Raw genomic sequence first — 282532 nt, 5'->3', positions numbered from 1 at the left:
GCCCCTGGACGCGTCTCCCCACTTCCAATAAGTTCCTCTCCCTCTTGATCTCCGTCCAGAAAAAGCTCTTCCGGGCGCGGAGGGAAAAAAAGCGGCGAACGCCGGCTGCTTGACTCCCTCACGGCCCGGGCGGAGAGCGCCGGCAGCTAATTATGGCGCCGGGGGGCCGCGGCGATAGCGCAGCGGATCCACCTTGTGATCAATTTCTGCTTTTTTTTTTTTTCTCCCCCCCCCCCACCGGTGTCAGCATTTAGACCCGAGATGTATATTTATATTCTTTCTTCCATCTCGTCCCCCTCCTCCTCCTCCTCCTCCCCTTCTCCTCGCCGCCGCCGCCACCGCCGCTCACTGCCCCTGTACACTATAATGAGAGGAAGGTCTTGTCAGAAACGCCGGCTCTATCCTTTATAAATTACGCGGGAGCTTCGCGGGCCTTTTAGTGTTAATTGCTTTATCAATATATCTAATTTTGGAGAGGAGCCAGCGGGGTTAAAGGCCTCTTGTTCCGGCACTTGGATCGCAGCGAGTCGTCTCTCTTATCATTCCTCCTCTGCTCTGTTCATCGCTTTCTCGCGGCGCCATATGCCGGCCGGGATTTTTCGAGCATCTCTCTTGGCTCGCGTCGCCGCATCCATTACCCGCGTTCAGGAAAAAGAGTACTTGGCAGCAGCGGTGCATGTGAGCTTTCTTGTTTTGTTTTTGTCTGCCATCTGCTATACCCTTAACACTTATTCTCTCCCCTACACTCTGTCTCTCCCCCTTTACCCCGTCCATAGGTTTCAGTAGGAGTACGAGCAGTGTGTCCCCTCACGGTTATGTCCCCAGCTCCACCCCCCAGCAGAGTAGCTACAGCTCTGTCTCCACTAGCATGAATGGCTACGCTAACTCTGGCATGGCAACCCTGGGCACCTCGCCCAACTTCCTCAATGGATCTGCAGGCAACTCACCTTATGCTAGTGAGTAAATACAACACATGCAAGGTCTTGTGGGGGAGGGAGGGGAAAAAACGCCGGAGGTGAACCCCCCCCCCGCCCCCCCCTCCGAAAATAATACCGAGTTGGATCTTTTTCGGGTGTGCGAGGAGGAAAGGCCGCATCAAAATGGGACAAACAACGAGGAACTTGCAGTTCAGCTGGCTCATCTGTTTCTTTAAGAACAGTCTCAAACGCAAATCCCTACTTTATTGGTCGAGGGAGCAGATCACCTCAGCGCGCACACACACACACACACACCTCTGCTCACACACACACACCCTCTACATTAAAGACCCTTGATTAAATCAATAAACTAATTGCTAGAGAAGCAATTCCATTTCGGCTCTTTGATTCCCGGGTGTTAACAAGTATTTTAACAGGCTCATCGGCCCCACGCAGACACCCTCAATCAATGGCCCCTCGGCCCGCCTTTGTAGGTCCAATTTTCATTAATTGATTAGTCAGGCCCCCTTCATAAATGGATTATGACTTTATTGCGAGGATTTGTCAGGAAGAGCCATAAAAGCTAAGTGTTGGATAATAACAACAATAAAGGGCGGCGGCAGATATCAGAGGGACGGTGAAATACGGCGAGGATGATTGTAAAGTCGCCGCGGGTGGGGGGGGGGGGGGTCGGGGGGGTCTCAGCGTATTTGCCGGGAAAAGGCGAGGATTGGATGGACGGGGCCGCGTCAAAGGGAGATTTAGTAGAAAGATTGAGCTTTTCAGTTGCAGGAGCCGAAATAGTCGATATTGGCGTTTCGCGCCTCGCCGGGCTGAAATGGCACGAGTTCGCCGGGGATACTATCACAAACGACGGCGATTCTGCACGTGCTCGGGTTCAGAGCGGCGCCGTCGAGAGGGTTTTTACCCCCGCGGCTCAGAGGCGCCGCGAGAGAAACATTTTTTTGCAACAGCGTCGGCCGCTAATGCTACGTAACGGTCCTGCTAACATGAACCAAATAGAATAGACGGAAATAAAAACAGAAAGGGGGAGGAAAATAAATCAGCCCGTCCTCCACGCGCAAGCTCGCCGCCTGGTTCCAGCCTCCGCAGGCACCGCGGCGCCCCCTTAGGCCGTCCAAGGCGGGGAAACGCTTGTCGATGCCTATAGAATCAAAGAAAAAGCCACATATTAAGACTATGAGGGAAGGCTAGCTGGTCCACGCTAGGCCTTAGCACGTTTGTGCGGCCTGGTTGTGCATTTTTTGTTATTGTCACATCGGGGACGGGTGCAGACGCGGATCCAGAGCGTGGCTTCGGGTGACACCCGAGGTAAAGTCGGCCATCGAAGCCCGTCCGCCGTTCTCCGAATTGCGCCAGCGGTTTGTTTATTGAATGTCGGGATGTTGTGATTATATTCTGGCCGGCGCTGAAACTTCCTGTGCGCTTAATGGAGATATAAACACACGACGAGACAAGCGGATCTCATTGTAACAAATACGGACAGTTCAGTTTGGTATATTGTATTTTTTTGTTTGTTGTCCCTCATCAAATTCATTGGGCCTAACCTTTATTTCCAGGAGAAAATGTTTGGCCAGAAAGAGAACATTTCCGGAAGTGATAATCACAAGTCTAGGTCAGACCTGAGCATTTCCTCGCCCACATCCGGCCCGCCAAGCTATTATTTTAATAAGTATTTTCAATCAATACTGAATTTAGAACCTCCTTTTGTTTAATTTTGTATAGATGACCGCGTACAAAATAATATCAGGACATTTATATGATCATCGACGATTTAAAAGTTGAAATAAAATGCCAAAAAATGTAAATATTTGAATTGCAATTTTCAGTTTGTTGAATTTATAACAATTAAATAAGAAATGTGGCCCGCCAGACAAAATAATTCCCCACCCCTGATCTGAGTGTTCTGTCTTCATGTAAAATCTACTGGCCACTTCAAATGCACTCATCCTTGCAACTGCACTTTTTGAGTCAAATGTCTTATTTCACTGTTCATATTCACATCTATAATCATATTTACAATAATTTTTACACTCTTCCTATCAGCACATATCCAAATGCACTTCGGACAGCAAAGTAGGAATTTCACTATACAGAGAAACATGTTTCTACACTGTACATGTGACAAGAAACACTTTGAATCTTGAATCTGTGCACAAATATAAGCCCAGTATGGCGATCGATTGTCAAATATTCACCCACGGGCACTTTTGCTTTCTGCATAAGTTTATTCTAATAGTGAATAACCATTAAGGGAATGATTGTTTCAGTCTCGGCTGCGGGTTTTAAGCCTTCGAACGTGCAGGGTTGTTTTGCACGGTCCGAAAAGGGCCGTCTGTGTGTGTGATCGAGTGTGAGAAGGTTGCATTGGAACATCAAGAGTAGTTTATCTGAGTTGAAAATATTATCCCTCCTGCCATCACCCGTTGACCAGTCCCTTTCTGCTCATCCCGTCTACCCGTCTTCTGCCCTCGGCCCTCTCTCTAACCCCCGCCTTTCTCCTCTCCCTCTTCATCCCGTCCTCCATCCGCCCCCCCCAAAACCTCCCACCCAGTCGTCCCTTCCAGCCCCACCATGGCCTCGTCCACCAGCCTGCCGTCCAACTGCAGCAGCTCCTCCGGCATCTTCTCCTTCTCCCCCGCGAACATGGTGTCGGCCGCCGTCAAGCAGAAGAGCGCCTTCGCCCCCGTCGTGCGGCCCCAGAATTCCCCGCCTCCCACCTGCACCAGCGCCAACGCCAACAGCCTCCAAGGTAGGCGCTCGCATCCCGGAAGTATCCGTTTCCGCGCGGCGGCACGAAGCTTCTACGCAGCTCTTCTCCACTTCCTGATGACCAATTCTTCCCTTTCCTTCCTCCCCTGCGTCCGACTCTCCTTTATTTTCCCCTCTGCTTCACCCCCTCTGTTTTTCCTCCCTCCACTCTCCTCCCTCGCTCCAGATCAGTCTTTTGTGGACTCGAGCAAGTACTCCTCAGCCAGTTCTCTTCAGGGACTGGCCTTCTCCTGAAGTACGTTACCCCTCTCTTGGCTTTTCGTCCCACGCCGTCCCACGCCGTCCCACGCCGTCCCGCTCGCCCCGCCCCGCCCTTCCTCCCCGTCTCTTGTTTTTATTTGTCGCCCCCGACTCTTTGGATTGACCGCATATGTGCCCCATTTCCTGTTTTCACTTCCTGCTTCCTGCAGAGTTGCACGCACGCCTGTGTGTGTGTGTGTGTGTGTGTGTGTCGGAGTCGTTACGCCACCACGGGTCATTCTGTTCTCCCATTACCGCCGAACGCAGCACGGGATCTGCGCGTCTGGGCAGGATGTTGTATGGTGTTGAGGTCCTGAGAGGCAGAAATGATGGATGGGAATCTTTATCAGAGCCCCGAGCTAAGCACTTCCTCACTTCCTCTGTCGGCGTTGATGAGCACTGACCACTGTGACCCGAGGGCCATCGGCCGCCGCTCGCACACACACACACACACACAAACACACACACTCACACACGCTCCTCTGTTAATCCCAACAAACCAGAGACGTTTAGGAAATAACCAGGGCTGCAGTGGACGGGGGACCGTTAGGGGGGGGGGATCAATAAGCAGCCAATATGTTATATGAAGAATTCCCGCCCGTGATGGCTTCTTTTTGAAAAGTGGGGTGTGGATGGAGGGATGAGGCGAAGGTGCAGAAGCGAGCGAGAGAGGTGAAAATATCAAACTCCACCGTTTGTCCCGCGTCGACACGTCTGTTAGCGCCGTAGCCGGCGGCGGCTGGAGGTGGCTAGCTTCGGCTAGCTTCGGCTAGCGGCGGCTCGCAGCCGGGCGAAGGCCTCGCGGGCTGCCAGGGAACTGTTTGGATTTCGGGGGGCCTCGGAATGAAGAGATAATGAGGGAGAGTCGTCTTTGTTCGCCAGATGCCCGACTGCACGTCTGTTATGGGGCTTTTGTGATGACAGATGAAAACCAGCAATCACATGACTGACCTCTCTCTCTTTCCTTCTCCGCCCCCCCCCTTCCCTCTATCGTCTCCCCTTTCTTTCCTTTCCTCCCCCTCTTTTCCCACAAGCAGCGATTCCGGGGATGATCGTTCCTCCCATGTAGAGGACCTGGAATAGCCGGCGATTGGGGCAGAATGTTGAGAGGAGAAGTCGCGGCGGCGGAGCCTGGCGAGACTCCGCCGCGCTCCGGAGCCGGACTGGAGGAAGTGGAGATAAGATGTAGGACTCTGTTAAACTCAGGCCTTTCCACTGGGATTTCATCTGAAGGCACAGGGGAGGAGAAGAAGGGACAATACAAACCTTTGTGATGTTGTTTCCCCCGCGATTGAATTAGCGTAGCTTCTCTGACACGCCGTTGGATGGAGTGTGTAGAGACCGGTAGTTTTGCCCACCGTATGACACTGACCTCATGAGAAGAGCAGATATTTATCTTTACCTTCATGCCAGCGAGGTTCGGGTTCGACCGCCGGCGGGGTCGCCGGTGGGGCCGCGGCTCGGGCGAACGAGTCCCCCCGGCGCGGCCGTAACCTCTCGTCACCGCGGGCGCCGCTCTCCTCAGCTTTGCCTGCTCACCGACAACAACACAAATAGAACAGCAGAAAAAAAAAAGGAACAAAATAAAGAACAAAAAAAAAAAAAATACCCAGCCGGAGTTTTGCTGCTAACCCCCCACCCCCCCCACCCTGCACTTCTAAAAAAAAAAAAAAAAAAAAAAAAAAAATTCCTCCGTCCCCACGGCAGAAACCGCGTCTCTCTTTTCCCTCCCTTTTTTTTTTTTTTGTTTGTTTGTTTGTTTCGGTGTGTTTGTTTTTTTGTTTTGTTTTGTTTTTTTTTGAACTTCAATAAAAACTGTGAGGATCGAGCTGAGTTGGCAATATGCTTCTTCCGCCCGGCGTGTGAGTGAGCAGCGGCTAAAGCGGACTTGGGCGAATACGGAACTAGAATAAATGAGTGATATATGTGATATATTTTTGTACATAAAACGAAAAAAAAAAATCTTTTTTTTTTTTTTTTTTTTTTTTTGCAATGGCTATAGTTTAAGATGTAAACGTTAACCGTCTTAAGGCAGCTTCTCAGCGCAGAGGGTGGATTTTACTGTGTGTCGTCGAGCATCTCGCGTGACCTCGCCTGAGCGACGCGGGTTCGGATTTAAAAAAAAAAAAAAAAAAAAAAAAGTAGGGTTCGGGGGTGGGGGGGGGATTCCTGTAAGATATCCTATAAATAATGTATTTATCCCTTGTTATTTGTACATCTCACCCTGATTTCCTCGTGGGGCGTGCGGCGGACGTAGCGAGCCCACGCGCCGTCCCACACTATTTAAATGTGACCTCCTTTTTTTTTGCTTTTTTTTTTTTTTTTTTTATATGTTGTATTGTACGTTACCATTCAAAAAAAAAAAAAAGACAAACACACGCCATCGTCTATTTTTGTATTATTTGTAAGTTAATAATAATGATAATAATGATAATAATAAAAAAAAAAAAAAAAAATGTTTTTTTTTTCCCCCTTACGAAAGTTGTTTATTGTACGGCGAAAAGTAGCATCTTATTCAGAGTATTTGGTTGAGGTAGCTTTTCTAAGATTATATATATATATATACATATATATATATATATATATATACATACATTAATATATACTGTAAATCTATATCTTTCCGTTTGGAGCTTTCAGAATGAGCTGATAATATGCATGGGGGCTTCTCTTGACTTTATCCTCCACGAGTGGAAATCAAGGGATCTGAGAAACTGAGCTTTTTCGTCCTTTTTTTTTTGCGTCCCTCTTATTTCCCCCTCTGTTCCTGCGTGCCCCCCCCCCCCACGTGTTATTTATGCCTGCTTACACACTGTATCTATATACTTCTTTCTTTTATATGTTTTTTCTTTCTTTCTCTCTGTCACTGTAATCTTTACCAGCAGTCTAGATGCCTTAACAATGCAAACCCATTCTTCATTCAAATCGTGTGTACAGTTTTCTACCCTCACCGCAATTGTCTCTCGCCACAGAGGAATTCATGGGAACTTGGGGACAAAGCACAAACCCGCTCTGTTTGGCGGCGAAAGCCAGACTAGAATACAAAGAGCCATAATTCAACAATCACACACGCCCCGATGTATAATAACACAGCAACGGCACGCTTTGAAGGACGGTCGCCGAGAGGCCCGTCTCGGCCGCGCTCCTCGCACTTCACAAGCGTTTTCTCTCCTTTCTTTCTTTTTTTCTCTGGTAGCAGTTACGTAGCTTTTTATTCGACGAAAAAAATTCTCATTAAGCGGGAGCCAACGTCGCCGCACGACGTCATCCCGCGCACGGGGCTGCGATTCGGGCGTCCGACGCGGGGACGACCCCGACGTCAGCCGGTGGCCGACGCGGCTTCTTTACAAGCTAAACACAACAAGAGGCATGAAAGGGAGCTCCACGAGCCGCGGGCCGTCTCTTTGTGTCCGCCGTGTGTCCCGACAGAGAATAGGGCTTTTCTCCCCCTCCCCCCCCCCCCCAGCCCCTCAAACCCCCTGCTTTTTTTTTTTTTTTTTTTTTTTTTTTTTTCTCGAGAGCCTGGTTTTGTTAAGTGGGGAGAAAAAGGAGCGTTTTAACGGAGGCGCCTGCTGACAGACGAGCATTTCTCAGGCACTTGTGTGCCTGCGCCGGTCCGAGCCGGGCCGGGCCACGCCGGGAAGGGAAGGGAAGGGAAGGGAAGGGAAGGGAGGGGAAAGAGGGGAGGGGCGGCCCTGTATCTGTTTCAAATGAACTGCAGAGGTCTGTTGTCATACAATGGCTTCTTTGTAAGCAAAGTTCTACCCCGATTATAATATTGGTAATGGGTGACAAAGTTTTGTATTTAGGTAACAAACAAACAAAAAAGGAAAAAAACAATGCAAACCAAATAGCTGGTGTCTATTTTTTTTCCCTCTGTTTTTTTTTTTTTTTGTCTTTGATTGCAAATACACTAAGCAGCTCTACGGTATAAAAGAAGAAGAAGATGAAGAAGAAAAAAAAAAAATCTACTGTATAGATTGTTATTGTTTTTGATGAAAACTGAGCTGTAAGATAATTTTTGGACTCTCACAACGTTGAATTAAAGTTACCTCTTGTCTGTGACGTTGCCGGTTTCCATTTGGTTTCTTTGATCCCGGCGTGTCCGACGCTCCGCGTATCCCGCCGTTTTACTCGCCGGCTCCTCGCCTTCATTTGAGCGGGCGCCGGGCGGCGGCGCCTCCTGCCGTCCGCCGCCCGGCGGGTCACGCAGGGGCCTGCGTCCCTTCCCCGCTCGGCCCCGCTCTCTAACCAGTCTAATTCATTCATGCATTACTGATGGCGCGGTGAACATGGTTAGCCTGACAGGTTTCCTCCTAAACGTATTAGTTAATGATGATCCCGAGGTTATTAATCGCCGACGCACCGGCCCGACGTAATGGAGTCATCATTTGCATACCCGGTCATCAGCAGAAAATGCTTTTCTCTTTTTTATTTTATTTTTGAGCTTATTTAGGGGCAACGATTGGATTAGCTTTTCCCGGAGAATGCGCTGACCTGGAAGCGTCGCGGGGTTTTCTCCGCAGGCTTCCGCCGCGCCGGCGGGGCGGGGGAGGCTGCCCGAGTAGCACGCCTCTTTAACAGCCCGTAGGTTCCGCCGTTTCCGGCACATCTGAGAGGTTAGTCGAGTCTGCTGACAAACAGCGAAGCGGTTCGTAGTGTGCGCAATTTAGCAATAAGACATGGGCTATTGGATTATGGAGGTTATGCTCTCAGTACCGGGGAAAATGAGTCCTGGAGCCTAATGTTTTTGATTAGCGAGCCAAGCGCCGCTGCTGTGTTGCACCATGCGGCTCCAGGGATTTGGCTTCCCCAAATACAGCTTGCACTGCAACACACACACGCATTCAAACACGCACGCTCATAAATCATAAATACACGTAGACAAAAGGTGAAGCCATTTTGCTCTTTATTTCCAGCAGCTTCGCAGGCCCAGAAAGACCGGTCAGTGTGGGAGGAGGACAATAGGAGTGGGAGGCCCTGGGCGGCGAGGAGCCCGCAGACCTCAGGCCTCTGGAGACGCTGCCTTAAAGACACTATTCTTGGAGAACGGCTCCTCGGGATACAGATGGCAGAGCCTTCGCACATCAAGAGAGGCACCGTTCCGGAGCTTCTGCGCTACCGGTAGCCTAATGAAATATATTAATGCACATATTCCTCGCCGTCCCGTGCTCCTCCTCCTCCTCTCGCTGCTCGTTCCCCTCCCTGTATGGACACATGAAGGGAAGACGAGCGGAGAGGCGTATTTGAAAGAGAAACAGGGAGTCCCCGTGGGGATCCCGGAGAGAATAAGGAGGAGTGAGGATATTCAGACCGAGACGCCGAGCGAAAGACAAGGAGCAGAGGAGTGAATATTAATAGACGCGCGGGCCGCGTCGGAAAAACAGTCGCGTCGGGCCGGCGACTTCATCGGTCTGCGTCGTTCGCAGGTGCATCCCTCCGCGCGAACGTGAGCTCCACGTGCGGCCGGGATGAGTGTGCAGTCGCGCTCGGGGTCGGCGCTCTCACTAACCGGGGTGTGTGGTCGTTTCCCACAGTAATTATCTCGGTGTGTCTCCCTATGATCTGTGTGGTACCTGTCAGACGCAGCGCTGCAGAGACCCTGCTTTATACTCCCTGTAATTGCCGTTGCTAATTTACAGTGCGTCGGCCTAATGAGGAGGGAGGTGAGAGGCTGGGGTTTGTAATGGATGTGGGAGAGATAGAGATAGTAAGATGGATTTCACTGCCGCCGCCGCCGCCGCCGCTGGAGAGAGGGGTAGAAGGGAATGAGGCCAGTATGGTGTGTGTGTGTATGCGTGCGTGTGTGTGTGTGTGTGTTTAGTAAGCATGCAGAACACTTATCTTTATTGTTCTGGTAGCATCCCAACCACACGCAACAAAAAAAGTCCAGTCGCTGCGACAAGGTTTTGACAGCATGCACGTGAACATGGGTGCACACACACACACAAACACACACATATAAATACATACACTTCCTGTTTCACCCCCCCCCCCCCCTCCCTCACCTCCAACGTCCGGTGAGCTAGCAGCGCAGCGGCGCGGGCAGTAAGCGCATTAGCGGCCAGCTTTTTGTTTTGCTGATTAATGATAGCGGCAAAACCATAAATTATTCTGATTATTTATTACATTTGTACGGATGCTAATTATCGCTCCGAGCAGATACCTCCGAGAGATGTCCCTCTTTATTTTTTAACACAACCGGTCGGACCCGCAAAAGCAGACAGAAGCGGGAGACGTCGGATGTTAATGTCATTCACACTGTAGAGCACCGCTGGTATCTTGTGATGGGACACGTCCACCCTTCATTTCTTCCTAATGAGGTCACGATAGAGGCCAGCGGTTGTGGCGCGCGCGCACACACTCACACACACACCCACACACGCATGTGCGCGCTCGCGATGAGCCCCGGATTGACAGCGTTGTGTTTGATTGATGCACCGCGGTCCGTCCACATGTTCTACAGCTCAGTCATTTAATTATGTTTCCTAAGCATCATTAAGTACCATTACGTCGTATCATATTCTAATGAGAGAGGTTGCCGGTTGCGGGACAAGCTAATCGGTGATTAATGTTGTGTAGCGCGGAGAGACGACGCAAGATTGGCCGTTTAATGACACAATACTGTATTTAAGTGCTGAATGGGTAAAAAAACACAAACAAAAGAGGTGAAATTAGAAAGGCTGCGATTTCCTCTTAAAGGTCTAATCTCTCTTTTCACACTCCGCCTCCCGCCCCCAACGCCCCACGCAGGCGTTATTCTGAATTGTTGACCCCGTAGCTCCGTGATACACCCTCGCCCCGGTAATGCTGGAAATCGCCGCCGCGGACATAACTCACCTGCTCCCCGAGATTAAGCACTAACTCAGTATTGATGCACCGCTTCACAGGTACGTGCAGACATGAGAGCGTCCGCACGCGCGCAACACACAAACATCCTCATCTGGTATTGACACGCCGCGCAGCTGTAGGTGTTTCCATTTAAGGTCAGTCGATCGCCTTAAGTATGTAATGTTAGGAGGGGGTCCGTAAACATGTCAAATTAGCAGTAATGAATGACCGGGCGCCGGCGGGGGGGAACTGTCAGGGTGCACGCCCAGGACAATACATTACCCTGAGTTATCCAAGTCTGCCCTCCGCTAACACACACGCCACACACACCACTCACACACTTGACCGTGCAGACGCCGGGGTGTAAACCAGTGGGACCCATTGAGCGGTCACACACTCTGCTTTAATGGGCTGCGCGGCTGATTGGTGTCCAACGAATAAAAAAAGAAAAGAAAAAAAGAAACTTGAAACAAGTAGCGGTGAACGCGGTGCTGGGAAGTTCACGGGAGGAGGGGGGTCTGAAAACAAAGTGGAAAGACGGACCGACGGGCCGGGAGAAAGAGGAGGAATCGAAAAGGGAAAAGATAGAGGGCCGAGATAGAGGGAGAGAAAGCAAACTGTGGTATTTATTTTTTCTGCTCGGTGTTGAAACAGGAAAAGGACCTCTGGTTTAATAAACCATGAATCCTTTCACAGAGGGTTTGTATGTTATTCTTCGGGGAAACAGATATGTGGGGAGGGAACAGGAGACAGAGAGGGAGGGAGGCCGGGAGCAGCGGGGGGAGGAGGAAAAAAAAAAAAAAAAAGATGCGCTGCTGCAACCATCTGAATTTTGTTCTCCCTCTCTGGACACACACACACACACACACACACACACACACACCAATCCATTTCCAGGCTCTGTGTTAGTTTTGGGTTAGAAGTGTGTGTGGGGTGGGATGGAAGGGAGGAGGGGTTCCACATCCTCCTCCATCCAGCCTGAGAGAGAAACATCTCAAATGAGAAGTAAAAGATATCTAACTTCCCATCTGCCAGTGATTAAATCTTTCTCCTCTTCCTTGAGTTTTTGACAGTTTTGCACAAAAAAAAAAAAAAAAAATCTAATATCTAAAAATGATATGTGGCGAACACACACACACGGGGCGTCTGCAAGCATGGTCACGGTAAATGATAAACATGTACACAAACATGAACGGAGCGTCTCCTCCTGGACGCCCCTCCTCCTCCTCTTCCTCCTCACCTTCGCCCCCTCCTCGCTCTCCCTCTCCTTCCTGTAACAAAGGTTACATTGATCATGTTTCTAAAAGAGACCCTGTATTTCCACACGGCCTCTGCCTCCGAAATGTTTTTCTTGGCAGGTCAGGCTCCCACTTTTGTCATTCACTCAGCATATTTTAACAAATTAGAAACATTAGAAACGAGGATCGCGGTAATGTTTTGGTTTGGTTTTCGAAACTCTTACGGGCCCACAATTATATTTCAAAACACGGGGCGAGTTGTTTGACAGCCGAGCGGAATAAAACCCTAAAACAACTTTCTCATTAGAAACACATGCTCTCGCAATTACACCCCGACGTTACCATAATGTGTGTTTGCACCGCTTCATTTGTTGTCGTGTGAACAGTGACACCGTGCGAGGCTGCACACGAACGGGATCCTCTATATTTGTGTGTGTGTGTGTGTGTGTGTGTGTGTGTGAGAGGGACAAAGGGACACAGTGCTCCACATAACAGCATTACAGATGGCTGTTGTGAGTGGTTGTGACAGTGAAAGCGAGTGAGTTCCCACTCCATACAGATGTACTCTGAGTGACCTTACAAACACAGTGGAACTAAAACAGGCCCCCCTGCCTCTCACTCTCACTCTGGCACACACTGTCAATTCTCACTCGGCCCTTGCGGGGCACTAAAAGTTGTTTCCTGCGCCAGGAATACATCAAGGGCCAAGAATATATAAGCAGGGAGCAGGCGGCATGCATAGCCGGGGTCCAGGAAAGCATAACTCGGACTGAGTAAATACCGGAGCGAAGGATTAGTAGCTTTTGCCACCTATAAAAGCAAGGCTGGTATGCCAGGCCGCGCTAACAACCGCACACTCTGGATTTCACTCTGGATTGTTTCAGAGAGGAGCTGATGTGCGCAAAAAAAAAAAAAAAAATTCAACGGGTTCACTTTGCGGAGAAAGGAGAGCGACTTCACTGAACGATCGCCTCCTGCATCTCATTGATGAGGAGTGTGTGTGTGTGCGGGGTTATCGTGAGCGAAATCCGAGCGGCGGTGATTTTGCTGTCGGAAAACCTCCAACAGATAAGAAGGAATTGTGACGGCGTCCGTTTTCACGGGCGCTGATTCGCTGTCTCGCCCGTCCTGAGCGACGTTCAACCTCCGGCGAAGTTACGCAGCTGGCCTTTTTTTGTCTGCGAAATGTGCCTCCTGTTTTTTTTTTTTTTTTTTTGGGATACCGTTTGTCTCAAATTACTCTTGGCGGTCCGTAAAAGGAAGGGGTCGGGAAATATGCAAATCCCACCCCGGGCGATGGGCCGTCGCTTCGCCGATACGCGTCCGGATTTGTTTTCCGCAACAACAAAACCCCGCTCGACGTTCTTTTGTTTCTTGCGATGAAGAAATCAGGATTTCTGCAAAGCAGCTTTGTTTTATTTGTCATTGTAATCTCCGTGTCAGCGATACGCAGCTGAGTCAGAGCTCTCGCTGAAAAATGATGCCGGGCGTTAAAACCTGTCATTCGTTCATCCGATATCAATTCCGCGTTTCCTGCGGTCAGGGTCGCGAGGCGACGGAGGCCGTCCGAGCCGTCGCCCCGGTACCGCTCCGTCTCGGGGCCGCACATAGAGACGCGCAACCATTCGCTCCCAATTTTATACATCTGGATAATTCGGGGTGTCGGGTGAACCTCCTGCACGTTTTTTGGACGGCGGGAGGAAGCCAACCAGGGACCCGCAGGCGTGCGTTACCTCAGAGCTGCGGTGTGTTTGGGGAGTGTGTGTGACAACTTTCCAAGGTTTCGGAGGGTGACTCCGAAACGACTCGCCAGTTTGACTCGAACCTCAATGGGAAACACGTGCACGCTGACCCTCGTCTCAGCCGGCGCGCGAAAACCCCACGGCGGCGTGAGCCGGATAAACAAGGGAAGCGTGAGAGACTCGGAAAGTCGAGACGTTCGACGCCTTATTTTCGGGATTTAATTTTTTTCAATGAAGCGGCCGGCGGGCGCTCTCCGCGAACCCGCTTCGATGATCGCCGGATTATATAAAAGCCTTTCTTTAAAATGTTATTTTCAATGTAATCTGGTGACATACAACCCTCATCTGGGAGGATAAAAAGTGAATTGACCCACGATGATTACCTGCCTCAGTCATCATCCTGTGCAGGCTGAAATTGCACCCGGTCCTTTATTATTACTGTCTCCTATTGGAAAAATACAAATATATTTCTAAGGGTTGGCAGCATTCCTCGGGCCCTCTGTGATGCAGGGGCTGATTTTGATTTCTGTACTTTGCTTGCTCATTCTTTCGGTCCTCCTCTGAGCCAGCTCTTTTCTGGTGGTAGATTGTGAAACAACAAGAATGTTTTTTATCCTCGTGTGGTCTGACCCGCAACATTTGTTTCCAATCCGGCAGAATTTGGAACAGATATTCATGGGAGAGAAAGATGACGGTTGCATGACGGCTCAAAAATGAGCCCTTTTGCAAAAAAAAAAAAAAAAAAAAAAGGAAAAATCTTTTTTTCTTTTTTTTTCTCTCAAATCTTCGTATTCCCCCGCCGCTCGGAGGCTCTCTCCTTTTCTCTCCGCTCACCTCCGGCGGTTCGAATCCAAACAAAGTCACCTCATCGAATGTTGCCGGGGATTGTAAAGTTTTCATTGAGCCCATGTGGAAATGATTTGGCCGTAATCTCCAGTAATTGTGACTGTAACACAGAAACAGCCTGGAACAGATTGGCCTCCTATTTTTTCTTCAGGGTCACTGTGGGCTTATCTCAATATTTAGCGTCTTGCCTGATTGAGTTATCATATCACATTTGCCGTTAAGAGCTGAGCGATGTCAACAAATGTAACCAAAGAGCATGAAATGTTGCTTTAAATCACACAGAGGAAGGTTCCTGTTTGAAGAAAGCGCACACGTCAATGTCAGCGTGACCCTCCGAGACCTGACTTTTCTTTTTTTTTTTTTTTTTTTTTTAAATGCATGACATTTAACACCGCTGTAGAGATGTAAGGCTAAAATGCTGTTAAAAAAAAAAAAAAAAAAAGAAAGAAAAAAAAAAAATCCACCATTACATGGTGACCTATCCTAGAGCTGAACCCAGTTTCCCCCTGACGGGTGTCACACACACACACACACACACACACTCACGTACATCCGCCTGGGAACACACACAGAAGTGGAGAGCACTCTGCTCAGTTGCCGCTGAGGTGCAAATGGTTTGTCTCTACGCATCACTGACCCGACGCTGCACTTTCACCCCATCTCTCCTCCGTCTGCTCCTCCTTGACTCCGTCCGTCAAACCGTCTCCTCGTCCGCCCGGCTCTCCTTCGCGCTTTCGTCTCCGCGCCCTCTCCCTAATTCGCGTCTTTGTCCTCCGCTCACCGTACCATCCATTTTGTCGTCTCCCGGGTCCTGATGAATGAGTATTCTCGTTGCGTCGCACTCGCTCATCCTTATCCGTGTTTGCTAATGGCTCGTTTGATTCCTCCCGCCGGTGTGGAGCGGACGGCGGGGGCCGCGGGCCGAGAGCCGCGCCGCGGTTATCATAAAGAGCGTGTCAACCGCGAAGCCACAAAGCCTACAAGTGATTAAAACCCTTCAACTCGGGGTTACTTCATCGCAATCATTAGTCTTTTTCTTGTCCTACCTTCTGGCTGTAAAACCCACAGAGCCGTAGCCTCCCTGTCCGTTAATAATATTCACTCTGCCTCTGATACATTAGCCGGTGAATGATAGGGCAAAGCCCCGGCCTAATTGCTTTCTTCTTGTAAAGTCTCAATTCATTTTTGCTGAGGAGACACAGAGTTGTGTGCCTTGTGGCAGGCACATACATGAACATACAGTCACACACACACACATATAGAAGCGTGCACGTACACTTCCATACTTACATTCACACACAACCCCACCTTCCCTCTGCTGTTTTATGATGGATGGGGCCGAGGAAGCATGGGGGAGGAGAGAGGAGTGACTATAAGACTGCATGCATGCGCGTGCGTGTGAGTGTGTGTGTGTGTGTGTGTGTGTTGGTTGCAAAGAAAGAAAAAGGGAGAGAGAAAGAGAAAGAGAGAGAGAGAGAGTGAGAGAGAGAGGAGCTGTGCTGAGGAGCTCTGATTAACGACACAGAGAAGAGGTCCCAGAGGAGCTGGGGGAAGAGCAAAAGTATCTAGGGCCAGCTGAGAGAAGGGGGGGTGGGAAGGGTGGTGGGGGTAGATTGGTGGGGCGGCGGCGGCGGCGGCGGCGGCGGGGAGGTGAAAAAACAGAAGCAGAAAGTGGGGGGCGGCTGGTTCTTTTCATATGTTATTAAAGGAATTTCACACAACTCCGCATATGCATCATTATAGCGCGCGTACAAGTTAGCGTTAGCAGCCTTCATCCCCGCCTGCTGCACCGCGCGCGCTCTGGATGACGTGCAGCGCGCACGCCGGCGCCCGGTTCGAGCCCGCGCGTCGGCGACGTGTCCTCAAGGCCCGTCAGGAGGGGACGCGGGGCGTGTTTCCGAGGAGCAGGCCATCACCTCTCCCTGATTGCACATGAGAGCGAAGGTAATGGGAGTGTAATAGCGCCTTAAGCACCCTTGTCTCGGTGACACCCCTGCACGGCGCCGGCCCTCGGCTTGACCGGGTGGCAAAGTGTGGGTGTGCAGACGAATGCGTCCTCGTGTGTGTGTGTGTGCGTGTTTTCCATCGCCAGATTCGTGTGTTTCTGCCGCTTTGAGTGTGTTGTGTTTTCCCGCAGGGCGAACCGCGCCGCGGCGATCAAAGAAAGAGATGGAGGTTAACTGACCAGACCCGAGAACCTCCACAGAAGGACCTGAGGGACCGGTCCCTGTTAGCCCAGGTACCAATCATCTGACACGCACACAAACACACGCTCGGTGGAGCAGCGGGTCTGGAAGGGGGCAGTCGGGGGTGATCCGGTGGGATCTAAAGATTTGTAAGGCCCAAACTAACTTTGTCACTTCGCTCATGAAGCCGTAGCCTTTTGCACAGTATCCATTACCTCAAACGCATCTTCTCCGAAACATCAAATAGCTTTATCCTGACTCCTACTTCGGTTCTGTCACAGCGAGATGCCTTCCGCAGATATAGAAGTCCTGTAAAGTGAGTATAAGTTATATAGCGGGGGGGGAAGAAGGGGTCCCTGGAGAGGCACTCAGTGACTCAGTCGTGTAGTAGAAAGTTAGACTCTATTCCCGAGTAGCTCAAAGTACAAACTCCCGCTGAAGGACTGAGAGTGGCGCACTTCTGCTGCGAGTTATGCCGAAAGTTGTGTTGTCACAAAAAGAAAGAGCGAGGAAAAGAAGAACGAGCCCGCGCAGCCGTGTGAACGTGCGCACGTGCGCCGACGTGGAAGTGCGCTTAGCTGCGGGAGTGGGTGTGTGAATGCGCGTGGGTCTGAGCATGTGTGTGTGTTTGAAAATGAATGAGAGATAACCGTCGCAGGCAGCTGCCGCGGTGTGGAGAGACGACTAGCGCCAGCTAGGTGCCGCGAGACTCCTCGAAAACATCACGGCCTTATTGTCGATGCGACGGGAGCACCGGGTAACGTTCAAAACACTCGCAAAACACTCCTTTTTCAACGAATTAAATCAACACAAAGGGACAACGTGATTATTTTCTGTCAGCGTGTTCCGCCAATTCCGCAGGCGCTACTCATGAGTGCAGGAAATGTGAATTTTGTGAAAATAATTCTTGTATTTTTCAAGAAAGTAGGGGGAAAAGAAATGCAATAAATAGAAACAAATTGAATTTGCAGGGCAGCACGGTTGGGATAATCACAGCTATAAAATAGTTGCCTAGTTACCGAGACAAGAGTGATAGACCGTCTCCATGTCACGAGTGGCGATCGCTCCACGATTCAACATTAAACTTAAAACGACGTCTATTTCAATATATCTTGTATATTTGCCTGGTTTCCATTGTCTGGAAAGTACTTGCTAAAGTCCAAAATGATAAACAAGATGCTCTCCTGCTATCTGCCGCGCTGTCCTCCGTGCGTGTCGGTCGTCAGAAAATAGAAACCTCACTCCTCGAGGTCTGGATTGGGTTTCTGTGACAAAAATAATGTTGAGAAGCACAAAACAGCAGAGTTTTGCGGGCAACGGTCACAAGAGCTTAACTCAAGTCATAACTTACAGGACCTGCCAAGATCATAACCAGTGTGTTGGAACTTATAATCAAGTCGTGTACGACTGCAATAACATTACAACCGTCTGCGATGAAACAAGGTCAAATATTGTTGTTTTTTTTTTACATTTATAATAGGAGATTATCGAAAAAAATGGAAGTTCCATTTATATGTACTGTTTTTTTGTACCTCACATATGTTTCATAGTAGTCCAATTGCGGCGGGGGGGCCTCCGTATGCAGAGTCTCCACGTTCCCCCCGTGTCTGCATGCCGGGTTCTTCGCACCGTCCAAAACAGCTCACTGGAGACCCCGAATTATCCAGATGTTCGGATGAGAGTTCGAACGGTCGTATGTATCTTTATGGTGTGCGAACGAGCGGGTGAAAGGTCGTGTATCTCGATGTGTGGCCTCGCCATCCGCGGCGGCCGGGGTTTGCGCCGTCGCCCCCGATTGGTGGTACGGAGAATGAATACATTGTGCTGAACTGCTAAGCAAATATATTTCCACGAACGTTTATCGCCGGCCGTCCCAGGTACTGGTAACCTATCTGCAACAGAGCGGAACAGAACCCACCGCACAATCAGACATGGTTAGCCATGCCAACGCGGCGGAGCCTTCAATCACTGAGGACAAGCAGACGGAGGTGCAGAGCCTGCGGTTGGTTAATTCCAGCCTGGTTTGCTCCCCGTCTGGGCTGACAGCCCATAGCAGCCATTGGTTAGAGGGCTGCTCTGGGTGTTTTGGGGGGGCTGTTATTCATGAAGGCAGTCTGGATACCATGAAAGCCCTAACATCCAGTCACTCGGTAGCCAGTTCCTGCCAAACAGTGAGCATTGCTGGTGGAACCCCTGCGGCGGAGGTCTTGGATGCCTCTACAGTAACGCAGGTATTGGCTCAGTGCAGCAGCGATCGTCTCCAGAAAAGCCGCGTTGATTCTATGAATCCCGTGTCTCTCGCTGGGTGATAGTTTGAGAGCTGCGCCGATCAAAAACGGGACCCGGTGTTCCAGTGCGACGGCACTGATCCTACGCAGCGCTCGGTGACGCCAGTTGTGATGATGGAGAACAGCTCGAAGGCCATAACCGCTCCAGACGAAGGTCAAGCGCAGCGACCAGGTAGCGAAGCACAGCTGTTCTACATCAGCGTGCGCGTCAGGCCAACAGAGTTTGTTTTGTCAGCATTCCTTCACCTAGTTCACCCCCACGGGACGCCGAGTCCCACGCAGCACTTTGGTCTTCGGGATCTGGGGTTGGGTAGCGCAGAAGCTCGGGTGAAATATCGGAGGCAGATGCTGACAAAACAGAAGGTTGGATTCGTCCGCTCTTCCACCGGCAAAATCCTGGTGATCACGGGTATCACACAAACGTGTTCACCCTCAAACATCTCGGCAAACAACGGTGGCCTTTGACCCTTTGGGGAAAGGGAGGACGACAACGACGTCCTCCACCAGCCAAACATTATCGCATCAACAACTCACCGCCCGCACTGGAAACTTGTCTCTGAAGACCTTCTCAGGTGATTCTCAGAGGCTAAAGCGCGCTTTTACTGCTCGGCGATGGACTTCCTGCGTTGGGTAACGGCCTCTGAACACATGGCGCCGATTTTATTTTCCGCGATCTGTGAGTGCAGCCTTTGTGTGTGTCCTGAAGAGGAAAGGCAACGCAATTGTTGGTGAATCTTGCTTTAAACTAAGAGTGTGTGCCAATGTGTGTGTGTGTGTGTGTGATCGTGAAGGAGGTACCCGAATTAAACCTCACTCCGCAACCAATTAATAATAACTAAGAAAACAGAACGAGACGGGACCCAGACGGAACAGGTGGCGTTGGCTCTGACTCATTAGCTGCCAGGGAAAAACACCTGTGGGAGATTTTTGTCCGTGATTTGCTTTTCACACGCCTCCGTGGAGACGCGTAGGGCGTGGCTTCTCAGACAGAACGCAAAAGGAAAACCTCGTCTCGTCGGGACAGCTAATGAAGACGCCTCTGAGCGAACCTTTGCATCGAACTTTTGCCACAGATTGACAGAATCACCGCCGAAATACAACATATGCTTAGGTTTGGAGTGAAGAAAATCTCTCAGAGATTGCAAACTCCACTTTAAAATAAATGTACATAAAAAAGGCATTGGATGTCACATACTTGCCAGTGAATTTAGTTCTTTCAAACTGTGATTAAATTAAGCCAGCCCCCCCATCATCTATTGTAAATCGATCAAATGGTCTATTTATTTATCATATTGAATAGGTTATTTTATGGTATCATTTGAAGGAGAATTATAGAAAAAAAGAGAAGTCAGGCGGCGGTCATTATCCACTTCACTTGACATAACATTTATTTTGTGAATTTTGAAAAACATTTGTAATAATAATAGTGAATATATTGGTCAACGGATGCTGGAATTGCAGCTGCAAGGCAGAGGAAGACCAAAGAGAAGATTGATGGACGCAGTGAGAGAGGATATGAAGGTAGTTGGTATGAGAGAGGAAGATACAGAGAATAGGCTTAGATGGAGAAGGTTGATTCGCTGTGGAGACCCCTGAAGGGAAAAACCCAAAGAAAAGAAGAATAAAAAGAAAAATATCCAGAAAATAATGTAATATGATTATATATATCGAATTATATATTAACTATTGAAATTGACTACTGTTTTCCACATAGTTCTAACATTGAAATTGTGACTTGTTAACAACAGTAACATTTACATCAGTTACTGAGTACTTGTGGTAATCTGTAAGTGTTCACCTATAGAAAACTGTCAAGTACTTTTACCAGTATTTTTTTTATCTAAACTCAGACTCTTGTGAACAGGAATCCGCTCGTACTCTTAACAATACTTGTTTAACCGTATTAGCTTTGTGCACCTTTAAACCGAGGTTAACTTGTTTGATTTAACGCTGTTGGTCTCAGTATCTGCAGCCTGGAGACTTTTAATCAGTTGTAGCTGCTCAAGTTTCACGTGCACATTGTAGTGAAGTTCGATCGGTAGTAAAGGAAAGCCGATCGGCTGTTACGCGCAGATATTAAACGCCGTTGTTTTAACTAAGCGGAGTGGTTTGCATAAACTGAAGCTCCTGTATTTCCTGCAGGAGAGAAATGGTCATCTGCCCTTTGCTGGGAATAAACAAAGTATAGTCTCTTCTCTCAAGTTAAACATGACCCTACCGATGACATTGAGAGCCTGGCTGTTTGATTTTGGTGTATAGTTATGTGTGTGTGTGTGTGTGTGTGTGTGTGTGTGTGTGTGTGTGTGTAGGGGTGTTGGGGCAAAGGATCCTGCTGCTGGGTAACATCTCTGTCAGGATGGCTTTGCTCCATCACCACCCGGCTTCCACATGCACCCAAACTCACACGCACACACACACACGCGCGCTCACACACTCACACTCACACACTCCATCAGCACCCGCTCAGGGCTCATCAGTCGCAACGGAGCACATGTGGCCGGAGTATTCTAAACAAATCTTTATAAAGAGCTCAACTAAGACGGGCCGGTGTGACAGTCAGGCTACTAATGACGCCTGGAGAGCGCTAAATACGCCGGTGACAGACCAACGGACTGCATGCCATACACAAACACATCACACACAAGTTTTGATTTTGGTATGCATGGACAAACTGTCACAATCACTATGAAAGGGTGGAACACTTGCTGACACATACACACACACACACACACACACACATGCACACCTTGTGCCCAAGGGCATCTGTCCGCAGCCTAAAAGCTCCCAACTGTTGAGGAAAAACATCTCAATTAGCTCCATGGAGGAACTAACGAAATACATCTATACATACACACACACCACCCACCCACACACACACACACACACACACACACTCCACTCTGAACCGCATTGATCCTCTCCCCGTCTGTGGCTCTAATTGGTGTGTTGATGATACTGTGAGAGTGCAGGATCCTTCAGGCAAACACAGAATGACTTCCAGGTCTTTATTTCTCATTTAAAGTTGAAATACACCCACAAATCCTCCTCGGTCGCCGGCTGCAGACCGGATTCCGCCTGACGCGACTTTCGCGACTTTTGTCTCATCTTCCGTTTTAATCATTCTTGTGCGGTAATGAAATACCTGGGATCATTGCGAGATCACAGGGCACGGGGAGCAGCCTTAAAATCAGAGCGTTACGGTTCCATAAATATCCGCCGGCTTGATGACTTTGTCGCTCGCGAAAGATTAAACAGTTTGCGGAAAAAAAAAAAAAAAACCCGGTCTACCCATTATGAACATGTCCATTAAACCTATCCTTACGAATGTTCAATGAGTGCCCCCGATTCCGATACACTCAGCGCCTCCCACGCACGCATACACGCGCGTTGTTACTGCAAATTATTGAGAGCAAATGGGGTAGAGTTATTTCCATAAAGGGTCTCAGTGGGTCTCAAGGATCTTTACTCGAGCCGACTGGGAGCGATTTAGTAAAGCACACGCTGGTATATTAGTAACTGAAGACGTCTGGGGACGGAGCTGCTCTCTCTAAAATCCCAGCCCTCCGCCGTGACCTCCACAACTTTCACAGCTCGGCATCATCTCGCACCTGCATCCTTCTTTAGCGCTCGGATATATCGGATATTTTAATTCCTCCCTTTTTATTTCAGGCTTTAACAGCAGATGGTTTTCTCATTCATCTCCACACGCGACGTCTCCCGTTTCCCTTCATCATTGTCTATCTCTTTTCAACACATATTCCACCCTATTTTTCCACATTTCTCTTGCATCCATCCCCTCTCTCTCTCTCTCTCTCTCTCTTTTTTCCTCTCTCTCTCTCTCTCTCTCTCTCTCTCTCTCTTTTCCCCCCCATTCGCTCTCCCTCCCTCCCTCCTTGGCCCCAGGGACGAACTGCTGATAGACTGTGTACACCAGCTGCCCAGGGGCTATTTTTAAGGAGCATTTGTCCTTCTCCTTTCCTCTGGAGACTGACTCAACCCAACAACATCTCACTCGTGCACACTTGCATGTGCACACAAACACACACAGGCATTAACACATACACTCATTAGCCCATGAGCATGCATGCCCTACACTTTCTGTCACACACACACACACACACACACACACACATCTCCCGGTCCAAGGGCATTTTGTAAATGCGGGGGCCAGCTTGTAGCCCACGAGTGAGTCGCGGCGTAGGCCGGACGCGGTCCGGCCGGCCTCGGAGGATCTCTCACGGGCCCGTTCTCCGGTTCTACCCCTTCCTCACAATAGTTTTGTAAAACAATACTGTAAAACACTGTTGCCGAGCGTTGCGTCAGGCCGCTTTCATCACTAAACCCACAGCAGCCAATAGGGTCCCTTGAATAATGCATACAGGAAGTAGGGAGACCGAAGTTGCACGGCGCCCCGCAAACTGCGGCTGTGAGCCGTCGTCTCTTCCGAATCTGCCGCGCGCTTGGAAACACGTGTAGGAACTAACATACGTGTGAAGATACGGTGGGGAGATATGAAGCCGGGAAGCTCGTCCGCGATCCCGGGATGATGAATAATGCAATTTGTCGGCTCACCGCAAATACACTACGGCGGGAGAACAATCGCAAATCTGACATTATCTCACGAGTAACCTTGGTCGTAATTGTACGGGAAATTGCTAACAAGCTATTAAATTATGTTCAAAGCGCAAATTCGCAGGCTGCGAACTTTGCTTTGTGTCGCGTTCAACCGCCGCCGCTCAAAGCAAATGTAAAATACAAAATGAATCCTCAAACAACTGCTCCGGCAACCTCGTTAAGACATTATTTACTTTCATCGTTAGCCAAGGGAGAGGACACTAAAAATCTGTCAGCAGCCTGAGATGCATGCCGGAGTGTCTGAGCACTGTTTAATTGTGCCATTTATCAGCAAAAAAAGGGGCCTTCGCGTTCATAAATAAACACAATGCCTCCGCTAAAGAATGATAAAAACGTCACGGCCGATCCACAAGTGAGGCCGGTGTTGATGCATATTAAGCGATTTAGTGGGTGAAGGAGCCGAGCGAAAAAAGTACGATGGTTAATTTAAAGAGTCATTAAAATTGTATGAATGTGCATCGCGCCGGCTCCGAGCGGGATTTTCTCTGATCAGGAAAGAAGAGAGAGAAAGAGCAGTGCAAGCTGCCACACACTGTGGTCTATAAACTCAATGATTGATCATGTAGCGCCGAGCAAACCTGAGAGGGAGGCCCAATCAATGTTTTTGAGACTGTGGAGATAATGTGTGTGTAATATTTTGTTACATGCTCGTGTGTGTGTGTTTCTTGCATATTGAAGTGCGATGTGTGTGTGTGTGTGTGTGTGTGTGTGTGTGCTTCCCTCATTTGAGGAAAGACAATGTTCTACATTCCACAAGGGAACAGAGTCATTACCGAAGCAGGAACTCGAGCCTGGAGGCCACGGCTCTGCATGGAGCGCCGGCGCGACCGGCTACTTTCTGGCTGAAACGTGCCGCCGAACGCACCGGCTGCCATTACCGGTGCCCCCGCGGTTCAAACCTCACTCCCACCTTATTTCAACGGGGGAAAAATGAGTCAAGACGACAAAAACAAACACGTCGTCTCGCCGGGGCGGCCTTGAGACGGAGCGGTCGGTCGTCGCGTAAATGCAAACACTTCGTCTCCGCGAATATTTCCGATGTTAAGAACATGTCAGGGTCGAGTGGATGTGTGAGGACATGACAGAATGAATTCTCTGGAAATCCAAGCGTGAGCGTTTTTTTATCCGGCGACCGGCGGCGCCGAAGCCCTCTGCTGCCCTCTTATGGCGATGGGGAACCAGCCGGCGTTCCCACGCCGTGCAGGTACAGACATATGGCAGCTGTCTATCAATAAATAACAGGTGCGTGAGTGATTCTTCCCGCTCATTGGCTGCCCCTCTCTCTTGTCACTTTCCCTCCTGGCACAGAACAGACAGAGTATGGCTGGGTTAATTTCCCCTGCTGCCGACACACACACACACACACACACACATCGTTAGCGTGGCCCACAGGAAACTATTGTTCCAGCATAATAGATGGCAGTCAGAGGTGAGGCCTGCTGTCACCTGATGCTCCGTCTGTTTGCCTGCTCATCAAGTCTGTCGCTACGCTCTGCCTCCCTTAAGTGCGGCCGCGACGCCCTTGCAAATTTTATTATTCATCTCGCAGTCATTTGTAGGTTTTTACTCTTGTACTCGTAGCCGCTAAATTAAATATGACATATTTGGGTTGCGATAGTCCTGCGACACAATAGTCGGTGCTTTCAAACGGCGGTTGAGTTGCTTTTGATAACATAATGTGCACAAGCTTTACACACACACACACAGACACACACACACACACATACACATGCACACTTCTATATAACCTCCATATGTCAGTGTGTTTTTTCTTTCTTTCTTTCTTTCATGCTGCACACACCCTTAAAGTTACTCAGTTTCGTGCAGCCGTCCCGCGGACCTTTTACGCGGTTCGGGTTTTGCGTCTGCAGGTTCCGACACCCTTCCTGCACCGGCGTCGGGGTTTCCAGGGCCCGTAGCCACAACAAATGCGGCAGACTCCCGGCGTGCTGGCGGCGTGGCACAGTAGTGTCAATTTTGATTGACAACACCGGTGATGTGTGAGAAAATATGAATATTTACAGTATTAGTATTAGTCATGGTGAAAATTCCAGTCACATCACATACATACGCTTAAACCACCCTTGATCTATAAACAGACTGAGAACGAAGGGCCTTGATTGGCTGAGGGGATGATTGACAGCTGAACGAGTGGAACCTTTGAATGTGAAACTCAAAGGGAAAGATGGGAAGCGTGTTTGTGCAGGTCCCAAGGGGGGAAAAGCCTGGGTTTCACACACACACACACACACACACACACACACACACAGTGGCTCTCGCTCTACTTTGGGCTGTGCTCCACATGAAAGAGTCAATGCTTCCTGCTGTTTGAGGGGAGCTGTGTGCCGCGCTGGAAAAGAACACATAGGTTTGTATATACATGCATGGACAGGTGCGCGAGGAGACCAGAGCTCAGATGATATGCATCCTCGGCCTGAGTGGAATATATCTCACCTTCTCCACCGGTCCTTCCTCTGTCTTTTCCCTCTTTCTGCATTTGTTAGCTTCCCCTCCTCTATCCTTTTGTCTCCCGCTTAATCCTCTTGTATTCCTCCGCTCGTCTCCGGAGAGTTAAATGAATGAATTTCATTCACATCCTCAGCTCTACTCAGGTAAAATGCAGACGAGCGATATGTTTGGGTTTTTTTTTCAATCGGTTTTCATTGAGCCTTTTTTTTAAACGACATCTCTGTTATTATGGACTCTGACCATTAACATACCGACCAGAGTGTTGAATTGTGGATGAAAGGGACCGTTTTGCATGACTGTATGCCGTTATTAGATTGAAATAAGATTTAATGCCGGCTGCACGGTGGCGCAGCGGTTAGCGCTTCTGCCTCAAAGCAAGAAGGTCCCTGGTTGGATTCCGACAGCGGGCCTTTCAGCGTGGAGTCTCCATATTCTCCCGATGTTCCTCCCACAGACTGAACGCAGGAGGTTCACTCAAGACGGTTGCGTGTCTCTATACGTGATTGACCGGCCCGGCGACGCCTGGGATCGTCTCCAGCGCCCACATTACCCCGACTGCAGGGTAAGTGGTACAGATAACGAACAAATGTAGATTTAACGTCATACAAACACACTCCTGTTTCAGCTCTGCATTGCACTTGCACCTTTTCTGCAGGCCCGGCATCGGGGGCGCCTTCGGATCCGCTCCCGACCGCTTCAAACCCAAAATGGTCCAGAGAGGAACGCGGTCATGTTACCAACTCAGCGGCAGCAACATACCATTTTTAAACGGTTTAGCTGGCAAACTAGCACCTCACTGTACGGGTAGTTTTTAAAAAAAATTCCGATTTAATCCGAGTTCCGCCCGCTCGTGACTCATCACTTCCTCCTAAAGATATTACTTATAGAAACTCAACATACAACATGTTCTACAAACGGCGCTCCACAATTGCGGAGGCGCCGTGCCCTTGACTATCCCTCGGCTGAAAGTAAGTCTTAGCCAATTAACAGCGTCTTCCACTAGGTCTACACGCACACACGCAAACACACATCGGCGTGCACGTACACACACCCAAACCTCGCAGCTCATGGGACTAAACCTCATTAACTGCTCTGAGACAGACACTCTCTCTTTAATCAATCCTTTTCTAAGACTCCGCACATGGAGGAACGGTGACAATACAATACAAGCACACACACTCACACACACACACACACACACACACACACACACACACACACACACACACACACACGACCATGCAGGGAGAGCGGTGTAGATACATCCACACGCTGGTCTCCTAGAGAGAAAAACATGGTCATTTGCCAGGGTGATTCAACTCTAAAACACCCTAATTACATCGACAAAGCCACTTTGTTTTGGTGCTGGATAAAATGTGAATGATTTAGCATATTATTATTATGCCTCTGAAATATTAACCAACCCCAAGGGATTTTATCTGCTCTTTTAAATATATGCAAATTATTTTATTTTGGTTTGGTTTGTTTTCAGTGACTTTTGTGAATTGTGTTGGGATAATTAAATGAGTGCGTGCAGATGTAGAATCCCGGGCAGTGCCTATACGATGATGATCTACCGTATTAGCATACAAATTAGGAACGTTGCACCTCGACTGCTAATCGACTAACTTTTGTTTTCGCTTCAACCTTGACCTATTTGAAACATCCGCCCGGCGTCTGGCCTTGGAGAGGAAATGTAAACAATTCCCCGGCTTTTAATTGATAAGGCTCATTTGATATTGTCCTTCATTCAGAATATTCCTCGCCGCTCGTCGTGTCAGGCTCTTTCAATTATGATCGTCCTCCGGGTGCGAACGGCGCGCTTTCTCCTAAAACGCCGCCGGACCGATCGAGCGGAGATCCGGCTCCGCGTTGACTCGGCACTTTTAACTTTTATCCTCCACTCTTTGACGTCGCCGGTTTACTTTGGTTTAACGGGCTGGATTTCCTGCCGTCCGAGGGTGATGGGTTCTTTCAGATGATCCGGCGGGCCCGGACAGCCGATCTGCAGGATGCCAATATCTGAGCTCTGTCTTATTTCACTGATTGTCATGCGAATCCCTGATGGGTTCTCATTCCGTAGTCATTTCCCTAACATGGGATAATTTGATTCTATTACTCTAACAACAACACAAACAAATTGCCTATGTAATTTATCGTGCCAATAATAGCTAAAACAGATGTAGTCATGGAAGCGCTGCTTTCCAAGTTCACATTTATATGGACTCGCTATTCACGCTGAATATAATCATTAAATCCATTATGAACACCGAGCTCGCATTCAGTCGGAGCGTTTCTTGTGTCCAAACATGCATAATTATGGCTTGGCAAGGAGGATCGTCAGGATCTGTCAGCGAGCTTGAATTCTTGCACCCACACTGCTCCAAATCTTTTTCTTTTTTTTTTCTTTTTTTTTTCCAAAACCCCCACAAGTCTTTGTTCACAGCATCCCCTCAGTTTTTCCACCGTTTTTTTTTTTTTTTCCCTTTTTTTTTTTTCTTCCGCGCTATCACAAGAGTTTCCTGTGAGGTTGAAGACGGGAGCGGCGTCGGGGTGCCTCTTTAGCCCTGGTGTTCTTACTTTATTGCGTTCGCCTACAAAATCTTTTCTTCTTTCCTGTGCCGTTCTTTTCCTCTTTGCTCCAGCGTTTGCTAGTTTTGCTTTGTCCTCTAAAGCCCTCTGCTCTGTCCCATTTCTCCCATTGCCTGCGGTCCTTTTTGACACCTCTGGCATGTTAATGGGCCAATCAGAGACACTGTCCTTGAGAATCTCTCTTTGGCTCATTTTCATACCTCCCCTCTCTCTCCCTCTCAGATTTATAACCTCTGCTGCTTACAGCTCCAGATGTTTTGTTCTGGTTTTTACTCTCTGTAATTGCTAATTCAATTTGGTAGTAAAGGAGCAGATGCTCTCAGGACTTGAGAATACCTGTGTGGCTTTCTGCATGTGAACGCTTTCTCACACATGTACAAAGCAACAGGATTTACTGTAACTGCCCCGACTCGTAAATAAGAGCCTTCACCATTACGCCCCGCGCGGGGAAGCTTAAGCTCGCGAGGAATCGCGCGCGCGGGCATCAACTTCCATTATACACTGAATCACTGTCAACCTTAAATCAACGCCGCCGAGATTTGCTTGTTTAATCGTACCGACAGTTGACTTTGGAGGGCTGAGCTGCGGCGGGGGCCTCTCCCGTCGGCCTCCTCGCACTTTTCTTTATCATCCTCTATCCCTTTTCTCACCGGGGAAAGTGGCAGTCTTGTCCAGTTTAGAGAGAAAAACAAACAGACTGGTTATCCGCAGGAATGCCAATGCTACTTTAGTCCCATTAGGAACATCTGTGTGTGTGGTTTGGGATCACAGCGGGCTGTATGTGCAACTTTGAACGTGTGACAAGTGGACTCATTGTTTAGCATATTCAATACCTACGTGCTGTGCCAGATATGCTCCGCGCAATTGTTCACATATCTGTGCGGCGCACTCGTAATTACTTGCGCGAAAGCTCACGCACAAAGAAATACGCACATTGTCGGCGCTCGCACACACGCACCGCAGCGGACCTGTCATGTGTCATGGAGACAGGGGTCAGATACTGTGTGATGTGTGCGGGGGTTATATCGCTTGGGAAAAGGACTGAAGATCTTACCAGGGCTGCGAGAGGGCCAACAATAACAGCCTGAAATACAACAGCAGTGAAACAACAGTCACATTGACAGCAGGAAAGCCGAGCCTCGCCGAGTGACTCCACAAATCAGAACCTCCTCCGCGGCTGCAGAGATGAGTAGGATTGTTAATTCATATCTAATGTGAAAAACAAAGGACATTGTTTCCTAATGATAATGTATGCCTCTGAAAAAAAAAAGCATTTCTTTTTCAAAAGATTGAAAGCACATGTTTGGAGAGAAAGAATAATAGTAGTCCCGGAAACGGTGTCTTTTTTCTCTGTTTTTTTTTTTTTTTACATTCCCCAGTTGAGATGATGTTCAGACCACATTTGTCATGGGAACTTCGGCCGGGTAAACACACAGCCTCCACCTCACACACACTCGTGTGTACATAAACTAAGGGACGCTCCCCGCTGTGCAAGCCCTCCACCCAGAGAGAAGTCAGAGTGCCCCCTAGTGTTGCTGACACAAGATTCATTCTGTTTGCTCGTGTTCTCAAACCCTCGACTTTCCCCTCGGTCAACTTCTCAACTGGGCCCGCAGATCGGGAGAAGAGCGATATCGAAACAAAGACAACACGCGTGTGCGTTCAATGCCGCCTTTTACCCGAAACCAAACTTTTCTCGCACACCGAAACTTCACTCTATATCACAGCGATAGCTCTTATTCATTCACTGAGCCCACAATGTCACTGTAATGCACCCAGCAGCACACACACACACACACACACACACACACACACACACACACACACACACACACACAACACACACATACTCTCTGCATCCTGCACATCAGTGTACGGAATTCTCATCTTTAGGGGCACAGGGGCCTTTCAATCAAATCTTTGATTGAATACTTTGCTACCCTCAGCATTCACACACTCGGAAATACACACACATTGTTGACAGAGAGTGTCTCGAGCAACATCATTTACCACTTAGGCCCCTCCCCGAGGACCATGCCATTCTTAATGCGTGGCAGATAGGTTGATAGCTCTGGCTTCTGTCGAGAAGTGCATGTCAATCAACAGCTCGCGTCAGCATCACCCGGGCAAAGTGTTTCTGAAAGATCTTTTTACTGAGTGCCTTTCTATCCGTCCTCCTCGAACACACACACACACGCATGCACAAAAACACATTCGCACATGCACGTACACACACACGCGGCCATTTCCATCTCAGCAATCACTTCTCCTAGAGTTCTCCTCTTCGGACGTGTAACAGTAATTGAGGTTGCTCCCTTGGGTGCAGTGCATTCTGGGCTGTTAAGTGCTGTTTCTTGTTGTTTTTTTTCTCAAATAGGTTGTATTTTAGCTATTGTGTTGTTTCTTCCCGCTCTCCTAAGCCACGGGCTGTATCATTAGAGAATAGAGACCCTGTCGGATGCAGGGCATGTGAGGGCTTATCTTGCCCATCGCAATATCAATCAATACGACAAAGAGTCTTAATATGTTTCTGTACTCTCCTGGTCACATGAGAATTGGAAAGATCTTTAAAAACAGACCAGCCGGTCCATTCTTCATTAACAAATCATAAAATCACTGTGTCTATATCGGAGATGACACCCGAGGCAGGTCGCTCGCTTTCCGTGCCGACCTCCCTCGGCTCACCGCGGCAGGCCCCGGCTCCAGCGGCCCCCCGTGACCTCTTTGTGCGTTGTTGACGTTGTCCGTCCAGAAGAGGGAGTGATTGATCTGGATTGACACAAACAGCCAGTGCCCTCCCTGGCCTGTCACACAGCATCACTGGGTCATCGTAGCATGCCTGAATGCCAGATGAGGAGGGATACAAAGCGTACAGCGTGATGACCTGCCCCGCCATGATGTTTGCTACCTTTTGGAAGATGTTTGGACAGAAGCGGAAGGTTTTTCCGTGACTGTTCGACCGAGTCACGGACAGCTTGTGCAACTCAGGGTATATTAAATGATCAAATGTCGAAATACGGTAGCAAAGACTCACTGGTAAACCGTTCGCGGCTGTTCTGTCACCATACATGAATACGACTATTTCATGTCTCTCGTCCTGCAATCTCACGCCCCTTGAATTTCTTTATATTTGTACAAATGCCTTTTGAACTTCTGTTTACTCCAAAGGTCACTTTGCAATACCTTGCTACTACAAATTCTTGATATTTTTGATATACCCTGTGGTTAATTCTGTGCTGAGGATCTTGCGTTACATATTGTATTCTGTATACACTTGTTGTGCTGAATAGCAGTAAAGTCAGAAATGATGCTAAATTATAAATATTTATAATCCTTATGATAAGCCTTTAAAATCATGCTTTTTTGATTGTCGCAGCCTATGCAATTTATTTCATTTTCCAAGAAAGAACTTGTCTCCGGATCATAATCCATACGACTGGCCTTCAGTTGCTATCATCAACTTAATGCGATCAATTAATCAGTCGGTCAATTTAAACTATTGAATTACACCGGCCATCAGTTAAATCTCTTCTCAATGACTGTGTGGTGAAATCTCATGACGCGCACATTACCCGACGGCCACCGTGGGATTCGCACAATTTCGATAAACATCCACAGGCCGCACCGAGGAAAAAGGACTTTGTTTCTGTTGTACAACTTGTTTTGCTTTTAGCTTCCCTGTCACTTGTTTTTGCTTTTGGAAAAATTTCACATTCATAAAAAGAAACGAACGAACAGCAAACCAAACTTCACAGTCTTTCTAAAGGAAATGGATCACTTCACCAACCGCTATAAATGGACTTCAGAACCCAAAGGCTGTAAGAATGAACCTTATTTAGGAAAAAAAAAATTGTTTAATATTTGTGTGTATGTGTATCCGTGCACAGAAAGTGAGTATTTTAGTTATACTCTTTTTATGGCTTTTTGATTGTTGTATGTATATTAATAACAAAAACTTTACATTTAAACATATTTTAGAATATATAGAATATATATAGAATATATATCTTTGTATGTATGTATATATATATGTATATACACACAAATAAGTTGTAAAATGTAAAAATCTACAACTGCAATGGTGCTTCGCAACAACTTCGATGACTTTATTTAATATTTGCGTGTATGTGTATTCGTGCATAGAAAAAAAGAAAAACCAGAATCAATGGGTGCATAGAAACCAAGTATTTTAGAAACTGAGTATACTCTTTGTATATATGTTTATATGTATGTGTATATATATATATATCTTTATATATATATATATACATATATATATATATACACATACATATATATATATATACAAATACTATTAACAATATACACAAATATAATAAACAAATATATATATATATTTATATATATATATATATATATATATATATATATATATATATATATATATATTTATTTTTATTTTTTTTTAGATAATAATAATAATTAAATAAAACGTCCACGGGAGTTTTCGTAGTTCAACAAGTTGTAGGAGGAAAAAAAAAACTACAACTCCAATTATGCTTCGCGAACACTTTGATGACGTCACAGGGAAACTTCCCGTGCGCTTCCCCCCCGTGCGCCCAGTGGTGCGTTTGCGCCTCCTGTCTTGAGAGAGGTGAAGAAGAGTTTACTTTTTATAGTACAGGGTTTGCCGTGGGTGTTCGTCTCGCGTAAATCGTTTACCGAGGCAAAAGGAAAAAAACAACAAAAAAGAGGTTATCCCCCCCCCCCAGAGCCAAGATGCTTAATATGTGGAAGGTTAGGGAGTTGGTTGACAAAGCGTGAGTATTATCCAACTTCGTTCCGCTTATTCCGTGTTCTGTTTGTGGAGTTTACCTGTTTCAAAGAGACACGTATCAGAAACTTTGACGTCACGTCACTCAAACAAGTTAGCTAGCTTGGGTGCTACTGTCGATTCACATGTCTCTCGTCTGTAAATACTACTTCATTATGTTATATTTTTGATGTGGGATAGCGGCCATCGCTTTATAACGTAATTAATCGTTTTGGTCGTTTGTTCGTCTTCTCCAACAGGTCACGCTAACTCTTAGCAACAAGCTAATTGCCTAGCCTGTCGGGCTAGGTAGCTGCTAGCCGACATGGCTCGCCAGTTAAGCTAGTTTGACAGCTTCGCGGTCGAATATTTAGCGTGGAATGTTGTTTTCGTTAATCGCTTTCGTCTATGACACACGTTGAATTGCGTTTATGCTTCATTTTTTCGTGAAAAATAGCATTTTCTTAACGATAGTTGCTGTCTCTGTAGCTTTTAGTAAAGCGTTAACGGACAACGAGTGAAACTTGACTAACTTTACGCGAGATGGATTAGACTGGAAATTGTGCGGTGTAAAGTTTTTTGTTCAGGTTGAAAAAAAAAGCCAAGATAAATAACTGCAAATGTTTACTTTTACATTGTTCAACTTGTTTGTCGATATCCCAGCGCTGAATATATTGAATTTATAAACAGAAAGTTGTATTTAACCAAAGAAAGGCGTTATTTAATATAGCCAGCAGTAATTGTTTAACCAAACACCAAAATAACAGGCAAGTGTTACTGTAGGCATTAAAATGGTTAGTAATTTCTTCCGTGTTCGATACAAAATGCAGTCCTGCAGAGTTTTTTTTTCTGCCTGTGTGACAATCAATTCTAGATTACTTTGACCAAAGAGGAGAAACAAACAGGAGGGAAGAAATGTTTTAAAAATATCAAATAGTAAATATTAAATATAACCTGTCACCCTGATTTTGGATCACCTTTGATCAACCTTTACATACTTAATCATTCACACTGATCTTGTGTAAAGAAATACTATAATTAATGGCTACGCCGAAAAGGGACGGTCCAATGTTTACTTTTGCTATGAATGGAAAGGGCTTGGTTTGCATCCACTATATATAAGTGCATTTCTTCTGAACATTTCGCGTCTCAGTATGATATTAGATGTGTGTACAGTAAATCTGTTTCAGTACTCACATATAAATTAGTACAAAGGTAATAAAGCAAACAAGAAAAGAATATAGATTCACATTTGAATCCTAATCAGTGAATGGAAATATTGTGAGCATTGGGATGGCAGTTGAAGTAAATCATGGTTGAAATAGTTCATTGATAGGCACAAGTTCAATCCCTAGATATTTGGGATATATATTTTATTACCCCTTATCAAGCTGATTAGTCACGAGATGTATTGGACAGAAATGACAAGGCAGTTGTTTGGAGGACAAATATTTTCCAAAAGATTCTCCTAAGTTCCCCTTCATTTTTTTTTTTTTTTTAAGGAAGAGGAGCAACTGCATTTTCAGGCCGTAATAGTAAACCGCCCTATACGGTATTGTAATCACCAGGTTGTACGATAAACTGATTTTATTACCGTAGCCTAATATTAAAATGGCACATGTCAAGAATAAGAGTAATAGGGTTGAGGTGCAAATTGGTGCACTGCAGTAATCAAGCAACAAAGTGTAGTTGTCTTCTGAGAAAGAAGTATCGCAACTTCCTTTTTATCTCTGTAATATCATAAACAGCAGCTAGCACTGTGCATAGATAAGGTGTTGCACCACCACACCGTTTCCTCTTATGTTCTATCAGTCGTGCGAACAAGAATCGTCGTCCTGTATGTCTAAATGAAGTATGGACAGAAAAGTTGAAAATTTTAACATCCTCTCTTAATAAAGTCTGATCCAAAACTTTGCAACAAGCTCCACAAATATTTTAGATTGTTTTCAGCCAGACAAGAATGCCCCATGGTAATGTTAAAATAATTTAGTTTGACAAAGAACACCATGTTTTCAGAGTGGAAACCATATCCTGCAGCTTAAAGTGGTAACACAATCTTTCCTCAGTGCCACAGAAGGGGTGTTCCTCTTCAGCCTACCATCAAATCAATGCTGCTCTTTCAGGCCCTGTGCATTTTGTTGCTGATGTGGCAATGGTGAGTGAGGATTGGAAGATGTGAGGATTTTGATGTTTACCTCACTTTGCTCCGCGACATGATTTGAGCCTCAGCGCACCCTGGCATAGATTCTTCAAGTGACTCGAGCTGTATTGGAGGGATGAATCCTTCTTGTTGAGAATATGATAAACAATTACTTATCTGGAGGAAAAATAACCCCCCTCCCCATAGTCTGGTAAACCCATTTGTATGTATAGTAACTCAAGGAGACTGCCAATATTTGGGGTGGAAATTCATGGCATGTTTGTGTTCTAAATTTTCAGCACGTCCAGGCTGTCATCATAATGAAAATGTTTAATACGATTAAATATAAAACCAAAACTTGGAAATAAGTGTGTTATTGAAGGCAAGACTGAAAACACTGAATATGTTTAAATGAGTACAGCAATGGCTTGCCAGTAGAAAATTAGCACAGCAGTTATTTCAGGTACAGAAAACAACTTTAAAGCATATTCTTCCCTTTTCAAACTGTTTCTCATGCTCACTGCAGGTAAAGTAATGGCTACGTCATATAAGACATTGTATCACACAGATGATTTAAAAAGGAGAAAATAATTGATACATGCACCAACAGTTTTTAAAACAATATCTTGTAATTCATCATACTCACATCTGCCTAAACGATTGGGTGTTAAATTTGTTTTCTCTCCTAAGATGATTGTCTGCATGAAGACATTTAAAAAAAAATACTGAACCAGTGGTAGCATGTTTTTGTCAAACTGAATAGATAGCTAAAACACTTGACATGGTTCTGTCTGTTCCCCTAAAACATTAAGCTTTTGTCATATACATTAAAGTAAGCATAGTGGTTTTCTTTGCTATAACGCCATATCACACAGAAAGGAATAGTTCTTTGAAAGCCGATTCGATCAGCAAATTATTTTTCCGAGGTTTCCTCAATAATATTGAGCTGCCAGCAGTGGGGGGGGGGCAACCAGCTAATCCCCCTGAGAAAAATGTTGGCACTATTCAAATATTGCTATTCAATTATATACACTGAATTTAATTAATTATGATTTTAATGAGTTTCTTTTCCTGATTGTAAACCTGTAGGGAAGTTTTGCCGTGGAGAGATAGGCCTCTTGATGTGTTGCACCCATACAATCTGTAAATATTTGAACTGTGCCCAGACCTGACGGATCAAAATGTATCCTGAGAAGAACTTGTGGTCCTTTATTTATTTCTGTCACTTACATGGTAGACGGGAATGACTGACAAAATGAAGTGAACTTTGCACAAGCAAAGGATATTGTAAGGTTGTGTGTTGAATCAGAATTTTCCCTTTCCAAGTGGTTCCTAATGTGTTTTGAGCTATTGTGCTTACATATCAAACACCAACGGTGAGCTGGGGCTCGCTACTTGACCGAATTCGACCTTTCAGCTACGTGTAAACACACTCGCAATGAGCATGTGTGGCTGGTACTTAATATAAATCATCCAGGCCACATTGATTTTAAGCATAGGCAAGTGGTCATAAATTGTACACAGAGAACAGTTTTACTCGTCTCAAATACCTTATATAACAGAGTACGTGGCTGGATGAATTTAGCAAGTTTGTAGTTTTTCCCGGCAACCCTTTATTTTATTTTTTTATGAATGTCTGCATTCTAAATCATTTTAAATTGCCTCATCCTGTGAAAATTTTCCATAGAAGTGTAAACCAGTTAATCGCTTTGAATATCACCGGGCAGGTGCTTACACAAACCACGCTGGCATTGGTTCCTGTTAGGGCCTTTTCTGCCATCAGGTATTATGTGTTTATTTTGAACAGACATTTGCATTCCCGTGTGAAGATCCTTGTTTTTGGTTTTGACTATGAGCTGGATCCAAACCCCTCATACAAGTTTAGCCTATTGTTCCATCATTCCCACTGAAGGGTGAAAGAGCAAATGTATGGGTGTGGCTGTAACAAGTATACATATCATGTATGACAGTTTAAGGGTCTTCATATTTTGAATAATGATGCTTTAAAGTAATTCTTTACTTTGCAATTATTTCATGAGGACAGGTTTTAAGAAGTACAGTCTCACATATAGAGTGTATTTTTGTATTTTTGTCACTGTAGAACCAACGTTGTGATGAACTACTCAGAGGTGGAGTCAAAAGTCAGAGAGGCCACGAATGATGACCCCTGGGGACCATCTGGACAGATAATGAGTGAAATTTCAAGGTAAAAAAAACACATCTCCTGTAATTCAAACAAAATATCAGAAATATGCTACCTTAAAGCTCGGTAACTTTGCCTTAAGAACTGTTTGCAGTATGAGAACAGATAGGGACCTGTCTGGTTTAGTCATAATTCATTTTTGGACTAATCCATATTTGACAGCTTGTTTCTGGTCACCAGAAAGTGAATAGTTTAGATGGTAATAACTGAGCATTTCTTCCTTTTTCTTCTAAAGGGAAACTAATAAATATTATTTGAAATCTCAAAATAGAAATTCTTAAGTTATTAATCAGTGAAACTGTTTCTTCATTAGTGTTTTAGCATAACACATCCGTTCAGTCATACGCTGCATGGGTCTATGAGCTGCATGTAAAACTTTGAGGCAACAGGCCTCAGGCAAAATTTGTGCTCAAATTTTTAGCAGTTCTCAAGATAGAACTGCAAGTTAAGAGTGATAGTAGCCTAATTATGCCAAGGTTACCCAACACTGGATTTTAGTTATAACCTGTAGATTATTTGGTGCAATGTCACTTGTAAATGTAACAAGTTCATTCTATTTATAATTATTGTCCTTTATGATTTTGTCTGTTTAGAGCAACCTTTATGTATGAGCAGTTCCCAGAGGTGATGAACATGCTGTGGGCTCGCATGCTGAGGGACAAGAAGAACTGGAGGAGGGTCTACAAGGTCTGTCCACATCCCATAACTATGAGCAGTAATTTCTGAGTATCAAGCAGGATGTTAAGCCTGTCTGTCACTTTTAGAACGAATACTAACAAATAAAGTCCTCGCATATTCAGCATGCAGTGTGGGAACAAAGTCTTGTACTAATAGAATCCCTGAAACCTACTGGTATTTAGATGAAGCACACTTGAAGACGTCACGATGAGTCAAATAGGATTACCAGGGACAAATCGAAATGTAATCGCCCCTTTTTAACTATCGTGTGTTGCCAATTCTTGCAGTCCCTGCTCCTGCTAGCCCATTTAATCAGGAATGGATCAGAGAGGGTTGTCACCAGTGCCAGAGAACATCTCTATGACCTGCGATCATTAGAAAGCTACCACTTTGTAGGTAAGGTCTCGCTCTGATGTTTTGGTTATGCAATCTTTTTTTCTGCACTAGGTCCATTATCACTTTGATTTTCAAGTTCTGCTTTGATTAGATGAGGTGCTCTCTAGGCAGAATGTTAATTAACAAAAGCTTCAGTGTGAGCCATAATTAAGGCCATAAGCACTGCTTATGCCACAAATCCTTAAACCACACACACACACACACACACAAACACACGCCACATACAGAAAGAATGAGAGTCCTTAACCTTTCATTAATCTTAACCATGTGTGCTGTTTATGAGCAGGAACATTTAGCATTTCCCGCATAGATTTTTCTATTTATTGTGTTTAGTCTGTGAGTGTTTGTCAAGATAATTAGACAAGGAATACCCAGAGATCATCTTTAATATTTCTATTTCACCGTATAATAGAATTTATTTCTGCATCTTTGTTCGTAGATGAGAATGGAAAAGACCAAGGGATGAATGTGCGTCAGAAGGTGAAAGAGATGGTGGAATTCATCCAGGATGATGACAGACTGAGAGAAGAAAGGAAAAAGGCAAAGAAAAACAAAGATAAATACATCGGCGTGTCATCTGATAGTATGGGATACAGAAGTTACTGTAAGTCCACACACAAGCAAGTAATCCAAAATACCTGCAACCCCTTCAAGGCAGGGAAACACATTTCAACACTGTGCATGCTACAATAAACACTTTGAATCTTGAATCTTACACTCTGTTCCCGACCTGATTCTTGCCTAATCCTTCTGCTTTCATTTCCGACCCTCCAGCTGGGGACAGGTATGACTCCAGCGAAGGCCGTGGAAGGTGGGATGATGACTGGGAGAGGAATAAAGGCCAATTCCCCTTCAGTGAGAAGCTGGGAGAAATCAGCGACAAAATCGGCAGCACCATTGACGATACCATCAGCCGGTTCAGAAAGAAGGAAAGGGATGACTCACCAGACCGGTTTAGGTAGGTGTCAATACCAACACATCCAAATTCACATCTTTGAATTAGTTTACCTCTTTGTAAAGGGAGATTCAATTGAATAATCATGTGTACTCTGTAATTATGGACGCTGTTGTTTGTTTTTCTCCATTTGCTGTTTTGTTTTTGTTGCCGTTAGTATTGTTCTATATCCGGTAGAAGTTCTGACTCAGTGGGCAATCACCAATTCACTTTCAACAGAGTGATTAATTGTAAGCGGCTTTCTTCAAGCCACTTAATCTCCAAATTACAACTTGCTTAAATGAATTAATAAACAAACATTCAACTGCACATGACACAGCAACGTCACTCGTATTTTAATAATGTTACTATCGTTGCTCACCGTGTTATCTTAAGTACAATAAGACAGTTATTTTGCTTTGTGCAGATTTTCAATTTCAGAAGTGATGGGTTTAATGAGTTCCTTGTTGATGTAAAGTACCAGAAAACAGTGTTGACACAGAAGCGGGATGGTAGACTAAAGCTGAATCTTAAAACCCTCTCCTGCAGCTGCTTTGTTGCTTTATCCTTTTGAACAGCGGAGGGCAGATGAAAAATGGGTAATATCTTATTTCAAGCAGTTAAACTCTGTGATCAAACAGCGTGAAGGGTGATCACTCACAAGTAAGATGTTGAGTATTGTTTTATGACCCTTTCAACACAATTTCCCACTTTTTTGTTTAATACAGATGTAAAAGTCTACGGCTTCCAAATAGTGTTGAGATTGAAAATTATTCTGATGTTGTTTTCAGTCACTCATGTGAATTCCGAATTGATCTACATAACATTTTCAGAAAGACACACCACATAATATTCCCTGAAAAAGAAGCTCGGAAGCTTGAAACCATCATCAACACAATAATGAGTCTCATTTGTCATACAGGACTAACGTCAGAACATTGCAGATAGTATTTACATTATAAATGCAAACAGACACAATTAGTTTGACCTTAATTAATGACAAAATCTACAGGTGTTCTCAAACAGAATTCAATTTTTTGATTGGGAATTGTCGTGTATTTACATCTAAATATCCTATCATTAAAACAATATTTAGTGATTCCTATCCCACAAGACTGGAGAAAGAATCCAGGTTTTGTCTCGCTCCCAGATAATGATATTTCCATGGAAATGTTTACTGGATTCTCAGAAAATTGTTTTCTTCCTTTTTCCCCCCAGCGACAATGATGAGGATAGAGGGCACCCATCTCACAATGGCAAATCTGGTAAAGACTTCAAAGATGATGAAGAGACTGTTACCACTAAAAGCGTCCACATAGTCCAAGCAACAGAAACCACGGCCACACGCAAAAGAGGAGGGGTCCCATCCAGGAAAGTGGACTTGGGTGCAGCAGCACAGTACACAGGAGACAGCAGCCCAGTCGCCACTACCAAACAGGTAAATATTCACAAGTACCTGATATGGGTGGAGGTCCAGTTTATGATTTGTCCTAATTTTCTCTGTGTTTTCTCTGAACTAGCCTGAGTCAGCAGCCCCTCAGCCCTCGAGTTCCGGCTTAGTTGATCTACTAATGGTGGATTCAGCACCAAGTCAGCAACCTGCCTCAGGTATGTTAGGGAGGAGAAAGCAAGATACTTCGTCAACATGTGTTTTCCAGCTTTCCTAGCTTTTAACTGACAACCATAATCAACTGTTGTGTTCATTACATTTTCCTGGTTTCAGTAGAAAGTAGAGAGTCACTTCAACTGTATCTGAGCACAAAGACAGGATGTTGATTAAAATGTCTACTTGTGCATTCTTTTTTTCTTGAGTTGTGCATGGTGTTGCAAACAAGGGCGGTGATGAGGAGATTTGACTTTGTATGCCATTCCAGTGCAAAGCTGCCTGTCCACCCTTTGCATTTTGGGTACAGCCGGGGAAGGGAATTGATGTATAGGAACTAAGTGCACCAGATGTCTTTGGAGTAGTCCCTGGTGAATGGAGAGGGTGGGAGAATTGAACATATGTTTGGTCTTCCCCTCCTCTGCCCCTTCCCCTGCTCACACTGCTACTCTTCTACCAATGAAGGAATGCTAACTATGGTAGTATAACATCTGGAACACTTGTCTGAAGTTGACATGTTTAAATCCATTTTTCATGGCAGACTTGATCGCAGGATTTGCTGACTTCTCCTCGCCCGCTGCTTCTGTCGGCCTTTCTTCAGGATCTGGTAGGTTTCACGACTCTTTTTTTTTTTTTTTTTTTTAAGTGTGTGCATGTGTGTGCTGGCTGTTGCAGCCATACTGCTAGAATATTCAAAGGGATGCTGGGAGGGAGCTCTGGCCATATGGAGCCTGCTACCTGCTCTGCATAACAAGAACAGACACACATCAACTCCTGTTATGGATGACAAGGAGACAGGGACAGAGGAAGAAGTTGGAGGGGGTAGAAGAAGTTGAGGATTCTGAAAGAGACAACGAGACAGACAGACGGACAGATAGACAGACGGAGAGAACGAAACAGGAACCAGTTCAATGAAATTTTAAAATGTGGCACTAGTGGTCAGTGAGAATATCCTCATTCAGCTGTTTCAGTCTTTGAAGGGTTCAGATTTTTAAGTGAAAGTCTCATTTTGGCAATTTTGATTTTGCACTATAACACTTCAGATGACACATAATGTCCGTCTATAACGTTGCAGCGGCTATAGGGTCCAGCAGCAACGGAGACTTTGGTGAGTGGAACGCCTTCCCTGGAGGTCAAATGCCGGCATCGGCTCAGGCTGTCGATACCAGTGGAAATGACCTTTTTGGACCCATGGCGGCAGGTCACGCCGCTGCCCCCGCCCCAGTCCCGGTGTCATCTCCAGGCTCCAGTTCTGCTTCGGCAGACCTGTTTGACTTAATGGGGCCAACTCAGTCTCTCACATCTTCCCAGAGCCTTAACATTAGCATGAGCAGCACACAGAGCATGAGCACCACAGTCCTGCCCCAGTCTATGTCACAGGTATGCGTGATCGCTCTCATGAACAAACACACACTTTTCAATAATTTAGTTATCGATATCATTTCATGACATTACATTTTCATGCAGACAATCTGTTGGGGAAAAGCTTGCTGTATAAATTGGAGCACTGATATTTGAAGTTGATACTACCTTTTTCAAATGGGTGTTGAATAGGCAGTATTGAAAGAAAAATGTTTTAAAAAGAGATGTCTTGTCATTTTTAGTGCAGAGTGGGTGAGTGAGCCGTACTTGTTCAATGTGATTGTGGCAGGTTTCAAGCTTAGATCCCTTATGTAGTGGGGTACTATTAATTCGAATCTTTTTTAACTGTACAAGCTCAAACTTTTGCATTAATAACGGGACGATGGATGTTTTTCCATCAGGCCTTATTCGGTACAATTTAATCAAACATGCGTAGATTGGAACAGATATGAGCACGGCAATTTTACTCAGGTTACACCTAAAACAGCCAGACAATGAGAGCCGGTCCCATTCTTGTTACAATACAGGTATGGTCTGTATGAAATTGATCCCAGCTGCGTTCCAACTGAACGGTATGAAGCTGCTTGGACAAAACCAGCTCCTGTAGTCAGCTGTATCGAGCATTGTCGCCTGGGGGGATGTTGTGTGCCTAGAAAATGCATGAGAAACATATCAAGAAGGTGAACATGTAGCTACTTAAAGCTCTTTTGCCTCCACCAGTCATTAATTATTTCCATAACAAATAAAAAAAAAAAAGCCAGTGTCAGTATTAATAATGATGTGGCAGCAAGTTGCCCGGGGCAACTGGCAGATTTTGGCATTCTCACTTGCTTTCATCAAATTATAGTAAGCACATTTTAATGTGCTGAAAATAAACAGTACTAGATATAATGAATTTGGTGTGTGTGTGTGTGCAGTTGTATATTTACATATATTCATTAGACTCACGATTAAATATCTACTGCTTTGCTCATGCATTTTTTTAGAGGCATGCAAATGTTTTTTTTTTTACTCTGGTAAAGTATGGATTTTTGTCACATTCAGTTTGTCTGTGCAGTCAAGACAGTCCTTATATGACTGAATACAGATGAAAAGCATGATGGTAGAGGGTTAACATGCCGCCTTGCCAGATGCTCATCTCCCCCAGAGACTGCCATCTCCTCCTGTTCCTGACACACACAATGAAAGGAATTGGGTTTGAGATCGAAATGCGCTAAAAACCCAAACAAAACCTTGTGGATGTTTACTGTGTTTCCACGTTAAAAGGTTGGTGACCTATCTAAACAAAGTGAGATACCCACCACTCCCTTTTAGTCATTCTGTTCCAAAAGAAATGTTTCCACGAGTTCAGAGCGATACGCTGGCGGTTTCAGGGTTAAGTGGGTCAGGTAAACATAGCAGCTGATATTATATCTCTTCATTGTGTGGTTTAATGAGAAGGTTTGTATGTTGTTACCTTATTACTGTGATGTCCTCACACATTGGTTTCCACTGGCTCCCTGTTTTTGTCCTCGTCAGCCCCTGCAGAACATGGCAAATCCTCTACACCCACAGCCTTCGCAGCCCCTCCAGCCTGTTCAGCAGGTCGGGGCTTCTCAGGGTGCTGCAGCCAAAGCATCCCTCCCGTCCACCTGGTCAGATCACTCTGTTAACATCAGCCTTGACTTCCTGGGCCCGGGCATGCAGGCCCCCAAGACGAGCCAGCCCAGCCTCAACACCCTCCAGCAAGGTGAGGGTTACGAGCAGGTCCCTCCTTCCACACCCAGTTTTCATTATTTGAACCCCCGTGCGGAAACCTTTTCATGCATAAAACTGGTTCCCGGTACAAAAAAAGGTTGGGGACTGCTGCTCTAAAGCTTCATGCCATTCAAATATGATATAAAGCAATCAAATATTCAAGGAAATGCCACATAAAATAGAATAGAATTGAGCCAGTTGCATATATTGGAGTTGTGTAATTACACTATCCAAACATTTTGTAATTGTGACACCCTGAGGAATTTGAAGATGTCTATTAACATTTGGTTACTCGATGACGCCACGAAGACCGAAGCAAAGAAACGCGAAAACATTACAAACTAGTTCAATTCGGTGCAAAATTTTAGCAAGGATATTTTGTTTTACTTACCTGCACTCAAAACACATTTCAACACCTTTTTCTCTTTTTTTTGCAACTGGCCTTTTTCTAATGCAGTGGAATGTACAGGAACACAAATTGAAATTCAATCAGTCTTCTTATCCACACCAGCCAAAGGTTGTAGATGATTGAAATCTGCGGATTAGCTAGGTTAGTTGTGTTGGAGGAAGCTGCATATTAAGTGAGATCTCTGGGGGGGGTGATTAGAGGGACTGAACTGTTGTTTGAATTCATGCCGTTTTAAAAACCTTTAAAACAAGTGCAGAAACACTAGTAGAAATCTTTGGCAACTGAAACAGGCTGTCACACCTGCAACAATATCCATTCCTAAACCAGATTGATTATCAATTACTTTCTTATGTTCTCGAACGGTTTCTGCAAGTAATTACAAAGGTGCAGGACAGATAGTCTGCTGGTAAATGTAGACTTTGTTCCCAATTTTCTCTTACAAAATGATGGTATAAAATGATAAACGCATTACCTTTGATTAAGCCCGTGGTGATGGAGAATTCAGGGCCTTTACTCACCACACGGCCCGGTGAGCAGCTGCTGTAGCATCAGAAATACAATAAAAGAAACACAATATCCATGAGAGCCAAACTAATATGTGATGGTACTGATTTGTCCTGGACGAGTGTAGATCATCGGGGCCATTTAAAGACACACAGGGGTCATTTAAATCAATGCAAATGTGTAGATGTTCCATTTCTGTATTAGGGTGCATTTTAAATCCAAAGCAGTCCTACTGTGATTGCTTAACTTTGTCCTTTTTCTTTCTAGGCAACCAGCCGAATCCCAGCATGCTTTCCCAAGGATTTTCCACCATGAGCCTGGGAACCACTGCTGTCAGACCACCTGTAAATCTAATGATGCACCCCGGTGCCGGGATGGGGATGGGGATGGCCCCCAACCAGGGCATGATGGGAATGGGCATGAACATGGGGATGTCACAGGGAGGTATCGCCATGGGTATGCCTGGAGGAATGGGAATGGGAATGGGAATGGGAATGAACCCTGGAATGGTCCAACAGCCCAAACACGATGCCTTTGCTGACTTTGGGAACTTTGGGAAGTGAAGGTGCTGGACAGCAAATGTTATTCGGAGGAGAGGTTCCGTATCTCTCTACATCCTTTGGTGAAGGATTGTTATGAGCTGCAAACAAAGAGTACTTGAATAATGTCGATTACCGTAATGTCAACACTCTGCAATCTCCTTATTTTTAAAATTAATTCTGTGTCGTGCAACGGATCTAAATGACTGCGTGTGTGTGTGTGTGTATGTGTGTGTGTGTGCAAGTGTGCGTGTGTGTGTTTGAACCAATGATCAGTCTGGTCTCAGGTGTTGGTCAGACAGAGACACAGTTAATTGTGTGCCTTGTTTAATTAACAGTCTATGGAGAAAGAAGTGTACTCTACCGAGAATGTCAGGGGATTCGCTTTTATAACTCCAATCAAATAAAGTCACCAGAATAGCAAAATATATATACATTATATATCAGTAGCTGCATCATTTTTTGAGATGCCTTCTCTAACTTCACTGAATGACTTTGAATAACATGATCAGCCATTTTAACTTCCTAATGTATATTTAAGAATGTCAGGTTACTTCTTATGTGTCCGCACGCTCCCTTAGGCCTGTAGATAGAAATCTACTCCTCTCAGACCATTTATGAAGAACCTACATGAAAGGCAGTGCAAATGTGAAGCGCTATCACACAGACCAAATCTGATGCGCTTTGAGACTCTTATTGAAGCACAGTGACGCCTTCCAGCGGGCCCACACACTCCGGCCCGGGCCTGTCTGTGCTCCAGTAGTCAATTGAGTGTTTAAAGTTCAATCTGTTGATTAAAATGTGGAGGTTTTCCCGTAAAAGACCATCATTTATTGTTTTTTTGTCAGTATACATTATATATAAATATATATATATCAAGAAAAGCTATAATCTATTTGCATCAAGATGAGATAATCATTAGTTAGAAAAAGCCTCGTCAAGGATTGTGGGGTTTTTAATCACAACAGAGTGCCTGAAAGCCCTTTGCCTTTCTCCCCAGTTCCCTTCGGTGAAGCAGACAGTGTGACTGAGCAGTGTTGAGGAGTGCTTCCGGCACAGAGCTTCCACCTCGTACAAATACAGTTGTACTTATGCCTCGAGCCAAGTGAACCGTCTTTGATATCAGATGCTAGTGTGTAATTATCTCACATTATCTGTTGTATGACTTCCACTCATATTGAGCTCAACATCTTTCAGCACCTCAAGCGTGGGTGCCGTCTGCGGAGATAGCATCACGCGTTTATCTGTCGTGCTTTCGCCCCTGTGACCAGTTCCTCCTCGCTCTCCATCTTGACTGCGTGTTCTGCATAATCAGGTACAGAATCTTGCGTGAATGGAAGCACTTTGACCTGTCGGGAGTGCGGTTTGCAGTCCACGCTGAACAATCCCCTCCAGTGGTGCCTATCTGATCTGTTAGATGTGCAATGGTCTGCTCTTCCAGTGTTCAAGTGCCTGGTGACGGTCTCCCCCCTGACCGTTATCATGTTGGTTGCAATGTTTATCTGGTTGACTGACTTTTTTTCCTTTCTTTTTGTGATCGCATAATTCACTGACCAGAGATGGCACTGGATTTTTTTGCCACCCCGAGAGAATTCCACCTGTGCTTTTCCCTCTTCCCAAACTGACAAGAGTAGCCTTGCATTGGAGTCTCAAACATCAAAATGACCAAAACCAGTTGCTGTTTTTCTATAATATCAGTAGATTGTTTGATGCATTTTGTTTTCTACTTCTATTTTGAGCTTCTGTATGGTGGGATTGTTACTGTTAACACTAGGATATGCAAATGCCAGAATAATCATTTTGCATTATTTCCATTTTGATTTAATTTACACATCAAGATTCTTTATCTACAACATTAAACAGTTGATTGAAATTTCTTAATGGTGTGTGTTATTTGGTGTGTTGTGTCATTAGCCCCGTTCAAAATCGCTTTGAGCAGCAAAAGCGCTGCCATTTGACTCGGCTTTGAAATTACTTTAAGTTTCTTGACTTGGATTTATTAAACAAAGGCCTTTTATAACAACATTGAAATCAAACTAATAAGGCTGCACCTTGTATTAGCTGCTGTGCTTAATATTCTTAAATGTGCATCGCTGTTGACTTGTTTCATACAGCTGCAAGTGCTCTGTTTAATCTAAATGTGACTTTGCCACCGTTCTTCTGTCATCTAAGTTAACTGGAACAAACCACTTCTCACACACACCTTACATTAAACAATTGACCCCATTTTCGCTCTCTGGAGAGGAACAGTGGAGTGTGCTCACTAATATTCTGATGCATTAATGTAATAGTATGGTTTGAACACAGCTCTGCTATTGACCAGAGGCTTTCTTATTTAGGACACGCACGCAAACACACATTCATATATAAAACAAAAAGCAGGTCAGTTAAACCGTCTGCCGTCGACGGGTAAAATTGAAACCAAGATGCCGCAACTTTAACTCGAGTCCGGTGAAGAATGCAGAAATTAAACAATCAGTCTGTGACACTCATCATCCAAAAGTAATCTGCCATTTAAAAAGAAGAAAAGCATCTTTACAACTTCCATGAGATGCAGTAAATTGTGCTTTTATGGGTAATGTGCCCATTAAAGAGTAAAAGCAATCTGAAACGTCAAGACAAATGACAGCTTTTGAGTGCCATCTGCAATCTCTAGCTTCACAAACTCAATAATTCATAATGCATTTATGAAGTCCGCTGAGACTGCGCTGTCATTCCTGTTCAAACTAACCAGAAAAGCAACATAAAGGGACAAGCTCTGGGGACGACAGCCGCCGCCGCCTCGCAGCAGGCACTTGGGCTGTGCTGCCACCTTCTGGGAGAGAACCAAAACATTGGCGGTTCCTGAGAAAAATCTGATTGTCTGGGCTGCAAGGAAATCAACACAATAACATTTACGGAAAGATTTTATTCCTCAATAGAGGATGAGCAGAATTAAAACGTTCATATCAATGTGATACAACAATCCTGTCTTTCCCTCACTAACACTGGTGTCCGGCAGTTCTTTTACAGATTTCACATGGAGAACTCTGGTGGCCGTCCAGAACCGTCAGAGTGGCTGTGGGTTGACCAGGATAATATTCTCACCGCGGATGAAGAGTTGGCGGATATGGCGAGTGCGGACCTTGCTGTACGCCCTGCTGTCTTTTTGCTGACATTCCTCTTTTTCCCGCTGCTTCCCCGCTACTTCGTGCTTGCCCTGTTTTGCTGCCACGTTGTCGGACCGCTCAGACTCGGGTTTCCTGTCCCCGGTTTTCCCCGTAGGCCGAGCGCATTGGCTTTGTGTGGAGACTTTTTGGTCTCCGTGCAGCTGCTTGGTTGCTTCTCCCTGGTTGGTGTCCGATACGCCCGAGCTCTCCTGCAGCTTCAGCTTCTCGAACAGCTGCGCAAAGATTCCAGCCGCATTAGTGAAAACGCAACAAGGACCCAAACAAATAACTCCCTCATAAACTGGAAAACTTGAAATCATTGCAATATCAACATGGAATTATTTGTATTTTGCAGTCACTTTTAGGGTTTGCCATTCCAGTCCTTTCAAAGCAGCTATGCGACATTACACGTGTACTCTTAACATTAGCAACTGTCATTTTAAAAGTATTAAATGTCAGTAAATTAATATTCTTCTTTTCATCTGCTTCCAGTTAACGTGAGACTTATTAAAAAGACAACACGCGGACTGCTCCTCTGGCTGCGGAGAAAAGGGAAGAGCATCTCGACAAAACTGGGTGACAGTCATTATCAATATTTCTGACACCGGATTAGTTTGTTTTTAATAATGCGGGGAGCGGTGGAACCGGGCAGACGGCGGCGGTGACTTATTACATGGGGAGCTGCGTGCAACACGCAGAGCAACTCCTCCGCAAGGGGACCGACACGGGCAGCATGAAATCAAATCACGGCATATGAAAGGCGGGTTTGTGACGGACCAACAGTAATAATCCCATTGACAATGTATCAAGACACAGTTTAATCAAACGTTGCCCGTACCCGGGATATGGTGAGAGGCTTCTCGTGGTAGAACGCCTCGCCGAGAAGGGGCTGTCTGTACGTCTCGTCCACATCCACCATTGCCTGATGGGAGAGCGGAGAGGGGATTAGGAGATGTTTTGTTGCTCCCTTACGTTTTTACTCTTGATATAAAGAGGACAGGCGCTGCATAGGCCTTTCACTCGTAGATCTGCAACGCTGCTGTACTGATAAGGTCACGCAGGCCTGGAAAGACAGTTATGGCCCGTCAGCAAACCGGCTGTGTTCACATTTCCCTGACAGGTTTCGTGAGTCCGTTTTATGTGGATGTTGATTTAAAACTCATGATAGCACTCAACTAAACGATCTCAAAAGATACATTTCTCAATCATTCATTGTCACAGTCCTTTTTGGAGATCAGGAGCTCACCATGTTCCAGAACTTGTCGAAAGCCACGACGAAGCCCGTACACACACCCCTCAGTCCCTTAAAGGTTCTGATGTGAACTTTGACCCTTATCCTCTCCTCCACACAGCGGTAGAGCTCTCCCAAAGGACTGCCTTTGCTCACTGCAGACAGAAAAAAAAAGTCAGGCATCAGCTCAGCACAGCCTTTCAATGATTTAAAGGAACGATAGCTGGTTTGAACTTGAAACATATGTGAGCCCTGTTGCAATCTACGTAAACCCTACCAACTGGAAGTTAGAAATCTCAAGCACTCTTCCTGGGTGATCAGACATGCCGAATCCATACAATTTAAAACATTTTGTAATTGCTCTTCTGACCAGCAGCTGCAAGAAGATTAAAACCACAGCTTGTCGATGCTCCTACTAATTAAAACTAGTCGATTATCCTCTCTGTGTGCCGACACTGTGACAGAGGATAATCCTGAAACGTGGTTGTGCTTTTGTGGAAGAGGAGAAACAAGTTTTTTCAGAGTGAATATGGACTGGAGGGAGAGCAGGGGCTGCAGGGTCTGAACCTACGGGCCATCCTGGTCAGGACATTTTTGTGCGTCCTTTCCCTCCTCGGCCGCGGGGTGGCGCTGTTTCCCTCCTCCTCCTCTGACTCCGGCTTCTTCACCACGAGTCTCTTGAGCCTCTCTATCCGCTCCGGGTCCGCCGCTCCCTTCATCGCCTTCTGTCGCCGCCTCTCCACGTTCTCGGGCTTCGCCCGGCCGCGGCCGCCCTTCAGGAAGCCCTCGTACTCCGCGACGTTGTTGAAGCACTTGATATTGGGGAAGGGGATGGACACTGTGGGGGAGTAAAGGGCCAGTAGCGGGTCGAACCTCTCGGAGCAGACGTCGGTTCTGGCGGCGGCGTCGTCGTCAGTGTCTGCGTCCGCCCCGGGCGGCGGAGGCGATGGCGGTGGACGACAAGTCGCGTCTTTACCGTCCTTTCGCTCCCTCTCCTTCTCCTCCATTGTTTCGACCAACCCGGTGAAACTTTTGTTTCGGTCTCGAAGAACCCGTACGGAAGTTACTTGTATGAGTGTATCAGCCGAACATGGACAACAGCTAACCACCCGTTCATAGCATGCTAGCAATGAGATGGATGTACTGTTTAACCAATCAGCACTCGACTCACTGAAAGGCGAGCTTGCCTTTTCCTATTAAATAACCAATCACAGGCGTCGGGATAGCCTTCGGGTCGGGTCTACTGTTCACCAATCAACCAATCAGCTTCTTCGAAAGGGGTTACTTTCACTTGTATTTTATTTCTTCTTATCACGGTCTGCTCAGCGTGAAAGTAAACAAATGTGACCTCTGACCTCTGAAAGACCCAAATATGAGTGAGCAGCAGAGAAGTGAACCGCACCACTCAGTGGAACAAATGATTCTGGAATAGTTGCTGCGGTAATGGAGCTCTCTGTTTGAGCAATTCCAACGTAATGGTTTTTAGCATTCAATTTGAAAGTGAATGAATGAACCACTTTATTAATGTATGTATAATGTAATAACGGGTCAGACATCATGTAATTTTCATAAACCTCCACACGATGTCGCTGTGGTACAAATAACACAAAGGCCTTGAACGTTACTGTGAAATTATCATTCCTGTAGGAGGGAAAAGACGAAAAAAACATATCGATAGTATCATTACGTTACACATTAAAATGTAAAAAAAAAAATTACAAGTTTTTTAATCTAACAATTCTGACCACAATAAGGTTGCTATTGATGTGAGAAGAAAAGTTAAGTATACCTTGGCTTTTGTAAATGTCTTTCTTGTCAAAATCTTCTTTCTCGTAGCAACTGGACTTGATTTTCTTCCCTTTTAGACGTTTCAAGGGAAGAAAATCAATAATCAACCATCACCTGGATAAATGGCAACCTCCACAGATGTCTTGAATTGCATTCATGATTTATTCATTCATCATCTATATTGCTTATCCTGCAGTCAGGGTTACAGGGAGGTTGGAGCCTATCCCAGCTGTTCTTCAGCGATAGCTGGAGTTCGCCAGTCACCAGTTCATCGCAGGGCCCCACATACGGTGGGGAAAAAGTATTTAGTCAGCCTCAAAACATCACTGCTCTAGAGGAGATCTGCATGGAGGAATGAGTCAAAATACCAGCAACAGTGTGGGAAAACCTCGTGAAGACTTACAGAAACATTTGATCTCTGTTATTGCCAACAAAGCGTATATAAGAAAATATTGAGATTAACCTTTGTTCTTGACAAAATACTTATTTTCCACCATAATTTGCTAATAAGATCTTTAAAAATCAGACTATGTCATTTTCTGGATTTTTTTTCACATTCTGTGTCTCATAGTTGAAGTGTACCTATGGTGAAAATGACAGGCCTCTATCACCTTTTTAAGTGGGAGAACTTGCACATTGGTGGCTGACTAAATACTTTTTTGCCCCACTGTATAGATACACACCCATTTACCCTGTCATTCACAGGTTGGACAATTTAGGGCCTCCAATGAACCTCCTGCATCTGGAGGAAAACCCATGCAGATACTGGAGGAACATAAAGACACAGAAATCCAACCAGGAACCTTCTTGCTGTGAGACAGAAGTGCTGACCCCAGTGCCACACAGTTTTTAGGTTTGATTTGTCATTTATTTATTTATTCAATCCCATGCAGATGTGTAGCATTTTAGCACAATTTTTTGTCATTAATTGCAAAGATTTAAATGGTTTTATGTCCCATTACAGGTACTTTCATTTCTTTATTTTCAACACATTACCTATAATAGTTGTAAAAAAAACTGTATGTAATTTTGACATACACTGACAAAACGTAGTTTACTACAAGTAACACAATGTTTCACTGCCAAATGTGTTTACACAGCTATTTTCAGGGAAGGGGCAGTGGAGAGTGGGACCCTCACTCACCGTGATGTATCCATCCACTCACCGTGATGTATGTAACATTTACTTTATTATTTATTTTGTTATTTATTCACTTGATGCTTTTTTTAGAATAAATTAAAAAAAATCTCTGTTAAGTCGAATGTAGTGTAACGTGTAGCCCGGAACCTTTGACATTGACGGTTGTTTGTATCAGTACGAGTTTAGTGACGGAACAGCCACGCCGGAACACACACACGGCGACCACCGGCTGAATGAATGGGACAATCAAGCGTAAACTTTAAATTCTATTCTAATTATATTTTATACACCCTTTGCAACGAGTTTGCTAGTTAACAAAAACTGTTTTTGCGTCTTTTTTATAAAGTATCCATTTGGACAGATCCGCTACACGCAACTAGCGCTACAAATAGCTGGAATTCACATGTAACGTTGCTTTTTCGCTCTGTTGATTTGACAGATTCAGAAAAAGAAAAGTCATTTTGCGACGTTTTTCGAAAAAACACGCTGTGACTAAAACATGAGCGAGCATCAGTCGTCGTTGTTGTTGTTGTTGTTGTTATTGTGATCCTGGTGGAGCCTCATGCTGATCCGAGAGCCGAGCAGGTTCCGAGGAGTTTGCCGCTCCTGTGTTTTCAAGCCGCTGCTCCGTTTGTTTTCCTGCTCTGTAAACATGGCAAAAAGCAAGTTCGAGTACGTCCGCAATTTTGAAACCGACGACACCTGTCTCAGAAACTGCTACATCGTGGTGAGGCTGGATGGACGCAACTTTCACAGGTAAGTTCACCGTTTTGGCTGGACAGGTCGGCGAGTAGATGTTCCGAGCGCAGAGGAGAGATGTCATTTCAGATAAGATAAGATAATACTTTTTTGATCCCCATCGGGGAAAGTCGTTTGTCACAGCAGGGCAGCAATAATAATATCAATAAATATGAAAATAAATATCAATGGAAGAGACAAGTGACAACAACAGGAAGGATAAAAATAGATAACTGTTATTTTTTATCCTAGTTATGTTTTTGTACTTAAGACCTTAAAACACTTTATAGCCTTGACTTTGACACTTTATAGTTTTATTTGTATTTGTATGCAATTTCCGACATTATTTATTATTTTTATGTTTAGTTGAAACTCTGGCCCAACAATTTCCTTTGGAATAAATAAAGTTGTTCTTGTTCTTATTCTCCTGTCTATTTTTATCCTTGTTGTTGTTGTCGTCACATGTTTCTTCTATTTATATGTCTCTTCTGTAAATATTTATATGTATTGATATTGTTATTGCTGCGCTGCTGTGACAATTGAATCTTGTCTTAGAATGACAACAACAACAAGGATAAAATTGGGGTAGCCAAAATGACAACTAGGATACAAATATATAACAGAATAAAAACAACAGCAAGGGTAAAAATAGAAAACCAAATGAGGACAACAATGACACCAATTTTCTGCATCAGGTTTGCAGAGCAGCACAAGTTCACAAAGCCCAATGACGACAGAGCCCTCGGACTGATGACCCGGAGTGCCAGATCCGTCATGGAAGAGCTGGAGGACATTATTGTTGCATACGGTCAAAGTGATGAGTTCAGTTTTGTTTTCAAAAGGACCTCCACCTGGTTCAAAAGGAGAGCGAGGTACTGACGCTTTGAAATCTTCTATTTTGTTCTTGGCGTCTTTTTACGTGTCTCACCTTCTTCCCTCGTTCTGCTCCCTTGGACAGTAAGCTGATGACCCACGTGGCCTCGCAGTTCTCGTCGTCATATGTGTTTTTCTGGAAGGAATTCTTCGGCGAGCAGCCGCTCCTTTACCCCCCAGGCTTCGATGGACGCGTGGTCCTCTATCCCAGCAACCGCAACCTCAGGGACTATCTCAGCTGGCGGCAGACAGATTGTAAGTAGAACTAGGTCAGGGGTCGGCAACGCGTGGCTTTCTGATCCCTCTCATACGGCTCCCTGTGGCTTTTGAAAATAAGAAATTAGTATTTAATTAAAATGTATTTTATTGCAGTTTGTTCATTTTTAAAATGTAATTTTAAATTTAAAGATTATGGCGAACGTGTCACATCGGAATAAAAGTTGTTAAGATATTTTTGTCGCTCTTAATATCGCGTCTGTTATGACAGCACGCAGCGAGAGGACGGCATTTTTGTTTGCTGCCGATGGATCATTTAAGTTCAGCTTTTTTTTTTTTTTATTTCATAAATACAAGAAGGACTCAAATAGACATTGAGTATTTTTCTTCGAAGTAACCTTCAACACAACGTGTTCTTTTCAGAGTTTAAAATGTTTTTTTGCAAGTAGAAATGTCATTTCGTTTTCTCCGCAGTTGTTCATTGATTTAAAAAAAAAAGCAAGACATATGTTGTTTATTCATAGCATAAAAGTAAAAAAAATAGCATTATACACTGTTGATTTATTTAAAATTTCAAAAGAGTTGTGTGGCTCTTGGAGGAGAAACAGGTCCAAATGGCTCTTTGAGTGGTAAAGATTGTCGACCCCTGAACTAGAACATCTCGATAAAGTTTTCGGACTCGACTGATGCTGCTGCCCGTTTCAGGTCACATCAATAACTTGTACAACACGGTGTTTTGGACGCTGGTACAGAGAGGAGGACTCACCACTAAGCAGGCGGAGGACCGTTTGAAGGTAAACAACCAGCTCATTGCACAGCGAGGAAAATGTTTAAACCGATAAATCCGCCGATTTCTAGAATCAGCAATTTTGAGGTCCTGGCTGCTTTTATTATCCCACAATGTGGAAACTTCAAAATGAGATTGTTCGCCCCTGTGAAGCAAGGTTGGATCAGTCAGCCCATTATTTGTGTGTGGTGACCAGGGGACTTTCTCACATTTGCTTGCAGAGTGTGTATTCCATGCAGTGACGTGCAGTCAGGGGAGGCAGGAGAGGCCGTGCCTCACGTGCCAATCTTGGATAGGAAAAAAAAGTTTAAAAAAAATATTCAAATGGTTATATTTCTCAGTGATTTGCACTATATAGTTATTTTTCATTGAACTGTTTTATTCAAAATTGCTGGATTTTCACATTTACTGACATGCTCTGCACTAAGACCGTATTGCTGTCTCTGTATGTCGCTATTGAAATGTTGAAACACTTTTGCTATATTAACTACATTTCCAATGTAGTGTTTTTTTTGTCAACAACTGTATGTGTGTTACTAGTTTCTTGTGCTGAGCGATCATAAAACGGCCACGAAGAGCCACTTTTTGTGAGGCGCGCAGTTCTCCTGCCTCATGGTAGGGGGCGCTCGTGATTCCAGGGATTCTTCTTGCGACTCCTCGGCTGCTGAGTACAGCGACAGCAAGCGAGAGTTAGCAAGTCAAGACCAGCCATCCATTTATTTTTTCCTCTCCTCACTTTCAAAATGGAGGATGACATATCCAAACTTGGACAATTTTCTAAATTGGACTTTCAGGGACGACCAATTGCCAGAGCTAAAGGGTTTGCTGCAGACTACGGGACAGAAGACTCGCTCTTTTCGTGGTGTACACGAAAAAAACAATTTTCTGCTTTTCCTGCCTTCTTTCAACAGCGCTGGTGACTTACCAGCGCTGAACCTCAGCGGACGTCACTGATTCTATGTGTACTGTCACCGGAGAGAATCCAAATTGGGCTGCAGTACCTCCAAGTGAGCAGCAGGGGTGACGTCTACCTCATAAAACATCGCCATTTATGGGAGCAGCCTCAGACCGTCACAGCTGCTTCATTCTTCAGCGGGATATTCGGGGAAACCTAGATGGAGTGATGACAACTGATGAGTTGTGCGGATGATAATAAAAATAATAATGAATTTATTTATAGAGCTCCTTCCATCTAAGAGCTGTACAAGTGATAGGAATAGGATGCAGACCTACTGTCACTTTAGTTACTCCTGAAGTAAGGGACTCAAAGGGGTTGGAGGCTTTCAATGTACCCCCTGCATGATTTTGGCCCCTGGGAGGAAACCGGAGAACCTGCAGGAACCCCACGCAGACGCGGGGAGAATGTGGAGACTCCACACAGAAAGGCCTCTCTGACCAGAAACCTCTTGCTGTAAGGCAGAAGTGGTCCACGCCGCTCTTCGCTCAACACTAATTGTAAAAACAAACCATCCTCAAAGCAGATTTCCCATTTAAAAATAATCATAGATTTATTTACAATTCAAGCTTTGAGTTAGATGCATCACAGAAGACGGTGGTTTGGTGCTTAACAGCAACACTTGTGTTCCTTCTCAGGGAACGCTGGCCTCCGACAAAAACGAGATCCTTTTCTCCGAGTTCGACATCAACTACAACAACGAATCCGCCGTCCACAGGAAAGGCACCACACTCATCTGGGAGAAGGTCAGCTGTTCGAAGGGTTTGAGAAGCACCACAATAACCGAGTTACTTTTATATCCTTCCGCTACATTCATGTCCAGTCCGTAAACATGTAATAATTTGCGCGTTCGGGTGGAGAAAGATGTTTATTTCCTCAACTTCAACCTCAGTATCTCGATCTCCCGTCCCGACATGGTCAACGTGGATCTTTCGCTTTTAATCAAGCTAGTTTTTGGTTCTGTTTTTTTTTTTTTTTTTTTTTTTTTTCAGCAAGAAGAAACTGTTACCAAACAGCTAAAGTTGCCAAATGAAGAGGAGAAGACGGCGGCTGTGACCCGCAGCAGGAGGGCGGTGACGCCCCACCACTGCGACATCATCGGAGAACGCTTCTGGGAGGAACACCGGGACGTCCTGGAAGACGACGACTGCTAGCCGTTAGCGGCGACTCCTCGGAGAGATGCTCTTTGATTGAAACATTTTTTCCCACGGAGACTTGTCCCCTTCAGTCGCCCGAGCTGTCACGTCCGGCGGAACTTCCTCGACGCATCGGACGTTTGTCATCATGTTCTCTCTTGAAGATATATATCACACTGAGGTGGACATCTGCTCTCTAACCGACGGCTCCCATCAAGGTTCACGCTGACACCATACACGCAACAAGCAATCTGGGCATTTTCAAATCTTAACTTTGCAGAGCAACTCTGACCAAATGTCATCTAACAAGAGCGCAACCAGGCAGTGATTGTAAAAACATTCTTTTAAAAGATTAAAAGTATCAGAGTAGAACTGCTCTCTCCACGGGCAGCTGCTGTAAGAATCAAACAGAATACGGGACGTTCATGTAAAATGCGGAGATACGTTTTCCTCCCCGTCCAGGTCAGGACCCTGCGGCCGGGAAGATTTGTTACAGCTCCATCATTTGCATTTGTGTGAAATCCCCTAAAAAGTAATGAACATTCAAGCCCCGCAGTGATCCTTTGGACATGCAGGATCATATTTCGAGTCATGCTGATGGAAAAATCGAGTGTGCCGCATTGATTACATTTGAGTATTGATCATAAATATGGATTTATTTATCCGTTCAGACTGATTTATGTGTTCCTCCTCCAGTCAACCTTTCCTCTGGCTCCTCCTCAGCAGTACCGGCTTTATCATTCGACGGCTGACATTTAGAAAACCTCGTCAGTCCTGCGGGGGAAACCTCTCCGTCTTCTCCCGCAGGTTTTTCTTTCTTTATTTTATTTTTTTTTATTTTAAACTCATTTATTTAAAATCCGCCGACGTCTGCTGACTTTCTGGAAAGAAAGGCAGAAACCGAAGCCTTCTGGCAGCGACGCGCAGGCCCTGTCGCGAAGCCAGGGCACCATTTAGAGACGTGAATGGACTCTCGGTCCCGCTCCGTCATCAGAGCTAAGAATACCTCGCGCACTCGCCGCGCTCTCTATCCCTCCGACATGTGCTCTGCGGCATATTTATCCAAACGACCGGCTCAGTATGAATGGCTGGGGGAGCCTGCAGAGGCAGAAGGAGAAGCGTACTGTATTTTGTTACTGTAGTACTGTAGGCCGGGTTACCGCTGCGTATTAGGGCTGTATTTTTAGTGTGGTGACCTTGTGAAAGCACGCCGCTACTCTTGACCTGTATCTAATTACAGGTATTACACATTTCTCCCCAGGTTCATTCAGAGGTATCCCAACCCACCACCAGATTACTTTACATGCTGCTGGAATGCAGTGTTACATGTATGAATATATGAACTTGTGATTGTTTTTTGTTTTTTTTTTCCAAAGGATAGAAAACAGCTGTGGGCTCAACGCCAAAGTCAGCGGCACTTGTGACCCGCCGCTTTCGAGACAGCGGGCGTTTACGTGAACGGCGACGGGTCGGGACACGTCAGGAATTTGCAGCCCACCCCTTGAAGTGGTAGTTTACTCGCGGATCCAAATTCGGATGTTGTTGCCGGGTTCTTCGGCCGTGTTTCACGGCGGAGTCAAACCCAACGCGCTGCCTCCAGAAGGAACGGAAGCAAGCGTAATGCGCTCTGCGTAAGTTCCTGGAGGAAATGTCTCAAGCCTGCGCAAAGTCTGGTGAAATATCCCAAGAGTTGCACTTGCAGAGTGTGGTGCAGAAAACTATACATTGAATTCTTCTTCATTTAAGGTGCAAAGTGGACAGCGGTTAGAGAAGAGCCGGGCGTTTTTTCAACCCAGGTCAATCGGAACATGAATGGCAAAACACTTTAGTTGCGGCAGCTGAACTCGAACTTCTTCAGCCCCCTTCGGTTTTAGTGACCTGTTGAGAGTTCCCAGGGTTCTTGGTGGGTCTAGGTTATGGTGGCTCGTGGTGGAAATGGAGGAGTTCAGGCAGAAAGCAGGTCGAAGGGGGCCGCCATGCTAACGGGGGGGGTGTCGCGACTTTTACAATAAGATTTACGACACGGGTTCATCGTGACCTGGACGACTGAGAAGCTCCACAGACGACGTCAAAACACGTATTCCGTTCATCTCACGTGAGTGTGTTGCTTTTCTGTTATTGTCGGTTTCTCGCCTTGCCCCTTGTGATAATTAATTGCCCACTTCTGGGTTAGAGCTTCAGCCTCACAGCCAGAAGGTCCCAGGATTCCCAGCGGAAGGGGGGGGGGGCCTTCTCTGCTCCCGGTTCCTCCCACAGTCCAAACCGTTTGATTGGAGGCCCCGAATGGAGCAGACGTATTCAAGATTCAAAGTGTTTCTTATCACATGTACAGTGTACAAACGTGTTTACCTGTACAGTGAAATTCCTACTTTGCTGTCCGCAGTGCGTTTGGATATGTAATGACAGGAAGAGTGTAAACATTATTATAAATATGATTATAGATATGAATACAGACAGTGCAATTTGAGAGCAGCTCGGTGTGCAGGTGCAGGTGCAAAGATGAGCGCAGTTTATGTGGCCAGTAGACTTTACAGGTGCAAGAAGAATGAGTGACTCCATGTTTATTGATGCGTTCATGTACATGTTGAACGTGAATGTTTGAATACATGTCAGTGTGATTGACGGGTCCAGGGTTAAACCCTCCTCTCTGAAAATCGTTCAATGTCACAGGACAATGCATGCATGCATGAATGAATGAATGGATGGATGGATGAATGAATGGATGCATGCATGAATGACTGAACGGATGGATGGATGAATACATGGATGAATGGATGGATGGATGCGTGCATGAATGACTGAATGATTGGATGAATGCATGAATGAATGGATGAATAAATGGATGGATTGATGAATGCACGAATGAATGGATTAATGAATGAATGCATGCATTCTAATGCGCGCGCACCCGTCTGCGCAGGCCCGGTCGTGCACGTTTACGCGCACGCGCAGTGAGGGGAGGAGGGGTAGATAACGGGAGGGACGCGCGCTTCGGCCGCGAGCATCTCGTCCCGAGCGGCGGCTGCGGCGGCGGCGGCGGCGGCGCGTCCTCCTTCGCCTTCCCTCCTCTTCCTCCTCCTCTTCCTCCTCTTCTTCCTCCTCCTCTTCTTCCTCTTCTTCCTCCTCCCGTCCCGCTGTAACGGATCCAGCCGGAGAGCCGCGGCGTCAGGATGCGTCCCGGAGCGCGTCTCCACCTCCTCCTCCTCTTCATCCTCCTCATCGCGGGATGTGACGGCGACGTTTCCGCCGGTGAGTCCGCTTTGCGCCGCGGATTTGTTGCGTTACAACGTGAATCAATGCACGTTTTCAGATTAAGACGTTGAGATTACCCGGATAATCTGCCGCCAGGGGAGGGGAGCATCCTGCAGCGCGTCCGCCGCTACGAGATCACCAACCCCGGTGGGCTGCGACCCCACGGAGCCGGCGGGGAGGTGAGCCACGACCGTGTGCGTGTGTGTGTGTGTGTGTGTGTGATCGAAAGGATCATTCACACGTTAAACTTCTCAACTGGAGGTGCACAGGATCATCTGAGGATATCAGAGGATTTGGTTGGTTTCCATTAGTGGAAAGTTCTTGTATTCCCCACTAAAGTGAAGTCCAGCCAGATGCTCTCTGCGCAGAGAAACATTAGGTCAAATAATGTTTCTCATTATTTGACCTTTCTGGCGATGAAGGCCATGGAGAGAAACTCTCATCACCAGAGTCGCTGCGAAACCCCAGTCGATCCTCTCCGATCATCTCAGAATCAGGCGCCGTCTTCTTAAGGTTCTTCTCAATCACAGAGGAGATCCTCGGTAAATGCCGTCAGGAAGCTGAGGTGGTCGGTGAGCAGAACCCGACCATGTTCTCTTCACGGAGCGGATAATGACCTTCTTCTTCACCTGCTGGCTCCACTCCATCGGGAAGGTCTTCTCAAAACGTCTGGTCCGCGACCAGCAAACCGTAAGGACGGCCAGCAGGATCCCTCAGGCTCCATCCTGAGTCCTGGCCGCGACCCTTCAGGACGCACAGTCTGCTGCAAAACTCAAAACTGCAAAAGCAGTCCGACTCTTCGACCTCCAGCACCTCCAGGAACCCCCTCTGCACCCCACAACCTCAGAGCATCACTGTCCTCGCTAATTATTGATTGCAAAAACATACAGTTTCTGAATCTGCCCGCCTGTACGCACGCACAAATGTAAACTAACAGTTATTTTAAATGTTGAATAATCTGACGTTGATGATTCTGATATTTTTTGGTGCCCCCCCCCCCCCCCCCCCCCCCCCGCAGTTTCCTGCGACGTCAGAAGTCCTCGTCTCCGCCGAGGGCCAGGAGCTCCGACTGCGCCTGGAGAGAAACGAGTGAGTGCTCTTGAACGCCGAGATGTTCCCGTGTCGGATGAGAAAGGGGCGTTTCCGTGACGCTCGGCGCAAAGACCTGAGCTGGAATCCCTCCGCTAGCTCATTTAGCGCAGCAGATGTTTGTTATCACATGGACACATGGATAAGGTCAGCGCCCCGGTGGGTGGTGGGTGACACCCGATCTGTGTGCCTTCGGCCAGCAGGAAGTGAGATTGCGCCTTTGCACTTAGCATCCTGCAATCTGATGGAGCGGTTCCTGTCTGCTAACAATGGGATGATGATACCCGGGCAGCAGAGTGTCTCCTCTGAATAACGGTGTGTGTGTGTGTGTGTGTGTGTGATAGCGAGGCGGCGGACGCAGCCGCAGCTTTCCAGGCGGTCGTCCCGGACGACGGGGACGAGATTCACCTCGGTTGGATTTGAGCAAACAAGGGTTTCATGAAGAATCTTCCTCCGGGTGTGTGTTTCCCCTGTCAGTCACTCATTCACACACATCTTCTCGTTAGCAGCCGCGACTCCGCTCCGTCTGGGCCCCCGGGCCCCTGAGGGATTTGCCCCCCCCTGTTTTTCTGCCCCAGCAGGTGGTCGCGCTCTTAAATGCCCCCTCGGGCAAAGATTCTGCATCCATCACACAGTCCACCTTTCTGTGCGACCGTAAGGACGGATGTGTTTTAAAACATCCTTAAAAACGCGTCTCATCCGTCTTTGTTGAACACAGAGCCGGAGGAAGCTGGAGGTATTTTCATTTGTCTCCAGATTCTCTGCTGCCGCCCCGTTTCATGCCATTTTCAAACATTAATTACCGTTCAATACGTGGATTTTAAGGCCCGTAACTTCATTGTGTGTTATCCGTGTTGTTACTGCAAGTCGCAGCTGTTTACTAAACTCCCCCCTCCCCCCCGATAAACCCATTATAGGCTACGTGCCCGACACCGATCTGCAGGTCAGCAAGTGACAGTAAGAGAGGATTTACCGGCCGATGAGTGTGTGTGAGAGTGTGTGATGTGTCGCTCAGCTGGTCAGCAGAGTGGACGCGGGGCTTAGCTGTTTCCAAATGCTAAAAACCGAAAATGTATCGACGCGGGAGAGGATCAGATATTTCCCGTCTCATGGAATAGACGTAGAAATGAAGAAAAAAGGTTTATACGTTCATTGGGCGAAAGGTTGGTGACCTTGGTGAGGGTCTCCAGCGAACATCCTGTGTGTTTTTGGACAGAATAACGTAAAGCAGGGGTGTCAAACTCGATTCCACAGAGGGCCACATCAGCATTATGGTTGCCCTCAAAGGGCCACGTGGAACAGTAACAGTATAAATGTAACTAAATGTAATGTAAAATTAATGTAAGTACTCCTTCATGTTAAATAACTCTGAATTTATCACTCATTCAAATCTAAAATGTTACATAAGCATTTGCACAGATGTAAAAAAAAAAAAAAAAATGATGTTTACTAGTGCTAATGCTACACAGCTAGCTTTGACTGCTGCAGTGTTTTTGGATGCGGCTTTCGTGAACACATTCTGCTGCCGTCGTAGTTTGGCTTTTCTTTCTTGGACAATTTGTTGTTTTTCTGGAAGGCTAACTTTAGCATACTTAGCTCCGCGTTTGGTGTCAAAATGCCGACGTAGATTTTACTCTTTGACAACTGACAAGACCACACCGGTTCATCTCCTTGAAGTACAAACATCTTTTCCCATCTTTCTTGAAACAGCCTTCCATCTGCATCAACTTTTCTCTTCCTGGACATTTAGGGATCATTTGGATTTCTCAATTCTACTTGTTGACAACGGCACTGATGTGGATTTTACTAGATCTAATGGCAGGATGCTGTTACATGATCGGCATGAATGGTGGGAAATGTAGTTTATAGTCAAAGCACGCGTTTGACTTATTGATTTTTAGTCAATCAGACCTTTTAAGATGTTCTTGCAGGCCACATAAAATGACGTGGCGGCCACATTTGGCCCGCAGGCCTTGAGTTTGACACATATGACATTAGGAAACAGTACAATATTCTCCTCCAGCTACATTGTGTTTATTGAACGCGCCTCCGTTCGGTTCCTCCTGTCAGAACGTTGGCGGTTCAACCCCGGGTTCCTCCTGGTCGCGGGTCCGTAAGCGCAAACAATTCAATGCGCAAAAGTGCGTGGCGGCCGTGAAAGTCTCACCTTGACGGCATGCATGTGTTTGTGGGAGTGAGAAGTTGCGTCGGGTTGATTCCGGGATGGAGGGAGCGGACGTTTAAGAGAAAATGACTCATCCGGAGCGTATTGTTCCCAGTTAGAAATAGTGCATCTATTGAATTATATATGCACATGACATTGTAACAGGAGGGTTTCTGTGGTAGCTGCAGCAGAGGCTCTCCCGGAGGCGTGTTCATCTCCAAACACCTTTTTATAGATGCCGTAAATGGCGAGTTCACACTTTCGGGCTCGCTCCCGTTTTCACACACACTTGTGACAGCGTTCCCGCTCTCCTGTTCCACCGAGAACCGTCCCTGAATCAGGATTCAATGAGAAGTGTCACGTATAAACTTTATCAGTTGTGTGCGGTCAGGAAAGACGGAAAGTGTGTGTTACGGTGTCCATACATCAGAAGACTTGTGGAAAGCTTCCATCTCATCTGCTCACAAATAAGACAACTTTTTAGAGTTTTAAGTTTCAGCCTACTGAGATTTTACAAGGATTGAATCCTACAGGGTCACTATTTACAAGAGTACAATCAGATTCTTTCAGCACTTTTTTTCCTGCCATGAGATGTTTCCACCGGGAATCTGCGGAGCCTCTGCCATTTCCCTCCATCGCGTTTCCTTCTCCGCTCGCCGGTGACACGCCGGAGAATCGACGCGGTCCAAGCCGGGCCGTTCTGCCCACAGCGCCACCATCCGCTTCCCTCTCTGGACGCTCCACGCTGACCTAGTTTAATATCAAACGAGGAAACGGCTCAGATTAGCAGCACATACTTAGCAATGGAGATGACGGGAGTGCGCCGCGTGTCCGCTAAAACAAAACAAAAATTTCTTTCTGACTTTATGGTTTTTAGTCTGCAACCGTGAAAATGTTTTGGTGGAAGCAGTGAAACGGCTGAAAGGTCAAGCGCCCCTCTTCATGAAGACGTTCCTCGTGTATCTTCTGAAGCCCTCCATCCCAAACCTGAACAGTGTGGTCATGTGTGTGTGTGTGTGTGTCTCCAGCAGGGTGTGTGAGATAGCAAGATCAACGTGAGTCTTTCCCTGATAAAATGTCGCCCACATCCTGGAAACGCCTGGGCGTTCCCGTTGCCCGCTTTTTACCCTCCGTGCTTTTTCGGTCTCGGTGCATCTCCTCCCGTCCTGCTCCGTCTAAAGCACCAAGCGACTCTGCCGCCGCTGGCTGGAGTCCAGACTCCATCCGTCCACGTCCTCCCGGGTTACGCCGGTCGGTGTTTGTTTGGATCCTTTCGGAGTCGGCCTGAGCTTTTATCTTAATGACAGGCTGCGGCGCCTCCCTCCCCAGAGAGAGGACCTGGTTCTCGGCCAGGCGGGGCCGGTCTGCTGACTCAGAGAGCAGGAAGAGGGATGTAAAAACAGAGCGATGGGGGAGGAAATATGGAAGAAAGTGAATGATGGACCGGAGGAGGAGGAAGAAGAGGCTCGGGGTCGGGAGTTCCAGGCATCTCCTGCAGATATGAATCCTCCGTCCTCCTCCCCTAAATCATCTCTTCCACTCGCCTCTCCTCTCACCTCGTCTGTAGAGCAAATATACATCTCCCGCTCCTCCTCTGCAGTCAGGACATGTGGACACACACACACACACACACACACACGCACGAGCAGAAACGAGCACAGATCGGAGGAGCAGGGGATGCCTCGGCTCGTCGGCTAGCCTTTCGGCTCACGGCGGTGTGTGTGTGCTAGGAAATGTAGATTTACGCCGCTGTGTGTGAGGGGAAACAAACACACACACACACACACACACACACACACACACACACACACGCGCACGAGCAGAAAAGAGCACAGGTCGGAGGAGCAGGGGATGCCTCGGCTCGTCGGCTAGCCTTTCGTCTCACGACGATGTGTGTTAGGAGATGTAAATTTACACCACTGTGTGCGAGGGGAAACAAACACACACACACATGCACGAGCAGAAACGAGCACAGGTCGGAGGAGCAGGGGATGCCTCGGCTCCTCGTCTCACGGCGGTGTGTGTGTGCTAGGAAATGTAAATTTACGCCACTGTGTGCGAGGGGAAACAAACACATACACACACACACACACACACGCAATGTCTGCGGTTGAAGCGTCTTCATCAGCGCTGCTTTGACTTTGCATGAGCCGTTCTCCTCCCCGAATGTGCGATGATGTCATCTGATACAATGAGAGAATGCAACCCACTGACCCCGATGCATTACCCCCCCCCCCCGCCCCCCCGCCCCCTCCTCGCTATGTCACAAGTACATTAGCATTGCTCCCCCTCCTCCGTCTTCACCTCCCGAGGCTGAACCGAGCCTTTGTCTCGTCCTCCCATCCAGACAGGGATGATTCAGCCGACATCGGGCTCCTCAATCACAGCATCTGTCCCGGGCCCTGGAGCCGGTCCAAAGCCGACACGGCCCTCCGGCGACGTCGCACGCGCTTTCCTGAGACCCGTCGGCCGAATTGAAAGAAACTGAAGTGGACTCGTTTCCACGATCTGATTGGAACCGTGCGGCTCGAGTCCGAAGCTGCCGCCGCCGTCGACGGGCCCGTTTTGTAACATCCCATGTCCCAAACCCGCGCTTCCCCTCTCGCTGGGCCCGACTCAAAAAGACTCTTGTAAAACTATCATCTCGCACCAGTTTGAAGCGTCGTCTCACAACGCAGGACGGAAAATTCCGACTAGATTCCTAACAGCTTTTTTGTTTGCCGCCATGCGATGTTTTCATCTGGCATCCCGGCGGGGCAACTGAAGGGCTCAAGGGGTTGCATCGCAATAATACATAGAATAAATATAGATGTAGTAAGTAAAAATTAGATACAAATAAAGGGAAGTCATTCCAACATTTAGGGCGCCTTAAATCAAATTTATTATTATCATTATTATGATTATCGTCGCTGTTCCTTCTTCGCTCGGTGTCCGTCCGAGACTCCCGTGACACGACCTCAGAAACAACCCGGCCGCCCGCACAGCCTTCCGTTCACCGTCCTTGTAAAATAAAACCCTTGAAGACGCCTTACCTCCTGATACGTTGGAGCGTTGACGTGTCCGCTCCTCCTTCTGGACGCTTCACACCGATCGGGACCTCCTCTGCCGATCACGTTCATCCAAACGTCCAACAAATACCGTTTCCACCGCCGATACCGCTCTGCTGGTTTGTCCACCAGGTTTCCTGTTTCCAAGTTGCATTGGAGCTCGTCTATCGGGTGATTCTTCTACATCATTGTAAAGAATGAATCGGCGACACTTTGTCCCCGAAGGGCGATCGGGTGCACGTGGGGTAGCGGCGTTAAAATTGTGAACATCAAGAATAGAATTAAAAAAATATATGTATACCGTGCAAATTGTAGGTCTGCTTGCTCTGCATTTATATAATCATGAGTGGCAGTGGGGGGGCTGGTGTGGCGATTAGGGGTTTGCAGGGTTGCGGGGAATTGACTTGGACGGCTCTGTGGATGAAGGTTGCGTTCATATCAAACTAGGAAACCGCTCAGATTACCACCTCATATGCGACTCCAGTGAAATGAAATTAAATATTGTCCGACTGCGGGTTCATCTACTGGCTGCTGATCGGTCCTTACGGTCACGTATCGCTAAGACTTGCAATGATATCGAACATGTTTAAAGACTGAGCTCCAACTGCGCTTAGACTGCAAGACTCCCGGCAACAACGAGATGACGGGAGCGGCCGTGACTCCGATAAAACTCCCATACAACTTGAGATTTCCTTACGATGGGTTAAGCTCATCACTCTCTGCAGGATCTCTCGTCCACCTGTCTGATACGGAAGTGGATTTTGAGTGAAGAGGAAGAAAGAGCCATTGTTTCCCTGCAGAGGAAATGATTTCCTAACCGGGCTCGCTCACTCTGTAATCTGCCCTTTTGTCATCATCGCATCTGCCCCCTCTTGAGCGACGGGGAAAGTTAGAACGCTCAAGGCGGGGATCTTTTTGGGGGGGGAGGACGGCGACAGGAAGGCAGATATCAATGAGGTCGGGAGGTCGGGTTACAACACAGTGAGGAAGAGGCTTCGTAACGTGATGTCAGCCAGATGCGTTATTGCTGAGCCTTTGGCTTTATGTCCTCCCGTAGCCTGAGTGTGTGTGTGTGTGTGTGTGTGTGTGAGACGAAGCAGGCGTTTTTGTACTTTCTATGCTGATTGGATAGACAGGCAGCCATTGTGTCTACCAGTTGGGCTTTTTAGCGAGAGGAAAAGGACAAATCCATATTATCCCCCGATTTATTAAATCAATATTTAGTATATAATTCTATTAAGATAATCCGATTGCCTCTGCATCTTCTAAAATCATCCGTCTATAACGTGACGTAGTTCATCTTCCTCAGCTGATACTAACCTCGTTTACTTCCACCCGTTCTACCCGGCGATGCAGAAAAAGGGATAAAGTCTAAGATTTATTTTTCTGGTCTGAAACCGCGAGCTTTTTCCTGCCAAACGGAAGAGGAGATGTGATGAAGAATTCAGGAGCGCGGGGGGGTCCGGACCCAGAATTCTGTCGCTTCCAGCCTTTTTTTTAACCAGCGTCAGGAGGTCTCTTTGGGCTTCTGTGCCGTTTATTTTCACAGCGTCAGAGCAACAGCCTGAATGATCGATGTGGGGAAGAAAAGGACGCTGAAGGAGGAGGGGTTTAGAAAAAAAAAATGAAAAAGAACCAGCTGTGCAGCGAGAAGGGGTTTATGAATGAAAACAGGAAGATTGGAATGAGACAGTTGGAAAAGGCATCTGCAAAAATGTAAATATTGGGCCAGAAGGTTGACACACACACACGCAGATGGAGGCGACATGGGAGTGGGTTTCCGATTTTAATGTTCTCTCCATATGTGCAGGATTTATCTGCCTCTTCAGTAAAGGCAGACAAAGGTCCAGATGTCTGAAGATGGCATGAGAGGATGAAGCTGCACGCTTCTAAATGCTGTCAATGATTGGGTGAATAAGTGTGTCTCCATATGACATTACATTACATAACATTTGGCAGACGCTTTTATCCAAAGCGACTTACAATAGAGGACATAAGCACTGCAAATAACACTTGCAAATACACGATGCACAGGAAATATACAGAACAGTAAGCTGGGGTTAGTTTTGTTTTTTTTTTTTAAGACAAAAACGTACACATACGTATAAACACACACATATGACGTGTGAGGGAGTGGGTAAACGGAATAATGTCGACATGAGGTGTGAGCGAAAGGTTGTGTGTCTGTATTTTCGGTCGAGCGGTCAAGGGTGAACCCCTTCTGCCCGCCGAAAACATAAATCGTTACGACTTGCATCAGTTTTTCCCTGAGTTCTCTGAACGCCGGAGGTCTGTTTTGTCCTGATCTGCATTTTACGAAGTGCTGCGGTGTAAACATCACGTCTCCTGCTTCATCACTGCCCCGCTGCTCGGCAGACGCAGCCCAGCGACACCTCATATCTCCTCTCTTCTCCAGCCAGCTCTTGGCCCCCGGTTACCAGGACATATGGTACACGCCGAATGGAACTCGCCAAGCTTCCTTTCCTGTCACCACGGTAAGCCTGGAAGCCGACCCGGGAGCTGATGATGAAAGAGACGGAACGCAGATTCATATTTATGTTATACAAGTCATAAGAGTGGCTGAAAGTGCGGAAAATGATGCCCACGTTGCTTTCCTCTTCCAGGGACATTGCTTCTACCACGGGGAGGTCCTGGGCTGGGAGGGCTCCAGCGTCGCTGTCAGCACCTGCTCAGGACTCAGGTAAATACAAAAACCCCTACCTACGTGGTCTTTCTTTATAAAGAAGTTTTATGGAGACATGGGAAAGTCATTCGTCTGGGGAGGAGGACAGAGGATCCCTGTTCTCTCCAAAAGGCCGCTTGATTTGTGGAATGGACACAGCAGACAGTCAATTCAACTCTGATTTTATTTCTCTGGCGCCGAATCGCAACCCTGGTCGTTTGAAGACGCTTTTCATGCAGAGCAGGTCTGGACCGCGCTCTTTAAAATGATCTACAGAAACAACAACTTTCTGCCAGAAAAGGGGAAACGACCGCTTTTCGACCGGCGAGGAGAACCTCGGACGGGTCTGGGAGCAACGCGGGCGGCCTTCTGCCTCGACTGGGAGGGAAAGAAAGAAAACAAGAGTGTGATAGAAACAGAGGAGTGTGAGCAGGCACAAACGCTCCTATACTGCTAATAATAATAGCGCTAACAGCTACATGATAATAGCAGACACGATCGAATAATAGCTTTCATATTCATGAAATAAATTCCAACGGTGGACGGCGCTTTAGCTCAAGGCACTCCAGTAAATATTCCTGATTAGCGTGTCGAGATTATTGCATTATTTGTGCTAAAGGAATAATAATATTTTCCTATTAAATGTTGATTTCCTGCTTTTTGTGCCATTCTGTCATTAAAGCATCAAGAACAGGAAGTCAGGAATATGATTTCAAAACATTTCCAAGCGGTCAGTCCTTTATATCTTGCAGTAAAGCACTTACTAGCCATACAAGGATTAGTTGTAACCGCAGCCTCCGCAGCTGTCAGACCTGCGATCGAACCATCGCCGCTCAGATGAAGCGTCAACAGTTGTGTGACGAATGCCGGCTGCGGAGCGTCGGTCCGTCCGTGGCTCCGGTTGCCTGCGGATCAGCCAGGCGCTCCTGGTGCGGATCCAGACCTGCGAGAGAGTATACAAACACGACACCATTTGACCCGAAAAGCTAGCTCCGCGTGTTTATAGACAAATACAAATGTAAATTCTTGTGGATATCTTCTTGTCTTGTTAACCGGAGTTGAATTTCTTCACTCGAAGTTCCGAACGAGGGGTGAAATGTCTTCAAGTGAAGAAATTTCGGGTGCAGTTGCCGAGACAAGAAGATTTCAACAAGAATTCACCGGGACCTTGGATGTCTGAGAAACTCCACAGACAAATGTAAATTCTCCATCCTAATGTGGAGGAAAAAGAAAAAAAAAAGAGAGATAAAGGCGGAGATGCTGACATGTGGGCGTGTGACCTCTGCAGATGTTGTCTGCAGCTGTCTGACCCAGAAAACGTGCACGCTGGCGTATTTGGGTTTGGACTGTTTGGACCCTGCAGGGATTTTGAGCCGCTTCCAGATGATGATGTTTCGCCGACCTGATATTGGTTCTGAGCTCCAGATGTGCCACCCATCTGGAAACCAACGCGAGCGGGTTATAATGGGATGTAATGGAACCCGTATGGTTGAAATGATATTTTGTGCATTTGAATTCCGAGCAGCGGGCTGACGGAGACGCGCGTCGATAAAGATGTCAAATTATTGATCCGCGTTGATTTACCGGCGCCGGGATGGGACGGGGCCGTGTGTTTTGCTCCTCAGGGGACTCATATCTCTGAACGCCAGCGTCAGCTACCTCATCGAGCCGGTTCCTGTCCCGGCGGACGCGCGGCGGCACGCTGTTTTCAGAGCCGAGAGCCTCCGTCTCCCGCCGGGTCGCTGCCCGCATCACCGTAGCAACCGAGAGCAGGAAACGCTCGATGACTTCATCCACGGGATGGCGAAACCACCGAGGGTACGGCGGGGACTGCAAACCCCACATGAATGTTGCACCGGCTCATTTTTCACTGATTTTTTTTTGTTTTCCCGTCTTTACAACAAAGAGACGAAGGGACCTGAGCCAGAATATGAAGTACGTGGAGCTGCTGCTGGTGGCCGACAAGGCCGAGGTGAGGACTCGCTTCCACGAGACACGTTCTCTAAGTCCTCATTTTATAAGCATAACATCACCCAGATGTGTGATTACTCAAGTATTTTAAGGAGTGGCAGTAGAAAACTGCATGTAACAAGGAACATTAAGTAACGTTTTGTTGTGTTGTGAAAGCGACGCGCGATAAGAAGATTTCAACTGAGATAAGGCCTTGATTTACATGTTGTGTCATTACATTACATTACATTGCATTTGGCAGACGCTTTTATCCAAAGCGACTTACAATAGAGGACATAGGGACTGCAAATACACTTGCAAATACACGATGCACAGGAAAGAGACGGGCCGGAAGTAGCGAGAGGGTGTGTCATGTCTGTTTTGATCGTGGTGGTTTCAGTTAGAGAAGCACGGCAGCGACCTGGAGAAGACCAAACTCAAGCTGCAGGAAGCCGCCAACCTCGTCGACAAGGTAGGTTTCGATGGCGAGTGCATAAAAATAAAAAAAAGAACCCACGCCCATATCGGTTAAACTGACGGGAAGCGTGTTTCTGTTCACCATCTCAGTACTACAAGGCCTTGAGCATCCGCGTGGCCCTGATCGGTCTGGAGGTGTGGACCGACCAGGACATGATCAGTGTGTCGGACAACCCTCACAGCACCCTGGCGGCGTTCCTATCCTGGAGACGCAAACAGCTCGCCACGCTGCCCAACGACAACGCGCAGCTCATCACGTGGGTGGCGTCGGTACATGGGAGTTGATTTCGCCGCTGTTTTCTCATTTAGATCGACGACGCCGTGTGTGTCTCCAGGGGGAAGTCCTTCCAGGGAACCACCATCGGCCTGGCGCCTCTCAAAGCCATGTGCTCCGACTACCAGTCGGGCGGCGTGAACACGGTACGTGACGCCTCCCGCGCGAAGGCCGGGTCGTCCTCCGGGGTTAAATCTCGCTCCTGGTTTCGTGTCTCGGAACAGGACCACTCCGAGTCGGCGGTGGGCGTGGCGGCGACCATGGCGCACGAGATGGGACACAATTTTGGGATGAGTCACGACAGCTCGGGCTGCTGCCAGGCCCCGGCGGAGGAGGGCGGCTGCATCATGGCTGCCGCCACCGGGTAGCGCGATCCTTCTTTTTCTTGTCACACTCTTCTTCCCTCATCACGGAGGCTTCTTCACTTCAGTGTCTTCCAGTGAAGAACTTCAGGTCCAGTTGCCATGAGTTTGAGAAGAATTCACCATGACCTGGACGACTGAGAACCTCCACAGACGTGTTGTTTTGTTCTTTAAATACCGTATTTTCCGCACTATAAGGCGCATCAGATTATAAGGCGCACCTGCTATGAATGGTCTACTTTAAAACCGTGTAGCCATAGTTAACCAATATTGATCCATATATAAGGCCCATCAGATTATGAGGCGCACTGTTGGTTTTTGAGGAAATTCAAGGCTTTTAGGTGCGCCTTATAGTGCGGAAAATACGGTACAAACAAATTGATAAATTCATAGCTAATAGATAGCTAACACCCAGCATTCCCCCCGGAGCGGCGGGGAAATGAGGCCCGAAACTTCGGGCACATGATTCGATGTGGTGCGGCCTTCTGCCTCGACCGGTTAGGGTAGAATCAGAGAGATGGAAAGCGAGAGTGTGATAGAAACAGAGGAGGTGGAAGAGTTGGGAAGGACAGGCACGAAGAATCTATTCCTGCTAATACCAGGAGTGCTAACAGTTCCATGCTAGTAGCTGAAATGATGCGATAATAGCTTTATTATTCATACGAGGCTCCTATCGTGCACAGATGGAGGACTGAAAGAGGTGCATCATGGGACATCCCCCCGCAGAGTCAGTCCATGGCAGCAAAACGAACCGCTAGGCTAACGCTAACTAAAGCCTTTCTCAAAAAGAAAGGTTGAAACATGCATTTTCAATAACGCTTCACCGCCGTCACTTTCCTTTTACTCTGCACTTTATAACAATTTGCTGGAGCCCATTTTCAATGCTTTGTATATCTAAGAGGTGACATCTGGTTCCCCGTAGTCGCCGTTACACCGAATGACAGTGAATGGTCACCGTTTATCTCCCGCTCTTCAACTGTATCTCATGATTTTTCTCGAGCGTGACGCAGCAGATGTCACGTCGCCGGTTTTGTAGACCTCTGCTCTCACAGATTGACGTCCACCTGACTCCTCCCAGGCACCCGTTTCCACGCGTCTTCAACGGCTGCAACATGAGGGAGCTGAGGAGCTACCTGAGCTCCGGAGGGGGGAAGTGTCTCTTCAACATGCCCAACACCCGAGCCATGTACGGGGGCCAGCGCTGCGGCAACGGCTACCTGGAGGACGGGGAGGAATGCGACTGTGGCGAGGAGGAGGTCGGCGTCTTTGCATCCCGTCTTTGTGCGCGCCGCTTCTGGCTTCTTGCGAGGACTCACATCTCCTCCCGGTTCTTCCAGGAGTGCACGAGTCCCTGCTGCAACGCCAACAACTGCACGTTGAAGGCGGGAGCGGAGTGCGCCCACGGCGTCTGCTGTCAGAACTGCAAGGTGCGTGGACGCGACCCGGCCGACTCCTCCTCGCGCCGATCCGTTGGTTAAAGTTTTTTTCTTCTTCTGCTTCGCGCCGTGAAGCTGAAGAGCCCGGGGACGCTGTGTCGCGCCTCCTCCGGGCCGTGTGACCTCCCGGAATACTGCGACGGGAAGGAGGAGTCTTGCCCGGCTAACTTCTACCTGGTGGACGGGACCTTGTGTGAAGCAGGGAGGGCCTACTGCTACACCGGCATGTGTCTCACCCTGGAGCAGCAGTGCCGCTCCCTCTGGGGAAAAGGTGGGTGAAATGGGAACAGCAGCAGACGTGGAGATGTTCGAGCAGGAAGAGATGGAAGCAGCCCAACGGAGGGAGAAGATGATCAGGATATTTAGCGAAAAAAGTGAAGAAATGACATGAAAATTGAAAAAAAACAAAAAAAAAAACAGTTCTTTTTTTAAATTTAGGGAAAAAAGGAAAAAACAAGGGGGGAAAAAAGGCGAATTCCCCTCTGTTTTTAATTATTTGGGTTTACAGAATAGAGAAGGACGTTTGCTGTTATTTATTCCCTATCTAATGTATTAGGATTGATCATATCTTGGATTATCCTGCAACACAAAAAAAAAAAACATTGAGTTACGTTTTATCAATATTACCTTTTTATCGATATTATTATCTGTAATACAGCATTTCTATCCTGCGATCGTTGTCTGAGGCGTTACATGACTCCCCTCTTGTGGCTAAAAGAAGTGACGCTCATTGTTGACAACACGAAACGACCAAAGCGTCAGTCATATTTATTATTTTAGGACATATTTAGGACGTCATATTTAAAATATGTGAATATCAATATCAGAAAAAGTCATTTTCTCATTCTGTTATTTAAGTCGCACCTTTTTAGAACAATGCATTTATTAATTCTTCACAGCTTCGGAAAACAGAAAGAAACAAAGAAACAAACTTGTATGCTTGTATATATATTTCGCATTTGTGACGTTAACTACCAGCCTCAAATAGCTGTTAAATATAAAGAAACTGCCTGATAATCTGAGCAAAGAATATATAAAAAAATTTAAATTTCAAAGGAAAAACAGAAAAAATTTCCTGAAATTTCCTGTCTGCTTAAAGCCCACAAAGAAATCCAAACATTTTGATAATTATGAACGCTGAGCGGCATTATACGCTGCTCAATAAAATAAGGGGAACATTAAAATAACACAATCCTAGATCTGAATGAATTAAATATTCTTGTCAAATACTTTGTTCTTTACATAGTTAAATGTGCTGATCACAAAATCACAGAAAAATGATCAATGGAAATGAACCCATGGAGCTCAAACTCAAAATGAAAGTGGAAAAACACACGACAGGCTGATATAATGTCCTTAAAACAAGTCCAAATGAATCCGTGTTGCTTCCTAAGTGTGCAGTTTGATTGAGTTCGAGTTACATTGTGTTGTTTAAGTGTTGCCTTTATTTTTCGAGCAGCATCTTTATGCGCATGTATCCGTTGGCAGACGGGCGTCCCGCGCCCGAGGTGTGTTTCAAGGAGGTCAACGAGGCCGGTGACATGTACGGCAACTGCGGTAAAGATCAACTGGGGAAATACAGGAGCTGCAAGAAAAAGTGAGCCGTCGTAGCATCACGAACTCAAACGGTCCGGCGAGCGGTTCGTAAAATGATCCTCGTTCACCGCAGGGATGCTAAATGCGGGAAGATCCAGTGTCTAACGGCCGCCTCCAAGCCCGTCGAGAGCAACGCCGTTCGCATCGAGACCACGGTGAGCGTGGGCGGCAGGAGGATCCAGTGCATGGGGACCCACGTTTACAAACCCGGCCAGGAGAACGAGGAGACGCAGGGGGACACCCTGGACCCCGGCCTGGTCATGACGGGCACCAAGTGCGGCGACGACTCGGTGAGACCCCGTGACCTCGACGCTCGCGAAGGTCCTCGGTGCAAATACGGCCCTCATTCGTCGCCATTTGTCCACAGATGTGCTTCAACGGAGAATGCCGCAATGCATCTTTTCTCCGAGCGGACGACTGCCACGCCAAGTGTAACGGACGCGGGGTGAGTTCCCGGGAAGACGGATTTATCGGGGCGCTCGGCTCGCCGTCGTGGAAAGTGTCCGGCCCTGGCGATGGCTCAAGACCATTTGCTTAAGTGAAATCAGCAATAAAATTGCTTTGTAAAAATTCTCCGGCGCTCAGGAGCCTTGATTAATTCACAAGTGTAGAATTTATGAGGGACAAGGAGCGAATCATTATTGTGCAGCAGAGTGGAAAGTCTCTATTAGCTGAGTAGCTGAAGAAGTCAGATCAATGCAAAAAAAGTATAGATTAGGGGTAGTCAAACAATTTAATCAGATAAATCACGTGACCTCATTTGGATAAAGACTCATCTATTATGAACAGTGCTGCCGTTTGTGGGTGCAAAAAGCCCCATGACACAAGAGCATTTATTTATATGTGTGTGTGTGTATATATATATATGTATATGTATATTTATATGTATGTATGTATATATATACATGAATATATATTTTTTTAAATGTATATGTGTGTATATATATAATATATATATATATACACACACATATATATGTATATATGTGTATGTGTATATATATGTATTTATGTATGTATATATGTATTTATATGAATATTTATATGTATGTATATGTGTGTGTATATATATGTATTTATGTATGTATATATATGTATTTATGTATATATGTGTATACATATATATATATGTATATCAGCCAAAATCAAACATACCCCCGGCAAAATTTGACTGAAAGTTATTGTTATTCAATCAAAAACTTTTTGTTTTGTTTTTTTCCTTGGAAATGACACTGGCAGAAAAAAGAATTTGTCAATTTAAAAAAACTTGGCATACCTAAAACCATTCCTTTCCTTCTCAGTGATCAATAATAAAAACTTTACTGGTTATTGCAGCGATCAAACACTTCCTATTATTGATTAAAACCTATTGGTTCAATAAAAGTAACTTTAAGTCAAAATGTGCCAGGGGGCATGAATAATTTGGGGCTTGACTCTGTGTGTGTGTGTGTGTGTGTGTGTGTGTGTGTGTGTGTGTGTGTGTGTGTGTGTGTGTGTGTGTGTGTGTGTGTGTGTGTGCGTGTGCGTGTGTGTGTGTGTGTGTCTCTGTTTATATATACATATATATATGTATGTCTGTATGTGTTTGTGTGTACATATATATATATATATATGTGTGTGTGTACACTTAACATGTTTTATTTAAACTTTAGAATAGATTTTGGGTCTAAATTGATAAGATAATACAATAAAATACTTTATTACTCCCAATCGGGAAAAAGTGTTTGCAGCACAGGACAAGACATTAAACAATAACAACAAATAGAAAAGCTCCAAATGAATCTGCTACAAATGAAGAACACCGATTTCATAAAGGCATACGATAAAAGAAAGTTTTTTTTTTTTTTTTTTTTTTTGAACATTTATTAGAACAAGTTCCTTAACAGAGTTTTACACATTCTTACAAAACCTCATAACAAGATATACATTATACAATAATCTTTATAGGTCACTTATTTCCTCAATAGCATGTGAAAAATAAAATAAAACACAGAGGAAAAAAAACACAAAAAAAAAAAAAAACACAAAGAAAAGCATTTAACTCATTCAAATAGTGATAATATCTTCAACTCTCCAAATATTTTTTAATGGGTGCCCACTTGTCAAGATATAGGTCTGTCTGAAGTCGTAAGTTTGCTGTTATGCGTTCCATGCAGTTTACATCCTTAAGCCTCTGACGCCACTGGTCCAGGGTAGGTGGGTGGGGTTTGAGCCAGTTTACTGTGATCATTTTATGTGCAATTAATAGAAGAACTCTAAGCATAAACACCTGGTTTTTCCTTAGGCCGCTTGTTGATGCTGTACCCATAATAAATTGCTGTGGATCAAGCCATTTTTTTTAATTTTACTGAACCATGTCTTGATTTTCCCCAAAGTTGTGTAACAACCACCACAACTGCCACTGCGACGCCGGCTGGGCGCCTCCTGGCTGCGACCAGAGGGGGTCAGGAGGGAGCGTCGACAGCGGCCCCGTCAGCAGCCGCGGTCAGAACCTTCCCCTTTTTTCCCTTCCGTTCATTTCTGAAACGCGTCTCCTTCCGGTCTGACGGCGCTCGCTCCCGCAGGCGGCCTCCTGCCGGCGCTGCTGGTCCTCCCTCTGCTGGTCTTCCTGGGTTTGGCCGCCGTGGCTCTGTGGTGCTGCTACAAGCATAAACGTCACCCGCTCAAAGCCTCCGCTCCGGCCGCGGCGCCGAGGTAGCCGCTCCTCCTGGTCCAGATCCGCGAGCATCTTCTCCCGCCTGCATTCAGAGCTGCTCTTGTATTTTTGCCTCCCAGTTGCCGGGTGACGGTTGAAGCCAAGCCTGGGCACGACAGCGGTCCGTTGAGCGGTCACGCCAACCCGACTTTCTTGCTGAAGAAGCAGGAATCGGACCATCAGGTAAAGGTAGAGGCTCCTGCCGCCATCGTTTTAGCAGGTCTGGATTTCTTGTTGACACAGACGTCCTGGATCCTCCGCAGGGGAAGCCTTGCCCGACTCGGGCCAGACACGCCATCGTACGCCCCGCGGTGAAGCCGCCCCCCGTGCCGGCCTACACCGCGGAGCGCGGGGAGGCTCCGCCGCTCATCCGGCCCCAGGCGACGACCCACGGCAAACCCCTGCTTCAAACCAGCGCGCCTTCCAGACCCACGCAGAGTCAGGCTCCGCCCCCGCCGCCGCCGGGAGCGAAACCTTTGACCTCTCTCGACCCCAAAACCAATTCATCGCCCTCGCCGGCGGCGAAGTCCCGACCGGATCCTCCCAGTCGACCCCCGCCGCCATGTCCCGTCACTCGACCATCAGTGGTGAGTGTTGCGTCTGTTCAAATGTATCCGATTACCTCGGTGGAGTGACAGTTTCTGTGACTTTTCTGCAGGAACAGCAGTCGGTGACCGGCCCGTTGGTGACCCAGAGCGCCCTGCTGAGGGGGAAGGCTGCCTTGGCGACACCTGCTGGACAGAAGAAGCCAAACAGGTAACTATTCTTGGCACATCTTTTTTATTATTATTATTATTATCATTATTTTTCTTCTTCTTATTATTATTATTAGTATTATTATTATGTTGTTGTTGTTGTTGTTATTATTGTTATCATTTTCTTAATAGTTTTGTTATCATTATTATTATTATTATCATTATTATTATTATCATGGTTCTATTATTGACAATTATCATCATAGATGATATTATGATAATAACAATACGAATAGTAATAATAATAGTAATAATATATTACTATTACTAATATATTACTACTATTTGTCGTCGTAGTAGTAGTAGTGTTGTTGTTGTTGTCAATAATAGAACAATAATAATGATGATAATCATGAGAACAAAACTAATAATAAGAAAACAGTCACGATGGTGATGATGATGATAAGTAGTGATAATAGTAATGTAATAATAGTATTATAATATTATCATTATTATTAGTATGAGTAGTAGGAGTAGTAGTAGTATCAATTATTGCTATTATTTACATTATCATTATCATTATTGTTCTCCTTTTATTTTGGTTTTTGTTCTTATGATTATCATTATTATTGTAATTGTTCTATTATTGACAACAATAACAACAACACTATTACTACTAATAATAATAATCATCATCATCATAATCATAAAATCACTGTCATAATAATGATGACGATGATAATGATAATAATGATAAAATCAGTATAATAATAATGGTGATGATGATGATTATAATTGTAGTTGTATCATCATTATTGCTTTTATTATCTCATTTTTGTTCATGCTTACTGTTATGGATGAAATGGTCAGCACTTCCACCTTCACAGCCAGAAGGTCCCTGGTTGGATAGACCTCCATGTTCAGGTTCCCTCTGGTCCTCCGAGTTCCTCCCACAGACCAAAAACATGCAGGAGGTTCACCGGAGACCCTAAATTGTCCGGATGTCTACATGGTGCCGTATGATTGACAGCAACCGGTCCGTGGCGAACCCCGTCTCTGGCCCAATGACGGCAGGGATGGGCTGCAGCCCCCAGAAACCCCTCTGCAGGACAAGCAGCAGCAAACTTCAAGGGTGAACGATACTGACCTTCTGATTCTGTTTCTCGTAGATCCTGAACCGAGATCTCAGGGAGATGTCGGGCACCGCGAGCACCACCTCTTCACGAATGTCGCAGCTCACCAAGCACCGGCGCGTCGGGTATCAAATGCACTTGCCCCCCCCGGGTCCGGGGGGTTCACTTTAATACAACAATGTTCACTGGTGAACGGGTGAATTAGCTCCGCGCGTCTGCTTTATCCACGTGAATTTAAAAAAAAAGCAATTTGTGCGCAAACTGGTGGCAGATGGGTAAAGACATCCGGAGGGTTCAGACGCACCCGCAGGATCATTTATTAATGAGGCAGAACTGAATGTTTACATTTTAGTTGATTTACTAAACACGGTGCCTCTTGGAAGAGGCTCTGCAGCGAAGGGATATCTTATATTAAGAGCATTCTGAGGTGAGACGCGAACTGGACACCAACGGGACCAGGGAACTCTTACATGCATCCTGTATTTACTAGCATCTGTTGAAAGGAATCTGTCTTATGTGTAGGGATTTTTTTAATTATTTCTATTTTTTTTAAATTGTGTGCATTTTTTATTTGATTTTTTTTTTGCACCTTGCTGAAATCTGATACAGATTACCTTTAGACTGTTTTTTTTTTTTTTTTGTTAGTTTTGCACCAGCTTTTTATTGTCACCAATGTGTCTGCAGGAAATGGGCATTTTAAACCCTCCACGAAATTCACTCCAATGTGACCAACTAAGCCATTCCTTGAACGTTGACTGATTACCGGTGAGCAGAAACCTATCCGTCTCTACTCGGCACTCAAATATGTATCGGACAAATGTGAGTGACTAGTTTCCGGGCAAAGGTTGACGCTGGACTTTAGGTCTGACGGGGTCGTCTGCAGGCAACGAGACCGTGAAAAGGGATAATGGCGTTATTTCAAGGTTACTCTGTGACCCGGAACTTCAGCTGCCATGTTTTATCTTCTTGTGAGACCTATGCAAACTCAGGCGCTGTGCAAGACTGAGTCCTCAACTGGAATTCAAATAAAGATACACCGTTATACGCTTTGTGTTTGATTAATTCCAGACCGGGGAGCTTCACGACGAGAAGGTCTCCAGTTGGATTCCCATGAGAGCCTTTCCATGCAGTGTCTCCATGTTCTCCCTCGCGTCTGCGTGAGGTTCCTCCGGGTTCCTCCCACAGGCCAAACACATGCAAGAGCTTCATTAGAAGCTTCTAACCCCATCGCGTCCATCAATATGGGCCAGGTAGAATAAAAAAACTGAATGTGTTAGTCTTTTGCAGCCCACTCTCATCCCTTCTTCTTGGAAAGTGTAAATATATTCATGTTATGAGAAGTATGTCGGTGGAAGGATGTGGTTGCAACCACCAGGCAGGAGGTCTACAGGAAGTCCTGAAGTTTATGGATGCATAGAATTGGATCAGATGGAGGAAATGATTGGCTGAAGGGCGAAATGATTCGTAAATGATCCTGAGTTTGTTTCAAACATTCATTTCTGACGTCGAATGCAGGGATGAAAACCTTTGCACTCCCGCAAATGCATTTTCTCTAATAAGCAATTAATTCACGTGCGTGTGAAATCCGAGCCCTCGGCCGATTTTGGAGTGAAAACACTCAAATCAGGCGCGGTTACTTTGAAACCAGCCTTCAATCATCTATCAGAGCGTGTGTGTGGGGGGGAGAAAAAAACAGCAGAACAAATAAAATGACATTCCTCATCGTCTAATTGATGTTTCATGGGTTGATGGCAGCGTCCTCCTGGATGCTCGGGGGAAGAAACTTCTCCAGCGTGTCCTTTTTGAACAATCGACGCCTATAGATTGAAAGGGCATCCGTCCCGGCGCTGCCAAAGAGCCCGGAGGTGCCTGCCCTTCAGGTCTCCACATCCTCTCCACGGATGAAAGCTCTCTAATTTATTCTAATCAAAAGACAGCTAAATACCAAGGCCAGACCCCCTGAACTAACCCACCTCGGCACACAAAAACACACACACACACACACACACATTCTCCCCGTGGTCTAGCTCTCCGCGGACAGAGGAGCCGGGCTCTCCTCCCGGGTCTGGAGGAGGCCGAGGCTCCGAGGGAGAGGTGGCGCCGGCAGCCAAAGGTTTTGGCGTGAGGTTTAATTGCGGCGCCTCCTGCTGCGCACAATTAGCTTTAACTAGCACGTCGTCTCCCGCCGACTTTCATTTATTAGAGATGATCATTGGCTGGGGGATGAAACGCGGGGGTGACACCCCTGACTCGCAGCGCAGTGGGAGGGGAGCAAAGAGAGGATCTCACCTGCTGAACGCCTCCCCCCGCCTTCAAGAATGGCCTCATTAAGTCTGTTTTTTTTTTTTTTTCTTTTTGCGATGCAAAAAGCCAAACCCCAAAGCCAGGCTCCGGCTGAACGTTTCTGCCCGGCTCTTCTTCTTCAGCCGTCCCTCTCGTCGTCACGCGGAGGGACGTTCATGCTTTGAAAAGCTTCTTCAATCTGCGGTGAAATATTTTGATTTGATATCCTTATAATTGCAGACAAATATTCAGCCTCACAGCAAGAAGGTTCCTCCGACAGCACAAAAACGTACAGGGGGTTCACTGGAGACCTAGAATTTTGGGTGAATGGGTGTAAGTCTTTGTATCCCGGCCTGTGATTGGCAGTCCAATCGCAGTACGCCATGTAGTGCCTACTTTTGTGGGCTTCACACACGCTTCACACACGCTTCCCAACATGGGAAGTGACAGTGTCAGGAGAGGCAGGTGAAGATCTGCTTCACCTGTAATAATGAAAGATAAATATTAACCTGTTTCCATTGATTCCTTATTGTATTTTCCGTATGATTCCAATCTTTTTTAAGAATAAGAATAAGAAGAAGAACATCTTTATTAATCCCGAAGGAAATTGCAGTGCCAGAGTTACAGAAAATATAACAGTAATAAATAATAAAAGAAAGGCATTTTTTAAATGTTCTTAAGTACAAATCGATCAAATGTGAGCCAAGATGTGGCACTTTAGGTCACCTCTGGACACCCAGTCCCTCACAAACTGAGCCGCGTGGCAGCTTCTCTTTCGCCAATAGAGTTTGTGGAAATATTTATTGTATTATTATATACACCACAACCTTCGACAAGCTGTGTCATGTTGTGATACAATTATTATCGGAAAATAAAACGTAGAGAAAATCTGTGAGGTGAGGCAGACCATTCTGTGCCTCACCTGAAGACGGCATAAGTGAGTTGGCAGGAGCTGTATCCTGCTGTCCTCCTTCTATAAGCAATGGGGCATAATATATATAAAATACATTAAAGAAAACAAGGAGGATTTTTATGACAAAGTAGCTTTTCGTGGAGAAGTCTATGTGTGTGAACTGCATACAGAAATGAAGAAGAAAAGACCACAAATTGTTTGCGATTTTAAAAAAACAAATAGATGATATATAGGGAATATGAAACTTTTTTGAGTTCTTATAATTGTAAATATCATTCCGGCCGGGTAGCTCACCGCACGCCACTGCCTCACGGAATACTGGGCCACCCCGCAAACAAAGATTGATGCATTCACTGCGGAATAATCACCAAAAAATACAAATACATCCCTCTTGTTTGTCACGACAGGTGCATAATTTGTAATTGACAGCGCGTGCGTTTGAAATGGTTGAAGGCACAGACTGATGGTAGACGGGGATTTAAACTGATTCCAGATTCCACTGCAGGTTCTCCATCAGAAAACACTGTCCGGAGTCCAGAAATCCAGAAGCGAGAGGAGAACTCAGCTTCAGGTGAGGAGTGAGAGCATCTACAACCGTCCATCATCGGGTGAAAGGTCACCGTCTGCTCCCGTGAAGGTAAAACACCTTTCGTCCTCATTTCATGGTCACGTTGCCGTGGCGATAGAGCTTCTCAGCCCCTTCCTGTGCCTGTTGTGTTTACACCAGATGTTGCCACGAGGTCCTCGCTGTCCATCCGACCCCCTCGATCAGCGCTAAAACACCGATGACACGGGATGGTCTTCATGAGGTCACCGGTAACCTTGTCTCTCTCGCTTAATCCCGACATTGTTGATATTCCACTTAGCTGAGTCTCCCACGCCGGCTTCTACCTACGTGTTGCTGTGACTGAGGTGCGGCAGAAGGTCGACGTAAATAATTAATAATCATAAAATGTCAGGAGGAAAAGCGGGAGAAAAAGGAGGCGTTCGGTGAAGGCGGGCTCCAACCGCTTACTGAATGCCGTTTGCGGTAAATTCACGTGATTCCAGGGCGTTTCGCCCGAGAAGGTGCCGGCGCCCGTCGGGTTTCCTCCCCCGGCGCCTTTTCTCCTTTCAGCCTGGAGGTTCTGACCTATCAGGTGTGATCGGGTCGATACGGTTCACTTCATTGAAATGGCACCATCGGAGTTCAGAGGGAGGCCCTTTGCTCTAATTAGAGACCTCAGCGGCATTAATGAATGCCCTTATGGAAATATATTTAATGACCCCGGGGTCGGCGGGGGGCCACCCGCTGCCGCCTGATCTAAGGAGTGTGTGTGTGTGTGTGTGTGTGTGTGTCACACTGACTGACAGGACGGTTGAATGACAACGAAGAGAGGATTTTTTTTTAAATCAGCCTTTATTCGGGGAAGAGAGTGTGTTTGTGTGTGTGTGTGTGTGTGTGTGTGTGTGTGTGTGTGTGTGTGTGTGTGTGTGTGTCTAAATACAAAACACCTTCACAAGTTTAGTGTTCGGGTTTTAAGTTAAGACTTTTTCTTGCACAGATTCATCTCTAAATATCAAGAAATCCGCTACGTTCATGCACCACAGCGTGATAAATTCTATCCGGTCACAAAGATTCACCGACACCAGATATATAATGCGATCGTACACGCGCACACACACACACACACACCGACGTACTGCTGATCCACGCCACCTCTATCACAGATGCACAGAATAACCACGCGGAGTCGGACGGCCTGCGGAGCGAAGGTCAGGAGAAGGTCACTTCTGGTCGTTTCCCTGGCGCTCCCACGGCACGGGGTCGTCTTCCTCCGCCTGCGAGCCCGTCTCCCTCTCCTGCCAGAACTGCTCCACGTCCGGCAGCACCGTCCCGTCCTTGAGGCTCGTCGAGTCCGTGTCTTTTCCCCTCCCTTTTCCCGGCTCCTGCTGCGGCTGGGAGCGCGCCACCTTCTCCCACCTCGGCATGCCCGAGGTCTCGGGTCGCGGGCGCGGCGACTGCAGGCTGGTGGGGTTGTGAGGTCTGGGCTTGGGTTTGGGCGGCGGCTGCTTGCGCAGGGTGAGCCGCCTCCACAGCCCGCGGTAGCCCTCCCTGAACTCCTCGGAGAGGGAGAGCACGATGAGAGGGTTGACGAGCGACAGCGAGAAGGTGAGCAGCCGGGCGGAGAGCGTGAGAAGAAGAGGCGGGGACGTCAGAGCTTCGGTTTCTCTCTCCGCTAAATGTCGCTCCCAAACCCAGACGACCCACTGGGGCAGCCAGAGGGTGGCCATGGCTACGGTCAAGCCGAAGAGCATCAGCGTGAGCTTCCTGGATCGGATCTGGGTGCGAAGATTCTGGGTTTTGCTGGAGCGGCGCTGGCACCGGCCGTACGCCTTCCAGAAGTAGATGAGGGCGAAGCTGAGGGGAGCGCAGTAGACCCCCAGGGGGTACGCTTTGACGTACACCGTCATGAAGTCCCGCGCCTCCGGGGGAGCCGCCAGCAAGCACTGCAGCCCGTGGATCCCCCGCTGCAGGGTCGCGAAGAGCCAGTGCGGGACGGCGACCACGCAGGCCGCCAGCCAGATGAAGAGCAGCACCACCAGGATGGAGCCCACGTGGATGCTCACCTGCTTGGTGGGGTTGGACACGTAGCGGTAGCAGGTTTTGGCCATCACCGCCACCGTGAAGCTCTTCGCCGCCATGCAGGACTGGAGGAACCAGTCGGCCGATTTGCACACGGCCGAGCCCAGCGTCCAGCCGGCCTTGGAGTAGGAGGCGGCTCGGAAAGGCACGGAGAAGGCCAGCACCAGCCCGTCGGCAAACATCAGGTTGAAGATGAGGGAGTTGATCAGAGAAAGCTTGCCCTTGTGGGCGCCGGAAATCAAGATGAACATGGCGGTGAGGTTGCAAGCGACGCCCAGGACGCAGATGACGCCCAGGAACGCCGGCACCAGGACCCTCAGCTCCCCGGGGCTCAGGTGATGGAAGGCGCCGTCTCTGAACGTCCACAGCAAGGAGCTGTTCACCACCGTGGCGTTGTTCCCGCTCGCTCTGTCCATCTCTTCCGGGGGGGGACGGCGACAACAGATGTGAGTAGATTTCCGAAAAAAAAAAAAATTCAAGTTCTGTTGAGGCTAGAAATACTTTCTGGATCTAGACGCCGTCTAGAGGTGGCGGACCACAGAGGAGCTCCTGTCTGTCTCTGGATTCACGCCCGAGAAGCGGCGATGCGGCTTCTATGCCGGGTTATAAAGATGTGCTTTGATTGACAGCTGGTGTCCCCAGTTGACAAAATGTGCGAGGAATGGAGCCCCGCGGAGCCAATTAGAGCAGAGCGCCACGCAGCAAAGACCGGGGGTTCTAATCACGACCGAATTGGGTTTTAAATTACCATTTTCTTCGGTATTAACGTCCCCGCAGTTAAAAGAGTCCTAATCATAAAACACAGAATGGGTTTTTGGAGCGAGAGGCAAACTTGAACCATCCATTTTTGCACTTAAATTGAAATGTTAAGATAAGTATAAGCCGTCAGAGTTGAAAAATCACCTATTATTTGAATTAAACATCAACTACTGGCAAAAGTAACGAGGCCGCTTTCCCCCTTTTTTTTTCGCTGCAATTCGGGTTTCGGCCGCTAGAGGGCGCTCTTCCGCCGGTGAGGAACCGCTGAACGAAGAAGGACGAGATGATCGAGTCACAACACAAATCACGGGGTTTGAACTTGCACATCTTTATTGTTTTTATTCAAAGAAAGTCCAGTAAGCATAAAGACTGCATGGTAATTCATTGCATTTCAATACATTCTGAACTATAAAAGTTTGTGTGTGTGTGTCTGTGTGTGTGTGTTTCAATTAGAAGTGTCACAAAGGAAGTTGTTTAGAAGACATTACTTTTTAAAGGAATCACACTTATTAATTCCCTGATTTCACATTTAGACCTTTCAATGCTGACCTCGGGGTGGGGTTGAAGGGGGCGGGTGACCGAACACAAACAAGGAGAACTCCCCGGAGCTTGTCGTTCTTTATTTAGTGTTGTCCTGCGAGATGTAGATTTTAAACTCCAAACGCGTCCGAACCGAACCGTCCCAACGCCGCGCCCGGGAGAAACTACGTGCGGGCTTTCGTCTGCTTGAGTTTAACACCCATCTCGCTCGGATGCAAAGCTCCTCGGAGCCCGGGACGAGGGATGGAAGAGGGTTATCACAATTTCTTGTGCCTTTAAAAAGGAAAAGGAAAGTCACAAATCGGTATTTTATATGCAGCGTTATTTGGGTAACTCCTGTGTGGAGTTTGCACGTTCTCCGCCGTGTCTGCGTGGGTTCCCCGGGTTCCTCCTACAGTCCAAAAGCCTGCAGGAGGTCCAGTGGAGACCCTACATTGCCCAGATGGGTGAATGGTTGTAGGTCTGCAATGAATGAATGCGTATTCAAATAAATACATATGTATGAAATCCGTGTCAGGACGTCCTTTTCGGATTACCGACTTTTTACTATTTTCGGCATCGATTCTGAAAAAGAGAATTCCACCTTGAATTTGTTTCTAAGAAAAGTTGCAGGGCGGCCGAGCGTGAAAGCAGACGGGCCTTCTTCTTCTTCTTTCTTTCTTTCTTTCTTTCTTCCGGACACACGGCATTTTGATTGAACTGTGACTTTTTTTCTTTTTTTTTTTAAACGGGTTGTTTATAGAAAGGAAAAGACAAGGAAAAGAAATTCCTAAGTTATCACATGGTTTTGAAACATTCACACCCCTGCCTTGTATTCAGTCCTTACGTCAGACCCCGGCATACCAAAAGAAGGCACCACAGCTTCTAAACAGATTCAGTGACGGAGGGGGAGGGGGGCGATTAAACAACGGCGGTAAATAAAACCACCGGCACGGCCCCGCGGGGTCGGAGGGGAGGGGGCTTCCTTCACCTTACACACTACGGCGGTCTCGGCAGCGAGACGAAAAAACAAAAAAAAAAACGAAATAAAAACCGGAGAGAGTCTGCCGCAGGCGGAGGCAACGCTCAGTCTCTGGGGTCAGAGTGTAACAGTCCTTCACTTCTGCAGAGACCCTGCAGCGGCCGAGGCGATTAGCCGAAAGGGGTGGGACGCTGTTGCTACGCGGCGATGCGCTACCATCATGTAAGCTAGATTTGTCCGTGTGCTCTACTTTTTGTCCAGTGTGTTGGGCGGCTACATCTTGCTTCTGGAGTAGCGGCCCTCTTGTTGCATGAATGCACCGGATTCCCTCCAGGCGGACGCCGGCCTCGAGACAAATAAGACAAACGATCGAAGAGCGGAGTTCCTTCCAGACCTCCGAGGACCCGTCCCCAACCCCGAACCCCGTCGCCCCAAAAATCCAGTTTTCGTGGTGTTCCTCTGTAGAGCAGTGCAATTCAAGATCACAAGGAGAGGAGGAGGAGGAGGAGTTCTTCTGACTGTCCGCCGGCCTTCCTCTCCCTGCAGCCGCGCCCGTGTTGGGTCGAGGGTCGGCCCGCCCTTTAGTTGACCTTGTCTTGGAAGATGTAGAGGTTGTTGGTGGCCGCCACGGCGATGATGTTCTCGTGCGGGTGCCACGTGGTGTGGAGGATCTTTTTGCTAAAGTCCAAGCTGTCCACGCTGATCTCGTCCTTTCTGCGTTTCCCGCCCACGCACACCTGGGAGACAGCGGGGAGGGCGGAAGATCAGGGAAATCAGGGATTATCGTTTTTTTTTTAATCACATCAGGTCGACATTTGCACCCCTTATACGTCCCCACGGTCTCCTAAGGAGGATTAGAACCAGAAAAACCTTATTTGTCCCCAAGGGGCAATTGGGGGCACATGGGGTAGCAGCATCAATATTGTCGACACTAAGAATAAAAAAAAATATATATATATATTTATTTAAATATTTAAATATTTAAATATATATATAAATATATATATTTTTAATATATATTTATATATAAAAAATTATATATAGAGATATATATGTATGTATATATCTATATATATGAATAAATAAATAAAATTAAAAAAAGGAAAAATAATAAAAAACAAAAAAATTAAAAAGCAGAAAAACAAAATTTATATATGTATATATATATATATATATATATATATATAAATTTTGTATGTATATTTGTATGTATGTATATATATATATATATACACATACACATATAATTCTCTTATATATATGAATAAACTACTGTACAAAATTGTGCAAATTATAAGTATGATTGCTCTGCATTTATATGATATATCATATTTATAGAACATATATTCTCCTATATGTTCAGGTTCATGGACTGAACACTGCAGTCCTCATCACCATGGTGATCTTAGAGCTCTCTGGAATATAAGGCTCATCTGCAAAAAACAAAAATCACTGAAAAATTTGGACGTGTTCCCCGTGGGCGGGGACTCCACGGGGGCTGCAGCTGCAGCCGGACCGCAGGAGGCCGGATCAGAGTAACGCCAGTGGCCTCCTCGCACAAATTAGGAACTCCAACACGGATAAAAAGTCTGCACGGGTGATGGAAATAGTACAATAAACGGTTAAATAGGCTGCGGAGAGAAACAGATCTACGTGATTTATTTCCTCATCATCAGGTACTAGTCTTGTCATTTTGTCTCCTGTGATATTATCATATCGCGACCAATTTTTCAATCATTTTGAAGAAACCGGTAAGCGCCGGTTTGCTAGCATCATTGCTTATTTTATTTTTAAACCACCCGTTTAAGAACAGCGGGTTGAAACTAACCCAACGGGTTTCCATTTTTAGACGCTAAGCCTGCGGTTAAGTTTCTTAAGGATCAGGAACGGACATGGAGGGCTTTGTGAACGTGTGTGTGTGTGTGTGTGTGTGTGTGTGTGTGTGTGTTTGTGTGTGAGGTACCTTGCGGGGTTTAAGGATGGCTCTGGGTTTGCTGTTCTCCCGCGACGCCTCCAGCGTCACATCGCGCTTGGTGTTACGGTCAAACATTCTGAAGAAGTTGTTGTATGAACCCGTCATGATGACGCTGGGGAGAAGAAGAGGGGAAGGTCACTGTGATGGAGGGACGAATACAACATACAACATACATACAACATATGATGTGCACGTGAAGAAGTGAGGAATGATATGGAGATCATATTTATATAGATATGGAGAGTCCAATCGCGGAGCCGCCCGATCCATTTCCAGATCTGATAATTCTGCGTTGAGTCTCCTCACATAATAATAACAACAACAACAACAATAATAATAAATGATTTTTTTTCCACTTTTCACTTATTTACCTTTTTTTCTACATATGTATCTATCTATTCTTCTAGATGTTATTTCTATTTTTTTTTTTCCATATTTTTTTCTGTCTTATATCTCTAACACAGAGATGCTACTATTGTTTTTTTAAGGTTGTTTTTGTCTGTTTTTGATTCCACTGAACCTGGCAGCGGCTGGCTCTAAATTTCATTGCACTCTGTGTAATAACAGTAAAAGTCATTGCAGGATAGGTGCAATAATAAGTGTTTTTTTTTTTGTTGTTTTTTTTTTTTATTGAATTTACATCCTGCTATCCCCTCTCCTCATTTATACAGCATATTGATGGAAAGCGATCTAGAAATGTATTTCTTCTAGTTTATGTATGGGTGGCTGTCTTTACATGAAGGTAAAGGCTTTGGTTGGGTTCAATTACATGATATTCACTGTTGTAGGTGGACAATATACTGTTATTTCCAAACTATAAGCTGCTCCTTTTTTCGGCTAAACACAGCTAAATATGGATATTTTTTGGCTAACGAGCTTCACGCCGCGAAAACATTTATCCTCGTCCCATTGGACCGATGAAATGAGCGGGAAAATTCTGAAGAAACACTGAAGAAGACGATTTTAACAGTTTTAGTGCACAGCAGGAAGACCGAGAGTAGGACAAAGCGGAGATAGAAAATGGATGCATGGATGGGCTTTTCCTTGTGTTATTTATTATTAATATAATAAAATTATGAATTATTCATCAGCCTTGTTAAAGACACTGTTCGGAAAAATGCATTTCCAGTACGTATTTGTGGATGTTACCAGTATGGATTTGATTAACAATTTAAAAAAGTTTTAGTGTAAATATTTCATGTTACAACATGGACACCTGTGGACTATTAGACAAGTGCGGGCTATATATGTACACATAGATTTGTTTATTTTCAGTGCGGCTTCTATTCAGGTGCGCTCAATAGTCTGGAAAATACAGTATTCGGATCTTTTCAGGAACCAATGACTGCCACAATAAAGTCCAGTAAAAATGTGGATTTAAATTTTTTCAAAATCTAAATTACGTAAGCTGATGGAGATGGGAAGTGACTGGGAGCACAGCTGCTTTATCCCTGGCTTCCCTCTGGTAAATAGCCCTTTTCACAAACATACTAAAAATGGTCTGATTCAGATCATGGCAGAAGTCTGGACTCAAAGGATGGATGGATGGATGGATGGATGGATGGATGGATGGATGGATGGATGGATGGATGGATGGATGGATGGATGGGCAGATGGGCAGATGGATGGATGGACGGACGGATGGTTGAATGGATGGATGGGCAGATGAATGATGTACGGATGGGTAGATGGATGGACGGATGGGCAGATGGATGGATGGATGGATGGATGGATGGATGGATGGATGGATGGACGGACGGAGGGGCAGATGGATGGATGGATGGACGGATGGTTGAATGGATGGATGGGCAGATGAATGGATGTACGGATGGGTAGATGGATGGACGGATGGGCAGATGGATGGATGGATGGTTGTATGGGCGGATGGATGGATGGATGGAGGTATGGACGGATGGCTGGCCTCTCACCTGTCTGACCCATTCCATACACACTCGAACTTGTCGAAGATGCAGTCGTTCTCGTACAGTGAGCAAAGTTTGCCCCGTAGATAGTCGTGGACCTGGCCAAAAAAAAACCAAAAAGGTTAAAACAATTTGTCTGAACTCACTGATAAATCCCATTCCCCGGTTTTCTTGTCATATAAAGCTTGTCACGTTGCCTTTCAGCGGACAGCTACGCACGCATAAGCTGCGTCGCCATATGTCCTACTTCTTCTAATCCCCCGCAGACCTGCTGACCTATACCGAGGTGACGGGCAGCAGGTGGAGACGGAGCAAATTCGCGACAGGGAATCCCCGGGGCTTCGCCGGCGGCCTTATCAATCACGCCGTGGCCGCGAGAAGCTTCCCCGTCGATCGTACGGCGAGGATCTGACCCCCCGCGACCTCTCGGTGGGAGGTTTTGCCCTTCAAGCGCGCGTCGGCAGAAGCCGCTATCTGTCTTCTTACGGGATGTCGGCCGCTAAGCTGCCCCAGGGCTAATTACTAAAAATGACATGGCTGCAGTTTGGCAGGGTGACACTGAAACAGGATTAGATGGCGTGATTAGACCCGAATCAATACATCCCAACGTTAAATAATATTTTTGACGGATGAGAATCGTCCGCAACGTGGCCGGCTCACCTGGTACGTCTCCAGCGGTTTGTTCTCCATCTGAAGGTCCCACACCTTGACAGTGAGGTAGTCCCTTGTCATCAAGAAGCGGCCGTTGTGGCTGAACTTCACGTCCGAGATGGACGAGATGATCTCGGAGAAGAAGGAACGGGTCGAGGGATCCTCCGGCTCCTCGAAATCTGCAAAAAAAGAGATTTCCTCTCATCGGGCGAACAATGAGAGCCTAACAATAGCCGGATGCGAGGCTTTGCTGCAGCAGCTGCATCTCCTGGCGGGGTTATTTGCCGGCGTGCTTAGGGAGATGGCCACGGGTCAACGCGCCGGGTAAATATTGGTTATGATTCATATTGATTTTGGCAGCTGCTGATCTTTGCGCCGTGGAGGAAAGCCAAGAATTCCATCGTTACCTGTCAAGTTATTGTTGCGCGGTGCCCTTCCTCCTCCTCCTCCCAGAAAAAAAAAAAAACCCAAATCCCTACACCTACCCCCTGTCGGCGTCGGCCGGGAGAAAAGGTTGGAATAGAATAGTATCATCGGGGTGTCTAACAAGGAGATGCTGCATGAGGGATGAAGAAACAAGGAGGGGAGGAATGGGGAAGAAAAACAAATCAATGTCAAAGTGCCGGGCCCATTTGATCCCCGCTGGATTGTGTGTGTGTGTGTGAATCTTTGTATTTGCTGGTGAGTGAAAATGTGTGTGTGTGTGTGTGTGTGCACCCCTGCCCTCCCTCTTGTTCCACTCCAGGGGTGTATAATAGGGTCCCTTGGGAGTTGGCGGGGGGCCCGTTTGGTCCCGGCCCTTTCTGTCCCGGGGCTCAGCGATTTGGCAATCTCCCTTCCATCCCTGCATCCATCACTTTGCTGCGCCTTCGTCCATCCATCCCTCCATCCCTCCATCCCTCCATCCCTCCATCCCTCCTCCTCCGAACACTGATTAATTCTAGCGGCGCCGGATTTATAGGTGTGTGGGGAGTTTGTGCTATTTATGCGGGAGGGGGAGCAAGTTTCCGATCGAAGGAGGTTGTGTGTGTGTGTGTGTGTGTGTGTGTTCATGTAGTGCCTGCATTAAAAGACCTGTCATGGCGCTATGGAGAGCATCTGCCCGCTGTGTGTGTGTGTGTCTCCCACTGCACGCACCTGCTGATCTGGAACAGGGTCCGCACAAGCCAGCTGTGAAGTAATACATCGCGTTTTCTTTCCCTCCCAAATCCTACAAAATGCTTTATTATTTAACCCTCACACACCCCTGTGTATTCCTCCAGGCCATGTTAGCACACACCCCGGTGAACACATCAATATGTCTGAGGAAATGACTGACATTATTGAACAGCTAGGTGTGTCCATGAAGGACTAATGCATTTGCTCTTAAGACATTGATTTTCTTGCTAAAATGTCAATGTATTCATTATTCATTCCAACGACGTGAGCGGATGTGATGTTAGGCTTTTAAAGAGGCCCCGTTCAGTGTTTCGGACGCGCACGCAGGATTTACGCCGATAACGAGCGGGAGAGGCGGCGGAGGCGGGAGCGGTAAAAATTGGCGAGTTGATTTGCTAGTTGAGGAATCACAAAGTGCGCCGGTAACATCGACCGCAACATAAATAAAATGAAAATGAAATCTGATTAATTAAATTTAAATGAAATGAAATTCTGATTTCATTTTCATCGTTTTTTTTTTTTTTGTTTTTTTTTTTATTCAAAAATTTGCTCTTTTTTTGCTCGAATTTAAACATTTGCTCGTAGCTCCCGTTGAGCGGCGCCGGCACTCACATTTGCAGTGTCTGTCGCACAGAGCGGCCTGCCTCATGTCACACAGGCGTATCGAGCCCTTGCTGCTGCTGTAGGCGAAGGTGTGACACTGCTGGGGATGGAACTCCGCCGAGGTGATCACTTCCGTCAGCTCCTCCATGTTGGCGGGTTTTATATCCACAATGTCTGGCGGACGGAGGCTAAGGAACAATCACAACCTGCGGGTAGATTTCATAGTTTTGCACGACGAGCCATGACGAGCGACCTCGGGTTTATCGGCCACAGACGGAGGGGAGGATACTGAAGCTGCGGTCGGTGATCTCCAGGTTCCACAGGTTCACCCTGAGGTCATCGGTGGAGATGAAGGTCTGCAGGTCGGAGTTCACCGAGATGGAGTTGATGTGGTAGGTGTGGGCGTTGCTGAACACCCGCCTGGCGGTCGCTTCCACCATCAAGTCCATAGGCTGCAGCACCGGCACCTGACGGCGAGGGGCGGACGATCGAAATAAGGGAAACACAAACACGCTAGGAGCACATCTCCGAGGCGCCGCCGTGCTCTCATCTTCCCGCCGTCCGCCTCGGACGTTTGCGGATGAGCGGTTTCTTTTAACATTAACAACAACCGGGTGATTCCGGGGGATTCTGTGACATTTACACCGGCCGTCTTAATGAGACAAAGATGGAGGGGCTCCGGGGCCGGCTGATGAGCCGGGCTCCGCCAACCGTGATTATCTAGTTCCTACAAGGCTACGCGGTAATCTGGCGAAGTCGCCCCTGTTCTCGGGTTTGTGTGTGTGATAGAGTGAGAGGGAGATGAGGAGCTACAGAGGGAGACGGAAAGAGGGATGGCCCAGGGGCATCCGTCGGCCCTGCTGAGGAATGATAACTGAACTCTGCAGAATTAAGAGTAGCTCACACACACACACACATGCAGAAACCACCCATATATACAAACATAGTTCACAGCGCCGCTGCGGCTTCAAAGATGCCCGGCCCCAAGCCTGCATGCAGCCCCCCGTCGGCCAGATAAAACCCAGACAAAGGGAGCGGGGAGGGGAGGGAGCCGGGCGAACAAATCGACTGCTTCTTCCCTTTTTCTTCCATCCGTCCATCGCTGGCACTGACAGAGAGGCACGGCAGCTCAGCGGGCCGCCGCATCTCCATGGGTGTCACTTCATTTCCATGTCTTTACAGCGGCTGCCCGGAGAGACACTGACCATATTAACCCATAACCCCATAACGCTGTTAGTCACAGGGTTCTGCCGGGCCGAGCACCTTCTGAAAAGACCCGGTGGATCCTGTTCCTTGGAGAATAAGTGCGGAATATTCCACGTTTTAAAAAAAAAAAAAAAATCCGCATTCTGTTGTCTGAAGGCCGTCCGAGAAATGGAGGGCGAAACAGTAAATCACCGGGAAACACCGAAAACAACACACTTTGGATATTTGGGGCTTGTTTTTCCATTTACAGCAGCACATTGTTCGGATATTTCCGTCTCCACAGATTTCAGAGCCCCAAACAGGATTTCCACAGTCCTGGCGTGTCCTCCAGGTCGCTCCGATCCACTGGCCGGCCAGACAAAGAGGGACAGACACGCTGAACATAGCGCTAATCAACTATGGCAGATACACACACACACACACACACACGCACACACACACAGCGGCCTATGTGTACTCCCTCTGTGTGTGAAATTAAAAGAGGTTTTGGAGTGAGAAGAACAGAGAAGGGGAGATGCAGAGGATGATCCCTTCATGGGTTTCGGCTCAGCAAACACATCGATCACTCATTCTCACTTCCTTCTTACTCGAAGAGTGTGTGTGTGTGTGTGTGTGTGTGTGTGTGTGTGTGTGTGTGTGTGTGTTGGGAATCGTAAGAGCATTTTTTTATCAAAAAGAACACATTTAAATGGCTGCACAATGAAAGGTATAGCTGAAAGGGCTAAGCGGGATTAAACTGCACTCGCTGCTGAATGTCCACACTGGGAATATTTTGGATGTAACGTAAAGAAAATTGTTACGGGTTTCCGTTGAAACGTAAATCTGAGCAAAATATCTGGAAAGGCGTCCCCGTACATCCAAGCGGCGCCAGCAGTGAGATGCTTATCCTGCACTCACACCTATAGAGACACGTCAGGGTCTCCGATGAACCTTTTTTTTCGGACGACGGCGCCGCCGTAATCCATGCACTTCTTAAAAAACTCATGCATTGAGGTGTCACCGTTACATCGGGGTTCTTCTGTGCGGTTGCGGCTGCGAGCCAAGTCTTGTTTTTATAACTACCGCACACGACAAGTCACATCTCCAAGTCGGAGCTTGAACCGGGTTGCTGTGCAAGCGTTTCGTGAAATAGCGAAAATGTTTTCCTGCAACACACCAGTGCAGTAATGCAATATTACATAATATCGCTGGAGGAGTTCTCCTTATTTCCCTTTGTGTAGGTAAGGGTCGACCCTCTGCGCTCCACGCCGACTGTTAGTTTGGCCCATCAGTCGTCGGTGATGGCGCGCAGGACGCTTTGACTTTTGAATTACGAGGAGCCGAGGCTGAACGTCCCTCGTGACGGGCATTAAAAATGATATGTTGCGATGCCAATACAGACTTCGCCCGAGGGGAGTTTGGAGAAGTTATGCTGCCGCGATGGTTCAAAATGGTGCAGAAGGAACAACATCATGATGGTTTGAGCTCCAGGTTTCAGCTCCCCTGCAATCCTGACTGCAGGACAAGCCGGGGAGATAATAAATTAAATTGTTTTCTCGCGTTAAACGTGTAGAAGAGCGTTATTGGAACCAATGTTTCATGGCCTCAGATGGAGGTCGGCCTCCAACACCACGGCGCTCTGCTTGGAAGTGCAGTGTTGTGGTTGAGATGATGCTGAAAAGGCAGTTCTTTACTACCCGGACCTGTGTGTGTGTGTGTGTGTCCTCTTACCCGCAACGAAGTAATGGTCAACGGGTCTCTGATCCGTCCATCGTCGTCCTTCAAGTTGTAGCCCTCTGGACGTTTGTCCCTCTCGCTGATCTTCCAGAGCTTTACTGTCTTGTCTGAAAGGGGAGTCACCACACACACACACACACACAGGCATATACACACAAAACAGTTAGACCACAGCTCATGGTAGTTCATCTTTCATACAAGATGGTAGTCGGGGGGCTGGGCGGCCAATCTGGCACATAGCTGGGCCGGCGCCAGCGTGGATGATGAATTGCACCTCCTGTATATGATGTCGGTGATACCAATCTACAAGTTGACTACAATTCCTGGCTGCGGCCGCCGCTCCCCCGTGAAGAAGCCATCTGGGTGCTTTCCAATTTTGCATCCAATAAACACCAGTTACATCTCATCTTCTTGGGAGCGGCGAGGGTGCAGGAGTGGAAGGGGGGGGGGGGGGGGCCTTCAGGTTGCTGCTATTTCTTCTTTTAATATCCGCTGTGAATATTGGTGTCAGAGCGGCGAGGCCGTCGCCACAGGACCCTCAACCATCTGCTGCAGCCACACCGCTATCAGCCATGCATGACACTCACAATCTGCAAGGCGTCTCGCGGCCTGTGTGTGTGTGTGTACGGGTTATACACACTTTGATACCAGTGTGTGTGTGTGTGGTAGCCATGCATGAAGTTCTCAATTTGAAACCTTTCTGCTGGTGGCGCCGGCCCGGCCAACCGAGGCACCGACACCTTCGCGTAAAGTCACAAAGACAATTTCCTCCTGATGATGTTATCATCGCCGCCGCCGGGTAAAATATCACTTTCTGTGTTTTCTGTCTGACTTCTCTTTGAGGAAGGTGATGAATCGCCGCCGCCGCTGCTGCAGTTGTGGACCAGCGACGTCGTCGTACAATATATCAGGACGTGTTTAGCGCGTTGGCACAGACAGTTGACATCACGAGGTGGCTCACCATTGGTGGAGAGCAGGAAGTAGGCGGCGTTCTGCTGCGGCAGCCATTTAATCTTGTTGATCTTCTCCTCGATCTCCAAGCTCTTCAGGTAGTCAAACTCCGGCTCGTGGCTCTGGAATGTGCTGTAAACGTTGTACTCCCCCCGACGCTGCGGCTGGCTTTTGCTCTGTGCCGAAAAATGTGACGATAAATGGTCGTATTATCTTACACTGCATTTTTACATTGATGCTAATTATCTTTTTCAGCGAAAGGTGGGCGTGAAACGAAGACGTCCACGGCGAGGAACTATGGAGAGGTCGAAAAGAAAATCATGAAAATAAGGATTAACGCCAAAAATGCTCGAATAGAAAAAAACGACCGGGTGGATTTCTATCGAAGGCGTTCAGATTCCTATCCTGAGCGATTAAATTAAGACGAATTCAATTCCTCCTCGAAGGATTTGTCAAGCCTGCGCAGGTGCAGCGGCTCTGCTCTGAGAAGAGAATTTGATTTGTTTGTTTTTCCTCTCCATCTTTTAACAGCTTGAATCACTTTCTTACACCGGGGATTTTCAAATCTCCCTCCCGGAAGCCGAAAGCGACCGTCTCGCTCTCTCTGGGACTGCATTACCTTGTTAATCTTTTAGAGAAAGATATTTCACATGTCTTTCTAAAGGATCAGAATGAACCAGGCGTTTGACCCGGTCTAACCTTGGGCTTTTAACGGTCTGTAATGAGCCCCCGTCCCCCCTTATGGATCCGTTTATAGTGTCATTTGGCCGAGCAGACAAGTGTTTTTTTTTTTTTCAATGGCGACGTCCAGCAATTTGCCAAACAAACCTTTTCTGTCCGGTCGCTAAAAGCAAGCGATTGCAGCCCGACATTCACATTTCAAGGCTTTTAGGCAGAAGGGGGCAATAATTAAGGCTGCATTGTTGGCATTTCTTACCTCCTGCTCCCTTTGGAATACGACCACTCTGCCTCCTTTATCCCCGGTGGCCAACAGCTCCCCCGATGAGTTAAACTCAACCGTTGAGATAATGTCAGCTGCAACACAGGAAGCAAAACAGGGAGGGGGGTGAATGTCAGCGTGAACGTGCACAAAGCCGTCTAAGTATCGCTCAAACAGAAAAGAAAGGGCCTTTTTTTTTTTTTTTTTTTTTTTTTTTGCAGGATCTTGCGAGGCGACTTCTGGATAACGCAGGGAAATCTCCGGGATTTGGGGAGCTGGGCGATATCGACCGATTCATGCGACCGGAGGGAGCCGCTCTGTGTGTTTGAAGTGCAATCTCGCCTTTTAAAAAGACGCCGCCGCCATGCTAACAACACCATTCACCCCCCGCCAGCCAAAACACCCGTCTCTCCCCCCGCCGACACCCACGTTAAAAAAACACACACACAGGAAAACCAACGCCGAGAACCTTTAAATGATGCAGATTCAAGAAGCGTATATCGTCATATGCACGGTGTAGAAACGTGTTTTCCTGTAAAATTAAATTCCTACTTTGCTGTCCGCAGTGCATTTGGATATGCAATGATAGGAAGAGTGTAAACATTATTATAAATATGATTATAGATATGAATACATTGCGATGCAATAAGATATTTAAGTGCGGCTTGGTGTGCAACTCAACAAAGTGCAGATGCAAGGATGAGCGCGCTGGACTTTACATGCGCAGTTTCACTCGGGCTTTTGCGAGACGCCTTTTGCAAGGTTCAATTTTTTGCAACGCCTTATCAACGCTCCGCAATATCATCGCGGTAAAATACAGCTCGGCAAAGATTTTATTGACCCTGACCCGCGCTTTCCGGCTGCACCAAAAATAAACAGAAGCCACCCCTTGAGGCAGCCTCACCTCTTCCCCCCTCGCAGACACACCGGATCCGCCCGGATTAACCAGAGCCCGACGGTGGCTGTAATTATTTTCCAGCCTCGGGTTCCGAAGGTGAGGCGTAATGTGTGTCAGCCGCCGCATCGGAGGCCGTCCCCCCGCTTTAACAATGAGAACATTTTTTAAATAGACTGGAGAGGAGCTTGTTTTGTGCTCCCCGCACCCTCTGAGGACCCACTACTGGCAGAGCACTGAGCAGGAGAGGGAATGTTGCTATGGAGACCGTTTCCATCTCTAGCGGCAGGCAGAGGGGTGGATGCATGTGTGTGTGTGTGTGTGTGTGTGTGTGCGCCAATAGCTCACAGACTTAGTTGCTGATGCTAGCTGTAATTCAGCAGACAGAGAAGCAAGTGCTGCAATCGAGCGAAAACCTGCTCCTGCATCCGGGGGAATGTGAGCATTTCGGCGCGGCGAACAGATAACGTTCCCCGAGGAGCGGCGTATCTCTAAAGAAAGCTCCTGTGCGTGATGGAAGAGCCAGAGGATGACTAAGCCTCATTTCTTCATCAGTGTGTGCGAGTCGTGCTCGTGTGTGTGTGTGTGTGTGTGTGTCCTGCCCCCCCCCACCCCCCCGTTTATTACAGTTTATGAAGACGAGACTAGCTCGGCCACATGCAGTGATGGGACTGGAGGGATTCTTCTGGCAATGTGTAGATAATCACAGGAGGAGGAGGAGGAGGGGTGAACTTCATCATATCTAAATCTACAAACCAATAATGGCTCGCTTAATTACAAGCTAACAACCCCCCCCCTCCCGACATCCCATATTGTGGTGCACACAATGCACACACATATAACAAATGCACTATCATATATGATCTCCAGGGTGTGTAGTAGCTACACACACTTCCTGTGCAGATCGAATGGAGGCTGCCATTATCAATATTCTTGAATTTGAGGTCTTTCTTTTTTGACTTTCCTTCTGCCTTTTCTTCTCCGTTGCCCCCCTCGTCCCTCCCGTCATCATCAACACATTAAGTTGCTGAGGGAAAAAAGTAATTGATGGACGTCATTTAACAAGTTTACACACGAACACGTCCCTCGGTCTCACTGGATGAAGAGTCGGTGGAGCTGAAACACGGCCAACGCTTCCATAAATGAGTTTTTCCTCCATGAGTAAATATATTCACAGCAGACGAAGACACCCATTACAGCTCAGTCACTGATGGAATTTTTCACACACACACACACACACACACACACACACACACACACACGCACACGCGCCCTTTCTGGATCATTCTAACACTCAGACACATTAATGAAAACACACACACACAAATGTATAATCAGGCACTCGATCATTCTAAAATGCACACACACACACACACACACACACACACACACACAGATAATCAACTACTTGCTCTTCTAAACACTCACAGACACACAAAAAACATTCTCTTACTTGATAATTCAAACACTCACAGTCACACAAAAACAAAAATACACTCCCTTACTTGATCATTAACACACACACACACACACACACACACACACACACACACACAGACACAGACACAGACACAGACACTCACAGACTGTCTGACTTTAGCATTCAAATATTCAGACAACACAAACACACAAACACTGAATATAATCCCTTACTTGATCATTCAAACACTCACACACACACAAACAAAAATACACTCCCTTACTTGATAATTCGCACAAGAATACACACACACACAAAAACACACACAGACACACACATACAAACATACTGTATATAATCCCTTACTCGATCACTCAAACACTCACGGACACACACAAAACATACAGCCCCTTACTTGATCATTGACACAAACACACACACACAAACAAAAATACACACCCAAACTTGATCATTCGCACAAGCATATACACACACATACACACAAAAACACACACAAACATACTGTAAATAATCCCTTACTTGATCACTCAAACACTCACAGACACACACACAAAACATACAGCCCCTTACTTGATCATTGACACGACACACACACACACACACACACACACACACACACACACACGACTTCATCAGCAGACCATAACGCGCTGAAGCTCATAAATCCTGTGGGCAGCCAGGTCTGACACAGGCTGCTCAGCTTCTCGCAGCATCAGAGGGATCCTGAAGATAACACACATCCATCACTTGTGATAAAAGACAACACTGCTGGCCTGCTTGGGCTTGGTGTGTGTGTATGTGTGTGTGTGTGTGTGTGTGTGTGTGGATCTGTACGTGCAACTCCAATGAAATAGAGTCTAATCTCCTTTTTTTTTTCAATCTGGGGGTGGACACCCACCTTCAAAGTGCAAAATGGAATTGGAAGTCCAACCAATTACATGGAAACAAAAGATATGCATTGATGCTGAAATGAAACCCTCGCGCACGGAGCGGAACACGGGGCCGGCTCTGAATATTGAACGCGCCTGCGGACGGCGCAGCACGAGGGAAACAAAAAAATGGAAAAGACGCGGAAGTGTGAGAGAACACCCGTCCAGCGCGGGGTTCAGGTGCAACGGAGAGGGAGGGAGATTTGTTGCTCTAAGTAGGTCGGTAAAAGATAGTACAGCGAGTCTCACCGGCACAGACTCAAGCGAAGACCGAAATAGGAGGACCCCGGCTAACCTTTAAACAACACATAATCCCGCCTGGGCCGGAAAAAAAAAACAAAAAAAAAAAACAAAACGAGGAGGTTCGATCTCGCGGCGCGGTGAGAGTTGTGTAAGACACGCAGACTCGAAATGGCACGGCTGCACGGAAAAGTAGTTGCATAAGTGACTGGTAATTCTGCGCTGGAGGGAAGCGAATGTGAGCGGCACGCTGTCGTGTAAATGCTTTGTTAGCATCGACGCGCGGAGGAGAGGATTACCGCCTGCGTCAAAGGATTCAGACCGGGGATAATTCAAGGCCGTTCCCCGCGCCGCCGTTCTCTAATTCCGACTGTGATAATCGTCGATATGTATCGGCGGCCGCTTTGCAGGTATTCATGCATTCATCGGTGTTTGCCCTGAATACACGGCTGATAGCGGCGTCACTTCAGACCTTCGTCAATGGAGATCCGATGACACTTTGAATAAAATCGTCTCCTAGTCTGGTTCGCCGGCGTATAATTAAAGCTGCATTAGTCTTTATTAGCCTCACACAAGGCAACAGAGCACAATGCAGCTCATTTCATCTGAAGAGCATGACTCGCTGTAAGATCTGATGTGAACAAGCTAATTAACCTGGTTTCTCCTGGATCGGCCCCCCTGAGATCCAGACAAGAGTGTGTGTGAGTGTGTGCGCGCGTTCATTGTGTGTGTGCATTTCGGTATCCCCCCACACACTGGGGATTTAAGGGTGAAATGGGTGTTACCGCAGCACTTCTCACACTTCATTACCACATCGCGTCCGACTGGAGACGCGACGTGGTCGCTACGAGAGCGAGGCCGAGATGTTAAGAAACGCCGAGACGAGGGATCGATTCCTGCAGGCGCGTCTCCGAATACCAAGAAGGGGATTCTGAATCCTTGTTTTTTGATATTTCTGTTAAAAAATTGAAGACGGAGAGGGGAGGGGAGGAGCTGGGGGAGTAAAGGCGCAGCCGCACAGAATTGTAATCCACCTCCAAAACAAAGCTGTCGCTCCTCTCCACGTCTGTCTGTTGCTTTGGTGCAATCCCCTTTCATCTCCCCCCGCTTTCACCATTCAAGGGAATCAAAGATGAGCCGTCTGCGCGCACAACGGAGTCCCTTTTCTACAGCGACCTCGATAGTAAACACGAGCTGACATCACTCCCGCGACGGGAGGCCTGCGAACGAGCCGCTGAAACTTATTAATGTGTCGCATTATTTCCTGTGTGAAAGGTTGCAGATTGGTTCGCCTCCAGGCCGCATATCTGTCAAAGCGACGCTGGAAAAATCTCCTGACCGCGGCAGGTTAAAGCTCAGAAATGATATTTTCGCAAACGGTCCTACAGTACAAACACCACGGGTATTCTTTAATAAATTCTCATTAAATTTTCATGGGGCTGCAGACTTAATAAGAAGCTAATCAGAGGATGAAAGCAGCTGCTGAATAAGGAGTGAGATTCGCCCCAACTTCACAGCTTGCCATTAAACGCACACACACACACACACTGCAACCCCCTGCCCCCCATACACACATATGCATTATCTTTCCTGCACTGTGCGCAGAGGCGAGGCATTTTGAGTGTTTCACAGTGAATAATGGATGTGAGCTGGGGGGTATGGTGGGCTCCGTCTTTATACGTCGGACTCCTAAAGTGTGGCCCCGGGCAGTTTGCCTTGGCACAGGCGACCACGCTACGCTCTCATCGGTTGCGGCGAGAAAGGCCGTCGGCTCCCCGATGCAAAACTGCATCAGTATTCAGCCAGACCGGAGGGGTCGCATCACGCACGGACTTGTAGGGAAAAATGAAGAAAGAGAGGGGGTAGGGGAGAGATACAGGGGAGGATTACACGGCCCTCCGATAGATCTTTAGGTCACCGCTCCGTGGCTAAATCGTAAAGAACCAGAAATCAATAGCGAAGCAGACATTAGGTTACATCCTGCCTCACAGCGAGGAAGCTATTTGCATCTTTACTCCGGAGACTTCGGCTATTGTTGACAATCCTCCATTAGACGGCGAGAATTAACGCCCGAGCGTCGTAACAGTTCATTTACCCGACATCCGGCGGTACACGTGGCCCCGGACCTCGGAGCCATCCATCCGGCGGCCATTACCGGCGCGACACCCGCGGGCGGCCGCCGAGTTTTTTTGCAAACGAGCGCGTAATGTAATTTTATTTCAACTAGACAGCGTTCGCATGGCGGGTGGGGGCTTTATGGTCTTTGAAATATCAGCGGCTCGCCAGGCGGCGGTGGAACAATGTAATCTCCTATCAGCGTATTCATACTGAGCGCGCCACACGTGCACACGTTTAGAGGTAATGTAACTGCCCACACACCCACTGAGGCATGGGATTGGTGGGAGGCGCAGGTCAGCCACGCTGACATCATTAAAATGTGACATCATTAGGGTCTCTTGTGGTCGTGGAGAAGCACCGTGGGGGGGTTGGAGCTACCAGCTCACCGCTACTCATCAGGGACTTGTGTGTGAGACAGACCGAGTCTGTGTGTGTGTGTGTGTGTGTGTGTGTGTGTGTGTGTGTGTGGTCTGGATGCGGTGAATTTACGAGGAAAGGCCAACACCGTGATGTTTGGCTGAAAACGGACTTCATAGCACTCGGGAAGGCGGGAGGGGGCTCCGAATCACGAGTGACACGCGGGGTGTGACCGCCAGTCATAAATTAGAGTCATAAAAAAAAACAACAAAAGTCGGCCACTCTTGCTTGAAAAGCACAGATGGGCCCGCCAGACTAGACGGGATTTTGCACCAAAGAGGCACATTTTTACAACCCGTGTCTCCATTCTCCTGATGGAAGGAGCACGAGAATCAAGCAGAGCTGTGGAGAAACAAGCCGAGAGAAGGCCCCCCCCCCCTCTCCTGCTCCCCTCCCCTTGTTTTCATCTCAGGGAACACAAAGATCTTCATCACACCCACACTTCGCTATCTTCAACCGCCTGCCTCCTTTTTTTTTTCCCCAGTAGGGACGACTGGAGTAGAACGGCTTATACATCCTTCGCCACAGTTCGGCAGGAAACGCTCCCACTCGGGTTTTTCCTCAGTGGAACCCCCCCCCCCCCCCCCCCCCCCCACGCGTCGGCGGCGTCCCTTCACAGCTGGAGGTGGGCCGCCGTGTCTGCCGACCCCCTCCGAGGCCACACAGTCAACCCACATTCGACCACCCCAAATTAAGCACGAAATGACACTTGTTCTCATCCCTGACGCTAAAAAGATCGCGGTATTATTCGTCAGAACCACCCCGATGATTATTTTCCGGCCAACGTGAAGGAATGACGGCAGATATTCGAGGTGAACCCAGGAAAGCCCCCTTTTGTTCGTGTCTTCGCCGATGACGCCGATCGTTGGCCTCGAACCGACCTGCGCAGCCGGTGACAGGAGGCGGCGACGGCCATGAGATTAATGACAGCTTTTACTTGCAAATCGATGTTTTTTTTTGTGTTGATCAAAGTGTGGAGCAGCTTGTGGGGGGGCTGATGCTGGAACGCAGGAGGGGGACGCTAACCGGCGAGACGGAGACTGGCTGGGAATCAAAGAGGCCGGGGAGGATCCGGGGCTGCAGGATGGGGTGGCTGGAGTTCTCTTGCAACCCTATTACTGATAATGTGCATATGTGTGTGTGTGTGTGTCAAGGTGTGTGTGTGTGTGTGCACTTTGACTGCAACACATGCTTCCTGCGGATGTGTGTTTGACATTTCTCTCTGTCACGGCGCTCGTTTTAAAATAGCAGGTATCTATCATCTCCACGTTGACGGGCCCGCGCACACGCACACGCACACGCACAATGCATTTTCACTAGAAACGACGACGGGCGGTCAATCCCATCACAGTCGCACATTTTAAATGACCCGCTTGCTCTATGGGTTTATTTCCAGAACACAGATTTAAATCGTTATAATATTAATACTAATGATAAAAAAAATGAAGAGCCTCTCCAAATACCTTCGGTTGCATAGTTGTGGTCGCGAAGGAAGCTGTTGTTAATTTTCCGGGCGTCACTCTCCTCCTCCATTGATGAATCGGCTGCTTCGGGATCCTGAAAGCGGCAGACCTTTCTCTCCCATCCTGCCCGGTACCGTCAGCAGGCGGGCCCCGGGACCGGCGGGGGGCCTGTCATGGCTCCGGTTCCCCGGGGCTGCACCGATCAAATAGCGGGGGACGGTGTCGGTGCGGGTCCTGTCCGCACCTCGGGACGCACGAAACGCCGCTCCGGTAGCGTTGAATCACAAAAAAAAAAAAAAAATCCCGGTGATACCGAGGAGTGTGTTCTCCGCGCTGCAGCTCCGCAAAGCTCTTTTGGCGGATTTGAGTTTAGGTAGGCGAGATCCCCCTCCCGGAGCCAGCGGGGCGGGCGGGATTATGCGTCAACAAGCTTGCACCGATCACTTCTCTATTTCCATGTCACAGGCTCTCAGCTCCATCCCTCCCGGCGGAAGTGTGTGTGCGTGTGTGTGTGTGTGTGTGTGTGTGTGTGTGTGCATGCATGTGTGTGTCCGGATCCCGCAGCGTCCTTCCGCTCGTCCACCCGTGGGTGCAGACCTGGGCGCCGGCAGCTCAGCTGACTCACTGTGGCGCCAGGAGGCGCAGAGACATGGCGCGGCGTTTGCGTGGCGCGGCGCGGCGTGGCGTTTGCGTGGCGCGGCGGCCCCTCCCCTGCAGCCTGGCTCTTTAAAAACGTCACGCCGTGGAGCGGAGAGATGACCACCGACCAGGTGGGTGCGTGTAAAGCCGACAGCTGGTTGCCCCCTTTAAGCCTGGAGATCTTGAGTCTCCATCTGAGTGCTGACACATTCCCTGGCTGAAGAGCTCCTCACTTTTCGTTTTGAGGCTTCTATGCATGCAGGTAAAAAAAAAAAAAAAAAGAAAAAAACATCAATAATTCAAGTTCTAATGCAGAGGAGGAGGAGGAGTTGTGAGGATGAGGAGCATCAGAGAGGGACAGATAGGAAGAAGAAAAGGGAAAAAAGGAAAAAGCCCAGACTGATAATGAGATTAGCAGGTTGCGGTCTGAGCCGCTCCCTGGAAATATCTCATTTTCATGCTGTTCAATAACCAATAACGCCGCAGCCTTCGCCTCGCCGCTCGGACCCTAATCTGTGATGGGATGCGTGTGTGTGTGTGTGTGTGTGTGTGTGCATGCCGTGCATCTTATCTCCTCACTTTAACCCTAAATCTCTTTGCATCCACAAAGGGACCGAGTATCACCCCTGCGAGCGGCCCCTATTCGCAAAGCGGGTGAAGGCCCCGCCGCCTCCGCCGCCGTTCCCCCTCCACCCACTCCTAAATGCATTAGCCTGCTAATCCACAGGACCATTTGCACATCCAATCCTCTGGCCCTCTGCTAATGGGGACCTGGCTGTGAGGGAGGCGGCCCCGTCGCAGCAGAAGAACGGGGGGCTTCCTACACATGCTATTTTACACCCCATCACCTCCCAACCTCCATTTTAATACATTATGGGACATTATCCATGCAGCAGATAATGAAGGCTGCCGGAGCATCGGCCCGGGCCTCTGATTCGCTTCCGTATTTACAGTTCCCTGCCTCCCTAATGAAATCTGCGTAAAAACGCCGCCATCCTTGACCTCTCGGATCTGACTGAGCGGTCAGCGGCGTTTTCCCCTCACTATCAATATTTAAACAGCGGCGAGAAGGACAAAAGATACACGGCGTGTTCTTCACCGCCGTGAAGAAGTCGGCTGAGTTACAGTCGAGCGGCGGGACTCAATGAAATTGAAATGGAACCAGTGAAACAATAGGTTTAGGAGGATGAAGCCACACGGTTGAGGGGTTCAGTTTTGTCAGATTTCTGTGGAGGGGGAGAGTATGTGTGTGTGTGTGTGTGTGTGTGTGTGTGTGTGTGACAGATGTATGAAGAGCAGGAGCAGAGGAGTAAAAGGTGCAGAGAAATTTGACTGTATAATAAATGAATCTGTGAATACACCTTGAAGCCAGAGCCTGGGATCAATGCCGCCTCTAATCACGTGCACAACCTCCGGATCAGCCTTCGCCCCCCCCGTTCCTCGTGCACACCTGTCAATCACCTCGCCGCCTTATCAACCCCTCCACCTTCTGCAGCTCTCAAACCGGGCCGAGGGCTTCCAAAGCGGCAGGAAATGACAGGAAACGACTCGGACTGCGAACCGACACATTTATGCGACCTCACAAAGTACCTCAAGTCTCTGCATCCCATGGCTCATTGCTCCCCCTCTGCTGCCCGCCGTCTCGGTCCGTCCTCCCCGGCTCCTTCCCCTCTCCCGCTCATTAAGCCCCGTCTCCCGGTCTGCCGGGTAAAGACCAGTGACAGTGCGTCTGCACCCCCAGCTGCTGCGCGTCAAACTCGCCGGGAATGCTCGGGGGGGCCGCCCGAATTGTAGAGCATGTCCTCAATTCTCCTCGACCGCGTGGACAAAGTGGGTTAAATTAAACTCCGGCGGTCCAAACATAGGGACAATCACATGGCGTTGATATTTTAGTCATGGCCAATTGCTTTCCTTGATGTGTGGTAATTGCTTGACTTGGGGATTCCGGGGAAGGGTTTACAGGCAGCGAACGCGCCGTCTGCATACGAAGCAACACGCGTGAACACGCTTGGAGTTACCCAACATTAGCTGTGTTTCTCCTCTTCAGCCGGGTTCAGCAGGTGATGTACCGGATACAGAGATAGTCTGTTACTTCCGCTAGTTGATGCAAAAACATGGGAATGAGTGCAATCAGTCCACAAACTGTAAAAATAACTATATCAATGACATACTCATTCATTCCTTCCTGCTTATCCTGGTTGCAGGAGGGCTGCGGCCTCATGCAGAGACCCGCAACCGTTCACTATCTCATTTACACGTCTGGACCGATCGGGGTCTCCTGTGGGATTTTGGACTGCGAGGGGAACCCGGAGAACCCGGAGGAACGTGGAGACTCCCCACAGGCAGGCCTCCTGTGGGAATACCAGCAGGGACCTTCTTCCGAGGAGGTGGAAATGCTAAAACTGCACCAATCAAGTGGTTCACACTTCCATTTTGATAGTATTTAACCCTCATATTATGTTAAGGGTCAATTTGACCCATTTCACCCATTGACCCAATGGGTCAAATTGACCCTTAACATAATATGAGGGTTAAAATAGTATAACCCTCAACGAACCTCGCTCAGTCCTTTACGAACCTCATGCAAATTGATGGCGGTTTTGGCTCTGGTACGGTTTCTTCAAATTCTTGTGGGTCTTCTGCTGAAGGCGGAGGTCGATGCTTTACCGGCGTTTTTTTTCATCAGAAACATCGTGATAGGCAGTTGCTGCCTCTGCTTTGTTTTCTGGTTGAAAATGGTTTTATGGTCGATCAAATGGACCGACCGAAGCGTATCGTCGTCCGAGTCTAGCGACATTTTTTGCAGGGGTTTTGCAGCGTTTGTCATCGCCGCAAGTCGTTCAAGCGTCAGACCAGACTCTTCGATTTCTTCCTCCTCTTGTCGCTTCTCTTCCTCGCTGGTGAATCTACTTAGCCAATGTTATTTCGTATGAGATCACACGTGGGTACAACGGTAGAAGCAAGAGTTCGCGATGCTAGGTATCTTTTTTGAGATCTTGAATTTTATTTATTTTATAAAATCAATTTTAGTTTATTTTTACTTTTTTTTTTCTTCTCAAACTAGTATATGGCTATTTCATCATGAAAAAAAATTAAATACAGCAAAAAAAAACAGTAAAGAACGATAAATCATGAGAACCGAAAGTAGCAAGGATGCTAAGCCGAACCACGAAGGAGCGAGGGTCAACTGTATATACCCCCCCCCCAAATAAATGAGAAATACAACATATATAAAATCATATATATATCAATCTAACCAAAAATAACTAAAATGAACATTTATTTCATTTCAGGTTTTGCCCGCCTGACAGAAAAGCCCAGTCACCCTCTGTTTCCAGCCTTTACGCAGGAACACCTTTCCGGGTCTCATGGGAAGACACCAGGCTACGAGGAGGTGGGTAACAATTCAGGAACCCAGTCAGATACGCCGGTGCCATGCCGGGCAAAGCTTTTTAAAGTCCCGACTAAAACATAAAAGTATAAGCAGAAGATACGGGCAGCTGGCGAACTGAAAAGACGATGAGATAAAGGGATTGTTGGATGCTAACCGATGCATGTGTGCTAACTGGATATAAATATCAGAGCATTTTCAAGAAGATGAAAAAAAAAGTGTGCTTCTGCAGTGACCTGCAGGTGCAGCGCTCCATTCATCATCGTGTTCATCGCGTTTCAGAGGAAGATGAAACCAGCCAGTGAAATGTAAACAGTAAATCCTATTTAGCAACTGATCTGATCTGACGCGACACCCTAAAGCGAGACAGCTGTATCAGAGAGCGGGAAGGTGCGGCGCTCGTAACCTCCGCTACGGTTTCGGATCTCCTCCGGGTCACCAAATAAAACAAGGGCTCGGTAGCATGAGCTCCTGCTTCCAAAGATCCACTCCCTATGAAACCCACCCTGGCATTAAGAGGAGCTCGACACATGGGGGTAATAGGATTGCCCTGGCAGTCCATCTGTCAGGGGACTGAGCAGCAGCAAACCCCAGGGACGATGCACCCTGGCCTGGATACACCTGCTCAGTCTGCCCTTTCTTTGCAATCTTCTCTGGAGATATTTATCTAGCATCCAAGCTTATCCTTTGTTAGAGTAAAATAGATTATGTTTAATTGGTGTAACAAAAAATGGTTTAAAGGGTGTATGTGTGTGTGTGTGTGTGTGTGGTGGGTGGGGGTACACAGCCTTCTGGCTTCATAGATCATAAAGTAAAACTATTGTTCCATTAATAGAGAACAGAGGGTGATACAGAGCAGTAGCTGTTGAACAACAGAGTGGGGGAGGTCCGTGGTTCGAGAGTGGAGGGTGTGGCGGAGGGAGGCGGGGAAAGATAAAAAGATGATAGTTTTGGGTGGAGGCATTAAATCACATCTTGAGGCTGTCCCTAAATCAGCAGGCTTTACTCTTGGTGTCATTCCAATTACATCAGGAAGAGACTAATGCTTCACTGCTTGGAGACTTCAGACCAGCAGGAGTGGATTCCTGCCCCCCCCCCCCCCCAACACACACACACACACACACACACACACACACACACAGGCTCCCCCCCGACTCTCCTTTCCCCTCCCCCAACCTCCACCGTTCCACTGATAATGAAATAATTGAAAAGAAGGCATGTACGCAGATTAGCGCAGGAATAACATTTTGGAGCCAAATGACTCAAATTGAATGGTTTTATTTGCAGGAAGGAATCCGTGCACATCTCCTCGTGGATGTCTTTGTATTTCACATGCACACAGCCTCAGACTTCTAGATCCGCCGTCCAGCTGCGACCGCGTGGTCAGAAACGCAACATCTACCAGCCCGAAAGGTGAACGAGATTTTTTTTTTTTTTTTAGAGATTTCGATTTGTTTTGTGGATATATGGAGACAGCCTACTGAGAGCAAATGATGCCACTTAACGGAAAATCATTGCATTGTACAGCTCCGGTTGCTAGGAAACTGCAATTCAACTGACATTGCAATGCAGCACAACAGCTGTCAACATAATTGGACAATTAAGATCTTAAAATGTCATTATTTTGCTCATATTCATCTCAATAAAAGGTTCAAGCCCGCCCCGGCATGTTTTATACAGTTTGGGTTAATGGGCCAAACATAAAGAGTGCGTGTTCGCAGAGGAACTGGATTTCATTTGTCAAATAATCAGTGGTGCGTTAAGGTAGAGATGCAGACAATACATGGTGCCATTTGCTTTGCTCGGCCGGCGAGGACCGACCGTGTCTGTTGTTTAGCACGCTGTATTTATCCCACAGCACCGTCATCGCCATGGACAGTTGAAAGCTGGGCTGGTGGAAAGTAGGTTAAGCAGGTTAGAGAGTGAACACAAAGCCACCTCCCCATACAAGAGCGGAGACGCGTCCGCCGCCCTCGCTCAGGACCGCGGACAGCGCCTCGCCCTGCACATTAGCTCATCTACAACATTTCTGAAATGTAGGTTACGCAGAATAAACACAACCCCATTGTGATTTTTTTTTTTAACTTGCTTTTTTTTTAAAACAAATAAAAACACTTTTCATTTGATTCAATAATTGGCATCGTGCTTGAAATGGCAAATCAAAAATGGCTAATTTCCTCTTCTTTTTATTTGTAATGATGCACTGTTTGAGAGTGCGCTATTATTAGCATAACAGCTAATTAGCATTAGGTGTTTTATAGAGTCATTCTAAACGTAGATAATGAGACAGCATGGCGGTAAGTGTCTAAATCACAAAGAAAATCGCGATGAATGGAAAGGATGTGGATTCTGATGTAATGTTTTGGCGGTTCTTGATTATTTTCTCACATATTTACCTGAAAAACTAGCTAGTATGTCAATGGTAGCTCAGTGGATTGTAAGCAATTAAGTATATGAAATGTCATTAATGTGCCTAAAAAAGGATCATTCAAAATAAGGGTGATTTTTTTTTCCAATCCCTTGTTTTGTTTGGTGATTTGATATTTTCTACTTTATTTATAAGAAAAGTGATTTTGCTAAACACTGAATCACCGAACATGATTGCATCGAACAAGGGAACATTAGCCTCTGTAACAAACTCAACAGACTGCCGGTCCGTCGGGCTGCAGCGATGCCGCGTCAATTCAACATGAGCTAATGTTGCTAAAAAGAAAATTCAGTCGAAACCCAAGCAACCCTCCCTTTTCTCCACGCAGCAAGCCGGGGAGGGGGGGGGTTCCCCTGCAGCCATTCGGTCATGTTCCAACCAGAGCCGTGTCAACATAACATGTTCCCTGTGCACCTCGGCTCAAGAACCCCCTTCTCCCCCCCATATACGCACACATTTCAACACTTGGGGGGGGGGAGGGAAAAAAAAAAGCAAGAAAAAACACACAGCTTTATTACAATCGCCCACAAACGCACTCTGTCAACAACAAAGACAAACACATGCGAGCGTGTCACTCTTAGAGGCGGTAATCTCCAGGAAAATCCCATTTGGCAGAGCAGCTGCCAGCATGGATCACAGATAGACGCTAGTTGCAGTGCCCACAGGGTGGCAAGCTGTCCATCCACACTTCTCTATCAACAAGACGCACACACACATTTCAAGATGGGCTTAAGGTGGGATCAGCCCGAGCGGCCCGATGATAAATCAAGCCCCTTGTTTTAATAGAAACATGTAAAAGGGCTCATCCGGGCAGTTTGTCATTTGCACATGGCTCAATTTTTAGCACCACATTTATTATTTTGGCACGGGTAGCGGTGGGCGGAGGGGTGGAGGGGTCTCTCCTGCAAAGTGACCTCGGGGATTCGCCGTTTTTCAAGTGTGAGGAGACGAGCCGGTGGTCGGTCCATCTGCCTGTTTGCCGTCCTGGCTGGCTGTCAAATGAAAAATGGACCGCACAGACAATACGGTACTATAATTTCGTAGGAGTATGACAGGGGGTATCCTTAATGCGTCTGATCTAAAATGAAAACGGGAGTACGAGCAATAAATCTATTTATCTGTAAGACAATCTATCCATCATTTTTAATGCAGCACATGGAAAATCTCCTCCAGTCCACGGTGAGAGAAGGAGCTGTGACGATTTGGTGGAATTCCACAGACAAAAGAGCTAATCTTAGAGCACCACCGTCTGGCTGAAAGAAATACGACAGAGTTGAGTCTGAGTCCTCCAATGGGTGATGAAAGAGGTTCTAATTACAGAAAAAAAAAGATAAATAATAGAGTAGGAACTGTTGAATCAAGTGCTGCGTTTACAGAAAAATAGGATAAAAATGGCTTGTGGGCATTGCCTTCCTGCATGGAATGTAGCATTTTGTTTCTGCATCAAAGTCCATTGCATGTCCTGATTTGTGCAACACATCTCTTCTGGCCCCTGAAGGGAAGACACGGAAGGAAAAGACTAAGAAGTTCTAGCTTAGCCTGACATTAATAAAATAAAATTACAAAAAAATGTAATAATTGCATTTAATCAAAAATAAACTAAATTAAATTAAATTAGATTAAATTAAATTAAATTAAATTAAATTAAATTAAATTAAATTAAATTAAATTAAATATAAAACCAACTGGAAAATGTTTCGTAAAATGTTTTAACGTTTTGATGAAACTGATTCTCTGACCTCATCTTGGAGAGCCAGGGGTGAACAACTGATCTCATCTCAGTTCGGGGGCAAACTTTAAGAACCCCAGACATTCTTTGGAGGTCGGAGGGTTGACATCTTCCTGCAACGTCAGTCAGAGTCCAAAGCTAGTTGCTTCTGTTACTGAACGGGGGGAACAATGCATTTCAACATGAATGTGGACTCAGTGAAGAGCCAGTGAAATCAAAGAGATGCATCCTTTCAGCAAAGTCTCTGCAGACCTGCTGCCTGCCTTCTGCGACATTGGTGTCCTGTCGAAGGACAGACAATAGTACTTTCAAAATAGTTACATCGGCTCAAAATAACCCGCCTTTTAGTGTCTCTTGTTGACAGGTGCATTTGCAAACACAATACTTCTGCATCCTCATGTTTGGATTGCTCAACAAATAATTCATTGCTTCAGACTTTGTTCCATAGCCAGGTGAGGTTTGCTCAAGTGACAAGTGACTAGACGTAAATACAATGTCCTATGGTGTGTGTGTGTGTGTGTGTGTGTGTGTGGGTCATGGACGAGGTATACATGATGTGACAGCATCAATGTGGGATCCATATTTAATTCGGCCCCGGCCTCACGCACAAAGCCAGAGACGGAACAGCCGCATCCCATCACAGGGCCACGGTGACCTACCAGCGGATCTGCAGGAGAGATCAGATCCGCCCGTACAGCACATCATACTAACACACACCCACGCGTCACACACCCTGACACACACCGAGCGGAGCGGCGCTAAAGGGATTTCCATCCACTTCCATCCCGGAGACTTCTTGACCCAGTAAGACAGACTGGGGTTTTCACACATTGAGCCTGCAGACGGAGGAGGTCTCCGTTATAAAACATCTCCCTGAAGCAAATTCAGCTCAGGAACACCAAGCTGCTCCGCACGCAGCGCTTTGACGGCAGACTGTAGCAAACACTTTTATCCATTGCTTATTCATTTGCTGTTATCCCTCTGTGAAAACCAAAACGGTCAGACAGAATAAATTGTGTTGACACACACACACACACACATGCACGCACTCTCATCAACCTCTGAGTGACTGGTTAAAATCTGGGTAAACAGTAAACAGCTCCTGTGCCAGGACAGCTTGGCCTAGCTGCACAGTGTCAATACTAATGACATCAGGATACAAAGTATCGCTATAGAAACCAGGAGGCCCTGACCCTGATTCCACACCCCTCCGTACAACCGGAAGGCTGGCAAAAGGGCCCGTCAATGAGCGAGTATGAAAAGGGAAGTGGAGAAAAATGGGAGGGAGCGGGAAAGGAACAAAACCAAAGAAAGGAGGCGGTAAATGAAAGTCAGGCAGATGAAGGGGGAAGAGGAGGAGGAGGAGGTTGGGAGAAGCTGAAAAAGAAAATGAGGTGAAAAGGGTGCGCGGGTGGGTCGCGGGGTTCGGAGGCATTGGTTGGCTGACGCCTGTTAAGACTCAGAGCCAAGTGCTTGGTATGAAAACAGGCAGATCAGTGTGCCACAGCCAAGCTCGGAGTCTCAACTCCGCCGGAAAGGGATCCTTTCTCCCCTACCAATCTGCACCCTCATCTTCTCCCCATCATCCCCTTCGTTCCCCCACCTGACCGCGTCTGTAAGACTCAGCGGCGCTTTGAGAGAAGCCGCGGTGGACGCACCTCTCCGTCCGCAGCTTCCCAAATCATTGCCGTGCCGCGGTTTTAATTTCCAAATACAAATGGTACAGGAGCTTAGCACAGGACCACTTATCCCGTCACGGCAGCGCCAGAGAAATAAATCCAGCAGAAAAGAAACGATCTGGTCATTTTTGGGGCTCGGCTCCAGGAAGGCATCCATGGGAAAAATTAAAGAATAAACGTCGGGTGTCGTTGGAGAAGAACGTTCAATAAATACAATAAAGGTTTTTCAGAATTAATGGTGAGGGCCATCGTGTGCAGGAATAATACCGACAAATGCCAGCAGACATTACAAGAAGTCGACTGGACTTCGACAGCATTCTTATAAAATGCGGAAAACGGAAGAAACCTTTCATTGTATTCTTATTCTTCCTCCTTTATACTATTATCTATTACTGTTATGTTTTTTACTTGAAACTCTGGCACAACAATTTCCTTCGGGATAAAAAAAGTTGTTCTCATCTCTCTCATCTTATCTCTCATCATTATGGTGACAGATGATGGGGTGAAATGTATTACAAGTTAAATTTGCGGAGTACTGGTTGAGAAAGATATATTTAAAAGCAACAGGGATCAAAAAATTGAACTTCAAGGAGAGGATAATACAACCACCGAAGAAGAAGGAAAAAAAAAAACCTTTCCGGGAGGCGTCGGGCTGAGCGGGAGTGTGAGACTCTGACAAAAGAACAGGCAATCAGGGTTTTTCTTTTTTTTCTCCCGATACTGGAAATGAAAGTGTCCTGCGGGCGTTCAGCTGGTTGCTGGTGGGAAACTCCATGACCTCTAGGTCTGCGTTTTTCCCACTTTGGAGGCCAGATGTTTACAAGTCAGTGCAGCGGTTTACGCGTCTGCGGCGCCAAACCTTGTCTTCTCGTGCGATTTTCTTGAATGTTCAGTTCGGTGGCTCACGGTGATTCATATCGCTAATCGTGTTATTTACGATCGGAGGGACGGGCGGCAGATGCGTGGATCGATTGATAGATCCGCGCCGCTCGCCGTGCCGATCCCAGCCGCTGTCACTCGGTCATGTCTGCATAATCCCGGCGAGCGAGGGGGAGAAGCCGTCCCTCCCCGGCGGTGATTGAATTGAAAACCTCGTTAAGATCAAGTGAGACGCAGCTGTTCGACGGGGTTCTCTGCTGGAACAACCGCTCTCCAGCAGAAAGATAACTCGGGCTGAGAGTCCTTGTCTATAAATAAGAAAAGAGGGTGTACGTGATAATGATGGTCTGTGAGCTATCTAGGAAAAACTCAGTGTTTTCAATGTGTCGCGGCGTGAAGGACCCTGGTAGGAGGGCCTCGGAGCCTCATTGGACATGTGAATGAATGAATGAATGAATGAATGAATGAATCTCTGGTTGTGACCCGGTGACAAGATAATTCCTTTTTTAACTTCTTGAATTGCAGTATGAGCGCCTCATTCCTCACCGTCGATAAAAGCGCAAACTTTGATTTGGATGAAACTCCAAACTGCTCTGTGATGTAATACAGCGCTGATTACTATTGATTTCCCTCAGAGAATTGAACCCCCACCCCCAACACACACACACACAAACACACACACACACACCCATCGAGCTGCTGGTGAGAGTTGGAACTCAGGGTAATGATCTGGATATGAACGGAGAGAACTGACGGCTATGTAAAAGACGTCAAATGATTTAAATCCAAAACGTAACGCAAGTAGCTTAGTTTTGTTGAGTTTTCATATGAATGAAAAGAGAGATTGTCAAACAAGTAAAGGAGAGCATCGAGACACTGGTGCGTCACATACTGTTGCTGTCTGCTCCCTCTTGCAGAAGCATCGGGCGACATTATTTATCCTATGTTCCGTCCAACGCGTCGAACCTCGCCAGCTTTTGATACTGGATACCATCTTGCCTCCATTTCTAAAAGACACTTGCACATCCAAACAGAAAACATATACCGCGTACACTCTGTCCATGGTGCTGACAGGCACAGAACACGTCACAAACAGATCTCTTATCTCGGCTCGAGACGACGGTTTGTTTAGATTCCTGCACGGTATCGATCGCTTTACTCAGGTTATTTTGCACAAACAGGACTGTGATGACTGTGCAACAAAGTGAGGCTATTTCCAGAGAGATATTGAAAAACTATGCCGGGAAACTATAAAGGGGCACCTTAAGTAAGATCCGACTGGATGATAGCAATTGCTCAGGAAAGTGTCATTCGGTTTCCAAAGGCCTCTCAGGCCAGCTTGTGATTTTGTTTTGTCCTTCACCCTCAAGGACGTTTGGTTTAAGATTCTGGCGTGGAAAAGAAAACCAGGTGACCTATCTTTTGCACGTATGTACACATATCTATACGGGTCTGCAAACGGCCGTTTACCCGACGTTTATTTCAGGGATCGTAAAAAGAACTTGCTCTGGCAGTGATTTCCTCCCATCCTCATCCTCCCCAGGCCACGCCGATGTCGGTCTGAGACCTCCAAGACATCCAGGAGGTAAACATCCAGGGCGGCAGGCTGTCATGCTAACACACTTATCAGATCGACTACAAGTCCTTGGAAAGTGACATTCTGGGTCAAATTTCTAGAGTTGGCAAACATCTGGCATTACGTTTCGCTACTTCAGGTCAACTCACTGCGTAATATGTCGCACAACGTTTGGCTTGAACTCTGCACGGAATGCATGTTTTCATGTTTGCATGGAGGTTCTCAGTCATCCAGGTCGTGGTGATTTCTTCTTGTTGTGGCAACTGGACTCGAATTTCTTCACTTGAGGACCTTTCAGCCCTCGTCCGAGAGGCTTCTTCACTTCTACTGGCTGGTGGGGGGCTTCCAGATGTATCTACCAGGGTTGTGGGCGGGTTTGCATGATGATGGCTTGTTATACAAATGGAGAGTTGATCGGCAGAAACTCAGGATTGTTATGTGAATGGAGGTGTCGTCGGAGACAAAGGTACAACTTTTGGGGATTTATCTGGGTTAGAATCTGAATTGGTGACGCCAAACCTGTTGGCTCACACAAAATGAGGCTCAGGTGGACGTTACCAGGGGGCTGGTTGTGGTGGAGGATCCTTGCGGGTTGTTTGGAGGGTGCAGATGGTCCTCCACCTGAAGCAGCGGTTCTCCTTGTTTGGTCTTCCCAATGTACACGTCATCACAATCCTCCATGCAGGTGACAGCGGACGCCAGTTTTCCTTCTTTTGTCCTTGAGGAGCACCATTTGCCATTGGTGGAGGACATCTTCATGTTCTACATCAGTGGCTCCAATGGGTTTTTGCTTCATATACTTCCATTTTATTTTTCTGCGATTGCTTTAAGATGATCGTCTGGTGTGCGATAACGCCAAAACTACTTTCACAGTCCACTGGTGAAAAAGCATGTTTCTGTCAAACGATTCAAACAAGGCGGTGCGGCTAAAGCTAATAAAAATGGTGGGGGGTGAAAACATGATGGGAACCCAGAGGTGGAGAGTAAATTCTGAAACGAGGGCAGGATCGATATTTTCAGGTGCAATTAGACGGCAAAGGACAGTCGGGGTGCATTGTTCTTCTCTGCGTTTCGACTCTTCAAATCAGGACGTTCAGCGCTGCAATCGCCGCTATGACACCGGATTCGATAATTGAAATCTTCTGAATTTAAGGCAACGGGGATTTAACCACGCACGGTCGTTGGCTGCTGAGGAAAACATTTTAAATGATATGTGTTTGAATATATTGCATCTAAAATAGTGAAACAATAAAATACAGTGTAATGAGTGAAATGAGATAAAGCAACTTTCTAAAAGATATGTATTCTATATTCCTATTCTAGTGCAATTGTAAAATGATTCTATTTATGCTGGGTTACAAACAGTTAAACTGTAGCTTTTAGGTTTTTCACACCCTGATGAAGTGCTTTAAATGGCCGTTTCTTTTTTTTTTTCTAAGCCGTATAGATAATGAATGAATTGAGTGCTTTATTTTTCCAACATCTGAAATAGCCTCATTCAATCACCATAGACTTTCCCTCCCTTGATCTGTTCCACAGACCGTTATCAGTTTATTCATTATTAAACATCTAGATTATTGCAACGCCGTTCTCTTGGGTTTGAACACATGAGGGAGTTTATGGAGAGTTCAGATGCATGTGTCTTCACCAGCACACACAGCACCACAAGGACATTGACCTCCAAATCATTCCTATATTCACTACTTACAAAGTTCTTCTTTTCTATCCCGTCTCCTCCATCTGTGCTCACTGTCTTAACTGCTGAATTCTTCTTCCGATGTCCCTCCCGGAAAAAGCCGGACCAGACCTATCAACCCCAACATCCTAATGCCAACATCTTTATATTTAGAAGGAAGTACTTATTTACATTTTTTTCAGAGAATGAATATAAAATACAAAAATCCATTAATAATAATAATAATAATAATGTCAATAATAATGACAATAATAATGATAATAATAAAATCAAATAAATAAATAATAATTATTATTATTATTATTGTTGTTGTTGTTATTACTATTATTGTTATTATTGTTATTGTTATTACTATTACTGTAACTATAATAATAATAATAATAATTGAGATTATGATGATGATGATGATGATAATAATAAAATAATTGAATAATAAATAAGATTTTTGTTATTCTTTCATTCATTTATTCATTCAGTCATTATCTATCCATATTGCCGTTATCACCGTAACTGTTATTATGTCTATTGTTGTTGTTGTTGTTGTTGTTGCTGTTGTAGAACATTGCTGTCATTAAGTTGCTCATGTAACCATTATGTAAACACAGAATATTAGAAGCTGTTGTGCTTCTAATGAAAATTCCAAATCTAACTAAAAGCTGTTTACAACACAGATAATATGACAACATATCCAAATGAGGAACGGCATCACAGTTAACGTCATTTGTGTTTTATGTGCAAACAATGAAGGGACCTTGTGCATTTCTGCATTGTGATTATTTTATCCCGCCGCTTCAAATCTGCCGGCGGTAAACGGTCTCAGTAAAAACAACAGGACCTTTTATGAAAGCACACAGACGGAGGGGCAGAGAGGGGGAGAGCGAGGGAAAGGAAGCACATCCTGATGTTCTATATATACCACAAACCCAATAGTAGTTGTGTCTCTGTGCTGCAGTCTGTCAGCTACAGCGAAGGCCCATCAGCCCGGCTCAATAAGGAGCCTCTCTGTCTCTCTCTGGGCTATATAGAAGCCCACCATCAAGTTAGAGTAGCGGGGAAAAAAAAAACAGCGACTGCTTTGAAAAACAGAGGTAAAGAAAGGCTCGAATGTGATTCGCGTCATTGTGTTTGCTGTAATAACACGTTTGCTGCGCGGGGAAGGGGGGGCGGAGGGGAGGCTCGTCGCTGCTGTAAATGCTAACGGTGTTTCTTGTTTTCATGCAGGTTCACTGCGGGGACCTAGTGGGGAGTATTTGCGGAAAGGTGAGAATCTGGATGAGAACTGCGTGAGAAAAGGTTCGGCGTGCTGCTGTGTTTACATATCAGTGATAACGCAGACGTCATGAACCGCCCGGGTCCCCAAGGCTCCCGTGAGTCACCGGATGGGATTCAAAGGACGATGTGCCTGTACTTATTACTTTTCACCACCATCTGAAGCATCTTTACTCATTTTTAAAATAAAAATGGTCATCATTCCTTTGCGCTGCAGTGACATTTTACCCAGTCTGCTTTTCATTGACTTTAACCAAAACAAATCCCATTTAATATCAGATGATGCTTCCCCAAATTAAAAAAAAAAAAAAGAAAGCTGGTTCCCAAACATATATCATGTTAATTCTGACGCAGTCATCTATGAGTTCCCCCCCCCGTCTTGCAGCTTGGCCCCGGCCCAGCGCGCTCCCAGCCCCTGGTATTTCCATTATTGGCTTCAAGAGAGAACACACTGTATCGCTGACCGCGTACCACAGATAATCACTGTAGCAATTGCACCGAGAGGAAACAACAAGCTCTCGGAGTACACAGAAAACACATCACGAGCGTCGGGATACGACGTACGGCCATTGCGAGTTCACGAGAAAACGAAATGTGATTAGATTGTTTTGTAGAGTTATTGTGTGACCGTAATCATGACGACAGGAGGGGATGTGTGTGTGTGCGTGACATATGATCTCTGTCTGACATTGCTGCATATAAAACATTTCCCGTGTGATGAGTCAGTGCACTTGTAAACACTCTGAGGCGGCGGCCTATTTATGGAATAACGCAGCTGTGCGTTACCTGCTGGTGTTTTCGGCCAGCGCCGAGGGATTCATTTCTTAATATTTCCGTTGTTCGTTCCCTGAACGTCAGTTTGCGGTGGCTGGGTTTTACACGGCCCGTTTGCTAAAAAGAGAAACAACAAGACAATAACCTGCTGCGGCTGGAAAGGAAGTTAATGAGATCATTGCGAGTGACCATTGTGTTAAGGGGGGGGTTGTTCACCCGCAGGGAGCGTGTCACCAAGTCAAACACATCTCCGACATTACTGGGCTCCGTGTAAAAACGCAACCCTGCCAATAAATGGGGCTGCCAATTTAATCCGCTGATATGGGCCTTTCTTAAGTATCACGCTCATCACGCTAGCCGGCCAGCGAACAGCAGCCAATGTATAGATTGCCATTTGTTGCTTTTAGACATTTTCTGTAGGTGGAGGGTGGCGAGAAGATCTCTGGTTGGATTCCGAACTGTTTGGAGTCTCCGCGTACCCGCGTGGTTTTCCTCCTGGTTCTCCGCTGACGGTCCGAAAACCATGCGGGAGGTTCAGAGGAGACCCGGAACATCCCAGAGGTGTGAGTGAGAAAATGAACGGTTGTACAGATCTACATGAATGAGACAGCAAAAAGTTGCATGTCTACATGGCGTTTGTGCGACAGGAAATCGCTCCCAGGTTAACCCTGCCTCCCATCCCAGCCGTGACCATCAGTGCAGGTGTAGATGCTGAATGAATGAATGAAATGATGAGATGAGATAAAATGATGTAGTTTGGATTTACTGGGAAATGTTTAGCAGCAGCGGCACGACTTGCATGACAGTGACAAGCTAGCTAAAAATACAAGTAAAAAAAATGAATCGAATAAATGAACTCTGGAGTGTAAAAGTATAAAGTTTAATCTACAAAAAAAGTGTCACCATATTTATAAATATACTTGAATAAATGATGAACAAAATGGCAATGTGAAGTAGCGCAGTAACTGATTAGAGTGAGTTATTGTACAGGGTTATGGCAGGAGCTAAGAAAGATTTCCTGTATCTTTCTGTTCGACAGTGGAATTTTGGTGGAAAATAATCATAGCTCCTGTAATCCCTCTTTTCTCAATTCTGGGAACTGACACAAACGAAAGGCGCTTTCTCTTTTCTTGTTGGTACCATCAGGAGATTCTCCTTCCATACGTCCCCAGCACCGCCACCCGACCGTCACTCCATTAAAGCGAAAGGAGGATTTGACTGTTCCTGGATATTTTAGCGGGCCATGTGTTAAATAGCCTCCTGTGAACCGAGACAGCCGGACGGGGGTTTCCGCGCCGACCGTACCTCCACTTTTCATCTCCGCTCTCTCTCACCAAACCATGACAAACAGAGTCACGGGTGTTATGACACGCATGTCAAATGTGTTTGTACATCCAGGGCGTTTGTACCCAGGGGCAAAGCATAAAAGCGGAGGGCAACTACACAGAGCGTGTGAAGTGGGTGTCTGTCAAGAAAACAACACACAGCAGGGCGCATGATAACAACACACACACGCACACACACACACACACACACACACACACACACAGGAGCATAGTCTTAGTGCCTTCAAAAATCCAAGTAGATGCTATTCTAATAAAATGCCGACCTCAGTCAGCCTCAGGCCTCGCTTTGAGAAGCTTACTGTTCCTCAGAAAACACCACAGGACAGGACTCATGTCAACTAAAGTCAGACATCGCGACGTCTCTCCGGGAGGACTTTGTGCTAGCAAGTACTCCGAGCGTCTCTCTGTCAGGCACGAATAATAAGGCCATGCATTTTAAGGATGCTCATGTCGACTCTACAGCTACTCGCGGGAGGAGAGTAAGGAAGCCGGAGCTGGACTTAACTCGCTTGATTGATAGCAGCATGAGACGTGACGCAGTGTCAGCTGGGTTCTCGAACACGGCACAGCAGAAGGGGAGACACGGACGCAAACACACACACACACACGCGCTTACATGTCTGAAACATTTAAGACTTAATCTATCACTCCGGTGATGTCATCAATGTGACACCGGATGAAAAAAGAACACCGGGGGACAAAAGAGTTGGGGAAAAAATGTAGACAGGAGACCAGTGCGCACACACACACACACACACACACACACACACACACACACACACACACACACACACACAGGTGTATGGATGCAATGCTGGCACACTGCTCTGCGCTCCATATTGGAAGTATAAACAAAGGGAACATGCACATATACCGATCCAGTGCAAGGCTTATATAATATATTTTCCACTAACATAACTGCACACTCATCTCCCCTGGAGTGAACTCCGCTCAGCTGCAGTGGACATGAGTGTTAGGAGATGATGAAGCGCGAGGGCATGGCTTACGGGCCCGACAACGGTGGCGCAACCATCAGACTCCTCAAGACCGGCAGGTTGAGTGGAAGGGCGAGAGACGATAGCAAGGTCGGGCGGACGCAAGCGCAAATGAAGAAATGGCCACAAGCTCCCGTTGAGAGGAACCGTGCGTAAATATCCATCTGTTTTCTCAAACGCTCGCGGCGGACGCGTTCAAGGGAGATGGCATTTTACATCTAACATTCCCAAGGTCATCTACTGTGGCATCGCATCCCCCCGCTGGCCCACACAGTGCAAGATTCAACATCTTCTCCTCGCTTTCGACCGCTTAATATTTGTGCACGCGGGGAGCAGCCAAGGATCATGTATCATGTTACTGTGGCTGAGCATTACAGCCGCATGTTTACTGATCTACTGCTTCCTCTATTATATCCTCCGCGCTGGAAAACACACGCCGACAGGGTGTGTTACGAGAGCGGGAGTCGGTTTATATCACGTCTTGACATTCAGGAAGGCGTTTTTTTGATTCTGCGGTCAGGCGGTTCTCTTTCCAGCTGAAGCCAATCACATGTTATTAATGTAACGCTTAAGGCCGCGCCTCTCAGATGACCCTTGTTGTTGGATAAATAAATAAATCAAGCCGTTCACACTCTACATGGACTGTTCAAAACTTGGGAAAATGAATATGATTATATTTGCATAACTGTTCTTTGTTAGCTTGGTGGGGCAATCACATAAAGCTCATCTTATCATCTCTTTCCAGACCTTTGTTTCAACCACATCTCGGTGGTTTCCGGAGAAGACCGGGTTTGCAAACCGTAACCGATTAAGATACGAAGTTGCTCGACACAAATACTCGTTCTGGGCCAAAACGATTGTTGTGCCACGTCATCATAACAACCAGCGGGATTACATACACAGCATCGTAGCAATGTTAGCATTGTATATTTCTACAAAAACAAGACAAACTGTTTTTTTTCTCTCAAACAACCAACATCTTGGAGCAAATAAGTCACAGCAACAACTTGCAGAGCGTCTTATTACGGTCGCTCCCGAGAGACACGTAACTATTCTCCTTGTGCTTTCTTGTGTTTTTATGACTTTTACAGTGTATTTACTCTCCACTTTAGTGGTGATATTTGTGTGTGTGTGCATGTGTGTGTGTGTGAGTCCCAAGCTCTTCATCATGATTTGAAAAGTTATTCCGAGTGAGTGACCGGGTGAGCATTAATGTCTTGAACACTGTGCCACAAAATCATCGTTTCCCGTGCCACGGGGCAAAGCGCACAGGAAGGAGGGCAACCATGCAAAACTAAATAATGCAGCGGCTCAGTCGGTCTCCACATTATGACCCAGTAAACGGACGATTATACAAACACCGGGATCCCGACCCGCCTCGGCCAACGGCACGGCCGCCTTCTTCAACCCCTGGGTCGCCGTCACGGCTACGGCCGAGGTCACCCCTTTTCACGCTGACCCAACTCTTAGGTCACACTTCCGGTCGAGGCTGTAAATGCTACTTTGATGGGAAATTCCACTCCCTGCAATCAATCTGATAGCACCGCTTAAAGACATTCCCCACTGCCGTCCGGAGAAGAACCGGCCTCAGTGAGAAGAACAGAAGCGATGGCTATCATGCAACTCCACAAACTGTGTCTCCCAAGCAGGGGGGCCTGCATGTTGACAGACATAAGCAAAGCAACGTGATCGAACTCGGGAGTGCCGCAAGCCCCGGGCACATTAGACATCTCCAGACAACTTCACGCTGCAGGGCTTCCGTGCTCTGCAAGCGGACGATGCAACTTCTCCATGCATGCACAGGGTCTTCTTCTCCCCTCCGGCGGGGACACAGTAGTAGTAGCCTTAACATTCATGTCACACGCTTCAAGTAACAACTCGCAGACCCAAGGCAGCTCCCCTGGCGTCCCACCCTACCTTCGGTGTGGCAAGTGGAGGACAGGATGGTGCTCGGCGGGCGGAAGAGGTACGGCAGGTATCGGGAAAAACATTTCATCTTCTCCGATGCGTTCCGACGGGTGGAGAGCGTCGGGTTGCGGGCTCCACATCCGCACTGCCTCCTCGACAGCCAGTCAGAGGAGAACCGGGGGAGGTGGAGGTGGAGATGGGGGGGGGGGGGGGGGGAGGACCGTGTCCGCGGCGCAGGGGGGCTATGACAGCATCACTTATCGCAGGCGGGCGGCGGGAGCCGCTGGATCGGCGCGCCGCCTGGAGAGCGACGACGCGGCGCGGCTGCGCGGCCGCGGCGACCGGCGGTTCACTCCCGGATCCCGGACCGAGACCAAGTCATGGGGTCGCTGCTGTCCCTCCGGATGAGGGGGGCCACCGGCGCCGTTTTTTTCCGTGCACACCCTCCCTGCAGGATTGCACGTCGCCTGGCGGTTACTGCAAATTGAGATTGAACAGAGGATCCAGCTGCTGCTGCTGAAGATGAAGATGATGAAAATGCCCCCTCACAGTGAATCTGTGAGGATGGGTGGCCGAAATAAAATCTGTATTTACAACAAGAGTGGAGCGTGTTTACACTCGATGAGCGAAACGGCCTATGTACACTGAATATCGTTGTTATCACTGAAAAACGTGGATCCCAACCGCCAAGAAAGTGTCAAGAAAAAACTTGATGAATCATAGACTCAACTTGTTTTCACTCCAGCGCTGACCATTGTTGTGAGGTAACCTGTTCCAGCGCCATCTGGTGACAACATGTCAGACACACAGCAAACTGTTACAACACAACTACGTAGTCATTACAACAAGGTGGCGACAAGCTCAGTGACCCCGAGGAGAGGATGCAGCTTGTATTTGTGTGTTCCAGCCGTCAGCTGAGAAGTATAAAACTATTCAAGGATTCAAAGTGTTTACTGGCACCTGAAGGAAACGTCTTTCCTTGCACAATGAAATTATTAATATGCTTACCACAGTGACTGTTGGACACTGTGACAAAGAGACATAGCTGATAAACAAGCTTTTTATGGAGTTTTTAAATGACAAAAGATCATTTTCACCCAGATAACCACATTTAAACGAATAAATTGCATACAGAAGTAATTATGGGATCGATTTGCTCCTTTTCCAGATGTTCATGTGACCTGTCACGACCGAGGGGAGTCACTCGTGGGTTGCCTGTATCCTTGTTCGCGTCAAATCTCGCGAGATTTGGTGTGAACTAATGTCAGCGGAAGTACTTGCCGAGCCTCTTTTCCGCCGGCCATATAGGAGCAAACGGCAGGGTAAGATTTGAGGCTACCACTTTCTCTAAATAATCGCCATCCATCCTTCCTATCATTTTACCGTGGATCAAAAATAAAGTTCAATCACACATTCGGACATTTCACGGTCAAAAGACCATCGATATTGACCCTGTTAGGTGAACGATGTTGGAAGAAACCGCTCCGTGTCTGGTCTCCCTGTGGCTCCTAGCTCTAGCCGCATGTTGGCGCATAAGGAGCATTCCCGGTTTTAAATATTACCTATTAATACCCGGCCCACAATGCTCTTTTTATATGTCGGTATATAGTTTCGTCAAGTTTTAAATCTTCACGCTGTGTTAAGTTGTGCTGTCTTCATCCGCTCTGTCTATTATGCTAACTGTAGCGTTGCTATGCTAGCTCCTAATGGGTCGGATGTCTTCGGCAAAGTTAAATTATTTTAAATCCTTATGAACCAGTAATATAACGTGCAAGTCTCGTCTTTATTTATTGTCTAAATGAGCTTAGTTACGTAGGTGAAGTGTTATCTTTGTGTGTAATGCTAGGCCACCGTCTACCCGGTACATCTTGTGTATGCTGTGAGCTATATGAAGTGTACAGTATTGTTAGGTGTGAACAGTTAACTCATGAGAATTTTTAAAATGAAGATGCTGCCATTTTGTAGTTAACATCTAAATCTTTTGTCGACTTGCAGCATCATGAAGCTCAATCCATTTGTGACATCCTCCCGCCGCAAGAACCGCAAGAGGCACTTCAATGCCCCCTCACACATCAGGAGGAAGATCATGTCTTCCCCGCTGTCTAAGGAGCTGCGACAGAAATACAACGTGAGGTCGATGCCCATCCGCAAAGATGATGAAGTCCAGGTACAGTTTGGGTTTTGTATTTTGTGATGCATGGGGTAATTATAATGACTGAACTGCCTACCCAAAGTGTACATTTGTGCTTTTTAGTTGCACATATAAAGCGGTGCTCATTTTTGAATCACACAACTCGCCAATACTATCATATTTCTAACATTGTCTACATTTCTCAGCACTGTTTGCATTTCCTGCCCTTTAATAACATATTATAACAGTGTTTGTAGTCATTTGTCAATATTTGACTGGATGTGCTGCAGGCAGCAATGCAAAAAAAATTCATTATACAAGACCCATGTTTCTAGACTGCACACATGACAATGAACACGCTGAATCTTGAATTGAATCTGAAGTGGTTTCTGTGTGCTGATCACAAACAGGTAGTCCGTGGGCATTACAAAGGCCAGCAGATTGGCAAGGTGGTCCAGGTCTACAGAAAGAAGTACGTCATCTACATCGAGCGCGTGCAGAGAGAGAAGGCCAACGGAACCACGGTCCATGTCGGCATTCACCCCAGCAAGGTGAGTTAGGTGAACCATGACGCTGCTGTGAATGTGAGGTAAAGCGGTGTGTTTCAACCGTGTTTGAGGCATGGCAATTTTAAGATGATGCTTCTTCACACAACTGAACAAGTTATGAGGAGTCTTCACTGTCGCTTAATGCAGCTGTCATCCAGTAGAGTGGAAGACTGTTTAATTGCTCTGTCTGTCACTACATCGCAGACACAGACACCTAATAATGATGAACATTATTATCACTCGCTGAAAAATAACTTCTTGGACCAATTAAGTGAACTTAGAATTTCCCATGGTTGGAAATCACTGAAATGGAGTGGTGAAAAATTGTATGGGAAAGATTTACTTGAGCTGTGTATATTTGATTATTTCTTGTTTTACTTTAAACTGGCAATGGTCATAAGCGTTTACTGCTGCTCTGGTTTTAAATGGTGGTAGGTGGCACAAGCAGTAGTTCAAGATTTCTTGAATCTTTCAAGAATCTTTCAGCACCTCATCAAAGTCGTGCATTTAGTCTCATTTTCAATTTGAAAATTGTAATGTTTCTTATGCACATGTTAAATATTAACACTTAAAATACTCAGATTATTTGGATCTGAGAAATGAAATTAAGACTAGAAGAACTTCAAAGCAGCATCAAGATGTTCACTCTTGAGCATTATCAGATTTGCCGCACAGGGAGGCATTTGAATTTCTAGCAAAAGTTTGGATGCTCTTAGAGGGATGAAGTTGTGCTTGGGGTCAAGGGAGAATAACAACCGCAGTAACAGAGGGGGAAAATGTAAATGGCTGAATAAGGAGGATGCAGTGCACGGTTTAGACCACGTCTGTCCTTGTCGAAAGCTGGAGTTTCATTAAAGCGATGGGGATGGCTGGAGCTCTGGGCGAGGTTTAGTGACAGCATCTGCTTGTGCGACAGCTTTATGGAGATGGAGAGACTATCATTTTGTTAAGAGTGTATTCTTCAACAAAGTATGCAAGACGGCTTGCGGGGGAAATTGTGAATATCATGCACTTGAGCTGCGGCGGTGAGCTAATGTTCCCGTCTGCTGTGAATCGTCACCTGATCACATCGCAAGTCAAGGAGGCTGAATGGTCAAGATTAAAATTTTAGATTTTATGGTCATATCACCTTGTGGAGCTGGGGAAAGAGGCTGCAGCATTTTGTTGTCAGAAATTTTGGTGACGCTACTTCTACTGGTTGTAGTACATCGGGACCATAGAATTATCAGTGATACTAAAATCATACCTACCATGTATTTAATCACCAACAGCAATTGGAGCTGCCTGTGTCAGTTTATTGTTGCTGTCTAAACAATCCATCTAGCTATGTTGAGAATTTTCAGGATGGTGAGGTGTCCCACATATTTAGTGATATATATCAAACACACCCTCCTTGGTGGCCCTCGTTGAACACAAACTGTAACATCGCGGCTGCAGGATCCAAGATGCAGTGTGAGTGACTGCCCAAGTGAGCTGCAGTTGTTGTTCAAAGCATATGTTTACCCAACATAAGGATGCCTGTTATTTCCAGGTTTTTATAGATTTCATGCCTTAAAGCGTGCTGATGTTACATTGAGAAAATTGTTGCATTGGGCAAAACTGCAGTTTTCAATCTTTTTGATGTTCCTTTTATGTACATCTTCCACATTGTGAGGATAGATTTTTCTTTGTTTTGTGGATATTAATCTGTTTTGGGATAGTTTTCCCCCAGAGGGTAATTGTCCTTTAGTAGGAATAATTGAATACTGCATTGTACTTCATGCAAAATAAAGTTTAAGATAAGACATTTGAGAGCATTAAAAATATTTATTATGCTTTATGGTCTGAAGCTGGAGTATAATTTTCTTGCGTGTGTAGTTGTCAGTCAGCACGGTGTAAACATCTGTACATCGCAATATATTATACAATATATTATAACATATAACATGTATGTACATTTTAAGAGTAGACGATTCTCCCAGCTTTCTGATGTTTTATTGATTGATGACGAAGCTGATGCCCTGATTTGCAGGTGGTCATCACCAGGCTAAAGCTGGACAAGGACCGTAAGAAGATTCTGGAGCGCAAGGCCAAATCACGTGCCGATGGAAAGGAGAAGGGCAAATACAAGGAGGAGACCATTGAGAAGATGCAGGAGTGAAACTGATCTTTTGCTATCAATAAATTGTATAAATGGATTGATGGTTTGTCTTCTTTTGCCGCAAAAATACTTTGATTGTTAAACAGAGTATAGAGTGGTGTTTCCTAACCTCTTTTGAGCACAGCACCAAGTAAATGTCAAAAACGATTTTAATGAAATTGAATGAATCTGTAGTCTCAATTTACTTAGTTGGCATCGAGCTATTTCTTGAAAAGCACCAGGGCCGAGCATTTCTTCTACGATGACTTTGCAGGCAGGTAGTATTAATGGGGACCGAGGGGGGCCGAGGTGTGCGGCTGTTTGGCTTTAGCAATGAGTTCAGCAACTTTAGTTGCCAGCTTTCAGAGCTTTCTCACTGGTCTTGGTGGTTTTCAATAACACTGCTTGTTTCTCTGTTTACGCAGATGAATAAAATTCACTGTGTTCCTATCTTGGAGTGAAGGGTTTTTAGGTTGGAGATGGTGTTTAAAGTTGCTTGGAACAAGCTTTTGTCTTGAGTTAACCTTTTTACTTTCTTCTGACCACTAATCATTCTTGGACCTTCACCTGGGTCCAAATGTTCTTTGGGATCAGAGGGTCCTGATTGAAAAAAATATGTAGATATAGATGTATGAAGACACATGCGTCGAATAAGTCATTCTGAAGCATTTTTATTGGGAAACACGGCTATCGAGCACCAGATCAAATGGCATGAGGGTTCATGAATTGAGGTACAACCACCTTTGGAAAAAAGACTTTCTTGACCCAAAACGTGAAGAACAGATTATCAGGGACTGATGCTTTGTATGTTTGTGGAGCAATGAATTGTATTTCCTGTCATCATCCAGCCAGGATTATCGACGGAACCTGCAGGCTAGAAACCGATAGTTAACAGCATTTCTTGTGTTGTGCTGTGATGTGTTTCAAAGTGTTCACAGATCAGAAGTGAGTGGGCTTAGGCAGCAAAGAGGCCCGGTGGTTCCCTCATCCGGACAGAATTCGACACTGCAAAGAAAAGAGGGTGCTTACAAGTAATATGATTAGAAACTGCATATATGTTGTTCCATAGAGTTTGTTAAACAGTTGGCAAAGAGTGAGGATGTTAAACAGACAGGTGACTGAACCCGTTTGAAAGACATCACTCAGAATAACCCAATGGCTCTGCTCCTGGACCATCTTGTACAGTATTTCCACTATTAACTGTTTGCATACTTTTCTACCCTGTAATACCCATCGTGGGATCGATAAAGTGTATGTTATCTGCAAACTGAACATCAGTTTAGATCAGAGGATCCAAGAGGTCATTTGTCTGAATAGATCCTTCAAACTCAAGCTGATCTATCAAAAAGTTTGTATTCCACAGCCACACACAAGCAGGCATGCAAATTGTTTTCAGGAACCATATAACTCAATGAAAAGCAGCTAACTTTATGTATTTGAGGGGAAAACAATTGTTTTCTAAATTTGGTTTCCCTGGAGTTGAAGTAGGAGTTGGCCAGAGGAGCTGCAGGTCACGTGACTCGAGCGCTCCCTTCACTCTTCATGGGAGCCGAGACACGCAACACTTCCACGGAGTGAAACGTTTTTGTTGTTTATTCATTACTTTTTTGGGGGTTTGAGAAACAACAACAAACCCTCGCCAGCATGGCAGAGCTGAGTTTCGTGATATCCATGTCGGTGATGACCCTGTTTTGGGGGATTGTCGGCGGGGTGGTGCCCTGGTTTATCCCAAAGGGACCCAACAGGGGGTGAGTTTGCTAGCTTAACTAGCTTTCGGGTTAGCTTTAAAAGTGTTTGTTTTTCCTTGTACCGCCTTAAAAAAAAAAAAAAACATAAATAAACTCCAGTTACATTGTCTCCGATTTAGATTATTGTATGTATTATTTCACGTTACCATTCAACTGAACGAAGAATACGTCAGTGAATTACTCTGAAGTTAGTAAAAGTTAATGCTAACTAACGAAGCTAACCCGGCAGTCGGCTCCCCGAGTTTCTCTCCCTGAAAGTTTTATTTCCTCATGTTTTGACTTTTCTACACATTGGAGCTCACAACCTAAAACAACTTAAAAAGAAAAAGGAAATATAGCAAATGGAAAATATGCGCACAGTAACTTCCCGTTCTCGGATATATATGTGAAATCACATGATCACAAGATCCAGAGAGAAAACTATTTAAAGTACACAGAGTGTGTTTTCAATGTTGCGTGTTTTCCACAGTGTGATCGTCACTATGTTGGTGTTAACGGCAGTTTGCTGCTACCTGTTGTAAGTATGAACTTCAGGATTTATCTGATATTTCCTGATTATGTTTCACAAATCAGTAATATAAGTTGCGTTTGGACAGTATCCCTGTGAGGTCAAGAGAGGATGGAAAAAGTCGTACTATGTACTGTACTGTTTTGATACTTCCCTAAAATGACCTCTACTAATATTGAACTCTGTAATCGGCTTTTTTTTTGCCCTGCACACTTGCAAAATAATAAAAAAAAAAGTTATAAATTTTTTTTTCAAGGTCAATTCTATGATATAGGGTCTTCTGACACCCGACAACCAGGCTGTGGATTTTTGTTTTTTGCTGCTACAGGAATCACATAAAAATATCCTTCTGCACAACTATCTCCACGCTCATCCAAGCAATATTTCTATTTATACATTCTCCAGGACACCTTACCTATTAGCATTTTTTACTACCCACATCGTGTTCACTTATTCTACTATCACTCCCTACTCAAGGCACTTCTTTTAATCCCTCTTTTATTTCCTTTTTAAAATATTTTTATGTTTTGTGTTCTAGTGTGCATATTGTACATAGTCTCTTCATTTGGTGTCTGTATCCTTATTTGCATATTCTTCCATGATCACTGTTTGCACACTTTTTCTACCCCGTCGTGGAATCAATAAAATCCGTCTTGAATAAATAAATCATTACGCGGTGCATCGGGTTGCAATTGTACACCTGGTATCTCGTTGCTCTCCACAGGCTTATCTATGGGAGTTTGTTTCACTAATAAAAACACAAAGGCATGTGGAAATGTGTTTTTTAGTTGTGCGAAATCAGAAATAATGTAATTATCCCTGAGGGGTGATCGTCGATGATAACGATTGTCAAATCCTCTGTTCCCCAGCTGGCTCATAGCCATTCTGGCCCAGCTGAACCCGCTGATGGGGCCTTCTCTGTCCACTGAAACCATCTGGTACTTGAGGTATCACTGGCCTTAATTCCCACCTGGTGTCCTGGTTGCGCAGGTAAACCTTTCGACGTATTGTCGATACGTTTCCCCTTCCGCTGGAAATGCCGATACCAACTGATTCTGTCCGACCAGGGAAACGGGGGACCCCGCTGCACCCCCGCTGCACGCCGGTGGAGCCGTAGCTCTTCACTTCACACGGACGTCATTCCTTCACAGTTGCCTTCAAATCGCAGATCCTAAACTGACGCCCACAGCGGTGCCTGGACAGAGGACGATCTGAAAAATCTTTCTTTATGTGCTTTAACTAATTTATAAAAGTGCTAACTCTGATGCCCTTTATATTCTGTATATTGTGTTTAAAGCTTTTGTTGATATAAATGACTTTGCCATCAATGAATTATGTAGCACGTTTCATGTTTTGACTCCTTTTCCGATCGAAGTGATGGATCTGAACCGCAGTGTTGAGAAGCAGTGAATCTAAATCTTTCCTCATCTCATGACCTTTTGGTTCACTTTCACAACTACAAAATGAATTACAAGCTTCTTTTATTCCCATCTCACCGACTCATTAATCCTATCGGTATTTTGCGCTTTAAAATTCCTTTTAGCAGATCATTAACTTGTCCAGTTGTGAAGGGATTTCTGTGAGACGAAACGCGCACTTTTCCCTCCCGCTTTCCGTAGCGGCGGCTGCAGACGTTGGCAACATGGCGGCCTCCGATGTCCACGTCCGAATCTGCGAACAAGAAATCCTGAAATACGACTTGGAAATCAAGGCTCTGATCCAGGTGCGAATGTTTCCCCGGTAAGGTTTCTTGGCGCCGCCCAGCCGTCCGACCTCGTCCTCCCGGGTCAAAGCTGTCCGCGTCTCCTGACGTCCCCGGAAGAAGCGGCTCTGCAAACCCGGCGGACTGTCAAGTCTCATTTCCAGAAATTGGAAACCAGATTTAACCAGATAGAAGAAAGTTTTAAACACGTTGGAAGCACTGATATGCACTTTGGATCATGGAGAGCGTCAATAAATTGCAGACATTAGACTTTTGGCCCAGCCTGTGATTTTGCATTAAAAAGCAAACAGAATATTACAATCTTTATTGATAGTTTTTGGGCAATTCTCTTGAAAATGAAACGCAACAGTCTTGAAAACCTGCCACCCCCTTTTTAATCATATATCAAAATTAAAATACAAACTTTAAATGTGAATGAGTTAATATCGTCCTCCTGTATTACATTCACACAGCGATGGGTCAGAGCTTCCATGCAAGGCAGGAACCAGGTCTTCCCCAGGAACCGGGAGTTGAACCTGCAACCCTGCGATCAGAGAGACGCCCGTTCTGCCACAGCGGCTCCACGGAGACGGTGACAACGCAAATCACAGAATAATAATATTAAAAAGTTCTCCCTCTTGTTTCCGAAGGACATCGGCGAGTGTGCCGGCCCTCAAATTCAGCTGAATGAACTCAACGCAGGTGTGAAAAAGTGTTTCCACAATCTGCGGCTGCGTATTCAGGTGAGGAGCAATGTTCCGTTCAAAATTGTCCGTGCGTCCGCAAATTAATTTCACGGCCGGAAATCGGCTTTGCCCGCTTTGTCACATTGACAGGATTTTGAACAACTGGCCATGGAGCAAGACCGGGAGTCGCAGAAGCAGGCCTTGATGGCTCAGGTGGAGGGACACAGGAAGCAGATGCTCAGGTGATGGTTTTTAGATGATTATCTGCCGACCCGTGTGAATGCCGAGCATTGTGTCGTCCGACACCTATTTGGGATCCAACTACCGAACCGGTCGAGTGAGCGGATTATCCGCCGTTCCGGCCGAAACCCCCGGGGTTCCCAGCTGACTCGCATCTTTGCCATATTTTCTACTCTGATTATTACAACACTTTCATCCGGGCACATCAAGAGTCAAGATTTTGGAATTGTCATTGTGCAGGCACGGTGAGATTTTGCAACGAGAGCTCCCGGCTCGGATTGTGTCCAGGTTTTTGATAAAAATCAAAATAAATGGACAGACAAGTTATGCATTTGGTGCGTAGTTATATAAATGATGCGGCTGGTATGAGGGATGATATGAATATGGCTGCGTTTCAAGTCAAATGAGAAGATAAGCAGCCCGAAAGTCAAAATAATGGGTGTGCAGATTTAACCGATTTTTATTTTTTACAATCATTGTTCAAAGCTCACCAAAACAACAATAAGACTTGAAGGTTTACCAGACGTGTTAAACGACTGATCACATACCTGTCAGTCACAGAGAGGCGAGGGATCGGCCGGTAACTTTTCCCGTCAATAATAATAGTCAGTATTTTGAGCTGAGATGATTGACCGAGCCCGTACTTGCAGTCTGTAAGAATGTCTCTATCTCTAAGTTCCTGGTTTATCTTATCTGCCTGCTTAAGACAAGCTGGATTCAACAGCTGCTACTTAAGATCTGATAAAATTGGGGAAATGTCCCCTCAAGTATCAGGGTGGAAGTCGTCTCTGGGAGCTTATCATCGTCCAAATTGTCAAATTTAGGAATGTTTTCTCGCATCACCTCAAACGTGTGAGTATTTAGAATAAAGATAAAACACGGAGGAGGAACAGAAGCGAACAGAACAGACCATGGAGATGGAAAAACCTGCGGAACAAATGCAGCTCCATCCAGGCCGGGTTCAGTGAGAATCATCGTTCATGCCGGGAACATCCATCCATCCATCCATCCATCCATCCATCCATCCATCCATCTTCTGCCTCTTACCCGTGTTGGGCTCTCCGGGGCGGCACCTGAAGCAGAGAAACCCAGACCTCCTTCTCCCCGCCCACTGGGTCCAGTTCCTCTGAGGGAATCCCTAGGCGTTCCCAGTCCAGTGTCTCCCTTCCTCTCCCTGGAACACCTCACCAGCGTCCAGGAGGCTTCCTGAACAGATGGAGGGTCCTCTGGTTAATATTATCCTGGATGGCAGAGCTTCTCACCCCGGCTCTAACGGAGATCCCAGACACCCAGAGAAAAACTACTCCGAGGCTGTTCGGGCCCCTCAGGGACCGGATCCTCTCAATGCTCTGGCCGCACCGAGGAATTCTGAAAGGAATCTGTGACCAGGCCGCGAACGATGAAAATTTTTTTCATCAGGAACACTTTTTTTTTTAATTGTTGTTAATATTTTTGTTCAGGGGGCGGTGCGGTGGCTAGCAGAGGTTAGCCACCCTGCTTCGATAACAATAAGGGGATCTTTCCACGTGGAGTTTGCATGTTCTACCCTAGTCTGCGCAGGTTTCCTCCAGGTTCTCCGGTTTCCTCCCACAGTCCAAAAACATGCAGGTTAATTGGGAAAAATTGCCTGGAATGAGTGAGTGAGTGGTTTCTTGGGGTTGGTTGATTGGCGCCTGACGATAGCTGGGATAGGCTCCTGCGACCCCGAGTTCAGGATTAGCGGCGATGGATGGATGGATGGATGGATGGATGGATGGATTGATTGATTGATTTTGGTTCAGGTCAGACGAGCTCCAGTTTCGTTAAAGGTAAATCTGTGACCCCTTCTTTGACAGAAGTGCGTGAAGGTTGAGATGTTTCTCCACGGCTGTCTCTGCAGCAACCAGACGGCTTGGAGGAAAGCCAACCTGGCTAGCAAACTGTCCATCGACAATGCGGAGAAGCAGTCGCTCCTCAGCGGGGCGGACGGCGCCGCCAGGCAGAGGTGGGGCGACAGTTTACAAGAAGGAGCCAAACCTGAGCGTTCCCGTTTTTTGCTTGAAACGCGTCTAATTCCCCAGAATGCGTTTCTCCCAGGAAGATGACCAAAGAGGGCCTGGCCCAGACCAGCAGCGACATCACGGAGAACCTGATGAGCATCAGCAGGATGATGGCCCAGCAGGTGCAGCAGAGCGAGGAGACCATGACATCGCTCGGTGGGTTTGCGGTCGCAGCGGGAAGGCCTTCGCCACCGAGCAGGTTGAACGGGTTCTGACACCTGGTTTGAGAATTATCTGCCGCCTGGTTTTTATTCAAACATAGAAAATGTGGAAACTGGAACCAGAGATGAATTCATCAGAGGAGAGAAATGTAGTAATTAGAATTATTGATATTTATTTCAACATATGTTTTTATTCAAACATAGAAAAGCGGAAACCGGAACCAGGGATGCCTGAAATGGGAGGGGAAATTTGTAGTAATTGGAAGTATTAACATTTATTTCAACACTTACCGTAACTTCTGGACTATTGAGCGTACCTGAATATGAACAGCAAAGGCTAAAAATAAACAGCATGTTTGTGAAAAGGGATTTTTGTCGGAGAGAATCTAGGAATACATCACATCATAAGCTAACGTAATTTAGAATTTAAAAAAAAAAATCCATATTTTTAGTGGACTTCATAGTGTCGGAATTAAACGGCCTCAGAATTTCAGGGTACTTTTGTCGTCTTAGGCTAAATGTTTTGCCGTCATGGAGATTGTTATTCACCCCCCCCCCCAAAAAATCCATAAATTAGCTGAGTCATTGTTTAAGTTGGAGTGTTGAAAGCGTGTGGAAAAAGAATAAGAAAAACTTAATTTTTTTCCTGAGGGGCAATTTTGGGGCACATGGGGATCAAGAGAAAAGTTAAAATAAATCTAAATTAAAGAAATGAAAAGAAAAAAAGGGAAATATATATAAAAAAATTACAAAAATTACAAAATTGTCCAAATTACTGCTACAAAGTAGCGGCTTATAGTCTGGAAATTATGGTATTTCAACACTTGTTTTTATTCAATCATAGAAAAGCATAAAGTGGAAACAAGGGATAAACGATGTGAGGGGGAGATTTGCAGTTAACATTTATTTCAACACTCAGCGTGCATATTTGAATGACTAAAAATCCTTCCGGACATAAAACTCACCTTTTTCCTCCCGTGAGAAAAATGAAAGAGGTTTTTCTTTTGTCCGTCTCCAGCGACCTCCTCCAGGACCATCCAGGAGACCAACGAGGAATTCAAGACCATGACGGGGACCATCCAGCTCGGCAGGAAGCTCATCACCAAGTACAACCGGAGGGAGCTGACGGATAAACTGCTCATCTTCCTGGCGCTGGCCCTCTTCCTCGCCACCGTCCTCTACATCCTCAAAAAGCGACTGTTCCCGTTCCTCTGACGAGCGCCGGCCGTCGGCGGGCGCCTGGGATCCGAGCCATTCCGAATGCTGCATGTCCAATCGCGCGCGCACAGAGTTACTCCCCCCCGTGGGAGGGGAAGCAGCCGATGCCCGACTGCGAGGCCGCCGAGGATGAGTATTGAAAAGTTAAAACTAGTCACGTGCCAATTTCTATCAATAATGTGCCGCGTATAATCTGACACTGGCGGCCCAAACTCACATTTCACTGATTTGAAACAAGCCGGTGTAGAGAGAAATCCATATTTATTGACACGTATAAGATTTGTGGTAACGATCGCTATTTCATTTTCGGGTAATTTGTGTGGAATTCCGTTATTGGTAGCAAATCAAGTAATGCTTCTTGGGTGTAGCAATCTTTTATTGGCATCAGTGTCAGGATATTGTGATCAAGTTGTATTAGGTGTCACACGTGAGTTGGAGTTGAAAGAAAGTCAACGCGTCGACATTGACGTTGCAACAAAAGCGTCATAATTTTTACATTTCAGGTGAGTTTTTAAATTATTTCTGATCATTTGCTGTACAATCGGCGCGGCTTCCCGCTGCTTTATTATCATGCTGCTTGAAAGGAAAATAAATGCCTTAATTTTAGCGGTCCGAAGCCTAGCGCTTGATGTCCGGGCGGTCGGAGCGACGCCGCACGTTGGCACTCGGCTGAAAAACGACCTCCGCTGAGCGCGCTCAGTCTGGTTTCTCTCGGGCCGCGTCGCGGCGGCTCTGGCCCGCAGCAGAGCGGCGGTGGCAGCAATCACACTGGCAGAGACAGAAAAGCATGCATCCCTGTCTTTCTTCAGATAAGACCCGGAAAAGCAGATTATCCCGCCCGCTTCCCACTCCCTTTCCAGTGCGGGTGGAGGGCGAGGAGGGATATTTTTAGGTTTGTGCGGATTTGTTATCTGACGCTGCCTTTTCAGCACCTCACAGGAGAGCGTGACCAGAGGGGCTACGTGACCTTGCTACCCTCCCCTGCAATTTGCCCGCCATTGTTATTCCGCTAAATGCGGACACGAACGACCGTTACCCGTCGAATAAGTATGGGCCGCCGTTTTTGGCCGAGGGTCGCCGCCGCCGTGTGTTTGTCATATTTTAAATGAGATAAAGACAAGAGTGTGCACGGAGGGGCTGGAGAGACGTTTAAGCATCTCTTACTCGAGTAAAGTGGCGGCGGTTGTGCGAGGCCGCTTCCCCGGTCTGGTCGTATAACCGCGCACTTCAATGAGGCCTCTGGCTCTCTGTCGAGCAAATTACGCTATTCTCGCGTTGGCGTCAATCAAGTGTTTGACTTAGTGTGACGAAGAGTGCGTGGCTTTGTCGCGGGAGCGGAAACGACACGGCGAGGAGCGGCAAAGCGGCAGGGCGGCCTCACAAAGCCTTTTCATGTTCTTTAAACCGTCAAGCAGACGTGCACAGTTTTGAAAAGTCATATTGGGAGAAAAACGCTTTCAGAAAACCTCCCCTGAACTAGTTTCACTCACCAGTTATTCTATGATATTCAGAGGATTAATATAAAGTTAGATTAAAAAAAGGCAAGTCTATATATATATATTATATTACATTTGGATCTTCAGTTCTTTGTTCGGTGTGTTTGATTGTCAATTACCGAGTTTCTTGTAATACATGTTGGACAGAAGGTGCTCGATGGAAGAAATTTGTTTTTGTTCTTTTTTTTTAAAGATCCATCCTTTTCTAAAATACACTTCTTCTTATAAAGCACAACCTTTTTTTTAAATCCAGTTTAGGTACAATACATGGGGTTCAGTCTATAAATACACACGTACTATAAATACGGCTTAAACACAATCCAATTTATACACATGACCTTTATTATTCTAAATAGTTTTAATATTTGTCCCGCAGACCACAAGTGAAAATGTTTCATTTTGGCTAAAGGTCACACTCACGGCTGTTTTTGTCCCCAGCAGCTTCCACAGACACACACACACACACACACACGTATGACAGCAGGCCGTAAACTGTGTAAACTTCTAAAAACCCTTTAGTCTTGTTTGCGCTCGGTGAGGGAAGTCTTATTAAAGCCTCTTGAACATTTTAAGCAGACACAAACCACACAGCGCCACGCTTTACATGGAACACCACTTCACCCAGTTTGTGACCTTGTGGGGGAAATACATCATCTACGGCCGCAGCCTGTCATAAAACATAAATAACCGACATAAATTAATCATAACTCAGTTTAGACCTGCGCTTTTTGGTATTTCAGATTAGTTTCTTTGTGATCGACCAATAATCCCAGAAATGATGAATCATCATTTTTATAATATAAATAATTGTAATGACTATTACTATTATTATTATGATAACTGTTGTTATAATTATAACTATTAAATATTTGACCATCTAATTTATTATTATGTATTTAACATCATTTTTATTATTATTGGTGGTATTGCTGTTACAGCTATTAAATATGTAATATAATAATTATGATTACATTTCCAATCATCAAATGTATGATTATTATAGTTATTATTATTATTATTATTATGTTCATTATTATTATTGTTATTATTATTATTATTATTATTATTAAGGGAGGTTTTCTTGAGACAAACACGATACTTGTGGCTGCGGCTGGGATACATTTCCTTGTGATTTATATATTCTTAGACATGATTTTAAGCTCTGATGCAACGAAACTCAAATTAAATTCGAGTTGAAAGAAAAGGGGGACAAAAGAGAACGTTTAGCGAAAGTTAATAAATCATTAAATACGAAAAAATTTAAACGAACCCCGTAAAATCTTGACACGTCTGTGTGTGTGTGTGTGTGTGTGTGTGTGTGTGTGTGTGTGTGTGTGTGTGTGTGTGTGTGTGTGTGTGTGTGTGTGTGTGTGTGTGTGTGTGTGTGTGTGCATTGAACGCCTCTTGGACACACACACACCTTTTCTTCTACCACGTCCTGATGCCGTGTAACGACCCCACGCCGTTCCCGGGTGGGAAGGTGTTCTGGACGGCGCCGAGCTCCCCGACCCCGAAGTTCACGTAGGCCCCCGGTGCGGGGGGCCCCTGCGGCGGGCCCGGCGCGGGGGCCGCCGGGTAGCTGCAGGCGTAGTTCGTGTTGCATCCCGGGCTGGGGTAGTTGCTGAAAGCCGGGTAGTTGTTGTAGGTGAAGTGGTTGAGGTGCCCCACGCCGTAGGCTGGGCTGTAGGACGCCGCGTCCCCCGCCACGCACGGCTTGCCGTCCCGCACCAGCACCGGCACCGACACCCGCCGCGGCGGAGGCGGCTGCAGGGACACCATCTCCAGGCTCTGGTCCTGCCGCTGCCGCTTGCACTTGTACCTCCGGTTCTGGAACCAGATCTTCACCTGGGTCGGGCTGAGCTTGAGCGCCCCGGCCAGGTGGTCCCGCTCCGGGGCGGACAGGTAGCGCTGCTGCTTGAAGCGCCGCTCCAGCTCGAACACCTGCGCCTGGGAGAACAGCACCCGCGGCTTCCGGCGCCGGCGCGCCTTCGGACGCTCCGGCCCGTCGGCCTTCACCTCCGCCGGCTGCGGGCCCGGGCTGAACGCCGCTGCTCCGCGGGGAACCGAGGCCATGTGAGGGGGAGAAGGAGGAACGCCTTTTCAAAGTATGTCGGCAATTATGCTGCATTTTTCTTTTGTTTTTTGTTTTTTTTAAATCATTCCGATCGCGATTTGAAATTAGCTGTATGTGCGCCAAAATGGAAAATAAATAAAGGGAACACTTAAACAGTCAATCAAACCGTCCACTTGGAAAGCGACGCTGATTCATTTTGACTTGTTTTAAAGATATAATATCCAAAATCTACATCTCCGTTGGTTCATACATTTGATTTCCAAATGATCATTTTTGTGTGATTTTGCTGTCAACGCATTCAACTATGTAAATAACAAAATATCTAAGAATATTTCATTTATTCAATTAGTATTCCCTTTATTTTTTTGAGCAGTGTAGAAATGTCACCATTCATAATGTATTATTTTTGGTAACGCCATACAGACTCGGACGTTTTTATTGCCATCGTGCAAAGCAAGCAATATTTTGTTATTTTTTTAATCTTTTTTTCCTGAACACCTGAATCGGATTTTAATAGAAATGTGCATTTTTTTAGGTGGAAAATCAATGGAAAGGAAGGCCTCGATCGGGTTCTGCTTCCCCCCCTGCAGAGGCTCACCTTTCCCGTGCTTCCCCTCCGGATGCTCGTCCTTCCCGGAGGTCATCTCCGCGGCCGACCTACCGAAGAAGGCGGAGGCGAAGTGCAGCGCGGCGGCCCTGGCGCTCCGGTCCTCCGGCGCCTCCTCCCCGAACAGCGAGGCCGCGGACGGCGCCTCCCGATGCGGCTCCTGCTTCAGGCGGGCCAGCATGCAGGAGGAGGAGGAGGAGGAGATGGAGGTGGACGAGGCGGAGGAGGTGATGGGCGCCGCGCAGCAGTCCATCCGGGGAGACGCGTCCAGGGAGGACACCATCACCCCATCACCGTGCTCCAGGTTGAGGATGTCCTTCACGGAGAAGGGCGTGGAGGTGCTGGGGCTGGGGAACATGGCCACGATCTCCACCAGCTCTCAGCCTGTCATGGGGAGTCAACCGGCGGGGGGAGACGTCAGCAGCCGCCCGCCTTCCCGCTGGTGTTTACTGGACTCAAGTGGTGGTTCGGCGAGCCAGACGGTGGCTTAGTGAAGCCTCTCTCTCTCTCTCTCTCTCTCTGTTTCACACACACACACACACACACACACCCTCCCCTGGTGACGCGTTGAGGAGTCAGGAGTTGGAAAAGAGCCACTGGACCCTATGTATGGAGCAACACACACACACACGCATGCACACACACACATGCATGCTAAACGAGCACACGCACACAGAGGTGCACGCAGGGCCCGGCCCGCTGGTCCTGCAGGGATGGTAATAGTCGGTCCACTTTTTGCACAACTGGATAAATCCTGTTTTATTATTTTCTGTATTTCATATTTGAAACATACGGATAGTATCATTTTATATTACATGGAACCCCACCCTCCCCTACACACACACACACACACACACACACACACACACACACACACACACACACACACACACACACACACACACACAGAGTATTCGCTCTGGTGAATGTAAAACAATACACGATTAAACAAAACCAATCATCCGAAATGTCCAGTACGGATCAGCGAAATTCAGATTTTAGAATCAAAGTGACTAGTCATGACACTGGCTGCTTCACAGTATTTGTTTTTGTTTTTTAGAATTATATTTACAACATTTATCCCCGAGAAAACACATATTGCATGTAGTAACACTGACTCACACATTATATTATATTATATGTTATGTTATATTATTTTTCTATTATTTTAGACTTAAATTATGTGATATAAGATCCTATGACGTATGATACATTGTATTATCATTAACTTTATTTTTAGACCATAATTATTATTATATCATAATGTGACTTTTTTTAATCATATTGTATTGTATCATTATACACTTAGGTATCAGAAAACTTGATAATCTTTAAATCATGCTTGTGAAACAGTGTAAACAGGGACAGTTTAAACAACCTAATATCAGAATTCATCACCTTATATGAACGGGCGGAGTGAAATGAGATGGGCGGGTGTTCATAGGATTTAAGTGCGGTAACGTCAACGTTACATTTGTGTATTTAAATACTTCACACACACACACACACGCAGACCCCATCATCTGCTGGGTGAATACGGCCCGCTGTGCAGAGACTAATTCATTATTTAGTTAATTGGAAAAATCTGACAAGGATGATGTGATAGGATGTGCAGGCGCGAACAGTGTGTGTATGTGTGTGTGTGTGTCCGGGTTGGGGGGAAGTTGAGCAGACCAGGAGCAGACAAAGGCTTCGGTGGCCCCGAACACGGAACCTGAAACCAGGAGCGACGCGCTGTGCTGTCTGCGCCCGAGAGAGCCCTGGTGCCACTGTCTGCGTTATCAGGACGCGATAACAGACCACAACAAACCTGCACACACACACATACATGCATGCACGCGCGCGCACACGCACGCTCCCACCCACGCCGCAGGCCTTAGTTATCAGGAAAAAAAAAGTGCCATGAGTGACACCCGCTTCTCAGCAGCCCTAAAAGTATTGCGCAAAATTTTCCCTTTTTTCCTGTTCCACACACACACACACACACACACACACACACACCCTCGTATGTAACGCTGTCCGTCAAAAAAAGCAGATATTTGTCTTTTTTTCCCCTCGTGAACAATCACAAAGAATAAATCACGCCGATGGGCGGCAGTAAAAAAAAAAAAACAGGCGGACAAGGCCGCGCGTCACGGCCGCGTCGCGGTGCCAAAACCCACGGCTTCGGCGGCTCACGGAGCGCACGGAGACGCTCCGCCGGAGACAGACAGCATTATCGTTTGTTTTATCTCCTGCGTGGAGCCCAGCCGCGGGGGGAAAGGGGGCCCAGCGCCTCCGCCTGGGACCGTGTTTATAGTTGGAGAGAGTATTTGCGCGCCGGGCAGCTGATGGATGGCGTGGGGGTGGAGGGGTGGAGAGGTGTGTGTGTGTGTGTGTGTGTGTGTGTGTGTGTGTGTGTGTGGGTGGGTGGGTGGGGGGGGGTCTTTTACGTCCTGTCCTGCAAGAATTGGAGAAATAAAGTAAACTCGGGTGGAAGCCGGGAGGGGGTTAGTTTCCATCGTGATTGATTCCCACGCAGCTTTTGCGCCATTGAGAAAAGAGACGCGCGGATCCCGGTGAAGTGACCCGGTGAATCGGTGTCCGCCGGCTGGGAATCGTGCGCCGCGGGTCTGGCATGTGTTTCCCGGCCCCTGACGCTCCGTCCGGCCGCCAGCAGCAGCCCTTTGACCCGGCTCTCCGCGGCGCGTCTCCGGCGCAGATAAACGGCCAGATAAGGCCGCTTAAAAACTTCCGCTGCGGCAAAGGCGCGGGTATTTTGAGGGATGCGTGTCGGAGTACCCATTCTCAATGTGTGTGTGCGTGTGTGTGTGTGTGTGCGTGTGTGTGTGTGTGTGCAGAACCGACCCCCACCTCGGAGAGGCCTGCAGGCCTGCGGGTGATTTAGCAGCACTAACGGTTTAGTAATGGCGCTAATGAAGTCATCTGGACGTAATCCTGCAAGGAATGACATTGCACACATTTCACACGCTGCGGACACACACCTGTGGACACACACACACACACACACACACACACACACACGATTTGCACTGTAGTTTTTTGGTGTTTTTGCATCTGAATGCAAGGATGTCAGGAAAGTAATCGGATTCCTGCCGTAGATGAAGTGGACAGTCGGGTGGAATAGATCAGATGGTGTTATAAGCCTGATTTTAAAACCGGTTCATAAATTAATATTGACATATAACATATTAATAACGACAACAATAATAATAATAACAATAATATATCATTACATTCTGTCACTTTTATTTCTCTAATTTTACCCCCTTTTTCACTGATAGTCTTTTTATTGTTTTTTTTTTAATCTGTATTTTGTGTAAATCCATTTGAGTGTATGATGTCTTTGATTCCAGAGTAAGGTACCTTGAATAAAATGTTATTGTTATTATTACAGTATATTGTAATATACCGTAATACCAGTAATAATGTTATTTATAATCATTAAAATAATACGTTTTATCTAAGGCTCTTTATGACACAGTCAAGAGCACCTCACAGACTCTTTGCAAAATTATAAATATATTTTAAGCTAAATTTAAAATTATAAATGCTAATTACAACATAATAGCAACGTCAATAATATATAGTAAGTAATGATAATAGTAATGATGAACTATTATCATGATGATGATTATTACTACTTTTTTATTTTATTTTATATCTATATATAATCCTGGAGGGAACAGCCCTAAAGATAATTATGTTATTATTTAATACACACTCATATATGTATATATATATATATATATATATATATATATATATATATATATATATATATAGTATTATTAAATAATAATTTTATTTTTAATTTCATAATAATTTTGGATATGTAACAATGTTTTTTTTTTGTTTGTTTTTTTGTTTTTTTTAATTGCTATTTGCCTGTTTAGTCTTCACAAGTGGCCTCAAAGGGCGAAACACCAAAGATATCAATGGAAACCAAACCTAACATGCATCTTTAAAACCCATCTTTGGCAGGAGAAAGATGCAGCTGGTGTGGAGGACCTCCTGGATCCCTGCACCCAGGAGAGCGTCAGGAACAACGATTGCAACGATAATAGCAACATCTGCAAATGGTACCTGGAAGAGATGATAAATGACCAGTTCCACCTAAAGACAGGTAAAAGGAAACTGTTTGTGTTTTGCTATCAATCTTCTCTCCCATTCAGGCTCACTGAGCCCAGTTTGTATTGCATTTAAAAAAAAAAAAAAAAAAGCAAAGCAGCCGCCCCGCGTGAACCAGAGACGCTGTCGTCACCACAGTTATGAGCAGCTATTATCTCTCACTTAAAAGCCCCTGTATTAACCTGTGGATTCCGTGGTGTAAACAGGCGGCCGGAGAGTTTGCTGTGAGCTCACAGGAGACAGTCCATTCAGTGCCGAGCTATTCGAGGAAGGCAGACCTCTCAGGGATCATTATCTTGACAAATATCTGTCCCGAGCATGTACCTGCAGACGGGGCGAAGGCCGCGGGAGCGAGTGGTGAGCTTATCGCTCCCCTACCTAACAGATTATAGAATTATAGATGTAGATAGAGGAGACCCCACAAACAGTTTGAAGTCCTTCATTTGTAAAAAAGAAAAATTCAAAAAAGGGTCTGAATTCAAGATTTACCCATCAGTGCGTGCACAGTGAGAATAATTCCCACGAGTGTTTGGATAACACATAAAAAGAAAGAAGGGACTTCATCCGAATAAAAGCTGTTAAGCATTCATGTAGTTTGTCCTTGGATTATTTGAAGTTTCATCAATTTTGTTGACAATCGCTGGACGTCAAAGACGAATGGGTTTCGGAAAAACATCTTTTGATTTTTCACCGAAATACACATTCAGTTCCTCCTCAGTCCTAACGTGCCATAACTGGGGAAAAAAAACATCTCATTTGAGTTTGAAATGTTTCCCGTCCCGAATTTCCGCCGCGATCCTCGCGTCTCCTCCTCCTCTGTCCGCTCCTCAGCCCCTCCGGGTAAATCTGCTTTTAGTCCCAGATCATCATTTAGCGTCTCCATCTCACCCGGTAGGGCGGGCGTTTTGATCCCCCGGCTCCTCCCGTCTGCGAGCGGCAGCGCCCTCGAGCAAGGCACGCCAACTCCCAGTCGCACCGGACGACCTCGCGCGGCCTTTTTCAAATCATACCAGCCACGCTAGTGAGATCCGTCGAATTCGGATCTGGATTTCTGCTCATTTGGAGAAAAGTCCTCGGTTGAAAAGCCCCGGGTGGAAGTTCGGGGAACACGCGCCCGCCACGGGGATTTGCTCCGCTGTGTCGTTTTAATGAGCTTTTTGTCGTCCCGTGTCCCCTTGCGACAAAAGGTCACTCACCGCTCGGCTCGCCGGGTCATGCGTTGCACGATATCGTCGTAATCGTAAACCCTCGCTCATCCGGAGCCAGGTTTGAAACGCCCCCCCCCCCCTTGGCGGCCTTGTCAAGCGCCATCTGTCCATGCATCATTTGTCTTGTCATTGGCGGAGGGGGCGACGTCCCCTTCATCTTCTCGCGCTGCTCTGCCTCGGCCCACACACTCCCCAGGTCGTGTTCAGAGGTCTGGCAAGGCTTCATACGTTCCTCCTCCGGGTTCAAGGTGACGCGAAGGCCCCGGGGTGCGTGAGATTACGGCTTTCCCCCGTGCACCTGTTTTAGTTTTGTCTACATGGCTCCGCAGATGAAGTTCCAGCCCGGGGGAACAAACGTGAGGCGCGGCAGCAGTAAGACATCTCACCTAGATTCCCCCAGCGGCTGCGGAAACTGATTTTCAGAAGGAAAAACCGAGTTTAAACATCCGTTGTCCGATCTGAGTCGAACGCGGACGATAAATGCGACTCCCGCGGTGAAAGAACGCCACATGTGGATGAGGCTCTCCCGCTAATTATCGGATATTGCATGCCACCTGGTGGTTTTCGGTGCCAGAACGAACCCCCCCCCCCCCGTTCCAGTTTCCCCCTGCAGTCGGCCGATGGGACGTGACTTCACGGCCGGAGAATGTGCTTTTGAGTGGAAATATATGTGCAGTCGCGAGCAGACGGGCGCCGAGCCGGGGCTTCTGGGGATCCGCGCTAATAAGAGTGAGTGCCATGAAGCGCAGATATTATCGAGATCCAGAACTCCCTCTTTATCCATCTTACTTTGTTTCTTTTTTTTTCTTTTAATTCTCTTCGCGCCGACAAACATGGCGGCGGTGAAGTCACCGGCGTGCTTGTCGGTGACGACTCCGCGGGCCCTTTGTTTATCTTCCGGACCACCTTTCCACATGATCTTACAACTTCGATAAGAAGCTTCGGTCTAGTCTGACCTATGTTTTATACCGCTTTTGAAATTGCATCACCGCATGGGTGTAACAAACACGTGTGTGTGTGTGAGACATCGGAGGGGGGGTGTCTGCGGCTGAAAGACGGCGTGCAGCTCACCACGCAGCCTGTTGCATGATCCGCCTGCATCCTCCTCGCTGCAAAGAGCCACCACAGGAGGGCAGTACCTCATTGTAACTTTCTCACATCCATTCCCACAAACTGTCTGTCTTTTTTCAGGTCGAGTGGGGGAGCGGGAGTAGTATTTAACACGAAATGCAAAAAAATAATTCAATGCTTCCTTAGAAGAATGCGAGCGTCGCCAACGTCTTCTCCTTTTTCGACTGTCAATCATCCAGGTATGAACGGCGGGAGCAGGATATACGGCGCGTCGCCCCCCTCCTGCCGTCACTTTATGGCCCCGGGTTCGAGCAGCCTTCCCGAGACCGTTTGCCGACTGCTCTTTTTTTCCATGCAATTGGAGTTGACCGAGAAATGAGGTAAGAGCTTTGCCAAAGGGCTAACAGACCGACATCCACCAACTTGTAATAAAGCTTGCCCAGGCAGCTTGATTACCACACTTGGCTCAATGGATAATTCATGCGGAGACAAAGGCGGTGTGGAAAGAGCGCTGGTCTCCGTGCACGTTTCTGGTCAAGGATGAGCCCTTTGCCATTTATCAGATCTGCACGCACACACATGCGGAAACGCACGCTCGTACTGTCGTGCGCGGCAGACGCCAGGGGGAACTCTGAGTCCTTGGCACGGCCCGAACGGCGACGAGCGCCGAAAACCCGCGGTAGAAAGTAAATTTGTGGGTGGTTTGTGTATCTGCGTGCCCGGGCTCACACACACAAAAACACATTGTTCACATACTAGGAGTCCACTTTCATCATTTTTAATTGTGTGGCAAATTCTACAGCATTCAAAGCATCAGTCATTGTGCCATCCTCTTGGCTCCGGCGCCGCGGCTCGACAAATCAGACGTCGCTCCCGTCCGAGAGCGCTCGATTATTTTCACGTGATGGCGGGGTTTCGGGAGCGTGCTCGTGAGGGCTCCGCAGCCGGCGGGACGGTCGCACACCCATGAATAGAGCGTTCACAGAGACGTTTGCTGCGACTGTTTCCCTGTGCCACTAAGTCACCTCTGCAGCCACTGAGCCCGTCTGTGTTTACGCGTGTGTGTGTGTGTGTGTGTGTGTGTGTCCTCGTCCCGTCTTTCCACACTGCCTGTCTCTCCGTCTCTAATGGGGACAGCATGAGAAGAGAGCTTGTGCTCCGTCTGGACCTTTCTAATTGCCCCTGCCACAGAGGCCCGATACAGCAAGTCACTGTGTTGCGAGCAGGTCAGGCATGTGTGTATGTGTGTGTGTGTGTGTGTGTGTGTGTGTGTGCATGTGAGAGAGAGAGAGAGAGACTTGGGAAGACAGAATCATCACTCAGGTGGTGCTCCCTTGGCTCGACCACACACATTCAGGCCCCGTATAGAGAACGCCATTCATTATAAATATCAGTCCTCCGGGAACGGCGCAGAAGATGCGGGAAGAGATACGAGGGTAGAAGAGAAGAGGGCAGGGTTGAGGTCATGAGCGCCGGACAGGTAGATATGTTTTTTTTTTTTTTTAGATATACAACAGTAAGTTCAACAGAGTCAAACTGTTCGGCGTTTAACCAACCAGAGAGACGGAAAAAGAGCGAGAGAGAGAGAGCGAGAGGGAGGGAGGGAGGGAGGGAGGGAGGGAGCGCCATGTACCCAAACACATATGTTCACCCACGTTTACATCCAAGCTCACAATCCTCCCGCGGCCCCGAGGCCCGACAAGCCACGTTGTGAAATCCACCCAGGGACAGGTTACAAAATCCTCTCTGTGGCATCTGCCAGGGAAGGCAGCTTCATGTTGACAGATGGGCACAGCATTCCTGGGCCCTGGGCCTCACCAGCACACTGCCAGGACTGGACTGAGGGAGCCATGGAGAGACTGAGGCATTTCTTTACACCTATGTGCTTAATTTCTGTGGCAACCTCGAGGCACGTACGACATGAGTTACATTCCCTAAATGCTGCTCCTTCAAACTGACACACAGGGCAGTGATGGATGTTACTCGGGAATGAATAGGGTAGTGATCGGTCAGGGATGTGTCTGGTCCAATTAAAAATGTACTTCTTTTCCATCATTTCCCAGGAATCAAAGAGACAATTATTCTTATCTTGTTTTATTCACACGTGGCCACGAGTCACGCCGGGGGTTTCGCCTCATAAGGCGGACTCTGTCGCACGCTGGTCCGGATATGTGATCTATGTCAAGATCGACCCCCCCCTCCCCCTCCCTCGACCTCCGCACCCGACGCCTCGCACCGCTTCCACGAGGATAGTGTTTTAAATGCTCAAGGTTGGTGGAATACCAGCGCGACCGCTGTGAGCCCCATCTCCATCCACCTTATCTACCACCGCTCGCCCACGCCGAAGCGGGTCGCCCTCATCCGGCCGAGTGCAGTCGCTCCGTCCGCGCGCGAATAAAAGCTCTGCACAAACCATGATTATATCTTTTCGGGAGCGATCGTACGTTTCACGTCAAAAACGCAGCCCCGTTCACGCAGCTCGCCGAGGGCGCAACATAGCCTTGGCATGAATTAAACGTAATAAATTTAATAACGGGATAAAACTGTGCCACCAACTTTTACATAGCGCCCGCGCAGACACAATGTTCCGAGAGGCGGCGCGCGGACGCTGCCCTGCCAACTCCAGCGACAGTGAGAGATTGCAGTGATTACTCCCAAAGCAATTACACTACGGACTGGTGTATACGCGTGGTGGCGGTGGAGGTGGGGTCGGGTTATGGGGGGGTTTTGGGGTGGGGGACGGGACAGGAGAACATTGGCAAGATTCACTGCAGAGAACAAAAAAAAAAACGTCCGGGGAACGTGAGTGAGCTGTTGACCTCAAAATCACCATTAAAACATTGTGTCCCCATTTAGCAATTATCCTCTTCCAGAGATGAGGTCAGGCTTAAAATCTGCAGAAAACAAAGTGGGACGATAATGACAGCGGTGATGACGGGAGTGAAAGACAGGAGAGGAGAAGACATAGCAGGGACGAGAAAGAGAGAGAGAGAGAGAGAGAGCGGTGGATCTCGCTGCTTGGTGTGAGCGAGCATGGGAAATGCGTGGGACTTGTAGACCATCAGTGGCTCCGGGCAGATCTGTTTGGTGACTGACGCACACATGGGGACGTACATATATGCATGAATACCCTCACACAAACACACACAGTTTTACAACCACTCAACAATCGCTGCTTTTCGCACCGGGCTGCAGGTGTTTATCTTTGCAGAAGTTACACACATTTCTGCATTTCCTTCGACGGGACCCGCTCGGCCCGTCGATGATTCGGGGCCGTGAGACGTTCGGCGCCGGTTCCCGGGCCGTCGGTGATGCTCTTCACTTGTCCGGGGAGGGGGAGGGGGAGGGAGGGGGGGGCGCAGAAACAGTGCTGCCCAAATTTTACCACCAGAGGGCAAAATCTGGTCAGAAACTATAATAGTGAGTCCCTCAAAGTCAAGCTACACACACACACACACCAATCTGACTTCAACACACACACGCATAAGCTATGTCAGCATTTACATTCTTCCAGCTCTCTGTAATATACAGTTTATACAATCCACAATGTTTGTATAATATACATTCTGTTCATTGTATGGAACTAAATGTAAAACAGGCTCGCTGACCAAAATTGCAGTGGCTGACCCCTAGTCCAGCGAGGGTTTAAGATAATATCATGTTTAGAGAGGAAAATGTAATGTATCATCCCAATAATTCGTCCGAGAGCCCCCCAAGACCGCACTCTCAGAAAGGTAGCTGTCATCTTTGAGCCGTGAGGTCTTGAGGCGGACTCCCCCCCCCCCCGATGAGCTCATCTCCGAGTAGATTATGAGCCGCTGGACTATGTCTGTGTCGGAGACGGGTTCTGGCAGGACTCGGCGTGATGCGGTCTTTTCTCATCTCTAGGTTATTCCTCCGGTTGAGGCGGCGGCGCGGTGGCCGGGTCTGATTACCCTCTGATAGAAGCCCGCGCCGTCAAGGTTGCCCGGCGGCGGCCGATACCGGGGGGCACCGCGCTGTCCGACCGAGTTTCGCCGGCGCGGGCCCTGCGAAGCGGCAGCATGTTATTACGCAGCATTTATATAAAAGACGTTTCGGCTGCGCCCGGGCGAGCCAAGCGGCCCACGCCCATGCAGCTTTCTATGCAGCGTTTTTACGTTTCATATCTCGCGCGGGGGAGGGAGGGGGGGCCGGACGGGCGGTTTGGGTCAGCTGTTGCGGAGGCCTCGGACCCGGCGAGGGCCGTGATGTGCGCTGGTGCTGGTGCTGTGTGCGTGTGCACTTTTTATACGTCTTTAATTACAGACCGTGAACACAGACAGACTTGTTTATTCTGCAGTGTAGTATACTCCGAAGCCTGGTTGGCACCGCGAACACACGTGCCACACACACACACACACACACACACACACAATACTTTCTAGTAGTGGAGTATCTACCGTGGACGGCACAGCAGGTTATACCTGCCAGTTGAGTGAGACGCCTGTGTGACTCGCTATATATAGATATCTGGGTACGAGGAATCATCACCAACATGCCGGCTCTTGTGACATAATAGTTCTTCTTTCCACGTCTCCGGTGATAAATAGCTGGCATTTTTTTTTTTTTTTTTTTTTTTTTTTTTTTTTGACTCTGCAAGCATTAGGCAACCTAAAGTTTTCCAGACTTATAGTACGCTTTCAACATCATAAAGTTGTATTCTAATTCAGTCGGCTTAAATAAACATGCTATTTAAAGAGCATAAGTCTAACATAGGCCGCTTTATTCTGAGTAGAAGAAGGTGGTATAAATAGACTTTGAGAAGTGCAACAAGCAAATGCTTCATATGAAATGGCTGGCGTTACATCATTGCCTGTGAGAGTGAAGTTCTGGAGAGTCGCTGGGCTCTCCGGGCCAGCCATTATGGTTTGTACTAATGTTCTGGTTTCATAATCCAAACATTCTAAGAGCTGTTATTTGCGCTCTTTTTCCCTTTTACTCAGTAATTCTGCGTCTTTTTCTTTTTTCTTCTTCTTCTTCTTCTTCTTCTTCTTCTTCTTCTGCTTCAACAGAGCAAAGCTGTCAACAGAGAGGAGAGGCAGCTTGGGAGGAAGGATGAGGGAGGAAGAGAATCGGATGACGAGGTACGGCGTAAAAGTGAAACGACGCGATTGGACGGTCGAAGTGTCCGTCAGACGCCTCCGTCCTCCAGAGAGTCCTCTGTAATAATAATCCCGCATTGAAATGTTGACACGACGGCGCGACTCGCTTTAATTTCGAGGCACAGCCGAACACGGTAAGGTGTATCCGCGTCGTCTGATGTCTGGGGAGGCCGCGAGTGAAGCGGCGTCCGCAGTGTGGTCGGCGTACTGCAACACATCATTACTGCTGGCCTCGGCCGGCGTTACTGAAATGACTTTTATAGTGCATCAGTACCGCTGTGAGAAGTCCCAAATGGTAGCTAAATCACAGGACAAACCAACGTCACCCACCGTGCAGCTCTCCTGCATTTATCCTCTGTCAGTAACAGAGCCTGCTCTTTTTCAAACACACTATAATGAAGTATGGCTGAATCAGCATATTCTAACACTAGACTTGTGTCTCTCCGTTGGCTCGCGGGTCACACAACGTCTGGTAGCTGGAAAGAGAAAAACACTTGGAATTTGAAGTGCAGCGATAATGAGATGAAGACATAATTCACGGTGGTTTATGATAGATGCCTATGAGTGCTATTTATGAAATATGGGATGTACCCCAAGTTGCTTTCTGTTCATAAAAATTATGAAGAGCGCATTCCCGCGGGACACGTCGCAAAATAACGCAATTAAAATCGCCGATTCCCACGGCGGCCAAACACAACTTGTAATAGCTGATCCGTCGTCCATCGCGCGCGCGCGCGCGCTATCTATCCGCCGACGTTCACTTGCATGATTTGCGGCGAAATTCCGGTAAGGCGGGCTTCTGACCCATCACGGTGTTTTCACGTGAATTAAGCGAGGCTTCGGGAGGCTAATGAGAACGCTCTCCCTAAAAAGCCGCTGGATTGTCCGACGAAAGTGAATTCAAGTGTGGCTTCCAGCCTTATTCCCGCCGGGGTCCTCACCTAAACAGAATATCTGCTTGAAAACAATGGAAACATTCTCAATGGAAAATAGTTAAACTTTGGCTAAAAGCCTGATAATGGATGGCTCAGCCTTCCAGATGCTTGATTGCAGTTCCAGTGAAAACAGCTCTTTGGGTAATTGTCCTGCCATCTTAGTGCCTCCCCGGTGATCCATTTTATGAGAGCGAGGCAGCTGAGAGGGAAGGATAGCAAATGAGAGCGTTTTCCCCAAATTCAAACTTCGTGACAAAGACGGACGATAAAAGGAAAGCGAAACAGAAAAGGGGAGTTCGAGGCGCCCATTCTTTGTTATCATTCCTCGAGCGAGGCACTAAAGCGTAGCACATCCGACGCGGGCTGCATACTGCATGAGGCGCCCAGGGAGGATCTGGGATGGTTGGCGAGGCGCCGCGGCCGGCGCTATCTGTCGCATGCCGCTCATTTCTGCTCAGAACCGGGGCTGTCGCCACATGGACGACCGCTCGTGCGCAAGATCACAAATCCGCACATCACTTTACACCCTCGATATGTTGGTAAATAATATCCAAAGATCCGAAGCGGTTTACATTCTCCGAATCGGGAACGAAGAAATTTGTTTGGAGACCGTGAAAGTGACCTTAAAACCGGCGCCTGGAAACAAAATGACACCCTCGAGGCATTTCGCAGCAGCGCAACAAGATCCAGTCCCGAGTTAGATAAGCCTGCTTTCAATCAACGCACATCGGCCCGAATATCAGGTCTAATTAGCGTATGCGGGCCTGCAGCGCAGAGCCTAGTGTGAGACACGAGCCTTCCGTGCACTTTGAGCTCTCCCCCGCACGGCAAAGCCAGACCTTGTGCACATACAGCTTGTATTTCGTGTGAATGTGACGCACAAACTTTCATGGACTCTCTATTTCCCATCTTAAAAGCACACATGTCATAGGCTGAATCGGATTCCACAACAATAAGATCAAAAAGACAGACATCCGTGCCGCATTCACACACACACACACACACACACACACACATACACACACACACACACGTTTTCGGTACTCATCCTGGCCAAATATCACAAGGCTGAACCAATTTAAGCCTCGAGAAAACAATTCCAGGTTGCGATTAATTAAAGCTGAAGGGGAAAGTTTGAATGACATTACCATTGGACGTCTAAAACCTCATTTTCAGGGCTTTGCGAGAATCAAAAGGTCGGGGTTTTGCAATGTTGTGATAAACTGTGTGACGGGCACCTGACCCCCGCGCGTTCTGAGCGCCGTGTGGCAATCGTGGCGGTTAGTACCGTTGACGTTTTTGCGCCTTGTTTTGTTTATACCCACGGAAGCTCAATGGATTCAATGACCACGCGTGACGTCAAGGGAACGCTGACATACCAGCGCTTGACGTGTTAATATCTTACACATTGCTGTCTTGGTTTTCTGGTGCGCGGTTACATGTCTTGGACTCGGCCTCGCCGTTCTTATTGAGCCGGTTCTCTAAATGCAGGGCGCCGCTTTTACTAGAAAGCTCTGATAAACACATGTCTACGTGTCAGGCGCAAAGGACGGTGAACAAAACACTGAGCAAACACTAACCCCGTGAATAAGACCAGTAAACTCAGAATACATGGCAGCCGACTGTGTGAATCAGCTGTTTTTTCCTGCCGCATATGTGCCGCAGATCCTCACAGTGTGAAAACGAATGCAAAAACGGTGAAGTCATGCTCGACTAATAACTATATATTATCGAAATGGCCAGAGCCGGCTAACGATCTTTACTCCTCCTCGCGTATTGCTGGCACCACGCGGGAAAACTAGGGCACGCCGTCTCGTGTTTCACAGTCATGTTGACTGTGTACAATAAATCAAGATGTTATATCATACCGTTCATAGCCGCTGCATTTTATTTCTGTTTAAAATTAGCCGCCAGACTCAAATAAAATAATTCCAATGCATCTTAGCGGGAGATAACCAAGTTAAAACACGACTTGGTGGGATCGGCGTCGTTGCCAGGGGGCCGCGAGACAAAGTAGATCCAGACTAAGAGCGATTTAGAAAGATCTTGATGGAGCACAGGGCAGCGAAGCATCTCGCCCCGGAATAGATACAATGAGGAGCCCTCCTGGTGCCAGGCCTGGACAGGGAGCACGCCAGTGAGCGCCTGGTGGCCGGACCCAACCCCAGGCGACCTAGGTACAGCATGAACAAATGACATGGAGCCGTTCTCTTGTGGATTCGCCACCCATAGTTAGAAACATTAAGGTCTGGTGCAATGTATTTTGGGTGGCAGACAGAGGTGATGACCTGTATTTGCCGGCCCGTTGTGCGGCGAACCGGTTTCTGGGACGCGGAATGTGACCTCATTGGCGAGAAAGGAGCCTGAGGTGGTGCAAGAGGTAGAGCCGTAGCAGCTAGAAATAGTTGGACCCTACGTTGCCGTGCTTCTGGAGAGGGGTCGGACTCCGTTTTTCGTTTCTGGCGTTGCTCAGGTTGAAAGGTGTAGGGTGGGTGTGGGGATATTCGCAACTCGTCATCTGCGTGCCAGCGTACTGGATTTTTCCCTGCTGAAGTAAAGGGTTGCAATTATGTGGGGTGGGATGGAGATCTCCAAAGGTTGTATGCGGTTCCGTCCGAGCGTTCAGCCTTCTTGGAGTCACTGGGTTGTGACCTCGACGGGACGCCGGCTGGTGACTCCACGGTTCTGCTGCAAGATTTCAACATTCGCTTAAAGCAACGACAGAGAAACCCTTCGAGAGGAGACTGGAAGGAACTCAAACTGAACGCCAGCTAAATCCAAGAGGTGAAACCGAACGGTTCGTACGAGTGTACCGAGAAGGTTTGGTGGACGACTCCGTCCTCGAGGTTTTCAGTTCACGACACCAAGGGAATTTCATCTGCATTCCTGCGGAGATTGGAAACACGTAATCCCGAGGCTCCGTGCGAAGGGCATCCGCTGGAGCTGTTCACAACAGTTGAGCGACCTCACTTACCTTGACCAGAGACATCGCTGAGTAGTGGAAAGGAATTTCTGAGCCCGACCCGCAAGGCCTCCGTGGAGGAGGCGGCGCTGGAGGACTCTGAGTTGCCCTCCTCCATAGCCGTGGTGGAGGTGAGGTCGTCAAGAAAGCACCGGGTGAGGATGAGACGATGGTCACTCCTCGCTTAGCGGTGTACTCGGTCGACGACAACTCAGAGCGTTGTCGACTTTGACCGATATTAATTTCACGAAAACATGTCGAGGTCCTTTGGACGATAAGTTGGGCCGAGGCTGAGATACAGCCGGCATCTTCTCTCCCTCAAGTCTCATTCAGTTACCATTAACGTATTTACCTCCAATTTTTCCGCAGTGCTTTTGATACTTATTATCCCCTGAAGATGTCGGAAAAAAGAAAGGCGGCTAGCGCTGCTCATGGATCTTCTACCAAGAAGCAAAGGAGAGCGACCGATTTAGAAACGAAGCTTAAGATCATCGAGCAACATGAGGAAGATAGTAAACAACCGCTAACAGCGTGGCTGGGCTAGCCTACCGAAAGGCTACAAGGCTACGTGGTACACTACATATATATGACGAGTTGAGTCGACATAAAGGGAATCATTCGTTTTACGACGAATTCGCTCAACGACGTGGTCGTCGGAACGAATCATCGCGGTTAAACGAGGAGTGACCGTATCTGGAGATGCTGAAGGACCTGATCATTCTGGGGTTGCACCCGGGTCACAGCCCAGGGAGAAGCAGACCAGGGTGGTGATTCCCATGTTGATGGAAAGAAGGGTGTGTTTCGCACCGCTCTTGAAAGGAAACCTTGGCCGACCGACTGTTGATTTCAGAAGAAAAATATAGATTTCCTTCAGGTCGTGGACGGGCGGACCAGCTCCTCACTCCCACAGGGATCCTGGGGGGTTTGCCGAAATGTGCTCATTCTTTCTCCGTGTGCTTTGTTGACTTGGCTCTGTGGGGGTTGCTGTGGGAGCACGGGGTCTTGGATTTGTTATTATGAGCCATCCGATCTCTGTATAAACAGCGCCAGAGATATGTCTGCATTCTAAGCCAAACACGTTTCATGTTGGCGTTGGGATCCATTCGAGCCTCTGTTTGTGACCGATTTTGTTCGTTATTTTCATTGACAGGATCTCGAGGCACCGTCGGAGGGTAGCGACCGTCCGGCGAGGAGACCTACGGTTCGTGGACGTTCCGCCCTGTTGACCTCATCGGCGAATAATTTCCACCGGTGGTTTGCACCGGTGTGTGAAGCGGTTGAGGTGTGTGTCAGCACCACCGTGTCAGAGCCCATTGTTCTGTCCTGGAAAGCAGTGGATTGCCCCCTCAAGGCTGGAGGAGGGTCGCCGCTTCATGTGAAGTACTTCAAGTATCTCGTGAAGTTAATCGTTAATATGAAGAGATTCTACATGTGGCCTATGACACGCATTCAGCCGGACACTCGTGGGGTTACCCGGTAATGAGACACTTTTCCCGGCCCGAGGTTCATCGAGATGCGGCAGCTCTCCGCCCGATGTGTCACACTCGTCACTTGATAAGCGACTAATTAGACACCTTTGCCTGGGCTGGCGAGGCTCTCCTCTTTAGTCTTTTCCTACCAGCTCAGAGAGAGACTCCAGATTGGATGGAGTTTAGCAATTCATTCCGCCACAGCGCTACCACAGAGGAGAGTCTGATTAGTGACTTGGGGCAACCAAATGGTATATACTTGGCGCCTTTCACTGGCAGAGCACAGCGAGTGGCTTTGAGCGTTGAGCTGGATGAGGGTTAACAAATATGTCGGGGAAGATTTAGATGCTGTATTGTAAGTGAGTGTCAAGGTTTTGATTTTAATGTGGAAAGCATCTAGGAGCCAGTGCAGCAATATGATGCAGGAGCTGTCATCCGTGCAACAATATTGTCAAGGCATGAAGAGAAACCATGGTTAGACTGTCAGGCCCGGTTTGATCCCATAGCTGTTGATTGCAGTTGTGTGGTCAGGGACCGGGCCCTGGTCTTAGTGCAAAAACAAACACCCTGTTGCACTGCATTGTTCTGTGGTCCCCACACAGTTGTGGGCAGTGTCGGAGACAAAAACATTGTTGTCAGTATTCCTGAAGGCAGGAAAGAGACCAGACGATGTCATCTCAATTTGCCGAGGAGCTATCAAAGTTATTCATCTGAATATTACCGAGGTGAAAAAGGGCTCTGTCTCGGGAAATTTAAGGCTGTGAGGTCGATCGCACGTTTTACTGGCACTCGGTTTAGGACTTTGATAGAAGTCCCGGTGCGCACATCATTAGCTATGCGTGATGTGAATGGGGGCAAATTGGCCTGCGGAGCGCTGTTTAATGAACAGCACACCGCAGGATTACATTTAATGCCGAACGCAACGCACAGGGAAAGGCATCGGGTTACAGGCTGACAGCTGGCTACGGACAGGTAGGATACGACGAGACCGATGTAGCCTAGCTGTGTAGCAGGGGACCACCTCCGAAAAAAAAGCACCTCACGATATGATTAGACGCGCTGCTGCATCGGGCACGTGTCGACATGTATTTGTTCTTTGTCAGTCTGAGCGAATGAATGAGAACCGGTTCATATTGATCTATTTTTTTTTTATAAGCTTCTACACAATCTGATTAAAAATAAAAAATCATACGAACACATACCCGTATGACACAAAGTGTAAATTTCCCTCTGTTGGTGCATTAACTCAAGGGTAAAGGGTTTTATAAGTATTTCAGGCAGGCGTATTTAGCTCGTGATGACATTTTTAATGATAGAAGGATGGTTTTTTTTTGGTATTGGAGCTTTACAAACTTCATTAGCATCTCCACAACTTATTTTCCAACCCACTGATATATCACACTGCGTCTCTGTGCACGGGGCGTGCACATGCATGCAAAAATCCCCAAGTTTCTTTTCTGTGATTTAATATTTCATAATATGTATATGATAATGATGTGGCGGAGAAAGTGCGCGCAAGCGTCCGTTTGTTTTTGGATGTTTGCGTGTGCGTGCCTGCATGTTGGTGTCCTCCTGTTGTGCTTGGATACGGCCCCTGCGAGTGTTTCTGCATGTCCCTGTCTGCTGGCTGGAGAGCAATGGCTGGCTGAGCTCTGTGACTTTATTGGAAAAATTAGGGTAAGTGGTGCGGTGGGGCGCATATATGAGTGCGGAGTGGCGGGGGCTATTCGGTGTGGGGATGACTTACTGACAGGGGAATTTACTTACTGGCCCTTGAGAGACGTTCCTCGGTTACGTTGTGGCTGTTGAAAAACTAATCCTTGCAGTAAATTATGACATTATACATCCACACAGCTAAAATTATCCCATGAAGGTCAGGCACAAAATTCTGAGCAAGGCTTGGCTGCATTTTGACAAAGTGCTACCAATCCAGAAGCAGACAAACACCCAGACAAACACTTCTATCACTCTGGCTGCTCTGCACAGTTCCCTGACAATGTCCAAACATTGCAATTTCAATTTGCACGCCCTGAATCATTACACAAAATGCAGGTATTTTAGGTAGGCCAAAATTGTTTTATTATTTTTAACACAGTAATTGCAAGGCAAATGGTCTTAATTGAAACCACAGCCTCTGAAATAAACAAGGCTGAAAAATGAAAGTGGTGATTATGGTTTCCCTGGGCCTGATGTGGGATTTGTGAAGCTGCTGCCAACTGCGTTTTCATGTCACTGTTTCAAGTTCCTGCCCATTATAGACACACTGAATCACTCATCAGAACACATGCCTTAATGGAGGACAGTTTGAAAGCTCTGTCCAGCGAAGGAGTGAATCTATCCACCCCCATTATTCTTCCCTCAATGGAATGTTCCATAGGCAGTAACCTCTACAATTAGAAATGCCCACGTGATGAATGGTGGAAAAATGATTTCGCCTCTAATATATATCACCGCTTCCTTCCTCATCAGAAAAGAGTGAAAAAGAAAGTCGGAGCGCGACCGAAGACGTGCACGATCGCTTTCAAACCCCGAGGAGGGATTCTGACGATTAAATCAGATTAACCTTGATTTTTGGCACCGAGCTTCGCCAGCTGTGCCACAAATTGACGATAGCGTCTGTTTCTCCGAATTTACATTGAACAACCTTTAGCAGACAGTCCCATTGAAACATATTTTCTGGTAAACAGAAGGTTACTTTGGATACCTTGAGCGGGAACCAAATCTCCACGTGTTGCACATGCATTTGGAGCATGTCTCTTTAACACAACATTATCACAGGGTAATTTGTCAATCAAGCCCGCGCTGTGCCAAAGTTTCCGACTAGACTTAATTCTATCTGTCTCAGCTTGGCATGGGTTTGTCAGCTGCCACTGCCAGGTGCTCACAATGGCCATTTTGCTTCTGTGCCAGTGTTGTGCTTGGCCAGACATAGGAAGACCTGGCAATACACTTAAATACACTTTCACACTCATTATTCTGTGAGGGCTGATGCCGTCGTCCACAGATGTAACAATTTAGTCCAAATTAGATTTAAAATTGTCCTCTTTATGTTTTACAGCTGTTCATTTGTGACCCGCTGTCTGCATTTGCATCCAGGCTGGTTCATTTACCCACAAGCAAATGGCCACATAAAACAGTATTGTTTAAAATGTGGCAAACAGGGCATGGGACTATTGGAACTGGCCCGTGTTGCAGTTGTGCAGCTTAGGCCTATCATTAGGTCAAAGAAATAGTCAACGGGCGTATGTCACTGTCCTGTAGACCAGCGGTCCCCAACTACCGGTCTGTGGGTCGTGTGGTACCGGGTCGCACAGAGAGAATAAATAACTTATATTATTTCCGTTTCATTTATTAGCCAAGTCTGAACAATGTTTTATTTTGAAAAATGGCCGAATTCTCTCCGTTACATCCATGTATGACTCGCTCTTGACAGGTCAAGATGCTCGTCTCGGTCACGTGATACATTAACGCTGATATTAAACCAGCAAGCTAGCAAAGTGAATAAATAACAGACGTCTTGGGAAAGTTTCTTGGCAAAGGGGAAAAGGCCCAGTGAGGAGACAGAAGAAGAGCCTTTGACCACTAAGAAAATTATGCATTACCAGGAGGTAATACCAGGAGGCCGACTCAATATATGGATTTACCGCGACAGGTGATTCCCACGCACCAAGGCTGCTCTGCACAATACGCGGCGCCTGGCTCTCCAATGAAGCAATGAAGCCTTCAAAAGTGCTTCGCCACTTGAAGACCGAGCACCCTGCATTAAAAAAACAAGCCTTTGGAGTATTTTGTAAGAAAAAAGCAGGAATATTAATATGTATTTAACCGCTGCACGTTAAAGGCCGGTCTGTGAGAATATTAACTGACATTAAACTGGTCCTTCACAGCTAAACTCAAAGGGCAAATATTGTGCCCTGGTGTAAAGACTGGAATGAGGTAATTCTAGTTATGCTGGACTTTATCTTCAAGACGCAACAGTTGAATTGTATATTCCTTTTCACTCATTTACAACCCGTTGCAGTGCAATCTCCCCAATCAGTCTCTTCCAGCCAAAAGATAATGTTGATATTTTAGGAGTTAGGCTGTATCCCTTTTCTCATTCCCCAGTTCAATATCCATAGCCTAGCAAACACAGACATATTTTCTATGATAAGCATATTTAATACGATTGCTGAATGAGTAATTTTATTTGTGTGGTGGCTGTAAAACTGAATGTGAACACAGCCTTGTGGACACAAGTGCAAACCTGATTCCATCTGTGACCGAGGCTCTCCTCGGGTCCCTGCCGACCAAGATGTCGCTCTCAGCTCACATGGAGTACATGGAGTTTAGGGAAAAGCCACGTGATGAGACGACGAGCAGCTATGCTATTTGTAAATAATGAAGACTCAAAATAATAGCCAAAAAAAAAAAGTCATCCCATGTCTCTGCACTCCATAGTGGTCCAGCAGCTTGGTCAGTACGATCCTACCATGGCACGCACAAGGTAGCATGAAAAGAAAAAACATGACCCACATCTTCAAAAACATTATTATAAGCTATCTCCCTTTTGGGACAGGAAGTAGTTGAGACGGATTATACAGGTTGTCGAGGAGCACTTATTTTACTTTATGCCAAATTCACAATTGTTGTGTTTGTGTTATTGTCAGATGGCACCCAAGCTGAGGGACCAACCCTGTGTCAAAGATCAATTTTCACAGGAAGAATTAAAAACATTGATTCAATTGGGGTTTCCTGCCATCTCCTGTACCACAACAGGAAATAAACCTTCAATCACTTCACCAGGGAGGAGTGACAATTTGGTATTTAAGGTGCAACTTCCAAGAGCTTGAAGCGGCGAGGCGAAGTCACGAGATGATGGCCCGGCTCACGGCGTCAGTCATTGCCAGTGCGATTTGCCTCAGACTCAGCAGGCCCAGATATTCCAGTCTTTTCAAGTGAAGCCACATTGCTTACCCAAGAGGCTGCAACCGGCCCCGTTTTGCCTCCTGGATAGTTTAATGACAGAGACCTATTCAAATGTCAGTGGCAATGAGTTCAGTGCTTGGCCAATACCTTTTGGGACATATGGAAACAGGAATATGCCGGTGGCCTCCAAGAATTATGTAAGTGGAGGGTGGAGAGAACGAATTTGCAAGAGGAGGACTTTGTTCTCAAGAACAATCAAGAAGAGAGGAAGAACCAGTCTGTAAGACTCATTTGTTTTCTTTTTTAATTCTCTCCGTAGATCACTCGCAAGCTCTTTTGACAAAAAAATAGCACGCATAAAGAAATGAGCTATCTCATATGAAAAGTAATCTGCATTTGCTATTAATCAACTACTTTCATTAAGAAAGCCAAAGAGGAATTTGAAGAAAATCAGCCAATTAAAAATACATCGAGACTTAATGGAACTGATTTGATGTGGAATCACAGCTGCAGACTGAGAGTTTTATTGAATTGTGAGGATCCCTTGAACTTCTATTTATAGCCCACTAAGTCAGTTATTGCTGTGTCACGATCCATTATGTTTGAATATTTGGAGCCACAATGGCTGCGGCCGGAGGGTTCTGCTGCTGGTCAGTAGCTATTTTCCACACTGGATTATTAACCTGGGGGTCCAACTACACTGGATCTGACATCACCCCTCACTGAACTGTCACAACCATGGATCAACCCTCACTAAACTGTCACAGCTGTCATTAAATATGAGAAAGGCAGATTATTTTCCCACATCATTAAACCTGAACAAATATGATGTTATTCAATGTTGTAGATAGATTATTGTTCATGTAAAAGACAAGCACGAGATTTATATTTGGCTAAGGTTTACTTTACTTTGAAAAGAACGCACGGCACAGTCTCTGCCGTAAGTAAGAGTGACTCACTGTCTTTGATTTCAAATTCACGACACACACACACACACATGCACTCACACTCACACTCACATTCCAATAGCAGTGGGTTTGACATGCAACGCATCAACCAGGCCACGGGGAGCAGCTTGAGATTCAGTGTTTTGGCCAAGGACACTGACATGTTGACAAGAAGAGCCTGGAAATCAAACCACCAACCTTCTGATTGAATGGATGCTACACCAACTGAGCCACAGCCGCACCAAACAAAGCTGTTGGGATCTAATATCTCTTCTTCTTCTTATGCTTCTTCCTCTTCTTCTTCTCAAATTTAATGCGAGGTTAAATCTTTGAAGACATACAGCTTAAGGTCAGTATTCATGGAAAAAGATGAACTTTTAGCTCAATCTTTACACTTCACTTCTTTTGCCAAAATTGTATTCCTTTTTCCTTTATGGTTGGGGATTTTTTTTTTAATTAGATAATTGGATGCTTTATGGCCATTTTAATTTATTACCAGTGGCCTCTGCTGGCTTTAACACTATCAGGATTACTGACTTATATTTAAATGATTTTTTTTCCCATTAATGTGTATTAAATGATTCCCAATTGTCCTCTCTCTCTCTCTCTACTTCATGGATTTCATTCATTCATTTCAATATGCTTCCGGTAATGTACGTAAATATTAAAGCTCTTATCCAATCATATTTTATTCATCATCTGTTACCAGGGTAAAAGTACTCGAGGCCGATAGAATCAACAGTGCCAGTGCCTTTATATTTAAAATGAATCGCGATGCAGCTGTTGCTTTAACCAATCAGATTTCGAGTTGGCAATACTTCGTCTATCTGTCACGCGCACGCTCACGGCGGCGGTTTCATGTGTTTTGATTGGCTGGCTGAAGCGCGGCCACATCAGAGCTAGCAAAGTGCACCTGAATCGACCTACGCTAGCTGTAGTATTTTTGCATAGTTTTAGCAGCATTTCTTTATCCACGATGGTAAAACGAGTTGGGGAAGAACTCGGTACGGTCGCAAATTTACTAAAAAAGCTATTCTAATACAGAAGTTTCATCAGAACCTGGACATTATGAGGAAAAGACGACCAACCGCTAAGCTAGCAAGTCCATCTCAGCCGTAACAAGGGGTTTGTTGGAACTGAAACACATTGACAGCTTGTACAACAAAGTAACTCAACTCTTCTTGAGGAAAGAAAGGGGGGTCGAATTAATATTCAACCACGCTGTGGTGAGTAAAAATCTTTTTATATATTTTGGTCATTTTATTTGGTTGATATGAATGCTTTTGCTGATGTGATGCATGTGGCAAAGTCCGTGGCTGCAGTGAGAGGAGACTGGATGGTTTGTTAATCTGGTTTCTTGGTAAAACTATAGCATTCAGTCTTGCTTCATGAGATAACCATTTGTGATGCCATATTGATGTTATTGTGTGCTTCTATATAATATTCCTGTGTTCTATAAATTAAGCAGCATATTTTTGGTATTAGGGGATGTTTTTATTCAAGGAGGACACGACTAAAGAACTTGTAAATTGCATGGCCCCCACAACTCTTGATCGTTCCACACTTAGTGTCTTTTAAACTAAAGACGGCGAGAGAAAGAAAAGTGTTTTGGCTTGAAGTTAATTGATGTGAGAGAAGAGGATGCAGAGAATAGGTTTACGTGGAGGAAGTTGGTTCACTGTGGCAAACCATGAAGGGAGCAGCCTGAAGGAAAAGAATAAGCGTCTTGGCTTGTCTGTGTAAGAGGTAGCCTGCTACATGTCCCATGGGGGCACATCTCTGCAGCCTGGCCATGGAGACCACAGCCGTTTGAGAGAAGCTCAAACATCAACATTCGCCCCACTGATAATGGAATATGACTGTCCAGTGTGTAACTTCATTTTCACCAACAGCCTCCGATCAGTGTGAGCCTCTATTAAGCACCCAAATCCAGTGATTTTACACCACTCCTGTCCAATGATGTAATAATGGATAGTGTCTCGCATTCTAGTGGAATAATGCATCTGCTTGTGTGAGAGTCCAGCAGGGCAAATAAACGTGCAACGAGGAGGCTGTACTTGGCGCCACCTCCTTCATTGCCGTTTTAACAAAAGTGTTTTGACAGCAGACATGAAGATTCGGCGAAACTTTGGCTTCGACGACTATCTGCTGTCACTTGAGGTTTTTAAACGCAGTCTCAGCTCTGAGAATGGTGGGACTCTGTCCTGTGCTTTTAACTGGGTCATACACTTTATGAACTACACAAGTGAAAAATGCAGTAGTTCAGAGGCAGCTCAACACTTCAGAGTAGATGTGAGGCCACGAATCTCTTCGATTGTCCACAAACTCCTGTCGTCCGAGAAAAATGATTTTGCATCGCAGGAGATTTAATATGACATGAAACCAAACATATATAGCATACCTGCCTAAATGTGCTCTGAAGTGGTTTTGTCAATCAAAGTAGTTATGAAGCAGAACAATCCTCTGCATGATTCTCATTAACCATCTCCTCGCTCCAGGGTTAGATGACAGTTTGGGAAATATGCACATTTGCCTCCTTTCAAAGAGTTGGGTGAGATTATTAAAACCAGTCCTCAGACGGCACGTCTTCAAGAAATTACAGCCATAATAGCTCAACTTGCTCGGCTTGTTTAAGTAATAGCTCGTATTGCATTTGACTTATTTGAAAAATAGAAGAGTAAAAAAAGGCGATTAACAGAAAACCTGCAAAGCTGTGTTTATCGACCTCCGGTTGTTTCTTGATATTTAGCTGACATACATATTCAAGGCATGTTCTTGTTTATCTCCTAGTAGAACAGAAAGTGTATCCTACACAATGTCCAACTCTTACTGTAACACTTTCTGCACCTTGGGAATTACACGCATAATGTACTCCAGGAAGACGGCTGAACATAGAAAAGGCGAGGGAAAGATACTGTGCAAAGGAGGCTGTCATTAATGTGATGTGTCCCAGGAGCTCACATTCAGGTATGAAGCGATGAATGGAGTGAGGTAATCTTGGACCTCAATGAGTAACAGACAGAAAAGGATGGAGTGCATTCAAGGACTCTCCCTCATCTGAACTTCAGTTGATCAATTAACTCCATTATGTTAATCTGGGATGCACTCCATGTTCTCTTTGGCTCCCAGTCCAAACAGGAACCCAGAGATGAGCCAAAACACCAGGGACAGGGAGCAGAGTTCATTTCCTGTCGAACAGTGAATAAGGTCATCGAATAAGAAGCCTGTGGCTGTCTGTTCTCTTGTGAGGTCACCTCAAGGTCTGTGCAGCTCACAAATACAGCATATGTCCTTAGAGTAGCCACTTTGATGTCTTTAAAGAAGGCATGCTCAACTGAGGATTTATTAGAGCCTGTCCAATCTATTTTTATTTAGGTTTTCATTTGCCAAGGCTTTAGTGGGGCCCAGATTCCTTGCGCAAGATACCATTGAAGCCTGTTTCATCAGGGGCAGAATAAAACACCCCACTCATTCTTTCCTGTAAATATAAGCGAAGACCTGCCTTTATTTGTGTGACTGTCGGAAATTGAAATGGTCGTTAGTTCCACCACAAGCAGGTGGGCAGTAAAAATCTGCAGTTTACAGCAAAATAAGATGACAAAGCTTTATGTTGAAAGTCGGAGAGATCGTGACTGCGGTGGAGGAGTCATCCTGGCAATCCATGACAGTTCACGACCCAGGGTTCAATGCTTTGAGTTAGCAAACCACATCAAGACCACTTCAATGACCCACAGAAACAGCCATGACTAAAAATAAAGAGGCAGAAAGGCCAAGAATAGCCTCAGCTTGAGAGGAAGGAGTGAATTACTCCTGTGATAAGCCATGATTCCTACACATCCAGTCGGATCACAAAGTGGAGAGGGCACGCAAATTGGTACCAGCTGTGTGGTGCTGGAGTATGCTGCTGCAGACAGAAAACAGGGTCCAACTATGTGGATTAATCATTTTCTCATATAACGCAGCCACGTTGGAAACCTCAGGCACTCACTGCATTTATATCTCCATTCATGTGTGGTAGTGCTCATTCTGTGTGTGTGCGTGTGTGCATATGTACATGCATGTGATACAGAAAACAATGCTGGCCTCAGTGCTCACCGCTCAGTCCACCGAGGTTGTAGCGGGGGGCGCTCGTTTAGTGGATTGACCATCTCAGCACTGTGGCTGGTGGGTAACAAGACACCCCACCCCCAGTGTACCCCTCCGACCATCACACCTCCCACACCCCCACCAAAACATATCTCAAACTATTATGCTTTCTATTGATAGTTCAAAGAGTCTTGTTGGGGAATCTGCTTCCAAGTCTGGCTTTCGTAGAAACCATTTGGCCCACATTTTGGTTTCGGATGCATTCCTTAGATTTAGCACCCAGTTTTCAAGGAATAGCATATTCTTGGAAGACACCACAGTACAGTAATTCAGGGAACTATACTTCACTGGCATTTTTAATTTAGGAAAGTATGACTCCGAAAGACAAGCCAGTGACAGGAGCAGTGAACAAATTAAGTTTATTGCCTTGAGAAACGCATTCCTTCGAGGCGGAGCGAGATATCGGCGGAGTCGCTGCTGACTCAGCGGGAACGGCACGAAAACCGCAGTGTAGGTTTTGGACGTGTAGCGCCTCCTGACAGCTTCTATAATGTGCTGAGTTCAAATAAATAGATTCACACACCTAATTTTACAGATGGCAGGTAAACTCTCCCCATCATGATGACAGAATTTTAACGGTTGCACACACATACACAAAAATCATTGCCCCCTTCAGTTCTCGGTTTACAGGACAAGACCCCATGTGTTGCTCTGTGAGGCCTCTGTTTATAGTGCTGTTTTTACAGGTCTATAAAATATTAGTCTGAACCACTCTGCTCTTGTGTGTGGAAAAGCCACATCTGAAGCCTGCTGGTTTGTCATGAGTGGCTGTGGGGAATAAGAGCTAATGCTGTGGCTTGGGACCCTTCCTATAACAACACAGACTCCTTCGAGGGTCCCACCATGACAGCCAAGACCACTGCTCAGGCCTTGCTCGCTACATACTTCAAACAAGCTACAGGGGACCCTTGCTGTGTTTACTGAACACTATTTCTGGTCTCCAGCCAGAGAGCAGCTCCGAGACATAGGTTGTAACCTGACATCATCTCGTGTCTTCGGCTGCCACGCTGATCGGTCTGTCAATCGATAGGTTGCAGCCTATTTTCCTCTTCACGAGGCATTAAGAAAATAGTCAACTAATAAAAGCAAGCTTCATACTGACAATTTTAAAAATCAAGTGAAAATAGTTATGGGATTGTGGCTGCAGACACTTACGTGACCATGTTTTGTAAACTAAGATTGGCATGGAAAAGCAGCACGGTGGCACAGCAGTTAGCACTCCTGCCTCAGCGGGAAGGTCCCTGGTTCAAGTTCGACACGGTCCCTTTCTGTGTGGAGTCTCTGTGTTGTGTCCGTTTCTGCGTGGGTTTCCTCCCACAGTACAAAAACATGCAGGAGGTTCATTTGGGAAGTTGCCCAGGCGTGTGAATGCCTGTATGTCTCTATATGATGAGTGAATAAGAAAGGGAACGGTTGTATGTCACACGATGATTGAATGTTCTTGCTCTGAATTACGAATTGTCTCTCCTCGCACAGCTAACTAGTGTTAGTGCCGCTCGTGTTCTGTGGTCTGGTCCCATTTTGTTACGTGTATTTCCCATGTTTTAGATCAAATAGTTGGGAGAGATGGCCCGTTATGGTCAAACCCCCGGTGAACTTACAGGTGGATGCTGTGGTGGAGGTAGGGCTGAACCATACACTTGGTTAAACGACAGCAGAGCACGAACGGGCGGAGGGAGGCTTGGAAAATTCCGGCGTTTAAATACCAAGCTGCACTGAGAAAGCATGATGGATAATGATGTCGAGAGCGAGGCATCTGACGTTGGTGAGAGCTACACAGCTCAAACCGACTGCCTGAACTAGTTCACAAGCTCTGCTCCGCTGTTTTCACGACTTTATGGTGGCATTCTTTTTCAAGCTTTTTGTGGGATAATAGCCTGGAGGGCTATACTCAGTTTAGTGGTAAATGCATTGAAAAGACAATTCAGGTCAATTGAGGAAAGAGCTGATGTAATCTAGTTGTTGGCAACATGTGTTCAGATGTTTGAGGTCATTGCAGGAATAAGACAACATTTTTTTTTACCACTGTCATTAAGCAGAGTATACTAAAAGAAAAATACACATCTGTGGTCTTAAGGAGCCAAGTAAACAATAGACGCAGTTATGTTCAGCCAGCGGTGAAAGTGGATTAAGTTTCTTGCTGGTAGTATTACTCCAACCTTCGCTGCATCATAATTTTCTTCTTCCATCCGCAGCTTCTAACCCCGAGCACCAGTTTTTATTTTTCACCCCTCCAGCACATGCTGCATGGGGAAATTAGGAACACCTGACATCATGTATGCAGAAAGTATTTATTTAAGATATAAATATCATTACTCTTTGGCCTTTGATTTATTTGAAAATGTCAAAGTCGTGACAGTTTGTCTCTTGTCGAATGAAGGAAAAGATTTTCTGGTTCTTAAAATATCTACAATGAGTCATGAAAGCAGATTACAAAAATGCGTTAATTGAGTCACGACCAAAACTACTCATCCTTGTTCTGTGTCACACATGACACGATTTCAAGCGTAAGATTAGCATGTAGAAAGTACTCGAACAGTGAATCGAAACAAATATGGAGGGAAAGATGTGTCGTAGAAATGACTGGTAAATAAACTGTAAATCTGTTTGTTTTTCTCTTTTTTTTTCAGTTGGCTGGTGATGCAGGATTAGAGGGTTTGACCTGGAATTTTAAAGATTAATTGTGTCTTGACCTGCAGTTGCAGTCTCAAGCCTCCTTGAAATATCTCCAGATCTAATTTGTATCTTTTATGGCATGCTCAAAAGAGCTATCTAGCTCCTGTAATAGATATAATAATAATACTAATAATTTTTTTTCATAAAGAGTTCTGTCTGGAGCTTCCATGTACTCCCTGTATCCGCGTGGGGTTCCTCCAGGTTCTCCGGTTTCCTCCCACAGTCCCAAAACCATGCAAGAGGTTCATGGAGACCCTTAATAGTCCAGGTTTGTAAACGACTAAATGAATGATTCAATGAATGAATGAGTGACTTTACGTCTCTATCGTGTGAATGGTTGTCTGTCTGTAATAGATTGGCGACTGGTTCGGATTGTAACCTTCTCTCGCCCAATGATGGCTGGGATCAGTGGATGAATGAATGAATACTGTGAGGCCCAACGGTCACCCTGCCAGCAGTCAGAGGTCTGATCGCCAGTATTTTAATCTGCCTGCCTCCCTGTGTCATCTGCAGTGCATCACAGATGTGATGGAGGAAACAGAAATGCTGATTCTTTTTTCTTTTTTACTCTCAGCCCCAAATACCATGGGTACAAAGTCATTGCAGTGCAGAAAAGCACCACCTCCCAAGAAATGACACCAGCAGTTCTGGAACTCACTAACATCTCCAACACCAACCAAATCCCCCGATCAATATTGGCTTCGGTTCATTTTAATGATTGTCATTGTTCTGTGTGCCTTTCTATAGTGATTTCAATTTGTTACCAAGACCGATGATCCTTATGTAAGCATGTGTTGCCATATTTGAAATGTAGTTGTTACTTGATATTAGTTTCCGGCTACATCTACTAGATGGGTGTGAGGGGCAAGTAGAGTAGACGGATTTTCAAGGTAAGATCAGAGTTTTTCTCAAGGGAGTTTGGCTTTTCCTTTTAGCTTCCGGTCCAGCTCTCTTCCAGTAAGTATTTTAAGTGCGGGAGAATGCAATTCAAGGGCAAATCAAGAGAGGGCTCCTTGGGCCCTGAAGAAAGCCATGCAAGAAGTTAGGGGGAAAAAGGAAAGGCCATCTCAGCAGGGCAGAACGAGTGAGGGCCGAACAGACCAGACACCTCATGTGTCAGAGCAGACATTAGAGCTTATCAACAAGCTGACCACAATGAATAGAAAGATGGAGCCCTCTGGAGGCTGACCACAGTGAAGGAGTCAAAGGCAGAGTCCCTTTGGCAGCTGACCCCAGTGTGAACAAGAGGCTGAAGGCCTTCCGGAGGCCAACTCGAATACAGAATAACAAAGACAGAGGGGCCTGGGTGCCAAGTTAGTATGAGAGATGCAGGTAAAAATCTCTCAAAAGGACGACCCTGCAGGAAAGGGGTGAAACTCCCCTCAAGAGGCCTGTGGTGAAGGTAAACCCATTTTGGGGACTGGCACTATCCTAAAGACTCTGGCTTTGGCAGCAGTGCACTGTAAGAGTTGAGCGCCAGCAACAAGATTGAGACAACTGAAGAGTCTGAATCTGACTCATTGAAGAGTCAGATGGTCACGGTAGTGGGGTCAGTCTGACACATCAGCATCTCTGATTGCTTTTGCAGCAACAGCACTAAGGACTTGGGCTGTGGGATTTGCTTAAGATATGGAAGCTGTATCTTTGAAGACAACTTCTAGCTTGCTGACTCTGAACATGCAGAAGGTCCTCTGTTTTCAAACCGCTTTTATTCCAAATACTCTACAAGAATGCTTTTTGGAGGGCCAGTACTATCCCGAGAAGATAAGGCAGGTCAGGGGTTTCGCTAAGACGGAGCAGCCTGGGGGAGAGGACCAAGGCCTTGGATCAGGAGATGTATGCTGTCGCTTGGCCGCAGAAAGGGCTGCTTGAGTTGCTGGCTCAGGCAGAGCAGCTTGAGGGTCTTTGTATCATGAACATGTCTTTGCCAATTTCCAGCCTTACTGTTTTCTGAATATCTCGTGGTTGGCAGTAATTGATTGGTAAATGTTTTCCCTTGTCAATTCAAGTCCAAGGGCATCCAGTATTTTTACTTCATTTATTTTTTTTTTGTTCTGTAAAGCCTGTAAAGCCCTTAAAGGCCATGAAATGGGCCTGTATAAATAGTGCTAACTTCCCCTGACTTCGATTGCTGTCAAATCCCGTCACAAGTTGTCTGTGGATATTGGGAACGCAGGCTCTTTTCCAACTCTTTGCAAGACAGTATTTGCATACTTTCCCAGTTTCTTTGTCCAGTCCCATCCTGCCTGGCCCTTCGCTGGTTGGATCCTTCTGTTACTACTGCAGGCGGAAGCTGGACCAAAACACAGGGTGACAACAGGGAAGACAGGAACTTGACGATGAAATATGATCAAGTATTTTAATTGTGATGAAACAAGCAAAACTAAAACACAGCAAATACGTATCGCAAGCTCATCATCAGAACATTTCAGCTGATTATACAAACTGAACAATTCTACCTAAAAAGACAAGCGTAAACTGAAATTCCTCAACTGAAAAAAAACAGAACAGAAAATAACCAATCGGAAGGGAACTGCAACAGTTCAGATTCTGGCCTCTATCTGTTCCGGTCCTTGAGGCCCGTTTCACCGCAGAAGCACCGGCCCTGAAAATAGCTGCTTTTATCAGGAGCTAAATGTTGAATTGCCGTCCTCTGTCTGTACCCTTAGGTCATCAGACCAGGTCGTTGGTATCGTCAAGTTGAAGCAACCTTCCAGTCTTTCAAGCGAGGGTTAATGTCTGCTCCCACCCTCACCTCGTCGGCACTCCAAACTCGTTCATTGCCAAGGTTGATGCCGGAGGTGTGGGGGAGGGGTGAGCTTGTCAACAACTGCGAGTTGTTAAGATACTTAAGCCTGTTCTGAACCAGTGGAAGCACTTGGCAGAGACGGAGCAACTTTTCCTGGTGTGAAACAATTGTTGCTCTTAATCGAGGTATTATTTAATTTTTTTTTTTTTTTTTTTTTACAGAGGCTGGTACATCTGATCGGGACAGTGTCCCTTTAGTTTCCATCCCCTGTGAACAGCCAAAGAATTACAATTTGGAAATTGAGAAAGGAAAAGTTTTTCTGGTATCCCAGAGACTGTTGCAAGTGAGTAAACAATTGCAGAAGGTGGAATACAGCAAGTGTCTTTATGATACCGCAGCTTCCACGACAGGGCATCTGTGGTAACCATCCATTGAGTGACTTTGCTCCATATGTTTGACCCCATCTTCTGATTGACTGCTGAGCCCTTTTCTAGTCAACATTTCACCTTTACTGTTTTTGTATTCATGTAAACATATATAAGACCTGTTTTTGTGATACCTCGATCGCTACGTTAGGTACGACCTCCACGGCGAGAGAGCCGATGAAACGTTTCTCATCTCTGCCGTCGAGCGTGATCTTTAGCCTCCCCGTTCCAGTTTTTCTGTTTTACAGACTGCATTATTTTCTTTTTTCTTTTTTCTATCGAAACAGAGTCACCGACTTCTTCAACTCTTGGTGAAAGAATATCTTTGTTAGCTGACTGAATCATAATAATCTCCTAAATCAGCTCTGGCTCCACAGGCGATACCACTAAACCTACTTCCTCCTGAGTCCAGGACCACCGTTCCTTTATCAGACAGAATGAGACACTGTCTGAAACTGACAGAGGAACAAAAACCTTTTTCTTTCAGTTGTATTCATTTATTCTGTGCTTCTTGATGAATCAAATGAGAACAGACAGATACATTGAGTCAGTTTGTAATGCTGTATATGTTGAGCATCAAAAACAAACCTCAAATGAAGGCATTCAATAGACTTCCATGTGCAAGGGGGGGGAGCTGCTGGTATTGAATGTGTCGAGGGTGAATCAAACTAGCATAATGGCAGGTAAACCTAAAACCGAAAGTGAATAGAAGATTGGCCGAGGCGATTTTCTTTGTTTTTTATAGAGAGGCTGTGGGTAACTGGACATACCAAAAATGCAAAAAGGGTTTTGTTTTTGTTATGGAAAGCTTTTATCCAACCCTGTCTGCTGACCAACATAGCTAATGCACCTAATGCATTGCACATCATTACAAGTAGAATGTTTGGAATCTAACATACACATAAACAGACAGAGCCATATTTGTATATTCAATGAATAGCCGTGTCTCAGAAAAATGTAAATAACCCAAAAGGACAAACTGAATCTGCAGAAAGGATGTGAACCATGAGAAAATAAGAAAGTGAGAGAGGGAGGGACAGAGGGAGGAAGAGAAGAAGAATTGGACAATGAGGTATAATGATGGAAGATGGCCTACGGCAGAGAAACTGGTGCACACACCATGTGCAACACTGTGTAGCTGCCCACCCCCCACGCTCCTCCACACACACACACACACACACACACACACACACACACACACACACGGCACAGTACAAAATGCATCCCATCAACCAACCCAGCAGGAGGAATGCAGGTCCAGTAAATATCTAGAAGGGGAGAGTTGACAGATGGCAGTCCTGAACACAATAATTACCACATACTTCATACCACTGTGCATGTCTGCTACATCCTCAGCTCCCGAGGCCGACTCCCTCTAACCCAACCCAACGGGGTAAATTCAACCAGTTGAGAGCCCGAGCAGTAAATTCATCTACATTAGGTCTCACAAAGAAGCTTGGTTTTGGGGAAGAGGCAAAAACTAACCCGAAGTATTAGTCCACAACCATATTGGTTTAAGATACCTTCTATCATGCGATATTACTCCTAGATCAGCTCCGACCGCAGAAGCCTATAACCACAGACTCACGGGGGGAGCCATTGTCTGTCTCTCTCATCAAACCTACCGTGACAGGCTCCACTAAGATGACTTTAAGCCCTGGGGCCGCTTCTCACACCATAAACGCTCAACTTAAATTCACTAGCTGTCTGCAGCTCCCATCCAACCCACAGGTATGACTACAAACGCTGGAATTGCCAAGACCGTCCAATCATCGGACTGAGGGTTAGAATCCACAACCATGAAGATGAGTGGCGCCCACCATCACAGTGTCATGAAAACTAAGCTGCAGTTCACTACACTGATCTTCTCTAGACCTTAAAAATGTCTTGCTCAGCCATGTGGTCTCCCTCGCAGGAAAGTTAGGAACAAAACATGAGGCTCAAGCCAGAAGAAGACATCAACATTGCAACAAGTACTTATGGGCCCAGTTTATTTCAACTTGTTGCACAAGAGCAGCAGAACTTCTAGTGTTTACACCTAAGTTCTTGACCCCGGGCCCTTTGGGGTTTGCTTGATATGCAAACAAGGTCAGAGGAGATTTTTCATATTGATATATGATCACATGACACGGCACAATCATCGTCTACAATAACCCACTAACGCTCATTATGCCTTTTCAAAATTGTACCGAAACATCCACAAATTTTTATCACCCCGAAATGTTGTATAGTAATGAAAGTCTGATTCACAACTTTGCTGTGACAGTTAAAAAATACTGTTGTTTTGACATAGATTTGACTCATGCCTTGAAATTCTGACCAACCGCAAAACGGAGAAGGCTTCCAAAGTGACTAAATGAAAGGTGTTCAGGGGCATTGGCTCAGTAGAGGTTCAGATGATAGATAAGGAATTGTTGGTCGGATAAAAGTGTGTCTATCTGTGTGTAAACATCTGGTGTCAGTGTGCTCTCTGTAGTCTTTCAACACAAGGTAATGATGAAGACCTTTCAGGGTTCACTGAGTTGGTCCACAGGCACTCCACTGACCCCCCTCTGTGCACTCAGCACGGATGCTTGGCCATGTAAGGAATGTTCGCATACGGATACAAACACAAACACCGGGCTGAAAACTGGTTGCAGGTTATCTAACATTCCTGACCTGGAAGACTTTGGCTAAAACTGAGTCTGATCCATACTAGAAAAACTGCACGCCGCTTATTTTTCTCCTGAAGGGACCCTGACGTGAATTAGCTTAATGGGAGGAAGCTTAATGATGCTAACGAGAGGAAGAAGAAGAAAAAGAAAAAAAAAAAAGATTGCGAACAAGGACTCACGAGGGATTTTAACAGCTCTGACAACAGAAATTGCTGTTTTTAAATTCTGGTCTACCGAGGCAATGATATTTCCAAACATTTCACCAGACCATTTCTTTTGCCTGAACCACAATCTCATCACCCCAAAAACAAGATGAGTAGTGGCTCACCGTGTGCAGGATTCAGATTAGTAATATGGCCATTATGGATGAAGCAGTGCATGTGTTAAAATAAATGAAAAAAAATCTTTTTAGACCGAGTGAGCCATATTCACCCCTTATTTCATCACTTGTGTTTTCAGACATTCATTATTTTCTATCGGAATTAAATCTTGGTTCGCTTGCAGCTATGTGACCTTTTTGGGGAAAAAAAATAAGAAGAAACTTGTAAAAAGTGTCTCCTTTGCCCGACCATTCTGTTAACATACCGCACCAAATGAAACATGAAATTCACCACCAGAGCGGCGGTGAAGGTTTTAACAGCCGAACCCGCTCCCTATGTAGGCTGCGGCCGCGGCGATGATCGTCTCCAAGTGGAAGAGTTTTTGAACAAAACACATCAACCAAGAAACTTCCTTCCTCCCGCTGTTTCACATCCGATATCAGCAGCTGCACTGATCAGTCTAACCACAGGATCACAAACACATTGACTCCGAGCCATAAGGCAACGATTTATTACTCCTACTCATTGCATCCAATATGAAGAACCATTCAGTCACTCGTCAACTGCGCTCATGTCTATGTAGTTCGCATATTCTGTCACTTTATCCCTATATATACTTATCAATTACATGGATTAAGATGCATTGTTATATGATATGAGTAAATGTCACAATAGTATATTTCATAAAATACCCATGCTATTCTATGATTTTATGTTTTTGACAATTTCACCGTCAAAACGAGCACTTGATCGATGTAAAACTCAAGTAGTGTCAGTCTTAACTGAGCTGCCTCGGCCTATCGGTGTCCAGTTTTGGTTCGTATGCCGAAGAAACACCCCCACATAAATCTCTCAGAAATGTATTTGTGTATGCGTTTGTATACATCTGTTTGTGGATGACTGTCTTGGTCACTGATTAATCGGGGTCTTCTCATGCGCTACACCAGTACGTTATCTTTTCATAAATATTACTGACATTCCAATGGGACCTCAAGTGTAACCAGGCTTTACCAACATGACATGTCAGATAATTTAGGCCAGTTTGATGTTTACGTGCCGTTTGTAAGACCCTGACGAACAACAACTTTATTCACAGCAAGCCATTGTATTTTGGGGCTTTTGTGTTTTAACACAGTGACATTGCTTTGTATGATCTGATAATAAAGTCAGTGCGAGACTCTTAACTATTAGCACTTTATTAACCGGGAGCTTCCTCGTTGTTGTTCTACGCAATTCGCAGTGCACCCCCGACTGCCTCTCTGTATTTGGCCTAGTATCACTTCATCGACTTCCTGGTTCTAAATTTATTGTACCTCTTTCTTTCTCTGTCTTTTTCTGTCTCTTAGGCCGAACGGCAGTGGAGAGAAGAGAGAAAACGAGCGAGCCTTCCAATCCCATAAGACTGGACTGCATCAGCCGCACAGCGTCAGAGATGCAACCACAAGCATTGGTAACCACACTCACAAATGCTTATGTCAGATGTTATAAAGTGCTCATGTGGACCTTATGAAGGACCCCTGTATGCCATCTTTAATAAAGGGCCCTTTTATCCCTAGGGCTACTCGCAGAGTGGTCTGGCCAGGGGCTTCATCCTAAAAATAGAGGAACATACATATGCATTTTAGGAATCGGTAGACTTGTGCCATAGAGGATTCATGCACACTGATGCTATACCAAAGATTTATTTAGAAATGAAATGAAAGAAGAAAAAAAAAAAAAAAGAGGGTACTTCATGAGGTCTGATTAAAATGATTCATTACAGTTTGACAGCAGCACTAAAAAAGGCCAGGGACCCTTTTTTTTTACAGCAGCATTGGGATAAGGTTGGGACCATGTTGGTCAGCATGGCTGTTTACAGAACTGCCAAGTACATAAATTCATCTTCACTCCCCGTGAGTTGACGTATTGTCAAAATAGTAGCACTTAATCAGTGAAATTTCCCCAAGGAACAAAATGTACATAGCAAACAGAGACACCCATGCTTAGTTTGTACCTCCCACAGCTTACACCAGAATTTGTGTCTGGTGTAAGCGTCCCTGGCACCGGAGGCAAAGAGGCTGACAACACAATTCAGTTGCTCTGTATCTTTTTATTAACATTTGGAAAATGTAATACTTTTCCCACTTGAAATAAAACTTGCCATTATTTTTGAAATGTCACTTGAGGTAATTATTTTTATTGGAAGTAGAGAGCTGTGGAAGACGAACTAGATGGTTTTATGAATGTGTTTAAAGTCAAGTCATGGCAGATAATACTCAGGCTCATATACCAAACTAGAGAAGTGTCAGCGTATTTATGTATTCCTCTTTATTCTAATTGGCTTAGGGGCTTGTGCCCGCCAAGCCCAAATTCCCAATGACAGCGTACCTTACAATAATTTACAGTATTAACACTAAGTGTACACCAATTTCCCACTTTTGGTCATTCTCATTTTCTAACTAGCCACCCAGTCAGAATTGAGGAAAGGCAGGAACCATGACAAACGGCAACTGTCGTATCCCAGACCAGCAACAGTGGCGGGCACATAGATTAGCCAATGGGCATCAGCGGGTGAAAGCGTGAAGAGACTTAATGAATCCTCTTGACCCGTGACCGTCTGACTCTTCAACACACAGGAATAGTCTCCACTTATATTGTGCGTTCAAACCTCGTCAGGTCGGATTTTATGTATATGGTGCCAAATCACAACAAAGGTGTCTCACGACACTTTCCATGGTGAGCAGGTCTGGACCACATGCTTCAAAATGTTTCACAGAAACCCAGCATTCCTCCATGGGCGAGCGCTTGGCAACAGCGGTGAGGAATCACTGGCCTTTACCAGGAAGAAACCGTGGACAGGTCTGAGCTCAATGCAGTCAGCCTTCTGTCTCAACCGGTTGGGGTAGAAAGAGAGTGACCTTGCACCTCAAGGCCCTCGTCGGAATCAAACCAGGAACCTTCTTGCTGTGAGGCAAACCACCACAAACCCTTAGAAACAAGTGAATGTATACAGCCAAAGCAAAACCTCATCCCACAAGCATGTGTGACATGAGAGGGATTTCTGCCAGCAGGCGTCTGAGAATTTCCAAACCAGCATCCTTACTGGTTCTCTAACATAAATCATTATCTTGTGTAGGATGTGACTTGGATGCAAACGCATGAGAAAATGTTTCAAAATTTGATTAAGCAGATTTAGTTAGCTGACAGATTCCACATGTCACCGAAGGACTGCATCGAGTTACAACCTTAACGCAGAAAAGTCACCGTCTATAAGCAGTGTTTGCCTTTATTTTAAATGTTACATAATGAAAGATTGCCTCTAGCTTTGTATGTGTTCCTTTGTTGGGTAAATTCTCGATATGATGGTCGTTGCCATCTCACCTCATGCAAAGAAGCATCATGGGCGGCGTGCCGCCGATCGGAAAGGTTGGCGTTTCTATTCCCAGCTCCCTCTGTCTGCATGTCCTCGAGCACTGAACTCTTTAAGTTTCTCCTGATGGTCTGGTTAGCGCCTTGCATGGCACCTATGCCTCCATCAGTGTGTGTGTGAATGCAGTCCAGTGTAAATATGTACAAGTTGTGTGCACAAATATCTATAGAAAAATTGGGATTTGAAACGTCTACTGTTTCAGAGAAGTGAAAAGTGAAGCGAAAATCGTGAGCTCTATCTGGCGGCCCGAGCACTCCATTGAGACCATTTCCTTGTCAGGGGAGCAACACCATTGTGATACTTGTGAGTTTTTGAAAAAATGTAAATCAAAAACCGCCGTTTGAAAGCAAAGGCTCAGAAACCTCTATATCGGACAGACGGACAGACCTGTACCACTCGACACACAAGTCGACTTTGTAGCCTTTTGTGTGTGGGTTTAGTGAGTGACTCTTCATCTGCTAGTGGCCCAGCCCCCCTTGCAGCCACTGGCCTTACGGAAAAATACAGCCTGTTCCAACACACACCATCACAGCAATCAATTACCCCCCACCCCCTCGACTCTGGAACACACATCGTAAATAACAAATATCCCAAAACATCCTCGAATTGTAACCTCATGGCACTGAGGTTCACAAGCATCTGTGTCATGCTGGTTTGATCTAAACCCAACCACTAATTCATGAGCTGGCTAATGAACCACAACTATTCTAAATATATCATGGGCTCTATTTTTACCACTATCAGAAAATAGTTTCTTCTTCGGGGATTTTAGCCTTTTGTCAAAAACAAAAAATACATATGGTACTCCTAAACAGCTCAATGAGATTCTCTATTCTTTTCAGGCTCCTTGTCTTATATAAGTCAATTCTCTTACCACCGTAAAAACCAAATGTCGTTTTCTGTAAACAAGGATGCCAACATTGAAAAATACACTGCAATCAAGCCATGTCAAAGAACACTTTTCTAATGAGCTGCCTAACTGCGTTATGATTGCTCTGAAATTCATGATCCTGGAGAGTCCAAGATATGCCTGAAGAGCACCGTCACTGACACCAGTGAAAGAATGTGACTGCTTATATAACTGCAACTCCCTAACAAATACATGAAATGAAATCGAGCAGTTGGTGAGACTAAAGTTGAGGTTTGGGAGTTGAACCTCAGCAATCAGTTGGTTTGAGAAGCTGCTTTATGATAGAAAGCTGGTTAAAATGTTAAAATGGACACACTTCTGATTCATTCTGTTGCTTCATGCTGGGGTGATAAACAAAATCGACTATCCCACTTAAGATCCTCTCAAGTACGACGGGAAATCAGCGGCTTAATGCGGCGACTTCAAAACAAACCAGGTCGGGTTTTACGTCCCCCCCCCCCCCGTTCGTGATCGCGCTCAGATACTTGTGTTTCTTTTGTCATGTGATTAGTTGCATTTTCTATCGACGTTCAGGCCTTTGTCATCCCCGCTCCGTCGAGACGTCTACCTCTCGCTTCTAGGAACTTAAACAACGCATCTGCTGGGAAACTCAAGAGGCCGACCCTTTTGTGTGGTCCCCTTTTTAACAAATGGGCCTGGATTCACACAGCGTGATGTGATTGAAATCTGAGAACGCAGCAGAATCCAGTATGGTTGGCCAGCCTCTCAAGATGGCTCAAGAATGCGGTCTCTTTCAAACCTTGGTTTATTTCGTAAGCTTTATAGAGATTGCAATCATAAACGAATTCTGTTCCGTGAGATTATTTTTAGAATTAATATCAATGGGTCCTATTTAAAAGAGGAATTGGGCGAGTCAACCATTACTTAGCCTCTGGGATGACGATAGCCTGTTGGTATTATGTTTATTCAAGATTGAGCCGTTAATGCATGTGTGGGCATGTGCGTGCATGTGTGTGTGTGTGTGTGTGTGTGTGTGTGTGTTTTAAATATATGCAGTCAGTCGTTTGTTCTGTAAAAGGATGAGTGGCACATTCGCTTGGACAGGTAAGATGGGCGGAGCTGAGGGGCCCAGCCGTGGAACCGAGCCGTGCACGAGAGCTTTAAGCCACGCTCAGTGAGAGCGACCTGACTAAGAGGACATATAGATTACACCGTCCGATTCTTCATTGGTTTTCCACGCAGCATGCGAATAAATAAATGGATAAATGAGGCTGCCGTACGACCCCCTCGGACGCAGCTACACACCAGAGCCCACATTTTGGTCTCACACTGGATAGGGGTATTGTTCCGCTGCAAGAATACTGTGGGCCAACTTGTCTTCTAACACAGTCTAATGATGCAGGAACAAATGACTATCCACTCTAACACTCTTTCTCTACGTGCACTTCCCTGAATATTGTCAATTATCCCCCTTGTCTTGGCTGACCTGACTCTGAATGTGGGTCACAGGCTACACAATCACCTGGTAATTACTAGAGAGTAAACAAGCCAAGCCAGCGGAGAAGTTTTAATGATTGTCAGACTGCCACAATGGGCCCTTCATCTCTAATGAGGGGTAAGTGTGTCATATTGTGTTGCACAATTGTTGGATCTGTCCACCATGATAAATATAGCATCCCTGGATGCAATATTATGGAGGGAAAACTTGAGGGATCATGTGTGTTCAAATAGAAGTGTAAGCTAGAAATACCCCTTGCGCCTCAATGATGTTGTATGCACTGACCTTACATAATAAGCCCTTTGCCCTGCTCTTGAATCAGATGATTAATTGCTCACCGGTCTTTTCAGCAGCTATGACACTATGTGCCACCCACAGAGTTCGCTCCGGCCTCATGTCTCACTCTCATTAAATGGGGCCTTTGTGTCCATGCTACTCTCTTTTGTCCCAGCATGCCCACCTATCAGAGGGGTCGACCCCTGTGTCTCTAGAACTGATGACATCACCTATGTCCTCATCCAGTGTGTAGCGGCCAAGGTGAGGGCTCTCATGGGCGGCACAGCTCTTCCCCTTGTCACTCAATCACTCCTTTGTGCTGGTGGGGCCTGTTGGCTTATATGGACAGTAATGAGACAGAAAACTTTGTAATCTGCCAGCACTGTAGCAATATAACCCGTACAGAGTAAACTCTATAATAGCACATTGTTTGAGGTGAGTTAAGTGAGGGTCTGGGATGTGATGCTTTCACACCAGTTGGAATCAGATCCCAGCGCTGGCGTACTCAGCTGTGCCAGTAAAACCGCCCTTTTCATGAGTCAGGTGAGTTTACAGACCAAAGAGTGCATTAATGGGAGGGAGAGCGATTTCGCCACTTCATGCTCCGAGCATGTTTTGTTTTGTTTTTTTTCGGTTGCGGTGTTAACACTTACAGTTAAACACTTCTATTCCCCACGACCCCTCTCAAGTTGAAAAACTTTTGTTTTTCTTCGCTCATAAATTTCTAATTTAACAGGGTAAAGCCATATGTCAGCCCACTTAAATGAAGAAAAAAAAAAACAAAAAAAAAGAAGTTTTCATAAACGCAGCCACAAAGAAGTCAGCACTTGGGAGGCGCTCACCTGACGACGGCCAACTAATTCTCATGAAATGGTTCATATATCGCACAAAGAACGATGCTGGAGTATTTGTTGCGAAACCCACATAATGCAGTAATATTCTTACCGAATGTAACTGACGAAGGCCATGTGAGTCCACCCCCTGCGTCGCAGAACCTTCTCGGCCCCCGCGGGCAGAGGTTGGGGTAGGGTATCAGTCAGGGAGGGTTAAGGTTATACCAGTGCTCATGAGTTAGGTTTAGGCACAAATTAATGTTGTTGATGTTTGGGTAAACAACCTTGGTGGAGGCAATGAGACACAGATCGTTCCGAGCCGGCGAGCTGGACACACGAGTCACGCAATGACAGACTTCAAAACTTCGGGGGGGTTCGGGGCTGAATTAGTGCATTTCTTTTATACGCCATTCCAAAAACATTCCCATTTACATTGCTCTTTAAGAGCGAATTGTAGCCCGGACTAATAAATCTATTGTACTCTTTGGGAGAATCTGCTCTCTCTCCCATGCATTACAAGTCAAAATGGAGCTGCTGAGAGAGTGGAAAAAGACAGCATACCCACAGTCTCAATCTGTACCACCATTGCTGAGTTCCTTGAAAGCTTGGGCGTTTGATATTTCATGGCCTCATTGACCCGGACCCCAACGCTGCCTCCACTTTTAGCCGGGTCCCCTCATTGGGGGTCAAAAGTCACATTCCCAATGCAGAGTTTTGAGGAGCTGCAAGTTGTGTTTTCCTTTGTATTCTGATACTTTTAATGCTTTTCGTGTTATTTTTTCCCATCCGCTGGCGCAGGGGCTACAGCTTCTGACACACAGCAAAATGGTTCCTGGTTCGATTGCTTTCTGCGCGGGGTTCTTCACTGTTTCCTCTCACAGGCTAAAAACACGCAGCAGGTTCATTGGAGAACCTGGATTGTCCAGAGGTGGGAATGAGAGGTTGTGTGTCTCTATGACGGCCCCGTGATTGACAGGTGACTGGTCCAGGATGAACCCCGGTCCTCGTCCAATGACAGCTGGGATAGGCCCGAGCCCCCTCGCCGGCCTGGGTGCAGGATAAGCACTACTGGTCACGAATGATTGAATGAATGAATGAATCAGTCAATCAATCAGTTACTGTGTCCTATTGAAACAACACTTGCGAGTCGTGATCCTCTCAGCTCACCCGCTGAGGTCACCTCGGTGTGAGTCGGAAGATACAAATGGTTAGCCTAGCTTAAGACGATCAGGATAGTTGTCCTCAACAACCTTTTAGAGAACATTTAAAAAGGTCAGGTTTTATTTTTAGTGCCTCTGGTATTTGGATTTGTGCAGTTTCAGTCTCGTATCAAATAAATAGATTTCACCTCGTGTCGATGAGTCATCTCTTTCTGACATGAGAGCCTCTTTTTCATTGTCTGCTTTGTTTTTCTTGTGGCATTGAGGCAAAATTCCAAGTAATTATACAGTCGAACACCGGCAACGCAGCTGTACTCCCTTTAAAAGTCCTGGATGATTTATCACACATTCGCTTTCGGAGAGGCAGAGGCCGCGTTGCTAAATGTAAATGAAACCGTTAAATTTATACTGTTCCTGTTCGTATATCTAAATAACACACGGGAGTGGGGGACTCCATTTCGGGGGGTTCCCGGTGTGGTTTGTCACTCATTTGACGGCATTAATGCAGTGTGTGAGTGTGACAGAAGATGATACTGTTGGTTTTCAAATATTGCCTCTGTGGAGTCACTCAAGAATTATTGTCGGGCAGCTTTCCATAACAACCACAATTACACCCACTTTCTTCCTGTAAAGTATGGTAAAAAGGTCTGTAAACTGGTATTATTAATTGCTGTTACAAAAGCTTCTCTCCCAATGAAGCAACCCCCCATACACACACACACACACACACACACATACATGCCCCAGCCTGGCCTCTCTGTTGTGGTTTCACTGGTTGATCACTTGCCAGGGCCCCAGGGGTCCCAACTCAGAACACATGTCTGCTTTGTGTGTGTTTACAGTACAGCAGTCAAAATGAATGAGTGTTACTGCTGTCACAGCAGCCTTAACTATTTTCTGGAGAGTGTCACCGAAAAGAAACAACGCCTTTATGCAACACAAACATTCAATTGATTCTTGATAGTTCCACCACGTTTTGAAGAGTAAATAAAAATGTAGATCCGGCCGTCGCTCGGGCAGATGAAGCGACCGGAACCAGTCTGTGCGATCGTTAGCCGTACGACGCGGGAAGACGGCCTCTCCGTTCCCATAATATCTAAACATCGAGCGTGTAGTGCACGGTGACGGCATGGTCATGGTGTCCGCAGCTGTCATTTTCAAAATCTAAGTGGCTCCATAATCCAGCCGTTCTACTTTCCGCAGCTTCTCACACACCACCGCCGTGTGATCTGGCGAATCCAGCTGCCTTGCAAGGGGTGTCGCTTGTGTCCACATGGCATAGATTTTATGTTCAGACAGTGCTTTGCGTGACATCTACCTACGCATTGTGACCGGCCTGTTCACAGGAACCGACCGCACGTGGGATGGAAAGCCAGTGCGTGTCACCTCCGAGACGCAGATCGGCTGCGTGTCGGAAAATCCACAGTCTGAGGCGAAACTTAAAAAGTACAGAACGTCTGCACCAGGAGCTGTGAGTGTATGTTTATTCTGAAGTAAAGTCCGGCTTTAGGATTGTGAATATCAAATTACCAGCCAAGACGTCGACTCACTAGTAAATCTCTCAGTTTATAGTTTCGAATATCTCGATTCCTCTGCAGAGATCTACTCTTCTGATGGTAGATTTAGAATTATCGCAGAAATCCCTTCAAGACCATTACTGAATGTTCAATTGATGAGTCTAACCTGTAACGTAGGCCATTAGGGACAAAATAAACAATTTGAATTTATAAGTTCACCTTATAAAAAAAGTACTGTTGTGTCAGTTTAGGTAGCATTGTTTGTGGGAATAATTTACAATCTAATTAATTCATATATAGGAAAGTGAGTTTTTAATAGCTGCATGCCCTGATGCACATTATGAATAGTCGTGTGTGTGTGTGTGTGTGTGCGTGTGCGCGCGTGCTTGCGTGCGTGTGTGTGTGTGTGTGTGTGTGTGTGTGTACGGGTTTGTGGTGGGAGGTTTAGTGTTTTGAAGAGATTTTCAAATTGAAAGAAAATAGAAGTGGTGTACAGGGTGTTCTGAAGTTTGTTTCAACATTACAGAAAATATTTACAAATATCCTGCACAGGGTTATGTCTCAGCGCACCGTGGATACTGAACCAGCAGCGACTGGCTTCACCTCAAGTGGACAAACAGTGCCGCGCATGAGTGATTAGACAATCCGAATGCCACTGCGGTTGCAGGTAACCCTGTCCAAATGCTCAACACATCCATCCTCGGAGCAGAGGGAGTAAATTAGGAAATGCCGTGATTTGTCAGCCGTGAACCACAGCATATTCGTCCTGGCTGAAGTAGAACCCATCGGAGCTCATTTACTTTCAGAATTGTGACTTGTCGATGACAAAGAGCACACTGTAACCCAAGTCCTCGTTCCATAACTGCATGTTTTTCACGCGGTGACGGCTTCTATGCGATGCATTTAACTAATGTCTAAACGAATTCTCCGGCAGATGACTCTAGGACATGCCAGTCCTGCACAGCAGAGGGTCAAGATAGCATCGTCAAAACCTCTGGCATGAAACTCTTCCTTGTCCTCCCTTCACTTTCCACAGAATCCCCCTCCACACATTTGAAATTCCCTCATCTTTTCCATCCGCCTTAAGAAAAAGCAAAACAAAACTGAGGGGGCACTATTATATCTCCAACCATCATCAGCAGCGCTGAAAATCTCAAGGAATGTGCTAGAAGTCCATTTCAGCATACATTTAATACCCGTAACTGTCACGCGGCCCGTTATAATCCACAACATATCAAACATATTGATGCCACAGACACACTCGCCCCTCCGAAGGACAGCTCCATCATGGTTTATCAGCATTCCATCTTCTCGCTTCATCCCCTGGCCTCAACTACCCACATCCACCCATCTGTGCTTGCTCCGCTCCACTCCCTCCAGTTGCAGATCCAGGTATCTGATCTGTAACGGAGCAGACAACACAAAGAGCTTTGTGCCGCCACCAACCTCAACAAACCATAGCAATAACATTTGCTCTGTGTTTCAGGTGTCTGATTTTTTTTTTTTTTTTACATTATTTTTAGGATTGACTGATATTCATCAGTCAACATAGTGCGCAGGTCGGGAACCTATGGCTGGCGACGGTGACGGCATATGGCTCCCAGACAAAAATCAGTTTGGAACTCATTTTACAATACTTGTGATATTTCTTCATAATTCTGTGTCATTTTAAAGTAAACAGAAATTAGTTTTGAAGATAAATTTTTACAGGTCGCCCGTCGGTCGGGTCGGGAACCGTTGGCCTCCCAGCACGTCCGGGTCATTGTAAAGGTGAAGAAATTAATTTTATCAGACAGCCGACTAGTTTATCCGCGTCAACCCTTGTAACGGAAAAGATGGCGAAAAGAAAAAAAGACAATAATTACCGCGCATTCCGGGCTGCGTGGACAGAGGAATTTGCATTTGGATCTGCGGTATGTCTAATATGCTATGATAGAATTGCATCGATGAAACAGTCAAATATAAAGCGGCACAAATTCATGCAGCACCATTAAAAAGTAAGACATATTTAATTTATTATACTTTAAAAATACTATATGGCTCTCGATAAAATATATTGAGAAATATTTGACTTTTATGGCTCTCCCAGTCAAAAAGGTTCCTGCACCCCTGACATAGAGTGTAAAGACTGGATGCAACCGTTGTGCTTGGTATCTTGCCACGTCTACGACCTGAGACACAGTGAGTGTGATTTAATAAATACGTTGAAACCAGTATACGTGAAATATATTGAAAATGTCTGGAAAATATGATCAAACGTACCAGAAAATGCAGGAACTGGACAATGTGAGGATGTTTCGTTAACCTCATGGAGTTAAAAACCTCGTGACTTTTAGTTTTTTTTGTTTTATCGTGCTCATTCTGTTTCTGCCGTCTGAATACTGAAAACTCAGCCGTTACTTGTCACGGACGAGAAAACCAATGTCCACGTTTGACATCGCACCTTTTTGGTTCGCAGTAAATCCGTCCATGTGTTTGATATTTGTCAGAAAACTCAGAATAAGAAGATAATTCATGTCTTTAAATGACTATAATACTTTAATACATCCATGTCATTAGCTCAGATTTGACAATCTCCAGCGTTTTCCCATATGTTGTGAAGGCAGGATCAGTAGCCAGCGTTGACACACATTATTAGTGGTCTGTGGTCCACTGCAGCACACTGATTGGGTCAAATCGAGGGTGTGCTCACAGCGAGGGTAGTGTTTAACAGACATCAATAGAGCAGGAGATTCCAGTTTGCGGTGAGGGCTCTAGTGGAAACGCACCAACCCAGTCTCCAGACACGTGCCACGGCGCAATGCACCCTCCTGAGCGAGTTCCTTAATTCCAGTGCAGTTGGAAAATGTTGCTGCATTGTGATTTCTACTCTGCGCTCATCAACCTCAAGCCGGCTGGCAGCGCGTGTTTGTTTTTTGGTTGTTTTTTTTTTTTTTTGAGGTGGGGGGTCTGTGACTTAACACGATCCACAAAATCACATCAAAATAATGATATGCAAGAATGAGACAACTTTAAAACAACAGTAGGTGAAGATACTTTAAAAGCATGGACAACTCAGTCTATCATATCCACCAAAAAAAAAATATACAGAGAATATTGAAATGTTGAGGTTTGCAGTGATGCATGAACTCTTAATTTCTCAGCTGTGGTGACTTCTCTACAACTCACTCCGCAGACATGAACCTCAATTAACGGCAGATACTGCCGTCTCAAGATAATAATTATGTATACTTAGAGCTATAAGGGACTGTTATTTTGGTTATTTTAGAACCCTGTTCTAGCCATAAGTTAATTTCATTGAGTTTTCTATATATAGCCAGGGTTTTGAGGCTTTTTTTTTTCCAGCAATCAAATCATAATGACAAAAAGGATTTATTTTATGACTAGGGGCCTCAATGAAATGTCCTGATAATGAAATTCAGTCACAGACCACTGATACTTTATTCCCCATCACACACACACACACACACACACACACACACTCACACACACACACACGCCAATCCGTCTCCGTTGTGCTTCCAGGGCCTTCCTTGACAAGAGGCCTTGCGTAATACGCTGCATTGATCGTCTCTGATTATAAGGAATCAAAATAGGGAGTTGGGGGGGGGGACGGTGCGTCTGATACAGTGTTTTCGCTTTTTCTTCACTCAACCCTGCCTTGCATGTGCCGGTCCTGCACTCGGCGCGGCGGCGTCGACAGGAGCGTTCAGTTTTGGTGATTGGGTTTATCAAAGGCTCGGTCTTGGTTGGATCTTAATTGCAGAAAGAGATGAACAATTAGTATCAGTGGGCCCCCTAGAGGCCCAGCATGTAGGTGCAGAAGCCCGACAGTCACCCTTCCAGTCATCTCTTCCCATCTGCACCATAATCCTGTCAACAAGCGGGACGAGCGGCACATATTACACAGCTGCCTTCTACACAAGGACCTTTACCTGAAGCCGTGACACTTTTAGGTCACTGGAAACATTTAAGGAGAAGCTTCTCCTGCGGGCTTGGCATTTGGTGGTTCACCCCAAATGTTCCTCTTGAAAAAAAAAAAAACATTCCAGCAAAGTGTCCAAATGTGCAAAACCCTGCCAATGTGAGTCCCCCATCCTGGGATTACTCCCTGTTGTAGTAATAGTGGTGGTAGTAGTAGTAGTAGTAGTGGTTTGCAGACCTCACAGTTACAGCAGAGCTTTGCACAGGGAGCAGGAAGAAGTGTGTGTGTGTGTGTGTATTGCTATTCGCCATGCTGTTTAAGTAACAGGATGTCGCCTGATAGTCACACAAGTTTGGATATGATTGCGTGCCATTTGTGCCCCCCCCCCTCCCTCCTCTTCCTCCTTCCCCCGCAGCTCCAGCAGGCTTTCACCTACATTCTGTCAAATATGCATGGGGAAGCTTGACTTTCTGCGGCTGTGTCCTCCACTGTTTGGCTCATCCTCCCACTCACCTCATGCAGCGGCTTCTCCCTCCAATGCGCGCTCCGGTAGCCTTATTTTCACTGGCGCGACCAGTAGCAAGACACCCCTGCGATGTTTTTTTTTTTTTTTTTTTTTTTTTTTTTTTTTGCAATGCACCGGCCGTGGAAGTGAATGAGAGGTTATTATAATGACTCTGCGGGCAGTCGGAGGTTCGCCGGTTATATTAGACGGCAAATGTTTGACTTTTTGCGGGTTTGCGTCGGTGAGACGCGGCTCGGTCATCCAACTCGCTCATGAATATTGCTTTATGGCTCCGGGTTTTATGGCAAAAAAAAAAAAAAAAGGGGGGAACTTTTCACAGGACACTCCCCTAAAACCTTGGACGTGGATGTCCGCGACTCTGATTGGTCGCGAAGCCCCGACCGACAACACCTGCTTAACTCCTTCATCCAAATTGACACCCGGGACTCTGAGGGATATAGGCAGCATCCCCTGCAGAATGCGTTCAGTCGCACGGCTGCCTCGGAGGACACAGAACCACAGCTGCGCCGAGCACTGATCCAAGGTGAAGCCGCGCACACACACACACACGCACACACACACTCTGGAGGATCTTTGCTGGGAATCCGAGCGTAATGTTGGTGAAACTGGCCGTGGCGCTGCTGCTTTTGTCCGTACTGGAGCAAGAAGTGGGCTCGGATACTACCGATATTCACGACAGCCCTCCGGAGAAGCCCGCCGGCCAGAAGGGACGCCTCTCCCTGCAGAACACAGGTAAGAACCGGAGCGGCGGACCGCGTCTGTGCCGGTAGGGGGGCCGGGGGAGGGAGGGGGGAGGGGAGGAGGGGGTCTCCTCTCCGGACACGTGTTTCCGCGGCGGGCAGCGGAGCCGCGCCGCCGCTGCGCCGCAGACGCGCCGGGGTAACTTCGATCGGGCTCCCCGAGTGAGCATATTCGATTACCGGGAAAGGCGAGATCTTGTAAATACTCTCGGGGGGAAATCCAATATGTGAGTAAACTATTAATAGGAGCGCAGAAGGTAAGTGGAGGCCGCGGCGCGTCTTTGTGTGCGCAAACTGCTGTTTGTTTTGGTCGCAGTTTTCTTTGCATGTAAGGTGTGCGCGGTGCGGGTGGACTCTCCCTTTATTTACTCGCTGTTTGACGGATGAGATGCTCCATTGCCCCCCCCCCCCCCCTCCCGAGAGAAAGACCTCCACGCCCGCATCCAGCAGCCCGCCGAACTGCGGCGTAAACCCGCCCCCCTCCGGTCTCCGAACGCCGCACGGCTCGCTTCACACCCCCGAAATATTGATGCTTTTCCAGCCTCTTCGCGCTCCCTCCTCCTCCTCCTCCTCCTCCTCGGAGGGAAATAAAATAAACGGAGAGCAGGCCGGGACCCCCGGGTCCCACCGCCCTGTAATCCAAAGCCCGCCGCGGCCGCGCTCCTCCGGCCCGGGCGCATTCCCGCGATGACAGCGGCTCACTTTCCCTGCGCACTTAAGTTCAACTTGGTTCCTGCAAACCCCGCATCAGACCCCCCCCCCCACGTCCCCCCACGCCCCCCCACGGCCCCCACACCAACAGAGGCTCTTTGTTGTCCAGAATGACATCCATTAAGATCTTTTTTTTTTCTCCCTCCCGCTCAAGTCTTTTGGTGCACTTCCGACCAAGTGGGGGGTTGGGTGGGTGGGTGGGTGGGTGTGTGTGTGGGGGGGTGGGCTCTCAGTTCTCACGTCCATCACGTATCAGCCTCAAGACAAGTCACGCGTGTAATGTGCTGCTTGGGTCAATTGTTGGGGTTTTATGGCTAAACTGAGACTGCATGCTCGCTGGCTTCCAACCCAACATGCAATTGGCCACAGGCTGTTAAATCCATCAATCACTCCAGTGTTATCTAAGGTTAGCAGCAGCTCCCCTCCACTCTCCGGTCAGATGTCTCTCACACACACTCTAAGACAACAATTCAGGGTTTTAAAGGACAGGCTCGCGATAATCCGCTCACCATTATTCACATCCCTGTCGGAAAAAAAAGCGCACTTGAGGTCCAACAGGAGCTGATAAACATGTTTACTTGGGGATTCCCCCCCCCAAGTTGCTGCCCGCGTCCCTGCAGCCCGTATGCGGCTAATAATTCACCCGTGCCCTTTTGATTTCAGCAACAAAACTTGTTGCCGCGCAGACGGTGGCAATTTCTGCGTTTCCTTCCGAAGAATTCCAAGCCGTATCTGCAATGCACCATCCCATCTCAATGCCAGGCAGTGCAGATGGATTGTGGTGCAGAGTGACACAGTAATATCTGTCACCAAGTGTTCCTCTGCAGGACCCCCTCAGCGTGGGAAATTAGACTTCTATCTCCCCCACCCGCATCCCTTCCCTCTCACAGGCAAGGGGAAGGAGAAACAGAGTCTAGGTCATAAACACCTGCCTGCACCTGTAGATGTGTGTGTGTGTGTGTGTGCGTGTGTGTAAATGTGCCATAACAGCTTTGTGATTTGTGCAGCGATTTGCTGCGAAAGTGGAATCTCTGCCTCCGAGCTGCTTGGTCCTCGTTGCCAGCGAGCCCGTCACAATCCGCCGCTGTCTCTGCTGTGAACACATGATAAGGTCCCACCTCTAACCTGTTCTCTCTTTCCAGCTGAGATCCAGCACTGCCTCGTAAGCGCAGGGGATGTCGGCTGCGGTGTGTTTGAGTGCTTTGAGAATAACTCCTGCGAGATACGAGGGCTACAGGAAATCTGTATGACGTTCCTGCACAATGCTGGCAAATTTGACTCTCAGGTACTACATTAGTGTTTGCAGAAAAAAAAAAAAAAAAAGGTCTAACCAGAGACGGCATTCCTGTTCGCGTATTCACCGCTCCAGAATAATCGAGATTTGTTTATTGTGCTTCTGAAATGCAAACATAACATCCAAGACGGTTAAAACAGGGGTGCTGCAGCAGCTCCTCGTCTCCCTGAGACCCATGTGATCGCTGCCTTTAGGAGGACTTTAGAGACCTACCAGTGAACTTGCATTTAAACAGACAGGCCGGTGTCAGGGAGATGTGCACGATATCTGATTAGAGTAATGTAGAAGAGCAGGTTAGACGTAATAACAACGTTTCTGATGTTTGTCTGACGCATGAGCTGTCGAGGTTGCGCGGCATCGACCCGTTCCGAGCGTCCATAACGGTGTGCGTGTTTGTGTTTGTACGCAGGGGAAGTCCTTTATCAAAGACGCTCTGAAATGTATGGCGCACGGTCTTCGGCACAAGTTCAGCTGCATCAGCCGCAAGTGCGTGTCCATTAAGGAGATGGTGTTCCAGCTCCAGAGGGAGTGCTATATCAAACACAACCTGTGCTCCGCCGCCAAGGAGAATGTGGCCGTCATGGTGGAGATGATCCATTTTCAAGACCTTTTTCCCAAAGGGTGAGCGACCGGCATTTTCACCTCTGATTGTTTCTCCTCCACTCCTGGATCCAATGTCTTCCTCAGTCCAATCATCGAGTCATTTGTCTGTGTCTCCAGTCCTTACGTGGAGCTGGTGAACATCCTCCTGAGCTGCGGGGAGGAGGTGAAGGAGGCGCTGAGTCGAAGCGTTCGTCTCCAGTGCGAGCAGAACTGGGGAGCGTTGTGCGACAGCCTGAGCCTCTGCTCGTCTCTGACCCCGTCTCCCTCCGGTTCCACCGTGGAAAGCCGGCGCTCTGCGCCTCCCCACCCCGAACCCGAGCACACTCGCCCCCAACGGCACGGGGACAAAGACAAACCCGGTAAGGCAGGCTTCAACGGCCACCCGCGCAATCGCAATCAGACGCCGCGCCGCCAGAGTCAAGATGCCGGAGCGGCGGCAGAGCAGGAAGATCCCAAGGCCACTGACATCCGGAGGTGAAAAACGCAGGAGATTACCACACCGATGACCCTACACCATTTCGAAAACCACACTTGCAGACTCAATGTCCACACGATTACACCCCCGACACACACACACACACACATACACACACACACGTTCCCAGACAGACTGAGCAAAAGGAAACAAGCCCGAACCTTTCCTGCCCTTATTACGCTCTCTCCAGTCATTCCAGCAGTCCCACATGGTAAACTTGCAGGGTAATTGTGGTGTAGCTTTTACTGTTATGCCTGACTGTAGGCCACAATTTTTTAAAATTCAATAATGGTTGTTATTCTCATGATTATTTCAATTGTTAGGACTATTTTGGCTCTAATATAGCATCTCTCTAATCATACTTACTGTAAGATTTGATTATATTTGTATTATTTATTTTATTCTTTATGAAATGTTGCAATATCAAAATGTACATAGAAATATACTTATCTATATTTATATAAACATGTATAAATATAGTTACAATATGCAATGCTGATAATCTATGGCATAGTATCTGGCGTGCTGTCTGTTGTTCTTCTCACAGTATTGCACCCAACACACATCGGCCTGTAGATATGTAACATACACCATTTATTGTTTCAGAGTTAGAATGTGTATTGTAATTATAGATACTTGATGATTAAATACAAATTGTACAGGTTTCAAGTCCATTTCTGGCACATATGAATTGTAGTGCATAATATCCTTGAAGCCAATCAACACGTGTATCCTAAGTGAATATCCACTCTTAAGAGAATGCAAATATAATACTATGAATATGAACAGTAGTTTGAGAATCCTCTTAGTGCTGCGACGTGTCATTCTGCGCAGAGAATCAGAAACTGACATTTGGAGACGCGTCTATTCACAGGTAGCCGTCGAACTGTCGGTTGTCGTGCATTCTCTGGATTTTTTTTTTTTTTTTTTTTTTTCATTTTATTTTTTCATGTTACCGTCAGATTGATCAGTGAGCTGCAGCGTCAAAAAAAAACAAAACAAAAAAGAGGATATTCAGTCATAACGCGAGTTCTGATGCTCGGTCGTGTCACACGTGTCAAGGTGCTCAAACTTATTCTTGTCCACGGCGACCGCTTCTCTGTGATTGGGGTGAATCGAGGATACTGTGTTCTATGAGGAGATTCAAAGCTATTCACTTGATGCTGAACTATTTTCACAGTGATGTTTTAGCCACAAAAGTCTTAGCTACTATTGCACTTTGTTTGTCAGCTTCTGTTGGACTGCTGAAGGTTGAGAGATGAGACCAGGCGAGCAGCGCAGTTTTCCTCCCGACATCATGTCCGCTTAATTCCAACCTTGCGTTCTCCTTCCTCCTTTGGCCCCCGGCTGAGCTCCTCTGCTCCGAGAGCCGTGTCGGCCTCCTCTCCCGGCCCGGTGGCGAGCGAAACGCTCGATATTTCTAAATTAGCTCTCAGCGGCGATATCGGGATCGGCTGTTTCACCAATCTGAGCTGCAGGCGACGCGGCGAGGACCCAGGAACTGGGTTAAGTCCACACTCGGGGGCTCTGGTCCTGGTATTCTAAACGTTATATTTACTGAGGCCTCTAGAGAATTCCTCGGGGCCAAAGCCAAGAGCAGAGCGGCAGAGTAGGAGAGAGACAGACTCGACTTTTTTTTTTTCTTTTTTTTTTTTGAATGTTATGACTCCTGATCGCTTTCTTTCTCCCAGCTCTCTTCTTCTCTCCCCCCCCTTTACATCTAGAGGCTTTCTACCCATTCAGGCCAGTCAAATGATTCTGCTGTGGAGGTGAAGTTTGTGAGCACATCAGACCACAAGCTCCAAGTTAAGTGCAAAAAAAAATAAATAAAATGTGGCTTTTTTTATATATATCTATATATAGATATCTATATATATATAGATTGATAGATAAAAGGTTTTTAACTTTTTTTTTCTGTTGTACAGTGAGGTCATGTTTTGAATCCCAGTCATTAAGAGATGATAAGCTGAACTGGGTCGGAGTCTCGGAATCGTCGGTCATGCTTTTTGGCTGTGTATTTTTATTTTGTTTTATTTTTTATTTTAATTCTGGTGTGGAAGTTGGGAGTCCTGTGTCGTCCCAACATAAGACATAAGCTAATTCTATTGAGAATGTACTGTATGTGTGTAAAGCAACATCCTGTTCGGCTTTCTATCATGATTACTATAGCTTTTTGTAATACTGTAGTGGCTTGAATGGCTTTCTTTTGTCACTTGTTCCCCTGTATTGTCGGTGCTCCGTCCTTACATTGCATGTTTCCCCTCTGTTGAGCAATATGTTCCAGCTCACCTTTTCAAAACCAAGACCTGGTGTAAAAGTTTTTAACTTTGGGCATATTACGATCTTTCTACTTGTGATGTCCGATGTATCTTGCTATCATTAAAGTATTTTGTCTGTACTTTGCACATTTCCTTTTTCTCTCAAAATGTTTTTTTTTTTTTTTTTTTTGGTATTAAGTGCCAATTGAAAGAACACCACCACAATGAGAAGACCCAGCGGGAAGCAGGAAACTGAGGATTCTTGCACGGCAGCACAATTCCACCAACTCTGACCAGGTTAGCAGAGAAGAGCTCGTCGTCTCAGGTTGGCACCGAGGTTACAAGACACCCTATTCTTGTTTCTGACGGTGAAATAAGACGTGTTTAAAGTTTCAAGGATTGGAAATATCCTGAACGGTCTACGCGTTTACGCAAGCGACTCAGGCTTGTACGCTATGCATGCATTGGGGTTCAGGGTGTCAGTTTTTATGAGCTGTCTCAACTGTGTGTGTTGCATCACTGAACCGCTAGAGGACCGATTTGAAATGTAGACGTCAACCTCTATTGAGGTTTGAAGTTATTCTAGGGTCAAGGCTGAGGAGGATGAGAGGTGACAGGTCCTCCAGGAGTGAGACCAGGTCCAGTTGCCAGGATAAGATTCAACGAGGGCTGACCGTGACCCGGATGACCGAGAACCTTCACAGACACGCCTCACCGAGGCATATCCGCTGTCATCGAGGAAGGATTCTGTTGTCCAAAAAGGGCGTACTTTGACAACAGGCAGACTGAGACAGCAGGCCTAGTCAGAATACATGCAAATAGTGTAATATTAGCACCTTGGTGTCACAGCCCTGACAGCGTGCAGTGGTATAGAAAGGCCACTAGATGGCAGTATTCCTCTTTATGGTTTTAAAGGCAGCTTGCAGGTGGAGTTGGAGGCTCTGCTGCAGAATGTCATTGGGGTGGAGAAGGAAATGATTGAAATACATCGATGGCTTGGTTTTTAGCAGGAAATGACTGCAGCCTGGTCAGTCTATTTTACATATTATGTAAAATTCTTGGAAAACATGGGAGAAAAATGTGCACCGATTTACACCGACATGGATCTCATTTTGACTTTAACAGCACATGTGTCAATACTGGCGATTTAGACAGGAAACCTTTTCAAACACAGCGGGTAGTATGCATGTGCTTAGAAACGTTAGGAAAAAATTAAATCCTCAAAAATATCCTCCTGTCCTTCCCATCAGGAGTCTCCACAGCGTCTCCATCCAACCCTCTCCTCTGCTTTCTCCTCAAACCAACTAACTTCCAGTCCTCCTTCCCTCCATCCTTAAACCCCCTCTGGTTATCCACCATCCCTCCTCTGTCCATGTCCAAACCATCTCAGTCTGACTTTATCTCCAGAACTGCGAACATGCTGCCCCTCTGATACTCCTTTATCACCCTGACACTTTTCTGCACCCGTTCCAACCTGCTTGCGCACGATTCTCCACATTCTCCATTCTTCTGGACTGTTGACCCCGAGTACTTAAAATCATCCACCTTCTTTATCTCCATTCCCCGTAGCCTCACCGTTCCGCTTGGGTCTTTCTCGTCCACACACGTGTATTCTGCCTCGCTGAGGCTCACGTTCATTCCTCTCCTTTCCACAATGTCACCTGCAGACATCATAATCCATGGAGATCCTGCCCAGCCTGTCCATCACACTAGTGAACAAGAAGGGGCTCAGTGCTGATCCCTGATGCACTCCCACATCCACCTTGCACTCCTCTGTCACACCTACGTCACACCTCACCACTGTCTTACAGCTCTCATACATGTCCTGCAGCACTCTGACATACTTCTCTGCCACTCCAGACTTCCTCATACAAGCACAGTTCCTCTCTTGGCACCTTGTCATGCTTTTTCCAGATACACAAAGGCACAATGCAGCTCCCTCTGCCCTCCTCTGTCACCGTGCTCGAAGCGTATTTCATCATGAAAAACAAAGTGAATTAATAAAGAAACAAGTAACTGCATAGGAAAAGTAGAAAATAGCAAACACATCATGCGAGATATCCCTTAATATAGATGAGAATATTCGCAAAAGAATATTTTTTAAAGAAGGACAGCTATATAACCATGTGTCATGAGGACCCGATGGTCCAGAGCTCACAGGCTGCAGCCGGTCTGGCTTGCAGATCGTGAGCAATACACGCGGCTTTAAAACGGTCCACAAAAGGCTTTACAGGCAAGTATTTATTTATCTATTTTGGGACCTGATAAGCGAGGACACATAGTGGTAATGTGCTGCAACAGCTGTGATTCAGTTGTGCGGGAGAAAATTTTTGCTGCATCACCCTCATCTCATGCATCACATCTCAGATGGATGACCTCTGGGATGCTTGCTAGACCAGAGTTCACCCACCTTGCGTAGTTGGTATGGCAACTGAGCTCTAATCATTATGGGGACGGCACAGATCACATCTGAGGGGAGGCTTCGCTGCAGAAACAGTCGGCGGCTCTGAGCAAAGAAACCTGAGAGTAACAGGCTCCGTGAATGTCTCTCTGCACTCCTGTGCGAAACTAATGAATTCATGAGTCGGTGCCCAGGTTCCACGGATGAATCATTTAGGATCTATCCGCGGTGAATGGGAGAACAATGTGAATGTAAAACTATTTGCGGCCCACAGTGCTAAATGATTCCTGAACATTATCAGGAATAATTATCCAAGAATGTCAGCCTGTCTACCAGCTGGTATTGGATCTTTTACAATTAAAGCGACCTTCTATTCCGCTGCACTTGCTGGACTGCGACATTTGTTTCTACCGTTAGAGCAAAGATACAGTATATGTGCAAGGAAATAGTGGACGCCTGTCTGCTCTTTTGGTATGTACCGCCTATATTAATTCACTAACACACGAGCTGTGTTATTAAGCAAAGGAAACCAGAAGCTGAAGATCAACTTGTGTTGTTAAACCACCCCAACAGGCCCGGCAGCACATGGGAGAAGGGTGAGGTGATGAGTGCTGCAACCACAGGATACAAATGGAGGGTGGGTCTGCCTTGGGGGATTGGGGCACTGTGTTAAGCAAGCGGTAAATAATACTGAGGCAGGAGCAGAAAGTACCTTTGAGATACCCTGGCCTCTTTAGATACGTCTCGTTTCCTTTCGCTCATGCAGATATCAGCCGTGTCCAAATGTGGTTCTGTCAAGATATGCTGTTTAGCTTTACTCTGATCATATAACCCTTTTTTTTTTTAAGGTTTATGTGAACAAATGGTTTGTGCTAATGCCATTGCTTGTGAATTGCACACATATTTGATGTTGCTGATGAAACTTTCCCCCAGGGCACACAATATAGCTACGTGATCTTTTCGAAAACTGGTCAATAGAGCCTCTTCTGCAAGACGAGTAATTGTACTCCGATCTGAATAATGTATAATCCGGGTCCAACAGGACTACCGCCGTAGAAAAGGATAATCTTTCTTCTTCGAATGAACGATCACCAAGATTTTATAAATCAGATTGAGGGAAAAAAAAAAATCAATATTTTCATGTGGCCGTGACATGCAAGATGGGAAACGTGATCTGATGGTGATATGGGACACAGACGTGACCAAAATGAAAGATAACCAAGCCCTCTTGCTGAAAATGTATTTTTAGCGTGATCGGGTTTGGATTGGACCACAGCATTAGGTCATGGGGAAAATGCAATTTGTGAGAGGTATTTTTGTGCTACTTGTGTCTAACTGCTCCTCCATATGGGACATATGGTGTGGTTTGGGATGGAGGACAAAATGCTTGTTTAATCAAATTACCTCAGCCGTGTTTGGGTGAAACGTTGGCAAATATTTGTCCTTGTCTCTGCAGTCCTGTTGTTTACGTTGGGCTCTTGCAGTAATTTGTTTTGAACAAAAGTCAGACAAGTAATCGGCTACTGCCTTGAGTCATTAATACATTTTCTTTTGATTATTAATATCGCATCTTACAACTCCTCTCATTGATCTCAAGGCGTCCTGATGAGGGGAGTCCATGTGCCATTCATTGAAAAGCAGTGCAGTGGGCGTGGCTTCTCCAGAATTATCCAATCGCGTGACCTCTTTTACTGTCAGTAGGCGGGCTTAGGAGGAATACCCAATGCTCATTGGTCCATTGTTGATTATGGGGCGGGGCTTCTAGACGGAAGTGTCTCCCAACTGGCCCAGCTGTCATCTAGATGAGAGAGGAGACCATTTACACCGGCTGCCTGGGAGATACTGAAAAAGGAAAGAACGCTAAAAAGAAAAATAATATGGCAACATCAAAACGATAAGGTCATGTCCCCGTGCTGAAGGTAGTTATACTCGACGCGGCGCCGGGCCGAACGCGTACCCGGTGCGTTACGAGGGCGGACGGGGCTGCGTCGTTCGCGAGATGCTAGGATGATGGCAAGCTCGGTCGGTCGGTCGGCTGTGTGACATTGAACGCTCGGGACACGAAACAGACGAGGTCGTTCACGGAGCCGAACTCCGCGTCCGACTTGTCACGTCCCGGTGTGATTTCCCCACCGTGTCGCCGTGGGCGACGGCGCCGGGCGGCGTCGCGGTCCCCGACTTGTGTTATTTGCGTCCCAGCTGCTAGGAAAGTAAGCTAGCGCTACAACGTCCCCTGCGGTTGGCGGCTATTATCCTAGCCTAGCAGCCCCCGTGAGGAGAACTACCCCAGATTCAGAACAGACAGGAGACGTCATCAACATTTCCCTGTATTTAAATGGTTACGTATGAGGAGGTCATTGCTAAGAAAGGAAGATTACTCGGTAGGTGTCCACGTCGTAAGCCGCCGGGGCGCCCGAGTGTTCCCGAACGCACTGTAATGCACAAACGTACTTTTAACTTTGGCTGCCGGCTCTGCGTGATTAATCGGACACATGGAAGGCGGCGGAGCAGCTGTTAGCTTCGCTGCTAGCTGCGGGACGACCTTTGCAGACGTCGGCTTCTCCAATTCGGGCTGCTAGCTGCCAGCCGTGCTTCGGCTCGCTCTTGTTTCTCCCCCCCCCCCCCGGTTCTGCTAACCGTGTGTTTATTCCAGCCAAGGCCTCTTGGTAGCTTTGCGAGAATATATATAGATTTCGCCTCACAGGTTGCACCGCAAATCAGCCAACGTGCAACCCGTTTTGCGATATGTATATTTATATGTCTGTATAAATACACACACACAGATCATCTTCAGGTGGAAGAACTCACTGGTTTGTGCAACAACCCCCCCCCCCCCCCATGTCCCATGTTAACCTGTTTTAGGATAAAGAAGAAGGTGAATGCCAAAAGTCAACTGAGGATCTACTGGGTGTCCTAAATGGGGGACTACGGGTTTGGAGTTCTGGTGAAGAACAGCAGTGGTAACAAATCTGCTTTCCCTGTGAGAATCCCTCCTCACCTCCAACCCCAGCACCCACACCACCCCTCCAACCCCCCCAGCCCCCCGTCCTTCATAAACAACACCTGCTCCACCAATGGGGGCAGCGCTTGGCTGTTCCCTGCCGTAGCCCAACACAGTAACATGCAAGATGAGATTCTGGAGTCAGACAAGTCCAAGCCTTTGGACCTGCAGGACATGCCTGATAAGTCTCAGGTCCAGGCTCAGCCCCAGGCCCTCTCTCCAGGCCAGCAGGAGGCCAGTGCAACTTTAGGGGAGCTTGAGGGACCCCTGCCTGAAGATAATTTATTGGAGAAGGGTTCTTTGGAGAGCAGCGGTGGAAAGGAGAAGCTGAGGATGGAGTCCCCCGTTCTGAGCGGATTCGACTACCAGGACACCCTGGGACTGGGTACAAGCTGTGCACAACCCACCTCTTCCTCCTCATCCTTGACAAGCTTCAACAACTGGTCCCCCGCTGTTCCATCCACTCAATCCCAAGTGGTCGGGGATGAAGTGGGCGGATTTTTTGGCCCTGCCGGCTCCAACGGCAACGGACCTCCCCTGCTGTTCCAGAACTTCTCGCACCACGCCGGCCCGGGCTTTGGAGCAGGAGGTAGCTTCTCCCCGCAGATTGGACCGGTGTCCCAGCACCACGCTCCCACGCCTCACCCCCAGCACTACCATCCTCACGGCCAGGGGGTCCCGCAGCAGCATCGGCGGTCCCCGGCTAGCCCTCATCCGGCTCAGCCCAACTTCCCCCCTCATGCCCATCGCACCGGAGCGTTCCCCCAGCTGCCCCACCTCACCCCTGCTCAGAGCAAACCCCCTTCACCTTGGGGAAGCTACCAGAGCCCCTCCACACCCACCTCCACCTCCTGGAGCCCCGGAGGTTACAGTGGCTGGGGGGGCACGCACGGGGTCCGAGAGTACAGACGGGGGGTCGGCGGAGGAATGACAGGCCTTAACTCCGTCTCACCTTTGAAGAAGTCCTTCCCCAACAACCAGGTAATCGACCTCGAGTGTGACGACGAAACGAAACAGGCAAGTCAAGCCTGACGTGGACCTGCGTGGTCTTTGGTCATAACACAGTCCTTTTTACCGTTTTCTCCAGGTTCCCTCCCAGAAGTTCCCCAGAAATAGCTCTGGTTTTAATCACAAGGGCTGGGTGGAGGACAGTATGAGCCGCAATGATAATGTCTATCCTTTCCAGGTGAGCGCCGTTTTTGAGTTGCCATCTTCAAAACTTGGAAATCCACACAGATTCATACCCAAAGTGTTGACTCGTCATTCACCGTGAAACGAACAAAAAAAATTAAAACAGTGGTGTGATTGACCTATTAATTTGCCTTGTGTGTCCTCCACCGGCAATTAATGCTGATCTTATTAAACACGCTCATCTGTGTCAAATGCAACAAATAAGCCATTGAAGCCATTGCAAAACAGGATACGTGACAGTTTAGCCCGTCCGAGGAATGAATTGAAACTTATTGTGTGCGCGCTTATGTCTGACGTCTTATCTAGATCATCTGCTCTGATCACATGGCCCTTCATTTGCCCTGATTTACAAAGTCTTGTGCTTTACTGTGTGGCACCGCATACTCCCACCCCTTCCGACACAGTCCGTGTTCACACTCGTGTCTTGTTTATATTACTCGACGCAAATTTTCAGTTTTTTTTTTTTTTTAGTTTGTTTGTTTTTTTCTGTACTCCAGGCTTTTCCTTTGACACGGTTTTTGGTTTGAAATTTGGCCGTGTTGCGGGGTAGGTTAATTTTCAGCTATCAGAATAACTGTGTTTTATTTATAGAGCCTGACCAATGCATTGCTCAGCTGATTTTATTATACAGTATCAGCATGCAACGGTCTGTTGGCAACATCGAAGAATTTCATCAACGGTCGTATAATTTGAAATGTATTTTGTTTATAGATACAACAAACCGACATCTTACTTTGCTAAAACACATAAATCATTGTGACATAAATTCCAACTTGGACAAGAGCTTCTACTTGACATTGATTGTTGTTTGTTTTTCATTGGCAATTCAATAACAGTTGTTTGCAGCGTTGTTTTTATTTACATGCCAGAATTTCATTGTCTTTCAAATGGTTACGATTCAAGCAACAGATCATTTCTCCCTCTTCAAACGGCTTCTGACGGTTTTATCGGCCCAATTTTCATATCATACCATGACTGATTGTCTGTTTTTTCCTCATTTTGACAGTAAACTGCCTCTCAACATTCAAAGGCAGAAACATTATCACTATAATCTGGACATTTGATGCCAAGACTACTTGCAGTTATGACACATGCAACACAAACACATTTTACAGACATTAATAATTAATGTACTAAGAATATATGCATATATATGCACACATGACCGAGAGCTAAATATAAGGATTTTTACCTCAATATTTTCATATGCATTTGCTCTTTAGTTGACATGGCTTTGCATCACTGTGTCTGTATGTGCTGTTAGCTGCATCGGAAACTACCTCCGCCTTGCCTTGTTTTAGCAGTGAGTAAGCTAATTATTATCTTCCTCTCTTTCAGCAGGACAGAACACGGTCTTTTGATGGTTTCAGTATGCACTCTCTGGAGAACTCGCTGATTGACATAATGAGAGCTGAGCAGGATACCTTGAAAGGTTGGTTTTCAACATTTAAGAAAAACATTTGGAGAAGAACAGCTGTCTACTATGTTGTACTGTTAGTCTCCAAAGAAAATGGATCTCCGGTTTACGTGGGCTGTGCACTCGGGACCAGATATGTAATTATTTATAGTGGGTGGGCACAAAAGACAAATGACACTGCTAGTTATTATTCCACTAGTCTTGTTTCAGAAGTCAACGCAGTTACATTTATTGCTCATATTTTTCATCGGTTGAACACTTTTGAAATGTCTGCAAAAAATAGTTTTATTAAATCTATAAATCACTCCACTTGTTTCACTGAAGTTACATTTAGTATAAATTCAAATTTCTGTTGGGTTCCTGGTATTTTCTTTTAAACCAAGAACAAACTTAAATTTCCTTTTGAACCTCTGAGCATAAGATTCAAAAATGCTCTGTGATTTTTGCTCTGGCAGTTTTCGTGATTTGACAGGTTCCATTAATATCAAGCGTACATTGGCACATAAGGCATAAGGAAATAAGCAGAGATTAGTTACATATCAGTCCGACCTCCAATGCATTTCCATCTGCACGATGTCTGTGGAATTTTGCATTATTGCTTTATGCATAAAACATTTCAGGCCTTTTCCTTTACTTGTTTTCATATCACCTAGTCCCTTACATTTGTTTTATACATGCCCTGTTGTTTTCTGAAGCCTTTTTGCTATTTGTATTGTTAGCCACCACCTACCTTCCAAGTACTTCATATTACAAACAGCTGACTATGACGCCATCTCGAAGGCGAAGCACTTTGATTTTTCTTCAGGATGAATATTTAACCTCAGACTTTGTTTGATAGGCACAATATAGGATTGATTGCATATAAGACTCTTTATTATTCCTGTATTCAATTATTGCACAGACGTTTGCACACCATTTGGGCTTGAGGTTAATGAGCTGGGCTGCTATTCATGCTTCAAAACCTTGTATGTTATCACTATTCTAGTTGCAAATAATGTAATGTCCTTTTTGGTCAGAGGCCAAATCCATGTGGTCTGAGGCCTCTCTTGTTTTTTTGTCTAATTCTTGTCTTGTAGGGCGCTACAGCTTCTCTCACCAGGGTGGAGATGGGCCTCTACCTGTGAATGGTACATAAATTACATGCAAGCAAATTACGCACTCAGAGTATTGGCCAGGGTTTGGAATTATTTCCTGCAAAAAAAAAAGGGGTCATTTTTAACAATGCAAATGAAGACATAGGGGTATAATTCACCGGCTAAAACCACGTGTGCCCGCAGAAGCTGAAGGTGACGTGGGCAGGAAATCTAAATCTAAAAACATTGAGCGAAGGTTTGGGTTTGTGGATTGGTCTCGTGCTTCTCTTCATTCCCCCTCAGTCTGTCTTGAACGGTCAATACGCGACACAATAAGAATGGTGATGTATATAATAAGAGCCACTAATGAATAGTTTCAACCACACATTGCAAATTATAAGAGGGACGGCAAAAAAAAAGCTATCCAGGGAGAAGCATTTCCTGCAAGGGTCAGTGGAAAATTGATATCTAAGCTGCAGATACAATCTGTTGTGTTGATGCTAAAGTTAGTTGAGTATAGGTTATTTGTATATTTATGCTTTTCTTGGATTTCATCACTGACAATTAATTGTCGTGCATTGATGGCGGCAGAGCCGTAACTGGAACGTTTTCCAGACTTTGCTGACTGCGCATCCATGCGCAGTGGTGTCAGGTGACCGGAGAGACAGGATCGTATTTGGCAGTCATTGTGTCTCCAATGCGCTCCGTGTTCTGAAAAGTCCTCTCATGATCACCGCAGTGCCCCCCCCCCATGCAAAAAACTCATGAAGACAAAAGAATCATAAAAAAAGATCATAAATCAAGTAAATAAATCTTAAGTGGTAATGGATGCAATTTTAAGTTGTTTTTTTTTAATACTGTGTGGCCCCCTCTGTACTCTAATTTAAATGGAAATGTTCTTGTGTTAATGTTATGACTCACAACATGTGCAAATGCACACATCGTTCCTGGTTGTGATGTTTATAATAACGCGCGTCTATAATTAACTTTTAACAGTGAATGAAATTGACTGTGTGAGACATGTCGTCACACAACTAGGTCTCGCTTCACCACCTCGTCATCTTCAGGGCCTCGCTCCAAAACGTTCCCATACATGGGTCAGAAGTAACTCAGCAGTTTGCACGTCATCCACCGAAGGCCTTTGCGTGGATCATGACTTTGGTGCGCGACTCGGTGCCGTCGTTTCAGGTTCCATTTTGTGTGCACACAATGATTCAGCATTCCACCGAGCCGAACCCGGTGCAAATATGCTGCTGGTAGCGAATAAACTGGTTTCTTTTTTGGAATTGAATATATAAATAAACCGTTTTTTTTTTTTTCAATTAATCCACAGTTATCATTGGTTCCAAATACGTGCTGTCAGCGATTAATTTTTTGTTTGCTCAATGTAGGTTATACATCATTTCGTATGGCTGTTTGAATATCATTTAGAATTACTATTATTATAGTGCTAAAATTTGAAAGGGATACTTCGGGGAATGTCACATTTTGATGCATAGCCTGGATTTTAGTAATTTGACTCAAGGTTCGAAGCTTCTGTCATGCGTCTCGTCTTAAACCTCATTTAAGTGCTAGCTGTGTTTTTCAGATCTTTGCAATCGATTTTGTTTTTCTTTGTTTAAGAAAAACAAAACCCCAAAAAACAATCTGTCAATGTCTTTGTTGTTCCACATGCAGCGAGAAGTTACGGCCGGAGACGAGGTAAAGCTTGTGAACGCGCCTTTTGAATTTGTCCCGTCACATTTCGAAAGCAGCCCTGATCTTCTCAAACGATGACGGACGATTTCTGGCTTCGCCCTTTCAAAACATTGGACCCAATTTCTCGTCATCAGAAACAATCAGAGCTGCTTTGGTTTCTTGTCGTTCACAATACGTGCGGCCTATCAAAGTGCTTGCTCATGGTGATATTCTTTCAATAGAGGCCCCAAGTGAAATGTGGGTAATGTTGGATTTCAATTAGTCGTCTTCCCGGCCAGGTCACTCCTCTCTGTTTCCGATGGAAGACGAGCGCTCTTTCGGCGAGGACGAGGCCGGCGACCAGGGGCTCGCCGGCCTCGGCTCCGCGCACTGTTTCCCCCACCTCAACGGCGAACGCGTGGAGCGTTACTCTCGCAAAGTGTTTGTCGGCGGGCTGCCCCCGGATATAGATGAAGGTAATGACATGGTTGCTCTCCATCAAATTCTGCAGAAAGGAAACCGTCATTCACTTTTTTGTAGTTTGTTCAAATTTGGAGATAATGCTTCTGAGTGCTCTCAGAAGCATGTGATGCAACTGTATCATTCTGGATGGAATAGTTGGCCGTTTGCTGACGGACTCTCTGGTTTCAGATGAAATTACTGCCAGTTTCCGTCGTTTCGGACACTTGTTTGTCGACTGGCCTCACAAGGCAGAGAGCAAGTCCTATTTTCCCCCCAAAGGTGGGTAGATTTCGAGCTCGACCGCGTTCCAGGTGGAGGATTCGATGCTCAGTGTTCTGTATGTCAAATCTCCCCAGGATACGCCTTCCTGCTGTTTCAAGACGAGAGCTCTGTTCAGGCGCTGATCGATGCCTGCATCCAAGAGGACGGCAAGCTTTACCTGTGTGTGTCCAGCCCCACCATCAAGGACAAGCCCGTGAGTGCTTCAGACTCTCGTCGGTCTCAGCAAACAGGCCAGGAACAAACACAGCTGGTCTTATCTTCCACCAACTTTAGGAGCCGTGAACGCTTATTCGAGCTCCGTGTTGTCTGACTGCCACTGCAGTTGTTTCCGGATGAGCTTATTCGCTTCATATTTATGCATATTCAAAACACGCCATGAAAGTACAAATGATATAAAGGGCAGCGTCTCCGTTGCAGGTGCTGTATCTCTGTTTTGTGGCATCCTGTGACAGCGCTTCAGCCAGAACTGACTAAATCCTGCCCATATTGAGCGGATGAAATTTGTTAATCCACATTACATAAGCAGCAAACTCCTTTCATTTTCATGCTCTGAAACATGCTGTCGTGCCCTCAGAGAAGTGGATAAGAAGTAATATAAGAGCCAGAATGTCTGTCCTCGCAGGTCCAGATCCGACCCTGGAACCTGAACGACAGTGACTTTGTAATGGACGGCTCACAGCCACTGGACCCGAGAAAGACCATCTTCGTGGGAGGTGTCCCTCGCCCCCTTCGCGCAGGTACACTTCTAGAAAATACTTGGCACCGTTAAGAACCAGAGCCTTTTTTTTTTTTTTTTTTTTTCGTGCGTGAATTGGGATGACTTGTCGTTTCAGTGGAGCTGGCCATGATCATGGACCGCCTGTACGGCGGAGTGTGTTACGCCGGGATCGACACGGACCCTGAACTGAAGTATCCAAAAGGGGCGGGACGAGTGGCCTTCTCCAATCAGCAAAGCTACATAGCAGCCATTAGTGCCCGATTTGTTCAACTGCAGCACGGGGAGATTGATAAACGGGTGAGTCCGATGCACCGTCCGTCAAATTCCCGCGTGGCACGCTTTTCTAAACGAAACCCCCGACGTCTCCCCTCAGGTGGAAGTGAAGCCATATGTTTTGGACGACCAGCTGTGTGATGAGTGCCAGGGCACCCGTTGCGGTGGGAAGTTTGCTCCTTTCTTTTGCGCCAATGTGACCTGTCTGCAGTATTACTGCGAGTACTGCTGGGCAGCTATCCACTCCCGGGCCGGCCGTGAGTTCCACAAACCCCTGGTTAAGGAAGGCGGGGATCGACCGCGGCACATTTCCTTCCGCTGGAACTAAGGCAAAAGGTCAAGGGAGGGTGAGAGGCAGGATTGGGTAGGCATTGAGAGATAGGGGTATTTATGGAAGGGGTATGGGCTATGATAAGAAAAATGAATGCACTTTTGTTATAAGTTAAAAAAAAAAAAAAAGCATAATTTATTATTATTTTTTTAATTTGGCCCTCTAAAAGAAGTACATGCTAAGGAGAGAGTGAAATCCCATTTATGTTTTGACCTTAAGTGTGCATGAGCATATGGATGCATTATATTTGGATTTAGATGTTTTCTGACTTGACTGTAATTTCTTTTGGTGTTAGCTGGCAAAGATGCTTACATTTGTTGTCAAGAGTAACATAAAATTTAAGTGAGGTTCATCATACCTAAATCAGTATACTAACTATGGAAGTTGCATTTAAAAGGGTGCATTTTCTTACTTTTTGCTTGCAGGATTAAAGAGCAACTGTACCATTAACCAAAGGCAAAGTGCAAATGGTTGGGTTTACCAGTGGAGGAACACAGTTTTTAGATGGTCGGAACAATTGAGTTTTATTTTCCAAGCAGAATCTGGCCATGTTAACAAAACCAATCTCCCCTCAGTCTGGCACATGCGTTCCGATTGCTGGCAGACGCTCGCATGTGTTTTAGGTCTTGGTTTAAAAGTTGACACTTTGTTACAAGAAGGGGCAAACCAAAGATAGGCCTAAAACTCGTCATCAGAAGCAAATGTGGATCTAGGGGTTCTCGGGAAAACGGTGTGTCCTCTTGACATGCGGCGGGCGGAGGAAAGGTGTTGTGCAGAGGTTTGGTTCGTGGGTTTTGGCTAATTATGGCACAGCCCTCAGGGCTCAGGTATTGGCAGTAGTAATTGCTCACTTTATTGTCAGGGATATTAGCACTGGAAGCTAACATGCTAATGTAGTACAAACTAATGGGAACGCACAGTCCAGTCTCCCTGAGCTGTCCTCATGATGTACCACTGCACGCTCTACCAGGATTGGAGCTTCTATCACAAGTGTTGTGGTTGGATTATGGTAGTAGCTAGAATTTGCTGTCACAGAGATAAAGATATTATTTTATACATGGCCTGCTGATTTTTGTACAGTGTTTTATAGCTGATTATTTTGTCATGAACATATATACATTTATTATGCACTACTTTTCTAAATATTTTTTTCAATAGTCATTTTAGGCACATTTTTCACAGATGGGAGAACTCCTTTTGCAATACCTCATTTTTTTCACTTGGTGAAAAATAATTTTGTACCTTTGTTACGAAGAGATCTGCATTTATGGTAAACTTAATTTAAAAAAAAAAAAGAAAATGAATGATATTAATATAATTTTCAATTAGCTTTTATATATTTAAGTGCTGGTAAATCTGAAAATTATCTGGTGCATTGGTGTGATTCTGTAGATGAAGAAAAAGTTAGGCTGTCATTAGCCAGTCATATATGAATTCTCCTCTCCTACTTTAACATAATCACAGGATGCTAAGGCATGTCAAGACCTTTCTAAAAATGATTTTGATAGTCTTGAAAATATATTCTGATATTTCACTCCTAGGTGTAGTCTATATCCATAGGGTGTTTTGGCTTTAGTCCACGTGAGATGTTCCCTTGTATCACCGGAGTGGATATCAGCTGTTTGAATATTTAGATAGTCTTTTCTGGAACTGCCTGTAAGTTCTACTTCTCCTCGGCATGCATAATGTAATACAGAAATAACATGGCTAGTGTTCATGCAGGACCTAATGTAATGCACTAGATCTCCTTTTTCCTTCTTGACTTTCTTTTCCCTTATCTTCTTGAGATCACCTCTCTTGTAGCCTCTCTTTACATGATGGAGCCTGCCTTCCTCACACAGACATAATGTTTATGCAATCGACACAGTGACAACACTTTGGATGCATTTTCTAATGTAGAGGACACTCAGTAGGACATAGGTGAGGAGACTTGATCACTTGACCCCCCTTGTGATGTGGCATGCTTTGGGACATAACCTGAATGTGATTTAATGTTGCAAGTTAACTTTGAGCCATTATGTGCAATACTTATTCTTTCCAGAAACAAGTCTCCACGATATGTCATTTAATCCATACGAATCATGCAGCCATCTACACATTCTTTGTTTCCCGTCGTTCATGCTGGTGTCTGCAAGAAAAGAAAAACAAAAAAATTCTACCTGAATTTATTTTTAAACATTAGTTTTGTGCTTATTCACTTATTTTGCTACTACCATGCTACTGTGATCGAAAACATTGTATATATACTAGGTCGATACTGTATTTAGCATTTACTATATTTTCAACTGAAATGTATTACTATCATTTTGATGAGATTTTTGTTCTATTTTTGGGGTGATGTGTTAAAACTCATTGATGTGTCTAGTTTTTCTAATTGCTGTATCGTGCTCCACATTTTCAAATGAAAAGAATATTGATTACGTCTCTTAGTATTACTTGATTGCAGATTTTCAATAGTTTTTAATTGTATGCTGGGAAGGTTATATTTATTAACTTTTTTTTTTACCTGACATTTTGATTTTTATTAAGTCATTTCACATTTCTATGTAAGTTCTGATTTTTATATTTTCTTCCTAATTTACGCTACAATACAGACATCAGTTCTTACAGCTGGTTGTAGTATTGAAGTAAAAGAGATCTAACGTCATATATTCATTTGCTGCCAACTGTAACTGTATGCATAACATTTGAAGTATTTGTAATGTGAGATGTTGAATGAATAAAACAGCTGTGTGGAAGAATCCCCCGCCTGATGTGGACTTTCAAAGAGGCCCTTCGATAGATTTCTGTTCTTTCTTTCATGTAAACGGGGAATCTCCAAACGGAAAGCGGGGCTCTGTGAAAATGCGTCGGATATTTATAGACGGGGTTGTTTCAGGTCTCAACGGTAGATGACTTCGCTCACACTCAACAGAGCCTCGGCTTAATGAATCTGACTGGGTCTGATTTATTGTCATCAGTTATTCACTTGAAAAAATTCACTTCAAATAACAAGTCTTTTTTTTTTCCCCCAAACAGGTGAAAACCTGTTTTTAGTAAACTAGGCCTCGGGGAGCTTTGGAAATATTCAAATTCACTACTGTGACAGAAACACTGCTGCCATATGTATTTTTCATACATCCAAGTAACTTGCAATAAATGTACTAATAAAGGTTGCTCTCGTACGTAACTAGGTCATCAGGCTTTCGATCCCTCGTGTTGATACTGAAGAATCGCCAAGCGCTTCATCGGTCACCGTGGTGGGTAAGTTACTGTTCAAACCAGTCTTTTTTTGGCATTACTAACACGTGTGGAAGAAAAGGGGGGGTAAACAGTTTTTTCCAGTTTCTCGTCACACTTGCTTCCCCCACTACTTCACTGTGAACCTGGAAAAAGTGATGTCACACAGGGGGACGTGTGAGCAATCTGCACACTGAAAACAGGAGGTGTGATGTCACAAAGGGGAAGAAGGCTGTATGCATCGATAGCTAAGAGTGTGTGCTGCACATTTGATTGCCGCATTATTCTTTGAGCACATTGACATGAAAGTGTCCGATGTAGTAAAACGGTGCAGCACAGCCTGAGTAGTTACTTCGCCCAGAAGCCGTTCCGACTGCGCTCTAGCGCCCCCTGCTGGCCGCCGAGAGAACTGCACCCATTCCGCCGTCAGGACCATAGTAGGGGAGAAGGGAAGAGGACGAGGCAGCGGCGTTTTCTTCCTGCCACAAACAATTAGAATCTGGGATTACAAGTCCAAAAAAACAAACAAACAAATATGTCCAGTAATTCTTGGTTTGAATCACAGCGTGATATGAGTCCCAAAGACGACCCGCGGCCGCGGCTGACCCAGATATCCGGTCCCGACGCCGAGCGGCCCCGGAAGCCCGGGCGCGGAAACAAGCGACCCAGAGAGAACAAAAAACAACGGTTCCTGTTAAAAGTCAAATTTCCAAAGTTTTGTAAACCCACACAAACCAAGGGAGCAACAGATGAGGATAAGCCGCCCTCAAAATGGATACTAGAGCCTGTCATAAATAAAGCAGAGACGACAGGAGGAGAACAACAAACTACCAGTAATGTGGAACTCATTATCATTAGCTAATGCAAAAAACAGACAGGTGGCTAGGTATGTTAGCTAGAAGTAAAGAATTTGTCCTCTATTTTAAATACCGGAGGAAATCAGATTATTTTTAATCCTTGTGTGTTTTGTCAATGACAATATGTGAAGTAACTTCAAGTAACTTCAAGTTTTGATTTGAATTGATTTAGAGGCCTACACTGTTTTAAGGTAAAGGCATGTAGCCAAATGCTAACCATTATTAGCATATTTTCCATTATGAATTTGAGATAGACAAATAGACATTCAGAGATGAAATACCACCACGTTCAAATTTGTTTGCTTCAGGTTCAGGAAATGATTCTGACGTTGCCGGAGGACAAGTTTTCTTTTTCTCCCAAAGACCCAAGAACAAAGCAGCCACCGAGAAGGAAAAGGTAGGACAATTTTCTCATAAGTGACAAAGAGGGATGAGACAGGACATTGAACAGAGGACGAAACATGAATTGAAGACAAATGAAAACAAAATCCGACTCATAAACTAATCAGTGTAATGTTTTTTATCAGCCCAGGACTGCAAACTCTATATTTTTAAATATTTTTGGTGGGGGCACTGTAAAATAATGTGAAACTACTGTGGTCAAAACATTAGGTGCAACTTAAGAAGTCCATACTGATACACTTCTTATTTCACTGTTTAAGTAGTTCTACAGGTCATTATAATAGTCTAAGATATAGGCCAGTCTGTTATTTCTATTTTTAAATTTCCTGGGAATGTGTGTCTTGTCCTGGGCAGGTCAGGGCTTCTGTTCTTTGGACCATCACCAAGATGATGGAGGAGAATCAGCTTATCAGACAGAGAATGGGGAGCCTAAGCCAGGGCAATTGACACTGTAGTGTCCCGAAGGTGTAGCAGGCTCCCGACATGATTAATATTTCTTTACAACAATTATTAAGTTAATATAATTTAGAGATGACTTGTGTTCTTCAGGCAAAAGAGAGATGGGCCAGTTTGACAACAGGACACTGTCAAAGGTTCATATTTGTATGTATTTATATGTTCATATTCATATGTGAATTCAAACAAAGTGCAGTGGACAATGGTTAAATTAAAATGGGTCCATCATCAAACATTTGCTCATTTTTTTTTTTCACTTCATAAATACATTGAACTTTTCCCCAATGAAGCAGCTTTCCTGTAGCACAGGTCACTGCATTCCAGTGCATGAGTATATCATGATGCTGGTGCTTTCAGCTTCTGATCATTGTGAAAAATACTTTAATATGTTTATGTTTTGTTCCCCTTACAGCATCCTATTAACCAATTTCTGTGTATATGTCCAAAAAAACACAGGGCTGCGCTTTCCACTGTCAGTGCTAATGATGGAAGCTCTCTTGACTGCCCACTAGAGGGCGCCCTCTAATATAATAATATTAGATTTATTAGTAAAGTGCTTTTCATCTAAGTGCTCTCCAGACCAGAAGAAGTAGGAGTAGAACACAGTGAAGTAAAAAAATGACTAATTCAATGATCCGCCTATTATGTAAGTTGGGACGCGGTTAGAGATTTCAAACACTATATATGTTTTTTGTAATGGGAAGAAACCCACACAGACACCAGGAGAACATCCAAAGTCCACTCTTAAAGGCTGCCTGTCAGGACTGAACCAGGGGCCTTTTTGCTGTGAGAAGGAACCGCAAACCACTGTGCCACCCTGCCGGCCGTAAGGGGAAACAGTTAAGGATAGCAAAATTAAAACTCAAAAGACCACACGTTGACTTCATTCAGTAGCTCTACCAGCAAAATACCACTGTGGTTGTTTCAACACCTTTCAACTCCAATACTGCTAGCTTCTGCTTCTTAAAAAATGCAAATGTCTGTTTCCAAACAGACCATACCGTATACAAACAGAAAAAGTAGGCATGTCAATAACCCACCAACGGACTGTTAATACAGTGTGAAAATGTTATCCAAACAAAAGATCTACAAAGGGGATGCTTTTAAAAGTTTGCATTGTGCTGTCATCAACACAGTGGATAGTAAAGGATGGGAAGGGGGAGTCATTCAGGGGAACTCCCTCCCTGAGACCTTTGCGTTATTTCTACATAATCATGTAATGGTACTCAAAATAGGTGTCAATTGGACATATGGGTATGGACCAGTCGCTGCTCAGATTATTAGCTATAAACACTAAGCCTGACAAATGCATAAGCCTATGTTTTGAAAGCTATTTCTTATTCAGGCAGATGCTGGGATCAATAAACATCTGTGATATATATTGCTTACATAAAATATATTGTATTTACATCTTGCCAATGAAGTGTGAAGCTGAAAATTGTTTGTGTACCAGAGGGGAGAAGGAAGACTCGACTAAAATATGCTGAATTTGAAAAAATGCAAACAGGACACAAACAATGAATACAAGTTAACCAAAATTAGCTATGTTTAAAAATTTGTAATCTCTAAGGAAGATGCAAAACATGGATTGTTGCCTCTGCTCATCCATCTTCCTGATCTGTTGGAATGTGTTTGATTTCTATCAAAACAAAATAATTTTTAGGTGTACATCGCCTGTTTCTGTTTTAAACGCTGGCAACACTAAACACTTTGTATGGATGTTATTATGGGTCCTATGCTTTGTTGTGATTACCACGCCGGTTTAGCAGTTTTAATGCTTAAAAGACCGCCCAGTATGATGGAAGAAAAGTAAAAATAAAAATCATCATGCCACAAATGAAAGTGGCACACCCTAGCTGTCCGTATGTGTATTGATTATCAATTTAATGAACTAGGGATAGCATGTCGTCACAATTTTGTCGTGCATTTGAATTGCGATGACAATAAAAGGCTATTCTATTCTAAATATTGAGAACTGAACCAATGGTTTTCAGGGGTGGAAATGGAGGTTTATGCTCACTTGCGGTCTAAGGATTTGCAGTTGTTAATCAACTTAGCAGCAACATATGGCCATGATTATTACAAACATAATATAATTGCAGTTAAACCATGGGCAATTTACTTTAAATTGGTCTGCAGTTGCTTACTGTTTTGATTGATGAGCCTCATTGCCTCTCTGTGTAAAGAGCAGTTGTTTTACTCATTTCAACCCTGAACACAACATGGCTGCCTTTCAAGTGTGAAGTGCTGTAAATGCTGAAACACTCTGCTATTATATACAGCGGTTTGCGTCATAAATGGGGTTAATGTAGGCCCATTTTGTTTTACTCCAGCTGTGATTATTCTCAGTAAAGTTTTTAGAAATGACATTCTTGAATAGTAAAAGATATCACAGCGCGGTCACTGGTGTGGTCCTGGCATACCTGCGGTTGGTAATTGTACACAATAAAACAACTAAATGTGCAACTAAAAACCTGCAAAGCATTCTAAAGTTTGTACTTGACAATACATATATATGAAACTGGCTATGCAGCTACATTTTAACTCTAATATATTCCGTCGGTAGTTTTAGGATCAGTTAATGATATCCGAAGTCGTCTGTGAACCACGACGGCTGCGAGGTGTCAGTACATATTCAATATCTGCAAACTTATTCATTCCAGTGTCTGTGTTAATGCTGTCATTACATTTGAATGTTTATTTCTCATTCAGCTGTGTGGAAGTGCCACAAGGCAATTTCCAAATAGTAACTGTTAAAAAATATCCTTAAATTAGCACAATACAAAATGCTTTATATAATATGACACTAACCAACCCGGTCCAGACTACATAAATCATATACTAGGCTGAATGTGGTTGATTGAAGGAGTGAATTCATTAAAATAAAACGCATACTGAGTCACACATCAGTAACACTACTGAAAATGTTTAGCACTTTTCAATGGATCGCAACAGCCCGTGTTATGGATGCGATACAAATAGACCATAAGTTCTTTAGATTGTTTTGTTCCTTCTTAATTGTTGCCAGGTACCGTGTTAGTTGTTGTTAGTTGTATCGTAACCTATTCTAATCGTTGTCTCTAAACTGCAACACAAGGGAAAGTGTTCTGAGGGTTAAACAAAAAGGAAACGATCATGTTGATCATAATGTGAATCCATTGCGGTATATGTTGTGCAGATGAGAATTAGATCAATGGCTCACCAGGAAACGTGTGACACGCGTCCGACGGATGCCGTCGCAGACGTATTTCACTGTGTTGAAATCTTGATAAGACCAAAGCTGTCATCCAGTTTAACAGACAGTGACCCTGATCAAATCCGATACTCCTTATCGCACTACAACACCTCCTCTTTTTAATCTACGATCACAGCCGTCACCCGACACCATAACGGATGGTTAATTCTAGTATCTCCGGTGGCCATGAAGGTTTTAAGGCAATGCTTTACCTGCTGATCACCTAGTTTTAGCCCCACGGCGATGTAACCCGCCTTCTATCGAGCCACGTTTGTAAAGGGACCACGCTGCATACGGATGTTTTGGTCCTTTTCAAAACCCTTGATACAAGATGTTCTGTAACATAACTGAAGTAGACCTCCTGGAGCAGGAGTCGCCAACACGTCGCTCTTTGATCCCTCTGATAATGGACTCTAGTCGATTCGTTTTTAAAATATAATATTAAATTTGAAGATTATGGCGATCTTGTCACATCTAAATAAAAGGTTTTTTTGTTGCTCTTAATAAGCGACCGCATGCAGAGAGAGGACGGGATTTTTTGGTTTACTGCCGTTGTATCATTTACGTTCACCTTTTTTTTTGAGTATTTTGCTTAAAACTAACCTTCAACCCCATGTATTTTTTTTTTTTTTTTTGAGTTCAAAATGTTTTGTTGCATGCAGAAGTTTCATTTCACTGTTAATCGATTAAAAAAAAAAAAAAAAGCCACTCATTTTGTTTATACATAGCATAAAGGCAAAAAAAAAAAGAAGTTATATGCCGCATTAATTCATTTTAAATTTCAGAAGGGTTGTGTTGATCCCTGTCCCTGACTGAATGTTCACAGAGGAGCTCTCAGCGAGGATATTCTGTGTATTTCCTTATTGTCATTGTCCTTAGACCCAACCGTTCATGGAGACAATGTGACATTTCTTTGTCTTCTTTCCTCTTAAAAAAAAAGTGTATGGGTGTATGAACATTTAGCTGTTGCAAATGCAGTCCCAGACTCAAAACAAGCCGGCACATCGCATGGTGATTTGCATCGCTAAAGTCTGCTGATATAAGACGGGCTACTGCAAAACTTTTAATCGATCAAGGGTTTTGTTTAATTTGTTTCGACTTGTACAGTTTTTTTGAATTTGCGTAATTCTGCGTAAAAACCACAGAACGACCCAGCAGCTAACAGACTCGCTGTGGATTTAAAGTGTTTCTCCCTCCGTTCTCCAAAGACACCATTTATTTAAAATAAGAAACTGCGCGGATTAAACTTTGATCTGTCCAGTGAAGACCTGCTGCAGAACTAACACACTGGCTGGGGAGCGCGTGACCTTTTTTAAGTCCTCAATGAAATTTCCGCTATTTTGCATTGTGGCAGGGTTCACACACTGACACAGCTCAGGTTAGAGATCGCATTCACCTGGGTGTCCACCTCGGACTGTTGAGTATTTATAGGCTCTTGGTTTCATAAATCGATGGCTTCCCCTGTGTTTGTATCACACTCAGAGCTTGGGTCATGTCAGTCCACTTTAGTTTTGGGCTGACCAGCAGCCTGCGGTATGAGTATATTTTCATCTTTCTTCCTCTCCCTTGGAGGAAAACATCAATGCGCCGATACATGGAGATGATCTCCATCTGTGGTCTAGTGACATTTTATACGGTATTTCCTTTCGGGCTGGTTGATGTGGAGAGGTCAAATTTTGTCAGTGAGTAACCTGTCATTATTGATACATATCTGCGGTCTATTTATTTGTGGATTTTTTTTTTTTTTGGTCCTTCTATATCCTGTCTTCTGCCTTTCTATTTATATTTATATTCATATTTATTTCTTTTTTTTCCCCTATGGGAAAAATGTATCTTATATCACAATATCTGCTATCTGAAAAGTATGGGTACGACATGTATGATGTATATGAAGTTGCATGATTTCAAAAGTTGAATTTTCACTGAATTGCAACGTGGATCTTGCACACGTTTGGCGTTTGTTTTATTTTTAAAGATTATTCATTTTTCGTCTTCACTGTCATTGGTGTCGACTGCATCCTCATTGTGTCCAACCCACGCCGAGACGTTTTGGGTTTTTTGGTTTAACCCCTGTGCTCCCTCATTCCCACAACAACCCTTGATACTTTACGCCACAAGAGTGATACTTCAGCAAGATTCAAGATTTTTATCTGCGTTTATGTGTAAAAATATTCTCCAGTCGCAGAAAATACTGGAAGTTGGAAGGAACTCTCAAGAGTTGTCGCAGAGTCTGACAGCTGTCCCGTCAGCTCGGCTGTTAAGTGTCTTAGCTCAGTCTTTGCCGAGTCTTGGGGTTTACAACGAATGAATGCAAACGTGTTTGATTCTTTGGCGAGTCTTTGTGTTACATCACCGTAAAGACCGAATCAACAGCCAATAGATGAGCACCGACTAAACCGGAAGCAGGAAACCTGGTGAAGGTACAGGAATCCAGTCTGGCGTTTTTTTAAATCTTTGCAAAATCTTCTGGTGTAAGATCCACAGTCTTTAGTCTCAGACTAGGCTGGGACTAAAGACTCAACAAACTAGTCATGACAGCCCTGTATTTTCAAATGTTTCATTTATGAATATTAAAGCTCCACCGTCAGGTCGAGGCAGAAGGCCGCCCGCATTGAGCCGGGATCTGTCTGAGCTTTCCATCCTGCTAAAAGCCAGTTGTAATTTATAATTGTAATTTATCCTTCATTAATCCCTTGTGGGGAAATCCCATCCTTGCCGCTGTGGCTGTTTCTCCTGAGGGAAAGAACTGTCAGACGGTTTTATCTGACATGCTGGGACTTTGCTGATGAAGAGTCCGCCGAATGTCTCATGCAAAGTTCTCCACATTTGAAGGATGCAGTGTTTTAACAGTCTGTCTTTTTTTTTTTTTTTTTTGCAAAAAAGGGGAAAAGTTTGAAGGAACGATAAAAACTTGTTGGAGGTGCGGCGTTTGCACAGGGAGCGCCTCTGCAGCGGCTCGGCCGCCCGTTGAGCATCTTGTGACCAAAAGTCAGTCAACGTCGCGTGTTCTCCGCGCTGGAACTAGATATCCGCCGTGCAGAAGCATGTCCTCCCCCTTCCTCCAGGCCCCGCGGGGTCAGCTGTCAGCCGCGGCGGCGCTCGGCTCGGGTTCCCCTCCTGCCCTTCGGCGTGGACGCGCTGATGTCGGACAGGAGGACACGGGACGCACCACGGGGAGGAAACGCCGGCGCTGGCGTGAAAGGCGAGCGGGGCCCCGGGCGGGATGAGATTTCCAAACGGCTGCTGTTGGTGAAATCAGAGTCTCCAGAGCGCCGCGGCTCGGATGTCGAGTCCCTGCAGCCTCCACGCTCCTCCAGGTAAGCGATCCGAGGTGCAGGCTACACACGTTTATCAAGGTTCACCCAGGTCTGAAGAAGGAAGGGGAAAAAAAAAGCTAATATTCATATGTTTATTATGTTTTCATCTGGGTTTTCATGCGAAATGCATGCAATTCATGCAAAAAACTTCGTAAATATGGATTCCAGAGGCCAAAATCTGACACTTCAGTGTTAAACGTATACGGATGTGTAATTAAATGCAGATGTTTATGTCGGTGTCATTGTTCACTTGCACAAAATAATCAAACCAGCAGTCGAAACGTTCCACTGGGTGTAAAAGTAAGGAAGCGCGTATAATGAAAGGAGTGAGCTAATTTAACAGTATTTCTGCTCAAGCCCCAGTTTTATTATGTTTGTCCTGCAGGCCTGCTCAGTCCGGCCGGCTGCTCGCTGAGGAAGCACAAATCCGACGGCGAGCCCCGCATCCCTTTCACCGCTGCGCAGCTGCTGCTCCCGGAGAGGAAGTTCTGTCGGAAGTGGTACCTGGCCGTCGCCGAGCGGGACGAGTTCTCCTCCTCGCTGCCGCTGTCCGAAACCCAGGTCAAGGTCTGGTTCCAAATCCGGCGGGCCAAAGCCAAGAGGCTTCAGGAGGCCCGGATGGAAAAAGTCAAAATAGCGGCTGGCACGGGGCTTAAAGCGGAGATTTACCCAAATTTGTCATCCTCAGGTTTCCTCCCTCAGCGGGAACCCGAAGGCCGGACTGGCGGGCGTCTCGGCTCCACATCGCGACGAGTGCAACGTCTCCCATCCCTGTAGGAGCAGGACTGAAACATTGGCAACATTGAGTCAGGAAAAAAAAAATGAGATAAATCGACGGTACAGATGAGAGATGAACATTTACTGTATTTATGTTATAAAGTTTTTAAACGTCTCTTTACTGCCTACGTTGCAGGACTCCCCACACCAAGGATCCCTCTGTTTGCCGGTGTGGATTCAGCCAAAGGTACCTGAAGTATTGATCTGAATATCCGATCACATTCATGATGTTACACACCTATTGCTTTTTTTCATTTCTACGCCGACATTTTTTCCAATATTCTTTTTTAAATCACATGGTATCAAAGCTTTGACATTTGAAGAATGACTGTTTTTAAAACCCAGCTGGATACCAAACTTACATTCACATATTTACTAATATCTCTTTTTTAGAGCAAAAACTTGTATTTATATAATATTAAACTAAATGTTATTGTAGCCCCGTGTTTTTGCTGTCTGTAAACTGTTTCCTTTCCGAAGCAAACCAGAGGAAACGCAGAACATATTTGAAGGCGGCGTTTATCATCTTCATCTGTTCACCACAACGGCGTGTTACGCTTCCTAACAATCGTGCTAAAGATATGCTTTATTGATCCCCGCGGGGGGAATTCTTTTGTCACAGCAGCTCAACAATGACAGTATCAATAAATAGGAGTATAAATATAAATAAGAGAGACAATAAAACAGCAAAAGACATCCAGACATGCAGAGTGAAGAACAACAAGGATAAGAATAAACAGAATGGGGGAAAAAACAAGACAGTAAGGGTGAGAATAGACAATCAAAGCAACAAGAAGAACAAGAACAACAAAAGCTTGTTATCACGTCAACAAGCCTGTATTTTATGATTTTATTATTTCAAATCGAGCGCCGTCGTCAAAGACAAGCGTGAGATAAGCCGTCTCTTGACTTCAAGCTCCTCTTGTAACTTCTTTGGGTTTCGGCTCCGCGGGCTGTTTGCCTCCAACGCCTCCCCGTCCCGTTCACAGTGAATGTCTTGAGAAGATGTTCAAAAGCCACGGTTTAAACGTTCCGACGTGTTAATGATGCAAAGTCAAGATTTTAATGTTATCGCTGTGTGAGACAATAAGCGGTGAATTCTAAGGCAGTCTGCAAAGTAGTCCTAAATGCACCCAGGAAACCTCATGCAGACACTTTTACCACAACGTTGCAGCTCGGAAGTGCTGAGCGAGCGTTAAAGCGCCTTTTAGAAGATGAACATGATGTCGACATTGTTGAAACACATTTCTTAAAAATAAGATATGCAGTTTATTGACATCCTTTGCAGTTTTACACCACAGACTGAAAGGGTGATGTTATGCATGTTAGGTGGCTACTGCAATTTCCACATTGCAGGAGGGTGTAGTATTTGTTAGCCACAATTCCAATTTTGATGAAACATTTGACACGACATTCTCTCAGAGGCTCTTCATTTAAATAAACGACAACAATGAAGTCATCGTGTACCATCTCAAATTCAACCTCTGCAGACGTATCCTTCGATTGCATTTTCTTTGACGTTACATAAGATTCGATCCGCCGGTTTAAACGTCTTCGTTGCTACATTCTGACACCAGAACTCTATGAACGTCTTGATTTAGCGATAAGTGGCTTTTATGCTCCTCGTGTGGTCCAAGTGTTACTATAAGCGGATATTCACAGTCCATTTGCACCTCTTCATCCTGAGATTAAACGCGGCGTGGAGCTGATAGCGAGGTCTTTTGTGGCTCTGATTGCCTAATAACTAACCGCCGCTTTGCAGGGTTTCAGTGGTTTTGGCGGTTGATGCTCGACGGACGGGAGGCAGCGCGGCGATACGAAAACGCTAAAAATGAATTTCAACCAGAAGAAAAAAACGGATGTGCGCGTCTAATGAGATCAGGCCGCGGAATCGATGAGGACCCGAGTCATGCAAGCATTAAGTGCCGTGTACTTCGTTTCATCATTTCCTGTGAATAACAATAGCGACAATCTCACAAACAATCTTATGTGTTCTCATTATGAAAGCGCATCCTCACCAACTTGTGCAGTTCGGTCATAACTCCACTAGATGTAGCAGCTTCCCATCCCTCGGCATTGTCGGATTTATTCACGGCCCTCGCCGTCCAGAATACTTCCATATTAATTGATTTATTTTTGACATCTAAGATACATTTTGCAACAGCGAATGGGACAACATATTAAATGGAGATTTACATGCCACGCGACTTGCGACCTAAAGGCTTTTCGATAACGTCTGCTGAATTTATCATGAGAGCCCTTGTGGATAAAAGATGAGACGCTTCCATTGTGTCGGCGGTAAATGGCACGACTTCGGGGGCCGTGGGACCGCTCTCGTTCAAGTCGGAGGCATCCGGGGGCTTATTCATGCATCGCTGCAGCGCGCAATCCGTTCTGCTCGGATTTAGAATCGCACTAAAGGTGACTGGGTACTTTTATTTGCAAACATAAATAAACAGTCATACCCTTGCATACATCATTTCTAAGAACACCTGATTTTTTTTTTTTTTTTTTTTTTTTTTTTCCCCAAGGCCAAACTAAAATAAGTCCCTGTATACAAGAAAAACCAGTTTGTTTGAGTTCTCCGGCCGGCCTCGTTCCTCCCCCCATGTCCCGGCCAATTACGCAAAACCGAGATTCAGGGGAACATTTGAACATCCATCGTGGAACCGGGGCTGAGACGCGGTGGCTGACACGCTTCAGCACACACACACAGCGCGCAAATGTGAGAGTCGCCTCTCGGCGGTGGGTTATCGTGTCGAACAGAGGAGGGCGGGGAGAGCTGGGGTTTCACCTCGCGCACCTTGCCGGCCAAAGGAGTGAAACACTTACCGTGATGTCTGAGGCGGAGACTTTCATCTTGCCTTCAAAGCTGTGGAGCAGCTGCGTTTCCCCCGACAGGCCCTCCACTGTCCTCGATTCCCAGTGCGTTATCAGTTTACTTAGTTTCCAGGATTCCTCATGTTTCAGTCAAAAGGACATGTTACCGAGGAGTTATTCGACAGAATAGAAAAGCTATATTATCGTCGTAAAGTGTGAGTCGATGAAATGAAGGTTCGTCTCCGGTGTGTGTCGTTTACGTACACGCGCAGATGAATAGTCGTTTAAAAAGTAAATAGCAAGAGCGTGGAGAGTGGGGCTCGGTTTTGGATATCGCAGGAAGCCGGCGGATTCCTCGCCGGGGGAATTTGATCCCGACTGGAACGCGTGTGTTCAAAAACGGCGAGTTTTCGGAATCCCACCTCCAGCAGTTTCCGTCTTTTGTTTAGTCCTTTCAGCTGCGTTCTGAGCGAGGCTTCAATCAGGTTGGCCAAACAACGTGACCCATTTAAACATAAAGCCACGCCGAAAAGCTTTCGCCGTCAGGTTGCGGCAGCGGGAGAGGAAGTCATCCCAGCACGTTGCATGATTTTGTTGGAAATGCAGGGATTTTCAGTGACTTAAAATATTTCTCTCCGTCACACTGTTCATTTTTGTACAGCTCACACTAGTACAGGTATTTATGTCTCTTCCATTGCTCACGGAGGCCTCACGCTGTTGACCTCTTAGATGTAAGAATGGCATCGGGTTCCTCGTTCGGAAAAGCGTTTATTGTCCGGACAGAACTCGCTGCCCTCCTTTCCACGGATTCATTTCACTGCACTTGAAGAACCCTCTGAGATTTGATGTCATTTTTATGTTTCTGTAGCGCCTTTTCAAGATAGGACACACCGATGTCATCTAAATCATACACTATCCATGTCCATTCGGTTCCCAAGGGGAGGTTGGCAACCTCCGTCCACACACACACACACACACACACACACACACACACGCCATCAGATCCTTTTCAGAGCATTGCCATCTGTAGCCTTCATCGTTGTCCATGTCTCCTGGCAGGTCAGTGTGCGGCCGCCGTGTCTCCTGAGATCCTGTGCGTCATCAATCTTCCCCGCGGCTCCCGTTGCACCCAAAGAGACGTCGTTCCCTCTGGTAAATTAATAACAAACTCGCTGATGTGACACATATCCTCATATATAATATACAGATTAACTTCGCTAAGTTTCCCCCTGTCGGAGGGGAAAAGTGTGCTGCAGAAACGCGTGAACGCTCGTATAGGAAACGTCTAATAAAAACAGGAATAATGATTATTCTCATGATAATGACAGTACAAACAGCAAGGGTTATCAGGGAGTGATAATCAGATCATCTTAATAACAATAAAATGAAATGAAATATAGTATTAGATGAGGGTGAACAAGAACAATGGAGAAAAAAAAGGAAATGAGTGATAACTCAGTTCGAGTTTTGGTGTTTTTTTTTTGTTTTTTTTTTTTGCAAATCGTGGTTTGGTTTGTGTAATATTTTCCGTCCAGATTAACCACGCGTGTATTTATTCAAACTCTCCCCGAGCATGTAATTCATTAAAAAACAAACAAAAAAAAACAAAACAGCAGTGTTTGCTCCCCCCCCCCGCTGTGTGTCCACATATTGAGATATCAATAAACAGAAGGTGGGCTTAGCAGGGGAGCCCACGTCCAGATGGGACAATTAAAGAGGATTAAGATTCTACTCAGAAAAAGCATCCATCTCCACTTCCTCTGCGGCTCTCAATGGCTCCCATGTTTACGTAAAACCTTGAGCACAAAGGCGTCCCAGAGCGTCGGAGTTCAGTGTGCGTTTTTTTCAGAGGTTATCGGTTCGGTGACTCAGTCGCTGCGGCCGGCGAGGTCGTTTTGCGTTTAACATTTGTGCTTCGGAGTGAAAGTTCACAAGGCGAAAGCCACACTTGGAGCCGTTGTTACAATCAAGGGTTCCATCTACCAAGGTGTGAAGATCCCGATCAGGGCCGAACCGCCGACCCCGATCTTTGCAAAGCGAGGAGACGCACGAGAATTCACAAAGAGGGTGACAATCGGCCATATTCCGTGCGCACGGATGACATCACGCTCTTCGTCGGGGCTGAGCAAGAAGGTGACTCACTGGTCCAACACCCAGATCTACACTGAGGGCATTTGTAGGTCATGCGGACCAGATGAGTGTACCTTACGATTGCTCGAGAATCCAACGGGATGATGGGGTTTCAAGTTTGAATGCGACGAAATTCCTCCGGGAGGGTAAGAAACCGGCTCGGTCGTCACGTTACAGTGACGGTGAGATCAGCGCGCAGACTACAAGAGGAGATCGATGTCAAGGCACGGCGGTATCTTCACAATGCGTGGCAATTTGTAGCAAATTCCAGAACGCTGAGATGATGAAGATAAAGAGACGAGAGGCGGTATCCAGAAGAGCGTCAGGAGGGTGTTATTGAGAGCGCTATGTAGAACAAGTGAGGTCTTTGTCCAGAAGTCCGGAAGCGGCGGAAACTTCTGCACGTACCGACCACGTGTGTTTTCTATCAACTCATAAAGTAATGCCTTTCATGAGATGGACGTGTCTTTAATTTAAAAGACATTTTACAAAGTCCCAAACTTCACTTTGCCGCTTTAAACCCGTAGGTGTGACTTCTGGGTTCACGCTTTGGCTGCTCGTGTGAGGCGCCGTCGTCGGATCGAAGACCTGCTTACACTCCGTTGCTCATCCCATATTTCGTCAACGTTTCCGATGCTCCCGTCAGAGTCGCACATCATTAGCATCGGGTATGTAAACAAATACATGCATATATGTATAATAAATGCAAATACGTGCGGTATTAGAGTTTTGGCCACTGCATTGCTGAACTATAGTTTCTGTGATGCACTAACGTGGCCATGGGTGCTTTCATGTCATTCGCTTTCTTTAAATAACTTGTGGATATGTCGAAGAATTATGTAAGCATATTAGCCTGAGGAAAAAAAGCATATTAGCCCCACAAAATCACAGCTAATCCGCGCATTTTTAATCCTCAGCTCAGAGTCTGCGAAAGAGAGATCAGTGCGCTTGAGAGAGCTCTTTTAGGACGTTTTTTTAAAAACGCGCCGTTGTTTTCATGCACGGCTGATATTGCAGCACAAGCTCTTTACTGACCGATGAAACCGGGGTTTATGGGATTCATGCTGTTCCAGCGTGCCGGGTCATCGGCTCGCTGGATCGCCGCAGCCCTCGCGGGAGGAGGCCGCGCCGCGGCGGACCTTGATCTTTGACTTCGGCGGGACAACGAACATCAGGGAATCCAGATTTTTCAGGGAGCGCTCCAGCTGATTCCATGCCCTAAAGTGGCCTGCGGAGGTCACAGGGGTCGGTTTACTGCTCCATTTCCTGTAATGTAGCTGCGGTTGTGTGACGGGAGGGTTTTTTTTTTCCGCCGCTCTGTCGGTCGGACGGTTTGGACACGGCGGGTGGATCCCAGGAGGACAGGTGTCAGCTGCCCTCTCAGATCTTTCTCCGCGAATGACATCTCTGGAGGTGAAAGGAGGAGCCTTATCTTTCAGACGGTCGGAATTTACGCTCAAATGAACATTTACTCCGCCAAAAAAAAGAAAAAAAAACCCCGATGTGTCGCAAAGTTTTTTCGGTTCAGTGGGTACGACCGTATGAAATGTCTAAAAAATCCCGCTTCCCGGAGTCTCCCAGCTGTGTCTCCCTGAGAACATCTGCTCGTATGAGCCGTCCCGAACTTTCCGGAGTGTTTAAAACCCACCAACACAAATCCCACGCTTTCATTTGAGTCTGTTCCCAGACCAGACAAAACATCGTCTCGCTGGCAGGACCAGAAAAATAGAAACCGGCACAAAAACACACACACACACACAGAGCCACGGCGCGGCAATAATGAATGTTTGAGGTGTTTCTATTCCTGGCCCATCTGGGGGAAGCTCTCGCTCTCTATCTTCTCTCTCTATCTTTCCCTATCTCCCTCTCTTTCAGCATGTCCTTCGCCATCCTCACCGCTACGACTCCTGTGATTCACCCTCGTGCATGCAGATGACGTGCAAAACGAAAACTTCCAAATCGCAAATCTCCGCGCGCGGGTTTGTTCTCTAGAAAACGTAGTCGTGCTGCTCCCGCTTTTATTCTGTAACTCTATAGAAGTAAACACAACGTCCTCCTCATTTGCCCGGACGAAAGCGGGAATTTCATGCTTGGCAGAGGTTTGGTGTTCGTGCTTTGCTGAACAGTTGAAAGCGCTTATTCTGCCTTCGAAGAAAAACACACTTAGAAAAGGATGAGCGGAGTTCAGTGGAGATCCGCCGCCTGGACACGTGTTCAAAGGTGTGACTCTCCGCAGCTTTTGCAAAATATAAATGCGGCTGCAGCAAATGAAAAAAGGAATCCGACGTTAACGAATAGCATCGGCTGGCAAAACGACACAAATTGAGGGGCGGCGCGATGGCAGGGGGGGGTTAGAGTCAAAATTCATGGTGTTTTTGTCATCTGGAACCAATGAAATCCTTATTTTACTTTATTTTCTGCGGTGAAAATGCGTGGAAAGACAGATTGAAAATTGAAACGTGTTCACAGGATGTGCTAGCCTGTTAGCGCTTCCCCCTCGCAGCGAGAAGGTCCACGGTTGGATTCCCACAGGGGGCCTTTCTGTGTTCAGTCTCCATATTCTACCATGTCTGTGTTGGGTTCCTCCAGGTTCTCCAGGTTCCTCCTACAGACCAAACGCATGCAGGAGGTTGCCGACTATGTCGATCACAGGGCCACACGTGCAAAAATACAACCATTCGTCCTCTCTTTCACATCACTCACTCTATGCAAAATCTATATTTTATGTTCGTGTGTTGGAAATATACTGCTCAAAAAAATAAAGGGAACACTTGAACAACACAATGTAACTCCAAGTCAATCACACTTGTGTGAAATCATAGTGTCCACTCAGGAAGCAACACAGATTCATTTTGACTTGTTTTAAGGACATTACATCAAAGTTGGATCAGCCTGGAGTTTGTTTTTACACTTTAATTTTGAGTGTGATTCCTAATCAGACCTCCGTGGGTTGATACAATTGATTTCCATTGATCATTTTTGTGTGATTTTGTTGTCAGCACATTCAACTGTGTAAAGAGCAAAGTATTTCAGAAGAATATTTCATTCATTTAGATCTAGAATGTGTTTTTTAAGTGTTCCCTTTATTTTTTTGAGCAGTGTATATTGTGAGGCTTTTGCCAAATGACTGTCTGATTTACAGGGGAAAAAAAGTGAAATGTGATTTAACCGGCAAGACAAAGTGATATTCAGAATCGAGATTCATTTAAAAAGCTCGACAAAGTATCGATCCAAGCATGTTTACTTGGTTCCTCTTTACCTTGAGCCGCTCTCTTCAAGTAAAGAACACTAGTTCATCCAAAAAAAGAAAAAAAATGTGCATTTTAAGGCCATAGAAGTTGCAGGAACACATCTTCTATTTTTTCAAACAAATCCATCCATACTGAAATATGCTGCATCGATTTGCCTCATCATAACGTTCACCCTTTTTGACAAAAAAAGCACGGTGAGCAGACAGCGATCGCCTTCCTCCTGCAGCGCTGGAAGGCCAGCTATCTAACAGACTCCCCGCGTGTCGGTAATCACCCTGCCGCTCCGTCTCTGTCGGCTCCCGCCGCCTGCGTCGTGCTGTTAAATAGATAAGACACATCTGCATGCTTCCACAAACTAGCTGACTAGCATTAGCATCATCACAAAGCAGCCACAGGGTTTCCAATCAGCACGAGCGTTAACGCTGGCATCCGCGACGGCACCTCTTCTATTAAGCTGATGGATTGGACATTGACCCCACACACACACACACACACACACACACACACACCCCTCCTCTCCACTGTATCGTCATACAATGCGTGATTCAGTCGCTAACGTGGTTCGACGAGGTTTCCCTGCGCCGCTTCGCCGGTAATCCTTGACAGGCTGCGAGTGTCCATCAGGGGTACCGGGGACACACACACACACACACACACACACACACACACACCATATTTATTCGTCATGCACGTCGGCACCGACGTCCAGCAGAGGTCACCCCATTTCACCTTGTGACCTACAAAACCGCGTACAGAGGATTGCATTCCTGCATCCTCATGTTTCTGCAGAGTGTCAGATTGACACTTAAATGTTTTTTTTTTGTGTGTGTTTCTGTTTCATCTGTATTTCCCCGCTCTGTTTTCAGAGCCTCCTTTTGCTTCGCTCCGCCCCCAGTGGTTGGGTCACAGGGCCTGTCCTCTCCACTGGAGCTTTAGTGACGAGCAGCAACGCGGCACCCCAGGCGGCCCGAAGCAAAAACAGTAAACAGAGCGAGGACGGAGGAGGAGACGGGAGAGGTGCGATAAGAGGAATGAAGAATCGCTCTCGACTCGGAGGCTGAGATGAGGTGCAGGCAAACACGAAAACATACAGGAACTCAGATCTAGCTTTTTTTTTTTAAAAAAAAAAAAAAACAACAACAAAAAGAGGATTACAGGTTTAACTTTCAGTAGGAAAAGCCGAGTAAGTGTTTGTTTGTAAGTGGCGGCGGTTCTGAAGTCCGGTGACGTCTGTCGGGATGAAACCACGCCGATGGCTTCCGGTCGGAGTCGTCCACGTGCTCGCTCTCAATTATCCTCATCTCGGTGTCGTGTGAGGTATTAAAAATGCATTAGGCCACAGCGCAATTACGAGAGCTCCGCGGGTTTTGAATAATACATATTTAATAGAGAGTAATACAGATATTGCAAACTGTTTAATTGCGTTTTAATTCCTCGTCCCGCCTGCTGAGAGATGGCGACAAGGAAATCATTAAGTACATTAAAAAATCCACACACACACACACACACACACACACCAGGTGTGCCTGCCTGGAAGCACACAGCTTGTGACGACAAATGATACATGATGTGTAGGAAGTGAGTTTGGTGGTGTTTACAGAGCTCCCTTTGACTCCCTTTGCCAAGTTGTCATTGCTTGAAACTTACGTAAGACTCTCTCTCTCTCTCTCTCTCTCTCTCTCTCTCTCTCTCTCTCTCTCTCTCTCTCTCTCTCTCCTCCGTCTCGGTAAATCGTTTCCCCGGGGCCAGTCATTAGCGTTGTCTGAAGTTGCCACGTCTAGCATCACTTCTCCAGCGCGCCGATCTGAGAAGACAGTATCGTTTTGAAAATCTTAAAAAATCACCGCTGGGAAAAGAGGTAGCAAAAACTGATTCTCCCCCCCCCATCACACACACACACACACACACACACACACACACATATACAGCCCAGTTGACATTGCAATGAATCTGGAGCAGGTGAATCTTAGTGCTGCAACCTCCCCCCCCCAACAAACACACACACATATGAACACACACCCTGTCTTGTCGCCACCTCAGCCATCACTCAGAATGATGTCAGTCAAATTAATTGCTGTTCCCTTCCCGGAGCACGCTTGAGGAGCTTTCACAGAGGCAAGGACAGTCCAGGGCCCAGAGAGAGCACAATTTAAAGGGCAACTCTGTACGTCTGTGTGTGTGTGTGTGTGTGTGTGTGGCACAGATATAAAAAAAGCATCACTGCATTTACAAGTATAGTATTTTATCACTAGTTTAGTACCTCATATTTCTAATAAGCACGGGCTTAATTTGATTTTAAGATCGTTCCCCTTAATCTTCCGAGCGTCGATCCGAAACGCTCTTCCGAGAGGACGCCATATTTATTGGATTCTAGGGGATTGAAGAGGATGCACAAAAAAGAGGAGGAAGGGGAACGCCGCGATCTGCAAAGGGGTTTTTCGCTAAATCATCCGATTATATCAGGAGGTCAAGTGTCACGTCTGCGGATAGAAGAGGCTTCTATCCTCCGGATTCTTCGCCCTGCACGTTCGTCATTTTTCTCAACCGTTCACATCCCGGCGAGTGACAAGCGAACAAGTTTGGAGAAGGAAACTTTTCCGAATGTAGGGCACAGCTGGTCCGTTTTAGAACACGGCCTTTGGCCTCTGGTGTGAACTTCGCTCCGGGACGTCTGACGTGTGGAGGTCAGAGCTGTGAAGCCAATCACCCACGGTGACACGCGCATTCAGAGAAATGAACATATACACTTTAATTAAGCGCGGAGATGTTTCCACATGGCTGAAACGGAGCCTGCACATCTGCTCGGCTGTGGGGAGCGTCCCTCACCCTGAGCTGGACCGTGAACAGAGTAGACGTTCCTGACAGTCTTTACTTCCATAAGGAAAATGAAATGATTGAAATTAATTATAATCGGCGCTATTATTAAGCGCTGAAAAAGGTTGCATTACAAGCGTTCAAATCACAGGAGCGTCCGTCTCGTCAGTTTGAGGTGTATTCCACATAATTCCTCAGCAGGCGATCAGTAATTATCACGAAAATTGATTTAAAGCCCCTAGAAAATGTCTTTAACAACGCCATTTAAGGTGACTTTGCGCTTTGTCTCTGAGCGTTAAAAAAAAAAAAAAATCAGCAAGAAATAGCAAATATTAAAAAAAAGACAAAAAATAATATAATAATAATCCAAAATGGGACAGGATAGTTGGGAAATGTTTTGTATATTATAAATCTTTGTAAACGTTTGGAGATGACATGCAGGTGGAGGTTTGACCAGTAGGAATGAAGGTGGGAGAAGATCTGAAGATCTGGGTGGAGGGTTGGAGCTGCCAGGCAGGAGGTCCGCAGGAAGACCAGAGAGGAGATTTCCGGACGGAGGGACGAGGACAGGGAGTTAGTTGGCGTGGAAGAGGATGCGGAGGAGAGGGGAAGATGGAGGCAAGATCTCGACATGCGTATGGATGCTACTCTCATTAGCTTTGCGATGAAACACCGTTTTGCTTTTCCTCTTGAAGCCCCCGTGGATCAGTATGGCGGGAGATGATCTCGACAGCTCGGCGCCGTGGTCGCGATATTTTTACCCGTGACGCCTCTTCGAGTCCCTTTGACCTCCGCGGCTTTCCTGATATCTCGAGACAAGAGGCACACTTGGTAATCCAGTACCCACTTGCCAATTTATTAGTCATCGGGATAAAAACAAACGAACTGAAACACAACAGCACTGCACAGAGCCCTCCCTCCAACCCGTCTATATGGATGAACGCATGAAAATACAGGACACACAGTGACATGAGACGGTTACCCACAGGAAGCTGCGCGGCGGGAACGAACTAATCTGTAAATAAAGTCAATTTAATCCAGCCGAATAGCATTTTTTTTTTTTTTTTGTCGTCGGCGATGAGATGATGGTCGTAGAACGAGCTGCGATGTGCGCTTCCAAAATATAACATGTTGTGACGATAAATGTCAAACGAAATACACATTTCGTTTCAGCTTCAATTTCCGGTCACTTGTGGTTCTGTTTCAGCCGCAGATGCGAGGATGTAGAAATCTAATGTAACGGACGCGTTGCTGGGACGCACCGTATTCACGTAATATCAAACGGTGTGTGTTGCGGTCCGCCGCTGTTCCGCTGCATTTGGAGGTGTGTGTTTTGACAGTGTTAGCGAATCTGTCCGTATGTGTGACGGTACTGAAGAGAGCAGTGTCTGGTAGTATTAGGCCGCGTGCTGCCCAGTCATGGGATTATCTAGCCCATGGGCCTGTCAGCACCATCAGCTTCCAGCTTCCTGGCACAACAGCGGAGTCTTTTAATCTCAATCCCCAAATCCCCTCTCCTCGTCGAGGAGCTCCTTCCGTTTAAAGACGGGGACGGCGGCGGCCATTGCGGCGCCGTGCGTCAAACACAAACGTCAGTACCGGCGGCGAGGGGGGGGTTTGGGGGGGGGGGGGGGGGTCGCCGTGTCTTTCAGTCACACGAACGCACGGCGCGGCATCCTTGATCAGACCGGCTTCGGCAGGAACACTCGGAGTCGAAGCGCGGAGGATGAGTCAGTACCGCGAGAGTCGTGAGTCACTTTTTGTTTAGACTGACTGTCTCCATGGTGTGGCCTCCTGGATACAGTCTGTGGCAGCCCAACAGGATGGAGAAGGCCTTGCGAAAATCAGCGTTGAAGGCGTAGATGATGGGGTTGAGGGAGGAATTAGCCCAGCCGAACCACACGAACACGTCGAACGTGGTGGAGCTGATGCAGGGGAAGGCCTCCCCTCCGCCGGAGGGCTCGCAGAACGGCACCATGCAGTTGAGGATGAAGAACGGCAACCAGCAGCACACGAACACCCCCATGATCACCGACAGCGTCTTCAGCACCTTGGTCTCTCTCTTGAACGTCACCCTGAAGGAGCTCTCCGACTCGGCGATGCTGGAGCCGCCGCCCATGCTGTCGTGCCTGTTCTTGGCGCTCTCGGCCGCCCGCTCCAGGGCGGAGATTCTCCGGATTTGTCTGTGGGCGATGCGGTAGATCTGGGTGTAGGTGGCGAGCATGATGGCCACGGGAATGTAGAAGCTGATGAGAGAGGTGGAGATGGCGTAGGTCCTGTTCAGGCTGGAGTCGCAGTTCACCGGGTCGGACGTGACATTCGATCGGCGCGAGCTCGCCGGCGGAGGGAGGGGTTGCGTCGGGGCCTTGTGCCAGTTCAGCTGCACGGGAATGAAGGAGATGAGGACGGACAGCGTCCAGGCCATGCTGATCATCACGTACGCCACTCTGGGCGTCATTTTCCTCTCGTAGCGGAAGGGGCTGGAAATGGCCCAGTAGCGGTCCAGGCTTATCACGCAGAGGTTCAGGATGGAAGCCGTGGAGCACATGATGTCGAAGGCCACCCAGGTGTCGCAGAAAGACCCGAACGGCCAAAACCCGACGATCTCCGTCACCGCCTTCCAGGGCATCACCAAGATGGCCACCAGCAGGTCCGACACGGCCAGAGATATCACGAAAAAGTTGGTGACTTTGGAGCGCAGGTGGCGGAACTTGGTGACGGCGGCGCAGACCAGCGTGTTGCCCAGCAGGGTGGTGAGGATGAGCAGGGAGAGGAAGCAGGCCGTGAGGACGCGGCTGGACGGAGCCTCGTCGAGTAACCCGTTGTCGAAGACAGTAGTGAAGTTCATCGGATCCATCCCTGGGCGGAGAGGAAGCGACCCGCGGGCGAAAGGGCTACATTACATCGGCCACGGATGCGACCCGGCGGGTTCCCGTGCTCCGATCGCGACCTTTAGCCGTATCCGCTGTTAGCCGAGAGACGTCGCCGTCACGGGTGAGCCTCTCCGAGTCTGACATCAGCCCGGCGACTCCGTGGACCGGATCGGACATCGGTCGGGCCGCCGTTTCCGAAGGGGGCGGTCATTCAACCCCTGGGCGTCGGGCCGGCAGCGCAGCGCCGCCGTTGTAGGTCACAGCCGTCTGGAATTTCAGGGATCACCTCACCGCTGCTCCGTGAAGTCACCGGCAGCCCTGCGGATTCACACACGTTGTAATATCTGGGTTGTCGGTCCTGCGACCGGATCCCGTGGAACCGCCGGTCGGACGCTCTTCTGTTTGTCAATCAAATATCATACGATCTGACCATGAAGGCGGCACGTGTGCCGAAAAAGAAAACACAATTTCCAAAAAGAAGCGTGCAGAGCGCGCACACGTTGCCGAAGCTCTGTTTCCGGTCCCATCCGAGATGTTGTCGTCACTCTTACCTGCAGAGAGCGGTCAGCCGCGGCTTCTGACGGGTCGGGGCCGTCCATTATCCGAGGCTGCCGGGGGAAAAAACACATGCGTAAAGATGGACAACCGCTCCGGTCCTCCCGCCGCCGCTCCGCGCCGCGCACCGTGCGCTCTGACGCCGCGTCCCATTCAGGACGCGGCGCAGGAACGGAGAACACGTGATCGCATTTGTCGGTGACCAATCCCGCGTTTTCCCCGCTTTACGCACGGAGCTCCAGCACTCCCGGGCTTCTGACTGCGCTCCATGGACGAAAATGCAAGGTTGAAAATACATGCGATTTTTATTTTCAATGCAATTTTTTTTTTTTTGGTGATGGGGTAGAAGTTGCGCTCGTCTGTGCGCTCCCAGAGTCCGGCCGGGTTTAATGTGACATCAACACGCAGGTTACAAAACTGAATGAGGACATGGGGGGGCCAGCGTGCAGGCCTGCGGCTCTTTGGCACCATCTAGTGGAGGTGCAGAGTCGTTGTTATTAAGAATAAGAATAAGAATAAGAATAAGAATAAGAACAACTTGATTGATCCCGAAGGACATTGTTGTGCCAGAGTTTCAAGTAAAACATAACAATATCAAATAATAGTAGGAAATTGTATATACAGTAAAAAAAAAAAAACAACTATTATATTATTATTATAAAATTATTAACAATGAAAGACAAAATCTGAGTGCTTGTCTGGCCGGATGAGATGAGGTGTCGAACCTCCAAAGACCATCTGTGCCGCAGGGCCGAGATAGGATCAGGAATGAGTCCGTCAGAGGGACGGCACATGGTAGATGTTTTGGAGAGAAGGTCAGAGATGGTTGGGTCATGGACCGAGGAGGGAGAGGCAATATATTGGTCGACGGATGCTGGAATTGGCGGTCTAGAGGAAGACCAAAGAGAAGATTGATGGATGTTGTGAGAGAGGATATGAAGGGAGTTGGTGCGAGGGAGGAGGATCCAGAGAAGAGGGTTCGATGGAGAAAGTCGATTGGCTGCGGCGACTCCTGAAGGGAGAAGCCCAAGAAAAACAGTTGGATGGCAGGTGTTCAGAGGAAATGCCTTCCTCTTCTGCAGAATTCAAGGAGGGTCTGGACGATTTGGACGATAAGCGGAATATCCGGACGGCTTCGAGGAGGCCGTCACAAACTTTATCCTTGTTGTTCATTTTGCAATCTATTTTTATTTTTGGCTATCTTTTAATTGTCTCTTCCATTTATATTTATATTCATATTTATTGATATTATTACTGTTGCGCTGCTGTGACAAAAGAATTTCCCATATGAATATAAATATAAATAGCAGAGGCAATAAAAAGCTAGCAAAAGATATCTATATAAGAATAGATTGCAAAATGAACAACAAGGATTATCTTATCTTATCTTATCTTATCTTGAAGTTGCCGCCTTGTTTCATCCGATTAGTCTATCAGGAGAGACGCGCTTCGGTTTTCTGTTTGGAAACAATTGGGAAAAAATTACAATTTCAAAGGAAAATATCTTACCAACACATTTTACTGTGTAAAATAAGGAAGCAGCATTTGCCATTTAATCAATAACTTGTAAATCAATTCCTGTGAGCTTGAATTGGAGCTGATGGTTATTTGCAAAACCTCCTATCCTGTCCTATTAGTGGAACAAATCCAGAGAAAATAAATTTGTTCACAACACTTTCTCTGATTCATTTGTTCATTCCTTCATTATATCTGACCTGGGTATTTTACAGCCCGCCAAACTGTTTTCTTTGAATATTTTTAATCAATATTGAATTTAGAAACTCCTTTAGTTTTTCTTTTGTTTAATTTGTATTGGTGAATACATACAAAATAATGTCGGCCCCTTTAGATAATCATTAATGATTTAAAAGCTGAAATAAAATGCCAACAAATTTAAATGTTCAAATTGCAATTTTCATTTTGTCCAATTTCCATGATACCTAGTTGGCCCGCGTGTAAAAATTAAATAAGAAATAAAGCCCGCCGGCCAAAATAATTGCCCACCCCTGTTATATATGCAACCTGGGCAATGCAGGCTCTCCGATGAACCTCCTGCCTCCTTTCTGTGGCTCCTGCATCCGAAATCAATTGGTTTGTAAAAGAAAAAAAACATAAATGCCTCCTGGCCGGACATTCCAGAATGGTCGATCCCACTGCAGCGTCTTGCACGTCAGCCAGCGCTGGATGGGAGTTTGATAGCAGTGAAAGTGAACGGTGGCTGTCGAAGAGGCTTTTCGAGGACGGGGGAAGTGAGTTCACGCGCTTTTAAGTTCACTTATAAGGTGGACTGGGACAGAAAATGGCAAAAACAAAGTCTTTTTAATGAGGTGCGTCCGACCCGTCGTCGTCACGACACGTTTGCAAAATGCGCTTCGAGTTATCAGACGTGAGGGCCGTCTCTTGCAAATGTGGATGACAGCAGGGTCAGGTGATGGAGACATCATGCTCAGATGACATGAGGAGAGGGATTAGCAACCGCAGGGGTGAAGGAAGAAGAAGAGGAAGGATAGATTTAATATTTTCGAAGGCTTTGTTTTACATTCTGAGATTAGTGATGAGATGTTAATGTTCACAGTTTGCCGCTGTGAATTGGGAATTTGTGTGCTAGTGAATGAATTGCACCTTTAAACGAGGTTGAGGTTGCAGAAATCTCTGTGATTTTAAGACGGTATAACTTCATGTGTTTGTAAGATTGAAGATGAAACATATTTAGTTGTTTCTTTCGTTTTAGAAATCATTTGCTCACAAATATGGGTTGACAGGTTGGCAGTTGTAGCTTCGTATTCATTCATCCTGGACGCCGTGTCACGGGTTTGCTTCAGCCTGTGGTGTTCGCCCCGGATCGATAGCGGTTTCGATCAGAATCCGAGCGACACAACCCTCTTCGAGGAAACCGGAGAACCCGGAGGAACCCCACGCAGACACGGCGAGATCACGGGGCTCCGCTCAGAATTCGAAAAACGTGAAAGGTTTATCAGTCGCCGCTCGAAATTTCAGAGAAGCGATGGCGATGGCGGGCTTTGTTTTGCAAAATAATCGTTAAAATCAAAAGAAAATATAACTGCAGCAGCCCTTTCTCCACGCTCCGTTTTGCAGTGCAAATCTTGTTGTCAAATGATAGTCATAGCTATGTTTGCTAACTGTGAATGAGTGTGTGTGTGTGTGTGTGTGTGTGTGTCTGTGCACATACCTGGCCGAATGCTGCGTTCGATGAAGGCACAGATAATTTTAATTTGGCTCTTCATCCCGTACGGGCAGAGAGGCTCGAAAGTCATAGATAAGCTTGCGGAATGATAAATTCAAACTTTGCAATCTCTCCGTGCCAAAATGTTTTCAGAAATCTTATCTTTGTTTGAGTTGTTCTGTGAATCGCTCTCAAACACTCGAAAAGAAGGGAAAGGAAGATGATTTATGACAACAGAGCAGTATTTATTTCCTTAAATAACATTCATTCACACCAATATATATATATATATATATATATATATATGTTTTTTTTTTTACCAAAAACATTGTCAGATGTGGATGAAAAGTAAAAATGCAGATAATTAAATAAATAAATAGTTAAACATCCAAAATATCCAATATATGCAATGTTGATTTCTACATAAATAGCCTTTTGAAGAAACTACTGACAGGCCTGCAAACTGCACATCGCTGGCCAAATCTGCTTTGTCAAATCGGTAAATAAGGAACAGTTAAGGAGCACAGTGTTTGGATCCGGGTGGCTTGTTTACGTTTAGTTTCTTGAGGAATGTTGAGTATGGCTTAAAAAGATTCAAGGCCCATCTGCTGGTTTCCATTTGGCATGTGTAGTTACCAGTCTGGAGGAAGAACGGAGGGAGTTCAGGGGTTAGGGCTCGCCCAGATGCCCGCTAGTGAGGCACCAGTAGGAAGATCAGGTAAGGTAAGGTAAGGTAAGGTAAGGTAAGGTAAGGTAAGGTAAGGTAAGGTAAGGTAAGGTAGGGAAGGTAAGGTAAGGTAAGGTAAGGTAAGGTAAGGGAAGGGAAGGGAAGGGAAGGGAAGGGAAGGGAAGGTAAGGTAAGGTAAGGTAAGGTAAGGTAAGGTAAGGTAAGGTAGGGAAGGTAAGGTAAGGTAAGGTAAGGTAAGGTAAGGTAAGGTAAGGTAAGGTAAGGGAAGGGAAGGGAAGGGAAGGGAAGGGAAGGGAAGGGAAGGGAAGGTAAGGTAAGAGCAGGGTAAAGTAAGTTAAGGCAAGGTAAAGTAAGGTAGGGTAAGATCATATAAAGCAGGATAATGTAGGGTAGGGTAGGGAAAAGGTAAGGTAAAGTAAGGTAAGGTAAGGTAAGGTAGGGTAAGGTGAGGTAAGGTAAGGTGAGGTAAGGTGAGGTAAGGTAAGGTAAGGTTAAGGTAAGGTAAGGTAAGGTAGGGAAAAGATAAGGTAAGATAAGGTAAGGTAAGGTATGGTAGGGTAGGGTAGGGTAGGGTAAGGTAAGGTAAGGTAAGGTAATGTAGGGAAGGTAAGAGCAGGGTAGAGTAAGTTAAGGTACGGTAAAGTAAGGTAGGGTAAGATAAGGTAAAGTAAGGTAATGTAGGTTAGGGTATGATAAGATAAGGTAAGGTAATGTAGGTTAGGGTAGGGTAGGGTAAAGTAGGGAAAGATAATGTAAGGTAAGGTAAGATAGGGTAGTGTAAGGTAGGGTAGGCTAAGTTAAGGTAAGGTCATTTAAGATAAGTTAAGATAAGGTAAGTTAAGATAACTGACCTGTTGATCTGCCCTGATCTGCGACTGCAGAATCAGGAGGTTGGCCTTCAGCCCGCCTATCAGATTCCCCTCCACTCCAGCTGTTGTCATCTTGTCAAGAAGGTGCTTCAGCTCCGTCACAAAGGTATGCAAACAGGAATACTGCAAAGAGACGCACAGGCGGCCGGGGAGGGCCCTCGTCACACGGAGCCGGGAAAAAGAAAAGCACCACAATGCTAAAAAGAGCGGTAAAACCGCAGCGCTTACCGCTCTTTTTTGCATGTCCATGGATGGGAACTTCGTCGGGCTCAGCTGCAGGGCCAAAAACACATGAAGGTCATCAGAGGAAGCGCTGACAGAGTTGTTGTAAAGAATAAATGAACGTCCATCCCTGACACGGCCTGTGATTAATTAATTGACGTTTTTGTCCTATTTTATTTATCCGCACACCGAAGAGAAAACACCCGTCCGAGACGGCCGAGTGTCAGACGTCCGGAGCCACAAATATTGTTTTTTTATCGTGGGGCCGCCGGCGTGGAAATAATAGTTTGATAATATCATCGCAAATACTTACAGATCTGACAATCCCTTTTCGAGTTTTGCAGAATTTGTTGAGGTCATCCAGCTGTCTTATCATTTCGTTGTTTAAGTTCAAATCGACACAGGTGTCAACGGCGCTGCAGCAGAAATGCAGTAAGACAACCAGGGCCAGCACCCGCTTCATCGTTCTCTGTTCTTTGACAGCTCAGCATTTACTGATATAATCCACATTATCTGCTCTCAATTTATACCCATCAAGTCAGCGACACAAAAGGAAGTGTATGTTGATGAATTGTCAACACCCACAGTGACAGATCACTTGAAGTAGGAAACATAAATGCACACATACTTTCTGGACATCGGTGTGGTTTCAGCTGACGGGGCAAAACGCAGATATTTCAGTGTCGCTGGAGTGAGTTTGTGGGTTTGTTACCGGAAACTGCATATGATTCTCAAAATGCCCGCCGTGGCTTCTCGACTTGCTCGTCGTGTGAACGCCACTGTTTACAAGAGCAGCACTCTCAACAATATTTTAATCGTTTATTTATCGCCGCTGATCTGGCTCGGCTTTGGACGCCCAAATAAGAATGTCATTGTGGAGGGAAACGCGTTTCCAGACGGCGCACTTGACAAAAAGCGCTCCAATTTTTGAATCTCGGGACGGCATTCGGTTGCACGTTGGCCGCGCCCGTCTCTGCAACGTGTTGTCCTTTCGAGAATCGTCCGATGACCTTTCCCACGCCTTGAATTCACCTTAACTAAAACGACGTACTTTGTGCTTCCGCAAGAGGCGGCCATTAGGCTCATGTTTTGTGATGCTAACGCGGCGTTACATTGAGCTGCGCTTCATGACCTAATACTTTCTTTGACGGTCTGCCCAGTCACAGCCGCCAAACCGTGACGACTGAGGAAGTGTGCGGTCGGTACTTTCTTTGGTCTATAATTAACAGAAGAGGGGGGGGCTGGGAGATCCCCTTACCATGATCTACCAGAGCACAAAACCCATGTTCGGCTCCAAATCCATGTCCGCATATGTGACGCTTTAGCCGACTTCTGAAGTTCTCCCGATGCCGTCTTTGAATCCTCTGAATTCTTTGCATGAACTTACATACGGGTCGGTCGGGGTCGTCGGGCTTCGCCTCCTCCTCATTGAAATGTTGATTCTCATGATTTAAAATCAGCTGGTGAACTCAAAAATCCCAATTCTTGACACACCAGAATCTGTGTATTCACGCTCAACAGGAAGGCAAAACTGTCTAGTAATTAAAAGCCGTCTCCCGTGTAATGAATTATGCAACTGTGGTTTGGTGAATCATTTTGTCGTTGATATCTGCAAACATTTGCCACCCAAGCAAGTGTGATCATCTTGTCACAACACCATCAGTGAATGAAATGTCAAATGACTGTTCAGGTGAGACTTGACAGGAATCTGAGCAGCATTTCCTTTACACAAAGGGAAAACGGAACAGTGTCGCTTCTCCCACGGCAACTCAGACACAAATATACATCTTTGCAAATTCTCAGAGTGACGGTTGGATGTATTTTGTCTGTATATAGATATATACAATTTCTTGACCAACCTAATAATCAAGTCTTAATATGTTGTCCCGGAAAATCCATCCCTGCCATTCAGGCCTGCAGCAGATCCAGAAAGACAGAAAAGATAAGGTAAGATGTATATAGGATAAGATAAGATAAGATAAGATAAGATAAGATAAGATGTATATAGGATAAGATAAGATAAGATAAGACGTTGATCCCCATAGGAGAATTGCTTTTGTCACAATAATAATATCAATTAATATGACTATAAATATAAATAGAAGAGACAATTAAAAGATAGCAAAAGATATCTATAAAAAATAGATAGCAAAATGAACAATAACTGGATATTACACTTGTTCCAAATCATCCAGACATTCCTTGAATTCTGCAGAAGAGGACGGCATTTCCTCTGAACGCCTGCCATCCAACTGTTTTTCTTTGGGCTTCTCCCTTCAGGGTCACCGCGGACAATCAACCTTCTCCATCGAACCCTCTTCTCTGGATCCTCCTTCTCTCTCACAACAACTACCTTCATATCCTCTCTCACTATATCCATCAATTTTCTCTTTTGTCTTCCAATTCCAGCATCCGTCGACCGATATACCGATTTCTGACTTTCTCCACAAAACATCTACCATGTGCCGTCACTCCGATGGACTCATTTCTGATCCTATCCATCCTGGTCGCTCCCAAAGAGAACTTCAACATCCTCATAAATTATGGGTTGCATTTTCTTCATTTCAGGAAACTAAGTGTATTAATTCCTTTTTCTCTGTAACTAAAGGGGCTGCACTTCTCAGATGAGGTTTGGTCAGATAATCCCTTCAAATTAAAATGTTAAGAACGCGTCCTGCCGGTTCATTGCAGCGGAGGCTGTTGGATCGGCCTCAACCTCTTCCTGCACCGGCGTTATTTTACTTGGTATCTGATTTTGCATCGTCTTCGTGAAACAAGATCAGCTTTCTTGAATGAAATGACACTTTAGAAGAAACACATGCCAAACCGTTTGCTACTTGGTCGTTGGTGTCGTCATCGCTAATACGTATGAGAACGCGCGATCCTTTGCGGTTGAAGGCCTTGCACCCTTCCCCCCCGCCGCCCCTTCACCCAGTTCACTCATCTGTTCCAGATGAGCCCCCACCACCACTCCCCGTTGTTTTTCCCTAGCAAAAGTATTTGCTCATTTCTCAACTTCCATTTGTGCAGTCACAAGAGAGGTAAAAAATCTCACACCTCTGTTGCGTTGCCTGTAAATGTGGGTGAAATTGAGACCCACGACCGAAGAGGTGGGTCAGCGCTACCGTGATTGTGTGCCGATAAATACATGGAGCTCCCACTTTTGCCCACACGCGTGGATCTAGAGTTTGGGGTTCATTTCAGAGATCGGCATTCGGGGATCGGATCGTGCTCGACAACATTTTGGTTATTTGTCCACATTTGCCGTTTTTTCCGGAATGTGTTGAGTGACAAAAACTTTATTTACGCACACAATGAGGAAGTGCTAATAGCTATGAAACACAATAAAATGCGTGTGAATGTGTTTATAAAACACAATGTTTGCGGTTTTTGGTGATTTCTCCAAGTTGTAATATCATATAATATAATATTACTTACATCTCCTACTGTGCACCTCTTATTTCTATAACCATTCCCTGCACATTTGTAACATTCATTTCTTTTTATATCTTTAAATTTTGTTTTCTATTGTTTAGATTATACATATTATTTGCCTATTTGTATCCGTATCCTTTATTTTTTTAATTATTTCTCTTTTTACACTTTTTCTCTGTCGTGGGATCAAAAAGTCTATCTATATTTTCTTATCCTAATATAAGATACAAATCAAAATAACTTCATAAAAAAATGACTAAATAAAACACAGCTAAATACTGTGTTGCATTCACCTTGCTTTAAAAAAAAAAAACTTTGAGTCTTCAAAGACATGTTTTAAAATGAAATAAAATAAAATAAAATAAATAAATTACAGCGTCTATTTACATGAAAAATATTCATCTGATCACTTCAACACATTACATTTAGTTTTTGGTTCACACACACACACGCACACACAGACACATATATGTACATATACGGAAAAATCCCTTTCACACACACACAAACCATGAACAAACCCTCCCCCGCCTTTGAAATGATTAATTATATGCCGTATTAAACAACCACAAGGCAAAGTGAGTGCAACATTACATGAAGGTCTTTAGCAAATAAAATATAAAACAGATACAAAAATGATAATTGAAAGTGGCATTACTTTATAATAAGCAAAAAGCACAAAGCATAAATAAACCATGAGTAAGTGCTTGATTCTTTATATATGAAGTATTTGAATACATGAATGAACATCAGTATCAAACACCAGCATTGCACGAATGGCCAGTCTTTAATAAGCTTTGTATGTAATGTGATCATCGATTGTACTCTCAAATGTTATATACAAATAGTGGATTCGATTTTTAACAAAGTACTACAGATTGAAAAAGAAATAAATGAACAATGCACACACATATTTGTATCTTTAAAGTGAATGCTGATTTCCTCTGTCAGGTTCCCCAACATATGATTTTGCCTTACTTATCCTAATAAAAATGTAGTGAGAACTATATATATGTATATATAAAAATGGCTGTGCAATAAATATCACTGTTTCCATTTAAAAGTTCTGCATGTGAGGATTTTACTGCTTGTGTGCATTGTCTGTTATGTGTTAGCGATAATTAAACCAATACGAATACAGTGTATCTTTATTCTGGAAGGTTTCACCACCAGAAAGTCAAGTTCCTGTTTTTTTTTAATTTTTTGTGTACTTTCACCTAAAATTACATAATTACAGAAAACAATTGATCAGATCAATATTACCAGCTGTGGGTCCTAATATGCTGTCAATGCACACTAGGGTTTTTCCTAGCATGAGAGGCCAAACAGGTTTTTGATTACATTTTCTTCAACGCTTTCAGTGTGATGATAAGTCCTCCCGCATCCCGAAACTGGAACTCATCGAGGGAGTCGTCCGACGGCTCCAGAAGAGCGGAAGCAGCTTCATCGTGGTGATCGTCCTTCGCCTCATCCTCCTCGAAGTCATCTGGATATTCCACTTGTTCCAAATCGTTCGCACCTTCCATAATTTCTGCAGAAGAGGACGGCATTTTGCCACTGAACGACTGAACATTTATGTAATTTCTATGAAATCACTGGTCGCATTCTCTTCTTTACAGGAAACTAAGTGTGTTAAGTTTACGCGAAAATGGCAGGAAACAAGTATCGTGGTGTTACCGTCAAGTCAAACCGTGCAATGTGCAGTGCTGTTTTATTTCTAAACTTGACTGAACAAGAACGCTGTCAGTTTCTGACAAGGGAAAGCCTCTCTTTCAAAATGCCTCCCCGACTCTGCACATTTCACCTGGCTTTGCCCCCCTGTGTCACCGTGCAGCCTGGTACTTCTCTAATGTGGTTAAAATTTTAAAAAAGCCACCAGTGTCATTCACCCACAACTCTCTTTAATGATGGGACATAATGGCCAGGCCTCTGGAAAGTAAAATAACAAACAAACAGCCATTTCATGGCGGCATTATTGTTTGTAAATGTCTCCTTTCTTCTTTTTTTGATGTGCAAATCTCCTAAAAGAAAACATCACCACTAATATGTAATCATTAACATTTCTTTTTAGATAGAGGGTTAATCTGTGATATTAATCTATCGATCCACATTTGACGTGTTAGAATTCACCAAGTGTGTGGGCAGTACTTGTCATGTGTTATCACTTTTGATAAAAGTTTCTCTTATGAAAGGCCAAATCCGATTATTTCCTTTCACTCTTTTAAGTTTTGTTCTTTCATCTATGACATGCACGTCTACCCTCCAAAACTTACCAGTAACCATCTATTGTTTCATAAGGAATGCATGAAAATATAATTCAAAAAGAAAAACTACTTGCACATGCTTATCTCTTTCGATCTGTGGCTCGATGAGGGTTTTTCTCTGCCTCGTCCTCCCGACATTTCATTTTATGAGAAATCAAACGACTGTGTTATCTCGGTCTTCGTCGAGCAGCGATCGCTGAAGAGATTAAATCTTTTGGGGGAAGCGAGGAGCGAGCGAGCGAGCGAGCGGCGGAATCGGCTGCAAAGCCGAACGTGATTTCATATCGCTTTGAAACCGAACTTTAGATGAATTGCTTTGTGAACAACCTGACGGTTATACATCTAATCTTTATATTCTGTGATTCTGATTTCGAGCTTTTATTGGTTTAAGCTTATCCTTTTATACGTACCGGAGGGACTGCTCGTCCTTGATGAGTCAGACTTAAGAGAACGACAAGTTTCCTCTTCTTCAAAGTCCTCGGGGTAGAAGCAGTCGCAGCGGCTCCGTCCATCAGATTCTTCCATGTCGTTCTCCACGTCTGGAGTCTGACGGAGGGCCTCAAGCCCGGGTTGGATCTCCTCTGGAGGCTCCGTCTCGGGCGTGCCTTCGCTCTGGTCGTCGCCGCGTCGGATACGGCGCTCTGGCTCATCCCGTTCGTAAATCGCGTTGATTATCCGAGCCGCGCTCGGCCTGTCCTCGGGTTCGCGGCGAAGCATTCGCTGAATCAGAGAGGAGATGTTGTCCGAGTAAACCCGGGGCAGCGGGTCGTACGCTCCTCTGGTGATCTTGAAGAACAGACTCAGGAGGTTTGTAGCCGCAAACGGAGGTTTGAGCGCGCAGATCTCGTACAGCAGGCAGCCGAGCGCCCAGATGTCAGACTTGGTGCTGTATGGGACGTCCCGGCAGAGCTCGGGGCTGATGTAGCTGGGAGTCCCGACGCATGTGGACGCCATGTCATGTGTGTCCGTCATTATCCTGGATATCCCAAAATCCCCCAGCTTCACGCGACCTTGTTTTGTTAGTAGTACATTCGATGTTTTGATGTCCCTGTGTATTATTCTGTTTTGGTGTATATAACATACAGCCGTGGCGACCTGAGCGAACCATCCAATAACTGTACTCTCGTTAAAAAACTCCCCGGGTTCCCTCGCTTTCATTTTGTCATCTAATGTCCCGCCATCGCAGTAGTCCATCACAATATGAATGACTCCGACGTCATGACTTACGATTGCATCGTGGCATTTCACCACATTCGGGTGTTTCAACTTCCTTATGATTTGGGCCTCTTGAATCGCCCCGTGCGTCCTCTCTGACCTCGGCTGCTCCAGATGGATCCTCTTCACCGCATGCAGAGTCCCCAGTTCGACGTGCCTCATCAGATAGACGTCTGCCGCGCGACCCCGGCTCAAACACAACACCCTCTCGTACGCCTCCATTAGCGGTCAAACAAGCTGGGAGGCACGCGGCTCTTTTGTGTTTTGGTTTTGTTGTCATGGGAACCATCTTGTTTAAACGCCACAGCTTGCAGCCTGCAGCCTGCAGGAATTGGATGTCTTTTGTCACAAAAAATGTTCATTGCTTCATTACATTACATGATGCACAACCCAGGAGTTTGAATTCAGACGTTTGTAAATGAGGGCTAAAAACATTTACTTACAACAGTGATCTTCACAAAAACTTTCCAATTCAAATTTCAAATGACTTCACCGATTTTGTTTTCAATGATGACGCAATGTATTAAAAGATAAGATAAACTCTATTGATCCCCATAGGAGAAATTCTTTTGACAAAGCAGCGTAACAGTAAAGGGTAAAAAATATATATGAATATAAATATAGATAGAGGGACGGTTACGAGACAGAAAATAGCAATGACATCCATGAATAAATAGACAGCGGGGAGGATATATCGCTGAAAAAAGCTGGCTGTAACTGTGACTGTTACTTTTCTCTGCCTCATAACACTTGAGCATGATGAAAAAAAACAACAGAAACCACACTAGTAACATGAAATTATTTTAGTATCATGTTCAGTTTTAATGTTCTACGATAAGGTTCACACAAAGAATCAGAATTTAATTTCAAAATGTGATGGGTTAAAAATGTAGGAGGGAAAACTATAATTTAATAAGACGAGACTTGAATTGGAGTTCGATAACATTCTTGTAAAAAAAAATAAATAAATAAAAATAATGATTAAAAATAAAAATGTAGAAAAAGAATAAGGATAAAAATAAAATTAAAGAAATAAAAATAAAAAAGGCCTTTTTGGTATTTTGGCTGTATTTACCCTCCTGTCCGCTAGATGGCGGTATAAACCAAGGACTGACGTTTATTTTTTTTGCTAAAGAAGAAGAAATAACCCTCTCCTTCTGCGCAGGCTTTCTGCGCATAGCAATCACACCAGACTGGGCGCCTGCTGTCCCATGCCTTCATTTTTCACAGTAACTTTATTTTAAAAGCACGGCAAATCGAACATGCCTCCTAAAGGGAAGGGTGGCAAAGGTGGAAAAGGTTTGTGTTCATTATTTAATAATTCAAGGGTTACTAAAGGGTAACTCGCAACGTTAGCATACAGGTGCTCCGAAATGGTTTAAGCTAGCCGTGTGTCACAGTGATGTTGCTCCCTGTGCAGGAGCTGCTTCAGGAGGTGCAGATGCTGAAAAGAAAGAGAAAACACCCAAAGGAGGCACTGCAGTGAAAGTAATACCCCCCGTTAAAGGTTCTTGTTAAAAGAGCCGCTCTTGATGCCCCTCCGATATGGCACCAGAAGCTGAACTGTGTTGTGCTCTGCCTCTGTCAAAGGTCCGACACGTCCTCTGTGAGAAACATGGAAAATGCATGGAGGCGATGGAGAAACTGAAGGCTGGAGTTCGTTTCAGTGAAGTAGCCACGCAGTACAGCGAAGACAAAGCCAGACAAGGAGTAAGGGCATTATTTAACTCAGTGATTGATAGAAATGGGAAGTATGTGCAAGGAGGATATGGTGTTTAGTTTCCCCTTTGCTTTATCAATTATAAAAAGCACAGATTCATGGTGTGTAAAAACACTTCCCTTTACTAAACACACACACACACACACACACACACTGCTCTGAGTGTCCCCTGCACAATATACTAAATTACACTTTTACTGAATGAAGGTTTTATGAATTGCTCACGAGTGTTGCCTTTCATAAACAAAACTAATCCGACATGGTCTGACATGAGGGTTCGAGTAATTTCTCGGTAATATTGGTCAGCTTTTAGTTATATGTGGGATTTTTTTTCCTCACACCCGTTTAAAAAGAAATTCATCACCAAAAAATGTTCAACCAATTTGAAAGAAAAATGTAACCAAAGAGTGAGCATTTGTCAAAGACGATGTAACTACATTTATGCAGCACAATGTTTTTGAAAAGTCAACAATAGACATATCACATTTAAATAACAGATAACTTCTCAATTTATTGCCTGAAAGTATTTACCTTTCATTCCTGTTGTTTCAGAGTAAAAATTGCATGTCAGACTGATTTTATATTATCCTTACAGTACAGGATAACATTAAAATATCTAATATATCTATTATATAATATAATATATAATATATATGGTTTTCAAGCTGAAGATATTCACTCTGCTACTGTACTGCAGAGGAAAAACAGTGGATTTACAGCTTGATAAATGTGGCTTATAAGCCTTATCCAGACAGTCATCATTTGGGATCAGTTCCAAGCACACACACTTATGACAGTAAAACTATTTGCAAAGTCAAACACACTTTTCAGGTGTACTTCCTTGGGTTTACACTATTCTTTTTGGCTGGTAATAGGGCGATCTGGGATGGATGACAAGAGGATCAATGGTTGGACCTTTCCAGGATGCTGCGTTTGCGTTGCCAGTCAGTTCCATGGATAAACCTGTGTACACAGACCCCCCTGTCAAGACCAAGTTTGGGTACCACATCATTATGGTGGAGGGAAAAAAGTGAAGAAGATACATCGACACAGGAATTTTGGACTTTCAGATTCTACATTGTGCTTTGTCATATTAAAAAAAGGTTTGCTGGTTTTACTCTCTTGAGTGAATTTTTGTTTTAGATCATGAAGGAAAAAAACAAACGTAAATAAACAGAGCTCTCACCTTTCTCTGTGTAAAATTTACATTTTTTATTATGGCCAGAGTATGTAGCGACAGACATAATAATTATATCCAAAAATGTGCTAAAAATTAATTCATTTGGGATAAAAGGCATTTCAATTGCAATATATTTAGCAAAACATAGTACTGTACATGCTGGAATATACGACAAGCTGAAAGACTTCAAGGACTGAATTTTTCAGTGCTTTGAGACAGGAGCTACTTTAATTACATTAAAAGACACAGAAGTCCAACATATCAGATTTTAAACTCAGTAAGTGGTAAATTTGTGCAGTCAGACGTCTTTCATCCGGATGGGTTAATCTGGATTCTTGTACCATCACTTTCTGTTTAAATCGTCAGAGGTCATTTTTGCTCAGGTGCAATTAAAATGACATGCAAGAATTGGAAAATGTGCTGCCAATGCACATCTAAGCACCATACTTGGAGGTTTTTTTTTTTATAAGTTTTCTCCCTTTATGCATGACCGAAGAATGACCCTCGACCCTTCCATTCATGTACAAAAGACTCCCCCTGGTGTTTTCTAACTAACAGGTGCAATTTCAAATAAAAGGAAAAAGGGTTGGAAAGTCACTAATGGTATTGTTTTGGAGACACCGCAGCTTTTGGACCTAAATCACCTTTGGCGGCTGGTCGGGGCGGCCCCGGGGAGCGGCGCTCATCCAGGCCGCTAGGCAGCAGCAGCAGCCCGGCCGGCCGGCAGCCCTACGAGCGCTCAGCACCACCGGGAAAAGACGGTTGACGTTGTTACGCCTTGCTAGATGATTGGCGAAGTAAGATGGCGGCGCCAGAGGAACCAGAATTATCTCAGGCGCAGACTGAAAAACTCCTTCAGTTCCAGGTAGACAGTCGTCATTTATCCCTTCCGCTACGGCCGGAGGTATCATTTATCAGCCGGTCAGCGCCGACACCCGGCGGGTTTTTATTCAAAATCACCAGAGGTGTAAAAATCCTTTTTTTTTTTGCAGAGTCAACTCCGATAACGTTACCCGTCAACTTGAGTCAGGAGCTAACGCTAGCAAAGATGGCTAGCACTAGCTTATCTACCTATTAAGTTAGCAGACTTTAAGGGCCATGGGAGCAATTAAATTGTCTACCGTGAGTTAAATGACAACTAAAGACGAACCCGCACAGCATCTTTATAAACTAAACTGCTCACAGCACATCCTTAAAGCGAATGTCGACTTTGAGCAATTTATCGTAGCTAAACCGTGAATACATCTCACGGTTCCCTCACACTTGCTAAGTTGATATTAGCACAGCAATCACGATCGAGCAGCCACTGAAGTTCACACACTTCGCTTTTTAGCTCCGATTAATTTCAAATATTCCGTGGCACCAGGAGTGACGGGACTTCATCCCGTAAATCTGGCCTGCCGCGGATTTCCAAGTGACACTGACTTTAGTAGCCTCAAGTCAATAAACCACTTGGTTATTATATAGCTGGCCCGTTCCTGTGCGATTCCCCCATGGACATCACATTTTTGAGAACAAGCAGATGTTCGGCTTAATCTACACACCAAAATGTGCCTCTCCTAACTAAATGAGAGCTTGACAGATGCAACCGATAGCTCAGAAGCTAATTCTCCTTAAGATAAAGCAAATGTGTTCAATCCGGCCCAGTGAAAGTCTTTTTTGGCTTCATCCTGATTTAATCCCATCTCTTGCAGGACCTCACTGGTTTGGAGTCAATGGACCAATGTCGTCGAACATTAGAACAGCACAATTGGAACATAGAGGTAAATTCAATTTATTTGCATCATGCACGAATGAATATCGAGATGTTTTTTGGTTTATCGAGTGTGATTCCCTTAAATGCACATGTATGTATTCCAGGCAGCAGTGCAAGACAGACTTAATGAGCAGGAGGGAGTGCCCAGTGTGTTTAACCCTCCACCGTCCAGACCACTACAGGTCAATACAGCAGACCATAGAGTTTATAGTTACATCGTCTCAAGGCCACAACCGAGGGTAGGTTTACAGCCAAACATCTCCCCGCTTTTGCAGAAAATCTTTTTTTAAGGTCTCCGCGCTGAACAAATACATTAACATCCTGCTGTTGCAAGGGAAATGTGTATCATTACATATATTGTATTGTATTGTTGTTTAGTTCTGGTTGTATATTTTTCACCCTCACTGTTCCTTGATGTTCCCCATCGCTGTCCCTGATGTTGTCGTTGTCTGTTGTCTATTCATCTGCTGTCTATTTATTCGTGGATGTCTTGCTATCTTCTGTCTTCTGCTTTTCTATTTCTATTTCTATTTCTATTTATATTCATATTTATTTTCCTTTCTTTTTTGGCATAACTGTTACGCTGCTGTGACAAAGGAATTTCCCCTATGTGGATGAATAAAGTTTATCTTATTCTTCAAACTAGTTTGACTACCAAAAGTGCTACGTTGTCACTGCTGTGGTAAAAACATGGTAACTTTGGTGTCCTTTCTCAGTAAAAATCTTGCTCTACTGTGACACACAGGCTCTCAAGATCAGTTTCATAGCTTTAAAAACTCATGAAAATTTAGAGGAATATGGTTATTACCTTGAAAAATCTGGCTGTGGAAGATGACATTGTCTTCTCTGATTTTGATGTAAATCATATTCATTTGCAAATGGAAATTTTGGCAGTGTTGATTTAAGAAAATGTATTCAAAATGTTTTAATTTTCAGAGACTTATCACTTAGTCTGTAAAATAATAACTCATCCTGGAAACCCATAGAATCATTTTTACAATATTTGTTACAGTGTGATTTAGACTGAAGTTGCTACTACAGCGTCACTGAAAATCTCACAATGTTTGCTGGCCCTCAGACAAAAATCTCATATAATACACTGAGTGACTTTTAAATAAATCCTTTGAGTACCATTTCTCCAAGGTTTTATTTTCATCATTTGAAATGTGTTGAAGTAAGACAGTCTAAAGAACCCTGATATTGTAAATTTGTCCCCCATTTCAGCTTTTTTTTCACAATGTTGTTTGTATTTTTCAGGGATTGTTAGGATGGAGTTATTACTTGATAATGCTACCTTTCAGATTGACATATTACACGCTCCTGGACATATTCAGGTAATTCACACTCATTCATTTACGCACTATCGATCATCAGTAAATATTTATTGATGTATACTTTTTTGTTCCTCTCAAGATTTGCCCTGCGGTTCATCAGGCCAGATCCCCGTGGTCGTGTCACAGACCCCGTCGGAGATGTTGTGTCCTTCATTCATAGTTTTGAAGAGAAGTATGGTCACTCGCATCCTGTTTTCTACCAAGGAACATACAGCCAGGTGAGCTTGGAGATATCCACATGTCCTTTCCAGCCCCCCCCCTCCTTTCTTATTTCTACTTTGAGTCATTTAAAATTATATTTTACTCTTTATATTTTTATTTGGACTGTCATTGAAAGGCCTTTAACATTTTCAATTTTGCAAGTGTAGCATCGATCATTGAGTAAAAAAATGGAGCTTTGTTTGTTTTGAGAGTCATGAAGGTACCTAAATGACCCATTTATCTTTCCTAATTCAATTCTTTTATATAAACAACATTCCAAAATTATAGATAGGCTCAAGGTAACATTGTTTTGTTAGGATTTCATTAACCAAGGGCTAAACAGGATGTTGTTGCAGTGGTCAATGGTGTTTTTGTTCTATTTGCCCCACAACATGGCAGAATACATCTGGACATCCTGCCATATTCTTCTCCTTTTCCACTAAAAAGCTGTCCAGGGAAACAACGGCGGATCCCGTCCCCAAAGATGTTGATAGATTTCTGTTTATGAACAAGCAGCAAAGATTTTATGAACAAGCAGCAAAGATTTATGGCTGATATTGAGTGCTAATTTTGTAACCAGAACCAACCTTGGGCCTTTCTGTTCATATGAGATGAGAATTTTTTCTTCAATGGCAAAACACCAACATGGAAATATGAATATTTTCCCCCCAAATCACCCAAGTAATTCAGTGCCTTATTTTCATAGGCGCTGAATGATGCCAAACGGGAGCTCCGCTACCTATTAGTGTATCTTCATGGGGATGACCATCAAGACACCGATGAGTTTTGCCGGTACGTAACACGATTTCATCAAAGTTAGATACGTCACGTCTGTGGTTTCTGTTTCTGTGAGTCAGGCGCTTATAAGCTTTGCCGCGTGTCAGGAAGGCAAACCTTTGTTTGTTAATCCATTTCTTTGTGCTGTCGGTTTCTCTTGTAGCTCCACGTTATGTACAGAAGAGGTCATAACCTTCCTCAACACACGAATGCTTTTCTGGGCCTGCTCAACCAGCAAGCCTGAGGGTTACAGAGGTACGCCAGTTCTTTCAATGAGATATGATCATTGCTTAAAAAAGGAATTTCCAAAATTGGCTAGTTTTGTACAAGCGGTGTTTAGTGCCATCTAATTCTCTTCACCCCTTTTTTTTTTGTTCCCATGGTCAGTGAGTGGGAGCTAAACATATAACGAAACAAGCGTGATTATAATGATACAATGATGACTGCAGTTGTTTTTTTTTGTCTTTTTTTCTTTGGGGTATCGTTTCCAAAACGATAGTAGTAGCAATTACGCATAAAAGTTTGAATCAAGAATCAAGATTTTGAATTGTCATCGTGCAGGCACAGTGACATTTTTGTGATGAGAGCTCCTGGCTCGGAGCTTGTACAGGTTTTTATAAAAATACAAATAGACAGGTTATTTACACAGTGCGTACTTATGTACATGATGCGTTTGGTATGTTTTAGTGTCCCAAGCATTGCGGGAGAACACCTACCCCTTCCTGGCCATGATCATGCTCAAGGACCGCAAGATGACAGTGGTGGGAAGACTGGAGGGTCTCATTCAGCCAGAGGACTTGATCAATCAGCTCATCTTTATCATGGACGCCAATCAAACATATCTGATGTCTGAGCGCCTTGAACGGTATGGGAAATTCACACAGTGAAGACGGTTGGATGTCAAACATCTGTTCAGTGCTGAGAGTTTACGATCTGCACATGAGGAAAAGAGTCATTGCCGTACGGCATAGGATGATAATGGAACAGACTGCCATGTATTACAAATGGACAACTATTTAAATGAAAGCGGTCCTATAAATAGGGATGATGCCATGAAAATCACATTGCAAGCTCTGTTCAGGGGAGTTCATTCCCAAGACTCGGGGGTTCCCTAAGCCTCCTCGGAAAAGGTTACGGCACAGACCGACAGTAAATCAAGCAAAACCAACAATGGAGAACAGCATTAGATAAGTCGTACCTTGACGACGTCAATCAAAAACAGAGGACTAATATTGCATGGTGGCCAATGTCACTGATACGGCACTAAGAGAGGGAGAGGGAGAGTTCCATCAATACCAGTTTAAGGCCAGTGATTGATGGTCTAAGCAGCGCTGGAAGCAAAACAAAGCCTGGTGTTCAGGGCCTGCAGTCACATCCCTGTTAGATCCCTGTCAGATACGCTTTCCCAGTTTAGGCCCGGCGCATTCACAAGCCGCTAATCTTTTGGAGCAGTCAAACACCGAATAGCTCCTAAAGATGGGTGTAAATAGATCTCATTAATATGCCGTCACTGAGCAAACGTGATCCCGGGTCCAAAGCCGGACGTTGTTATTGTTCCTGGTCGTAATTGAAGCTGAAAATAGAGCAGAACAGCCGTCCTGATGCCGCAGGAGGAGCCGTTCTTCACTGGTTGTGGACAAATAGAATTTACATTGACTCTTGATCGTAAATCTGATGATTAGACGATTATTGGTCATGAACTTTATCATTAATATCAACGATACAATTGTTGGTACAGCAATGATCATCACTTTAGTTAGGTTTAGTTTTAAAAGTTATTTTCATACCTGTGTAACAGCAACATTCAAGCTCTGATTCATGGTAATCTACTCACCGTAGGAACCGTTAAGAAGAACGTATGGATCAGAACATGTTCGTGTTAATCTTAAGTTTTTGAAACTCTGGCGCTCGGCTGTAAATATAACAAAAGAAGCCATTTCCCTTTGTTTACGGCCGATCTGAGGTTGGATTTCGTTGAGATTTTCTTTCTTTCTTTTTTTTTCCCTTAGGGAGGAGAGGAGCCAGACCCAAGTGCTAAGACAGCAGCAGGATGAGGCCTACCTGGCCTCGCTCCGCGCTGACCAGGAGAAAGAACGCAAGAAAAGGGAGGAGCAGGAGCAGCGGAGGCAAGAGGAGGAGAAGGTCCGACAGAGCGCCCTTGCAGAGGAGAGGAGACAGCGAGTAAGTGTCATTTGTCAGCTCCCCCTCCTACGGAGGCCCTAATGAAACCGCCAAGTTAATGTCACACTTTCTCGTTAAACTTTACGCTTGCAGAAACTTGAAGAGGAAAAAGAGAGGAAGTCTGAATGTCTCCCCCCGGAGCCACCCACGGACGATCCAGAGAGCGTCAAAATAGTTTTTAAGCTGCCCAACGATACGCGAGTAGAGAGACGATTCCTCTTTGGGCAGTCTCTGACGGTGAGTCCCGCTGTCTGCCGGGGATCTCCGGCGGGAAACTTAACAAAAGTAAAACCATGTAAGGTGTAAGAGCTCAATGGAGAATTCTTTTAATTCAGATGGAAATTGTCAGTAAAGCTGCTCCTTGGTAATGTGGGATCAATCTCGTCATTTCTGTCACGAGCATTGGTCATCATTTTAGTTTATCTTCGCTAACTCTCTACGACGGGATGTAGTTCTTGTCTGCTCAGTCAAAACTCCTGATGCGCAGAAATACGAGCCTTTTATTTACTGTCATTTTCAGACCATTGAACGCACCTGAATAGAAGCCGCGCCCACTAAAGATAAGATAAGATAAGAACAACTTTATTTATCCTGAAGGAAATTGTTGTGCCAGAGTTTCAAGCAAAAACAGTAATAGATAATAGTAGGAAGGAGGGAGAATAAGAAATACAATAAAATATAAATTGTCCAGGTTAAATTTGAAAAAAAAAAAAAAAAAAAAAAAAGCACGTTTCCATTTGTAACGTGAGATATTTACGCCGAAAGATTTTTTAAAAACTTTTAAATTAAATTTGGTATGTATTTAATGTTTAAAAAGATCTTCCATTACCGAGGAGCAGCTTTACCGCCAATGTTTTTTTCCTGTAACACATCTGTTTAAAAATATTAAAAATACGGTAGGCTACCAGGAAAAGTCATTGATCGGCATCTTCATCTTCATCTGGCACTGAAAAGTCTTCGGTGGAATTAAAGAGCCTCAGAATTCCTCCGTCACAAACTTCGTTATTCTCGCTTTGTTGTTGCTCTCAATGTCACACATGCGTTCTGCTGTGTTTATGTGTCATTTCTTTGGTCCGATGTGACCAGGCTTTTGGCGGGACGAAGCTCGTAAGCACGTAACAATCCATAAATTAGCCACGTCGCTGTTTAAGCTGCAGTGTTCAAAGCGTGTGACAAAAAAATGATTGGCTTCCAGTCCAGAAATTACAGTACAGTTTCCCGCAACTGTTGAGTTCCCAGCTAAATCACAGCCTCCAAATAACAGATCAACAAAATGACTAGGATGTGACACGTCGGGTGAGTCCGTGTTGAGAGGCTGCGGGTGTTTCAGTTGCAACCTTGTCGTTCATACTGGGCACTGACTGGCGCTTTGGCTGTGTGACAGTGGGATATGCATGTTAAACCACGCGCTCGGTCACTCACCTGCATTATTTCTGTTTCGCAGGTAATATACGACTTCCTTTTCTCTTTGAAAGAAAGCCCAGAGAAGTTTCAGATTGTTACAAACTTCCCTCGCCGAGTCCTACCCTGCCTTCCGACAGAGGAGCAGCCCAACCCCCCGACACTGAAGGAGGCGGGACTCAGCCGCTCTGAGGTCCTCTTTGTTCAGGATCTTACGGACGATTAAATAATGACATACCTCGTCTATGTGGGAACACATTCTCCTTCAATGCCCACCCACTGCTTCCCTCCCCGCTTTTTTTTTTTTTTAAAAACGGCCATTATTCACCGGGAATCATTGATAAAAGTCCCAACCTGGAAAATTCAAATCATCCAGCATCCAGTTTTTTTTTTTGGTTGTTTACAGGGTTCCCAATAGCCTGGAAAGTCTTGAATTTTATCAAATAAATATTTCTTGAAGTCCTCCTCTGAACTGTTTTCTCTCCATGTGGAAAAAGACATTTGTTTTCCACCCCCTCCCCCCGTTAGCTACCTGTTTGTTCTTGTCCTTCCTCAACAATAAATGTTGCTGCAGTGGACGATTCCTCAAATAAATATACTGAAACAGTAGCTCAGCGACGTGCTAAACCAGAACCATATCCCAAATTAATGTCCGTGGAAAGCATAGTATTTAATACATACTGATACCGACAGGATGCAGGATGGAGACATGAGGTTTTCTATACAGTGTAAATGCCTTGGCTGTGTTTTGTATTGTAACGTCAAAGACTTGATGTTTAAAAGATTTGTCCTTATTCAACACTCCTTTTGCCTTAAGTCTACACACGCTCTCTCCACGGCGACGAAAAAAGGCCGTATGTACACATTTGGGTTTGATTCGTCAAGATCTGTATTCCGTTCGGTGCGGAGAGCAACTGTACAACTTCAGGGAGCGGATTGTGGATTTGGACATTTAGAAAGTGTGGGAACCCTGTTTTTTGAATGAGCCATGACCTGTACATAAGTTAGATATTTAAAAAAAAAAACATTACTAAAAACATTACTGTTCCTTTTTTTTTTTCTTCTGTAAGCCCTTGTGTCATCAAATGACCAAATGCAGGTTCATGATGAAGAGCAGACTGCATCCAGCTCATGAATTTTAAAGAGGTTTTCCATGCGGCTTCATCAGACACAGCACCGGGGTGCACCTGTGGTTACGTAGAACTGCCTGCTTTTGCCTGTAACATTTAAATGGGCTATTGTAAAGATGTAATTTCCCTATTATATATTAAAAAAACATTTTAAAAATGTGAGTGGATTGAGAATGTGCCACACCAATGCCCCGCTGCGGCGACCACATATTTAAAGCCCGCCATCCTCTGGCCATCCATGTAAAAGGATGGGGCGTCAAATCTGCACATCTGTGAAGGAATCCTGATTTTTTAGGCGTTAAATCAGTTGAAACTTCTCTGCTTATATAACCATAGGTTAACCTCGTGTTGTTTTATGTTTGAAATTTTCACTCCTTACCTAACTAAACGTCCTTTGGGTTTCTTTATACATTTCAAGGAAAAAAGAAATCTAATTCCGTCTTGAATTTGTAGTCATTCTTAATTTTCAATGCTTTTTTTTTTCGCAGAAATTCCTCATGTTGTATAATGTTCAAAACTTTCACTCATTACTTTACTTAATGTCCCCTGGGTTTCTTTATACATTTCAAGGAAGAAAAAAAAATCATTTTTTTTTCTTGAATTTGTAGTCATTCTTAATTTTCAACGCTTTTTGTTTTACTCTTGCTTTCTTTGCTGATTATGTTTTTATATTTGTCACTTCTTAATAATTCCCTTTTTATTGGTCTTACAACAACCCATGGCAGCTTTAAATGCATATTTCAAATGTTCTGTCACCTGGGAAGTGGTGACTTATTGACTGAAACCCTGAAGAGGCGGCGTTTCCTGTCTGATGGCGAGCAGGACATGGTATATGAAGCGTGTATGAAAATAACCTCGCCGCTGTGCAAAGAGACCACAGTGAGTGGTATACATCATACATTTATTAGTGAACAACCCTCTCCAATCAGCCACAACGATAAAAAAAAATATGATTGCACTACTTGGTAAAGCATAACTAGCAACTTTCATTTAAAAAAAGTACAAATCTTAAAAATTTCATACAGTATACAGGTGTATATATAATACACAGACTAGTTATGTTAAATGCTACAAACAATATGATTCCAATGGAATGAAAAATTATAACATTAAGAACCATTTCCTATATGTAATATATATTAGTTGTTTTCTTCCCCTCCCTCCCCTTCCCCCGTACAAACATGGAAAAAAAAATGAGGTAACTGTAAATGTGCAAGTACCAAAGCAAAACATCTGCCTAACACGGGACACATGACCCTGGCTCTGTCGACGGGCGGGCAGTCCGGTGTTCAGGCAGGGGCCCCGAGAGGCCAGGGAGAGTAAGAACAGTAAACCACTATCCCACCAAAAAGGAAAAGAAAACGAGAAAGGAAGAGGAGAAGATTAATGGCATCTATGCAGCAATCAATCACAAATCCTAAATAAGTTTTAGCTGCTTATTGGAACACGTTTTTCGCACCACACAAGCTGTGAGATTATTCAATAACTTAACGGAAAGACTACAAGACTCTATTCTCAGTTGTCTTAAAAAATATGAAAAAAAAAGAGGAAAAAGAAACATCGCCTCATTACCTAAGCCTTCGTGGGAGGTTGTTTTTATTCGTTAGGGCGGCTGGATATCATCAATTTTAATATTTAATCCAAAAATAATAGTGCTAATATTAACATGAATCTTTATGTGAACAATACATTTTAAGATATTGATACACAGAGCAAGAACCTGATAGGCAGGTACAGTATTACACTGGAATAAGGATGACAACACTTGTATTTTTTAATCCCTTAAACTATAATGACTCTCACTGGGTATTAGTATAACATGCTTTAAGAATACATGGGATCCATGACAGACTATTGCATTCACGCAAGTTGAGTTTCCATACCTAAAAGCAGAACATCTAGCACCATTTCACTATGGCTTTTGATAAACTACAGTAGTTTCAGAGCATGTAATTTTCAGTCGTTAGGGCAATAACAGTAAGACAATGTATGTAAGAATTTCTGGATTCAAGACCAGCGTTATTTTTTTTTCTCTTCTTCCTATAAAATGAAGTTAGCGCAATAAAATCTTGTAGTCATTCAGTTCTATTACAAATATGTGCAGTACAATGCATGGCAGTTATCAGCTGAGCGTTATGATCCAAACCTCCAGAACCCAAAGCCAACTAGAGCTAAAAATCAGTTGGGATCTGGTTGACAAGCATGCATATTGTGCACCGTTAAATAGGTCGCCGCCCGATTTTGAAGAAATCCTCCGTTATAACACACTTGTTTTTAAAATGATTTTTTTTCCATTTCTTTTTTTTTTTTCTTCTCTAAATCATGCAAAACACCTCTGAAGTAGATTTGGGAGTGAGTTAGGTAGGATAGTGTGCGCCGCGGCACAATTTGAAAAATGGGACACGACGGCTATGTCCGAACATAGTCTGAGTACAGGAACAGAAGTCAAACAGGTTTGAATAATACACTTGTAATGAGCTGCAGTGTACATCGCCTCTTTTCAGTGAATAATATATTTACTGATTTTTTTTTTCGTCTTGCATGCCTGTCTTTAAATGGTGTAATACCTACTATTTCAGACAAAACAGAATATTATAATTGACTACATAACTCATTCATGGTCAGCGGAAGACGACCAACTTAAATTCAGATATACCCTTTTCATGGCATCCTTTCCACTTGAAATGGACGGCTGTCCTTTATTTTTATATACTGAGAGGCCCTGAGTGATTCTTTTTTTTTTCTTTTTAAACTTACAATATATGCCAGCAACTAGATATGTACACATAGGTTAATTCTGAAAGCTGTGGGTTTAACTCATTAAATGGCTTCTTCTTTTTTTTTCTCTTAAAGGTGGCACACATGTCAAAGACTCACATTCACTTAAGACACAAAAGTAAAGAAATAAAAGGCAACATCCCTTTACACATTGAAGCAAAGGTTACAACTGCCTGTTAGTGCTTACTGGGGGAAGATGTTAAGAGACGAGAGAAGTTCATTTGTTTGCTCTTTTCTATCGCTCCCCAAATGTATCCTCTTTTTTTTTTGTCTTCTTTCATTTTTTTTTTTTTTTTTGTTGTAAAAGTGTGAACGCAAGCAGGGGAACGGGAGTCTAACAGTGTTCTAACACCGCCGAACACGCCAGCTCGGACATTTCGACCCTGTCTTCGTCACTTTGGGATACGAGAGAGCCGGCGCGACTCGGAGCGTCACCAGTGACTTCTACAAGGGGTGGAGGGGGGGTCAACATTCTTTTGTCTTTAAATGTTTATCTAAAGCATTCACACTGTAGCTGTACATAAAGTCGCTCTTTTACAACACCGGCCTAAGACAATGACCTGACCAAGATACCAGAATATAACACATACCGTACACGGACATTGTTAGTGCTCCGACTGTTTCCTTCAATGTATCTTCTTTAGATGGGAAAACAAACAAACGAAACAAAACAAAACAACAAAGAACTAAAAAAAAAAGGTAAGTTTCTTTTTAACAAGTGAAAATGACACAGTATTTTCAGGATTAGTAGGTTTGTGCTTGTCAAGGTCATTAGAAGGCAGATCTGAAATCTTGAAAAGTAGGCTTTATCTGTATACTGGATTTGGCTCACAAAGAAATCGACAGCCCGGTCTCTCTGGAGGAGGACGTAAATGTTCATTGGAACCTCGATACTTTCTGCACGGGTCTCCGGCGCCCAGCGATGTCGGCGGAGCTTCCCCCGCTCCCGAGAGCGGTCGGGGTGGGACCGCGCGCTCGTTCGCCTCTCGCACTGCTTTCTAACCGAGCAAGCACTTGTTTTATTTTTTTTTTCTTTCTTTGTCTCTTCTTAAATTTGAAAATTTTGGTGGTGATGCTTGATTAAAATATTGCTAGTCTGAATCAACAGTTCATGCAAATCCTAGCATGCTGCCCTGTATCCAGTGGTTACACAATGCATTGGCTCTGTGAACAGGATAAACACACACACGCACACACACACGCGCACGCACGCACGCACACACACACGTTTTGCCAGAGGAACAATGCTGATGTGGAGGATGGATGTAGCACTTGTGCAGTTATGCCAGACGACCTTGAAAAGATGCAGTCCATTAATCCCGGGCTGCCTTTTTTTTCTCTTTCTTTCTTTTTTTTTCCTCTCTTTTTTTTTTTTTTTTTTTTAAAGGTCTGTGTTCCAGAGTGGATTTTTCTGGGAAAGCAGAAACGCCCACAGTTGCGTTTCCCCATCGCTTGCAGTCCATCACTTCAGGCTCAACAGAATTCGCATTTGACCACAGCAACTCACGCGTTCACGATAGCATTTGCAAATCGAAAAAACAACAAAGGGCTAAAAACTTCAAATGAATGAGAGATTATTGCAGAACATACAATTTCGAACGAGTCAGTTTGCCCAACACCTACACGAACATGCATCTATGATGGCCAGGTGTCGCATCCAAACACAGATACCCATGTTGAAGTACTCCTATTTATTGTCTGCTAATTGCACAAGGTGTCCAGCCCATCATCCTCCAGACTCACCTATTCCAATGCAGGATTCCCCTTATTAAACGCCTCAACCAAATCCACTTAATAAAAATTAAACCCTGTAAACAAAAGCAGCAAATAATTCATCGTAGGGAAAAATCTTTGGAATCTGCAACAAGGGGGCAGAGAAAGAATCACCTGGCGAGCCCAGCACTCTGGCAACAAGCTGCAAACGGCAGTGGGTTTCATGAAACTCGGACAAATGAAGCACAGCAGAGGTACAGCAGGCTCCAGTAACAATCCTGGATTGCTTATTATTTAGGAAGTGGCAGGAGAAGTGGGTCGGTAAGCTGTATTTACTGGACGACGCGGGTCAGGTGGCAAGTGTCCCCGGCTTCGGGACGAGCTCTGGTGTGTGCAGGTTTCCAGTTCGGCACTCAGAGACTTTTCTCACTCCGCCTCTCGGTGGACGTCCGACGCGTCGGCTCGGCAAATAGGACAAGTGCGATTGGTCTGGGGGCGGAAGAGCGGCAACGTGAGCTTCGAAAGCAACGGCGGAGAACGCGGGGAAATGATTCTTCGAGACGGCGTCGACGTACCTTCAACCATTTATCCACACACTTGGCGTGGAATTCGTGGTTACATGGTAATACCCGAAGTAGCTGCCTACACTCAAAGTCACTAAAGCACACGACACACCTGAGGAGGAGGAGGAGGCAGAGAGTTACGACACCGGCCGTTCACGGAGCGTGAAAGGACTGGAGAGGGAGAGGCTCACAGCGTTTGTTCAGACAGATGGTTCTCTGAGTTGAATCTGTAGGACGGAAGCTGTTCTATATCAGCCTTTGTTAGTCCACGTGGCTTCGCTTCCCCCAATCTTTCTGCCAGATTCAGCAACGCCTACAGCGGGAAGAAGACAAGGGTCTGCGGTTTAACGCTCTGCCTCACAGGAAGGCGTTTCAAATAAATCTCTGGACTCGTGCGGTTTTATCACCGGCTATTTCGCTTCAATTTCAGGTATCCTGCAAAAATAAAATTCGTCTATTTCGACATGTGCGCTTTAGCGCAAGCGCGTAAAACCGGTTACGGGAGGATGGAGAACAAAAATCACACGGATGGAAGCATCACATGATGGCGCCAGAGGCACGCTGACGGCGAGAGCGCCGGTCTCGGGTTTCAGCGCAAATCTCAAAGGTTAACAAAGGGACAGCTTTTGATGAACGACCGGGTTCAGGCAGGAATCTCGACATCTTTGGATATCAAACATGTCCCGGCTTTTTTCAAGGGAATATGTCGAGATGTGAGCCGGGCCTGAGCGACGGGTTCTCCAGAAAGCTAGAAACAGGGTTGACCAACTAGTTGGAAACACTTCCTGATATAACCGGGTAATCATTCAATAACACCACCAAGATAAAACAAAATCAAGGCGCTCTTTTGAAAACAAGAGAACGAGCGTAGAATAGAATTTTCTGGCACAAAGATTCGTTCCAGGGCAGATGGAGCCCCGTCATTGGAGCTCTATAAATCATGTACATTAAACAAACTCGACGCTTCGTTGACTATTTCTTGCTCCACATGTGGATTTCTCTTTATTGTGAAAGACTGTGCATTTAGAAACTAAAGGCATTAACAAAAAAAAAAAAAAAGCAAAAAGATTTTTTCCAACTGACCTCATAGTTCTCCATTTCCACATCATCTACATCCAGGTCCAGACTGATGGTCGGCCCCACTGCTGTTGGAGGCACAGGAAGCATCGACCTGAGCCGAGAGAGGAGGAACCATCAAATCACAAAGTCACTCATGACTTTGAGCAGACGCTCCGCAAATATCAACCGACAACTTTAACTCCAGTCTCAGCGGTTTCTCTTCATTGTGATAATATAAAGTCTTGTGATTGAACTCGAAAAGCCAAGTCAGCTTTTTTTGTCAATTTCTCTGCATGTACTGGACATACGGAGGAATCGAGAAGATGCTCAAACAATCCCACGGTGACGTGAAATCAATACAATAATAAGAAACCTGATACAATGATTTGATTCTTAACTGTCTTGATGCCACAATCTGCACCTTTCAGTTTATACATTCATCACTTTTCCATATGTTGTCCATCTTGTCTGTACTTGGTATATAATTCTAAATGATAATTTAACGTTTTTTTCAACAGGTACAGTGTTTCTCTGTGCAACTGCCACTATTTTACTATGCAGGGTCTGTTGGTTTGTTGCGCTTCTGCCGCACTTGTATTCTCAGATTTGAGATCAACAGAATACCGAGTATCAATCTATCACCGAGTAAATACTAGCAATATTATGGTTGCACAAATTGGCAACGTCTCCGAAGCCGGGCCGTGCGTGTACTTACAGGAAGTAAGGGAGGAAGCCTGGGTAGTAGGATGGAGGGGGCGGAGGCGGGGGAAGTGGTTGCTGCAACCGGTATCTCTGTCCGTTTACTCGCCGGGGCAGCATGTGGGGATATGGCTGGGGAGAGAGAGGAGGCAGCAAGATAAAGATAGACGGAATAATCCTGGCAGAGAAGTCAGCGTGGAAAAAAGAGAAAGCATTGTTTTTTTTTTAATCTATAATATAAAGATTTGACCAATATAAGGGATATACAAATGAAACGTGAATTATGAGAATCACAACACATTTGTCAAGATATGTGACAAGGACAATGGTAAGCGTAAGTCCTGGAAAAGCAAACTAATCACTTCCCTTCCACTGGAAAAGTTAAGTTATACCGCTGCCTTGTTGACACTGTAACCACAGTTGTTGCAATGCACCTCGACTAAACAGCCACAAACACAAGAGCGAGGTCCAAACGAGAACACAACACTTTGCTGCAGCATAAAGACGATTACATCTTGGGTTTCTGTGAAGCACCGCTTATTCATGAAATAAAGACCTACAACTGCAAATAACTGCTGATTTTCAAAATAATCAAGAGGAGCTGAGGGACGTCACACTGTAACCACTGGGCGGGATGAATTTCTAGAGGATGTTTCACATCTTGTGCATATGAAGAAATGATGTGAGCTGCGTGCAACCAGAGGAAATCCAGCCTCGGAGTGACACATTGCAAAGGAACACCTCTCACCAATGGCTTCAAGAATGAGTGGCATTTGGCTCTCAAGGACTGTCTTGCTCTGCGGGTTCGTGTCGGGGCCACAGCTTTCTTTTTAGCTGACCCATTTGTTTTACCGTTGTTGCCTAAACATGCTGCAGTTTTTCACCCTTCCGCAGAGAAGGCTATGGACACTTCAGATCCAGAGCAGATACGTGACCTTAAGAAGTTGCGGAAGTTTGAAAAGTCAAACTTAGCGAGTAAAACACTCATCCTCAACTTTGCAGTGTTTTTTTTTGGAAACTAAAAGGAATTAGATTTTCATTTTTAATATACATTACGTTTATGGTTACTTATTGTTCCTTTCAACAGTTTGCCATAAATCTTATGTCACATTTCATCAAATAAAATGAAGTTTGAATGAAATGAGCATGGACTTTAAGGGTTAAGTGTAACTTGCGGTTTGGCAATGGCTCTGATGATCGATAATGTGGAGTAACTTGTAGGTAAAACCCGTGTCCCCAAAGTACCATTCAGGGGCCATTGGAAAAAGAATTAATTGTCAGATTACAGCAGAGGGAGCGGCCTTCAACTATCCATTTAAGATCAACAACAGTGACGCTGCTTTACGCTGGGGATACCGGCTCAACTCGGAAGTGGTCCGTTGAGGACAGAGCTTGGTGTCCTTTTAGAGCAAACTTTTGCTTGAGTGCATCCAACGTCACAAATGAGGGCAGAGAAAAATCGCTTTACATGTCAAGGTGGACTTCAGGTGTGCAGTTTAACAGATATGATGTGCTTTAGTGGTAGAAAAGAGGCAGTCTTACCACTCCAAAGGGAAGCTCTTGATGCAGCGGCTCTTGAGGAAGATACTGTAGGGGCAGAGAGGGAGGCAGCGCTGGTGGGTGATGAGAGGGAGGGTAGGAGAAGGACCCTAATGGGTGCTGGTCCCCTCTTAGGTCAACTTCATTCTCTATCCTCTGCAGAGGCTGAAAGACGGAAAGAGGTTAACGATGAGACACGTGTCTGGACAATAGCAAGCCAGCGAACAGACTTTTGTTTTCATTGATAAGGATTCAAGATGTGGCCTACTGACCATGCGCGGGTGCTGAGGCTGTAAAGGGACAAACTGGCTCAAAGGAGAAAGGTGTGGAGGCTGGTGGGGGGGTACAGATGGAGTTGGATGCAGTACAAAATGTTCGCTGGAGATCAGGGGTGGAAAGGCTTGATAAGACACTGGCATGTGCTGCATCGTACATGTCTGTATAAGCTGAGGGGGACAAAAGCACAGACAAGGGCATTTATTTAAGTTAGACCGTTGTCTTTGGCGGGTAGCATCTGCCCCGAGCACCGCAAACCTCTTCTCCGGGAATTTTATCAGCATAATTAAAGCTTGTTGTAGCCGAGTGGTGACCATCAATGAAACGATGACATTGAACCACAGCACTGACATCACTCCCACAACACTACATTTGCTGATGAAATAGCTGCCGAACACATTTCCTGCAATGTCAGACATTATTCTTAAGTCTATTCAACTCCACAACACAACAAACTAGCGTGGATTCACAAGTTATGCTACTTTACAGTTTAGAGTAAACAACAATTGGTCGGAATTTCTTTTCTTTTTTTTTTTTCTTAAAACATGAACAGTGACGGACTGCATGGCTGGTATGGTGTGCTGCATGGATGCCACTGACATTTTGGGCTCTTCCTTTTCAAACTCACAGGAGGAGGAAGGCAGCAGAGCAGAGAGAGCTGTCCGCTGAACATTACCGAGCATGCTGGGAGCTGCTGAGTGTTGCACCCTGGGAGGGGCTGCCCGGTGTGGATGGGAAATCCATGGGTCGTCACCGTCGTAATAGTGTAGGATATCGGAACGGATCCCTGGTGCATCTTTGTAGGGGTTAAAGGGGGAGGGCGGTTAGTTGAAAGTTTGCCTAAAACAGGGACCTATCTACAAAACGGACCCCATAACAACTGAAATAGCTCTCATATAAATGTACCGCTTGATTAACAGTTTATTTCACTAATGTTTTAGCAAGCTGTTATTTACCTGGTCATGCAGATCCACCATGATGGGGCTCTGCTGAGGCAGGTGGGCAGCAGGGTGAAGCATGCGTGGTGGTGTGCTGGTGTGGCTGTATTGTCTGGAGTCATCTAAAGGAACCTGTTGTTGATGTTGGGAGAAAAGCAGATGATGGAAATTCTCATCCTGGACCAGGGAAGTGTGCAGTGCAGGTCTGTCGCGTCTACCCCACTGGCGTCTCACTGGTGGGCTGAAAGATCATAAAAATACACGTTTGAACATGAAACACAAGTTTTCGGTTTACTTATTGCATTTCATCCGTGTTTACTTGCAATTTACATCACTTGCACGAAAAAAAAAACAAAACAGGAAATATGCAGACTTGGCTTAGAACAAGCCTATTGTTGCTCTTAATGTTGAACTTCATTGTTACGTAACCATTTACGGTTCATATATGGTCATTTTAACATGATTTCAAATCTCAGATGATCTCCTAGCCACTAGGAAAGCGACAGGGTCCACCTGCACATTCAGGGATCAGAACTTCTTTGACAACTGCTGCGTGTTTTTTTTTTCAGTTTTGTGCAGCGATATGAAGCACTGACTAGTTAAGTCAGGTATAAGCTATTTTCTCTTGGTGATGTTTTGCACGTCGGCAGAAATATGAAAGCGACAATTAAATATGTTGCATCAGGTGTGAATTAAGGATGAACGTTAAAATTTCTCCTAGTTTTAAAGAGATCACATGTCATTTAGATTGATTTGGGCAGGGGAACATGGAAGCAACAGTGTGTTTGGCAGTCATTACCATTCCCAATGACTAGAGAAAACCCCACTTATTGTTATTGTCAATAAACATCACAATTTGTCTATTCACAGCCAATATTGCGAAAAAATAAGAACCACCCAGTCTTACACTAGATGGTAAAATTACAACATATTTGTTTACAATATCAGCTGGGTCTCTAATCTGTCAAATATCCCAATTCAAGCAACTTGTGCAAACAGGACTGTCCGTGTCTCAATAATTAGGAACGCTCTCGTTGTGTATCATTACAAGCGCCGGCAATGTTTTAAATGATTAAACACACAAGAAGCAAAAGGCATTACAAGTAAGGCAATGTGGGGCCAGAATTTTTTTTTAGAGGAGCTCAAGTTTCCCTAACTTTAAATTATAGACTACAAATCTTAAAAGTTATCAGACGGGGGAAATGTCTTTGGTAAGCAGGGAGGGTTTTTACCTTCTCCTGATGTGCACTGGAGCGTTGCAGGGCTCTCCAAGGACCCTTCTTGGGTTTAAGGGGGCTGTTGCTGGCAGCCTATTTACTGCTATTTCCCATGGTCGCATTGGTGACGTCGTGCAAACGAGTCACACTCTGGGAAAAGAAACTGTACAGTGGAGGCACTTGTATGTTGCCTCTGATTGTCTGAACCCTGTGAAAACACACCAGGGTAAAGATTAGGAATCCTACATCGAATACAGCACACAACTGAAGAATCACAATTATTGAATCTACCTCATAATTTTGAGGTAGACACCAATAGTTTGAGCACCAAAGCATGACTGGGTTACGGATGAGAACTTCTCTGAGTTGACAATGGTTCATAATTTTGAAGGAAAAGAAGATGGAAAACATTTAAGCAGTCAGACAGTGTTTACTTATTTAAGTACTACCCAAGATGAAATTAGAAACATTTACAGGCTTAGCTGTACTTCCTCCACCTGTGCGTGGATATAATGTGGGACATTTGGATTTTGCATCCTTTCGCACTTGTTTGCTCACCCTGTGAAAGTGAATGCTATTGTAGGGGTTCTCTTTTACACATCAACCGCCATTTCAACCTCAACTTTTCTCTCACTTGGCCTAAAACTCAAAGTGCCTTGGATGAGAGTAGACCATCCATTTGCACGGAATCCCTCTGGAACCGTTTGACATAACAACTGTACTTTGCTGTTGTAACGATGAGTACATTTTACAAAGCACCCTGCTTCGTCTGCAACAGGTGTTAAATTATACTGATCACTGTGGATGTGTGCAATCTCAAATGCAGCGGCTCGTCCCGAGTGTGCCTCGTTGACCTTCATGTAATGCTCGTTTCTATTAAGGCTACAAAATGTAAAATAGTATTCTATCAAGTTAAGCTCAAAGCGATCGTGTATACTTCAATACTGCGATAATAAGTGTGTATAATCGGAGGAAACAGCGGGAATAGGGGTCGCTGTGGCCTGCCTGAACAAAAACATGGAAAGCCATGTGCTCTTAAGACAAAGCAACAACAAAAGATGCGTTAGGCGAGCGGGACGGCTTCCATTCGACCCCAGAGTCCAGCCCGCCGTTACATTGCCCCTTGTTAACCTCAAACACAGCCCGCGACCTTCAAATGATGATATTGTGTGAAGTTATCACACGGATACCCGGTGTTTTCTTCTGCAAAGCGGGGAGAAAAAAAAAATCGACGCCCGCAGTTAACGGAGCATGGCTAACTTTAGCCGACAAGCTAACGCTTTGTCCAGCGTCGTGAAGCTCCACATAGGGTGGGGGGGAGCTAGCGGCGGTTCCCCGGCCAAACATCGACGTTAGCACCGCGAGTTAAACACAAAGAGCAGCCCGTTAGTGAGTTAGCTGATAAAAGAAGAAGTGCTTACTTTCGTTGCTAGTTTGCTCGCCCGTCGACAACAACGCGCGACGGCAGGTGTTTTGCGGTTCCCGAAATGTTGCGCCCCATCCGGTTCCCCTTGCCCCCCTTCGCCGCCCGGTCCCGGCTAACCTTACCTGGCTAACAGGTGACAACCGTTTCTCCCCGCATATGTATCCGACAAAGTCCCGGATGGGGCTGCTAGTCGCTAGCTAATGTTAGCCAGCTAACATAGCTCCCTAGCCGCTGCGTATAGATTCCGTGCTCCACAGAGGTGAAAAAAAAATCCCCGAAACTTTTCTACTCCTCGATGGCAGTGTTTATTCTTATTTTTTATCCGAACGGTAAACACAAACTAGCCGAGCGGAGAGGCGAAGTCGTTGAGGAAGACAAGGAAACATTCGTTGGCGCGGGTATGTTTCTTGAAATGCATTGTTGTGGTGAAGCCACGCCCCCTCCGCGGCCGAGCAGCCAATCAGCGTGCAGAAAAACACAGACAGTCGCCATCCAGACAGACTTCGGTGTGTCAACACAAGCAGCAAACAAGACGCTCACTCTATACCTGTTACGTTTCCCTCCACTTTCTGGCGATCTTACGCTCAAATCTAACATCTAATATATGTTTTGGAGATAATGCATGAGCCGTTTGATGGAAACGAAGCATGCACATGAATGCATGCTGTTATTTAGACTTTTTTGATGGAGAACATGGAGGGCATCGTTGCACGGTGCAGCTATTGACACTTATAAATAAAGTCATAGTAACTACGGTGTAATGGAAGTGCAACCCTGATTCTGGGTATGTTTCAAATAGCTTTGAGATTTCCAAGTGAGGTGGCACATTTCAAGCCAGAAAGCCTCGAAACAATTTCTGTTTAATAACTACTCATTAATAACTATTGTCAACCCCCACGTGTTTTTTTTCCAGTAACCTTTACCCATTCATTTAAAAGCCACTGTGCCGGATCCCCCTCCCCTTCTCACTGGAGGCCGTGGTGTCCTACTGAAGATACACCGCCGGTTATGTAATATTGAGCTTGCACGACCAAGCGAGCGAACGTCTATCACCAGCAATTTGCAGAAATGTCATGTAGATACAGTGCAGTCTCCTATTTGCGGGGTCATCCAGCCGTGTGTCCTTACATGTATTTATCTACCAACATTTTGCTGCCAGGCCCACTTTGTCCAGTACGAGGTTATAAATGCTATAAATCGCCTGATTAAAAATGCTTCCGCGCGAAGCTGCGGATGATTTCCAGCTGTTCCCCGTCCAAACCCACCGGATGCATTTCCCACTTTGCTGCAAATGAAACGGAGCGGAAGCGGAGAGAGCGGGCTTTGCAACATAAATGTAAACATTACAACATCGCTCTCGGTAGCAACAAAACAAGGAGGGGCTGGAGCCAGATGACGAGCCGCAGCCGTCTCACCGTCCCCCGCGAACACCCCGCGAAAACAACCCCACGGCGTCCGATCGTGCAAAAGCATCCTGCAGAGCCGCGGCGTGGATACCTGATTGTTAAAATGCAAACATCTGATGGCCGGATTTCGCTCCCTTGTTGTGTTCACATCTCGTCAGGCTAAGTGCTGCATCCTGTGGTCAGCTGTTCCGGTGGAACATTCCGTGGGTTCCACCACTGCCGGAAAGAAGGTGCTACGAACGGGGTCGCGTCCCGAGAGCTCAGTGCTCGTCCCACGGACGGGGTTTCACGGCGTAGCGGCGCTTGCACAAAACCCACTCCTCGCCATTTTGGCGGGTTTGGAAAGGGGGATCCCGCCGCTTGTCGGTTTTGGTTTTGCGCAATTCGCCGTCGCACCCCCGCCGGTGCAGGTTGACGGAGCAGGGAGCGGGCGCCATGTTTACCGTAATGCACGGAAAAGTTCACGGTCGGCGGGGGATTAAAAAAAAAAAAAAAAAGATAAAAAAAATTAAATAAAAGTGAGCAAAAGTTGTTTTTTTTAAATATTTTTTTATTAAACATAAATAGTACAAACAAATATACTTATGTACAAATAAACATGGCAAGGTAGAACTGAATGTCAATGAAACAACCGGGGATGAGGAAGCAAAGGATATAAAGGACATTCGTTCTGTATGTATTCAGAAGTTAACAGTGTTAACGGTTCGTGAGAAATGTATAATGCATAGATGAAAAAGAAAGTAAAAGAAAATGATTAAATAAATAGATAGACATATAAAATTAAAAAGAAAGGGGAAAAAAACTTGCAAGGGGAATTTAACATGTATTTAACTTGGTGGTTCACAAGGAATCTCAGACATCAAACTGTAAATTTTTTGGTTTTTGGATTTTTCCATACGTTTTAAGGATTTTTTTATTTAATTCAAAATCGTTGATAAAGAACGTAAAATTTGGGGAACATTTTTGCATTCTGTTTTTGTGAATGAAGAACTTGGCCAGGCCTAAAATAACATCGACACATAGTTCATCTCTTTTGTTGCTTAAAATTAAACCAAATGTTATGTCATCTCTTGAGAAGGAAACTGGTGACGATGGAAAAAAAAGTGAGCAAAAGTGTTCGTGCGTGTGCGTGTCCGTGCACGCGTGCGAGAAAAATCAAGATATCCCCGGAATGTTACGATTAACATTGATGACATGACACCATCTGTGAATCATGATCACTCCTTATCAGGAGTTTAAGAGTTCAGAATTCAATAGTTTTATTGTCATTACAGGGAGTGCAATGAAATTTAGAGACAGCAGCTTTCAGTGGAACAGACAGAACAAAACAGATAAAAGCAAACTTAAAAAGCAGCTCAAAGCACAACAATACAATGATAGCAGCATCTCTGGGTTAGACAGCAAAAAATAAGACCAAAAATATATAAAATACATAAATAGCATCTGGATGAATAAATAGATAAATTTGTAGAAAGAAAAAAGTAAAAGAAGTGAAATGTGGAAACAAAGGTTTATTGGTTTATTTTACTGCACTTTAATGTTAGATTCAAGTGTTCGGGGTTGTGCCGAATTTAGTAGGTTAAAAACTTTTTTTCAATCTTTGTTTTTGCCCTGATTGTCCTGAAAAATGAATTTTATTGTGATTTTCTTCCTTTTCTTCTTCCTTTCTTTCTTCATCTATACCACTTATCCTGCACCCAGGGTTCAGCTCTCAGGTTCAGTGGAATCAAAAACAGACCAAAACAACCTTAATAAGCAGGACAAAGCACAACAAAAGCGGAATCTCTGGGTTAGTGATATGACAGAAAAAAATAAGACCAAAAATATATAAATAACATCTAGAAGAATAAATAGATAATGTCGAAAGAAAAAAAGTAAAAACGTAGAAAGTGGAAAAAAGGGTTTATTGTACTGCACTTTATGTGAGATTCAAGTGTTCGGGGTTGTGCCGAATTTAATGGGATAAAAACTGTTTTTTGCCTTGATTGTCCTAAAAAAAAGGGATTTTATTGCAATGTTCTCTTTCTTTCTTTATCTATACCACTTATCCTGCACTCAGGGTCCAGATCTTAGACCTGCAACTGTTCACCCTCTCATACACTTGTCAAATAGAGACTCTTTCATTTTTAGTTACATGGAGATATAGAATTATTCATCCTTTCATTCACATGTCATATAGATCAGTGTTTCCCAACCGCTGTGCCGCGGCACATTAGTGTGCCGTGAGAGATCATCAGGTGTGCCGTGGAAAAATGCCCACTTTCACCTGATTGGTCCGAAAATTATACAAATAATGTGTCTTCCTATGTCTATGTGGGCAGCGTGCCCGTTCCATGGCAATGTGTGGTGAATTAACCTGTGCATCTGTGTATCAGAGTGATTAGTGGCGCTTTGCGTGATACATTTTTAAAATAAAAAGTACTTGTATCTGCGTAAACAAACAGGCAGCATTGTCGAAAACTACCAAGACGAGTGAGAAAGCAGTGAAAGCTGCTATAAAGTTGCTGAACTCATCTCTCAATCCAAACAGCCACACACCGTAGCAAAACATTAATACTACCTGCCGGCAAAATCATTGTAGAAGAAATGCTCGGCTCTGGCGTTGATAAAGAAATAGCCAGAGTTCTCTCAAATAATACCATTTTCAGACATATTGATGACATGTCTTCAGACATCGAAAAAAGTGTTCTGGAAAAGTTGCACATCAGTGGGAAATTTGCATCGCAACTTGACGAATCTACAGATATTAGATATACTAGATTTCACACTAAGTAAATTGAGACTACGGTTTCATTCTAATTCGTTAAAAAATGTTTTTGACATATTTATTCGGTGATTTGCCGTGTGATTTTTCTAATGTAAAATATGTGCTGTGACTCAAAAAAGGTTGGGAAACACTGATATAGACATGGGATTGTGACTAAACGTCTTCTCAATTCCTCCGTATGTCCAGTAAATACAGAGAAATTGACAAACATTCGCTCTTTCATTCTTCATTTGATAAATGCGACCACTTTGTCTCTAAGACGTCATCAAGAGACATACAACTATTCACTCTCATTCACACATCTGGACAAGTGAAGGCCTCCAATGAACCTCCTGCATGTTTTTGGAGGAACCAGAGAACCCTACGTGGACAAGGCAAAAACATGGAGTCTGTCTGAATCCAACCGGGGATCTCCTTGCTGAGAAGAGCTGACCGCCGCGCCACCCTGCCGCCCTCTTTCTTTCAATTTGAATACCCAATTGAATTAATCCTGGCAGTGATCGGTGAACTCCAATGATGCAGAGGAAGCGCCGCTCTAATACGTTGTCTATTGTAACAGGAAATATCTCTCATTTCAACCTTGTCAGAGGGGCAGCAGAATATTTGCATTATTTCTGCAATCTTTGCTTGACACGGCTGCAAATGTAAGAGGATAGATGTTAGTATCACATGAAGGCAGATTGTGATACGCGATGATACGCTAAAATACGAGCGTTTTTCCAGTGTCTCAAATCAATTGCAGGACTTGTTGCAGGAAAGCATGTTGAACAAGAAACATCGCGTTGTTTTAGGAGGAACGCTTTTTGTCAAACGGCCCGGGAGCGTAGAGATTCAAAAGCAAACAAAAGAGAACACGTGGAGAAAACTGGGGTGCCGTTAGAAGAAAAACTGGATGATATAATCACACCAGGGGAGACGATTTGACAGCAGGACGGCGGAAGACGAGCGGGAGGGGGAAACGGCAACACCAGGCTCGAAAAAATCTGGAGAAAAAGTAAAACACGAGAACCCCGGGGGGCTCGCGGATGTGACGCTCGCTGTTATTTTGCGATGATAAAACAAATTGCACAAAATTGCATGAGAGAGAATACAAATGAAGTCAATCGTCTTCAGCGAACGGGGTGGATAAATGACTGACCTCTCGGGGAGGAGACGAGGAAAACAGTGAAGGCAGAAACAAACAGGAAAAAACAAGATGGTTTATGATGAAATGGGGAAAGGGTAAGTATTTAGTCACAAATTCCCGTGTGAATAGTCTCCGCCGACTTTCAGAGACGACGTGTTTCTGATTCTCGTCACAAAGTTCCCGAGCAGATGCGCGAAGGTGTCCGAATATCCAGCTGCACTTAGTTTGTCATTTTTGTAAATCTGGAAGGAAAAGCTGCTCGTCGTCCTTCCATTTAGACTTGCTGGGATTGCTATGGCAACAAAAGTCCCTCACATTTGCATCATTTATGGAAATTGCCCATGATCGTAAGCGTGTTTTAGCGTGCCGGCCATAAACCAAAGTCCAGGATAAGAAGAGACGACTGGGCGGCTGCATTCGGACTGATTCCCCAGGTGTTAGATATCATGAATGAGCTCAAAACGTTTGTTTCCATTCCTCTGCATGGAATGCCAGATATTGTTTAGTTATTACGCACAGCGCATTGAATTATCACTGTAAACAAAAAAAGAAGTGTTTGTTAGCTTTGATAAACAGCAATAGGCCCGCTGCTTTCATTTTCTTATATCGCTCATAGAGCCCTTTTCCTTTCTGCGTCGAGTCCAGATCAATGTTTATTCACACCAGACACACACTTTCCCACCTCGCTGACATGGGTGGGAACATTTCCGGGTTGTCTCGTCGTGCTTAGTCTTGTATTTACCCTCAAAACAAAATTATTTCGATTTTCTTATCGGGACTGGTAACGATGTGTTTTATTTAGCCAGTCATGAAGCAAAGTCTAATTAGATAAGAATGAAAGATAACCAGGATGGGTGTATTAAGACATACGCCTCTGTTGTAACTTATAGTTTTTATATC

At 45.6% G+C, this 282532-nt stretch overlaps 19 protein-coding genes and 5 long non-coding RNA genes across 41 annotated transcripts in view; 16 read left to right on the top strand and 8 right to left on the bottom strand.

Moving 5' to 3' along the window:
- Positions 1-5556, top strand: part of LOC147215868 (transcription factor COE1-like) — a 50106-nt gene extending 44550 nt beyond the window's left edge. For 2 of the 4 annotated variants that reach the window (XM_086139273.1, XM_086139270.1), the window contains exons 14-17: positions 777-956; positions 3493-3690; positions 3877-3945; positions 4988-5556. In XM_086139273.1, coding sequence (XP_085995399.1) covers positions 777-956; positions 3493-3690; positions 3877-3944 — 446 coding nt within the window. In that variant the 3' untranslated portion in view covers position 3945; positions 4988-5556. Of the gene's footprint in view, positions 1-776; positions 957-3492; positions 3691-3876; positions 3946-4984 lie in introns of all 4 variants that reach the window. The other 2 variants (XM_086139271.1, XM_086139272.1) reach the window with 2 other exon arrangements.
- Positions 5557-33418: 27862 nt separating this feature from the next.
- clint1a (clathrin interactor 1a) lies at positions 33419-47936 on the top strand. The gene is made up of 12 exons (XM_086178732.1): positions 33419-33558; positions 37793-37897; positions 38488-38581; positions 38860-38968; positions 39408-39572; positions 39743-39926; positions 41121-41340; positions 41423-41510; positions 42047-42112; positions 42581-42885; positions 44386-44596; positions 45785-47936. Exons 1-12 carry the CDS (start codon positions 33518-33520, stop codon positions 46078-46080), a joined length of 1884 nt encoding a protein of 627 aa, XP_086034858.1. The 5' UTR covers positions 33419-33517; the 3' UTR covers positions 46081-47936.
- A 770-nt stretch (positions 47937-48706) lies between these two features.
- Positions 48707-51549, bottom strand: lsm11 (LSM11, U7 small nuclear RNA associated). The gene is made up of 4 exons (XM_086178789.1): positions 51008-51549; positions 50452-50591; positions 50044-50127; positions 48707-49438 (listed from the first exon to the last, which is right to left on the bottom strand). Exons 1-4 carry the CDS (start codon positions 51441-51443, stop codon positions 49106-49108), a joined length of 993 nt encoding a protein of 330 aa, XP_086034915.1. The 5' UTR covers positions 51444-51549; the 3' UTR covers positions 48707-49105.
- LOC147215865 (uncharacterized) lies at positions 49479-53355 on the top strand. The gene is made up of 3 exons (XR_015104182.1): positions 49479-49781; positions 52930-53077; positions 53325-53355. It is a non-coding gene; the product is annotated as an uncharacterized LOC147215865 (long non-coding RNA).
- A 15-nt stretch (positions 53356-53370) lies between these two features.
- Positions 53371-58732, top strand: thg1l (tRNA-histidine guanylyltransferase 1-like). The gene is made up of 6 exons (XM_086178790.1): positions 53371-54121; positions 54799-54975; positions 55062-55231; positions 55898-55986; positions 57573-57680; positions 57927-58732. Exons 1-6 carry the CDS (start codon positions 53928-53930, stop codon positions 58086-58088), a joined length of 900 nt encoding a protein of 299 aa, XP_086034916.1. The 5' UTR covers positions 53371-53927; the 3' UTR covers positions 58089-58732.
- Positions 58733-61162: 2430 nt separating this feature from the next.
- adam19b (ADAM metallopeptidase domain 19b) lies at positions 61163-81965 on the top strand. The gene is made up of 23 exons (XM_086178881.1): positions 61163-61319; positions 61419-61501; positions 62341-62411; positions 70039-70117; positions 70247-70323; positions 71931-72123; positions 72212-72277; positions 72656-72727; positions 72823-72989; positions 73068-73152; positions 73231-73370; positions 74447-74624; positions 74706-74795; positions 74880-75075; positions 76293-76401; positions 76474-76690; positions 76768-76845; positions 78776-78884; positions 78965-79094; positions 79176-79278; positions 79359-79682; positions 79754-79851; positions 80960-81965. Exons 1-23 carry the CDS (start codon positions 61241-61243, stop codon positions 80964-80966), a joined length of 2751 nt encoding a protein of 916 aa, XP_086035007.1. The 5' UTR covers positions 61163-61240; the 3' UTR covers positions 80967-81965.
- A 3533-nt stretch (positions 81966-85498) lies between these two features.
- Positions 85499-87284, bottom strand: gpr151 (G protein-coupled receptor 151). The gene has a single exon (XM_086178893.1). The coding sequence runs from the start codon at positions 87159-87161 to the stop codon at positions 85887-85889; it is 1275 nt and encodes a 424-aa protein (XP_086035019.1). The 5' UTR covers positions 87162-87284; the 3' UTR covers positions 85499-85886.
- A 532-nt stretch (positions 87285-87816) lies between these two features.
- Positions 87817-128106, bottom strand: ppp2r2ba (protein phosphatase 2, regulatory subunit B, beta a). 2 transcript variants are annotated; one of them, XM_086139356.1, is made up of 10 exons: positions 127949-128106; positions 100125-100222; positions 99198-99363; positions 98231-98343; positions 95604-95781; positions 95324-95488; positions 93563-93732; positions 92909-93000; positions 90969-91092; positions 87817-89742 (listed from the first exon to the last, which is right to left on the bottom strand). In XM_086139356.1, exons 1-10 carry the CDS (start codon positions 128025-128027, stop codon positions 89587-89589), a joined length of 1341 nt encoding a protein of 446 aa, XP_085995482.1. In that variant the 5' UTR covers positions 128028-128106; the 3' UTR covers positions 87817-89586. The 2 variants fall into 2 exon arrangements, with proteins under 2 accessions (XP_085995482.1, XP_085995483.1); XM_086139357.1 differs by lacking the exon at positions 127949-128106 and adding an exon at positions 107631-108676.
- LOC147215861 (uncharacterized) lies at positions 108280-111664 on the top strand. Its single transcript, XR_015104188.1, has 3 exons — positions 108280-108400; positions 110474-110656; positions 111563-111664. It is a non-coding gene; the product is annotated as an uncharacterized LOC147215861 (long non-coding RNA).
- A 1001-nt stretch (positions 128107-129107) lies between the features above and the next one.
- rpl26 (ribosomal protein L26) lies at positions 129108-132795 on the top strand. Its single transcript, XM_086139358.1, has 4 exons — positions 129108-129261; positions 129935-130106; positions 130481-130621; positions 132630-132795. The coding sequence occupies exons 2-4, from the start codon at positions 129939-129941 to the stop codon at positions 132756-132758; spliced, it is 438 nt and encodes a 145-aa protein (XP_085995484.1). The 5' UTR covers positions 129108-129261; positions 129935-129938; the 3' UTR covers positions 132759-132795.
- A 1470-nt stretch (positions 132796-134265) lies between these two features.
- On the top strand, positions 134266-136325 carry atp6v0e1 (ATPase H+ transporting V0 subunit e1). The gene is made up of 4 exons (XM_086178567.1): positions 134266-134485; positions 134955-135002; positions 135863-135983; positions 136061-136325. Exons 1-3 carry the CDS (start codon positions 134382-134384, stop codon positions 135954-135956), a joined length of 246 nt encoding a protein of 81 aa, XP_086034693.1. The 5' UTR covers positions 134266-134381; the 3' UTR covers positions 135957-135983; positions 136061-136325.
- A 186-nt stretch (positions 136326-136511) lies between these two features.
- On the top strand, positions 136512-141645 carry LOC147215856 (vesicle transport protein SEC20-like). Of its 2 annotated transcripts, none has more exons than XM_086178565.1 (6): positions 136512-136716; positions 137346-137438; positions 137532-137623; positions 139501-139605; positions 139698-139816; positions 140840-141645. In XM_086178565.1, exons 1-6 carry the CDS (start codon positions 136636-136638, stop codon positions 141034-141036), a joined length of 687 nt encoding a protein of 228 aa, XP_086034691.1. In that variant the 5' UTR covers positions 136512-136635; the 3' UTR covers positions 141037-141645. The 2 variants fall into 2 exon arrangements, with proteins under 2 accessions (XP_086034691.1, XP_086034692.1); XM_086178566.1 differs by having other exon boundaries at positions 139682-139816.
- Positions 136533-140982, bottom strand: LOC147215857 (uncharacterized). Of its 2 annotated transcripts, XR_015109206.1 has the most exons (4): positions 140787-140982; positions 138669-138827; positions 136767-136823; positions 136612-136680 (listed from the first exon to the last, which is right to left on the bottom strand). It is a non-coding gene; the product is annotated as an uncharacterized LOC147215857 (long non-coding RNA). The 2 variants fall into 2 exon arrangements; XR_015109205.1 differs by lacking the exon at positions 136767-136823 and having other exon boundaries at positions 136533-136664.
- Positions 141646-143883: 2238 nt separating the features above from the next.
- nkx2-5 (NK2 homeobox 5) lies at positions 143884-145683 on the bottom strand. Its single transcript, XM_086178564.1, has 2 exons — positions 145208-145683; positions 143884-144583 (listed from the first exon to the last, which is right to left on the bottom strand). Exons 1-2 carry the CDS (start codon positions 145572-145574, stop codon positions 143964-143966), a joined length of 987 nt encoding a protein of 328 aa, XP_086034690.1. The 5' UTR covers positions 145575-145683; the 3' UTR covers positions 143884-143963.
- Positions 145684-159658: 13975 nt separating this feature from the next.
- On the top strand, positions 159659-182984 carry LOC147215854 (uncharacterized). The gene is made up of 3 exons (XR_015109241.1): positions 159659-159861; positions 161797-161928; positions 182287-182984. It is a non-coding gene; the product is annotated as an uncharacterized LOC147215854 (long non-coding RNA).
- Positions 182985-195028: 12044 nt separating this feature from the next.
- Positions 195029-198926, top strand: stc2a (stanniocalcin 2a). The gene is made up of 4 exons (XM_086139256.1): positions 195029-195687; positions 197549-197691; positions 198110-198321; positions 198421-198926. The coding sequence occupies exons 1-4, from the start codon at positions 195549-195551 to the stop codon at positions 198779-198781; spliced, it is 855 nt and encodes a 284-aa protein (XP_085995382.1). The 5' UTR covers positions 195029-195548; the 3' UTR covers positions 198782-198926.
- Positions 198927-205225: 6299 nt separating this feature from the next.
- Positions 205226-216603, top strand: LOC147215852 (cytoplasmic polyadenylation element-binding protein 4-like). 8 transcript variants are annotated; one of them, XM_086178544.1, is made up of 12 exons: positions 205226-205356; positions 206300-207419; positions 207526-207624; positions 208971-209061; positions 210123-210173; positions 211797-211820; positions 212096-212272; positions 212448-212537; positions 212615-212733; positions 213163-213277; positions 213374-213555; positions 213632-216603. In XM_086178544.1, the coding sequence occupies exons 2-12, from the start codon at positions 206355-206357 to the stop codon at positions 213857-213859; spliced, it is 2241 nt and encodes a 746-aa protein (XP_086034670.1). In that variant the 5' UTR covers positions 205226-205356; positions 206300-206354; the 3' UTR covers positions 213860-216603. The 8 variants fall into 8 exon arrangements, with proteins under 8 accessions (XP_086034670.1, XP_086034669.1, XP_086034674.1 ...); XM_086178543.1 differs by having other exon boundaries at positions 208968-209061; XM_086178548.1 differs by lacking the exon at positions 210123-210173.
- An 8338-nt stretch (positions 216604-224941) lies between these two features.
- On the top strand, positions 224942-226120 carry LOC147215851 (homeobox protein GHOX-7-like; the record flags this gene model as incomplete). Its single annotated transcript, XM_086178615.1, has 3 exons — positions 224942-225348; positions 225734-225909; positions 226037-226120. Coding segments are annotated over exons 1-3 (294 nt in total), but the record flags the coding sequence as incomplete, so codon positions are not given.
- Positions 226121-226137: 17 nt separating this feature from the next.
- On the top strand, positions 226138-235332 carry LOC147215850 (uncharacterized). Its single transcript, XR_015109204.1, has 5 exons — positions 226138-226185; positions 226262-226312; positions 230005-230097; positions 231603-231743; positions 235193-235332. It is a non-coding gene; the product is annotated as an uncharacterized LOC147215850 (long non-coding RNA).
- Positions 235333-237770: 2438 nt separating this feature from the next.
- On the bottom strand, positions 237771-240669 carry LOC147215849 (D(1) dopamine receptor-like). The gene is made up of 2 exons (XM_086178711.1): positions 240565-240669; positions 237771-240331 (listed from the first exon to the last, which is right to left on the bottom strand). The coding sequence occupies exon 2, from the start codon at positions 239995-239997 to the stop codon at positions 238894-238896; it is 1104 nt and encodes a 367-aa protein (XP_086034837.1). The 5' UTR covers positions 239998-240331; positions 240565-240669; the 3' UTR covers positions 237771-238893.
- Positions 240670-249171: 8502 nt separating this feature from the next.
- On the bottom strand, positions 249172-252667 carry nek12 (NIMA-related kinase 12). Its single transcript, XM_086178562.1, has 3 exons — positions 251836-252667; positions 251641-251769; positions 249172-250497 (listed from the first exon to the last, which is right to left on the bottom strand). The coding sequence occupies exons 1-3, from the start codon at positions 252665-252667 to the stop codon at positions 250304-250306; spliced, it is 1155 nt and encodes a 384-aa protein (XP_086034688.1). The 3' UTR covers positions 249172-250303.
- Positions 252668-253607: 940 nt separating this feature from the next.
- pin4 (protein (peptidylprolyl cis/trans isomerase) NIMA-interacting, 4 (parvulin)) lies at positions 253608-255354 on the top strand. The gene is made up of 4 exons (XM_086178563.1): positions 253608-253744; positions 253866-253933; positions 254036-254155; positions 255041-255354. Exons 1-4 carry the CDS (start codon positions 253708-253710, stop codon positions 255197-255199), a joined length of 384 nt encoding a protein of 127 aa, XP_086034689.1. The 5' UTR covers positions 253608-253707; the 3' UTR covers positions 255200-255354.
- Positions 255355-256134: 780 nt separating this feature from the next.
- Positions 256135-264282, top strand: faf2 (Fas associated factor family member 2). The gene is made up of 11 exons (XM_086178556.1): positions 256135-256210; positions 257040-257108; positions 257206-257340; positions 258359-258435; positions 258515-258653; positions 259343-259428; positions 259577-259668; positions 260101-260278; positions 261423-261594; positions 261688-261831; positions 263039-264282. The coding sequence occupies exons 1-11, from the start codon at positions 256148-256150 to the stop codon at positions 263219-263221; spliced, it is 1338 nt and encodes a 445-aa protein (XP_086034682.1). The 5' UTR covers positions 256135-256147; the 3' UTR covers positions 263222-264282.
- A 727-nt stretch (positions 264283-265009) lies between these two features.
- Positions 265010-278192, bottom strand: rnf44 (ring finger protein 44). 5 transcript variants are annotated; one of them, XM_086178560.1, is made up of 11 exons: positions 277831-278192; positions 274923-275115; positions 273709-273931; positions 273429-273548; positions 272749-272922; positions 272480-272641; positions 270954-271069; positions 270263-270350; positions 269371-269492; positions 269192-269291; positions 265010-269105 (listed from the first exon to the last, which is right to left on the bottom strand). In XM_086178560.1, the coding sequence occupies exons 2-11, from the start codon at positions 275027-275029 to the stop codon at positions 269043-269045; spliced, it is 1275 nt and encodes a 424-aa protein (XP_086034686.1). In that variant the 5' UTR covers positions 275030-275115; positions 277831-278192; the 3' UTR covers positions 265010-269042. The 5 variants fall into 5 exon arrangements, with proteins under 5 accessions (XP_086034686.1, XP_086034683.1, XP_086034684.1 ...); XM_086178557.1 differs by having other exon boundaries at positions 273381-273548; positions 277831-278156; XM_086178558.1 differs by lacking the exon at positions 277831-278192 and adding an exon at positions 276456-276752 and having other exon boundaries at positions 273381-273548.
- Positions 278193-282532: the final 4340 nt, after the last annotated feature.

The sequence above is a fragment of the Fistularia commersonii genome, chromosome 31 (assembly GCF_037954325.1).
Source record: "Fistularia commersonii isolate RoL2024-O1a breed Wild chromosome 31, RoL_Fcom_v1.0, whole genome shotgun sequence".
Taxonomy (NCBI): domain Eukaryota; kingdom Metazoa; phylum Chordata; class Actinopteri; order Syngnathiformes; family Fistulariidae; genus Fistularia; species Fistularia commersonii.
This window is presented reverse-complemented; position numbering and strand designations above follow the sequence as displayed.

Coding starts and splice junctions, on each gene's coding strand:
- nek12 (XM_086178562.1), bottom strand. CDS start 252,667: ATGGAGGCGTACGAGAGGGTGTTGTGTTTGAGCCGGGGTCGCGCGGCA. Junction 251,770..251,835: donor CGGCGACGACCAGAGCGAAG/GCACGCCCGAGA, acceptor GTCAGACTCCAG/ACGTGGAGAACGACATGGAA. Junction 250,498..251,640: donor AAGGACGAGCAGTCCCTCCG/GTACGTATAAAA, acceptor CCTCTTCTGCAG/AAATTATGGAAGGTGCGAAC.
- atp6v0e1 (XM_086178567.1), top strand. CDS start 134,382: ATGGCAGAGCTGAGTTTCGTGATATCCATGTCGGTGATGACCCTGTTT. Junction 134,486..134,954: donor CCAAAGGGACCCAACAGGGG/GTGAGTTTGCTA, acceptor TGTTTTCCACAG/TGTGATCGTCACTATGTTGG. Junction 135,003..135,862: donor GCAGTTTGCTGCTACCTGTT/GTAAGTATGAAC, acceptor TCTGTTCCCCAG/CTGGCTCATAGCCATTCTGG.
- clint1a (XM_086178732.1), top strand. CDS start 33,518: ATGCTTAATATGTGGAAGGTTAGGGAGTTGGTTGACAAAGC. Junction 42,113..42,580: donor CGGCCTTTCTTCAGGATCTG/GTAGGTTTCACG, acceptor ATAACGTTGCAG/CGGCTATAGGGTCCAGCAGC. Junction 44,597..45,784: donor CCTCAACACCCTCCAGCAAG/GTGAGGGTTACG, acceptor TTTTCTTTCTAG/GCAACCAGCCGAATCCCAGC.
- stc2a (XM_086139256.1), top strand. CDS start 195,549: ATGTTGGTGAAACTGGCCGTGGCGCTGCTGCTTTTGTCCGTACTGGAG. Junction 197,692..198,109: donor CTGGCAAATTTGACTCTCAG/GTACTACATTAG, acceptor GTTTGTACGCAG/GGGAAGTCCTTTATCAAAGA. Junction 198,322..198,420: donor CAAGACCTTTTTCCCAAAGG/GTGAGCGACCGG, acceptor CTGTGTCTCCAG/TCCTTACGTGGAGCTGGTGA.
- lsm11 (XM_086178789.1), bottom strand. CDS start 51,443: ATGGAGGAGAAGGAGAGGGAGCGAAAGGACGGTAAAGACGCGACTTGT. Junction 50,592..51,007: donor TGTCCTGACCAGGATGGCCC/GTAGGTTCAGAC, acceptor TTCTGTCTGCAG/TGAGCAAAGGCAGTCCTTTG. Junction 50,128..50,451: donor TCGACAAGTTCTGGAACATG/GTGAGCTCCTGA, acceptor CTCTCCCATCAG/GCAATGGTGGATGTGGACGA.
- LOC147215856 (XM_086178565.1), top strand. CDS start 136,636: ATGGCGGCCTCCGATGTCCACGTCCGAATCTGCGAACAAGAAATCCTG. Junction 139,606..139,697: donor GACGGCGCCGCCAGGCAGAG/GTGGGGCGACAG, acceptor CGTTTCTCCCAG/GAAGATGACCAAAGAGGGCC. Junction 139,817..140,839: donor GGAGACCATGACATCGCTCG/GTGGGTTTGCGG, acceptor GTCCGTCTCCAG/CGACCTCCTCCAGGACCATC.
- pin4 (XM_086178563.1), top strand. CDS start 253,708: ATGCCTCCTAAAGGGAAGGGTGGCAAAGGTGGAAAAG. Junction 253,934..254,035: donor AAGGAGGCACTGCAGTGAAA/GTAATACCCCCC, acceptor CCTCTGTCAAAG/GTCCGACACGTCCTCTGTGA. Junction 254,156..255,040: donor AAGACAAAGCCAGACAAGGA/GTAAGGGCATTA, acceptor GGCTGGTAATAG/GGCGATCTGGGATGGATGAC.
- LOC147215852 (XM_086178543.1), top strand. CDS start 206,355: ATGGGGGACTACGGGTTTGGAGTTCTGGTGAAGAACAGCAGTGGTAAC. Junction 207,625..208,967: donor ATAATGTCTATCCTTTCCAG/GTGAGCGCCGTT, acceptor CCTCTCTTTCAG/CAGGACAGAACACGGTCTTT. Junction 212,538..212,614: donor GTCCTATTTTCCCCCCAAAG/GTGGGTAGATTT, acceptor AAATCTCCCCAG/GATACGCCTTCCTGCTGTTT.
- adam19b (XM_086178881.1), top strand. CDS start 61,241: ATGCGTCCCGGAGCGCGTCTCCACCTCCTCCTCCTCTTCATCCTCCTC. Junction 61,502..62,340: donor CCCACGGAGCCGGCGGGGAG/GTGAGCCACGAC, acceptor CCCCCCCCGCAG/TTTCCTGCGACGTCAGAAGT. Junction 78,885..78,964: donor CGGCCCCGTCAGCAGCCGCG/GTCAGAACCTTC, acceptor TCGCTCCCGCAG/GCGGCCTCCTGCCGGCGCTG.
- rnf44 (XM_086178557.1), bottom strand. CDS start 275,029: ATGCGACCATGGGAAATAGCAGTAAATAGGCTGCCAGCAACAGCCCCC. Junction 273,549..273,708: donor TGGTGGATCTGCATGACCAG/GTAAATAACAGC, acceptor ACCCCTACAAAG/ATGCACCAGGGATCCGTTCC. Junction 269,493..270,262: donor TGGAAATGGAGAACTATGAG/GTCAGTTGGAAA, acceptor TTCCCGCTGTAG/GCGTTGCTGAATCTGGCAGA.
- rpl26 (XM_086139358.1), top strand. CDS start 129,939: ATGAAGCTCAATCCATTTGTGACATCCTCCCGCCGCAAGAACCGCAAG. Junction 130,107..130,480: donor GCAAAGATGATGAAGTCCAG/GTACAGTTTGGG, acceptor GATCACAAACAG/GTAGTCCGTGGGCATTACAA. Junction 130,622..132,629: donor TCGGCATTCACCCCAGCAAG/GTGAGTTAGGTG, acceptor CCTGATTTGCAG/GTGGTCATCACCAGGCTAAA.
- faf2 (XM_086178556.1), top strand. CDS start 256,148: ATGGCGGCGCCAGAGGAACCAGAATTATCTCAGGCGCAGACTGAAAAA. Junction 256,211..257,039: donor AAAAACTCCTTCAGTTCCAG/GTAGACAGTCGT, acceptor CATCTCTTGCAG/GACCTCACTGGTTTGGAGTC. Junction 261,595..261,687: donor CAGAGGAGAGGAGACAGCGA/GTAAGTGTCATT, acceptor TTACGCTTGCAG/AAACTTGAAGAGGAAAAAGA.
- thg1l (XM_086178790.1), top strand. CDS start 53,928: ATGCTGATCCGAGAGCCGAGCAGGTTCCGAGGAGTTTGCCGCTCCTGT. Junction 54,976..55,061: donor TGGTTCAAAAGGAGAGCGAG/GTACTGACGCTT, acceptor TCCCTTGGACAG/TAAGCTGATGACCCACGTGG. Junction 57,681..57,926: donor CCACACTCATCTGGGAGAAG/GTCAGCTGTTCG, acceptor TTTTTTTTTCAG/CAAGAAGAAACTGTTACCAA.
- nkx2-5 (XM_086178564.1), bottom strand. CDS start 145,574: ATGTTCCCCAGCCCCAGCACCTCCACGCCCTTCTCCGTGAAGGACATC. Junction 144,584..145,207: donor GGAGGGGAAGCACGGGAAAG/GTGAGCCTCTGC, acceptor CCCGCGGAGCAG/CGGCGTTCAGCCCGGGCCCG.
- gpr151 (XM_086178893.1), bottom strand. CDS start 87,161: ATGGACAGAGCGAGCGGGAACAACGCCACGGTGGTGAACAGCTCCTTG.
- LOC147215849 (XM_086178711.1), bottom strand. CDS start 239,997: ATGGATCCGATGAACTTCACTACTGTCTTCGACAACGGGTTACTCGAC.
- ppp2r2ba (XM_086139356.1), bottom strand. CDS start 128,027: ATGAAATGTTTTTCCCGATACCTGCCGTACCTCTTCCGCCCGCCGAGC. Junction 95,489..95,603: donor GATCACCGACCGCAGCTTCA/GTATCCTCCCCT, acceptor TCCGTCCGCCAG/ACATTGTGGATATAAAACCC. Junction 93,733..95,323: donor GTGCGACAGACACTGCAAAT/GTGAGTGCCGGC, acceptor CTTTTTTTGCAG/ATTTCGAGGAGCCGGAGGAT.